The 279,321-nt window shown below is 35.3% G+C and overlaps 5 protein-coding genes and 1 long non-coding RNA gene across 6 annotated transcripts; 5 read left to right on the top strand and 1 right to left on the bottom strand.

The window, feature by feature from the left end:
* The first annotated feature begins 5,529 nt into the window (after positions 1–5,529).
* LOC102807904 (uncharacterized) lies at positions 5,530–68,809 on the top strand. The gene is made up of 4 exons (XM_085505364.1): positions 5,530–6,063; positions 65,534–65,710; positions 67,513–67,645; positions 68,442–68,809. Exons 1-4 carry the CDS (start codon positions 5,533–5,535, stop codon positions 68,738–68,740), a joined length of 1,140 nt encoding a protein of 379 aa, XP_085361490.1. The 5' UTR covers positions 5,530–5,532; the 3' UTR covers positions 68,741–68,809.
* A 32,204-nt stretch (positions 68,810–101,013) lies between these two features.
* On the top strand, positions 101,014–112,069 carry LOC102805921 (uncharacterized). The gene is made up of 4 exons (XM_085505363.1): positions 101,014–101,581; positions 107,996–108,172; positions 110,747–110,879; positions 111,702–112,069. The coding sequence occupies exons 1-4, from the start codon at positions 101,039–101,041 to the stop codon at positions 111,998–112,000; spliced, it is 1,152 nt and encodes a 383-aa protein (XP_085361489.1). The 5' UTR covers positions 101,014–101,038; the 3' UTR covers positions 112,001–112,069.
* A 48,817-nt stretch (positions 112,070–160,886) lies between these two features.
* On the top strand, positions 160,887–162,042 carry LOC100373191 (uncharacterized). Its single transcript, XM_006824640.3, has 2 exons — positions 160,887–161,222; positions 161,422–162,042. Exons 1-2 carry the CDS (start codon positions 160,887–160,889, stop codon positions 162,040–162,042), a joined length of 957 nt encoding a protein of 318 aa, XP_006824703.2.
* A 3,951-nt stretch (positions 162,043–165,993) lies between these two features.
* Positions 165,994–175,025, top strand: LOC144342473 (uncharacterized). Its single transcript, XM_078005580.1, has 2 exons — positions 165,994–166,260; positions 174,120–175,025. Exons 1-2 carry the CDS (start codon positions 165,994–165,996, stop codon positions 175,023–175,025), a joined length of 1,173 nt encoding a protein of 390 aa, XP_077861706.1.
* Positions 170,099–171,011, top strand: LOC146735853 (uncharacterized). The gene is made up of 2 exons (XR_014930882.1): positions 170,099–170,343; positions 170,829–171,011. It is a non-coding gene; the product is annotated as an uncharacterized LOC146735853 (long non-coding RNA).
* A 15,989-nt stretch (positions 175,026–191,014) lies between the features above and the next one.
* On the bottom strand, positions 191,015–273,733 carry LOC100373043 (uncharacterized). Its single transcript, XM_085505609.1, has 13 exons — positions 273,651–273,733; positions 231,158–231,367; positions 222,947–223,089; positions 222,073–222,610; positions 219,749–219,885; positions 218,872–218,955; positions 211,220–212,187; positions 210,821–211,001; positions 210,417–210,431; positions 208,901–209,005; positions 204,865–205,529; positions 202,674–202,879; positions 191,015–193,642 (listed from the first exon to the last, which is right to left on the bottom strand). The coding sequence occupies exons 1-13, from the start codon at positions 273,694–273,696 to the stop codon at positions 193,632–193,634; spliced, it is 3,309 nt and encodes a 1,102-aa protein (XP_085361735.1). The 5' UTR covers positions 273,697–273,733; the 3' UTR covers positions 191,015–193,631.
* Positions 273,734–279,321: the final 5,588 nt, after the last annotated feature.

Here is a 279,321-nt window from a genome sequence, read left to right as displayed (position 1 = left end):
TTACATATATAGGTACTACATATTGACCTCTCTCAGATTTGTTCATTTCGTGATGATACCTTTAATTCTCTAATTTTGATGAATATTGTTGTCATTTTTGGTTTAAAGTAATATTTTCGACTACTTCTTAAAAACGGCAAGCCCGATTGCTTTGATATTACATATATAGGTACTACATGTTGACCTCTCTCAGATTTGTTCATTTCGTGATGATATCTTTAATTCTCTAATTTTGATGAAACATTCTGATTGCTTTGGTACTATACATATTATACGAAACAAAGACAATTAACAGAAAAAATATTCATTGGAACAAAGAAATAAATTCAGATAACTCCAAAAATAACAAACCAGGAAAAAAATGAGGACATACAGAGAATTCAAGAACATGTTTGGAATGGAAAATTATTTAACAATACTAACAAGTATTGATCTACGAGAGTCAATTCAACCGAAATCACTCCTGTAGGCTGAAAGCAATGGAGGCATGAAGTACAAATAAGGAATACTGTATTTTCTAGTTTCATTAAAATTTGATTAGTGGGTGATACCTCAAGTTACATGTATCAGTGAAGCACCTATAAATTGATCAATTTATGCAAATTAACATCTATGTAATTTGTTTTAAAATCTGTTGAATGACACTTGAGAATCAAGTGAAAATTCTTGAAATTGGCTAATTATTATTATGCAAATTAGGTCAAAAATTTGCACTTATTTCAAATAAAAACTAATCAAGTCATTATCGAAGAGCATCTATATACCAAGTTCTATTGAAATTTGTTAAATAGTATAAGTTAAAAGGCTTAAACTTGTTTTATTAATATGCTAATTAGGTAATTACTATGCACAGAATTTCAAACCAAAACTAATATTAGGTCTGTGATTTATCCCAGAGCATCAATGTAGAAAGTTTCATTGAAATCAAGTTCAATGGTACATGAGAAAAAAGTAAAAAAATGTTTAAAATTGGATAATTAATATGCAAATTATGTAATTAATATGCACAGAATATCAACCAACAAATACTCAGGTCTGAGCACCAATTTTAATTGAAAATAAATAAACAAATTAATAATACAAAAAATGCATGAATAGCATATCCTGTTTAATTTTAACTATATATTTCGATTTTGAAAGAGTAATTTAATACATCTAATTTATTCACTCTAAATTACTAACTATCCTTTTGATCCACAACTTTATTTTTGGCATGAATAACATTTCCCCTAATTCAAACGGGCATGATGTCATTAACAATGACTTGTTAAATAGGCAGGCTTGTGGCTCCATGCTAGCACAGCCACCATACCAACAAAATGTTCCCCTAGCATGGGGAAAATTCTGCAATCATACTACACAGCCTACACTAAAAAGAAAGCCAAATATACTGTGAAGGGAAGGGTGAGTGGGGAAGAAAGGTCTGCCTTGTAGTTAAACATTGTAGTGGAAAAATAAAGGAGAACCATAGGTTGTACCTTTATAGTAGAAAGGTGCTAGCCACATCACTGCTAAATCAAATATTATTATTAACTAGTACTGGCGGCCTTAATTCCTCTTACACTGGATAATTATGGCTTAAAATAATTACATTTTAAAGATCACATTTGAATAATAGGGGTATTAAGGTAGTGGTACTATTATTTGCATGCTTGTTTTCATCTTCTAATTGTGACCAAATGACTACAAATAGACCCAGGAAAGTATATATTTTTAGAATCGCCAGACTTCAAGCTTTACAAAGGCATGTTTGCCATGTCCGTATCTGCATTCTACGCTGCGTTACTTAATCAAAAGTGAAAAATTACTTTTTTTTGTAAAAAAAATAATTACGCATTTATGCTGGTGATAAGAAGTTTTTTTTCACTTTTCCTAGTTGTTCAATAGTCTGGTAAATTGAATGTGTCTGGTCAGTTTTATTCAAGCAACGCGTTTTGAAAAGTAGTGTCCTGACTTTTAATTTCTGTTTTAGTCGCATTCCCCCAACTCAAACCACAACACATTGGTAAATAATCCATGAAATAGTTTGTCTGGACACATTCAAGTTCCTCTCATTGTAACCTTAGAGCTGTGAAAATTTTGTGTTAATCCGACATTCATATGCAAATGACTAATCTGTGAAATAAACAGGGGCGGAGACAAACCACTCAAATGTTTGGAAACACTCATTGTGTGTCAGATAGCTACTGATAACACATCCTAACATTGCTTTGTCTTGAGTTTATCTTTGAAACTTATAGGCACACAGATTAAACCTGTGTTGTTGATTTGGGAAAACACTACTGAAGCTGCCTTGCTTTCCTTCAGAAAATCTATATTTTAACCAACTTACATGACATTCTAGGTTACGTTGACTTTATCAGATGAAAGTTTATAGTGCATTTCATCAATTAATAAATAAATGTGAAAATCGTAATTTTCAACGCAAATAATAGTCTCGCTACCTTAACTAATGTAGTGTAAAAGCTACATTTGCATATTAATTATAATCTGCCAAACTACAAACAGTGGCTATTAGTATTGTAAACCATGCACTGCCTTACTCGACCTTCCTGCACATTGTAAACACATGTTGTATCACAATATTACACTACAATAAAACTGTGTGTTTTAAATCACCAGTACTCGTACGTACATATTTTTTTCCAAGTGGTGGACTGCTAGTCGCCAAAGAACTTTCTGTTCCAGTTACATGTTGTTTTTCTCCCAGATCTGGTGTATAGTACCGGCTGAAAACTTTCATTCCCACTGTCTTATGATTCATTATTAGAATAATCAGACAGTGGGTCCTCGTCACAGCTCTGAATATAAGTTAAGTTTTTAACATGTCATTCAATGTAAATACAACTGCTGAACGAGCGTTTGTTGAGGCAACACAGTCAATCAGACTGTGCATAAAATCTCGGCTAATTTTACTATGGTGTCATGAGGCTTAAATTGCACACACAAATTGTCACTAAATATTAAAACTATTCTACACGAAACATTGAACTGCTAATTACTGAAACAAAATTGTATATAATATATTGTTACAATGACGTCACATTGTCTTTGTTTACGTGATTCCAAAATCCTTCAACCCAATCCCCTTTCCCACTTTGTCAGTCAGTTTGTTTAGTGACAATCTGGCACCAATAATTCACAAACACATCAAAAGATAATTTTGAGCGATGCCAATACTAAATTGCGCGCTCGCGCACTGATAAATATATGAAAACGTGCGTTATTTTTACGTTGTCCTTTCAAAGCAGGTGGGTGTATGAGAAATAACGTTTCATAAAATGATATACATTAGTAATTCTTTGCATATACTGACTGTATAAGATGTTACGGCATAATCCCACACCCTCCTCGTGGCTTTCGTTACGTATGTAAGTTATTTTCACATGTAATGCGGTGTATCCTGCGGCCGTACTTTCACGAGCGAAGCGCATTTCGAGTGAAAATAACTTCCACACGCAACGAAAACCACGGGTAGGGTGTGGAGTTCTGTTATTATTACATATGTTCCATACTTGAATATTTCATATTAAAGAAATAACGTGCAACAAACCGGGTGGACATTAGGTCGGGGAGGCACATTGCCCATTAATATTATAGTATAGTGATTTTTGATTTACGGATAAATAAAACGAAATTACATTAACGAACGTGACTGATAACATTTACTATAAAAACCTTAGCATCCCGTTGGCAGGCCAGTCACACTGGTTCTCACTACAAGAGGTTACGACCCCCGCCTGCCAAATGTAAGGAAAACTGAAACGAATATATACATATTTACATATACCTATGCGGATCTGTTGGTGCAAGGTTTTTATGACCGTATGCCCTTACTGACGTCAACCAAACATTTTATGTGGGAAGTTGGCACCCAAGGCTGACAGGTACTACACCTTGCCCAAAAGTCACGTGACCTGGAGGTAGTTGTGGCAAATATATTTAGGTACATTATCTGTGGTCAAAAGTCATTAAATATAATAAAACACAAGTAAACACACACGAGACAAAAGAAAATACATAAATAACTAAAGTCTAAGTAAAAAAAATACTTATAGTGTGTTTTTAATACTTGCGATAGCCGGCTCTAATGTTACAGCGCCCTCAACGTTGAGAATCAATACATTAAGATTGTTGATCACATGGGCTGACCGCCATCTTTAAGTTTCTAGAGTTTTCAGTTGTTGTTCGCAAAAAACACACCCACCCTCCCATTGGAAATGTTACCTTTTCTCTTGTTAAAATACCTTAATATTTGTTAACAAAGGGCACCACAGACGTTGTACCTTCTTAAATTTTTGACATGTACTTCTTTAAGCCATAGGGCATTTTTTCTTATCAGCACATGTAATTTCATTAAAAGAGGGCTTGTGCTGCCCACTGTGTCCAACTATTGTCAATGTGTGTGTTTGTTTTTAGCTAAGCAGAACTGATAAAATAATATGCTGTCAATAAATTTGCTAGCACTATTGGTAATGAACCCATCTCCCGAATTTAAAATTTCTGTAAACATTTGTTGTTTTGATAGTTTAAAGATACTTTAATATGTTCCAAGATAGTGTTACGCCCTTGTTACACTTGTCAGCGTAGAACGCGTGTCACTGTCCGTGTGAAAATAAATTTATCAGACGTTTAATCTGATTAATTTATAGTTGGGGGCCACGGCAGAACCAGAACTTGGACTGGACGACCATGACACACAGTTTATGTTGAAGTTAAAAGTTCTACCACTGAATTGTGCATTGGCAAACATGCCGTGCCACTGCGGTACTGCACTGGCGGGGTGACTTTCGTCGACAGCGGTCGTCGCTGAGCTGCACGCTACAACTTCCTTTGTGACGTTGCTTGCTGATCGTGGATTGAATGAGCCTTGGTTACCGGTTAAAATGTTGCTCATTTGGCGTTGGTAATCTTTATTTGGAACTGAGTAACGCCACAACGCCGCCAGCTGACACCTCCTGGTATCTCGATGTTCATGGTTGCGGCTCCATAGTAATCGCTGATTTTACTGCGGGTGGACCTTCCGAGAGCCCTTCATAGTTTATAAAACTCAGTTTCCAGGTGGTCAACACACATTAAGTTCTCCCAATCGTAGTATTCCATGTGATACACCTAATATGCCAACAATGTTGCTGAACGATTTGAAGCGGATAAAAATAGCAGACAAAAATGTGTTTACAAAATAAAAATAGTTCGGTAGCCAATGGAAATACCATGTTCATTTGCATATCGACCGTGAAAATACCGAAAACATTATTGCGGGTGATATGCAAATTAGTTTTAGTAAAAATAAGTGACTAAAATTACCAATACTGTTGTTCAAATTTCATTTCCCTCGGCAAGTATATTCATGTACCACAAGGGAAAAATATCGTACCTATAAATATTGTTTATTTTTGCTATGTTTCTAAAAACGGTACTCCTAAAGGGACTATTTTGTTGGCTCCATTTGCATATGGAGTGTGGAAATACCGATTTTGATTTCAGGGACGAATCAAAATAAACTGCAGTACATGTGTAATAAATGTGAGAATGCTAGTATCGGTACGACGAAGCCAACAATTTGTTCTGGTTCGATGCTTGTCAAACTCGACAAGACGATTGCTACAAGAACCAGGATTCAAATACACAGAATGTCTACGTCGTGGTGACACCACACCGCCTCGCATAGCTGGCAGAAAATGGCTTGTAGGTTCAACATATGCTGGAAATAAGCTCCCGAAATATCTGGCTCCTCCACGGAAAAACAAACCAGCTGTTTTCGAAGCTGATGACAAGAATATTAAGGACATCAATGTGTGGGCTGAAAAGGCGCATTCTGTCATTGAAAAGAAACTTCATAATTTGGGAACAATTTTATTCAAAGGACTCCCACTTCACAATGTGAGGGATTTTTCTGCATTTGTGAAGGGCCTTGGTTACCAATTCGGCAGCTATACGGCGGGTGGTGGAGAGCGGCGCGAGATGGCCAAACACGTTCTAACTGCTACCGACTCTGACCCACCAGAATGCACCATAGAGCCACACAATGAAATGGCTTACACTAATCATTATCCATTGAAGGTAGGTATAAATAAAAACATGTGTTACTAGATCTATTTGAAAAAAATAAACCTGAGTAGAAGAATTGTTTTCAAATAATAAACATTCGGTTTTATCTATGCAGGAATTAAGTGAACTAAAAATAGAACAAAACAACAATTGGTAAATAGTTGTTATTAAAATGTCTATATATGTTATTAACATCATAATTTACAACTGATATGACTGACTACTTAATGCAATATATCACTGACAAGCCACACGGAAGTAATACATTTCCAGCAAAACAACATGTTGCAGACGTGTTCAAATTGCTCAGGTTAAGAAGAGGGCGTAACTGGACAGTGAGCTTTAAATGTACAGTCCATTCACCCAAACATTTGTTTATTTTATAAGCCAGATCGCGTGTCATATTTATATTCCATAATATACCATTAATCAACAAACATATCACAATTATCATTGTGTTTAATATCATCTTTACAGAACATTCCAGATAATCATTTTAGTTATGTCTATTATGTTATCAATAACCAACAGTATATTTTCGATACAACATAATAGCCGCCCACATGTTATTTAAATGAAAAATGCCATTCAAATATTATTTTAACTGCTAATCGTAATCGCAGATCAAATCGAAATTTGACATTCTCTATATTCTCTATATGTCTTAGAATTCAGTCACAAATTTCGAAATTAGCAGTGGTAAAGACCACCATTTTTAAAATATTTGTTGAACCACCACTCTAAAATGCACAAACAAATTCCCAAAATAGTTTGCAATCGCCCGCATCTATTACACAGCGCAGTTTTATGCGAGTATGCCACAACTAACATACCTGGTGAAGTAAGCGTTAAAGTGCTATGCCTGGTCAAGTGAGAAATCATAGCGCCACTCTCCGAGTATGCCACACTTTCCTTACCTCGTCGCTCCCTTCCCTGCAGGGACAAGGAGGAAAATTATTGCGAACTCCCCAATAAAGCAAGTGCAATATAAAGTGTGGTGCATGAGAACGCAATATTACACGTAAGTTATAACAAGTCATTGAAAATGACACAGTCCCCGTTCAATTTTGGAAAGTTCTCTTTGTGCTCGTCATATTAAAGCAGAGGGGTTGTCGCGAGCCTGTCCTTGAAACTTGAGTTCCAAGTGCCGTATACAACAGATTGTTTATTTACATCAAAACACGTGTTCCGTGTAGTAGTAATATGGCCAAAAATAAAAACAGCCGTTATTCGTCCATCTTTGATCTGATTATGAAACACACTGATATGTATGATGTATGTGCCAATACGAATGAAAATGGTACATAAATTGTGGAAATATAGTAGTAAGGCCAAAAAGTCAGATGGCTGTCAATCGGCCATCCTTGACCAGATTTTGAAACAAATTGTCATGGACATGCATCCTAACATGTATAAAGTACATGTATGTGCCAAATTTGAATGAAAACTGACAAAGCACGCATAAAGAGATACCGCATAAAAAAACAAAAAAACAAGATGCCTGCCAGTTGACCATCTTTGATCCAATTGCGAAATAAATCATCATGAACATGTATCCTAACATGTATAATCTATGTACCAAGTTTGAATGACAACTGACAAAGCATGTCCAAAATACAAGATGGCTGCTAATCGGCCATTTTGAATCAAATCGCTAAACCAGTGCATGTGCATATGTCCCACATAAGGTACTAGGCAGATGCAAATAATGAACGGAATCGGTCCACAGTATTCTGAAATATGACTCTGGACAGACTGTCGCACGGATGGACGGACGGACGGACAGACTCGGGAACTCACAGACGGCAGGGGACATGTATCCTGACATGTATGATCTATGTACTAAATTTGAATGAAAACTGACAAAGCATGTCCAAAATACACTATTTTCAAAAAACAAGATGGCTGCCAGTCGGCCATTTTGAATCGAATCGCTAAACCACTGCATGTGCATATGTCCCACATAAAGTACTAGGCACATGCAAAGAATGAACGGAATTGGTCCAAGGGATTCTGAGATATGACTCTGGACAGACGCATGGACGCACAGACGCACGGACGCACGGACGCACGGACGGAGACCGAATTATAAGTCCCCGTTTTCGGACTTCGTCCGAACGGGGACTAATAATGAAAAATCAAACAATTGTCGAAAGAAAAAAATACTTTGTATCTCTAAAGTCATTAGCAATTTGTGAACAGGATTTCATGTTGTTTTTCAGAAATGACAGGTAGTCAATGTTCACATTTTATTATCATCATTTCAAAAATCCTATGACTGCCACACAATGCTACATTTCGTGGTAGATAGAGATGAGCGAGACACCATGCAAATACACGCTAAATAATATTAGCAAGAACGCTTTTGGCTTGTTTGGCTTAAAAAACAGGCTACTCCTTAAGGCATTAACAACACTTAAGAATTGTCTAGCGTCTACACTTGCCAGCCTACAGTTCCTCTAGCTGTCGTCTCAAAAAACATCCGCTAAACTTCGGTTTTCACGTAGCACATTACTCACTCCGCCATCTCGGGCCAGGATCTGTGCACCTAATTTCTGCCACCGAGGGCGTACATCACAAAATCACATAATGAGTAGCAAGCAGTCTTGCACTTGAGAATGGTTGTCAGCCATGACTGCTTCAGCACAATGAATGTTGTGTAATGGAAAGGAATTTAAAGGAAAATGTATTGTGGTGTTACCTCTGTGTGATTTACAATATATCTACATTAACCTTCACTGTGAAGGATAATGTGGGAGTTGACTTAAATGACTGGTACAAGCAGCTGGGCAAATATTGCACAATAGTAGTTAATTAGAATTACCAGACACGCAATCGAGACATTGTGGGATATCGAAATATGAATGATAAACAGCAAGTGACATTTTCAGAGATGTAGTTGGAATTGAAGCAAAGGAGTGGCCTACTGTTTTATTATGAACAATACAAACTGAAACTAAGATTCCATTGAATATCTGAATAAATATGCATACAACCAACTGTATATATTTTGAGAATAAATCCCTCTTTCACATTGTGCAAATACAAACAAGACATTAAACCTTCCTGACAGTAACATGTAAGTCGGTAATGTGATCCACAAATTCCAGCAATATTGTTGAGCCACGACAAGTTTTTGGTATACAGCTGAACATAATATTGTAGCATGCAACAGGAAGTTTTAAAATACTGTATAAACAAGTGTTGTATAAACCCAAATGAAATGTCCGGAGTCACGGCGAATACTTCTCGCGAGGCACCCCTCTGAAAACGTCTTCAACTAGCCTAGGCAACTCTGGCCGATTGATATTGAACTTTCCAGCAGCGATTTTCCTCCCCGGCCATTCACGCAAACTTCCACCTATAGTTGTTGATGTATTGTGACGTATTTTGACCCCCGGATTCTGACCTTGCATTCTAGCTACAATTACTATCCTTTCATAGCAGTTCAATTTCCTTTTATTATTTCATTCAGATTTCATGACATTTAACACTTGAAACCAATCTTCATTTCACAGTCACTCTAGTTTTCACTTTTCTAAAATTATTTTACTGACCAAAAGACTTTTCATTATCATCATGCATTCCTTAATAGTACTTCCGTAGACACATCGGCGATCACCAACATAAATACAATGAAGACTCTATATCGGGGCTAAAGAATAAACAATACATGAATATAACAATATAATCCTGGAACAGACAAGCCATTCATTTATAGAAAAAAAAGGGGGAAAAAATAACACTAACAAACAAAACTATTAACATGGTGTGTAACGCTTGATTTGAACGAATAAGTCTTAATAAAATTGTCAAGTATGAATGAGAGAATACTGAAAACATCTAAGATTACGAGAATATATATGATAATTTTATGGTGAAATCTATTAGGTGATGAGACTCTACATGACAATTATAGGGTAGAACCTCTGAGATAACAAGACAGTACATGACAAAGTAATGATGGTATCTCTATGATGGCGAGACAGTACATGACAAAGTAATGATGGTATCTCTAAGATTACGAGACAGTACATGACAATGTTATGATGGTACCTCTAAGATAACAAGACAGTACATGACAATATTATGATGGTATCTCTATGATTACGAGACAGTACATGACAATGTTATGATGGTATCTCTAAGATTACGAGACAGTACATGACAATGTTATGAGGATATCTCTAAGATGACGAGACAGTACATGACAATGTTATGATGGTATCTCTAAGATTACGAGACAGTACATGACAATGTTATGAGGATATCTCTAAGATTACGAGACAGTACATGACAATGTTATGAGGATATCTCTAAGATAGCAAGACAGTACATGACAATGTTATGATGGTATCTCTAAGATTACGAGACAGTACATGACAATGTTATGAGGATCTCTCTAAGATGACGAGACAGTACATGACAATGTTATGATGGTATCTCTAAGATTACGAGACAGTACATGACAATGTTATGAGGATATTTCTAAGATGACGAGACAGTACATGACAATGTTATGATGGTATCTCTAAGATTACGAGACATTACGTGACAATGTTATGAGGATATCTCTAAGATGACGAGACAGTACATGACAATGTTATGAGGATATCTCTAAGATGACGAGACAGTACATGATAATGTTATGAGGATATTTCTAAGAAGACGAGACAGTACATGACAATGTTATGATGGTATCTCTATGATTACGAGACATTACATGACAATGTTATGAGGATATCTCTAAGATGACGAGACAGTACATGACAATGTTATGAGGATATCTCTAAGATGACGAGACAGTACATGATAATGTTATGATGGTATCTCTAAGATTACGAGACAGTACATGACAATGTTAGTAGGATATCTCTAAGATGACGAGACAGTACATGACAATGTTATGATGGTATCTCTAAGATTACGAGACAGTACATGACAATGTTATGAGGATATCTCTAAGATGACGAGACAGTACATGATAATGTTATGATGGTATTTCTAAGATTACGAGACAGTACATGACAATGTTAGTAGGATATCTCTAAGATGACGAGACAGTACATGACAATGTTATGATGGTATCTCTAAGATTACGAGACAGTACATGACAATGTTATGAGGATATCTCTAAGATGACGAGACAGTACATGACAATGTTATGATGGTATCTCTAAGATTACGAGACAGTACATGACAATGTTATGAGGATATCTCTAAGATGACGAGACAGTACATGACAATGTTATGATGGTATCTCTAAGATTACGAGACAGTACATGACAATGTTATGAGGATATCTCTAAGATGACGAGACAGTACATGACAATGTTATGATGGTGTCTCTAAGATTACGAGACAGTACATGACAATGTTATGAGGATATCTCTAAGATTACGAGACAGTACATGACAATGTTATGTGGATATCTCTAAGATAACAAGACAGTACATGACAATGTTATGATGGTATCTCTAAGATTACGAGACAGTACATGACAATGTTAGTAGGATATCTCTAAGATGACGAGACAGTACATGACAATGTTATGATGGTATCTCTAAGATTACGAGACAGTACATGACAATGTTATGAGGATATCTCTAAGATGACGAGACAGTACATGATAATGTTATGATGGTATTTCTAAGATTACGAGACAGTACATGACAATGTTAGTAGGATATCTCTAAGATGACGAGACAGTACATGACAATGTTATGATGGTATCTCTAAGATTACGAGACAGTACATGACAATGTTATGAGGATATCTCTAAGATGACGAGACAGTACATGACAATGTTATGATGGTATCTCTAAGATTACGAGACAGTACATGACAATGTTATGAGGATATCTCTAAGATGACGAGACAGTACATGACAATGTTATGATGGTATCTCTAAGATTACGAGACAGTACATGACAATGTTATGAGGATATCTCTAAGATGACGAGACAGTACATGACAATGTTATGATGGTGTCTCTAAGATTACGAGACAGTACATGACAATGTTATGAGGATATCTCTAAGATTACGAGACAGTACATGACAATGTTATGTGGATATCTCTAAGATAACAAGACAGTACATGACAATGTTATGATGGTATCTCTAAGATTACGAGACATTACATGACAATGTTATGAGGATATCTCTAAGATGACGAGACAGTACATGACAATGTTATGAGGATATCTCTAAGATGACGAGACAGTACATGACAATGTTATGAGGATATCTCTAAGATTACGAGACAGTACATGACAAAGTAATGATGGTATCTCTATGATGACAAGACAGTACATGACAATGTTACAAGGATATCTCTAAGGTGACGAGACAGTACATGACAATGTTATGAGGATATCTCTAAGATGACGAGACAGTACATGACAATGTTACGAGGATATCTCTAAGATAACAAGACAGTACATGACAATGTTATGAGGATATCTCTAAGATGACGAGACAGTACATGACAATGTTATGAGGATATCTCTAAGATAACGAGACAGGACATGACAATGTTATAATGGTATCTCTAAGATTACGAGACAGTACATGACAATGTTATGAGGATATCTCTAAGATAACAAGACAGTACTTGACAATGTTATGAGGATATCTCTAAGATAACAAGACAGTACATGACAATGTTATGATGGTATCTCTAAGATTACGAGACAGTACATGACAATGTTATGAGGATATCTCTAAGATAACAAGACAGTACATGACAATGTTATGATGGTATCTCTAAGATTACGAGACAGTACATGACAATGTTATGAGGATATCTCTAAGATAACAAGACAGTACATGACAATGTTATGAAGATATCTCTAAGATGACGAGACAGTACATGACAATGTTATGAGGATATCTCTAAGATAACGAGACAGGACATGACAATGTTATGATGGTATCTCTAAGATTACGAGACAGTACATGACAATGTTATGAGGATATCTCTAAGATAACAAGACAGTACATGACAATGTTATGATGGTATCTCTAAGATTACGAGACAGTACATGACAATGTTATGAGGATATCTCTAAGATAACAAGACAGTACATGACAATGTTATGATGGTATCTCTAAGATTACGAGACAGTACATGACAATGTTATGAGGATATCTCTAAGATGTCGAGACAGTACATGACAATGTTTTGAAGATTTCCTAAGATTACGAGACAGTACATGACAATGTTATGAGGATATCTCTAAGATGACGAGACAGTACATGACAATGTTATGAGGATATCTCTAAGATTACGAGACAGTACATGACAATGTTATGAGGATATCTCTAAGATGACGAGACAGTACATGACAATGTTTTGAGGATTTCCTAAGATTACGAGACAGTACATGACAATGTTATGAGGATATCTCTAAGATGACGAGACAGTACATGACAATGTTATGAGGATATCTCTAAGATAACAAGACAGTACATGACAATGTTATGATGGTATCTCTAAGATTACGAGACAGTACATGACAATGTTATGAGGATATCTCTAAGATGACGAGACAGTACATGACAATGTTATGAGGATATCTCTAAGATAACAAGACAGTACCTGACAATGTTATGATGGTATCTCTAAGATTAAGAGACAGTACATGACAATGTTATGAGGATATCTCTAAGATGACGAGACAGTACATGACAATGTTATGAGGATATCTCTAAGATGACGAGACAGTACATGACAATGTTATGAGGATATCTCTAAGATGACGAGACAGTACATGACAATGTTATGTGGATATCTCTAAGATAACAAGACAGTACATGACAATGTTATGATGGTATCTCTAAGATTACGAGACAGTACATGACAATGTTATGAGGATATCTCTAAGATGACGAGACAGTACATGACAATGTTATGATGGTGTCTCTAAGATTACGAGACAGTACATGACAATGTTATGAGGATATCTCTAAGATTACGAGACAGTACATGACAATGTTATGTGGATATCTCTAAGATAACAAGACAGTACATGACAATGTTATGATGGTATCTCTAAGATTACGAGACAGTACATGACAATGTTAGTAGGATATCTCTAAGATGACGAGACAGTACATGACAATGTTATGATGGTATCTCTAAGATTACGAGACAGTACATGACAATGTTATGAGGATATCTCTAAGATGACGAGACAGTACATGATAATGTTATGATGGTATTTCTAAGATTACGAGACAGTACATGACAATGTTAGTAGGATATCTCTAAGATGACGAGACAGTACATGACAATGTTATGATGGTATCTCTAAGATTACGAGACAGTACATGACAATGTTATGAGGATATCTCTAAGATGACGAGACAGTACATGACAATGTTATGATGGTATCTCTAAGATTACGAGACAGTACATGACAATGTTATGAGGATATCTCTAAGATGACGAGACAGTACATGACAATGTTATGATGGTATCTCTAAGATTACGAGACAGTACATGACAATGTTATGAGGATATCTCTAAGATGACGAGACAGTACATGACAATGTTATGATGGTGTCTCTAAGATTACGAGACAGTACATGACAATGTTATGAGGATATCTCTAAGATTACGAGACAGTACATGACAATGTTATGTGGATATCTCTAAGATAACAAGACAGTACATGACAATGTTATGATGGTATCTCTAAGATTACGAGACATTACATGACAATGTTATGAGGATATCTCTAAGATGACGAGACAGTACATGACAATGTTATGAGGATATCTCTAAGATGACGAGACAGTACATGACAATGTTATGAGGATATCTCTAAGATTACGAGACAGTACATGACAAAGTAATGATGGTATCTCTATGATGACAAGACAGTACATGACAATGTTACAAGGATATCTCTAAGGTGACGAGACAGTACATGACAATGTTATGAGGATATCTCTAAGATGACGAGACAGTACATGACAATGTTACGAGGATATCTCTAAGATAACAAGACAGTACATGACAATGTTATGAGGATATCTCTAAGATGACGAGACAGTACATGACAATGTTATGAGGATATCTCTAAGATAACGAGACAGGACATGACAATGTTATAATGGTATCTCTAAGATTACGAGACAGTACATGACAATGTTATGAGGATATCTCTAAGATAACAAGACAGTACTTGACAATGTTATGAGGATATCTCTAAGATAACAAGACAGTACATGACAATGTTATGATGGTATCTCTAAGATTACGAGACAGTACATGACAATGTTATGAGGATATCTCTAAGATAACAAGACAGTACATGACAATGTTATGATGGTATCTCTAAGATTACGAGACAGTACATGACAATGTTATGAGGATATCTCTAAGATAACAAGACAGTACATGACAATGTTATGAAGATATCTCTAAGATGACGAGACAGTACATGACAATGTTATGAGGATATCTCTAAGATAACGAGACAGGACATGACAATGTTATGATGGTATCTCTAAGATTACGAGACAGTACATGACAATGTTATGAGGATATCTCTAAGATAACAAGACAGTACATGACAATGTTATGATGGTATCTCTAAGATTACGAGACAGTACATGACAATGTTATGAGGATATCTCTAAGATAACAAGACAGTACATGACAATGTTATGATGGTATCTCTAAGATTACGAGACAGTACATGACAATGTTATGAGGATATCTCTAAGATGTCGAGACAGTACATGACAATGTTTTGAAGATTTCCTAAGATTACGAGACAGTACATGACAATGTTATGAGGATATCTCTAAGATGACGAGACAGTACATGACAATGTTATGATGATATCTCTAAGATTACGAGACAGTACATGACAATGTTATGAGGATATCTCTAAGATGACGAGACAGTACATGACAATGTTTTGAGGATTTCCTAAGATTACGAGACAGTACATGACAATGTTATGAGGATATCTCTAAGATGACGAGACAGTACATGACAATGTTATGAGGATATCTCTAAGATAACAAGACAGTACATGACAATGTTATGATGGTATCTCTAAGATTACGAGACAGTACATGACAATGTTATGAGGATATCTCTAAGATGACGAGACAGTACATGACAATGTTATGAGGATATCTCTAAGATAACAAGACAGTACCTGACAATGTTATGATGGTATCTCTAAGATTAAGAGACAGTACATGACAATGTTATGAGGATATCTCTAAGATGACGAGACAGTACATGACAATGTTATGAGGATATCTCTAAGATGACGAGACAGTACATGACAATGTTATGAGGATATCTCTAAGATGACGAGACAGTACATGACAATGTTATGATGGTATCTCTAAGATGGCGAGACAGTACATGACAATGTTCTGAGGATTTCTTAAGATTACTACACAGTACATGACAATGTTATGAGGATATCTCTAAGATGATGAGACAGTACATGACAATGTTATGAGGATATCTCTAAGATGACGAGACAGTACATGACAATGTTATGATGGTATCTCTAAGATGGCGAGACAGTACATGACAATTTTATGATGGTATCTCTAAGATAACAAGACAGTACATGACAATGTTATGAGGATATCTCTAAGATAACAAGACAGTACATGACAATGTTATGATGGTATCTCTAAGATTACGAGACAGTACATGACAATGTTATGAGGATATCTCTAAGATAACAAGACAGTACATGACAATGTTATAAGGATATCTCTAAGATGACGAGACAGTACATGACAATGTTTTGAGGATTTCCTAAGATTACGAGACAGTACATGACAATGTTATGAGGATATCTCTAAGATTACGAGACAGTACATGACAATGTTATGAGGATATCTCTAAAATGACGAGACAGTACATGACAATGTTTTGAGGATTTCCTAAGATTACGAGACAGTACATGACAATGTTATGAGGATATCTCTGAGATGACGAGACAGTACATGACAATGTTATGAGGATATCTCTAAGATAACAAGACAGTACATGACAATGTTATGATGGTATCTCTAAGATTACGAGACAGTACATGACAATGTTATGAGGATATCTCTAAGATGACGAGACAGTACATGACAATGTTATGAGGAAATCTCTAAGATAACAAGACAGTACCTGATAATGTTATGATGGTATCTCTAAGATTAAGAGACAGTACATGACAATGTTATGAGGATATCTCTGAGATGACGAGACAGTACATGACAAAGTTATGAGGATATCTCTAAGATGACGAGACAGTACATGACAATGTTATGAGTATGTCTCTAAGATGACGAGACAGTACATGACAATGTTATGATGGTATCTCTAAGATGGCGAGACAGTACATGACAATTTTATGATGGTATCTCTAAGATAACAAGACAGTACATGACAATGTTATGAGGATATCTCTAAGATGACGAGACAGTACATGACAATGTTATGATGGTATCTCTAAGATTACGAGACAGTACATGTCAATGTTATGAGGATATCTCTAAGATAACAAGACAGTACATGACAATGTTATGATGGTATCTCTATGATTACGAGACAGTACATGACAATGTTATGAGGATATCTCTAAGATGACGAGACAGTACATGACAATGTTTTGAGGATTTCTTAAGATTACTACACAGTACATGACAATGTTATGAGGATATCTCTAAGATGACGAGACAGTACATGACAATGTTATGAGGACATCTCTAAGATGAGACAGTACATGACAATGTTATGATGGTATCTCTAAGATGGCGAGACAGTACATGACAATTTTATGATGGTATCTCTAAGATAACAAGACAGTACATGACAATGTTATGAGGATATTTCTAAGATGACGAGACAGTACATGACAATGTTATGAGGATATCTCTAAGATGACGAGACAGTACATGACAATGTTATGAGGATATCTCTAAGATGACGAGACAGTACATGACAATGTTATGATGGTATCTCTAAGATGGCGAGACAGTACATGACAATGTTCTGAGGATTTCTTAAGATTACTACACAGTACATGACAATGTTATGAGGATATCTCTAAGATGACGAGACAGTACATGACAATGTTATGAGGATATCTCTAAGATGACGAGACAGTACATGACAATGTTATGATGGTATCTCTAAGATGGCGAGACAGTACATGACAATTTTATGATGGTATCTCTAAGATAACAAGACAGTACATGACAATGTTATGAGGATATCTCTAAGATAACAAGACAGTACATGACAATGTTATGATGGTATCTCTAAGATTACGAGACAGTACATGACAATGTTATAAGGATATCTCTAAGATGACGAGACGGTACATGACAATGTTTTGAGGATTTCCTAAGATTACGAGACAGTACATGACAATGTTATGAGGATATCTCTAAGATTACGAGACAGTACATGACAATGTTATGAGGATATCTCTAAAATGACGAGACAGTACATGACAATGTTTTGAGGATTTCCTAAGATTACGAGACAGTACATGACAATGTTATGAGGATATCTCTGAGATGACGAGACAGTACATGACAATGTTATGAGGATATCTCTAAGATAACAAGACAGTACATGACAATGTTATGAGGATATCTCTAAGATGACGAGACAGTACATGACAATGTTATGATGGTATCTCTAAGATGGCGAGACAGTACATGACAATGTTCTGAGGATATCTCTAAGATAACAAGACAGTACCTGACAATGTTATGATGGTATCTCTAAGATTAAGAGACAGTACATGACAATGTTATGAGGATATCTCTAAGATGACGAGACAGTACATGACAATGTTATGAGGATATCTCTAAGATGACGAGACAGTACATGACAATGTTATGAGGATATCTCTAAGATGACGAGACAGTACATGACAATGTTATGATGGTATCTCTAAGATGGCGAGACAGTACATGACAATGTTCTGAGGATTTCTTAAGATTACTACACAGTACATGACAATGTTATGAGGATATCTCTAAGATGATGAGACAGTACATGACAATGTTATGAGGATATCTCTAAGATGACGAGACAGTACATGACAATGTTATGATGGTATCTCTAAGATGGCGAGACAGTACATGACAATTTTATGATGGTATCTCTAAGATAACAAGACAGTACATGACAATGTTATGAGGATATCTCTAAGATAACAAGACAGTACATGACAATGTTATGATGGTATCTCTAAGATTACGAGACAGTACATGACAATGTTATGAGGATATCTCTAAGATAACAAGACAGTACATGACAATGTTATAAGGATATCTCTAAGATGACGAGACAGTACATGACAATGTTTTGAGGATTTCCTAAGATTACGAGACAGTACATGACAATGTTATGAGGATATCTCTAAGATTACGAGACAGTACATGACAATGTTATGAGGATATCTCTAAAATGACGAGACAGTACATGACAATGTTTTGAGGATTTCCTAAGATTACGAGACAGTACATGACAATGTTATGAGGATATCTCTGAGATGACGAGACAGTACATGACAATGTTATGAGGATATCTCTAAGATAACAAGACAGTACATGACAATGTTATGATGGTATCTCTAAGATTACGAGACAGTACATGACAATGTTATGAGGATATCTCTAAGATGACGAGACAGTACATGACAATGTTATGAGGAAATCTCTAAGATAACAAGACAGTACCTGATAATGTTATGATGGTATCTCTAAGATTAAGAGACAGTACATGACAATGTTATGAGGATATCTCTGAGATGACGAGACAGTACATGACAAAGTTATGAGGATATCTCTAAGATGACGAGACAGTACATGACAATGTTATGAGTATGTCTCTAAGATGACGAGACAGTACATGACAATGTTATGATGGTATCTCTAAGATGGCGAGACAGTACATGACAATTTTATGATGGTATCTCTAAGATAACAAGACAGTACATGACAATGTTATGAGGATATCTCTAAGATGACGAGACAGTACATGACAATGTTATGATGGTATCTCTAAGATTACGAGACAGTACATGTCAATGTTATGAGGATATCTCTAAGATAACAAGACAGTACATGACAATGTTATGATGGTATCTCTATGATTACGAGACAGTACATGACAATGTTATGAGGATATCTCTAAGATGACGAGACAGTACATGACAATGTTTTGAGGATTTCTTAAGATTACTACACAGTACATGACAATGTTATGAGGATATCTCTAAGATGACGAGACAGTACATGACAATGTTATGAGGACATCTCTAAGATGAGACAGTACATGACAATGTTATGATGGTATCTCTAAGATGGCGAGACAGTACATGACAATTTTATGATGGTATCTCTAAGATAACAAGACAGTACATGACAATGTTATGAGGATATTTCTAAGATGACGAGACAGTACATGACAATGTTATGAGGATATCTCTAAGATGACGAGACAGTACATGACAATGTTATGAGGATATCTCTAAGATGACGAGACAGTACATGACAATGTTATGATGGTATCTCTAAGATGGCGAGACAGTACATGACAATGTTCTGAGGATTTCTTAAGATTACTACACAGTACATGACAATGTTATGAGGATATCTCTAAGATGACGAGACAGTACATGACAATGTTATGAGGATATCTCTAAGATGACGAGACAGTACATGACAATGTTATGATGGTATCTCTAAGATGGCGAGACAGTACATGACAATTTTATGATGGTATCTCTAAGATAACAAGACAGTACATGACAATGTTATGAGGATATCTCTAAGATAACAAGACAGTACATGACAATGTTATGATGGTATCTCTAAGATTACGAGACAGTACATGACAATGTTATAAGGATATCTCTAAGATGACGAGACGGTACATGACAATGTTTTGAGGATTTCCTAAGATTACGAGACAGTACATGACAATGTTATGAGGATATCTCTAAGATTACGAGACAGTACATGACAATGTTATGAGGATATCTCTAAAATGACGAGACAGTACATGACAATGTTTTGAGGATTTCCTAAGATTACGAGACAGTACATGACAATGTTATGAGGATATCTCTGAGATGACGAGACAGTACATGACAATGTTATGAGGATATCTCTAAGATAACAAGACAGTACATGACAATGTTATGATGGTATCTCTAAGATTACGAGACAGTACATGACAATGTTATGAGGATATCTCTAAGATGATGAGACAGTACATGACAATGTTATGAGGAAATCTCTAAGATAACAAGACAGTACCTGACAATGTTATGATGGTATCTCTAAGATTAAGAGACAGTACATGACAATGTTATGAGGATATCTCTGAGATGACGAGACAGTACATGACAAAGTTATGAGGATATCTCTAAGATGACGAGACAGTACATGACAATGTTATGAGTATGTCTCTAAGATGACGAGACAGTACATGACAATGTTATGATGGTATCTCTAAGATGGCGAGACAGTACATGACAATTTTATGATGGTATCTCTAAGATAACAAGACAGTACATGACAATGTTATGAGGATATCTCTAAGATGACGAGACAGTACATGACAATGTTATGATGGTATCTCTAAGATTACGAGACAGTACATGTCAATGTTATGAGGATATCTCTAAGATAACAAGACAGTACATGACAATGTTATGATGGTATCTCTATGATTACGAGACAGTACATGACAATGTTATGAGGATATCTCTAAGATGACGAGACAGTACATGACAATGTTTTGAGGATTTCTTAAGATTACTACACAGTACATGACAATGTTATGAGGATATCTCTAAGATGACGAGACAGTACATGACAATGTTATGAGGATATCTCTAAGATGAGACAGTACATGACAATGTTATGATGGTATCTCTAAGATGGCGAGACAGTACATGACAATTTTATGATGGTATCTCTAAGATAACAAGACAGTACATGACAATGTTATGAGGATATTTCTAAGATGACGAGACAGTACATGACAATGTTATGAGGATATCTCTAAGATGACGAGACAGTACATGACAATGTTATGATGGTATCTCTAAGATGACGAGACAGTACATGACAATGTTATGAGGATATCTCTAAGATGACGAGACAGGACATGACAATGTTATGATGGTATCTCTAAGATTACGAGACAGTACATGACAATGTTATGAGGATATCTCTAAGATAACAAGACAGTACATGACAAAGTTATGATGGTATCTCTAAGATGACGAGTCAGTACATGACAATGTTATGAGGATATCTCTAAGATAACAAGACAGTACATGACAATGTTATGATGGTATCTCTAAGATTACGAGAAGTACATGACTATGTTATGAGGATATCTCTAAGATGACGAGACAGTACATGACAATGTTATGAGGATATCTCTAAGATAACAAGACAGTACATGACAATGTTATGATGGTAACTCTAAGATTACGAGACAGTACATGACAATGTTATGAGGATATCTTTAAGATGACGGGACAGTACATGACAATGTTATGAGGATATCTTTAAGATAACAAGACAGTAGTACATGACAATGTTATGATGGTATCTCTATGATGACGAGACAGTACATGACAATGTTATGATGATGTCTCTAAGATGACGAGACAGTACATGACAATGTTATGATGCTATCTCTAAGATTACGAGACAGTACATGACAATGTTATGAGGATATCTCTAAGATGACGAGACAGTACATGACAATGTTATGATGGTATCTCTAAGATTACGAGACAGTACATGACAATGTTATGAGGATATCTCTAAGATGACGAGACAGTACATGACAATGTTATGAGGATATCTCTAAGATTACGAGACAGTACATGACAAAGTAATGATGGTATCTCTATGATGACAAGACAGTACATGATAATGTTACGAGGATATCTCTAAAATGACGAGACAGTACATGACAATGTTACGAGGATATCTCTAAGATGACGAGACAGTACATGACAATGTTACGAGGATATCTCTAAGATAACAAGACAGTACATGACAATGTTATGAGGATATCTCTAAGATGACGAGACAGTACATGACAATGTTATGATGGTATCTCTAAGATGACGAGACAGTACATGACAATGTTATGAGGATATCTCTAAGATGACGAGATAGGACATGACAATGTTATGATGGTATCTCTAAGATTACGAGACAGTACATGACAATGTTATGAGGATATCTCTAAGATAACAAGACAGTACATGACAAAGTTATGATGGTATATCTAAGATTACGAGACAGTACATGACAATGTTATGAGGATATCTCTAAGATAACAAGACAGTACATGACAATGTTATGATGGTATCTCTAAGATTACGAGACAGTACATGACAATGTTATGAGGATATCTCTAAGATAACAAGACAGTACATGACAATGTTTTGAGGATTTCTTAAGATTACTACACAGTACATGACAATGTTATGAGGATATCTCTAAGATGACGAGACAGTACATGACAATGTTATGAGGATATCTCTAAGATAACAAGACAGTACATGACAATGTTATGATGGTATCTCTAAGATTACGAGAAGTACATGACAATGTTATGAGGATATCTCTAAGATGACGAGACAGTACATGACAATGTTATGAGGATATCTCTAAGATAACAAGACAGTACATGACAATGTTATGATGGTAACTCTAAGATTACGAGACAGTACATGACAATGTTATGAGGATATCTTTAAGATGACGAGACAGTACATGACAATGTTATGAGGATATCTTTAAGATAACAAGACAGTACATGACAATGTTATGATGGTATCTCTAAGATTACGAGACAGTACATGACAATGTTATGAGGATATCTCTAAGATGACAAGACAGTACATGACAATGTTATGAGGATATCTCTAAGATGACGAGACAGTACATGACAATGTTATGAGGATATCTCTAAGATTACGAGACAGTACATAACAATGTTATGAGGATATCTCTAAGATTACGAGACAGTACATGACAAGTAATGATGGTATCTCTATGATGACAAGACAGTACATGACAATGTTACGAGGATATCTCTAAGATGACGAGACAGTACATGACAATGTTATGATGGTATCTCTAAGATGGCGAGACAATACATGACAATGCTATGAGGATATCTCTAAGATGACGAGACAGTACATGACAATGTTATGATGGTATCTCTATGATGACGAGACAGTACATGACAATGTTATGATGCTATGTCTAAGATGACGAGACAGTACATGACAATGTTATGATGGTATCTCTAAGATGACGAGACAGTACATGACAATGTTATGATGATATCACTAAGATGACGAGACAGTACATGACAATGTTATGATGCTATGTCTAAGATGACGAGACAGTACATGACAATGTTATGATGGTATCTCTAAGATGACGAGACAGTACATGACAATGTTATGATGGTATCTCTAAGATGACGAGACAGTACATGACAATGTTATGATGGTATCTCTAAGATGACGAGACAGTACATGACAATATTATGATGGTATCTCTAAGATGACGAGACAGTACATGAAAATGTTATGAGGATATCTCTAAGATGACGAGACAGTAAATGACATTGTTTTGATGATATCTCTAAGATGACGAGACAATACATGACAATGTTATGAGAATATCACTATGATGACAATACAGTACATGACAATGTTATGAGGATATCTCTAAGATGACGAGACAGTACATGACAATGTTTTGAGGATATCTCTAAGATGACGAGACAGTACATGACAATGTTATGATGGTATCTATAAGATGACGAGACAGTACATGACAATGTTATGATGGTATCTTAGAGATGACGAGACAGTACATGACAATGTTTTGAGGATATCTCTAAGATGACGAGACAGTACATGGCAATGTTATGATGGTATCTCTAAGATGACGAGACAGTACATGACAATGTTATGAGGATATCTCTAAGATGACGAGACAGTACATGACAATGTTATGATGGTATCTCTAAGATGACGAGACAGTACATGACAATGTTTTGAGGATTTCCTAAAATGACGAGAGAGTACATGACAATGTTATGAGGATATCTTTAAGATTACGAGACAATACATGACAATGTTATGATGGTATCTCTAAGATGACGAGTCAGTACATGACAATGTTTTGAGGATTTCTTAAGATTACGACACAGTTCATGACAATGTTATGAGGATATCTCTAAGATGACGAGATAGTAAATGACAATGTTATGAGGATATCTCTAAGATGACGAGACAGGACATGACAATGTTATGATGGTATCTCTAAGATGACGAGACAGTACATGACAATGTTATGTGGATTTCTCTAAGATGACGAGACCATACATGACAATGTTATGATGGTATCTCTAAGATGACGAGACAGTACATGACAATGTTATGATGATATCTCTAAGATGACGAGACAGTACGAGACAATTTTATGATGCTATGTCTAAGATGACGAGATAGTACATGACAATGTTATGATGGTATCTCTAAGATGACGAGACAGTACATGACAATGTTATGATGGTATCTCTATGATGACGAGACAGTACATGACAATGTTATGGTGATATCTCTAAGATGACGAGACAGTACGAGACAATGTTATGATGCTATGTCTAAGATGACGAGACAGTACATGACAATGTTGTGATGGTATCTCTAAGATGACGAGACAGTACATGACAATGTTATGATGGTATCTCTAAGATGACGAGACAGTACATGACAATGTTATGATGCTATGTCTAAGATGACGAGACAGTACATGACAATGTTATGATGGTATCTCTAAGATGACGAGACAGTACATGACAATGTTATGATGGTATCTCTAAGATGACGAGACAGTACATGACAATGTTATGTGGATATCTCTAAGATAACAAGACAGTACACGACAATGTTATGATGGTATCTCTAAGATGACGAGACAGCACATGACAATGTTATGAGGATATCTCTAAGATGACGAGACAGTACATGACAATGTTATGATGGTATCTCTAAGATGACGAGACAGTAAATGACAATGTTATGATGGTATCTCTAAGATAGCGAGACAGTACATGACAATGTTATGAAGATTTCCTAAGATGACGAGACAGTACATGACAATGTTATAATGGCATCTCTAAAATGACGAGACAGTACATGACAATGTTACGAGGATATCTCTAAGATGACAAGACAATACATGACAATGTTATGAGAATATCTCTATGATGACAATACAGTACATGACAATGTTATGAGGATATCTCTAAGATGACGAGACAGTACATGACAATGTTATGAAGATATCTCTATGATGATGAGACAGTACATGATAATGTATTGAGGATTTCCTAAGATAACGAGACAGTACATGACAATGTTTTGAGGATTTCCTAAAATGACGAGAGAGTACATGACAATGTTATGAGGATATCTTTAAGATTACGAGACAATACATGACAATGTTATGATGGTATCTCTAAGATGACGAGTCAGTACATGACAATGTTTTGAGGATTTCTTAAGATTACGACACAGTACATGACAATGTTATGAGGATATCTCTAAGATGACGAGATAGTAAATGACAATGTTATGAGGATATCTCTAAGATGACGAGACAGGACATGACAATGTTATGATGGTATCTCTAAGATGACGAGACAGCACATGACAATGTCATGTGGATTTCTCTAAGATGACGAGACCATACATGACAATGTTATGATGGTATCTCTAAGATGACGAAACAGTACATGACAATGTTATGATGGTATCTCTATGATGACGAGACAGTACATGACAATGTTATGATGATATCTCTAAGATGACGAGACAGTACGAGACAATGTTATGATGCTATGTCTAAGATGACGAGACAGTACATGACAATGTTATGATGGTATCTCTAAGATGACGAGACAGTACATGACAATGTTATGATGGTATCTCTAAGATGACGAGACAGTACATGACAATGTTATGATGCTATGTCTAAGATGACGAGACAGTACATGACAATGTTTTGATGGTATCTCTAAGATGACGAGACAGTACATGACAATGTTATGATGGTATCTCTAAGATGACGAGACAGTACATGACAATGTTATGTGGATATCTCTAAGATAACAAGACAGTACACGACAATGTTATGATGGTATCTCTAAGATGACGAGACAGCACATGACAATGTAATGAGGATATCTCTAAGATGACGAGACAGTACATGACAATGTTATGATGGTATCTCTATGATGACGAGACAGTACATGACAATGTTATGAGGATATCTCTAACATGACGAGACAGTATATGACAATGTTATGATGGTATCTCTAAGATAGCGAGACAGTACATGACAATGTTATGAAGATTTCCTAAGATGACGAGACAGTACATGACAATGTTATAATGGCATCTCTAAAATGACGAGACAGTACATGACAATGTTACGAGGATATCTCTAAGATGACAAGACAATACATGACAATGTTATGAGAATATCTCTATGATGACAATACAGTACATGACAATGTTATGAGGATATCTCTAAGATGACGAGACAGTACATGACAATGTTATGAAGATATCTCTATGATGATGAGACAGTACATGATAATGTATTGAGGATTTCCTAAGATAACGAGACAGTACATGACAATGTTTTGAGGATTTCCTAAAATGACGAGAGAGTACATGACAATGTTATGAGGATATCTTTAAGATTACGAGACAATACATGACAATGTTATGATGGTATCTCTAAGATGACGAGTCAGTACATGACAATGTTTTGAGGATTTCTTAAGATTACGACACAGTACATGACAATGTTATGAGGATATCTCTAAGATGACGAGATAGTAAATGACAATGTTATGAGGATATCTCTAAGATGACGAGACAGGACATGACAATGTTATGATGGTATCTCTAAGATGACGAGACAGCACATGACAATGTCATGTGGATTTCTCTAAGATGACGAGACCATACATGACAATGTTATGATGGTATCTCTAAGATGACGAGACAGTACATGACAATGTTATGATGGTATCTCTATGATGACGAGACAGTACATGACAATGTTATGATGATATCTCTAAGATGACGAGACAGTACGAGACAATGTTATGATGCTATGTCTAAGATGACGAGACAGTACATGACAATGTTATGATGGTATCTCTAAGATGACGAGACAGTACATGACAATGTTATGATGGTATCTCTAAGATGACGAGACAGTACATGACAATGTTATGATGCTATGTCTAAGATGACGAGACAGTACATGACAATGTTATGATGGTATCTCTAAGATGACGAGACAGTACATGACAATGTTATGATGGTATCTCTAAGATGACGAGACAGTACATGACAATGTTATGTGGATATCTCTAAGATAACAAGACAGTACACGACAATGTTATGATGGTATCTCTAAGATGACGAGACAGCACATGACAATGTAATGAGGATATCTCTAAGATGACGAGACAGTACATGAGAATGTTATGATGGTATCTCTATGATGACGAGACAGTACATGACAATGTTATGATGGTATCTCTTAAATAGCGAGACTGTACATGACAATGTTATGAAGATTTCCTAAGATGACGAGACAGTACATGACAATGTTATAATGGCATCTCTAAGATGACGAGACAGTACATGACAATGTTACGAGGATATCTCTAAGATGACGAGACAGTACATGACAATATTATGATGGTATCTCTCAGATGACGAGACAGTACATGAGAATGTTATGTGGATATCTCTAAGATAACGAGACAGTACATGACAATGTTGTGAGGATATTTCTAAGATGACGAGACAGTACATGACAATGTTTTGAGGATATCTCTAAGATGACGAGAAAGTACATGACAATGTTATGAGGATATCTCTAACATGACGAGACAGTACATGACAATGTTATGTGGATGTCTCTAAGATGACGAGACAGTACATGACAATGTTATGAGGACATCTCTAAGATGCCGAGCAAGTCCATGACAATGTTATGATGGTATCTCTAAGAAGACGAGACAGTACATGACAATGTTATGATGGTATCTCTAAGATGACGAGACAGTACAAGACAATGTTATGTGGATATCTCTAAGATGACGAGACAGCACATGACAATGTTATGAGAATATCTCTAAGATGACGAGACAGTACATGACAATCTTATGAGGATATCTCTATGATGATGAGACAGTACATGATAATGTTTTTAGGATTGCCTAAGATAACGAGACAGTACATGACAATGTTTTGAGGATTTCCTAAGATGACGAGACAGTACATGACAATGTTATGATGGTATCTCTAAGATGACGAGACAGTACATGACAATGTTATGATGGTATCTCTATGATGACGAGACAGTACATGACAATGTTATGATGATATCTCTAAGATGACGAGACAGTACGAGACAATGTTATGATGCTATGTCTAAGATGACGAGACAGTACATGACAATGTTATGATGGTATCTCTAAGATGACGAGACAGTACATGACAATGTTATGATGGTATCTCTAAGATGACGAGACAGTACATGACAATGTTATGATGCTATGTCTAAGATGACGAGACAGTACATGACAATGTTATGATGGTATCTCTAAGATGACGAGACAGTACATGACAATGTTATGATGGTATCTCTAAGATGACGAGACAGTACATGACAATGTTATGTGGATATCTCTAAGATAACAAGACAGTACACGACAATGTTATGATGGTATCTCTAAGATGACGAGACAGCACATGACAATGTTATGAGGATATCTCTAAGATGACGAGACAGTACATGACAATGTTATGATGGTATCTCTAAGATGACGAGACAGTAAATGACAATGTTATGATGGTATCTCTAAGATAGCGAGACAGTACATGACAATGTTATGAAGATTTCCTAAGATGACGAAACAGTACATGACAATGTTATAATGGCATCTCTAAAATGACGAGACAGTACATGACAATGTTACGAGGATATCTCTAAGATGACAAGACAATACATGACAATGTTATGAGAATATCTCTATGATGACAATACAGTACATGACAATGTTATGAGGATATCTCTAAGATGACGAGACAGAACATGACAATGTTATGAAGATATCTCTATGATGATGAGACAGTACATGATAATGTATTGAGGATTTCCTAAGATAACGAGACAGTACATGACAATGTTTTGAGGATTTCCTAAAATGACGAGAGAGTACATGACAATGTTATGAGGATATCTTTAAGATTGCGAGACAATACATGACAATGTTATGATGGTATCTCTAAGATGACGAGTCAGTACATGACAATGTTTTGAGGATTTCTTAAGATTACGACACAGTACATGACAATGTTATGAGGATATCTCTAAGATGACGAGATAGTAAATGACAATGTTATGAGGATATCTCTAAGATGACGAGACAGGACATGACAATGTTATGATGGTATCTCTAAGATGACGAGACAGTACATGACAATGTTATGTGGATTTCTCTAAGATGACGAGACCATACATGACAATGTTATGATGGTATCTCTAAGATGACGAGACAGTACATGACAATGTTATGATGGTATCTCTGTGATGACGAGACAGTACATGACAATGTTATGATGATATCTCTAAGATGACGAGACAGTACGAGACAATGTTATGATGCTATGTCTAAGATGACGAGACAGTACATGACAATGTTATGATGCTATGTCTAAGATGACGAGACAGTACATGACAATGTTATGATGGTATCTCTAAGATGACGAGACAGTACATGACAATGTTATGATGGTATCTCTAAGATGACGAGACAGTACATGACAATGTTATGTGGATATCTCTAAGATAACAAGACAGTACACGACAATGTTATGATGGTATCTCTAAGATGACGAGAGAGCACATGACAATGTAATGAGGATATCTCTAAGATGACGAGACAGTACATGACAATGTTATGATGGTATCTCTAAGATGACGAGACAGTACATGACAATGTTATGATGGTATCTCTAAGATAGCGAGACAGTACATGACAATGTTATGAAGATTTCCTAAGATGACGAGACAGTACATGACAATGTTATAATGGCATCTCTAAGATGACGAGACAGTACATGACAATGTTACGAGGATATCTCTAAGATGACGAGACAGTACATGACAATATTATGATGGTATCTCTCAGATGACGAGACAGTACATGAGAATGTTATGTGGATATCTCTAAGATAACGAGACAGTACATGACAATGTTGTGAGGATATCTCTAAGATGACGAGACAGTACATGGCAATGTTTTAAGGATATCTCTAAGATGACGAGAAAGTACATGACAATGTTATGAGGATATCTCTAACATGACGAGACAGTACATGACAATGTTATGTGGATGTCTCTAAGATGACGAGACAGTACATGACAATGTTATGAGGACATCTCTAAGATGCCGAGCAAGTCCATGACAATGTTATGATGGTATCTCTAAGAAGACGAGACAGTACATGACAATGTTATGATGGTATCTCTAAGATGACGAGACAGTACAAGACAATGTTATGTGGATATCTCTAAGATGACGAGACAGCACATGACAATGTTATGAGAATATCTCTAAGATGACGAGACAGTACATGACAATGTTATGAGAATATCTCTATGATGATGAGACAGTACATGATAATGTTTTTAGGATTGCCTAAGATAACGAGACAGTACATGACAATGTTTTGAGGATTTCCTAAGATGACGAGACAATACATGACAATGTTATGATGGTATCTCTAAGATGACGAGACAATGCATGGCAATGATATGATGGTATCTCTAAGATGACGAGATAGTAAATGACAATGTTATTAGGATATCTCTAAGATGACGAGACAGTACATGACAATGTTATGATGGTATCTCTCAGATGACGAGACAGTACATGACAATGTTATGTGGATATCTCTAAGATAACGAGACAGTACATGACAATGTTGTGAGGATATCTCTAAGATGACGAGACAGTACACGACAATGTTTTGAGGATATCTCTAAGATGACGAGAAAGTACATTACAATTTTCTGATGATATCTCTAAGATTACTAGACAGTACATGACAATGTTATGAGGATATCTCTAAGATGACGAAACAGTACATGACAATGTTATGAGGATATCTCTAACATGACGAGACAGTACATGACAATGTTATGCGGATATCTCTAAGATGACGAGACAGTATATGACAATGTTATGAGGATATCTCTAACATGACGAGACAGTATATGACAATGTTATGTGGATATCTCTAAGATGACGAGACACTACATGACAATGTTATGAGGATATCTCTAAGATGCCGAGACAGTACAAGACAATGTTATGTGGATATCTTTAAGATGTCGAGACAGTACATTATTATGTTTTGAAGATTTCCTAAGATAACGAGACAGTACATGACAATGTTTTGAGGATTTCCTAAGATGACGAGACAGTACATGACAATGTTATGATGGTATCTCTAAGATGACGAGACAGTACATGACAATGTTTTGAGGATTTTCTAAGATGACGAGACAGTACATGATAATGTTATGACGGTATATTTAAGATGACGAGACAGTGCATGACAATGTTATGAGAATATCTCTAAGATGACGAGACGGTACATGACAATGTTATGAGGATATCTCTATCATGATGAGACAGTACGTGATAATGTTTTGAGGATTGCCTAAGATAACGAGACAGTACATGACAATGTTTTGAGGATTTCCTAAGATGACGAGACAGTACATGACAATGTTATGTGGATATCTCTAAGATGACGAGACAGTACATGACAATGTTATGAGGATATCTCTAAGATGCCGAGACAGTACAAGACAATGTTATGTGGATATCTCTAAGATGACGAGACAGTACATTATTATGTTTTGAAGATTTCCTAAGATAACGAGACAGTACATGACAATGTTTTGAGGATTTCCTAAGATAACGAGACAGTACATGACAATGTTATGATGGTATCTCTAAGATGACGAGACAATACATGGCAATGATATGATGGTATCTCTAAGATGACGAGATATTAAATGACAATGTTATTAGGATATCTCTAAGATGACGAGACAGTAGATGACAATGTTATGATGGTATCTCTCAGATGACGAGACAGTACATGAGAATGTTATGTGGATATCTCTAAGATAACGAGACAGTACATGACAATGTTGTGAGGATATCTCTAAGATGACGAGACAGTACATGACAATGTTTTGAGGATATCTCTAAGATGACGAGAAAGTACATTACAATTTTCTGATGATATCTCTAAGATTACTAGACATTACATGACAATGTTATGAGGATATCTTTACGATGACGAAACAGTACATGACAATGTTATGAGGATATCTCTAACATGACGAGACAGTACATGACAATGTTATGTGGATATCTCTAAGATGACGAGACAGTACATGACAATGTTATGAGGACATCTCTAAGATGGCGAGCAAGTCCATGACAATGTTAGGATGGTATCTCTAAGAAGACGAGACAGTACATGACAATGTTATGATGGTATCTCTAAGATGACGAGACAGTACAAGACAATGTTATGTGGATATCTCTAAGATGACGAGACAGCACATGACAATGTTATGAGAATATCTCTAAGATGATGAGACAGTACATGACAATGTTATGAGGATATCTCTATGATGATGAGACAGTACATGATAATGTTTTTAGGATTGCCTAAGATAACGAGACAGTACATGACAATGTTTTGAGGATTTCCTAAGATGACGAGACAGTACATGACAATGTTATGATGGTATCTCTAAGATGACGAGATTGTAAATGACAATGTTATTAGGATATCTCTAAGATGACGAGACAGTACATGACAATGTTATGATGGTATCTCTCAGATGACGAGACAGTACATGAGAATGTTATGTGGATATCTCTAAGATAACGAGACAGTAAATGACAATGTTGTGAGGATATCTCTAAGATGACGAGACAGTACATGACAATGTTTTGAGGATATCTCTAAGATGACGAGAAAGTACATTACAATTTTCTGATGATATCTCTAAGATTACTAGACAGTACATGACAATGTTATGAGGATATCTCTAAGATGACGAAACAGTACATGACAATGTTATGAGGATATCTCTAACATGACGAGACAGTACATGACAATGTTATGTGGATATCTCTATGATGATGAGACTGTACATGATAATGTTTTGAGGATTGCCTAAGATAACGAGACAGTACATGACAATGTTTTGAGGATTTCCTAAGATGACGAGACAGTACATGACAATGTTATGATGGTATCTCTAAGATGACGAGACAATACATGGCAATGATATGATGGTATCTCTAAGATGACGAGATAGTAAATGACAATGTTATTAGGATATCTCTAAGATGACGAGACAGTACATGACAATGTTATGATGGTATCTCTCAGATGACGAGACAGTACATGAGAATGTTATGTGGATATCTCTAAGATAACGAGACAGTACACGACAATGTTGTGAGGATATCTCTAAGATGACGAGACAGTACATGACAATGTTTTGAGGATATCTCTAAGATGACGAGAAAGTACATTACAATTTTCTGATGATATCTCTAAGATTACTAGACAGTACATGACAATGTTATGAGGATATCTCTAAGATGACGAAACAGTACATGACAATGTTCTGCGGATATCTCTAACATGACGAGACAGTACATGACAATGTTATGTGGATATCTCTAAGATGACGAGACAGTACATGACAATGTTATGAGGACATCTCTAAGATGCCGAGCAAGTCCTTGACAATGTTATGATGGTATCTCTAAGAAGACGAGACAGTACATGACAATGTTATGATGGTATCTCTAAGATGACGAGACAGTACAAGACAATGTTATGTGGATATCTCTAAGATGACGAGACAGTACATGAGAATGTTATGTGGATATCTCTAAGATAACGAGACAGTAAATGACAATGTTGTGATGATATCTCTAAGATGACGAGACAGTACATGACATTGTTTTGAGGATATCTATAAGATGACGAGACAGTACATGACAATGTTATTAGAATATCTCTAAGATGACGAGACAGTACATGACAATGTTATGAGAATATCTCTAAGATGACGAGACAGTACATGACAATGTTATGATGGTACCTCTGAGATGACGAGACAATACATGGCAATGTTATGATGGTATCTCTAAGATGACGAGATAGTAAATGACAATGTTATTAGGATATCTCTAAGATGACGAGACAGTACATGAGAATGTTGTGAGGATATCTCTAAGATGACGAGACAGTACATGACAATGTTTTGAGGATATCTCTAAGATGACGAAAAAGTACATTACAATTTTCTGATGATATCTCTAAGATTACTAGACAGAACATGACAATGTTGTGAGAATATCTCTAAGATGACGAAACAGTACATGGCAATGTTATGATGGTATCGCTAAGATGACGAGACAATACATGACAATGTTATAATGGTATCTCTAAGATGACGAGACAGTACATGACAATGTTATGAGGATATCTCTAAGATGACGAGACAGTACATGACAATGTTATGAAGATATCTCTAAGATGACGAGACAGTACATGACAATGTTATGATGGTATCTCTAAGATGACGAGACAATACATGGCAATGATATGATGGTATCTCTAAGATGACGAGATAGTAAATGACAATGTTATTAGGATATCTCTAAGATGACGAGACAGTACATGACAATGTTATGATGGTATCTCTCAGATGACGAGACAGTACATGAGAATGTTATGTGGATATCTCTAAGATAACGAGACAGTACACGACAATGTTGTGAGGATATCTCTAAGATGACGAGACAGTACATGACAATGTTTTGAGGATATCTCTAAGATGACGAGAAAGTACATTACAATTTTCTGATGATATCTCTAAGATTACTAGACAGTACATGACAATGTTATGAGGATATCTCTAAGATGACGAAACAGTACATGACAATGTTCTGCGGATATCTCTAACATGACGAGACAGTACATGACAATGTTATGTGGATATCTCTAAGATGACGAGACAGTACATGACAATGTTATGAGGACATCTCTAAGATGCCGAGCAAGTCCTTGACAATGTTATGATGGTATCTCTAAGAAGACGAGACAGTACATGACAATGTTATGATGGTATCTCTAAGATGACGAGACAGTACAAGACAATGTTATGTGGATATCTCTAAGATGACGAGACAGTACATGAGAATGTTATGTGGATATCTCTAAGATAACGAGACAGTAAATGACAATGTTGTGAGGATATCTCTAAGATGACGAGACAGTACATGACATTGTTTTGAGGATATCTATAAGATGACGAGACAGTACATGACAATGTTATTAGAATATCTCTAAGATGACGAGACAGTACATGACAATGTTATGAGAATATCTCTAAGATGACGAGACAGTACATGACAATGTTATGATGGTACCTCTGAGATGACGAGACAATACATGGCAATGTTATGATGGTATCTCTAAGATGACGAGATAGTAAATGACAATGTTATTAGGATATCTCTAAGATGACGAGACAGTACATGAGAATGTTGTGAGGATATCTCTAAGATGACGAGACAGTACATGACAATGTTTTGAGGATATCTCTAAGATGACGAAAAAGTACATTACAATTTTCTGATGATATCTCTAAGATTACTAGACAGAACATGACAATGTTGTGAGAATATCTCTAAGATGACGAAACAGTACATGGCAATGTTATGATGGTATCGCTAAGATGACGAGACAATACATGACAATGTTATGATGGTATCTCTAAGATGACGAGACAGTACAAGACAATGTTATGAGGATATCTCTAATATGACGAGACAGTACATGACAATGTTGTGAGAATATCTCTAAGATGACGAGACAGTACATGACATTGTTTTGAGGATATCTCTAAGATTACGAGACAGTACTTGACAATGTTATGATGGTATCTCTAAGATGACGAGACAGTACATGAGAATGTTATGTGGATATCTCTAAGATAACGAGACAGTACATGACAATATTGTGAGGATATCTCTAAGATGACGAGACAGTACATGACAATGTTTTGAGGATATCTCTAAGATGACGAGAAAGTACATTACAATTTTCTGATGATATCTCTAAGATTACTAGACAGTACATGACAATGTTATGAGGATATCTCTAAGATGACGAGACAGTACATGACAATGTTATGAGGATATCTCTAAGATGACGAGACAGTACATGACAATGTTGTGAGAATATCTCTAAGATGGCGAGACAATATATGTCAATGTTATGATGGTATCGCTAAGATGACGAGACAATACATGACAATGTTATGATGGTATCTCTAAGATGACGAGACAGTACATGACAATGTTATGAGAATATCTCTAAGATGACGAAACAGTACATGACAATGTTATGAGGATATCTCTAAGATGACGAGACAGTACATGACATTGTTTTGAGGATAACTCTAAGATTACGAGACAGTACATGACAATGTTATGATGGTATCTCTAAGATGACGAGACAGTACATGAGAATGTTATGTGGATATCTCTAAGATAACGAGACAGTACATGACAATGTTGTGAGGATATCTCTAAGATGACGAGACAGTACATGACAATGTCTTGAGGATATCTCTAAGATGACGAGAAAGTACATTACAATTTTCTGATGATATCTCCATGATTACTAGACAGTACATGACAATGTTATGAGGATATCTCTAAGATGACGAGACAGTACATGACAATGTTATGAGGATATTTCTAAGATGACGAGACAGTACATGACAATGTTATGAGAATATCTCTAAGATGACGAGACAGTACATGACAATGTTATGAAAATATCTCTAAGATGACGAGACAGTACATGACAATGTTATGAGGATATTTCTAAGATGACGAGACAGTACATGACAATGTTATGAGAATATCTCTAAGATGACGAGACAGTACATGACAATGTTATGAAAATATCTCTAATATGACGAGACAGTACATGACAATGTTATGAGGATATTTCTAAGATGACAATACAGTACATGACAATGTTATGATGGTATCTATAAGATGACGAGACAGTACATGACAATGTCATGAGAATATTTCTAAAATGACGAGACAGTACACGACAATGTTTTGAGGATATTTCTAAGATTACGAGACAGTACATGACAATGTTATGAGGATATCTCTAAGATGACGAAACAGTACATGACAATGTTATGAGGATATCTCTAAGATGACGAGACAGTACATGACATTGTTTTGAGAATATCTGTAAGATGACGAGACAGTACATGACAATGTTATGATGGTATCTCTAAGATGACGAGACAATACATGGCAATGTTATGATGGTATCTCTAAGATGACAAGATAGTAAATGACAATGTTATTAGGATATCTCTAAGATGACGAGACAGTACATGAAAATGTTATGATGGTATCTATAAAATGACTAGACAGTACATGACAATGTTATGAAGATATCTCTTAGATGACGAGACAGTACATGACAATGTTATGATGGTATCTCTAAGATGACGAGACAACACATGGCAATGTTATGATGGTATCTCTAAGATGACGAGATAGTAAATGACAATGTTATAAGGATATCTCTAAGATGACGAGACAGTACATGACAATGTTATGATGGTATCTCTAAGATGACGAGACAGTACATGACAATATTATGAGGATATCTCTTAGATGACGAGACAGTACATGAGAATGTTATGTGGATATCTCTAAGATAACGAGACAGTACATGACAATGTTGTGAGGATATCTCTGAGATGACGAAACAGTACATGACAATGTTTTGAGGATATCTCTAAGATGACGAGACAGTACATGACAATGTTTTGAGGATATCTCTAAGATGACGAGAAAGTACATGGCAATGTTTTGAGGATTTCCTAAGATGACGAGACAGTACATGACAATGTTTTGACGGTATCTCTAAGATGGCGAGACAGTACATGATAATGTTATGATAATATCTCTAAGATGACGAGACAGTACATGCCAATGTTATGAGGATATCTCTATGATGATGAGACAGTACATGATAGTGTTTTGAGGATTTCCTAAGATAACGAGACAGTACATGACAATGTTTTGAGGATTTCCTAAGATGACGAGACAGTACATGACAATGTTATGATGGTATCTCTAAATGACGAGACAATACATGACAATGTTATGATGGTATCTCTAAGATGACGAGACAGTACATGACAACGTTTTGAGGATATCTCTAAGATGACGAGACAGTACATGACAATGTTATGATGGTATCTCTAAGATGACGAGACAGTACATGACAATGTTATGAGGATATCTCTAAGATGACGAGACAGTACATGATAATGTTATGATGGTATCTCTAAGATGACGAGACAGTACATGACAATGTTTTGAGGATTTCCTCAAATGACGAGAGAGTACATGACAATGTTATGAGGATATCTTTAAGATTACGAGACAATACATGACAATGTTATAATGGTATCTCTAAGATGACGAGACAGTACATGACAATGTTATGAGGATATCTCTAAGATGACGAGACAGTACATGACAATGTTATGAAGATATCTCTAAGATGACGAGACAGTACATGACAATGTTATGATGGTATCTCTAAGATGACGAGACAACACATGGCAATGTTTTGACGGTATCTCTAAGATGACGAGATAGTAAATGACAATGTTATTAGGATATCTCTAAGATGACGAGACAGTACATGACAATGTTATGATGGTATCTCTAAGATGACGAGACAGTACATGACAATATTATGAGGATATCTCTAAGATGACGAGACAGTACATGAGAATGTTATGTGCATATCTCTAAGATAACGAGACAGTACATGACAATGTTGTGAGGATATCTCTAAGATGACGAGACAGTACATGACAATGTTATGAGGATATCTCTAAGATGACGAGAAAGTACATTACAATTTTCTGATGATATCTCTAAGATTACTAGACAGTACATGACAATGTTATGAGGATATCTCTAAGATGACGAGAAAGTACATTACAATGTTATGAGAATATCTCTGAGATGACGAGACAGTACATGACAATGTTATGAGAATATCTCTAAGATGACGAGACAGTACATGACAATGTTATGATAGTACCTCTAAGATGACGAGACAATACATGGCAATGTTATGATGGTATCTCTAAGATGACGAGATAGTAAATGACAATGTTATTAGGATATCTCTAAGATGACGAGACAGTACATGAGAATGTTGTGAGGATATCTCTAAGATGACGAGACAGTACATGACAATGTTATGAGGATATCTCTAAGATGACGAGAAAGTACATTACAATTTTCTGATGATATCTCTAAGATTACTAGACAGTACATGACAATGTTATGAGGATATCTCTAAGATGACGAGAAAGTACATTACAATTTTCTGATGATATCTCTAAAATAACGAGACAGTACATGACAATGTTATGAGAATATCTCTAAGATGACGAGATAATACATGGCAATGTTATGATGGTATCGCTAAGATGACGAGACAATACATGACAATGTTATGATGGTATCTCTAAGATGACGAGACCGTACATGACAATGTTATGAGGATATCTCTAAGATGACGAAACAGTACATGATAATGTTATGAGGATATCTCTAAGATGACGAGACAGTACATGACATTGTTTTGAGGATATCTCTAAAATTACGAGACAGTACTTGACAATGTTATGAGGATATCTCTAAGATGACGAGACAGTACATGAGAATGTTATGAGGATATCTCTAAGATGACGACACAGTACATGACAATGTTTTGAGGATATCTCTAAGATGACGAGAAAGTACATTACAATTTTCTGATGATGTCTCTAAAAAAACGAGACAGTACATGACAATGTTATGAGAATATCTCTAAGATGACGAGACTATACATGGCAATGTTATGATGGTATCGCTAAGATGACGAGACAATACATGACAATGTTATGATGGTATCTCTAAGATTACGAGACAATACATGACAATGTTATGAGGATATCTCTAAGATTACGAGACAGTAGATGAAAATGTTATGGGGATATCTCTAAGATGACGAGACAGTACATGACAATGTTATGAGGATATCTCTAAGATGACGAGACAGTACATGACAATGTTATGTGGATATCTCTAAGATGACGAGACAGTACATGACAATGTTATGATGGTATCTATAAAGATGACGAGACAGTACATGACAATGTTTTGAGGATTTGCTAAGATGACGAGACAGTACATGACAATGTTATGACGGTATCTCTAAGATGACGAGACAGTACATGACAATGTTATGAGAATATCTCTGAGATGACGAGACAGTACATGACAATGTTATGAGAATATCTCTAAGATGACGAGACAGTACATGACAATGTTATGATAGTACCTCTAAGATGACGAGACAATACATGGCAATGTTATGATGGTATCTCTAAGATGACGAGATAGTAAATGACAATGTTATTAGGATATCTCTAAGATGACGAGACAGTACATGAGAATGTTGTGAGGATATCTCTAAGATGACGAGATAGTACATGACAATGTTATGAGGATATCTCTAAGATGACGAGAAAGTACATTACAATTTTCTGATGATATCTCTAAAATAACGAGACAGTACATGACAATGTTATGAGAATATCCCTAAGATGACGAGACAATACATGGCAATGTTATGATGGTATCGCTAAGATGACGAGACAATACATGACAATGTTATGATGGTATCTCTAAGATTACGAGACAATACATGACAATGTTATGAGGATATCTCTAAGATTACGAGACAGTAGATGAAAATGTTATGAGGATATCTCTAAGATGACGAGAAAGTACATTACAATTTTCTGATGATATCTCTAAAATAACGAGACAGTACATGACAATGTTATGAGAATATCTCTAAGATGACGAGACAATACATGGCAATGTTATGATGGTATCGCTAAGATGACGAGACAATACATGACAATGTTATGATGGTATCTCTAAGATTACGAGACAATACATGACAATGTTATGAGGATATCTCTAAGATTACGAGACAGTAGATGAAAATGTTATGAGGATATCTCTAAGATGACGAGACAGTACATGACAATGTTATGAGGATATCTCTAAGATGACGAGACAGTACATGACAATGTTATGTGGATATCTCTAAGATGACGAGACAGTACATGACAATGTTATGATGGTATCTATAAAGATGACGAGACAGTACATGACAATGTTTTGAGGATTTGCTAAGATGACGAGACAGTACATGACAATGTTATGACGGTATCTCTAAGATGACGAGACAGTACATGACAATGTTATGAGAATATCTCTGAGATGACGAGACAGTACATGATAATGTTATGAGAATATCTCTAAGATGACGAGACAGTACATGACAATGTTATGATGGTATCTCTAAGATGACGAGACAACACATGGCAATGTTTTGATGGTATCTCTAAGATGACGAGATAGTAAATGACAATGTTATTAGGATATCTCTAAGATAACGAGACAGTACATGACAATGTTGTGAGGATATCACTAAGATGACGAGACAGTACATGACAATGTTATGAGGATATCTCTAAGATGACGAGAAAGTACATTACAATTTTCTGATGATATCTCTAAGATTACTAGACAGTACATGACAATGTTATGAGGATATCTCTAAGATGACGATAAAGTACATTACAATGTTATGAGAATATCTCTGAGATGACGAGACAGTACATGACAATGTTATGAGAATATCTCTAAGATGACGAGACAGTACATGACAATGTTATGATAGTACCTCTAAGATGACGAGACAATACATGGCAATGTTATGATGGTATCTCTAAGATGACGAGATAGTAAATGACAATGTTATTAGGATATCTCTAAGATGACGAGACAGTACATGACAATGTTATGAGGATATCTCTAAGATGACGAGAAAGTACATTACAATTTTCTGATGATATCTCTAAGATTACTAGACAGTACATGACAATGTTATGAGGATATCTCTAAGATGACGAGAAAGTACATTACTTTTTTCTGATGATATCTCTAAAATAACGAGACAGTACATGACAATGTTATGAGAATATCTCTAAGATGACGAGATAATATATGGCAATGTTATGATGGTATCGCTAAGATGACGAGACAATACATGACAATGTTATGGTGGTATCTCTAAGATGACGAGACCGTACATGACAATGTTATGAGGATATCTCTAAGATGACGAAACAGTACATGATAATGTTATGAGGATATCTCTAAGATGACGAGACAGTACATGACATTGTTTTGAGGATATCTCTAAAATTACGAGACAGTACTTGACAATGTTATGAGGATATCTCTAAGATGACGAGACAGTACATGAGAATGTTATGAGGATATCTCTAAGATGACGACACAGTACATGACAATGTTTTGAGGATATCTCTAAGATGACGAGAAAGTACATTACAATTTTCTGATGATATCTCTAAAATAACGAGACAGTACATGACAATGTTATGAGAATATCTCTAAGATGACGAGACAATACATGGCAATGTTATGATGGTATCGCTAAGATGACGAGACAATACATGACAATGTTATGATGGTATCTCTAAGATGACGAGACCGTACATGACAATGTTATGAGGATATCTCTAAGATGACGAAACAGTACATGACAATGTTATGTGGATATCTCTAAGATGACGAGACAGTACATGACAATGTTATGATGGTATCTATAAAGATGACGAGACAGTACATGACAATGTTTTGAGGATTTGCTAAGATGACGAGACAGTACATGACAATGTTATGACGGTATCTCTAAGATGACGAGACAGTACATGACAATGTTATGAGAATATCTCTGAGATGACGAGACAGTACATGACAATGTTATGAGAATATCTCTAAGATGACGAGACAGTACATGACAATGTTATGATAGTACCTCTAAGATGACGAGACAATACATGGCAATGTTATGATGGTATCTCTAAGATGTCGAGATAGTAAATGACAATGTTATTAGGATATCTCTAAGATGACGAGACAGTACATGAGAATGTTGTGAGGATATCTCTAAGATGACGAGACAGTACATGACAATGTTATGAGGATATCTCTAAGATGACGAGAAAGTACATTACAATTTTCTGATGATATCTCTAAAATAACGAGACAGTACATGACAATGTTATGAGAATATCTCTAAGATGACGAGACAATACATGGCAATGTTATGATGGTATCGCTAAGATGACGAGACAATACATGACAATGTTATGATGGTATCTCTAAGATTACGAGACAATACATGACAATGTTATGAGGATATCTCTAAGATTACGAGACAGTAGATGAAAATGTTATGAGGATATCTCTAAGATGACGAGACAGTACATGACAATGTTATGAGGATATCTCTAAGATGACGAGACAGTACATGACAATGTTATGTGGATATCTCTAAGATGACGAGACAGTACATGACAATGTTATGATGGTATCTATAAAGATGACGAGACAGTACATGACAATGTTTTGAGGATTTGCTAAGATGACGAGACAGTACATGACAATGTTATGACGGTATCTCTAAGATGACGAGACAGTACATGACAATGTTATGAGAATATCTCTGAGATGACGAGACAGTACATGATAATGTTATGAGAATATCTCTAAGATGACGAGACAGTACATGACAATGTTATGATGGTATCTCTAAGATGACGAGACAACACATGGCAATGTTTTGATGGTATCTCTAAGATGACGAGATAGTAAATGACAATGTTATTAGGATATCTCTAAGATAACGAGACAGTACATGACAATGTTGTGAGGATATCACTAAGATGACGAGACAGTACATGACAATGTTATGAGGATATCTCTAAGATGACGAGAAAGTACATTACAATTTTCTGATGATATCTCTAAGATTACTAGACAGTACATGACAATGTTATGAGGATATCTCTAAGATGACGATAAAGTACATTACAATGTTATGAGAATATCTCTGAGATGACGAGACAGTACATGACAATGTTATGAGAATATCTCTAAGATGACGAGACAGTACATGACAATGTTATGATAGTACCTCTAAGATGACGAGACAATACATGGCAATGTTATGATGGTATCTCTAAGATGACGAGATAGTAAATGACAATGTTATTAGGATATCTCTAAGATGACGAGACAGTACATGAGAATGTTGTGAGGATATCTCTAAGATGACGAGACAGTACATGACAATGTTATGAGGATATCTCTAAGATGACGAGAAAGTACATTACAATTTTCTGATGATATCTCTAAGATTACTAGACAGTACATGACAATGTTATGAGGATATCTCTAAGATGACGAGAAAGTACATTACTTTTTTCTGATGATATCTCTAAAATAACGAGACAGTACATGACAATGTTATGAGAATATCTCTAAGATGACGAGATAATATATGGCAATGTTATGATGGTATCGCTAAGATGACGAGACAATACATGACAATGTTATGGTGGTATCTCTAAGATGACGAGACCGTACATGACAATGTTATGAGGATATCTCTAAGATGACGAAACAGTACATGATAATGTTATGAGGATATCTCTAAGATGACGAAACAGTACATGACATTGTTTTGAGGATATCTCTAAAATTACGAGACAGTACTTGACAATGTTATGAGGATATCTCTAAGATGACGAGACAGTACATGAGAATGTTATGAGGATATCTCTTAGATGACGACACAGTACATGACAATGTTTTGAGTATATCTCTAAGATGACGAGAAAGTACATTACAATTTTCTGATGATATCTCTAAAATAACGAGACAGTACATGACAATGTTATGAGAATATCTCTAAGATGACGAGACAATACATGGCAATGTTATGATGGTATCGCTAAGATGACGAGACAATACATGACAATGTTATGATGGTATCTCTAAGATGACGAGACCGTACATGACAATGTTATGAGGATATCTCTAAGATGACGAAACAGTACATGACAATGTTATGAGGATATCTCTAAGATGACGAGACCGTACATGACATTGTTTTGAGGATATCTCTAAGATTACTAGACAGTACATGACAATGTTATGAGGATATTTCTAAGATTGCGAGACAATACATGATAATGTTATGAGGATATCTCTAAGATTACGAGACAGTAGATGAAAATGTTATGAGGATATCTCTAAGATGACGAGACAGTACATGACAATGTTATGAGGATATCTCTAAGATGACGAGACAGTACATGACAATGTTATGTGGATATCTCTAAGATGACGAGACAGTACATGACAATGTTATGATGGTATCTATAAAGATGACGAGACAGTACATGACAATGTTTTGAGGATTTGCTAAGATGACGAGACAGTACATGACAATGTTATGACGGTATCTCTAAGATGCCGAGACAGTACATGACAATGTTATGAGAATATCTCTGAGATGACGAGACAGTACATGACAATGTTATGAGAATATCTCTAAGATGACGAGACAGTACATGACAATGTTATGATAGTACCTCTAAGATGACGAGACAATACATGGCAATGTTATGATGGTATCTCTAAGATGACGAGATAGTAAATGACAATGTTATTAGGATATCTCTAAGATGACGAGACAGTACATGAGAATGTTGTGAGGATATCTCTAAGATGACGAGACAGTACATGACAATGTTATGAGGATATCTCTAAGATGACGAGAAAGTACATTACAATTTTCTGATGATATCTCTAAGATTACTAGAGAGTACATGACAATGTTATGAGGATATCTCTAAGAGGACGAGAAAGTACATTACAATTTTCTGATGATATCTCTAAAATAACGAGACAGTACATGACAATGTTATGAGAATATCTCTAAGATGACGAGATAATACATGGCAATGTTATGATGGTATCGCTAAGATGACGAGACAATACATGACAATGTTATGATGGTATCTCTAAGATGACGAGACGGTACATGACAATGTTATGAGGATATCTCTAAGATGACGAAACAGTACATGACAATGTTATGAGGATATCTCTAAGATGACGAGACAGTACATGACAATGTTATGTGGATATCTCTAAGATGACGAGACAGTACATGACAATGTTATGATGGTATCTATAAAGATGACGAGACAGTACATGACAATGTTTTGAGGATTTGCTAAGATGAAGAGACAGTACATGACAATGTTATGACGGTATCTCTAAGATGCCGAGACAGTACATGACAATGTTATGAGAATATCTCTGAGATGACGAGACAGTACATGACAATGTTATGAGAATATCTCTAAGATGACGAGACAGTACATGACAATGTTATGATAGTACCTCTAAGATGACGAGACAATACATGGCAATGTTATGATGGTATCTCTAAGATGACGAGATAGTAAATGACAATGTTATTAGGATATCTCTAAGATGACGAGACAGTACATGAGAATGTTGTGAGGATATCTCTAAGATGACGAGACAGTACATGACAATGTTATGAGGATATCTCTAAGATGACGAGAAAGTACATTACAATTTTCTGATGATATCTCTAAGATTACTAGACAGTACATGACAATGTTATGAGGATATCTCTAAGAGGACGAGAAAGTACATTACAATTTTCTGATGATATCTCTAAAATAACGAGACAGTACATGACAATGTTATGAGAATATCTCTAAGATGACGAGATAATACATGGCAATGTTATGATGGTATCGCTAAGATGACGAGACAATACATGACAATGTTATGATGGTATCTCTAAGATGACGAGACGGTACATGACAATGTTATGAGGATATCTCTAAGATGACGAAACAGTACATGACAATGTTATGAGGATATCTCTAAGATGACGAGACAGTACATGACATTGTTTTGAGGATATCTCTAAGATTACGAGACAGTACTTGACAATGTTATGAGGATATCTCTAAGATGACGAGACAGTACATGAGAATGTTATGAGGATATCTCTAAGATGACGAGACAGTACATGACAATGTTTTGAGGATATCTCTAAGATGACGAGAAAGTACATTACAATTTTCTGATTATATCTCTAAAATAACGAGACAGTACATGACAATGTTATGAGAATATCTCTAAGATGACGAGACAATACATGGCAATGTTATGATGGTATCGCTAAGATGACGAGACAATACATGACAATGTTATGATGGTATCTCTAAGATTACGAGACAATACATGACAATGTTATGAGGATATCTCTAAGATGACGAGACAGTACATGACAATGTTATGTGGATATCTCTAAGATGACGAGACAGTACATGACAATGTTATGATGGTATCTATAAAGATGACGAGACAGTACATGACAATGTTTTGAGGATTTGCTAAGATGACGAGACAGTACATGACAATGTTATGACGGTATCTCTAAGATGACGAGACAGTACATGACAATGTTATGAGAATATCTCTGAGATGACGAGACAGTACATGACAATGTTATGAGAATATCTCTAAGATGACGAGACAGTACATGACAATGTTATAATAGTACCTCTAAGATGACGAGACAATACATGGCAATGTTATGATGGTATCTCTAAGATGACGAGATAGTAAATGACAATGTTATTAGGATATCTCTAAGATGACGAGACAGTACAAGAGAATGTTGTGAGGATATCTCTAAGATGACGAGACAGTACATGACAATGTTATGTGGATATCTCTAAGATGACGAGACAGTACATGACAATGTTATGATGGTATCTATAAAGATGACGAGACAGTACATGACAATGTTTTGAGGATTTGCTAAGATGACGAGACAGTACATGACAATGTTATGACGGTATCTCTAAGATGACGAGACAGTACATGACAATGTTATGAGAATATCTCTGAGATGACGAGACAGTACATGACAATGTTATGAGAATATCTCTAAGATGACGAGACAGTACATGACAATGTTATAATAGTACCTCTAAGATGACGAGACAATACATGGCAATGTTATGATGGTATCTCTAAGATGACGAGACAATACATGGCAATGTTATGATGGTATCTATAAAGATGACGAGACAGTACATGACAATGTTTTGAGGATTTGCTAAGATGACGAGACAGTACATGACAATGTTATGACGGTATCTCTAAGATGACGAGACAGTACATGACAATGTTATTAGGATATCTCTAAGATGACGAGACAGTACAAGAGAATGTTGTGAGGATATCTCTAAGATGACGAGACAGTACATGACAATGTTATTAGGATATCTCTAAGATGACGAGACAGTACAAGAGAATGTTGTGAGGATATCTCTAAGATGACGAGACAATACATGGCAATGTTATGATGGTATCGCTAAGATGACGAGACAATACATGACAATGTTATGATGGTATCTCTAAGATTACGAGACAATACATGACAATGTTATGAGGATATCTCTAAGATTACGAAACAGTACATGACAATGTTATGAGGATATCTCTAAGATGACGAGACAGTACATGACATTGTTTTGAGGATATCTCTAAGATTACGAGACAGTACATGACAATGTTATGAGGATATCTCTAAGATTACGAAACAGTACATGACAATGTTATGAGGATATCTCTAAGATTACGAAACAGTACATGACAATGTTATGAGGATATCTCTAAGATGACGAGACAATACATGGCAATGTTATGATGGTATCGCTAAGATGACGAGACAATACATGACAATTTTATGATGGTATCTCTAAGATTACGAGACAATACATGACAATTTTATGTGGATATCTCTAAGATGACGAGACAGTACATGACAATGTTATGATGGTATCTCTATGATTACGAAACAGTACATGACAATGTTATGAGGATATCTCTAAGATGACGAGACAGTACATGACATTGTTTTGAGGATATCTCTAAGATTACGAGACAGTACATGACAATGTTATGAGGATATCTCTAAGATTACGAAACAGTACATGACAATGTTATGAGGATATCTCTAAGATTACGAAACAGTACATGACAATGTTATGAGGATATCTCTAAGATTACGAGACAATACATGACAATGTTATGAGGATATCTCTAACATGACGAGACAGTACATGACAATGTTATGAGGATATCTCTAAGATTACGAAACAGTACATGACAATGTTATGAGGATATCTCTAAGATTACGAAACAGTACATGACAATGTTATGAGGATATCTCTAAGATGACGAGACAATACATGGCAATGTTATGATGGTATCGCTAAGATGACGAGACAATACATGACAATTTTATGATGGTATCTCTAAGATTACGAGACAGTACATGACAATGTTATGATGGTATCGCTAAGATGACGAGACAATACATGACAATGTTATGATGGTATCTCTAAGATTACGAGACAATACATGACAATGTTATGAGGATATCTCTAAGATTACGAAACAGTACATGACAATGTTATGAGGATATCTCTAAGATGACGAGACAGTACATGACATTGTTTTGAGGATATCTCTAAGATTACGAGACAGTACATGACAATGTTATGAGGATATCTCTAAGATTACGAAACAGTACATGACAATGTTATGAGGATATCTCTAAGATTACGAAACAGTACATGACAATGTTATGAGGATATCTCTAAGATGACGAGACAATACATGGCAATGTTATGATGGTATCGCTAAGATGACGAGACAATACATGACAATTTTATGATGGTATCTCTAAGATTACGAGACAATACATGACAATTTTATGTGGATATCTCTAAGATGACGAGACAGTACATGACAATGTTATGATGGTATCTCTATGATTACGAAACAGTACATGACAATGTTATGAGGATATCTCTAAGATGACGAGACAGTACATGACATTGTTTTGAGGATATCTCTAAGATTACGAGACAGTACATGACAATGTTATGAGGATATCTCTAAGATTACGAAACAGTACATGACAATGTTATGAGGATATCTCTAAGATTACGAAACAGTACATGACAATGTTATGAGGATATCTCTAAGATTACGAGACAATACATGACAATGTTATGAGGATATCTCTAACATGACGAGACAGTACATGACAATGTTATGAGGATATCTCTAAGATTACGAAACAGTACATGACAATGTTATGAGGATATCTCTAAGATTACGAAACAGTACATGACAATGTTATGAGGATATCTCTAAGATGACGAGACAATACATGGCAATGTTATGATGGTATCGCTAAGATGACGAGACAATACATGACAATTTTATGATGGTATCTCTAAGATTACGAGACAGTACATGACAATGTTATGATGGTATCTCTATGATTACGAAACAGTACATGACAATGTTATGAGGATATCTCTAAGATGACGAGACAGTACATGACATTGTTTTGAGGATATCTCTAAGATTACGAGACAGTACATGACAATGTTATGAGGATATCTCTAAGATTACGAAACAGTACATGACAATGTTATGAGGATATCTCTAAGATTACGAAACAGTACATGGCAATGTTATGAGGATATCTCTAAGATGACGAGACAGTACATGACAATGTTATGAGGATATCTCTAACATGACGAGACAGTACATGACATTGTTTTGAGAATATCTGTAAGATGACGAGACAGTACATGACAATGTTATGATGGTATCTCTAAGATGACGAGACAATACATGGCAATGTTATGATGGTATCTCTAAGATGACGAGATAGTAAATGACAATGTTATTAGGATATCTCTAAGTTGACGAGACAGTACATGAAAATGTTATGATGGTATCTATAAAATGACGAGACAGTACATGACAATGTTATGGAGATATCTCTAAGATGACGAGACAATACATGACAATGTTATGATGGTATCTCTAAGATGACGAGACAATACATGGCAATGTTATGATAGTATCTCTAAGATGACGAGATAGTAAATGACAATGTTATTAGCATATCTCTAAGATGACGAGATAGTAAATTACAATGTTATGAGAATATCTGTAAGAGAACGCGATAGTACATGACAATGTTATGAGAATATTTCTAAAATGACGAGACAGTACACGACAATGTTTTGAGGATATTTCTAAGGTTACGAGACAATACATGACAATGTTATGGGGATATCTCTAAGATGACGAAACAGTACATGACAATGTTATGAGGATATCTCTAACATGACGAGACAGTACATGACATTGTTTTGAGAATATCTGTAAGATGACGAGACAGTACATGACAATGTTATGATGGTATCTCTAAGATGACGAGACAATACATGGCAATGTTATGATGGTATCTCTAAGATGACGAGATAGTAAATGACAATGTTATTAGGATATCTCTAAGATGACGAGACAGTACATGAAAATGTTATGATGGTATCTATAAAATGACGAGACAGTACATGACAATGTTATGAAGATATCTCTAAGATGACGAGACAATACATGACAATGTTATGATGGTATCTCTAAGATGACGAGACAATACATGACAATGTTATGATGGTATCTCTAAGATGACGAGACCGTACATGACAATGTTATGAGGATATCTCTAAGATGACGAAACAGTACATGACAATGTTATGAGGATATCTCTAAGATGACGAAACAGTACATGACAATGTTATGAGGATATCTCTAAGATGACGAGACAGTACATGACATTGTTTTGAGGATATCTCTAAGATTACGAGACAGTACTTGACAATGTTATGAGGATATCTCTAAGATGACGAGACAGTACATGAGAATGTTATGAGGATATCTCTAAGATGACGAGACAGTACATGACAATGTTTTGAGGATATCTCTAAGATGACGAGAAAGTACATTACAATTTTCTGATGATATCTCTAAAATAACGAGACAGTACATGACAATGTTATGAGAATATCTCTAAGATGACGAGACAATACATGGCAATGTTATGATGGTATCGCTAAGATGACGAGACAATACATGACAATGTTATGATGGTATCTCTAAGATTACAAGACAATACATGACAATGTTATGAGGATATCTCTAAGATTACTAAACAGTACATGACAATGTTATGAGGATATCTCTAAGATGACGAGACAGTACATGACATTGTTTTGAGGATATCTCTAAGATTACGAGACAGTACATGACAATGTTATGAGGATATCTCTAAGATTACGAAACAGTACATGACAATGTTATGAGGATATCTCTAAGATTACGAAACAGTACATGACAATGTTATGAGGATATTTCTAAGATTACGAGACAATACATGACAATGTTATGAGGATATCTCTAAGATTACGAAACAGTACATGACAATGTTATGAGGATATCTCTAAGATGACGAGACAGTACATGACAATGTTATGAGGATATCTCTAACATGACGAGACAGTACATGACATTGTTTTGAGAATATCTGTAAGATGACGAGACAGTACATGACAATGTTATGATGGTATCTCTAAGATGACGAGACAATACATGGCAATGTTATGATGGTATCTCTAAGATGACGAGATAGTAAATGACAATGTTATTAGGATATCTCTAAGATGACGAGACAGTACATGAAAATGTTATGATGGTATCTATAAAATGACGAGACAGTACATGACAATGTTATGAAGATATCTCTAAGATGACGAGACAATACATGACAATGTTATGATGGTATCTCTAAGATGACGAGACAATACATGGCAATGTTATGATAGTATCTCTAAGATGACGAGACAGTACATGACAATGTTATTAGGATATCTCTAAGATGACGAGATAGTAAATTACAATGTTATGAGAATATCTGTAAGAGAACGCGATAGTACATGACAATGTTATGAGAATATTTCTAAAATGACGAGACAGTACACGACAATGTTTTGAGGATATTTCTAAGATTACGAGACAATACATGACAATGTTATGGGGATATCTCTAAGATGACGAAACAGTACATGACAATGTTATGAGGATATCTCTAACATGACGAGACAGTACATGACATTGTTTTGAGAATATCTGTAAGATGACGAGACAGTACATGACAATGTTATGATGGTATCTCTAAGATGCCGAGACAATACATGGCAATGTTATGATGGTATCTCTAAGATGACGAGATAGTAAATGACAATGTTATTAGGATATCTCTAAGATGACGAGACAGTACATGAAAATGTTATGATGGTATCTATAAAATGACGAGACAGTACATGGCAATGTTATGAAGATATCTCTAAGATGACGAGACAATACATGACAATGTTATGATGGTATCTCTAAGATGACGAGACAATACATGGCAATGTTATGATAGTATCTCTAAGATGACGAGATAGTAAATGACAATGTTATTAGGATATCTCTAAGATGACGAGACAGTACATGACAATGTTATGATGGTATCTCTAAGATGACGAGACAGTACATGACAATGTTATGAGGATATCTCTAAGATGACGAGACAGTACATGAGAATGTTATGTGGATATCTCTAAGATAACGAGATAGTACATGACAATGTTGTGAGGATATCTCTAAGATGACGAAACAATACATGACAATGTTTTGAGGATATCTCTAAGATGACGAGACAGTACATGACAATGTTTTGAGGATATCTCTAAGATGACGAGAAAGTACATGACAATGTTGTGAGGATATCTCTAAGATGACGAGACAGTACATGCAAATGTTTTGAGGATATCTCTAAGATGACGAGACACTACATGACAATGTTTTGAGGATTTCTCTAAGATGACGAGACACTTCATGACAATGTTTTGAGGATATCTCTAAGATGACGAGACACTACATGACAATGTTTTGAGGATATCTCTAAGACGACGATACTGTGAATAACAATGTTATGAGAATATTAATGCGGAATATGAACAATCTAATCATTCATACTCGCCAATTAACCAGTATATATATTATGTCAGAAATTTATGCGACATACATAACATTATTACCATATATTTATGCTATAGCATATGACGTAGCACAATTGACGCTCTCTATACTCATTGTCCAAACGTTCCGCATGTGTTTTTTCGCTAAAAATGAATGTTTGTGAAGTAGAAATGCTAACTTACCTAAAATATATTCTTATCCATCATCATCATTTATGTAAAATCGTAACAGGGGAGAAATGAATGACTTGCCCATACGGTATTGAATACCAGCAATCCATAAAATACCATGCATAGATGAATTAATACATAAGCAATACGATATAATTGCTATGTTTTTATTTGCATCCAGATGATATTTTTTAGACTAATTATGAGTTTTTGAACTGTTTGTTGTTAGGTGGCTATGATAATTACATGACAAATAACCGGAAAACACTTCAATGGCAAGTGCAAACAAAAGTGCATTTTGCTTTGTCTGTCGCTCAAGTACACAGTGTCTGTTACTCTCATCATAACACTGAGAATGTGTGAAATGTTAAGAAACAAGTAGCGAAACCCCAAGAATTAGTGTCATCATTCTGGTTATTTAATTGGTGTTACCACTATACCACATATGCGGCCCAATTGCAACGTCATTTATGTGATTGACATCGCCTGTTTGCTTTGAATTCTTGAATCTGAGATTTTGCCTTAAATTGTCTAAACACCAATGCTTCTGTGCTTCTTTGCAAATTAAAACACCACTAGTCACCGTCCAACCTGACCCCTGGGAACTGAAGGCATTGACACGCATACTTGACATACTATATATAGGTAAACTTAAGCTCCATATCATACAAAGTTGTACGCTGCTCTCTTGTTCTCAGTCATGACTTCCATGAAACTGGTGATATACACTGATGAGAATCAAGGCCAATTTGTATCGTGACCTCAATATATTCAGACATAATTTTTGTGTTATTGAATTAATGAGCAATGTTTGACAATGTTTTGACTAAATATTTGAACAGTGTTTGACAATGTCTTGACTATATATTTGAGCAGTGTTTGACAATGTCTTGACTAAATATTTGAACAGTGTTTGACAATGTTTTGACTATATATTTGAGCAGTGTTTGACAATGTCTTGACTAAATATTTGAGCAGTGTTTGACAATGTCTTGACTAAATATTTGAACAGTATTTGACAATGTTTTGCCTAAATATTTGAACAATGTTTGACAATGTTTTGACTAAATATTTGAACAGTGTTTGACAATGTTTTGACTAAATATTTGAGCATAGTTTGACAATGATTTGACTAAATATTTGAACAGTGTTTGACAATGTTTTGACTAATTATTTGAGAAGTGTTTGACAATGTTTTGACTAAATATTTGAACAGTGTTTGACAATGTTTTGACTAAATATTTGAGAAGTGTTTGACAATGTTTTGACTAAATATTTGAGCATAGTTTGACAATGTTTTGACTAAATATTTGAGCATAGTTTGACAATGTTTTGACTAAATATTTGAGCAGTGTTTGACAATGTTTTGTCTAAATATTTGAACAGTGGCTGACAATGTTTTGACTAAATATTTGAACAGTGTTTGACAATGTTTTGACTAAATATTTGAACAGTGTTTGACAATGTTTTAACTATATATTTGAGCAGTGTTTGACAATGTTTTGACTAAATATTTGAGCTGTGTTTGACAATGTTTTGACTAAATATTTGAGCAGTGTTTGACAATGTTTTGACTAAATACTTGAGCAGTGTTTGACAATGTTTTGACTAACTATTTGAACAGTGTTTGACAATGTTTTGACTCAATATTTGAACAGTGTTTGACAATGTTTTGACTAAATATTTGAGAAGTGTTTGACAATGTTTTGACTAAATATTTGAGAATAGTTTGACAATGTTTTGACTAAATATTTGAGCAGTGTTTGACAATGTTTTGTCTAAATATTTGAACAGTGGCTGACAATGTTTTGACTAAATATTTGAACAGTGTTTGACAATGTTTGACTAAATATTTTAGCAGTGTTTGACAATGTTTTAACTATATATTTGAGCAGTGTTTGACAATGTTTTGACTAAATATTTGAGCTGTGTTTGACAATGTTTTGACTAAATATTTGAGCAGTGTTTGACAATGTTTTGACTAAATATTTGAGCAGTGTTTGACAATGTTTTGACTATATATTTGAACAGTGTTTGACAATGTTTTGACTAACTATTTGAACAGTGTTTGACAATGTTTTAACTATATATTTGAGCAGTGTTTGACAATGTTTTGACTAAATATTTGAGCAGTGTTTGACAATGTTTTGACTAAATATTTGAGCAGTGTTTGACAATGTTTTGACTAAATACTTGAGCAGTGTTTGACAATGTTTTAACTATATATTTGAGCAGTGTTTGACAATGTTTTGACTAAATATTTGAGCTGTGTTTGACAATGTTTTGACTAAATATTTGAGCAGTGTTTGACAATGTTTTGACTAAATATTTGAGCAGTGTTTGACAATGTTTTGACTATATATTTGAACAGTGTTTGACAATGTTTTGACTAACTATTTGAACAGTGTTTGACAATGTTTTGACTCAATATTTGAACAGTGTTTGACAATGTTTTGACTAAATATTTGAACAGTGTTTGACAATGTTTTGACTAAATATTTGAACAGTGTTTGACAATGTTTTGAATAAATACTTGAGCGGTGTTTGACAATGTTTTGACTATATATTTGAGCAGTGTTTGGCAATGTTCTGACTATATATTTGAACAGTGTTTGACAATATTTTGCCTAAATATTTGAACAGTGTTTGCCAATGTTTGACTAAATATTTTAGCAGTGTTCGACAATGTTTTGACTAAATACTTGAACAGTGTTTGACAATGTTTTGACTAAATATTTGAGCAGTGTTTGACAATGTTTTGACTAAATACTTGAGCAGTGTTTGACAATGTTTTGACTATATATTTGAACAGTGTTTGACAATGTTTTGACTAAATATTTGAACAGTGTTTGACAATGTTTTGACTAAATATTTGAACAGTGTTTGACAATGTTTTGAATAAATACTTGAGCGGTGTTTGACAATGTTTTGACTAAATATTTGAGCATAGTTTGACAATGTTTTGACTAAATATTTGAGCAGTGTTTGACAATGTTTTGTCTAAATATTTGAACAGTGGCTGACAAAGTTTTGACTAAATATTTGAACAGTGTTTGACAATGTTTTGACTAAATATTTGAACAGTGTTTGACAATGCTTTAACTATATATTTGAGCAGTGTTTGACAATGTTTTGACTAAATATTTGAGCTGTGTTTGACAATGTTTTGACTAAATATTTGAGCAGTGTTTGACAATGTTTTGACTAAATACTTGAGCAGTGTTTGACAATGTTTTGACTATATATTTGAACAGTGTTTGACAATGTTTTGACTAACTATTTGAACAGTGTTTGACAATGTTTTGACTCAATATTTGAACAGTGTTTGACAATGTTTTGACTAAATATTTGAGAAGTGTTTGACAATGTTTTGACTAAATATTTGAGAATAGTTTGACAATGTTTTGACTAAATATTTGAGCAGTGTTTGACAATGTTTTGTCTAAATATTTGTACAGTGGCTGACAATGTTTTGACTAAATATTTGAACAGTGTTTGACAATGTTTTGACTAAATATTTGAACAGTGTTTGACAATGTTTTAACTATATATTTGAGCAGTGTTTGGCAATGTTTTGACTAAATATTTGAGCAGTGTTTGACAATGTTTTGACTAAATATTTGAGCAGTGTTTGACAATGTTTTGACTAAATACTTGAGCAGTGTTTGACAATGTTTTGACTATATATTTGAACAGTGTTTGACAATGTTTTGACTAAATATTTGAACAGTGTTTGACAATGTTTTGACTAAATATTTGAACAGTGTTTGACAATGTTTTGAATAAATACTTGAGCGGTGTTTGACAATGTTTTGACTATATATTTGAGCAGTGTTTGGCAATGTTCTGACTATATATTTGAACAGTGTTTGACAATATTTTGCCTAAATATTTGAACAGTGTTTGACAATGTTTGACTAAATATTTTAGCAGTGTTTGACAATGTTTTAACTATATATTTGAGCAGTGTTTGACAATGTTTTGACTAAATATTTGAGCTGTGTTTGACAATGTTTTGACTAAATATTTGAGCAGTGTTTGACAATGTTTTGACTAAATATTTGAGCAGTGTTTGACAATGTTTTGACTATATATTTGAACAGTGTTTGACAATGTTTTGACTAACTATTTGAACAGTGTTTGACAATGTTTTGACTCAATATTTGAACAGTGTTTGACAATGTTTTGAATAAATACTTGAGCGGTGTTTGACAATGTTTTGACTATATATTTGAGCAGTGTTTGGCAATGTTCTGACTATATATTTGAACAGTGTTTGACAATGTTTTGACTAAATATTTGAACAGTGTTTGACAATGTTTTGAATAAATACTTGAGCGGTGTTTGACAATGTTTTGACTATATATTTGAGCAGTGTTTGGCAATGTTCTGACTATATATTTGAACAGTGTTTGACAATATTTTGCCTAAATATTTGAACAGTGTTTGACAATGTTTGACTAAATATTTTAGCAGTGTTTGACAATGTTTTGACTAAATACTTGAACAGTGTTTGACAATGTTTTGACTAAATATTTGAGCAGTGTTTGACAATGTTTTGACTAAATACTTGAGCAGTGTTTGACAATGTTTTGACTATATATTTGAACAGTGTTTGACAATGTTTTGACTAAATATTTGAACAGTGTTTGACAATGTTTTGACTAAATATTTGAACAGTGTTTGACAATGTTTTGAATAAATACTTGAGCGGTGTTTGACAATGTTTTGACTATATATTTGAGCAGTGTTTAGCAATGTTCTGACTATATATTTGAACAGTGTTTGACAATATTTTGCCTAAATATTTGAACAGTGTTTGACAATGTTTGACTAAATATTTTAGCAGTGTTTGACAATGTTTTGACTAAATACTTGAACAGTGTTTGACAATGTTTTGACTAAATATTTGAACAGTGTTTGACAATGTTTTAACTATATATTTGAGCAGTGTTTGACAATGTTTTGACTAAATATTTGAGCAGTGTTTGACAATGTTTTGACTAAATATTTGAGCAGTGTTTGACAATGTTTTGACTAAATATTTGAGCAGTGTTTGACAATGTTTTGACTATATATTTGAACAGTGTTTGACAATGTTTTGACTAAATATTTGAACAGTGTTTGACAATGTTTTGACTAAATATTTGAACAGTGTTTGACAATGATTTGAATAAATACTTGAGCGGTGTTTGACAATGTTTTGACTATATATTTGAGCAGTGTTTGACAATGTTTTGACTAAATATTTGAGCAGTGTTTGACAATGTTTTGACTAAATATTTGAGCAGTGTTTGACAATGTTTTGACTAAATACTTGAGCAGTGTTTGACAATGTTTTGACTATATATTTGAACAGTGTTTGACAATGTTTTGACTAAATATTTGAACAGTGTTTGACAATGTTTTGACTAAATAGTTGAACAGTGTTTGACAATGTTTTGAATAAATACTTGAGCGGTGTTTGACAATGTTTTGACTATATATTTGAGCAGTGTTTGGCAATGTTCTGACTATATATTTGAACAGTGTTTGACAATATTTTGCCTAAATATTTGAACAGTGTTTGACAATGTTTGACTAAATATTTTAGCAGTGTTTGACAATGTTTTGACTAAATACTTGAACAGTGTTTGACAATGTTTTGACTAAATATTTGAACAGTGTTTGACAATGTTTTGACTAAATATTTGAACAGTGTTTGACAATGTTTTGACTAAATATTTGAACAGTGTTTGACAATGTTTTGGCTAAATATTTGAACAGTGTTTGACAATGATTTGACTATATATTTGAGCAGTGTTTGACAATGTTTTGACTAAATATTTGAGCAGTGTTTGACAATGTTTTGACTAAATATTTGAGCAGTGTTTGACAATGTTTTGACTAAATATTTGAGCAGTGTTTGACAATGTTTTGACTATATATTTGAACAGTGTTTGACAATGTTTTGACTAAATATTTGAACAGTGTTTGACAATGTTTTGACTAAATATTTGAGCAGTGTTTGACAATGTTTTGACTAAATATTTGAGCAGTGTTTGACAATGTTTTGACTAAATATTTGAGCAGTGTTTGACAATGTTTTGACTATATATTTGAACAGTGTTTGACAATGTTTTGACTAAATATTTGAACAGTGTTTGACAATGTTTTGACTAAATATTTGAACAGTGTTTGACAATGATTTGAATAAATACTTGAGCGGTGTTTGACAATGTTTTGACTATATATTTGAGCAGTGTTTGACAATGTTTTGACTAAATATTTGAGCAGTGTTTGACAATGTTTTGACTAAATATTTGAGCAGTGTTTGACAATGTTTTGACTAAATACTTGAGCAGTGTTTGACAATGTTTTGACTATATATTTGAACAGTGTTTGACAATGTTTTGACTAAATATTTGAACAGTGTTTGACAATGTTTTGACTAAATATTTGAACAGTGTTTGACAATGTTTTGAATAAATACTTGAGCGGTGTTTGACAATGTTTTGACTATATATTTGAGCAGTGTTTGGCAATGTTCTGACTATATATTTGAACAGTGTTTGACAATATTTTGCCTAAATATTTGAACAGTGTTTGACAATGTTTGACTAAATATTTTAGCAGTGTTTGACAATGTTTTGACTAAATACTTGAACAGTGTTTGACAATGTTTTGACTAAATATTTGAACAGTGTTTGACAATGTTTTGACTAAATATTTGAACAGTGTTTGACAATGTTTTGACTAAATATTTGAACAGTGTTTGACAATGTTTTGGCTAAATATTTGAACAGTGTTTGACAATGATTTGACTATATATTTGAGCAGTGTTTGACAATGTTTTGCCTAAATATTTGAACAGTGTTTGACAATGTTTTGACTAAATATTTGAACAGTGTTTGACAATGTTTTGACTAAATATTTGAACAGTGTTTGACAATGTTTTGAATAAATACTTGAGCGGTGTTTGACAATGTTTTGACTATATATTTGAGCAGTGTTTGGCAATGTTCTGACTATATATTTGAACAGTGTTTGACAATATTTTGCCTAAATATTTGAACAGTGTTTGACAATGTTTGACTAAATATTTTAGCAGTGTTTGACAATGTTTTGACTAAATACTTGAACAGTGTTTGACAATGTTTTGACTAAATATTTGAACAGTGTTTGACAATGATTTGACTAAATATTTGAACAGTGTTTGACAATGTTTTGACTAAATATTTGAACAGTGTTTGACAATGTTTTGACTATATATTTGAGCAGTGTTTTACAACGTTTTGCCTAAATATTTGAACAGTGTTTGACAATATTTTGACTAAATATTTGAACAGTGTTTGACAATGTTTTAACTATATATTTGAGCAGTGTTTGACAATGTTTTGACTAAATATTTGAGCCGTGTTTGACAATGTTTTGACTAAATATTTGAGCAGTGTTTGACAATGTTTTGACTAAATACTTGAACAGTGTTTGACAATGTTTTGACTATATATTTGAACAGTGTTTGACAATGTCTTGACTAAATATTTGAGCAGTGTTTGACAATGTTTTGACTAAATACTTGAACAGTGTTTGACAATGTTTTGACTATATATTTGAACAGTGTTTGACAATGTCTTGACTAAATATTTGAGCAGTGTTTGACAATGTTTTGACTAAATATTTGAACAGTGTTTGACAATGATTTGACTATATATTTGAGCAGTGTTTGACAATGTTTTGACTAAATATTTGAGAAGTGTTTGACAATGTTTTGACTAAATATTTGAGCATAGTTTGAAAATGTTTTGACTAAATATTTGAGCAGTGTTTGACAATATTTTGTCTAAATATTTGAACAGTGGCTGACAATGTTTTGGCTAAATATTTGAACAGTGTTTGACAATGTTTTGAATTAATACTTGAGCAGTGTTTGACAATGTTTTGACTATATATTTGAGCAGTGTTTGGCAATGTTCTGACTATATATTTGAACTGTGTTTGACAATATTTTGTCTAAATATTTGAGCTGTGTTTGACAATGTTTTGACTAAATATTTGAACAGTGTTCGACAATGTTTTGACTAAATATTTGAGAAGTGTTTGACAATGTTTTGACTAAATATTTGAGCATAGTTTGAAAATGTTTTGACTAAATATTTGAGCAGTGTTTGACAATATTTTGTCTAAATATTTGAACAGTGGCTGACAATGTTTTGGCTAAATATTTGAACAGTGTTTGACAATGTTTTGAATTAATACTTGAGCAGTGTTTGACAATGTTCTGACTATATATTTGAACTGTGTTTGACAATATTTTGTCTAAATATTTGAACAGTGTCTGACAATGTTTTGACTAAATATTTGAACAGTGTTTGACAATGATTTGACTATATATTTGAGCAGTGTTTGACAATGTTTTGAATAAATACTTGAGCAGTGTTTGACAATGTTTTGACTATATATTTGAGCAGTGTTTGGCAATGTTCTGACTATATATTTGAACAGTGTTTGACAATATTTTGCCTAAATATTTGAACAGTGTTTGACAATGTTTTGACTATATATTTGAGCATTGTTTGACAATGTTTTGCCTATATATTTGAGCAGTGTTTGACAATGTTTTGACTAAATATTTGAACAGTGTTTGACAATGTTCTGACTAAATATTTGAACAGTGTTTGACAATGTTTTGACTAAATATTTGAGAAGTGTTTGACAATGTTTTGACTAAATATTTGAGCATAGTTTGACAATGTTTTGACTAAATATTTGAGAAGTGTTTGACAATGTTTTGTCTAAATATTTGAACAGTGGCTGACAATGTTTTGACTAAATATTTGAACAGTGTTTGACAATGATTTGACTATATATTTGAGCAGTGTTTGACAATGTTTTGAATAAATACTTGAGCGGTGTTTGACAATGTTTTGACTATATATTTGAGCAGTGTTTGGCAATGTTCTGACTATTTATTTGAACAGTGTTTGACAAAATTTTGCCTAAATATTTGAACAATGTTTGACAATGTTTGACTAAATATTTTAGCAGTGTTTGACAATGTTTTGACTAAATACTTGAACAGTGTTTGACAATGTTTTGACTAAATATTTGAACAGTGTTTGCCAATGTTTTGACTAAATATTTGAACAGTGTTTGACAATGTTTCGACTATATATTTGAGCAGTTTTTGACAACGTTTTGGCTAAATATTTTAACAGTGTTTGCCAATGTTTTGACTAAATATTTGAACAGTGTTTGACAATGTTTTGACTATATATTTGAGCAGTGTTTGAAAATGTTTTGACTAAATATTTGAGCAGTGTTTGACAATGTTTTGACTAAATACTTGAGCAGTGTTTGACAATGTTTTGACTATATATTTGAGCAGTGTTTGACAATGTTTTGACTATATATTTGAGCAGTGTTTGACAATGTTTTGACTAAATATTTGAACAGTGTTTGACAATGTTTTGACTAAATATTTGAACAGTGTTTGGCAATGTTGTGACTAAATATTTGAGCAGTGTTTGACAATGATTTGACTGTATATTGGAGCAGTGTTTGACAATGTTTTGACTATATATTTGAGCAGTGTTTGACAATGTTTTGACTAAATATTTGAGCAGTGTTTGACAATGTTTTGATTAAATATTTGAACAGTGATTGACAATGTTTTGGCTAAGACGTATCCCTAAAATGTGGGGTAATATTTCTGAGCGCCTATGTAAGTATTTTTGGAATTGGCGCAACCTACTAAACGGCAAAGATCTATTTTTGATAAATAAAATAGAGATGAAATGTTCTGTATTGCATTTATAAAATTATATTATTAGTACATACACAAACAACGTCAGTAGATATTGTGTAAAGAGAATTTGAATTGAATTAAATATGCATGACTTGAATTATCAAGGTATCTAATGTAATCACGAACTGTTTCTGTGTTAAGACTGGAGATAAATATATAAGTATTTCATTTGCAGATTATTTTCTTCTGTGATGTTCCACCTGAACAAGGAAATGGAGGAGAAAGTGTAATATGTGATGTGAGAGAAACGTTATCAAAGCTTGATCCGGAAATTGTAGACAAATTTGACAGACTTGGAATTCAATATCGACTTTATATCTCTAGCTCAGGAAAGTATAAAAGTATACAAAATGTAAGAAATATTACTCAGTTTATTAATAATACACATAAAATCCACAGGAAATCACACTCACACCGACAATGCGATTTAAGTTATGTTCATATGCAATCAGAACTTATTGATATTTAAATTTGCAAATATCATTTCAGATTTGTTCACAAAGTCAAAACTTAGAAATGTTTGTAGTTGCTAACACTGGATTTTATTTGTGAAAGAAATTGTTATGTTGTCTAAGAAATATAAAGTCATCTCAACAATTTTACATTTTACATGCACTGTTTTAATTGTTCAGTGATTCTACGGTAAACACTCAAGGTAGCGTAGGTAGCTCGTATTCCTACTAAACATGCACAGATGAGACGGTGAAACTGGTTGTACAGTATTCCTGTACAAACTCCACGACTTTTGCTTTTCGGTACTCAATGAGTCTAACAAATTTCAACAGTAAATCAAATATGGAGGCACACATATGGCGGGTGTGACGTCTCAAGTTATTGACACTTGCGAGAACATAAACAACTGTTGATGAAAACATGTCAACAATACTATATATATTTTTACAAAGTAGTTGACCTCACCAGAGGCTGCAACTTTTGGTTGGTCACTTGGATTTTGCACCATGAATAAAGCTAGTAATACATCTTTCTTTAGAAATAAAACCTTCTGATGACATCCAAAAGATAGTTGGTGAGGTACGCCAGGAGAATCCATCCATCTCCCACCAAATAATGTCTAAACCAGGCACAGATGATAGAGTGAACATATTTTTTGAAGTCTCACACGATCGCCACTGCGACCCCCCGGTACCAATATCTTAGGCCTGACCATCATTCAGACAAACTGGTCTACAAATGCCGTGACATATATTTCCTCTGACTCAAAAGTGGCTTTGACAATCGTTTACTTTCACCTGTGACATATCCTCTCCTTGTTTTGGACATTTGGATTTGTATGACTGAGATCAAGACATGACCAAGCACATAACTTAACAGAACTTCAATACATTAATGGGCGTCTCACAATGTACAATGGAGTGTTTCGAGAGTTTGTTACAGAGACCAGTTCATACACAGATGCATATGTAAAATCAATCAAACACTAACTATCAAAATAATACCTGCCATCTGAAAACGTAATGTAATAAAGATAGTATAATAAATATAAATAATTATAATAAATCCCAGCCCGAATTGGGAATATCCAGTGGTGTTCTTCTAGGTATTCTTCAGTACGCAGATACATGGTCAGTTCTCCAAGAACAGACACCTATCTTCCCCAGAAATGGCAAACGGAAAAGCACCCATGTGCAGCATCAGAAAAAGTTTATACACAGAGTTATTGTCTCAATCTACCATTCAGTGGCCTTTATATAGAGTTGGAGGTCACATGCTATATGCACTTACTCAGTATCAGCAGTGTCCGTTTATTTGAACGAAGAAAAAGTGTCTTCTCCAAAAACGACTCTTTTAATATGTATAATGAGGTGGTCATCCATATAGCTTTACATATACTTCCTATTATCACACTGTTCGGTTTATTCTACCATTAACTAAGTGCAATAGGTTAAACAAGGAATACGATATTTTTATATTGATATGGGAACACACAATTTCATGGTATAGTTTTGATTAATGCAATGATTTGCCATCCCAGAATATAGCGCCAAGATGTACATTTTGAAGTCTATGTCAGGTATACTAATACACGTTTTGACAATTGTTCTGAAAATTGATATTGCAATAACATTACTCATGGTATATGAAAAAAAATGATTTGTAATTGTCATGAATCAATTATTATTCATGCTTAATCAGGTGTTTGGTACAACTGACAAGGTTATAATACAGAAGTTCATGGAAGATCGTGGATATGGGCACACATGGGAGAATGATGGATCATTATATTATTGGTCAACACTGCCCGCTTTCAGAACACATCCCAAAACAAGTAAGATAAAAACACAACAATTTTAATGTAAACAGTGGTGGATAAATATAATTACCGTATCCCGACCCGGCGCCCAAGCTCGCCCCATTCCACTACTATTCACATGTGTGATACATGTATTTCCATTTTCGCGTTCACGTTCCGCCAAGCGCCCATCCCCTAAAAATTTTCCCAAATTTGATTGACTAGTCATAAAACCTAATTATTGTTTGAAATTTTCCGAATAACGGCAATTGAATTAATTAATAAAGTTTGGATATTGACAAAACATATTGTGAATTCGATAGACCACGGTAACCATTCCATATTCAGCTTACGTTTCAAAAATTGCCAATTACCCGTTTTTAAAAAAAAAAATGTGCCGTTTATTAGCCAAAATTTATTCCAACAGATCTTTCTTCGACATCGATAAATCATATTTTTATTATCTGCCTTCAACATCAAAACATTCATTATAAATGTGAATTATAGCACACATTGGCAATACTGTTCTTGTCATTTTACTGCTATTTTTAAGAAATAATTTTAATGGAATGTTAATGCATAGTGAGTTTCAAAAAAAGGTTTACATAAAAAACAGTCTGTGTTTGATACATCCGATTTCACAATGGTTTTTTTCTTACATGATAGCAGTCTTAGAACGCAATAATATAAATTATAGTGGTATTTAGAACGTGGTTTTATATTAATAAATCATTCTGTTACTGTCTAAACATACAGGCAGTTTATGTTTATATATGATTTAGTGATTATATTCAGAATTGCTTACTTCCTAACTTCAACATTCTCCCGACAGAAGAAAGGGTCTGGTTCAATTCAGCATCGTTAGGTCATGCATCCTTCTTCAGAGATCACCCATGCTATGCTGGCATGGATATTCCAGATGACAAACTTCCCTACACTTGTTACTATGGCGACGGTAGCGAAATTGAAACTGAGACTCTACGACATATCCGTGACGTCATGTGGCAATCGACAGTAGGTTTTCAAATGGAAAAAGGAGAGGTGTTAGTTTATGATAATATTTATTCTCAACATGGTAGAATAGGGTATACTGGTGAACGTAAAATGTATGTGACTCTTATCACAAATTAAACTAACTTACCTGAGACTTGTATATGTGGAAAGGATCAATAAAAAGTTACTCGAGTTGAGATAAAAATACATTTTATAGTGTCCTTGCACCATCACTATTTTTCATGTATGTGTGATTAACACCCACACCATAAGGTGTGAACATTTGGGCAAGAATAATAGTTCATCCTCAGGTATTAAATTGTTGGCCATGACTTTATTAGCGGGTGCCTTACCTATAATGATTTTCACCTACACGATCACCATAAAAATGAGAAAAATGCTGCATGACAAATTCATGTTTATTGTGAATCAACAAAATTATATTATTATTTAAAGAATGGGATATCAAATTAAACTAGAAAAAGTAAATAGATTAAACAATTTTTAACAATATGCAATTGTAGTATAACATTGGTCAAAAATGTTCAATTTACAAAGCTAAATAAAAATTTCTTTATATAACTGACAATACCTCCTCGACAGTCTTAAATTGAATATAGGATTGATTATCGTAAGAATAAAAAAAACTGTAAGCCTGTACCCTAAGGATGGGGGGGGGGGGTATTACAACGCGTTGTAAAATTGCGTTGTAACTTGTCATAAGGGTGATTTTTTCTACGGCTGTAAAATTTCGTTATTTGAAATTTGACGGTTGTTGTGGAACAGTTTATGGCAATTACAGTTAGTTTAATAATACAATTTTATTTGAGAAACCGATCTTCAAGTAAATAAAGACAGTAACGTCACAGTAACAGTCACAGTAACGACTGATTTATATGACGTGACGTGGAAATAATAACTAATCAATGTTAAATCGTCACCCTGGAAATTATTGCAACAAATTACTTATGCATACAAGCGTTGTTTTTTTGGTCATACTATCTGGACTCGCCATTTTATTGTCTGAATCACTGTGAATGACGTTGACATTATAGAAAAAATATGGAGTTGAACAATAGAGATGTTGGAGGGCATTTACTTACTGGATTTGTTGACGAAATCTATTCACAAGTTTTTAATGGAAAATCACCGATAAAATGATTAATACCGCGTGCATCGCGCTGGATTGTTAAACATCAAAACGCCCAAAGGGTGTAACGTGAAACGTTATGTTGATTATTTCTGCCTCATACCAAGTATTCCAACTGAATACGTTACACAACTATTTACCACATTATGCCTGCAGACTCCATAGTCATTTATTTATTAGTTGGCTTATGAGTTCACCTGGCGTCTGCTAAAAGACGAGAAGGAGAATATTTCAGATTTCAGGTAAAATATGTGTTACCCTCTCACCAAGTATAGGTAAATTCTATAAAATAATTAAATCTACCTAAAATAAAACTCGTTAGCTGCAGTAAAGATAAATATAATAAACACCTTCCAATTCAAAGAGGCATCAGAGAGGGTGATGGATTGAGTCCAGTGTTGTTCAGTATTCATGTTAATGACATAAAAAATCACATAAACAACCACAAACTTTTCTCAACATAAGTCTACCATGTCTGATGTTTGCAGATGATCTTCTGCTTCTCTCAGAGACAAAACCAGGCTTTAAAATACCATTCAGTCTATGGAGGTATACTGCCAAAAATGGAAATTAGACAATAATATCAATGAATTCAAAATTATGGTTTTCAAACCAATGCTGATGTACTGTAGTGAAATTTGGTCCAATTGCATTATTAACAAAGAAAGCTTCTTGACAAAACTCAAATCACCCATGGAAAAATTACATATTAAATTCAACATGTCCTTATTAAAAGTCAACAGCAAAGCAACAAACTTAGCATGCTTGCTTAAGCTTGGTAGGCTTCCACTTGCCATCTCAAGTATAAGGCAAATACTGAAATATTGGATTGAGATTAAACGACGTGGACCACAATACATTAGTCCATACAGCTAGATGATGCATGCGTACAAAATTGGGTAACAGGAATAAAAACCATTCTGAACTTTCTAGACCGTAGTGACTCATGGATAAAATGTAAATATAACAGCAATTACAGTCTACTTCATCCAATTTCGTTTTATAACAGTCACAGAAAACAACATGTATGACAATAAATCTAAAAATCATAAAAACAAACTTAGAACCTACATATTGCTAAAAAAGGATTACACCTATGAAAAATAATTAACAATAGTTACAAATCCCAACCTTAGGTCAGCCCTAACAAAACTACGTATGCCCATACCTTACAGATAGAAATGGGGTGGTCTTGGTGAAGTAGAAGACGAGAAACACTTTCTACTAAAATGCAAACTGCACCAGGAGTAGAGAATTCAACTGTTTACTGAACATCATGAAATCATGATAACAATTCTCACCTCAACCGACAACAAAGAAATCACTAATTATGCAAAATTAATTGTTAACTGCTTTAACTCCAGAGATATTACACTGAAAAAACCAGCTCCCAAAAATAATCACTCAATTTTACATTTCTTGTATTGTTTTATTGTTGTTCTGTTGTACTTATTGATTTAATTTACCAATTGTTTACTTTAGTTTGTTACTTTTTTAGCTAGCTGTTGTTTACTTAAACAACATACTTTATTGTATTATTTTCAAAATCCCAATAAGGATACGGAATCAATAAAGTTATTTACTTAATTTACTTACTTACAACGTGTAGAGCAGTTTCACTGCCACACGATAGTATCAACACCATCAATTCGGGTAATCCTGTATTTAACATAAACAACATTACTTGAGTGTGCGACTGACTGACGTGTGGCATGACAGGGAAACTCTTATCCTATGTACCCTGTACTCTGATCCTAAAATCTGAGGGGAGGCAAATGCCTTTTCTCAACAACAACAAAAATCTACGACGACGAGTCTCTACAGATCGGTTTTCTGTCCGGAACTTGCTGACTCATATTGTCGCAAAGCGCCGGCTTGTCATAAAACTCTTTTTGGACTACGGTATCTAAAAACGTGCCAATTTTGTCGTAAATGATCTTCTGCATATGCGTATTGCGTTGCCGGGAATACGTGAGCATAACAGTTCAGAGGAAAAACTGAGGGATTGTTGTAGACTGATACGCAATTGACGTCATCCAGGGAGATGTGAAGTTTACACAGCTATACAAGAGATTGGTTAAAGCTAACCCCTACTGTGTAGAGAGGAGCAAGCAAGGACATTTCTGTATCATTGCAATGTTTTGTTAGTTATTGTCATAAAGTAGTGATATGTACATTCCGCCTTGACTTGTACTGAAAATGATGTCCATGTTGTACCTTGCATGCAGTGTTTTTGACTGAAGGTACTTCATCATGACTACATGTACTAGAGCTTGTCTGAAATGGTTATACCTGTGACAGTAATACAGTACGAGATGTGTATATCAACATGTGCCTCGTACAAATAAAGACTTCTTGTTGTTTTTTGATACATTGTGTTCTGTGGTCCAATTCGTAATAGCAGCTCCGTAGTCCTGTGGTTTTAGCAGGATTTTTTTTTTTTTTGGCAGGATTTTTTTTTTCGCCCTCTCGCATTAGTTTTGGGGTCTCCAGAGGATGTCATCCATAAAATTAAATCAGTGCGGCCTTATTAATGTAAGGCACTTTAAATGTGTCTGTTGGTAACATATAGACGTAACTTTATCCGCATTGCATTCCACATACTGAACAGACACAATCAACGTCAATCAACATATGTGTCCAGTTATATAATACATTTGGGACAATGTGATACAGGAAAAGTTACACCATACATATACTTTGTGCCGCAGTAAAAATGATTTAATTATGTGGCCAGAAGCTCATTCACATAAAGTTTACAGGTTTTATCAGAATTAAACGGAATGACATAAAACATCTCTTATACGTTTTATGGAAGAATGGGCTATGTTAGCTGCGTTGACTCCCGTTTCGTAGAATAATAGCGTGACTGTAGTGACACGGAAGTGTTTTCTAAACATGAGAGTGTTTTTTTTATTTTAGTCGTTCATTTCAAAATCTTATTTTTAATAACCAAATGTCACTACATGTGGTAAAGCTTTGAAAATCACGGCTAAAGTGAAATCTAAATTGCTTGCCGTTAGTTAAAGTGTGAGTCAAGGCGTTACTTATTTGTGTTTTTTTACTTACTAATAAACATACTGATTTAAATTAAAAGTTTAAGATATGTTATCCTTATATAAGCTACTAAGACAGAGATATTATCAATAGGCATGAAAGAAATTATTTGAGTTGATAAACAACGCACACATTTAGGTAACATCCGGGTACTTTTTGTGACGTGTTATCGTCTGGTTATCTAAGGTTTGATTGAGAAGTGTTTTTATGTTTTTTTACAATTCATCCACAATTTGTTGAGTGTTTAAAACTGGGCATTTTCTTTCTGCTACGCTTATATTTGTATGCCTTCCAGTCTCAATCTTAAGAGTGTGTGCACTAGTTCTGAGTTTTGTCATGGCTGATCTGTGGTATGGATTTTTACAAGATATTTGCCAGATATTTTTCAAAGGAGGTGTCTTTTTGAGTTGCCTATATGTGCGGAGTTTATTTTGATGATAAATTCCTTTGTTATCATCATGCAATAAATCAAAACTACTTTGCTGAAATTTTTACTTGTACGATGGTCAGTAAGCTCGTTCACAGAGAAAAAGCTAGCAACACGTTGATTTCTATATTCAACCGAGCTCGTGCCACAATTTTACCAAGTAATATGTCATTTCTGGAAATTTCAATTTAATATTGACAAAATTAAAACAGTTATGTGGCTTGTGGTCTCTGAGGGGGTTATCAGTTATTGGCAAAATTCAGATTTAAAAAAATACTTTGTATCCCAAAATTTGTGTATGTTTCGACAATGATCTCAACCCCTTAAGCAATTATAAAAGCAATTAAACAAATTCATTTGGATTTATTTCCTGATTTGATCAAATATGGCTGCCTGGCGGCCATCTTGAATGTCAAATTTCAGTAAAATCCATTTTTTTGGTGTGTCCATCATCATTTCTCGGAGATGCCTAGACCGATTTTGCTGAGACTTGATTCAAAGACAGAGTGACCACTGGTACAGATGCCCATTGATTTATTTTTTAAAATAATGAGCTAATTTGCATATTTAATTATAAATTTGAATTCTTGTTAATATCTTGTGAACTAATAGTCCAAATCAGACAAAACTTGGTAGAGTCTTGATTTGTCAATAGCAGATATATGCTATGCAATATTGAGTTTCATTTTTATTAACGAGCTCATTTGTATATTTGATGAATTTTGAATTTTTTTTAATATATTGTGACCTAATAGTCCAAATGAGACCAAAGTTGGTATAGACTTACTTGATATGTCAACATAAGATATGTGCTATACAATATTGAGTTTAAACTTAATTAATGGGCTCATTTGTATATTAAATAATTTTTATTTTGTGTTAATATCTTGTAAATTATTAGCCCAAATAAGACCATACTTGGTCTGTGATTTATGCCACAGCATTTAAGTTTCATTGAAATGAAGTTCAATGGTACATGAGAAAAAGTAAAAAAAAATTGAATAATTAATATGCAAATAAAGTAATTAATTTGCACAGAATCTCAACAAAAAACTAATCAGCTCTGAGCATTATCGTAAAACATTTATGCACGAAGTTTATTTGAAAATAAATAGAAATACCGTATTTCTAAAGACGCAATAAATATTATAACCTTCCGAAATCAACAACACAAATGATCAAAATGTAAACCATACAAAAAAAAACATCGGAAAAAATCGTGACAAACAGTCGCAAGAACAATATAAGAGTATCTGACCAACTCCTAAATAGTTGTATATAACTACAAATAATTGGCACACATAGAGTGTAATTCTTTACAAAGGGGTGATAATGAAATGTTCTGGATGAGTGCCTCAACGCATACTTGGAATTAAGATGGCGTCTTCAAACAACACACAATCCTCAAGAAATTTAAATTCTATGATATTAAAATACTTATAATCGATTGAAGTATGGACAGAAACACAGTTAGATAGAAATACTAAGTCGTGATGCACTATTCCGATAGCTACAATCGATAACAAAACGATGTATTCATACCTGGACAAAACGTAGAGAATGGATGCCATTTTCAACAATGAAAATAGACTATTTTTGAAAACAGCCTTTTCAAAGCATGCACTCTAAACCTTCTCACCAATATCACTCTCCGATCGAAAAGTACTGATATGTTTCAATAGCGATGAACAAATCAAAAAAAACTATCTTCGACGGGCTGAAAAACGTTGACTTCTGAAACAGACAGGGGGGCATGGTGTGCAGCAAACAGAAAACAGGATACAGTGATCAGCTGAGCATGCGTGGCGGAAAGGCGTATCACGCACTGTTTCAGATTTGGTTCCATTCACACTTTTGAACAATAGCCGTTTTCAGACCGGTCTATAGAAGTACTGTGATCTAGAGAATCAAAAGTAATATTAAAAAAAAACTGTAAATTGCATTCTCTTACACTTGTGGAGCTTTTTCTTGAGGGGTCATTATGTTGTTTGGCTTGATGTTTCCTTTAACTAGTACTGGCGGTCTTAATTCCTCTTACACTGGATCATCATGGCTTGAAATAATTACATATTAAAGATCACATTTGAATAATCGGGTTATTAAGTAATGTAGTGTAAAAGTTACATTTGCATGTAACAAACAGTGGCTATTAGTATTGTGAACCATGCACTGCCTTACTCGACCTTCCTGCACATTGTAAACACATGTTGTATCACAATATTACACTACAATAAAACTGTGTGTTTTAAATCACCAGTACTCGTACGTACATATTTTTTTCCAAGTGGTGGACTGCTAGTCGCCAAAGAACTTTCTGTTCCAGTTACATGTTGTTTTTCTCCCAGATCTGGTGTATAGTACCGGCTGAAAACCTTCATTTCCACTGTCTTATGATTCATTATTAGAATAATCAGACAGTGGGTCCTCGTCACAGCTCTGAATATAAGTTAAGTTTTTAACATGTCATTCAATGTAAATACAACTGCTGAATGAGTAATAAGAATAGGTGTTTGTTGAGGCAACACAGTCAACCATACTGTGCATAAAATGAGGCTTACATTGCACACAGAAAATCGCGACCCTCCCCATATGCCTACACAGATTATGTAAACCTCCCCTCAACACTTGCACGAAAATCAGTCACTCTATATGCTGTTACTACCCCCATGTGCGTTCCAAATTTAGCGGGAAAGCGGGGTGTTTTTCACCTTCTAAAGCGGGCCCGCGCGGGAAGCAAATAGGCCCCCTTTAAAATGCTAATGTCTGCAATAGGCCCCCAGAAATAAACCCACAGGGCTGCTGTGCCCGCTGTAGGCCCCTCTTGCAACAACCACTCCCATACACCGCCCTAGGCCCCGAATTGGCGGACCCATAGCCCCGACCAGGCCGCAGACGTCCACCTGAGCTTTCCCACCGGGATGATTCCCGCCACTTCCAACATGAGCATACGGAGGCTTATTGTAATCAAAGAAACGAAACAAAACGGAACGAAACGAAACGGGATAACACGCATAATAAATTAAACTGTATTCAGTGAAAATGGGTTGTATACGCACAATATTTACAAAATGTTGCTGAAAATAATATTTAAGCAATAAACCACCGCCGCGGCAGGAGACGAAACTTGACCAGTATTTTTATTTATTTATTTGTAATTAGGAGCTACAATAGAATAATTGGAAAAAGCACATACTATATAAATGAAAAAAGAAACTTTTGAACTTAAAGTAAATACAGAAAATGAATCTAACCTACATAATCTCTTCTATAATCCATGACATCAATAAGAAATCTTTTCACAATTCCATCAATATATTTACCTTTCAGCCGTGTATTTAACACCCTAAAACATTTGCCGAAAACAACGGGATTTTAATTAGTAAACGGTCCGTTTCCCTAATTAAAGATAATTGGAAATCTGCAATCACGCGACGAGACAAGTCTCTTACAGGTACAATATTTACAACTATCGGACGAAACTTCAGCAGTATTTTTAACTTTCAGTCGTGTATAAAACTTCATAAAACAATTATTTATAATTAGCGAAACGAACCATTCACTAATTAAAATCCCGTTATTTACGACAAATGTTTCATGGTGTTAAATACACGACGGAAAGGTGAATATACTGGTCAAGTGTCGTATGACAGTTGTGAATACTGTACGTGTCAGACCCATGTTTCGCTGATTACAGATTTTCGATTATGTGTGTTATCCCGTTTCGTTTCGTCGATTACAATAAACCGCATACAGAAAGTCATCCCCCCGAGTCATCACCACTTCCGAAACTCTTTTCGCGCCTCGGCCTCATTCGCATTCAGCTCCTGCTTTTTTCTGGGTTTTCTGCCCTGTATTCATACCAAAGTCACTCGGAGCAGAACACAAAATTGCGTAATGGTATCTCATGTAATAAGAATCCTGGCAAAGTTGTGTACATTGTGTATTAAATAAATTATCATATTCACAATCATGTCAATAGTTCTCATCTTTCTTCATCAAATAACGAATGACACCAACAGGAGTTGCATACACAGTAACTTGTTTGAATTGATCACACTCTACTAGAGTGCAAAAAGAAGAATCTCCGCAATAGGGGTAGGATGTTCCCAATATATGTCTGAAATAGGGGGTGTTTTTTTCTTCAATATGTCTGCTTTAGGGGGAACTAAATTTACATTGCGTCTGCACTAGTGGGTATGGTTTGGCAATATGCTGCCAGCCCTAGGGGCCTATTGTTTTTTTAGCAAGAACGTACATGGTGTACGGTTTTAATATTGAGTGACCCCCGGGCTGTAGAGCTTCTAATGGTGAAGTGGGTGGTCTTATCTTACTTGTATTTATTGATTTACCTTCTACGTTGATTGGTGAGGTATGCTCCCGGGGGATGCTCATGTGAGAACGTAGAAATGCGACGATAGACGATTTCGAGTCCGAGTCGGCGCATGTGTGTGAACGGTCGGGACCGAATCGACACGCGCCGGAAAAAAAACTCGACACGTGCCGTAATTTTGCGGAATTTTTTCCTACCATATTAGGAAATGCGAATTCCAAATAAAGAATGATTACGCACATAAGCGTCCTCTAATAATAAAAACAAACATGGCTGCCACCAGGGTTTGACGGGACTCCACACAAATAGTTCGCTGATTCTGTTCTAAACATTTTGGATTTCGGCATTCCCATGATGTATCCTTGGAAGGCAAAAATGTATAATAACACTCAGCCAGTACACAGTTGCTGCGCTGCGCGTCGGTCGATACTACCGCTGTACTGTCTTCGTGCATACTTTGATGTATCCTCTTTATAACTATTAACTATTAAATATTATCATCATATGCGTACCGTTTTCTATGTTTCGGTCAAACAACAGATAGGAGTAAGAGGGCGTGATTTCGGCAAACACAAAGGATTAAGAATTTCGCCACGTGCCGAGATCCCATAACGTGAACGTAGCAGAAATAAGGTCGAAAATATATATAATTACACATACACAGTAAACATAAACAAGTAGTAATAAATTAAACAAAATATAATAATAACATAATATTTTTCAGATACACAATATTAGCCACACCCACAAAATCATACACCTAACTTGAGTTAACACAAAGTTAAAGGCCGTAGTCGCCGCGCCACGCATGCGCGAGATATGTGAGTCTCATATAAACAAAGATGGCGGCTTTGACTGTTGCACAGAACAACGAGTACAAAGTGGGACGTTACCAAATTTTAATTAGGCATTTTCAGGTGGTTAGAAGGTATCGAAGCAGGTCTCGCCCAGGTGAAACCTCATACTCAGAAGAGCGCACTACATTGAGAGAAAATCAATGTTTATCAACACAAATGTCGCACATGCGCAGCGCGACGACTACATACCGTCCTTTAAATAGGAGAAATCTTCGAAATTGTCGTGACGAAAAAACTACACACGTAGAATGGGTATAACAACATCACACCATAATAACAAAATATACTAATTTATCGAATGAATGAGTTCATACCGGTACAAACGGTGGTCGATTATTAGATTTATACCCCCCCCCCACCCCCCACCCCCCCCCCACCCCACGTAATCTTGTACAATCAAAACAATATTGTCATTGATGAGATGCACAGGTATAATGTTTGTTATTTGTTTGTTATTTGCCGCTAAGAAGCATTATATTAAAATATACTGGATATATATTTTAAGTAGATTGAAATAGTCTAGAAATATGCTATTATAACAAAATATACAAAATTCATCAGTAATATAATTATTTTGTAATTTCATATATTTTAACTACGCAGTCACTAAATATTAAAACTATGCAGTCTCTATATATTACAACTATGCAGTCTCTAGATATTAAAACTATACAGTCTCTAAATATTACAACTATGCAGTCTCTAAATATTAAAACTATGCAGTCTCTAAATATTAAAACTATACAGTCTCTAAATATTAAAACTATGCAGTCTCTAAATATTAAAACTATACAGTCACTAAATATTAAAACTATGCAGTCACTAAATATTAAAACTATGCAGTCACTAAATATTACAACTATGCAGTCTCTAAATATTAAAACTATACAGTCTCTAAATATTACAACTATGCAGTCTCTAAATATTACAACTATGCAGTCTCTAAATATTAAAACTATGCAGTCACTAAATATTAAAACTATACAGTCTCTAAATATTAAAACTATGCAGTCACTAAATATTAAAACTATACAGTCTCTAAATATTAAAACTATACAGTCTCTAAATATTAAAACTATACAGTCTCTAAATATTAAAACTATGCAGTCTCTAAATATTAAAACTATACAGTCTCTAAATATTAAAACTATGCAGTCTCTAAATATTAAAACTATACAGTCTCTAAATATTAAAACTATGCAGTCTCTAAATATTAAAACTATACAGTCACTAAATATTAAAACTATGCAGTCACTAAATATTAAAACTATGCAGTCACTAAATATTACAACTATGCAGTCTCTAAATATTAAAACTATGCAGTCTCTAAATATTAAAGCTATGCAGTCACTAAATATTAAAACTATGCAGTCTCTAAATATTAAAACTATGCAGTCTCTAAATATTAAACTATGCAGTCACTAAATATTAAAACTATGCAGTCTCTAAATATTAAAACTATGCAGTCTCTAAATATTAAAACTATGCAGTCTCTAAATATTAAAACTATGCAGTCACTAAATATTAAAACTATGCAGTCTCTAAATATTAAAACTATGCAGTCTCTAAATATTAAAACTATGCAGTCTCTAAATATTAAAACTATACAGTCTCTAAATATTAAAACTATGCAGTCACTAAATATTAAAACTATGCAGTCTCTAAATATTAAAACTATGCAGTCTCTAAATATTAAAACTATGCAGTCTCTAAATATTAAAACTATGCAGTCTCTAAATATTAAAACTATACAGTCTCTAAATATTAAAACTATACAGTCTCTAAATATTAAAACTATGCAGTCTCTAAATATTAAAACTATGCAGTCTCTAAATATTAAAACTATACAGTCTCTAAATATTAAAACTATACAGTCACTAAATATTAAAACTATGCAGTCTCTAAATATTAAAACTATACAGTCTCTAGATATTAAAACTATACAGTCACTAAATATTACAACAATGCAGTCACTAAATATTAAAACTATGCAGTCACTAAATATTACAACTATGCAGTCTCTAAATATTAAAACTATGCAGTCTCTAAATATTAAAACTATACAGTCTCTAAATATTAAAACTATGCAGTCACTAAATATTAAAACTATACAGTCTCTAAATATTAAAACTATGCAGTCACTAAATATTAAAACTATACAGTCTCTAAATATTAAAACTATGCAGTCACTAAATATTAAAACTATACAGTCTCTAAATATTAAAACTATACAGTCTCTAAATATTAAAACTATACAGTCTCTAAATATTAAAACTATACAGTCTCTAAATATTAAAACTATGCAGTCTCTAAATATTAAAACTATACAGTCTCTAAATATTAAAACTATGCAGTCTCTAAATATTAAAACTATACAGTCACTAAATATTAAAACTATGCAGTCACTAAATATTAAAACTATGCAGTCACTAAATATTACAACTATGCAGTCTCTAAATATTAAAACTATGCAGTCTCTAAATATTAAAACTATGCAGTCACTAAATATTAAAACTATGCAGTCTCTAAATATTAAAACTATGCAGTCTCTAAATATTAAAACTATGCAGTCACTAAATATTAAAACTATGCAGTCTCTAAATATTAAAACTATGCAGTCTCTAAATATTAAAACTATGCAGTCTCTAAATATTAAAACTATGCAGTCACTAAATATTAAAACTATGCAGTCTCTAAATATTAAAACTATGCAGTCTCTAAATATTACAACTATGCAGTCTCTAAATATTAAAACTATACAGTCTCTAAATATTAAAAATATGCAGTCACTAAATATTAAAACTATGCAGTCTCTAAATATTAAAACTATGCAGTCTCTAAATATTAAAACTATGCAGTCTCTAAATATTAAAACTATGCAGTCTCTAAATATTAAAACTATACAGTCTCTAAATATTAAAACTATACAGTCTCTAAATATTAAAACTATGCAGTCTCTAAATATTAAAACTATGCAGTCTCTAAATATTAAAACTATACAGTCTCTAAATATTAAAACTATACAGTCACTAAATATTAAAACTATGCAGTCTCTAAATATTAAAATTATGCAGTCACTAAATATTAAAACTATGCAGTCACTAAATATTACAACTATGCAGTCTCTAAATATTAAAACTATACAGTCTCTAAATATTAAAACTATACAGTCACTAAATATTAAAACTATGCAGTCTCTAAATATTAAAACTATGCAGTCACTAAATATTAAAACTATGCAGTCACTAAATATTACAACTATGCAGTCTCTAAATATTAAAACTATGCAGTCTCTAAATATTAAAACTATACAGTCTCTAGATATTAAAACTATACAGTCACTAAATATTACAACTATGCAGTCACTAAATATTAAAACTATGCAGTCACTAAATATTACAACTATGCAGTCTCTAAATATTAAAACTATGCAGTCTCTAAATATTAAAACTATACAGTCTCTAGATATTAAAACTATACAGTCACTAAATATTACAACTAGGCAGTCTCTAAATATTAAAACTATACAGTCTCTAAATATTAAAACTATACAGTCACTAAATATTAAAACTATGCAGTCTCTAAATATTAAAACTATGCAGTCACTAAATATTAAAACTATGCAGTCACTAAATATTACAACTATGCAGTCTCTAAATATTAAAACTATGTAGTCTCTAAATATTAAAACTATACAGTCTCTAGATATTAAAACTATACAGTCTCTAAATATTAAAACTATGCAGTCTCTAAATATTAAAACTATGCAGTCACTAAATATTAAAACTATGCAGTCTCTAAATATTAAAACTATGCAGTCACTAAATATTAAAACTATACAGTCTCTAAATATTACAACTATGCAGTCACTAAATATTAAAACTATGCAGTCACTAAATATTAAAACTATGCAGTCTCTAAATATTAAAACTATGCAGTCACTAAATATTAAAACTATACAGTCTCTAAATATTACAACTATGCAGTCACTAAATATTAAAACTATGCAGTCACTAAATATTAAAACTATGCAGTCACTAAATATTAAAACTATGCAGTCACTAAATATTACAACTATGCAGTCACTAAATATTAAAACTATGCAGTCACTAAATATTACAACTATGCAGTCTCTAAATATTAAAACTATGCAGTCTCTAAATATTAAAACTATACAGTCTCTAGATATTAAAACTATACAGTCACTAAATATTACAACTATGCAGTCTCTAAATATTAAAACTATACAGTCTCTAAATATTAAAACTATACAGTCACTAAATATTAAAACTATGCAGTCTCTAAATATTAAAACTATGCAGTCACTAAATATTAAAACTATGCAGTCACTAAATATTACAACTATGCAGTCTCTAAATATTAAAACTATGCAGTCTCTAAATATTAAAACTATACAGTCTCTAGATATTAAAACTATACAGTCTCTAAATATTAAAACTATGCAGTCTCTAAATATTAAAACTATGCAGTCACTAAATATTAAAACTATGCAGTCTCTAAATATTAAAACTATGCAGTCACTAAATATTAAAACTATACAGTCTCTAAATATTACAACTATGCAGTCACTAAATATTAAAACTATGCAGTCACTAAATATTAAAACTATGCAGTCTCTAAATATTAAAACTATGCAGTCACTAAATATTAAAACTATACAGTCTCTAAATATTACAACTATGCAGTCACTAAATATTAAAACTATGCAGTCACTAAATATTAAAACTATGCAGTCTCTAAATATTAAAACTATGCAGTCACTAAATATTAAAACTATACAGTCTCTAAATATTACAACTATGCAGTCACTAAATATTAAAACTATGCAGTCACTAAATATTAAAACTATGCAGTCACTAAATATTACAACTATGCAGTCTCTAAATATTAAAACTATGCAGTCACTAAATATTAAAACTATACAGTCTCTAAATATTACAACTATGCAGTCACTAAATATTAAAACTATGCAGTCACTAAATATTAAAACTATGCAGTCTCTAAATATTAAAACTATGCAGTCACTAAATATTAAAACTATACAGTCTCTAAATATTACAACTATGCAGTCACTAAATATTAAAACTATGCAGTCACTAAATATTAAAACTATGCAGTCACTAAATATTAAAACTATGCAGTCACTAAATATTACAACTATGCAGTCACTAAATATTAAAACTATGCAGTCACTAAATATTACAACTATGCAGTCTCTAAATATTAAAACTATGCAGTCTCTAAATATTAAAACTATACAGTCTCTAGATATTAAAACTATACAGTCACTAAATATTACAACTATGCAGTCTCTAAATATTAAAACTATACAGTCTCTAAATATTAAAACTATACAGTCACTAAATATTAAAACTATGCAGTCTCTAAATATTAAAACTATGCAGTCACTAAATATTAAAACTATGCAGTCACTAAATATTACAACTATGCAGTCTCTAAATATTAAAACTATGCAGTCTCTAAATATTAAAACTATACAGTCTCTAGATATTAAAACTATACAGTCTCTAAATATTAAAACTATGCAGTCTCTAAATATTAAAACTATGCAGTCACTAAATATTAAAACTATGCAGTCTCTAAATATTAAAACTATGCAGTCACTAAATATTAAAACTATACAGTCTCTAAATATTACAACTATGCAGTCACTAAATATTAAAACTATGCAGTCACTAAATATTAAAACTATGCAGTCTCTAAATATTAAAACTATGCAGTCACTAAATATTAAAACTATACAGTCTCTAAATATTACAACTATGCAGTCACTAAATATTAAAACTATGCAGTCACTAAATATTAAAACTATGCAGTCACTAAATATTACAACTATGCAGTCTCTAAATATTAAAACTATGCAGTCTCTAAATATTAAAACTATGCAGTCACTAAATATTAAAACTATGCAGTCTCTAAATATTAAAACTATGCAGTCTCTAAATATTAAAACTATGCAGTCTCTAAATATTAAAACTATGCAGTCACTAAATATTAAAACTATGCAGTCTCTAAATATTAAAACTATGCAGTCTCTAAATATTAAAACTATGCAGTCTCTAAATATTAAAACTATGCAGTCACTAAATATTAAAACTATACAGTCTCTAAATATTAAAACTATGCAGTCACTAAATATTAAAACTATGCAGTCTCTAAACATTAAAACTATGCAGTCTCTAAATATTAAAACTATGCAGTCACTAAATATTAAAACTATACAGTCTCTAAATATTAAAACTATGCAGTCTCTAAATATTAAAACTATGCAGTCACTAAATATTAAAACTATACAGTCTCTAAATATTAAAACTATGCAGTCTCTAAATATTAAAACTATGCAGTCTCTAAATATTAAAACTATGCAGTCTCTAAATATTAAAACTATGCAGTCACTAAATATTAAAACTATGCAGTCTCTAAATATTAAAACTATGCAGTCTCTAAATATTAAAACTATGCAGTCTCTAAATATTAAAACTATGCAGTCACTAAATATTAAAACTATACAGTCTCTAAATATTAAAACTATGCAGTCACTAAATATTAAAACTATACAGTCTCTAAATATTAAAACTATGCAGTCACTAAATATTAAAACTATACAGTCTCTAAATATTAAAACTATGCAGTCACTAAATATTAAAACTATACAGTCTCTAAATATTAAAACTATACAGTCTCTAAATATTAAAACTATACAGTCTCTAAATATTAAAACTATACAGTCTCTAAATATTACAACTATACAGTCACTAAATATTAAAACTATGCAGTCACTAAATATTAAAACTATGCAGTCTCTAAATATTACAACTATGCAGTCTCTAAATATTAAAACTATACAGTCTCTAAATATTAAAACTATGCAGTCACTAAATATTACAACTATGCAGTCTCTAAATATTAAAACTATGCAGTCTCTAAATATTAAAACTATGCAGTCACTAAATATTAAAACTATGCAGTCTCTAAATATTAAAACTATGTAGTCTCTAAATATTAAAACTATGCAGTCACTAAATATTAAAACTATGCAGTCTCTAAATATTAAAACTATGCAGTCTCTAAATATTAAAACTATGCAGTCTCTAAATATTAAAACTATGCAGTCACTAAATATTAAAACTATGCAGTCTCTAAATATTAAAACTATGCAGTCTCTAAATATTACAACTATGCAGTCTCTAAATATTAAAACTATACAGTCTCTAAATATTAAAAATATGCAGTCTCTAAATATTAAAACTATGCAGTCTCTAAATATTAAAACTATGCAGTCTCTAAATATTAAAACTATGCAGTCTCTAAATATTAAAACTATGCAGTCTCTAAATATTAAAACTATACAGTCTCTAAATATTAAAACTATACAGTCTCTAAATATTAAAACTATGCAGTCTCTAAATATTAAAACTATGCAGTCTCTAAATATTAAAACTATACAGTCTCTAAATATTAAAACTATACAGTCACTAAATATTAAAACTATGCAGTCTCTAAATATTAAAACTATGCAGTCACTAAATATTAAAACTATGCAGTCACTAAATATTACAACTATGCAGTCTCTAAATATTAAAACTATACAGTCTCTAAATATTAAAACTATACAGTCACTAAATATTAAAACTATGCAGTCTCTAAATATTAAAACTATGCAGTCACTAAATATTAAAACTATGCAGTCACTAAATATTACAACTATGCAGTCTCTAAATATTAAAACTATGCAGTCTCTAAATATTAAAACTATACAGTCTCTAGATATTAAAACTATACAGTCACTAAATATTACAACTATGCAGTCACTAAATATTAAAACTATGCAGTCACTAAATATTACAACTATGCAGTCTCTAAATATTAAAACTATGCAGTCTCTAAATATTAAAACTATACAGTCTCTAGATATTAAAACTATACAGTCACTAAATATTACAACTATGCAGTCTCTAAATATTAAAACTATACAGTCTCTAAATATTAAAACTATACAGTCACTAAATATTAAAACTATGCAGTCTCTAAATATTAAAACTATGCAGTCACTAAATATTAAAACTATGCAGTCACTAAATATTACAACTATGCAGTCTCTAAATATTAAAACTATGTAGTCTCTAAATATTAAAACTATACAGTCTCTAGATATTAAAACTATACAGTCTCTAAATATTAAAACTATGCAGTCTCTAAATATTAAAACTATGCAGTCACTAAATATTAAAACTATGCAGTCTCTAAATATTAAAACTATGCAGTCACTAAATATTAAAACTATACAGTCTCTAAATATTACAACTATGCAGTCACTAAATATTAAAACTATGCAGTCACTAAATATTAAAACTATGCAGTCTCTAAATATTAAAACTATGCAGTCACTAAATATTAAAACTATACAGTCTCTAAATATTACAACTATGCAGTCACTAAATATTAAAACTATGCAGTCACTAAATATTAAAACTATGCAGTCACTAAATATTAAAACTATGCAGTCACTAAATATTACAACTATGCAGTCACTAAATATTAAAACTATGCAGTCACTAAATATTACAACTATGCAGTCTCTAAATATTAAAACTATGCATTCTCTAAATATTAAAACTATACAGTCTCTAGATATTAAAACTATACAGTCACTAAATATTACAACTATGCAGTCTCTAAATATTAAAACTATACAGTCTCTAAATATTAAAACTATACAGTCACTAAATATTAAAACTATGCAGTCTCTAAATATTAAAACTATGCAGTCACTAAATATTAAAACTATGCAGTCACTAAATATTACAACTATGCAGTCTCTAAATATTAAAACTATGCAGTCTCTAAATATTAAAACTATACAGTCTCTAGATATTAAAACTATACAGTCTCTAAATATTAAAACTATGCAGTCTCTAAATATTAAAACTATGCAGTCACTAAATATTAAAACTATGCAGTCTCTAAATATTAAAACTATGCAGTCACTAAATATTAAAACTATACAGTCTCTAAATATTACAACTATGCAGTCACTAAATATTAAAACTATGCAGTCACTAAATATTAAAACTATGCAGTCTCTAAATATTAAAACTATGCAGTCACTAAATATTAAAACTATACAGTCTCTAAATATTACAACTATGCAGTCACTAAATATTAAAACTATGCAGTCACTAAATATTAAAACTATGCAGTCACTAAATATTACAACTATGCAGTCTCTAAATATTAAAACTATGCAGTCTCTAAATATTAAAACTATGCAGTCACTAAATATTAAAACTATGCAGTCTCTAAATATTAAAACTATGCAGTCTCTAAATATTAAAACTATGCAGTCTCTAAATATTAAAACTATGCAGTCACTAAATATTAAAACTATGCAGTCTCTAAATATTAAAACTATGCAGTCTCTAAATATTAAAACTATGCAGTCTCTAAATATTAAAACTATGCAGTCACTAAATATTAAAACTATACAGTCTCTAAATATTAAAACTATGCAGTCACTAAATATTAAAACTATGCAGTCTCTAAACATTAAAACTATGCAGTCTCTAAATATTAAAACTATGCAGTCACTAAATATTAAAACTATACAGTCTCTAAATATTAAAACTATGCAGTCTCTAAATATTAAAACTATGCAGTCACTTAATATTAAAACTATACAGTCTCTAAATATTAAAACTATGCAGTCTCTAAATATTAAAACTATGCAGTCTCTAAATATTAAAACTATGCAGTCTCTAAATATTAAAACTATGCAGTCACTAAATATTAAAACTATGCAGTCTCTAAATATTAAAACTATGCAGTCTCTAAATATTAAAACTATGCAGTCTCTAAATATTAAAACTATGCAGTCTCTAAATATTAAAACTATGCAGTCTCTAAATATTAAAACTATGCAGTCACTAAATATTAAAACTATGCAGTCTCTAAATATTAAAACTATGCAGTCTCTAAATATTAAAACTATGCAGTCACTAAATATTAAAACTATGCAGTCTCTAAATATTAAAACTATGCAGTCTCTAAATATTAAAACTATGCAGTCTCTAAATATTAAAACTATGCAGTCACTAAATATTAAAACTATGCAGTCTCTAAATATTAAAACTATGCAGTCTCTAAATATTAAAACTATGCAGTCTCTAAATATTAAAACTATACAGTCTCTAAATATTAAAACTATGCAGTCACTAAATATTAAAACTATGCAGTCTCTAAATATTAAAACTATGCAGTCTCTAAATATTAAAACTATGCAGTCTCTAAATATTAAAACTATGCAGTCTCTAAATATTAAAACTATACAGTCTCTAAATATTAAAACTATACAGTCTCTAAATATTAAAACTATGCAGTCTCTAAATATTAAAACTATGCAGTCTCTAAATATTAAAACTATACAGTCTCTAAATATTAAAACTATACAGTCACTAAATATTAAAACTATGCAGTCTCTAAATATTAAAACTATACAGTCTCTAGATATTAAAACTATACAGTCACTAAATATTACAACAATGCAGTCACTAAATATTAAAACTATGCAGTCACTAAATATTACAACTATGCAGTCTCTAAATATTAAAACTATGCAGTCTCTAAATATTAAAACTATACAGTCTCTAAATATTAAAACTATGCAGTCACTAAATATTAAAACTATACAGTCTCTAAATATTAAAACTATGCAGTCACTAAATATTAAAACTATACAGTCTCTAAATATTAAAACTATGCAGTCACTAAATATTAAAACTATACAGTCTCTAAATATTAAAACTATACAGTCTCTAAATATTAAAACTATACAGTCTCTAAATATTAAAACTATACAGTCTCTAAATATTAAAACTATGCAGTCTCTAAATATTAAAACTATACAGTCTCTAAATATTAAAACTATGCAGTCTCTAAATATTAAAACTATACAGTCACTAAATATTAAAACTATGCAGTCACTAAATATTAAAACTATGCAGTCACTAAATATTACAACTATGCAGTCTCTAAATATTAAAACTATGCAGTCTCTAAATATTAAAACTATGCAGTCACTAAATATTAAAACTATGCAGTCTCTAAATATTAAAACTATGCAGTCTCTAAATATTAAAACTATGCAGTCACTAAATATTAAAACTATGCAGTCTCTAAATATTAAAACTATGCAGTCTCTAAATATTAAAACTATGCAGTCTCTAAATATTAAAACTATGCAGTCACTAAATATTAAAACTATGCAGTCTCTAAATATTAAAACTATGCAGTCTCTAAATATTACAACTATGCAGTCTCTAAATATTAAAACTATACAGTCTCTAAATATTAAAAATATGCAGTCACTAAATATTAAAACTATGCAGTCTCTAAATATTAAAACTATGCAGTCTCTAAATATTAAAACTATGCAGTCTCTAAATATTAAAACTATGCAGTCTCTAAATATTAAAACTATACAGTCTCTAAATATTAAAACTATACAGTCTCTAAATATTAAAACTATGCAGTCTCTAAATATTAAAACTATGCAGTCTCTAAATATTAAAACTATACAGTCTCTAAATATTAAAACTATACAGTCACTAAATATTAAAACTATGCAGTCTCTAAATATTAAAACTATGCAGTCACTAAATATTAAAACTATGCAGTCACTAAATATTACAACTATGCAGTCTCTAAATATTAAAACTATACAGTCTCTAAATATTAAATCTATACAGTCACTAAATATTAAAACTATGCAGTCTCTAAATATTAAAACTATGCAGTCACTAAATATTAAAACTATGCAGTCACTAAATATTACAACTATGCAGTCTCTAAATATTAAAACTATGCAGTCTCTAAATATTAAAACTATACAGTCTCTAGATATTAAAACTATACAGTCACTAAATATTACAACTATGCAGTCACTAAATATTAAAACTATGCAGTCACTAAATATTACAACTATGCAGTCTCTAAATATTAAAACTATGCAGTCTCTAAATATTAAAACTATACAGTCTCTAGATATTAAAACTATACAGTCACTAAATATTACAACTATGCAGTCTCTAAATATTAAAACTATACAGTCTCTAAATATTAAAACTATACAGTCACTAAATATTAAAACTATGCAGTCTCTAAATATTAAAACTATGCAGTCACTAAATATTAAAACTATGCAGTCACTAAATATTACAACTATGCAGTCTCTAAATATTAAAACTATGTAGTCTCTAAATATTAAAACTATACAGTCTCTAGATATTAAAACTATACAGTCTCTAAATATTAAAACTATGCAGTCTCTAAATATTAAAACTATGCAGTCACTAAATATTAAAACTATGCAGTCTCTAAATATTAAAACTATGCAGTCACTAAATATTAAAACTATACAGTCTCTAAATATTACAACTATGCAGTCACTAAATATTAAAACTATGCAGTCACTAAATATTAAAACTATGCAGTCTCTAAATATTAAAACTATGCAGTCACTAAATATTAAAACTATACAGTCTCTAAATATTACAACTATGCAGTCACTAAATATTAAAACTATGCAGTCACTAAATATTAAAACTATGCAGTCACTAAATATTAAAACTATGCAGTCACTAAATATTACAACTATGCAGTCACTAAATATTAAAACTATGCAGTCACTAAATATTACAACTATGCAGTCTCTAAATATTAAAACTATGCAGTCTCTAAATATTAAAACTATACAGTCTCTAGATATTAAAACTATACAGTCACTAAATATTACAACTATGCAGTCTCTAAATATTAAAACTATACAGTCTCTAAATATTAAAACTATACAGTCACTAAATATTAAAACTATGCAGTCTCTAAATATTAAAACTATGCAGTCACTAAATATTAAAACTATGCAGTCACTAAATATTACAACTATGCAGTCTCTAAATATTAAAACTATGCAGTCTCTAAATATTAAAACTATACAGTCTCTAGATATTAAAACTATACAGTCTCTAAATATTAAAACTATGCAGTCTCTAAATATTAAAACTATGCAGTCACTAAATATTAAAACTATGCAGTCTCTAAATATTAAAACTATGCAGTCACTAAATATTAAAACTATACAGTCTCTAAATATTACAACTATGCAGTCACTAAATATTAAAACTATGCAGTCACTAAATATTAAAACTATGCAGTCTCTAAATATTAAAACTATGCAGTCACTAAATATTAAAACTATACAGTCTCTAAATATTACAACTATGCAGTCACTAAATATTAAAACTATGCAGTCACTAAATATTAAAACTATGCAGTCACTAAATATTACAACTATGCAGTCTCTAAATATTAAAACTATGCAGTCTCTAAATATTAAAACTATGCAGTCACTAAATATTAAAACTATGCAGTCTCTAAATATTAAAACTATGCAGTCTCTAAATATTAAAACTATGCAGTCTCTAAATATTAAAACTATGCAGTCACTAAATATTAAAACTATGCAGTCTCTAAATATTAAAACTATGCAGTCTCTAAATATTAAAACTATGCAGTCTCTAAATATTAAAACTATGCAGTCACTAAATATTAAAACTATACAGTCTCTAAATATTAAAACTATGCAGTCACTAAATATTAAAACTATGCAGTCTCTAAACATTAAAACTATGCAGTCTCTAAATATTAAAACTATGCAGTCACTAAATATTAAAACTATACAGTCTCTAAATATTAAAACTATGCAGTCTCTAAATATTAAAACTATGCAGTCACTAAATATTAAAACTATACAGTCTCTAAATATTAAAACTATGCAGTCTCTAAATATTAAAACTATGCAGTCTCTAAATATTAAAACTATGCAGTCTCTAAATATTAAAACTATGCAGTCACTAAATATTAAAACTATGCAGTCTCTAAATATTAAAACTATGCAGTCTCTAAATATTAAAACTATGCAGTCTCTAAATATTAAAACTATGCAGTCACTAAATATTAAAACTATACAGTCTCTAAATATTAAAACTATGCAGTCACTAAATATTAAAACTATACAGTCTCTAAATATTAAAACTATGCAGTCACTAAATATTAAAACTATACAGTCTCTAAATATTAAAACTATGCAGTCACTAAATATTAAAACTATACAGTCTCTAAATATTAAAACTATACAGTCTCTAAATATTAAAACTATACAGTCTCTAAATATTAAAACTATACAGTCTCTAAATATTACAACTATACAGTCACTAAATATTAAAACTATGCAGTCACTAAATATTAAAACTATGCAGTCTCTAAATATTACAACTATGCAGTCTCTAAATATTAAAACTATACAGTCTCTAAATATTAAAACTATGCAGTCACTAAATATTACAACTATGCAGTCTCTAAATATTAAAACTATGCAGTCTCTAAATATTAAAACTATGCAGTCACTAAATATTAAAACTATGCAGTCTCTAAATATTAAAACTATGCAGTCTCTAAATATTAAAACTATGCAGTCACTAAATATTAAAACTATGCAGTCTCTAAATATTAAAACTATGCAGTCTCTAAATATTAAAACTATGCAGTCTCTAAATATTAAAACTATGCAGTCACTAAATATTAAAACTATGCAGTCTCTAAATATTAAAACTATGCAGTCTCTAAATATTACAACTATGCAGTCTCTAAATATTAAAACTATACAGTCTCTAAATATTAAAAATATGCAGTCTCTAAATATTAAAACTATGCAGTCTCTAAATATTAAAACTATGCAGTCTCTAAATATTAAAACTATGCAGTCTCTAAATATTAAAACTATGCAGTCTCTAAATATTAAAACTATACAGTCTCTAAATATTAAAACTATACAGTCTCTAAATATTAAAACTATGCAGTCTCTAAATATTAAAACTATACAGTCTCTAGATATTAAAACTATACAGTCACTAAATATTACAACTATGCAGTCTCTAAATATTAAAACTATGCAGTCTCTAAATATTAAAACTATACAGTCACTAAATATTAAAACTATGCAGTCTCTAAATATTAAAACTATGCAGTCACTAAATATTAAAACTATGCAGTCACTAAATATTACAACTATGCAGTCTCTAAATATTAAAACTATGTAGTCTCTAAATATTAAAACTATACAGTCTCTAGATATTAAAACTATACAGTCTCTAAATATTAAAACTATGCAGTCTCTAAATATTAAAACTATGCAGTCACTAAATATTAAAACTATGCAGTCTCTAAATATTAAAACTATGCAGTCACTAAATATTAAAACTATACAGTCTCTAAATATTACAACTATGCAGTCACTAAATATTAAAACTATGCAGTCACTAAATATTAAAACTATGCAGTCTCTAAATATTAAAACTATGCAGTCACTAAATATTAAAACTATACAGTCTCTAAATATTACAACTATGCAGTCACTAAATATTAAAACTATGCAGTCACTAAATATTAAAACTATGCAGTCACTAAATATTAAAACTATGCAGTCACTAAATATTACAACTATGCAGTCACTAAATATTAAAACTATGCAGTCACTAAATATTACAACTATGCAGTCTCTAAATATTAAAACTATGCAGTCTCTAAATATTAAAACTATACAGTCTCTAGATATTAAAACTATACAGTCACTAAATATTACAACTATGCAGTCTCTAAATATTAAAACTATACAGTCTCTAAATATTAAAACTATACAGTCACTAAATATTAAAACTATGCAGTCTCTAAATATTAAAACTATGCAGTCACTAAATATTAAAACTATGCAGTCACTAAATATTACAACTATGCAGTCTCTAAATATTAAAACTATGCAGTCTCTAAATATTAAAACTATACAGTCTCTAGATATTAAAACTATACAGTCTCTAAATATTAAAACTATGCAGTCTCTAAATATTAAAACTATGCAGTCACTAAATATTAAAACTATGCAGTCTCTAAATATTAAAACTATGCAGTCACTAAATATTAAAACTATACAGTCTCTAAATATTACAACTATGCAGTCACTAAATATTAAAACTATGCAGTCACTAAATATTAAAACTATGCAGTCTCTAAATATTAAAACTATGCAGTCACTAAATATTAAAACTATACAGTCTCTAAATATTACAACTATGCAGTCACTAAATATTAAAACTATGCAGTCACTAAATATTAAAACTATGCAGTCACTAAATATTACAACTATGCAGTCTCTAAATATTAAAACTATGCAGTCTCTAAATATTAAAACTATGCAGTCACTAAATATTAAAACTATGCAGTCTCTAAATATTAAAACTATGCAGTCTCTAAATATTAAAACTATGCAGTCTCTAAATATTAAAACTATGCAGTCACTAAATATTAAAACTATGCAGTCTCTAAATATTAAAACTATGCAGTCTCTAAATATTAAAACTATGCAGTCACTAAATATTAAAACTATACAGTCTCTAAATATTAAAACTATGCAGTCACTAAATATTAAAACTATACAGTCTCTAAATATTAAAACTATGCAGTCACTAAATATTAAAACTATACAGTCTCTAAATATTAAAACTATGCAGTCACTAAATATTAAAACTATACAGTCTCTAAATATTAAAACTATACAGTCTCTAAATATTAAAACTATACAGTCTCTAAATATTAAAACTATACAGTCTCTAAATATTACAACTATACAGTCACTAAATATTAAAACTATGCAGTCACTAAATATTAAAACTATGCAGTCTCTAAATATTACAACTATGCAGTCTCTAAATATTAAAACTATACAGTCTCTAAATATTAAAACTATGCAGTCACTAAATATTACAACTATGCAGTCTCTAAATATTAAAACTATGCAGTCTCTAAATATTAAAACTATGCAGTCACTAAATATTAAAACTATGCAGTCTCTAAATATTAAAACTATGCAGTCTCTAAATATTAAAACTATGCAGTCACTAAATATTAAAACTATGCAGTCTCTAAATATTAAAACTATGCAGTCTCTAAATATTAAAACTATGCAGTCTCTAAATATTAAAACTATGCAGTCACTAAATATTAAAACTATGCAGTCTCTAAATATTAAAACTATGCAGTCTCTAAATATTACAACTATGCAGTCTCTAAATATTAAAACTATACAGTCTCTAAATATTAAAAATATGCAGTCTCTAAATATTAAAACTATGCAGTCTCTAAATATTAAAACTATGCAGTCTCTAAATATTAAAACTATGCAGTCTCTAAATATTAAAACTATGCAGTCTCTAAATATTAAAACTATACAGTCTCTAAATATTAAAACTATACAGTCTCTAAATATTAAAACTATGCAGTCTCTAAATATTAAAACTATACAGTCTCTAGATATTAAAACTATACAGTCACTAAATATTACAACTATGCAGTCTCTAAATATTAAAACTATGCAGTCTCTAAATATTAAAACTATACAGTCACTAAATATTAAAACTATGCAGTCTCTAAATATTAAAACTATGCAGTCACTAAATATTAAAACTATGCAGTCACTAAATATTACAACTATGCAGTCTCTAAATATTAAAACTATGTAGTCTCTAAATATTAAAACTATACAGTCTCTAGATATTAAAACTATACAGTCTCTAAATATTAAAACTATGCAGTCTCTAAATATTAAAACTATGCAGTCACTAAATATTAAAACTATGCAGTCTCTAAATATTAAAACTATGCAGTCACTAAATATTAAAACTATACAGTCTCTAAATATTACAACTATGCAGTCACTAAATATTAAAACTATGCAGTCACTAAATATTAAAACTATGCAGTCTCTAAATATTAAAACTATGCAGTCACTAAATATTAAAACTATACAGTCTCTAAATATTACAACTATGCAGTCACTAAATATTAAAACTATGCAGTCACTAAATATTAAAACTATGCAGTCTCTAAATATTAAAACTATGCAGTCACTAAATATTAAAACTATACAGTCTCTAAATATTACAACTATGCAGTCACTAAATATTAAAACTATGCAGTCACTAAATATTAAAACTATGCAGTCACTAAATATTACAACTATGCAGTCTCTAAATATTAAAACTATGCAGTCTCTAAATATTAAAACTATGCAGTCACTAAATATTAAAACTATGCAGTCTCTAAATATTAAAACTATGCAGTCTCTAAATATTAAAACTATGCAGTCTCTAAATATTAAAACTATGCAGTCACTAAATATTAAAACTATGCAGTCTCTAAATATTAAAACTATGCAGTCTCTAAATATTAAAACTATGCAGTCACTAAATATTAAAACTATACAGTCTCTAAATATTAAAACTATGCAGTCACTAAATATTAAAACTATACAGTCTCTAAATATTAAAACTATGCAGTCACTAAATATTAAAACTATACAGTCTCTAAATATTAAAACTATGCAGTCACTAAATATTAAAACTATACAGTCTCTAAATATTAAAACTATACAGTCTCTAAATATTAAAACTATACAGTCTCTAAATATTAAAACTATACAGTCTCTAAATATTACAACTATACAGTCACTAAATATTAAAACTATGCAGTCACTAAATATTAAAACTATGCAGTCTCTAAATATTACAACTATGCAGTCTCTAAATATTAAAACTATACAGTCTCTAAATATTAAAACTATGCAGTCACTAAATATTACAACTATGCAGTCTCTAAATATTAAAACTATGCAGTCTCTAAATATTAAAACTATGCAGTCACTAAATATTAAAACTATGCAGTCTCTAAATATTAAAACTATGCAGTCTCTAAATATTAAAACTATGCAGTCACTAAATATTAAAACTATGCAGTCTCTAAATATTAAAACTATGCAGTCTCTAAATATTAAAACTATGCAGTCTCTAAATATTAAAACTATGCAGTCACTAAATATTAAAACTATGCAGTCTCTAAATATTAAAACTATGCAGTCTCTAAATATTACAACTATGCAGTCTCTAAATATTAAAACTATACAGTCTCTAAATATTAAAAATATGCAGTCTCTAAATATTAAAACTATGCAGTCTCTAAATATTAAAACTATGCAGTCTCTAAATATTAAAACTATGCAGTCTCTAAATATTAAAACTATGCAGTCTCTAAATATTAAAACTATACAGTCTCTAAATATTAAAACTATACAGTCTCTAAATATTAAAACTATGCAGTCTCTAAATATTAAAACTATACAGTCTCTAGATATTAAAACTATACAGTCACTAAATATTACAACTATGCAGTCTCTAAATATTAAAACTATGCAGTCTCTAAATATTAAAACTATACAGTCACTAAATATTAAAACTATGCAGTCTCTAAATATTAAAACTATGCAGTCACTAAATATTAAAACTATGCAGTCACTAAATATTACAACTATGCAGTCTCTAAATATTAAAACTATGTAGTCTCTAAATATTAAAACTATACAGTCTCTAGATATTAAAACTATACAGTCTCTAAATATTAAAACTATGCAGTCTCTAAATATTAAAACTATGCAGTCACTAAATATTAAAACTATGCAGTCTCTAAATATTAAAACTATGCAGTCACTAAATATTAAAACTATACAGTCTCTAAATATTACAACTATGCAGTCACTAAATATTAAAACTATGCAGTCACTAAATATTAAAACTATGCAGTCTCTAAATATTAAAACTATGCAGTCACTAAATATTAAAACTATACAGTCTCTAAATATTACAACTATGCAGTCACTAAATATTAAAACTATGCAGTCACTAAATATTAAAACTATGCAGTCACTAAATATTAAAACTATGCAGTCACTAAATATTACAACTATGCAGTCACTAAATATTAAAACTATGCAGTCACTAAATATTACAACTATGCAGTCTCTAAATATTAAAACTATGCAGTCTCTAAATATTAAAACTATACAGTCTCTAGATATTAAAACTATACAGTCACTAAATATTACAACTATGCAGTCTCTAAATATTAAAACTATACAGTCTCTAAATATTAAAACTATACAGTCACTAAATATTAAAACTATGCAGTCTCTAAATATTAAAACTATGCAGTCACTAAATATTAAAACTATGCAGTCACTAAATATTACAACTATGCAGTCTCTAAATATTAAAACTATGCAGTCTCTAAATATTAAAACTATACAGTCTCTAGATATTAAAACTATACAGTCTCTAAATATTAAAACTATGCAGTCTCTAAATATTAAAACTATGCAGTCACTAAATATTAAAACTATGCAGTCTCTAAATATTAAAACTATGCAGTCACTAAATATTAAAACTATACAGTCTCTAAATATTACAACTATGCAGTCACTAAATATTAAAACTATGCAGTCACTAAATATTAAAACTATGCAGTCTCTAAATATTAAAACTATGCAGTCACTAAATATTAAAACTATACAGTCTCTAAATATTACAACTATGCAGTCACTAAATATTAAAACTATGCAGTCACTAAATATTAAAACTATGCAGTCACTAAATATTACAACTATGCAGTCTCTAAATATTAAAACTATGCAGTCTCTAAATATTAAAACTATGCAGTCACTAAATATTAAAACTATGCAGTCTCTAAATATTAAAACTATGCAGTCTCTAAATATTAAAACTATGCAGTCTCTAAATATTAAAACTATGCAGTCACTAAATATTAAAACTATGCAGTCTCTAAATATTAAAACTATGCAGTCTCTAAATATTAAAACTATGCAGTCTCTAAATATTAAAACTATGCAGTCACTAAATATTAAAACTATACAGTCTCTAAATATTAAAACTATGCAGTCACTAAATATTAAAACTATGCAGTCTCTAAACATTAAAACTATGCAGTCTCTAAATATTAAAACTATGCAGTCACTAAATATTAAAACTATACAGTCTCTAAATATTAAAACTATGCAGTCTCTAAATATTAAAACTATGCAGTCACTAAATATTAAAACTATACAGTCTCTAAATATTAAAACTATGCAGTCTCTAAATATTAAAACTATGCAGTCTCTAAATATTAAAACTATGCAGTCTCTAAATATTAAAACTATGCAGTCACTAAATATTAAAACTATGCAGTCTCTAAATATTAAAACTATGCAGTCTCTAAATATTAAAACTATGCAGTCTCTAAATATTAAAACTATGCAGTCACTAAATATTAAAACTATACAGTCTCTAAATATTAAAACTATGCAGTCACTAAATATTAAAACTATGCAGTCTCTAAATATTAAAACTATGCAGTCACTAAATATTAAAACTATGCAGTCTCTAAATATTAAAACTATGCAGTCACTAAATATTAAAACTATGCAGTCACTAAATATTAAAACTATGCAGTCTCTAAATATTAAAACTATACAGTCTCTAAATATTAAAACTATGCAGTCACTAAATATTACAACTATACAGTCACTAAATATTAAAACTATGCAGTCACTAAATATTAAAACTATGCAGTCTCTAAATATTACAACTATGCAGTCTCTAAATATTAAAACTATACAGTCTCTAAATATTAAAACTATGCAGTCTCTAAATATTAAAACTATGCAGTCTCTAAATATTACAACTATGCAGTCTCTAAATATTAAAACTATGCAGTCACTAAATATTAAAACTATGCAGTCTCTAAATATTAAAACTATGCAGTCTCTAAATATTAAAACTATGCAGTCACTAAATATTAAAACTATGCAGTCTCTAAATATTACAACTATGCAGTCACTAAATATTAAAACTATGCAGTCTCTAAATATTACAACTATACAGTCTCTAAATATTAAAACTATGCAGTCTCTAAATATTACAACTATGCAGTCACTAAATATTAAAACTATGCAGTCACTAAATATTAAAACTATGCAGTCTCTAAATATTAAAACTATGCAGTCTCTAAATATTAAAACTATGCAGTCACTAAATATTAAAACTATGCAGTCACTAAATATTAAAACTATGCAGTCTCTAAATATTAAAACTATGCAGTCTCTAAATATTAAAACTATGCAGTCTCTAAATATTAAAACTATGCAGTCACTAAATATTAAAACTACGCAGTCACTAAATATTAAAACTATGCAGTCTCTAAATATTAAAACTATGCAGTCTCTAAATATTAAAACTATTCCGTTCAAAACATTGAACTGATAATTACTGAAACAAAGTTGTATATAAGTTATTGTTACAATGACGTCACATTGTCTTTTTTTACGTGATTCCAATATCCTTCAACCCAATCTTCTTTCCCACTTTGTCAGTCAGTTTGTTTAGTGACAATCTGGCATCAATCACTCACAAACACCTAACTGTCAACAGGAGATAATTTTGAGCGATACCAATAATAATTTGCGCCCTCACGCACTGTTAAATATATGAAAACGTGCGTTATTTTTACGTTGTCTTTCAAAGCACGTGGGCGTATGAGTTATAACGTTGATAACGTAGATCTTTGCATACATTGATTGTCTGAGATGCATGTGAGTATGCTAGTATCGGTACGACGAAGCCAACAATTTGTTCTGGTTCGATGCTTGTCAAACTCGACAAGACGATTGCTACAAGAACCAGGATTCAAATACACAGATTGTCTACGTCGCGGTGACAGCACACCGCCTCGCATAGCTGGCAGAAAATGGCTTGTAGGTTCAACATATGCTGGAAATATGCTCCCGAAATATCTGGCTCCTCCACGGAAAAACAAACCAGCCGTTTTCGAAGCTGTTGACCAGAATATTAAGGACATCAATGTGTGGGCTGAAAAGGCGCATTCTGTCATTGAAAAGAAACTTCATAATTTGGGAACAATTTTATTCAAAGGACTCCCACTTCACAATGTGAGTGATTATTCTGTATTTGTGAAGGGCCTTGGTTACCAATTCGGCAGCTATACGGCGGGTGGTGGAGAGCGACGCGAGGTGGCCGAACACGTTCTAACTGCTACCGACTCTGACCCACCAGAATGCACCATAGAGCCACACAATGAAATGGCTTACACTAATCATTATCCATTGAAGGTAGGTATAAATAAAAACATGTGTTACTAGATCTATTTGAAAAAATAAACCTGAGTAGAAGAATTGTTATCAAATAATAAACCTGAGTAGAAGAATTGTTATCAAATAATAAACCTGAGTAGAAGAATTGTTATCAAATAATAAACCTGAGTAGAAGAATTGTTGCATTTGAACATGTTGCAGAGGTGTTCAAATTGCTCAGGTTAAGAAGAGGGCGTAACTGGACAGTGAGCTTTAAATGTACAGTCCATTCACCCAAACATTTGTTTATTTTATAAGCCAGATCACGTGTCATATTTATATTCCATAATAGACCATTAATCGACAAACATATCACAATTATCATTGTGTAAAATATCGTCTTTACAGAACATTCCAGATAATCATCTGAGTTATATATTATGTTATCAATAACCAACATGTACATTTTCGATACAAAATAATAGCCGCCCACACGTTATTCAAATGAAAAATGCCATTCAAATATTATTTTAACTCCGAATCGTAACCGCTGATCAAATCGAAATTTTACATTCTCTATATTGATGTCTTAGAATTCAGTTACAAATTCGAAATTAGCTGTGGTATTACGTCCAAAGACTATCCTATATATTCATTTTGAAAATATTTGTTGAATCACCACGCAGATAAATGCGCAGATAAATTCCCAAAATAGTTTGCAATCGCCCGCATCTATTACACAGGGCAGTTTTATGCGAGTATGCCACAACTAACATACCTGGTGAAGTAAGCGTTAAAGTAGGATACGCCTGCTATGCCTGGTCAAGTGAGAAAGCATAGCACCACTCTCCGAGCGTGCCACACTTTCTTTACCTCGTCGCTCCCTTCCCTGCAGGAACAAGAAGGAAAATTATTGTGAACTCCCCAATAAAGCAAGTGCAATATAAAGTGTGGTGTATGAGAACGCAGTATTACACGTATGTTATAATAATGAAAAATCAAATAATTGTCTAAAGAAAAAAATACTTTGTATCTCCAAAGTCATTAGCAATTTGTGAACAGGATTTTCGTTGTTAAGTTTTGTAAAGTAAATATGCTTGGATTTCGTGTTGTTTTTAAACAATGACAGGCAGTCAATGTTCACATTTTATTATCACCTTTTCGAAAATCTTATGACTGCCACACAATGCTATATTTCGTGGTAGCTAGAAATGAGTGGGACACCATGCAAATACACGCTAAATAATATTAGCAAGAACGCTTTTGGTTCGTTTGTCTTAATAAACAAGCTACTCCTTAAGGCATTAACAACACTCAAGAATTGGCTAGCGTCTACACTTGTCAACCTACATTTCCTCGAACTGTCGCCTAAAAACATCCGCTAAACTTCGGTCTTCACGTAGCCACACTTCAGTACAAGCCACTCCGCCTTATCGGGCCTGGACCTGTGTACCTAATTTCTGCCACCGACGGCACACGTCACAAAATCACACACTGTGCACATAAGCAGCAAGCAGTCCTGCAAATCAAAATGGTTGTGAACTATGGCTGCTTCAACACAAAGAATGTTGGGTAATGGAAGGGAATTTAAAGGGAAATGTATTGTGGTGTTACCTCTGTGTGATTTACAATATATCTGCATTAAACTTGACTGTGAAGGACAATGTGGGAGTTGACGTAAATGACTGGTAGAAGCAAGGCTGGGCAAATATTGCACAATAGTAGTTACTAGTAATTAGAATTACCAGTCACGCAATCGAGACATTGTGAGATATCGAAATATGAATGGCAAACAGCAAGTGGCATTTCGTGAGATATAGTTGCATTGAAGCAAAGAAGTGACTTATTAATCCATGAAACATACTCACACATATTCGTACATATCATCCGGCTCTATTGTATGTGCCCCCCCCCCATACACAATCATGCTAACTGTAAATGGTTTCAGAACGGAGACCTGTTTTATTACTGTAAAACATTATGGACAATAAAAACTGAAACTAAGATGCTATGAATAACAGAATAAACAATGAAAATCTGTGATTTGCTACTTCCGGAAAATTATTAACAGAACCATAACATTTATAAAAAGCACAGTGCTGAGATTCACTTCGAGTATATCTAAAATATAATCTTACAATCGCATACGAGTAGTCAAAACGTACAGTTTGGTGACAGTTAGGAGGGATATTCCGTGAGAACATCGCTGTCACACGCAACGTAATATTACCGTAATTGGTATAGTACAGGTGTGATGGTTCAAATACCAAAATGGCAACAGTAACATAAAGACTTCCCTGGCGGTGATGATAACATACGAACACGGAGCCAACAGATGAGGTTTCAACTGGTACTGGTATTATTATACTCTGCAAACATCATGTAAAATAACTCGGTAAAACTCCAAACCTCCAATAACTAGATACTTAAACTCCAACACAATTCAACGAGATCTTCGATCTGATCTCAGTTCTGAACAACTCCCCTATATATACCCACACTGTTTATAAATAGACCATTACATCAGCATACATAATGAGTCTGGAACTTACTGCCAATTTCTAGAATGTTCCATTACCTTCTATTGCCTCCTACAGTGTCCTATTTACCTATTCAACCAGTTTCTAAACAAAATCTAGAACATTCTCAGTCACACGGAAGTGGTAAACAAGTCGTATGCGACATGCCTCCCCTCTCAAGAATATTATAACATATAATATTACATGACTAGCAACGACGTCAATAATACGAATACGATAACAATTTCAAATAAGACAACAACACAATATATCGAATCGAACTGAGTACATAAATTCGAAAATCACATACAGTAGAATATAATAAAATATGAAATACAGTCATAAACGAATAACATTCTACTATACTGTTCAAAAGTTCCTCAGTCCAGGAATATCCTCAACACGATGATTATATCCTTGCAGAGTCATCGCCCATCTCATCACTCGGTCATTTGCAAACTTGGCTTTATCCAGGGTCGACATCAGTAACGCGGGATGGACATTGTGCTGCTCGATGACCAACACCCTGACATAGAAAACACCGGATACTACTGCCCTGTCCCACATCAGTATTACTAATGGCAGTCTCATTACCATTACGCCTCACCTGGTTCTTCGTGAATAACTGTCGATCATGGCCACTAGGTACTGCTTTGCTATTACTGCCAACTCATCTAAATCTTTGGGTGCTCTTTCTTTAAGATAAACTGCAAGATCTCTTGTACAGGCACCAATAAACTGCTTCTTCACCATCAAGTCGGTAACACCATCATATGTTGCTGCAGTGCCTGACAACTCAACCCATTTAGCAAAATAATTCTTAAGCCACACAATTAACTGGTCAGGACTCTCAGAACTTTCAGGTTTAATTTCACGGAAACGCTTCCTGTACCCATCCTCTGTGAAATCGTATCTTGTCAACATCGCCACCTTCACACGATCATAGTCAACTGCATCAGTGTCGGACATCCTGGAATATACTTTAAGTGCTCTACCAGTCATGAGCGCACTCAATTTTGTGGCCCATCCATCTCTATGCCAACTCGCATTCGTTGCAAACCTCTCAAACCGCAATAAATAACTATCAAGTTCGTCCTTACCATCAACAAATGCAGGCAACTTCGGTGACTGTGCATCACTGACCACATTTCGTTGACCGCCAAAATCAGCTAGTTGGGACCCCGGCATTGCTGCTTGCAGCTCTAATCTCCTCAACTCAAATTCTCTTTCCTTTTCTTCCGCTTCCAATCGTAACTTTTCCTTTCTTTCCTCAATCTCCATTTTCCTTACCTCTGCTTCCTTTTCCTTTTCTCGCTGTTCTGCTTCCATTCGCAATTTCTCTATTTCACCTGCTTCCGCTTCCAGCCGAAACTTTTCCTTTATCTCCATTTTCCTCACCTCTGCTTCTATTTCCATTTTTGCCATTCTCTCTTCCCTCGCCGCTTGTCTCTCAGCTGGCTGAGAACTCAGTTGCTCCAAAATAAATTTCCTTTTGTCTTCTCCAGTCATTCCCAGTTCATCCGCCCACTCCATCAACTCTTGTTTCGACATATCTTTTATCCCGCTGGCCATGTTGTCTTCTATGTCTTCACTGTTCCCGGACGAGCCCCCAGATGTCACACACAACGTAATATTACCGTAATTGGTATAGTATAGGTGTGATGGTTCAAATACCAAAATGGCAACAGTAACATAAAGACTTCCCTGGCGGCGATGATAACATACGAACACGGAGCCAACAGATGAGGTTTCAACTGGTACTGGTATTATTATACTCTGCAAACATCAAGTACAATAACTCGGTAAAACTCCAAACCTCCAATAACTAGATACTTAAACTCCAACACAATTCAACGAGATCTCCGATCTGATCTCAGTGCTGAACAACTCCCCTATATATACCCACACTGTTTATAAATAGACCATTACATCAGCATACATAATGAGTCTGGAACTTACTGCCAATTTCTAGAATGTCCCATTACCTTCTATTGCCTCCTACAGTGTCCTATTACCTATTCAACCAGTTTCTAAACAAAATCTAGAACATTCTCAGTCACACGGAAGTGGTAAACAAGTCGTATGCGACAATCGCGATGTTCTTTTAACACATGAAACGGATATGTATAATTCACATTTTGTATAGTTTCAATACGCATACAATCAACCGTATATATTTTGACAATAAATCCCTCTTTCACATTGTGCAAATACAAACAAGACATTAAACCTTGCTGACAGTAACATGTAAGTCCGTAATGTGATGGTAAAACTTCAGTCGGTCCACAAATTCCAACAATATTGTTGAGCCACGACAAGTTTTTGGTATACAGCTGAACATAATATTGTAACATAATATTGTATAGGAAGTTTTAAAACGCTGTCCATTCTACTCAATGCAATATCTTCACCGAGACTGTTGGACACTTTCAAAAACAATGTTTCGACAAGTGTTTTATAAATCCGAATGAAATGTCCGGAGTCACGGCGAATACTTCTCGCGAGGCACCCCTCTAAAAACGTCTTCAACTAGTCTCGGCAACTCTGGCCTATTGATATTGAACTTTGCAGCAGCGGTTTCCCTCTTCAAATTATCAAAAATACTCTTGATGCTTAGGAGAAGTATGTCCATTGTTTCACGGAAACGACTATCCAAAGGGATTTTAGTTTTCTCAATTTATCAAGATGAACGTCCCAAGGATGTTTTTTTACGAGAAGGAAATGTATTTTGGCAGTATTAATTTTCATTGCAACACAGACAGCAAATACTGTTACTGAAGCACACACTTGCATGCATTTCCTCTGATCCCCTGCATGCATTTCCTGCTTGATTAGAAAACATCTAAGATGACGAGACTATATGTGACAACTATATGGTGAAATGTATTAGATGGTGAGACACTGCATGACAATTACAATTGGAAATCTATACTCATTGTCCAAACGTTTGGACTAAGTTTTTGAGCAGTGTTTGACAATGTTTTGACTAACTTTTTGAGAAGTGTTTGACAATGTTTTGAACAAACATTTGAGCAGTGTTTAATAACGTTTTGACCAACTATTTGAGCAGTGTTTAACAATGATTTGACTAAATATGTGAACAGTGTTTGACAAAGTGTTGACTAAATATTTCAATAGTGTTTGACAATGTTTTGAATAAATATTTGAACAGGGTTTGACAATGTTTTGACCAAATATTTGAGCATTGTTTGACAATGTTTTGACTAAATATTTGAGCAGTGTTTGACAATGTATTGACTAAATATTTCAATAGTGTTTGACAATGTTTTGACTAACTTTTTGAGAAGTGTTTGACAATGTTTTGACTAACTTTTTGAGCAGTGTTTGATAATGTTTTGACTAAATATTTGAGAAGTGTTTGACAATGTTTTGACCAAATATTTGAGCATTGTTTGACAATGTTTTGACTAAATATTTGAGCAGTGTTTGACAATGTTTTGACCAAATATTTCAATAGTGTTTGACAATGTTTTGACTAACTTTTTGAGAAGTGTTTGACAATGTTTTGACTAAATATTTGAGCAGAGTTTGACAATATTTTGTATAAATATTTGAACAGTGTTTGACAATGTTTTTACTGACACAAGACGTATACCTGAAATGTAGGTTATATTTCTGAATGCCTGTATAACAGGTATTTTTGGAATTTGCGCAACCTACTAAACGATAAAGTTCTATTTTTGATAAATAAAATAGAGATGAAATAGTGTTTTAGAGATGAAATGTTCTGTATTGCATTTATAAAATTATATTATTAGTACATACACAAACAACGTTAGTAGATATCGTGCAAGGAGAATTCAAATTGAATTAAATATGCATGACTTGAATTATCAATGTATCTAATGTAATCACGAGTTTAACTGTTGCTGTGTTAAGACTGGAGATAAATAAATAAGTATTTCATTTGCAGATTATTTTCTTCTGTGATGTTCCACCTGAACAAGGAAATGGAGGAGAAAGTGTAATATGTGATGTGAGAGAAACGTTACCAAAGCTTGATCCGGAAATTGTAGACAAATTTGACAGACTTGGAATTCAGTATCGACTTTATATCTCTAGCTCAGGAAAGTATAAAAGTATACAAAATGTAAGAAATATTACTCAGTTTATTAGTAATACACATAAAATCCACAGGAAATCACACTCACACCGACAATGCGATGTAATTGATATGCAATCATAACTTATGGATATTAGCAAATGCTGGTTCCGAAACGTGTGTGTTTTAAATAAAAAACAATTTCATCCACTTTGTTCACAAAGTCAAAACTTATTATGTTGGCTAAGCAATATAATGTATAACAGTCTTACATCTAGCACTGTTCCAATTCTTCAGTGATTCTACGGTAAACACTCAAGGTAGCGTAGGTAGCTCGTATTCCTACTAAACATGCACAGATGAGACGGTGAAACTGGTTGTACGGTATTCCTGTACAAATTTCACGACTTCCGCCTTTCGGAACTCACTCAATAAGTCTAATAAATTTCAACAGCATATCAAATATGGCGGCATACATATGGCGGGTGTGACGTCTCAAGTTATTCAAGTCAAAAGTCGATAATGTTCGCATTGACACACCAAATAAATCCGAATAATTCCGACTATCCAATAGAAAGATTTCAGCCAATTCAGACCAAACTGCTTGCAGGCCACAAAATAGTCAAATACCGGTCGAATTCGAATTTGTAAAGTTCTATTTGACCGATACCAATCACAGGGGCAATTACCAACACGCACGACTAGATAGAATTCACTGAAGACTTCAATCGAAATAGAATTCACTGAAGACTTCAATCGAAATAGAATTCACTGAAGACTTCAATCGAAATAGAATTCACTGAAGACTTCAATCGAAATAGAATTCACTGAAGACTTCAATCGAAATAGAATTCACTGAAGACTTCAATCGAAATAGAATTCACTGAAGACTTCAATCGAAATAGAATTCACGAAGGTTGTGTCCAGCATTTACACATACAATTCCCGTCTCACCGTATAACATAATACAATAGTTAACAATTACAAATACTTTGACATAAATACAATAACTCATTTACTCATATTTATATATTACTTAAATAGATTTCGATGAAAATATGTATAATACATATATTTTTAAAAAGTGGGCAGGACATACACGATAGATTAAAAACAGCAGAATGTAAAATAAAAGAGACTAGTAGTGGGCAACACTACTAGTAAAATAAAACCAATATAACAAATAAAACTAGACTTAGCTTTTAAAAAAAGGTGAACACGACGTTTCGAATGGGCAAGCCAATTCTTCTTCAGGTGAATGATTAAAACCTGCCCACTTTTTAAATTTGTACTTTGAGCTTCAGGACATTGTATCCATAGTGGATCCATGGTGTGCTTTTTACTGGAGTGTTTAGAGCTTAGAGCTGCCTTCACTTTATTATACATATATTGTTATACTGTTACACTAACAAAGTATTTAACCCAACCAGAGGCTGTAACTTTCGGTTGGTCACTTGGATTTTGCACTCTGAATAAACCTAGTAATACATCTTTCTTCGGAAATAAAACCTTCTAATCAGCTCCAAAAGATAGTCTCTCTCACTAGGTAGACCTGAGTTGGTGAGGTACGCCAGGAGGATCCATCCATCTCCCACCAAATAATTTCTAAACCAGGCACAGATGATAAAGTGAACATATTTTTTTAAGTCTCGCACGATCGCCACTGTGAAGCCGGTACCAATATTTTAGGCCAGACCATCATTCAGACAAACTGGTCTTCAAATGCCCTGACTCAAAAATGGCTTTGACAATCGTTTCCTTTCATTTGTGACATACCCTCTCCTTGTTTCAGACATTTGGATTTGTATAACTGAGATCAAGACCAAGCAAACAAGAGAACTAGATATAGATTAATGGTCGAGTCACAGAGTCCAATTCATAAACAGATACAGATATGTGTGTGTGTGTGTGTGTGTGTGCGTGTGTGTGTGTGGGGGGGGGGGGGTGTCTACCTATCCAAGTGACGCCAAATCCATGGACGCACACTCACAAAGTGAGCCCATTGGTGAATAGTGAAACCCCTTCACTTTGTTTCATAATTTATATTAATATTTAATCGAATTTAAGTCAGGTTTTAATATTAATATTAATATAACGTGAACCATACCTTACCCCGATACTAAACCTAAGCTTCGCAAACATTTCTATGTTCAGTCACGGGATATTCAACTCTAGTTTAATTAAACTTAATTAAAGTGCAATTCTCCATTGTATTGCATTGTAATTGAGTTTAATTAAACTCCAATTAAAACGCAACCCTATATAGGAACGCGTTTTAATCGAGTTCATATCGCAACTATATTAAAAGTTAATTCAACTATATTAAAAGTTAATCCAATGTGTGGCGTCACAACGATAGTAAGACCTGTTAGGGTGTGTGTGTGTGCAATATAACGTTACTGGGTGTATTGTCTCTCTAATTTCACGCAGACATATGGTCAGTTCACCAAGAACAGAAACCCATCTTCCCCAGAAATGCTAAACGGAAAAGCATCCATGCGCAGCATCAGAAACAGTTTACACAGTCGCCAGCCCCTGTGCCATAATATGCACAGAGGTTATCGTCTCAGTCTACCATGATTTGTAATTGTCATGAATCAATTATTATTCATGCTTAATCAGGTGTTTGGTACAACTGACAAGGTTATAATACAGAAGTTCATGGAAGATCGTGGATATGGGCACACATGGGAGAATGATGGATCATTATATTATTGGTCAACACTGCCCGCTTTCAGAACACATCCGAAAACAAGTAAGATAAAAACACAACAATTTTAATGTAAACAGTGGTGGATAAATATAATTACCGTATCCCGACCCGGCGCCAAAACTCGTCCCATCATACTAAAATTCACATGGGATACATGTATTTCTATTTTCGGGTTCACGTTCCTCCAAGCGCCCATCCCCTAAAACATGTCCCAAATTTGATTGTCTAGTCATAAAACCTGGTCTTTGATTTTTGTTTGAATTTTCCGAATAACGGCAATTGAATTTATATAATACAGTTTGGATATTGACAAAACATGTTGTGAATGCGATAGACCACGGTAACCACGGTACACGTGACAAATGTAAAATGCGATAATACTTCATTCCATATTCAGCTTACGTTTCAAAAATTGTTAATTACCCTGTTTTTCAAATCGAGCCCTTTATCAATTCCGATCTTTCTTCGACATCGATAAATCACATTTTTACACATCTGCCTTCAACATCAAAACATACATTATAAATGTGAATTATAGTACATATTGGCAATACGGTTATTTTCATTCTACTACTATGTTTTAATACGTCATTTTAATGCAATGTTAATGCATGGTGAGTTTCAAAAAAGTTTACATAAAAACAGACTGTGTTTGATATATTTCGATTTCACAATGGGTTTTTTTTCTTACATGATAGCAGTCTTAGAACGCAATAATAGAAATTATAGTGGTATTTAGAACATGGTTTTATATTAATAAATCATTCTGTTACTGGCTAAACATACAGGCAGTTTATGTTTATATATGATTTAGTGATTATATTCAGAATTGCTTATTTCCTAACTCCAACATTCTCCCAACAGAAGAAAGGGTCTGGTTCAATTCAGCATCGGTAAGTCATGCATCCTTCTCCAGAGATCACCCATGCTATGCTGGCATGGATACTCCAGATGACAAACTCCCCTACACTTGTTACTATGGCGACGGTAGCGAAATTGAGCCTGAGACTCTACAACATATCCGTGACGTGCTGTGGCAATCGACAGTAGCTTTTCAAATGGAAAAAGGGGAGGTGTTAGTTTATGATAATATTTATTCTCAACATGGTAGAATAGGGTATACTGGTGAACGTAAAATGTATGTGACTCTTATCACAAATTAAACTAACTTGCCTGAGACTTGTATATGTGGAAAGGATCAATAAAAAGTTACTCGAGTTGAGATAAACATACATTTTATAGTGTCCTTGCACCATCACTGTTTTTCATCAATGTGTGACTGATACCCACACCTTATGGTGTGAACATTTGGGCAAGAATAATAGTTCATCCTCAGGTATTAAATTGTTGGCCATGACTTTATTAGCGGGTGCCTTACCTATAATGATTTTCACCTACACGATCACCATAAAAATGAGAAAAATGCTTTTTTCAGCATGATAAATTCATGTTTATTATGAATCAACAAAATTATATTCAATAAAAACAAACAGAATTATTATTTAAAGAATGTGATATCAAATTAAACCAGAAAAAGTAAATAGATTGAACAACTGTTAATAATATGCAATTGTAGTATAGCATTGGTCAGGCATTTTCAATTTAGAAAACTAAATAAAAATTACTTTATATAACTGACAATATCTCCTATAGCGTCAATAAAATGAACAGTCCTAAATTGAATATAGGATTGATTTTCATCGTTCATTTAAAAATCTTATTGTTGAAAATAATATTTTGTCATCACAGGAATAAGTTTGCGAATCACATTGTGATTACTTGTAACCAATTCATCAATTGAAAGCCGCAATAATTAAATAAATACGTAGATAAAGTCTGAACCTATTATTTCCAAGTTGTGTTGGAAATGGAAAAACAAACCAAAAGCATCAAAAAATCTGTCTGGTGAGATTAAAAAAACTGTAAGCCTGTACCTTAAAGATGGGGGGGGGGGTATTACAGCGCGTTTTCCACAAAGGACAGTATCACACGTTGTAAAATTGCGTTGTAACATAAGGGTTACAAGGGCGACCAGTAAATTTTGCTTGGGGTAAAATTTCGTTGCTTGAAATTTGAGGGAATTGCATTTAGATTGCAAAACGGTTGTTATGGAAAAGTTGGCTATTACAGTTAGTTTAATAATACAATTTTATTTGAGAAACCGATCTTTAAGTAAATAAAGATTGGTCACAGTAACTGGTTGATATGTTATGTAGTGCATTCATTGTGTTATGTAGTACATTCACCATGCTATATAGCACATTCACCATGTTTTGTAATCCATTCATAATCTTATTTAGTGCATTCATTATGTTATGTAGTGTATTCACAATCTTATGCAGTGCATTCATCATGTTATGCAGTGCATTCACAATCTTATGCATTGCATTGACCATATTATGTAGTGCATTGACCATATTATGTAGTTCATTGACCATATTATGTAATGCATTGGCCATATTATGTAGTTCATTGACCATATTATGTATTGCATTGGCCATATTATGTAGTTCATATACCATATTATGTAATGCATTCATAATCTTATTTAGTGCAGCTATCATGTTATGCAGTATATTCACCATGTTATGCAGTGCATTCACCATGTCATGTCATGTATAGACCATATTATGTAGTGCATTCACCATGTTATGTAGTGTATTCACAATCTTATGCAGTGCATTCATCATGTTATGCAGTGCATTCACAATCTTATGCATTGCATTGACCATATTATGTAGTGCATTGACCATATTATGTAGTTCATTGACCATATTATGTAATGCATTGGCCATATTATGTAGTTCATTGACCATATTATGTATTGCATTGGCCATATTATGTAGTTCATATACCATATTATGTAATGCATTCATAATCTTATTTAGTGCAGCTATCATGTTATGCAGTATATTCACCATGTTATGCAGTGCATTCACCATGTCATGTCATGTATAGACCATATTATGTAGTGCATTCACCATGTTATGTAGTGTATTCATCATGTTATGTAACACATTCATTATGTTATGTAGTGCATTCATCATGCTATAGCACATCCATCATATTATGTAGTGTATTCATCATATTATGTAGTGTATTCATCATATTATGTAGTGCATTCAGCATGTTATGTAGTGTATTCATCATGTTAGGTAGTGCATTCAGCATTGTATGTAGTGTATTCATCATGTTAGGTAGTGTATTCATCATATTATGTAGTGTATTCATTATGTTATGTAGTGTATTCACCATGTTATGTAGTGTATTCACCATGTTATGTAGTGTATTCATCATGTTATGTAGTGCATTCACCATATTATGTAGTGTATTCATCATATTATGTAGTGTATTCATCATATTATGTAGTGTATTCATCATGTTATATAGCACATTCACCATATTATGTAGTGCATTCACCATATTATGTAGTGCATTCACCATATTATGTAGTGCATTCAGCATATTATGTAGTGTATTCATCATGTTATGTGGCGCATTCATTATGTTATGTGGCGCATTCGTCATGTTATGTAGCGCATTCATCATGTTATGTAGCGCATTCATAATGTTATGTAGTGCATTCACCATGTCATGTAGTGCATTCACCATATTATGTAGCGCATTCATCATGTTATGTAGTGTATTCACCATATTATGTAGTGCATTCAGCATATTATGTAGTGCATTCACCATGTTGTGTAGTGTATTCATCATATTATGTAGCGCATTCACCATGTTATGTAGTGTATTCACCATGTTATGTAGTGCATTCACCATGTTGTGTAGTGTATTCATCATGTTATGTAGCGCATTCACCATGTTATGTAGTGTATTCATCATGTTATGTAGTGCATTCACCATGTTATGTAGTGCATTCAGCATGTTGTGTAGGGCATTCACCATGTTATGTAGCGCATTCACCATGTTATGTAGTGCATTCACCATGTTATGTAGTGCATTCACCATGTTATGTAGTGCATTCAGCATATTATGTAGTGCATTCACCATGTTGTGTAGTGTATTCATCATGTTATGTGGCGCATTCATTATGTTATGTGGCGCATTCATCATGTTATGTAGCACATTCACCATGTTATGTAGTGTATTCATCATGTTATGTAGCGCATTCACCATGTTATGCAGTGCATTCACCATGTCATGTCATGCATAGACCATATTATGTAGTGCATTCACCATGTTATGTAGTGTATTCATCATGTTATGTATCACATTCATTATGTTATGTAGTGCATTCATCATGCTATAGCACATCCATCATATTATGTAGTGTATTCATCATATTATGTAGTGTATTCATCATATTATGTAGTGCATTCAGCATGTTATGTAGTGTATTCATCATGTTAGGTAGTGCATTCAGCATGTTATGTAGTGTATTCATCATGTTAGGTAGTGTATTCATCATATTATGTAGTGTATTCATTATGTTATGTAGTGCATTCACCATGTTATGTAGTGTATTCATCATGTTATGTCGTGTATTCGTTATGTTATGTAGTGCATTCAGCATGTTATGTAGTGTATTCATCATGTTATGTAGTGTATTCATCATATTATGTAGTGTATTCATTATGTTATGTAGCGCATTCACCATGTTATGTAGTGTATTCATCATGTTATGTCGTGTATTCGTCATGTTATGTAGTGTATTCATCATGTTATGTAGTGTATTCTTCATGTTATGTAGTGCATTCACCATATTATGTAGTGTATTCATCATGTATGTAGCGCATTCATTATGTTATATAGCACATTCACCATGTTATGTAATACATTCACCATATTATGCAGTGTATTCATCATGTTATGTAGTGTATTCATCATGTTATGTAGTGCATTCACCATATTATGTAGTGTATTCATCATATTATGTAGTGTATTCATCATATTATGTAGTGTATTCATCATGTTACATAGCACATTCACCATATTATGTAGTGCATTCACCATATTATGTAGTGCATTCACCATATTATGTAGTGCATTCAGCATATTATGTAGTGTATTCATCATGTTATGTGGCGCATTCATTATGTTATGTGGCGCATTCGTGATGTTATGTAGCGCATTCATCATGTTATGTAGCGCATTCATCATGTTATGTAGTGCATTCACCATATTATGTAGCGCATTCATCATGTTATGTAGTGCATTCAGCATATTATGTAGTACATTCACCATGTTGTGTAGCGTATTCATCATGTTATGTAGCGCATTCACCATGTTATGTACTGTATTCACCATGTTATGTAGTGCATTCACCATGTTGTGTAGTGTATTCATCATGTTATGTAGCGCATTCACCATGTTATGTAGTGTATTCACCATGTTAAGTAGTGCATTCACCATGTTATGTAGTGCATTCAGCATGTTGTGTAGTGCATTCACCATGTTATGTAGCGCATTCACCATGTTATGTAGTACATTCACCATGTTATGTAGTGCATTCAGCATATTATGTAGTGTATTCGTCATGTTATGTAGTGTATTCATCATGTTATGTAGTGTATTCTTCATGTTATGTAGTGCATTCACCATATTATGTAGTGTATTCTTCATATTATGTAGAGTATTCATCATATTATGTAGTGTATTCACCATATTATGTAGTGCATTCAGCATATTATGTAGTGTATTCACCATATTATGTAGTGCATTCAGCATATTATGTAGTGTATTCATCATGTTATGTGGCGCATTCATTATGTTATATGGCGCATTCATCATGTTATGTAGTGTATTCACCATGTTATGTAGTGCATTCAGCATGTTGTGTAGTGTATTCATCATTTTATGTAGCGCACTCACCATGTTATGTAGTGCATTCACCATATTATGTAGTGTATTCACCATGTTATGTAGTGCATTCTCCATGTTATGTAGTGCATTCACCATGTTGTGTAGTGTATTCATCATGTTATGTAGCGCATTCACCATGTTATGTAGTGTATTCACCATATTATGTAGTGCATTTACCATGTTATGTAGTGCATTTACCATGTTATGTAGTGCATTTACCATGTTATGTAGCGCATTCACCATGTTATGTAGTGCATTTACCATGTTATGTAGTGCATTTACCATGTTATGTAGTGCATTTACCATGTTATGTAGTGCATTTACCATGTTATGTAGTGCATTTACCATGTTATGTAGTGCATTTACCATATTATGTAGTGCATTCACCATATTATGTAGTGCATTCACCATGTTATGTAGTGCATTTACCATGTCATGTAGCGCATTCATCATATTATGTAGTGAATTCACCATATTATGTAGTGCATTTTCCATGTTATGTAGTGCATTTACCATGTTATGTAGTGCATTCACCATGTTATGTAGTGCATTTACCATGTTATGTAGTGCATTTACCATGTTATGTAGTGTATTCACCATGTTATGTAGTGCATTCATCATGTTATGTAGTGCATTCATCATGTTATGTAGTGTATTCATTGCATTATGCATCGCATTCATCATGTTATGTAGCGCATTCATCGTGTTATGTAGTGTATTCATTGTATTATGTAGTGCATTCATTATGTCATGTAGTTCATTCACCATGTTGTGTAGTGTATTCATTATGTTATGTGGCGCATTCATCATGTTATGTAGCGCATTCATCACGTTATGTAGCGCATTCATCATGTTATGCAGTGCATTCACCATATGTAGTGCATTCATCATATTATGTAGTGTATCACTATATTATGTAGTGCATTCACCATGTTATGTAGTGCATTTACCATGTTATGTAGTGCATTCAGCATATTATGTAGTGTATTCAACATATTATGTAGTGCATTCAGCATATTATGTAGTGTATTCATCATGTTATGTAGTGTACTCATCATGTTAGGTAGTGTATTCATCATATTATATAGTGTATTCATCATATTATGTAGTGTATTCATCATATTATGTAGTGTATTCATCATGTTACATAGCACATTCACCATATTATGTAGTGCATTCACCATATTATGTAGTGCATTCAGCATATTATGTAGTGTATTCATCATGTTATGTGGCGCATTCATTATGTTATGTGGCGCATTCGTGATGTTATGTAGCGCATTCATCATGTTATGTAGCGCATTCATCATGTTATGTAGCGCATTCATCATGTTATGTAGTGCATTCACCATGTCATGTAGTGCATTCACCATATTATGTAGCGCATTCATCATGTTATGTAGTGTATTCACCATATTATATAGTGCATTCAGCATATTATGTAGTACATTCACCATGTTGTGTAGTGTATTCATCATGTTATGTAGCGCATTCACCATGTTATGTACTGTATTCACCATGTTATGTAGTGCATTCACCATGTTGTGTAGTGTATTCATCATGTTATGTAGCGCATTCACCATGTTATGTAGTGTATTCACCATGTTAAGTAGTGCATTCACCATGTTATGTAGTGCATTCAGCATGTTGTGTAGTGCATTCACCATGTTATGTAGCGCATTCACCATGTTATGTAGTGCATTCACCATGTTATGTAGTGCATTCAGCATATTATGTAGTGTATTCGTCATGTTATGTAGTGTATTCATCATGTTATGTAGTGTATTCTTCATGTTATGTAGTGCATTCACCATATTATGTAGTGTATTCTTCATATTATGTAGAGTATTCATCATATTATGTAGTGTATTCATCATGTTATATAGCGCATTCACCATGTTATGTAGTGTATTCATCATGTATTCAGCATATTATGTAGTGTATTCACCATATTATGTAGTGTATTCATCATGTATTCATCATATTATGTAGTGTATTCATCATGTTATATAGCACATTCACCATATTATGTAGTGCATTCACCATGTTATGTAGTACATTCACCATATTATGTAGTGCATTCAGCATATTATGTAGTGTATTCACCATATTATGTAGTGCATTCAGCATATTATGTAGTGTATTCATCATGTTATGTGGCGCATTCATTATGTTATATGGCGCATTCATCATGTTATGTAGTGTATTCACCATGTTATGTAGTGCATTCAGCATGTTGTGTAGTGTATTCATCATTTTATGTAGCGCATTCACCATGTTATGTAGTGCATTCACCATATTATGTAGTGTATTCACCATGTTATGTAGTGCATTCTCCATGTTATGTAGTGCATTCACCATGTTGTGTAGTGTATTCATCATGTTATGTAGCGCATTCACCATGTTATGTAGTGTATTCATCATGTTATGTAGCGGATTCACCATGTTATGTAGTGTATTCACGATGTTATGTAGTGCATTCACCATGTTGTGTAGTGTATTCATCATGTTATGTGGCGCATTCATTATGTTATGTGGCGCATTCATCATGTTATGTAGCGCATTCATCACGTTATGTAGCGCATTCATCATGTTATGTAGCGCATTCACCATATTATGTAGTGCATTTACCATGTTATGTAGTGCATTTACCATGTTATGTAGTGCATTTACCATGTTATGTAGCGCATTCACCATGTTATGTAGTGCATTTACCATGTTATGTAGTGCATTTACCATGTTATGTAGTGCATTTACCATGTTATGTAGTGCATTTACCATGTTATGTAGTGCATTTACCATGTTATGTAGTGCATTTACCATATTATGTAGTGCATTCACCATATTAGGTAGTGCATTCACCATGTTATGTAGTGCATTTACCATGTCATGTAGCGCATTCATCATATTATGTAGTGAATTCACCATATTATGTAGTGCATTTTCCATGTTATGTAGTGCATTTACCATGTTATGTAGTGCATTCACCATGTTATGTAGTGCATTTACCATGTTATGTAGTGCATTTACCATGTTATGTAGTGTATTCACCATGTTATGTAGTGCATTCATCATGTTATGTAGTGCATTCATCATGTTATGTAGTGTATTCATTGCATTATGCATCGCATTCATCATGTTATGTAGCGCATTCATCGTGTTAAGTAGTGTATTCATTGTATTATGTAGTGCATTCATTATGTCATGTAGTTCATTCACCATGTTGTGTAGTGTATTCATTATGTTATGTGGCGCATTCATCATGTTATGTAGCGCATTCATCACGTTATGTAGCGCATTCATCATGTTATGCAGTGCATTCACCATATGTAGTGCATTCATCATATTATGTAGTGTATCACTATATTATGTAGTGCATTCACCATGTTATGTAGTGCATTTACCATGTTATGTAGTGCATTCAGCATATTATGTAGTGTATTCAACATATTATGTATTGCATTCAGCATATTATGTAGTGTATTCATCATGTTATGTAGTGTACTCATCATGTTAGGTAGTGTATTCATCATATTATATAGTGTATTCATCATATTATGTAGTGTATTCATCATATTATGTAGTGTATTCATCATGTTACATAGCACATTCACCATATTATGTAGTGCATTCACCATATTATGTAGTGCATTCAGCATATTATGTAGTGTATTCATCATGTTATGTGGCGCATTCATTATGTTATGTGGCGCATTCGTGATGTTATGTAGCGCATTCATCATGTTATGTAGCGCATTCATCATGTTATGTAGCGCATTCATCATGTTATGTAGTGCATTCACCATGTCATGTAGTGCATTCACCATATTATGTAGCGCATTCATCATGTTATGTAGTGTATTCACCATATTATATAGTGCATTCAGCATATTATGTAGTACATTCACCATGTTGTGTAGTGTATTCATCATGTTATGTAGCGCATTCACCATGTTATGTACTGTATTCACCATGTTATGTAGTGCATTCACCATGTTGTGTAGTGTATTCATCATGTTATGTAGCGCATTCACCATGTTATGTAGTGTATTCACCATGTTAAGTAGTGCATTCACCATGTTATGTAGTGCATTCAGCATGTTGTGTAGTGCATTCACCATGTTATGTAGCGCATTCACCATGTTATGTAGTGCATTCACCATGTTATGTAGTGCATTCAGCATATTATGTAGTGCATTCACCATGTTGTGTAGTGTATTCATCATGTTATGTGGCGCATTCATGATGTTATGTGGCGCATTCATCATGTTATGTAGCACATTCACCATGTTATGTAGTGTATTCATCATGTTATGTAGCGCATTCACCATGTTATGTAGTGTATTCATCATGTTATGTCGTGTATTCTTCATGTTATGTAGTGCATTCACCATATTATGTAGTGTATTCATCATGTATGTAGCGCATTCATTATGTTATATAGCACATTCACCATGTTATGTAATACATTCACCATATTATGCAGTGTATTCATCATGTTATGTAGTGTACTCATCATGTTAGGTAATGTATTCATCATATTATGTAGTGTATTCATTATGTTATGTAGTGCATTCACCATGTTATGTAGTGTATTCATCATGTTATGTAGTGTATTCGTCATGTTATGTAGTGTATTCATCATGTTATGTAGTGTATTCTTCATGTTATGTAGTGCATTCACCATATTATGTAGTGTATTCATCATATTATGTAGTGTATTCATCATATTATGTAGTGTATTCATCATGTTATATAGCACATTCACCATATTATGTAGCGCATTCACCATGTTATGTAGTGTATTCATCATGTTATGTAGCGCATTCACCATGTTATGTAGTGTATTCCCGATGTTATGTAGTGCATTCACCATGTTGTGTAGTGTATTCATCATGTTATGTGGCGCATTCATTATGTTATGTGGCGCATTCATCATGTTATGTAGCGCATTCATCACGTTATGTAGCGCATTCATCATGTTATGTAGTGCATTCACCATATTATGTAGTGCATTTACCATGTTATGTAGTGCATTTACCATGTTATGTAGTGCATTTACCATGTTATGTAGTGCATTCACCATGTTATGTAGTGCATTTACCATGTTATGTAGTGCATTTACCATGTTATGTAGTGCATTTACCATGTTATGTAGTGCATTTACCATGTTATGTAGTGCATTTACCATATTATGTAGTGCATTCACCATATTATGTAGTGCATTCACCATGTTATGTAGTGCATTTACCATGTCATGTAGCGCATTCATCATATTATGTAGTGTATTCATTATGTTATGTAGTGCATTCACCATGTTATGTAGTGTATTCATCATGTTATGTAGTGTATTCGTCATGTTATGTAGTGTATTCATCATGTTATGTAGTGTATTCTTCATGTTATGTAGTGCATTCACCATATTATGTAGTGTATTCTTCATATTATGTAGTGTATTCATCATATTATGTAGTGTATTCATCATGTTATATAGCACATTCACCATATTATGTAGTGCATTCACCATGTTATGTAGTACATTCACCATATTATGTAGTGCATTCAGCACATTATGTAGTGTATTCACCATAATATGTAGTGCATTCAGCATATTATGTAGTGTATTCATCATGTTATGTGGCGCATTCATTATGTTATGTGGCGCATTCATCATGTTATGTAGTGTATTCACCATGTTATGTAGTGCATTCAGCATGTTGTGTAGTGTATTCATCATTTTATGTAGCGCATTCACCATGTTATGTAGTGCACTCACCATATTATGTAGTGTATTCACCATGTTATGTAGTGCATTCTCCATGTTATGTAGTGCATTCACCATGTTATGTAGCGCATTCACCATGTTATGTAGTGTATTCACCATGTTATGTAGTGCATTCACCATGTTATGTAGTGCATTCACCATATTATGTAGTGCATTCACCATGTTGTGTAGTTTATTCATCATGTTATGTAGCGCATTCACCATGTTATGTAGTGTATTCATCATGTTATGTAGCGCATTCACCATGTTATGTAGTGTATTCACGATGTTATGTAGTGCATTCACCATGTTGTGTAGTGTATTCATCATGTTATGTGGCGCATTCATTATGTTTTGTGGCGCATTCATCATGTTATGTAGCGCATTCATCACGTTATGTAGCACATTCATCATGTTATGTAGTGCATTCACCATATTATGTAGTGCATTTACCATGTTATGTAGTGCATTTACCATGTTATGTAGTGCATTTACCATGTTATGTAGTGCATTCACCATGTTATGTAGTGCATTTACCATGTTATGTAGTGCATTTACCATGTTATGTAGTGCATTTACCATGTTATGTAGTGCATTTACCATGTTATGTAGTGCATTCACCATATTATGTAGTGCATTCACCATGTTATGTAGTGCATTTACCATGTCATGTAGCGCATTCATCATATTATGTAGTGAATTCACCATATTATGTAGTGCATTTACCATGTATGTTGTGCATTTGCCATGTTATGTAGTGCATTTACCATGTTATGTAGTGCATTCACCATGTTATGTAGTGCATTTACCATGTTATGTAGTGCATTTACCATGTTATGTAGTGCATTCACCATGTTATGTAGTGCATTCATCATGTTATGTAGTGTATTCATTGCATTATGCATCGCATTCATCATGTTATGTAGCGCATTCATCGTGTTATGTAGTGTATTCATTGTATTATGTAGTGCATTCATTATGTCATGTAGTTCATTCACCATGTTGTGTAGTGTATTCATTATGTTATGTGGCGCATTCATCATGTTATGTAGCGCATTCATCACGTTATGTAGCGCATTCATCATGTTATGCAGTGCATTCACCATATGTAGTGCATTCATCATATTATGTAGTGTATCACTATATTATGTAGTGCATTCACCATGTTATGTAGTGCATTTACCATGTTATGTAGTGCATTCAGCATATTATGTAGTGTATTCACCATATCATGTAGTGCATTCAGCATATTATGTAGTGTATTCATCATGTTATGTGGCGCAGTCATTATGTTATGTGGCGCATTCATCATGTTATGTAGTGTATTCACCATGTTATGTAGTGCATTCAGCATGTTGTGTCGTGTATTCATCATTTTATGTAGCGCATTCACCATGTTATGTAGTGCATTCACCATATTATGTAGTGTATTCACCATGTTATGTAGTGCATTCACCATGTTATGTAGTGCATTCACCATGTTATGTAGCGCATTCACCATGTTATGTAGTGTATTCACCATGTTATGTAGTGCATTCACCATGTTATGTAGTGCATTCACCATATTATGTATTGCATTCACCATGTTGTGTAGTGTATTCATCATGTTATGTAGCGCATTCACCATGTTATGTAGTGTATTCATCATGTTATGTAGCGCATTCACCATGTTATGTAGTGTATTCACGCTGTTATGTAGTGCATTCACCATGTTGTGTAGTGTATTCATCACGTTATGTAGCGCATTCATCATGTTATGTAGTGCATTCACCATATTATGTAGTGCATTCACCATGTTATGTAGTGCATTCACCATATTATGTAGTGTATTCACCATGTTATGTAGTGCATTCACCATGTTATGTAGTGCATTCACCATGTTATGTAGCGCATTCACCATGTTATGTAGTGTATTCACCATGTTATGTAGTGCATTCACCATGTTATGTAGTGCATTCACCATATTATGTATTGCATTCACCATGTTGTGTAGTGTATTCATCATGTTATGTAGCGCATTCACCATGTTATGTAGTGTATTCATCATGTTATGTAGCGCATTCACCATGTTATGTAGTGTATTCACGCTGTTATGTAGTGCATTCACCATGTTGTGTAGTGTATTCATCATGTTATGTGGCGCATTCATTATGTTATGTGGCGCATTCATCATGTTATGTAGCGCATTCATCACGTTATGTAGCGCATTCATCATGTTATGTAGTGCATTCACCATATTATGTAGTGCATTTACCATGTTATGTAGTGCATTTACCATGTTATGTAGTGCATTCACCATGTTATGTAGTGCATTTACCATGTTATGTAGTGCATTTACCATGTTATGTAGTGCATTTACCATGTTATGTAGTGCATTTACCATGTTATGTAGTGCATTTACCATATTATGTAGTGCATTCACCATATTATGTAGTGCATTCACCATGTTATGTAGTGCATTTACCATGTCATGTAGCGCATTCATCATATTATGTAGTGAATTCACCATATTATGTAGTGCATTTACCATGTATGTAGTGCATTTGCCATGTTATGTAGTGCATTTTCCATGTTATGTAGTGCATTCACCATGTTATGTAGTGCATTTACCATGTTATGTAGTGCATTTACCATGTTATGTAGTGCATTCACCATGTTATGTAGTGCATTCATCATGTTATGTAGTGTATTCATTGCATTATGTATCGCATTCATCATGTTATGTAGTGTATTCACCATGTTATGTAGTGCATTCAGCATGTTGTGTCGTGTATTCATCATTTTATGTAGCGCATTCACCATGTTATGTAGTGCATTCACCATATTATGTAGTGTATTCACCATGTTATGTAGTGCATTTACCATGTTATGTAGTGCATTCACCATGTTATGTAGTGCATTTACCATGTTATGTAGTGCATTTACCATGTTATGTAGTGCATTCACCATGTTATGTAGTGCATTCATCATGTTATGTAGTGTATCCATTGCATTATGCATCGCATTCATCATGTTATGTAGCGCATTCATCGTGTTATGTAGTGTATTCATTGTATTATGTAGTGCATTCATTATGTCATGTAGTTCATTCACCATGTTGTGTAGTGTATTCATTATGTTATGTGGCGCATTCATCATGTTATGTTGCGCATTCATCACGTTATGTAGCGCATTCATCATGTTATGCAGTGCATTCACCATATGTAGTGCATTCATCATATTATGTAGTGTATCACTATATTATGTAGTGCATTCACCATGTTATGTAGTGCATTTACCATGTTATGTAGTGCATTCAGCATATTATGTAGTGTATTCACCATATCATGTAGTGCATTCAGCATATTATGTAGTGTATTCATCATGTTATGTGGCGCAGTCATTATGTTATGTGGCGCATTCATCATGTTATGTAGTGTATTCACCATGTTATGTAGTGCATTCAGCATGTTGTGTCGTGTATTCATCATTTTATGTAGCGCATTCACCATGTTATGTAGTGCATTCACCATATTATGTAGTGTATTCACCATGTTATGTAGTGCATTCACCATGTTATGTAGTGCATTCACCATGTTATGTAGCGCATTCACCATGTTATGTAGTGTATTCATCATGTTATGTAGCGCATTCACCATGTTATGTAGTGTATTCATCATGTTATGTAGCGCATTCACCATGTTATGTAGTGTATTCACGCTGTTATGTAGTGCATTCACCATGTTGTGTAGTGTATTCATCACGTTATGTAGCGCATTCATCATGTTATGTAGTGCATTCACCATATTATGTAGTGCATTCACCATGTTATGTAGTGCATTCACCATATTATGTAGTGTATTCACCATGTTATGTAGTGCATTCACCATGTTATGTAGTGCATTCACCATGTTATGTAGCGCATTCACCATGTTATGTAGTGTATTCACCATGTTATGTAGTGCATTCACCATGTTATGTAGTGCATTCACCATATTATGTATTGCATTCACCATGTTGTGTAGTGTATTCATCATGTTATGTAGCGCATTCACCATGTTATGTAGTGTATTCATCATGTTATGTAGCGCATTCACCATGTTATGTAGTGTATTCACGCTGTTATGTAGTGCATTCACCATGTTGTGTAGTGTATTCATCATGTTATGTGGCGCATTCATTATGTTATGTGGCGCATTCATCATGTTATGTAGCGCATTCATCACGTTATGTAGCGCATTCATCATGTTATGTAGTGCATTCACCATATTATGTAGTGCATTTACCATGTTATGTAGTGCATTTACCATGTTATGTAGTGCATTCACCATGTTATGTAGTGCATTTACCATGTTATGTAGTGCATTTACCATGTTATGTAGTGCATTTACCATGTTATGTAGTGCATTTACCATGTTATGTAGTGCATTTACCATATTATGTAGTGCATTCACCATGTTATGTAGTGCATTTACCATGTCATGTAGCGCATTCATCATATTATGTAGTGAATTCACCATATTATGTAGTGCATTTACCATGTATGTAGTGCATTTGCCATGTTATGTAGTGCATTTTCCATGTTATGTAGTGCATTCACCATGTTATGTAGTGCATTTACCATGTTATGTAGTGCATTTACCATGTTATGTAGTGCATTCACCATGTTATGTAGTGCATTCATCATGTTATGTAGTGTATTCATTGCATTATGTATCGCATTCATCATGTTATGTAGTGTATTCACCATGTTATGTAGTGCATTCAGCATGTTGTGTCGTGTATTCATCATTTTATGTAGCGCATTCACCATGTTATGTAGTGCATTCACCATATTATGTAGTGTATTCACCATGTTATGTAGTGCATTTACCATGTTATGTAGTGCATTCACCATGTTATGTAGTGCATTTACCATGTTATGTAGTGCATTTACCATGTTATGTAGTGCATTCACCATGTTATGTAGTGCATTCATCATGTTATGTAGTGTATTCATTGCATTATGCATCGCATTCATCATGTTATGTAGCGCATTCATCGTGTTATGTAGTGTATTCATTGTATTATGTAGTGCATTCATTATGTCATGTAGTTCATTCACCATGTTGTGTAGTGTATTCATTATGTTATGTGGCGCATTCATCATGTTATGTTGCGCATTCATCACGTTATGTAGCGCATTCATCATGTTATGCAGTGCATTCACCATATGTAGTGCATTCATCATATTATGTAGTGTATCACTATATTATGTAGTGCATTCACCATGTTATGTAGTGCATTTACCATGTTATGTAGTGCATTCAGCATATTATGTAGTGTATTCACCATATCATGTAGTGCATTCAGCATATTATGTAGTGTATTCATCATGTTATGTGGCGCAGTCATTATGTTATGTGGCGCATTCATCATGTTATGTAGTGTATTCACCATGTTATGTAGTGCATTCAGCATGTTGTGTCGTGTATTCATCATTTTATGTAGCGCATTCACCATGTTATGTAGTGCATTCACCATATTATGTAGTGTATTCACCATGTTATGTAGTGCATTCACCATGTTATGTAGTGCATTCACCATGTTATGTAGCGCATTCACCATGTTATGTAGTGTATTCACCATGTTATGTAGTGCATTCACCATGTTATGTAGTGCATTCACCATATTATGTATTGCATTCACCATGTTGTGTAGTGTATTCATCATGTTATGTAGCGCATTCACCATGTTATGTAGTGTATTCATCATGTTATGTAGCGCATTCACCATGTTATGTAGTGTATTCACGCTGTTATGTAGTGCATTCACCATGTTGTGTAGTGTATTCATCATGTTATGTGGCGCATTCATTATGTTATGTGGCGCATTCATCATGTTATGTAGCGCATTCATCACGTTATGTAGCGCATTCATCATGTTATGTAGTGCATTCACCATATTATGTAGTGCACTTACCATGTTATGTAGTGCATTTACCATGTTATGTAGTGCATTCACCATGTTATGTAGTGCATTTACCATGTTATGTAGTGCATTTACCATGTTATGTAGTGCATTTACCATGTTATGTAGTGCATTTACCATGTTATGTAGTGCATTTACCATATTATGTAGTGCATTCACCATATTATGTAGTGCATTCACCATGTTATGTAGTGCATTTACCTTGTCATGTAGCGCATTCATCATATTATGTAGTGAATTCACCATATTATGTAGTGCATTTACCATGTATGTAGTGCATTTGCCATGTTATGTAGTGCATTTTCCATGTTATGTAGTGCATTCACCATGTTATGTAGTGCATTTACCATGTTATGTAGTGCATTTACCATGTTATGTAGTGCATTCACCATGTTATGTAGTGCATTCATCATGTTATGTAGTGTATTCATTGCATTATGTATCGCATTCATCATGTTATGTAGTGTATTCACCATGTTATGTAGTGCATTCAGCATGTTGTGTCGTGTATTCATCATTTTATGTAGCGCATTCACCATGTTATGTAGTGCATTCACCATATTATGTAGTGTATTCACCATGTTATGTAGTGCATTTACCATGTTATGTAGTGCATTCACCATGTTATGTAGTGCATTTACCATGTTATGTAGTGCATTTACCATGTTATGTAGTGCATTCACCATGTTATGTAGTGCATTCATCATGTTATGTAGTGTATTCATTGCATTATGCATCGCATTCATCATGTTATGTAGCGCATTCATCGTGTTATGTAGTGTATTCATTGTATTATGTAGTGCATTCATTATGTCATGTAGTTCATTCACCATGTTGTGTAGTGTATTCATTATGTTATGTGGCGCATTCATCATGTTATGTAGCGCATTCATCACGTTATGTAGCGCATTCATCATGTTATGCAGTGCATTCACCATATGTAGTGCATTCATCATATTATGTAGTGTATCACTATATTATGTAGTGCATTGACCATGTTATGTAGTGCATTTACCATGTTATGTAGTGCATTCAGCATATTATGTAGTGTATTCACCATATCATGTAGTGCATTCAGCATATTATGTAGTGTATTCATCATGTTATGTGGCGCAGTCATTATGTTATGTGGCGCATTCATCATGTTATGTAGTGTATTCACCATGTTATGTAGTGCATTCAGCATGTTGTGTCGTGTATTCATCATTTTATGTAGCGCATTCACCATGTTATGTAGTGCATTCACCATATTATGTAGTGTATTCACCATGTTATGTAGTGCATTCACCATGTTATGTAGTGCATTCACCATGTTATGTAGCGCATTCACCATGTTATGTAGTGTATTCACCATGTTATGTAGTGCATTCACCATGTTATGTAGTGCATTCACCATATTATGTATTGCATTCACCATGTTGTGTAGTGTATTCATCATGTTATGTAGCGCATTCACCATGTTATGTAGTGTATTCATCATGTTATGTAGCGCATTCACCATGTTATGTAGTGTATTCACGCTGTTATGTAGTGCATTCACCATGTTGTGTAGTGTATTCATCATGTTATGTGGCGCATTCATTATGTTATGTGGCGCATTCATCATGTTATGTAGCGCATTCATCACGTTATGTAGCGCATTCATCATGTTATGTAGTGCATTCACCATATTATGTAGTGCATTTACCATGTTATGTAGTGCATTTACCATGTTATGTAGTGCATTCACCATGTTATGTAGTGCATTTACCATGTTATGTAGTGCATTTACCATGTTATGTAGTGCATTTACCATGTTATGTAGTGCATTTACCATGTTATGTAGTGCATTTACCATATTATGTAGTGCATTCACCATATTATGTAGTGCATTTACCATGTTATGTAGTGCATTTACCATGTCATGTAGCGCATTCATCATATTATGTAGTGAATTCACCATATTATGTAGTGCATTTACCATGTATGTAGTGCATTTGCCATGTTATGTAGTGCATTTTCCATGTTATGTAGTGCATTCACCATGTTATGTAGTGCATTTACCATGTTATGTAGTGCATTTACCATGTTATGTAGTGCATTCACCATGTTATGTAGTGCATTCATCATGTTATGTAGTGTATTCATTGCATTATGTATCGCATTCATCATGTTATGTAGTGTATTCACCATGTTATGTAGTGCATTCAGCATGTTGTGTCGTGTATTCATCATTTTATGTAGCGCATTCACCATGTTATGTAGTGCATTCACCATATTATGTAGTGTATTCACCATGTTATGTAGTGCATTCACCATGTTATGTAGTGCATTCACCATGTTATGTAGCGTATTCACCATGTTATGTAGTGTATTCACCATGTTATGTAGTGCATTCACCATGTTATGTAGTGCATTCACCATATTATGTATTGCATTCACCATGTTGTGTAGTGTATTCATCATGTTATGTAGCGCATTCACCATGTTATGTAGTGTATTCATCATGTTATGTAGCGCATTCACCATGTTATGTAGTGTATTCACGATGTTATGTAGTGCATTCACCATGTTGTGTAGTGTATTCATCATGTTATGTGGCGCATTCATTATGTTTTGTGGCGCATTCATCATGTTATGTAGCGCATTCATCACGTTATGTAGCACATTCATCATGTTATGTAGTGCATTCACCATATTATGTAGTGCATTTACCATGTTATGTAGTGCATTTACCATGTTATGTAGTGCATTTACCATGTTATGTAGTGCATTCACCATGTTATGTAGTGCATTTACCATGTTATGTAGTGCATTTACCATGTTATGTAGTGCATTTACCATGTTATGTAGTGCATTTACCATGTTATGTAGTGCATTCACCATATTATGTAGTGCATTCACCATGTTATGTAGTGCATTTACCATGTCATGTAGCGCATTCATCATATTATGTAGTGAATTCACCATATTATGTAGTGCATTTACCATGTATGTTGTGCATTTGCCATGTTATGTAGTGCATTTACCATGTTATGTAGTGCATTCACCATGTTATGTAGTGCATTTACCATGTTATGTAGTGCATTTACCATGTTATGTAGTGCATTCACCATGTTATGTAGTGCATTCATCATGTTATGTAGTGTATTCATTGCATTATGCATCGCATTCATCATGTTATGTAGCGCATTCATCGTGTTATGTAGTGTATTCATTGTATTATGTAGTGCATTCATTATGTCATGTAGTTCATTCACCATGTTGTGTAGTGTATTCATTATGTTATGTGGCGCATTCATCATGTTATGTAGCGCATTCATCACGTTATGTAGCGCATTCATCATGTTATGCAGTGCATTCACCATATGTAGTGCATTCATCATATTATGTAGTGTATCACTATATTATGTAGTGCATTCACCATGTTATGTAGTGCATTTACCATGTTATGTAGTGCATTCAGCATATTATGTAGTGTATTCACCATATCATGTAGTGCATTCAGCATATTATGTAGTGTATTCATCATGTTATGTGGCGCAGTCATTATGTTATGTGGCGCATTCATCATGTTATGTAGTGTATTCACCATGTTATGTAGTGCATTCAGCATGTTGTGTCGTGTATTCATCATTTTATGTAGCGCATTCACCATGTTATGTAGTGCATTCACCATATTATGTAGTGTATTCACCATGTTATGTAGTGCATTCACCATGTTATGTAGTGCATTCACCATGTTATGTAGCGCATTCACCATGTTATGTAGTGTATTCACCATGTTATGTAGTGCATTCACCATGTTATGTAGTGCATTCACCATATTATGTATTGCATTCACCATGTTGTGTAGTGTATTCATCATGTTATGTAGCGCATTCACCATGTTATGTAGTGTATTCATCATGTTATGTAGCGCATTCACCATGTTATGTAGTGTATTCACGCTGTTATGTAGTGCATTCACCATGTTGTGTAGTGTATTCATCATGTTATGTGGCGCATTCATTATGTTATGTGGCGCATTCATCATGTTATGTAGCGCATTCATCACGTTATGTAGCGCATTCATCATGTTATGTAGTGCATTCACCATATTATGTAGTGCATTTACCATGTTATGTAGTGCATTTACCATGTTATGTAGTGCATTCACCATGTTATGTAGTGCATTTACCATGTTATGTAGTGCATTTACCATGTTATGTAGTGCATTTACCATGTTATGTAGTGCATTTACCATGTTATGTAGTGCATTTACCATATTATGTAGTGCATTCACCATATTATGTAGTGCATTCACCATGTTATGTAGTGCATTTACCATGTCATGTAGCGCATTCATCATATTATGTAGTGAATTCACCATATTATGTAGTGCATTTACCATGTATGTAGTGCATTTGCCATGTTATGTAGTGCATTTTCCATGTTATGTAGTGCATTCACCATGTTATGTAGTGCATTTACCATGTTATGTAGTGCATTTACCATGTTATGTAGTGCATTCACCATGTTATGTAGTGCATTCATCATGTTATGTAGTGTATTCATTGCATTATGTATCGCATTCATCATGTTATGTAGTGTATTCACCATGTTATGTAGTGCATTCAGCATGTTGTGTCGTGTATTCATCATTTTATGTAGCGCATTCACCATGTTATGTAGTGCATTCACCATATTATGTAGTGTATTCACCATGTTATGTAGTGCATTTACCATGTTATGTAGTGCATTCACCATGTTATGTAGTGCATTTACCATGTTATGTAGTGCATTTACCATGTTATGTAGTGCATTCACCATGTTATGTAGTGCATTCATCATGTTATGTAGTGTATTCATTGCATTATGCATCGCATTCATCATGTTATGTAGCGCATTCATCGTGTTATGTAGTGTATTCATTGTATTATGTAGTGCATTCATTATGTCATGTAGTTCATTCACCATGTTGTGTAGTGTATTCATTATGTTATGTTTCGCATTCATCATGTTATGTAGCGCACTCATCACGTTATGTAGCGCATTCATCATGTTATGCAGTGCATTCACCATATGTAGTGCATTCATCATATTATGTAGTGTATCACTATATTATGTAGTGCATTCACCATGTTATGTAGTGCATTTACCATGTTATGTAGTGCATTCAGCATATTATGTAGTGTATTCACCATATCATGTAGTGCATTCAGCATATTATGTAGTGTATTCATCATGTTATGTAGTGCATTTACCATGTCATGTAGCGCATTCATCATATTATGTAGTGAATTCACCATATTATGTAGTGCATTTACCATGTATGTAGTGCATTTGCCATGTTATGTAGTGCATTTTCCATGTTATGTAGTGCATTCACCATGTTATGTAGTGCATTTACCATGTTATGTAGTGCATTTACCATATTATGTAGTGCATTCACCATATTATGTAGTGCATTCACCATGTTATGTAGTGCATTTACCATGTCATGTAGCGCATTCATCATATTATGTAGTGAATTCACCATATTATGTAGTGCATTTACCATGTATGTAGTGCATTTGCCATGTTATGTAGTGCATTTTCCATGTTATGTAGTGCATTCACCATGTTATGTAGTGCATTTACCATGTTATGTAGTGCATTTACCATGTTATGTAGTGCATTCACCATGTTATGTAGTGCATTCATCATGTTATGTAGTGTATTCATTGCATTATGTATCGCATTCATCATGTTATGTAGTGTATTCACCATGTTATGTAGTGCATTCAGCATGTTGTGTCGTGTATTCATCATTTTATGTAGCGCATTCACCATGTTATGTAGTGCATTCACCATATTATGTAGTGTATTCACCATGTTATGTAGTGCATTTACCATGTTATGTAGTGCATTCACCATGTTATGTAGTGCATTTACCATGTTATGTAGTGCATTTACCATGTTATGTAGTGCATTCACCATGTTATGTAGTGCATTCATCATGTTATGTAGTGTATTCATTGCATTATGCATCGCATTCATCATGTTATGTAGCGCATTCATCGTGTTATGTAGTGTATTCATTGTATTATGTAGTGCATTCATTATGTCATGTAGTTCATTCACCATGTTGTGTAGTGTATTCATTATGTTATGTGGCGCATTCATCATGTTATGTAGCGCATTCATCACGTTATGTAGCGCATTCATCATGTTATGCAGTGCATTCACCATATGTAGTGCATTCATCATATTATGTAGTGTATCACTATATTATGTAGTGCATTCACCATGTTATGTAGTGCATTTACCATGTTATGTAGTGCATTCAGCATATTATGTAGTGTATTCACCATATCATGTAGTGCATTCAGCATATTATGTAGTGTATTCATCATGTTATGTGGCGCAGTCATTATGTTATGTGGCGCATTCATCATGTTATGTAGTGTATTCACCATGTTATGTAGTGCATTCAGCATGTTGTGTCGTGTATTCATCATTTTATGTAGCGCATTCACCATGTTATGTAGTGCATTCACCATATTATGTAGTGTATTCACCATGTTATGTAGTGCATTCACCATGTTATGTAGTGCATTCACCATGTTATGTAGCGCATTCACCATGTTATGTAGTGTATTCACCATGTTATGTAGTGCATTCACCATGTTATGTAGTGCATTCACCATATTATGTATTGCATTCACCATGTTGTGTAGTGTATTCATCATGTTATGTAGCGCATTCACCATGTTATGTAGTGTATTCATCATGTTATGTAGCGCATTCACCATGTTATGTAGTGTATTCACGCTGTTATGTAGTGCATTCACCATGTTGTGTAGTGTATTCATCATGTTATGTGGCGCATTCATTATGTTATGTGGCGCATTCATCATGTTATGTAGCGCATTCATCACGTTATGTAGCGCATTCATCATGTTATGTAGTGCATTCACCATATTATGTAGTGCATTTACCATGTTATGTAGTGCATTTACCATGTTATGTAGTGCATTTACCATGTTATGTAGTGCATTTACCATGTTATGTAGTGCATTTACCATGTTATGTAGTGCATTTACCATATTATGTAGTGCATTCACCATATTATGTAGTGCATTCACCATGTTATGTAGTGCATTTACCATGTCATGTAGCGCATTCATCATATTATGTAGTGAATTCACCATATTATGTAGTGCATTTACCATGTATGTAGTGCATTTGCCATGTTATGTAGTGCATTTTCCATGTTATGTAGTGCATTCACCATGTTATGTAGTGCATTTACCATGTTATGTAGTGCATTTACCATGTTATGTAGTGCATTCACCATGTTATGTAGTGCATTCATCATGTTATGTAGTGTATTCATTGCATTATGTATCGCATTCATCATGTTATGTAGTGTATTCACCATGTTATGTAGTGCATTCAGCATGTTGTGTCGTGTATTCATCATTTTATGTAGCGCATTCACCATGTTATGTAGTGCATTCACCATATTATGTAGTGTATTCACCATGTTATGTAGTGCATTCACCATGTTATGTAGTGCATTCACCATGTTATGTAGCGCATTCACCATGTTATGTAGTGTATTCACCATGTTATGTAGTGCATTCACCATGTTATGTAGTGCATTCACCATATTATGTATTGCATTCACCATGTTGTGTAGTGTATTCATCATGTTATGTAGCGCATTCACCATGTTATGTAGTGTATTCATCATGTTATGTAGCGCATTCACCATGTTATGTAGTGTATTCACGCTGTTATGTAGTGCATTCACCATGTTGTGTAGTGTATTCATCATGTTATGTGGCGCATTCATTATGTTATGTGGCGCATTCATCATGTTATGTAGCGCATTCATCACGTTATGTAGCGCATTCATCATGTTATGTAGTGCATTCACCATATTATGTAGTGCATTTACCATGTTATGTAGTGCATTTACCATGTTATGTAGTGCATTCACCATGTTATGTAGTGCATTTACCATGTTATGTAGTGCATTTACCATGTTATGTAGTGCATTTACCATGTTATGTAGTGCATTTACCATGTTATGTAGTGCATTTACCATATTATGTAGTGCATTCACCATATTATGTAGTGCATTCACCATGTTATGTAGTGCATTTACCATGTCATGTAGCGCATTCATCATATTATGTAGTGAATTCACCATATTATGTAGTGCATTTACCATGTATGTAGTGCATTTGCCATGTTATGTAGTGCATTTTCCATGTTATGTAGTGCATTCACCATGTTATGTAGTGCATTTACCATGTTATGTAGTGCATTTACCATGTTATGTAGTGCATTCACCATGTTATGTAGTGCATTCATCATGTTATGTAGTGTATTCATTGCATTATGTATCGCATTCATCATGTTATGTAGCGCATTCATCGTGTTATGTAGTGTATTCATTGTATTATGTAGTGCATTTATTATGTCATGTAGTTCATTCACCATGTTGTGTAGTGTATTCATTATGTTATGTGGCGCATTCATCATGTTATGTAGCGCATTCATCACGTTATGTAGCGCATTCATCATGTTATGTAGTGCATTCACCATATGTAGTGCATTCATCATATTATGTAGTGTATCACTATATTATGTAGTGCATTCACCATGTTATGTAGTGCATTTACCATGTTATGTAGTGCATTCAACATGTTATGTAGTGCATTCATCATGTTATGTAGTGTATTCATTGTATTATGCAGCGCATTCATCATGTTATTTACCGCATTCATCATGTTATATAGTGCATTCATTGTATTATGTAGTGCATTCATTATGTCATGTAGTTCATTCACCAAGTCATGTGGTGCATTGACCATATTATGTAGTTCATTCACCATGTTATGCAGTGCATTTGAAACTCGGGTATGTCTCGCACCAAGTCCACCGCGAGATATTTCGTTTTACGCACATTGGAGGACGTGGATAACCGGATTTAGGCTCTGGTTCGAATCTGCCAATTTCATAAAAATAATCGTCTTCGATTCTTAGGCTAGCTAATTTGGCGTGGTAAGGAGCATACAGACATTTATACCGCCTGGAAGAACGAACAACTAACTTGTCAAATAAAAATAAATACGAATGTAAGTGTTAAACAAATAATTCATTCAATATAAGGATGCCATAACATCAACAGTTTTTGAACGTTACAAAATATGTGCCTCACAGAAAACATGCGGCAATGTCAATCCCACAAAAAGTCCAAGTTTAATCTTCGGCAATCGCCACACCAAACTGTCGAATGTCGTAAACATGTTCAGTACCTCGTCGGCTCTGCCTCGCAGGTTTGGATGCAATACGATCCGCAAAGCGTTCTTGGTGTCTTCTAGGTTGTTTTTCTGATCCGCAGGAAATCGAATGAGTGCCTCTAACGGGTGTGCTACTTGCATGTACGCCGACTTGATGCTCTCCGAAACACGTTCGTGTTCACGGTTTCAAAGCATTATTGCTTTCAACTCCTGCTATTTTGTCTGTCCTGCACCTTCTTCTCTTGCGCGCGGAGTGGCGTGACATCCCAGGACGCACCAATCACTGCAGCGCGTCTTAATGGGCGTTATTCATGAGGCCAAAACCTTTCCATGACGTCACAAATACAGATTACCATAATAAATAACGCACGGGCCGTAATAACAAGGAATATAAAGAAAACTACATAGATTTATAGAAACAGTAAAATTCACACTCCTCCGGTCTGTCCAAGGATGCCACAGTGCACAGAAGCACTGGGGCATACCCAGGCAGACCCAAACGAAGCAGGGTAATGCGGAAATAAGGTCAACAAACTCGAAAAGCACAGCATTAGCGAAAACGTGGGCGTCATTCGATCGTCAATAGAACCTTAACAAATAATGTCCTTGGAAATGTTTTCTTTAGAAATGTTTCAGAAGATAGAGACGTGAACACCCAATTGATCCACACTAGACAATTCGCACACTAATTCAAACTCCACACGAGTACCTGTTGGCCTTAGCCAGAACTAGAGGATATAGGGAATACAGTGCTGATGTCTCCCTAGGGCAGTGTCTGTTGCAATCGTGCGAGTCCCACACCTGATATGGGGTAAGGGTGTGTAGCCCACCTCTCATTAACCATACTCACTTCTAAACCATTTTTTCTATTTAATATATACCCACTTCTAAACACAAGTGTTTTCAGCAAAAAAACAACAACACCCAACTCACTGGGCGATGCATTATATTCAGCCTTTTCCGGTATTTGGCTTTGAATATAAGGACCTGTGAAAAAGTAGATAAATGCTACACACTTCTAAACCAAACCATTGATAAATGACCACCCAGGCGGGCGGCACATACCCGTATTGCACTTCTATGCAAGAAGCCCCCCTCCAGGCCACAGACAACCAACCTGTTGGTGGCTCTGCAAACAACATTGTGATGCACCACATAGTCTTCCAGATTGCTAAGAAAACCATGTCCGCGCAAGGTAATATTACCTATACGTAGGTTTCAGATTTGTCGCTACAAATCCTGCGAGTAAACCAAAAACGATGACACGAACCACTACTGACTAAGAACACATGCTTCGCCCATCTGTAGAATCCAAGTCTCAAAACACTATATACATATATACAAATAGCTCATCCACTGCTGCCCTGGAACGTAAGCCTACTATGTAATGTCCCATGGAGATCCCGCTGTGTCGGGTCATGCAATTCCATATCGCATCTGGCATTTGAATATATAGGCATGCCTCGCCACGGGCATCCAAGACCAACAGTGAACAGACAAGGTGAAAACTAATTCATGACAGTTCAGTAAAGCAGATCAACCATTCAATGTTGCAAGTATATGCTACCAAAGTGATGGTAATACTGCAAACCGCAGATGCTAACCATGACGACAATGCACACCACGCTGCAATCTCAAACAAGCCGACAGCTGATCAAACTGACCCTCTCTAACTGATACACTGATACACACTGGGTGACGGTATCTAAACGCGGAGAAAACGTCAACAAGACCGCACGACGTGGGCTATGGCAAGTCGACGCAGGTACCACAATGCAATGCCGCCTTAGTAAGCTTAAGTAAATGTGCTGCAATGCACACTCACTCACCGTACTGAACTCCCTTTGCTCCAGCTACCTTAACGCAGGAGGAAAATCCCCATCTATTCGGTGGATGTCGTACCTTCCTAGATCTATATATCGCGTCGACACCAGACAGTGCAACATCAATAGTCGTTGACGTACTCCTTCTACGTGCATCAGAGACGTTAGACGGCTCACATGGTCCTAGGTGCATGACGTATTTGCTTCGTTCACCGTGGCAACTGAACATCAGATGACGTGCAAGTCATCTCCGTCGGATCGTTATCCAACTGTTCCAGAGTACTAATAGCTGATTCATCTACATCAGATGCATCATACATGGCACTTTCATTTTCTATTTGCGCATTTACCTCGTGAACGGTATCAGACTAACGATCAGCATCATGAGGATGTCTATCGATATCTCCAGCACTGGCTGGTAAAGGTGTGTCTGAAATACCTTGTGAGAAAGTCTCACGACCAAATGGATCTGGGGCTTTAACGTACCTTACCCCCGCCTCAGTAGAGGACAGTGCAAGCTCATTGTCATAAGCACTTACTGCTGTGCTCCTATGCGATTCCTCGATGGCTTCGTTCATTGCCATCTGTGGGTTTACAGTCCTCAACCCGTCAGCCACATTCTTGCGTACGTAATAGTCAATATCGTCACTACTGGTGGACATATCTTCGCAGGACTTGAGCAAATTCTGATGAATGGTGCGAATCCTCCCACCCTTATCAGGTCTAATGACATAAACAGGGAGACCTTCAAGTTTGTTTACCATGTGATGGGGTGTATCTTCCCACTGGTCGGCAATCTTATTCTTGCCCCGTAGATTAACATTCTTTATCAACACTAGATCAACTGTGTGCAGGGTTTCATTTGGTATAATCTTAGCATGGTCATAACGACACTTATTACTGGCTTGTGACTTTCTATTAGCCAGAATAGCAATCTGCCTAGCCTTTTCTATTCGTTGTTCCAAATCATGTATGTATTTGGAGGTGGATACAATCGGTCTCTAATCATTGGGATAAACGTTTAGTCGCACATCCAATGCAGTACGAGCTTCCCTTCCAAACATAAGCCTGTATGGTAAAAAAACCTGTGGTATCGTGACGCGTGCAATTGTATGCATGGACCAATGCGGGAACATATGCTTTCCAATTGGCTTTCTTGTCATTTTCTAGCATACCCAACATGTTGAACAATGTACAATTCATCCTCTCGCACTGCCCATTCCCAATAGGATGGTAGGGCGTAGTATGGGACTTCTCGATGCCCAACAATTGGCAGAGTTTGCACACCACTTTACGACCCTGTTCTGAATGTAAGTGCTCAGGGACCCCATAGTGAACTATGAATCGCCATAGCAAATTTTGTGAAGTGATTGGTGAGCACTACTATGATAGCAATGCCCCCTTTCGACTCCTCCAATGACAAATAGTCAATAGCAACCAGTTCTAATGGTTGTGTGGTCGTAAGAGGTACCATATCAGCTCGGGTCTTAAAGCCTGCTCGGTCTTTTCTGTGAGTGCAACATTTACAAGTTCGAACATAATTCCACACATCGCTTTTCATATGCGACAAGTAGAACCGAGATCGCAACGTTTCAAGAGTACGATCACATCCAAAGTGTCCCATTTGATCATGCACTCCAGCCATAGCGATCCTATGATGACTGGAGGGAAATACCAACATATCTTATCCAAATTATCATATTTAGTTTGGTATAAAACGTTGTCCCTAAAACATAGTTTATCCATCTTGCGTAAAGCTGACAATACCAGCGGCATCTCTTTCCCCTTCTGGTGACGATCAGGACGTGTTCCGATTCATCTCCAATGGATTAGTCGTGATATAACAGGATCGTGTTTCTGCAATTCAGCCCAATCTCGAGGAGACACGGAGATGAGAGATGACACACCAAGGTACTCTGGCGGAGATAGGAACTCATTAGATATAGCTGTAGTCGTGTGTGCAATGGCCTCCACCCAAGGTGTCTCATCGGACATAAGATGACCCTGGCCAATCGCACGGATCTCATGAGAACTACGGTAGCGTCAAAGTGCGTTATTGTGTCCAGGGTGGTAACAAATTGACATGTTGTAGTTTGACAGTGCTGCCCACCGCCAGTGACCAGTAGCATCGAGTTTAGAGGCAATTGCTACATATGTCAATGGGTTGTTGTCTGTTAACACAACGGTCGTATTTCCATAACAGTAATCATGAAATTTCTCAGTCATCGCCCACTTAAGCGCCAAAAACTCCAGTTTATGGGCAGGGTAGTTGCGCTCACTGGGGGACAAACTGCGACTAGCATATGTGACAGGTCTAAGCCTACTACCCTCATCATCGTCTTGCAGTTGGTATAACACGGTGCCAAGGCCTTGAGTACTAGCGTCTGTATGCAATTCAAAGGGCTTTGAATAATCGGCATATGCCAACACTGGCGGGTTAAACAAGTGACGCATGAGTGTGTCGAAAGCTTCTTGAGTTTCGTCGGTCCAATGAAACTGCTTCTTTAATTTAGAATTTTTACAAGGTTGACCAACCGTTAGTTTGTACAAAGGCCGGACGATAGCCGAATAGTTTGGTACAAAACATCTATAGTAGCCCGCAAACCCCAAGAAGGTGTGGGCCTCATGGACATTAGTAGAAATAGGCCAATCACGCAATGCCTGGATCTTATGAGGATCCGTTTCTACCTTATGCTCTGACACCACCTGGCCAAGATACTTAACGCGATTTCGGAAGAACTTGCATTTTGAATGCTTTATCTTCAGGTCGTTCTCCCTCAATCGCTTCAAAACCTTGCTTGACATATGCGATTGTTATAATCACCCAGGGCTCTCTCTACTGCTCTTTGACAGGTCGCGCCCGCATTCATTAAGCCAAAGGGGGTGGATACAAATTCATAAAAACTAAACGGAGTGGCAAAAGCAGTTTTGGGGATGTCTTCTTCTGCCATGGCTAACTGCCAATAACCGGATTTCAAATCAATGGTAGAAAACCATTTAGAACCACGTAAGATGTCTAAGCCTTCCTCGATACGAGGATAAGCATAAGCATCTGGTATAGTTTGACTATTGAGTTTTCTATATATTTCTATACACAAATTCGGGTAGTCCCATATTTCTTTTTGACTAAGACTAATGGTGACGACCATGGGCTGCTAGACTCCCTGATGATGCCACTGTTCAACATATCACATAATTGTCGGCACACCTCGTCATACAATGCGGGAGGTATTCTCCATGCACGCTGTTTGACGGGTCGTTCGTCATGTACATTTATTTTATGTGCAACATTTGTGCATCGTCCCAAGTCGCTATCTGATTTTGAAAAGCTAACATGGTTATGTTGTGAAATCTCTTGCGCTATCTACATTTGTTCTTGCGACAACTGTGCGTCAGTCATATCAAAGTCCAGTCCACCTGCAGTCAAGACAGTCTTAACAGGAGTGTCTTCTGCCGCAATAGCCTCTTTCCAATACGGTTGCGTCTTGATGGACTGCGCTGCCCTGGCAACCCCTACAACCTCACCAGGTCTAACACGCACAGGCCCAGATTTAAGTGAAACAGGGATGAATGGAACAGTACCTGGCAGTATAGTTAAAGGCCTCGCAACATTGGCCCTGACGCTACCCAGATTACCCTGAACACCTACGAAAGCGTCAGGCCACAGGATGAATACGTTCTCCATTAGCACAACTACGACCAAGATACGGACGGTCACATAGTCCTAGCCAGTTAGTCCAGGCCGTGACAGGTAAGTCCGCATTAATATCCATGTTTTTTGCAACAACCAACAAGAGAGTTCTAGTCGACATGTCTCCAAACATTTTACGTTAAAATGATACATCTACCTCTATGATCACCTCGTATTGGAGATAATCATCGGTGACACCTAGTATATCAAGTGATTGGTCAAGAGATGAGTAAGGTACGTCAAAAAGGTGTTTGTGATAGAATGATGGTGCAATTATGGTAACTTGGGATCCGGAATCAATCATTGTATTGCAGCACACACCATTGATTGTGGCCGCAGCATGATATAGCTTCCCAGGGATTTGTTTGTTTATAGGATGTCCATTACGTCGGTCAATAAGTGCTTTGTTCACCTTTCCCTTCTCATTTTAATTCTTTGTTTTGGATCGGTTAGGGCACTTGTACGATGAATGTGCCTCGTCCATGCAATAGGAACATAGTGAACAACAGTCCTTAGACACCACGGCAATTACAGCACGTAGGTGGCGGTCTAGCGTCCTCAGACTTTGTATTCGCTATGGGTAGTGTATGCCCATTGTTGGCGCTAGCACTCCCCTGTTCTAGGTTTTTGGGCCGTATTTGGCTCCAGGTTATCCAGGCACCAAGTCATGTCGCTGTGGATCTGGGCCATCTGTTTCATCAGCGCAAGGAGCACGCCCTTCATAGTATCCATGAGCGTAGCTGAGTTTTCCTCTGTATCACCGAGCGTGTAGTCTGTGCACATGCTTTCTTAGTCACGCCATGCCAACTATCACGTTCCGCGACTTAGGCCCGATGACATACCTGGCTGATCTCGGTGAAAGTCGTGCAGTTTTTTAAGCTTGTGTTGCGCTCGGGTCTCTATGCGTTCATCTATGAGAGAACCCCAGAATACTGATCGAAGCCTCTTATCTACCAGGGAATCTTCGATGCCCCCCTGCTCGCGGATGCGACCCAAAGCTATCTCCAACCGAATCACGTACTGGGACACAGTCTTGTCTTCGTGCTGTGTACTCGCATAGAACGACTTCAGCAGAGCCGAGCCATTCTCAATCTCACCAAACGTCACCATGAACTTATCAATAAGCTCATCCAGCGTCACAGTATCACGCATCGTATTGATTAACTTATGCAGCGCATTCACAGTGTCAAGTAGTACAATCACCATGTTATGCAATGTATTCACCATGTTATATAGTGCATTCATTATGTTATGTAGTGCATTCACCATGTAATGCAGTACATTAACTGTTTCATGTAGTACATTCACCATGTTATGTAATGTATTCCAGTCCCCATGTTATGTTATGCCTTCACTATGTTATATAATGCATTCACTGTGTCAAGTAGTACATTCATCATGTTATGTAGTGCATTCACCATGTTATATTGTGCATTCACCATGTTATATAGTGCATTCACCATGTTATGTAGTGCATTCATCGTGTTATGTAGTACATTCACCATGTTATATAGTGCATTCACCATGTTATGTAGTGCATTCACCATGTTATGTAGTGCATTCACCATGTTATGTAATGCATTCATCATGTTATGTAGTGCAATCACCATGTTTTATAGTACATTCACCATATTATGTAGTGCATTCACCACGATATGTAGTGCATTTCACCATGTTATGTAATGCATTCACCATGTTATGTAATGCATGAATACACTACATAACATGGTTAATGCATTACATAACATGGAGAATGCACTACATAACATGGTGAATGCACTACATAACATGGTGAATGCATTACATAACATGGTGAATGCATTACATAACATGGTGAATGCATTACATAACATGGAGAATGCACTACATAACATGGTGAATGCACTACATAACATGGTGAATGCATTACATAACATGGTGAATGCATTACATAACATGGTGAATGCACTACATAACATGTTGAATACACTACATAACATAGTGAACGTACAACATGACACGGTGAATGCACTACATAATACAGTGAAGGCACTACATAACACGGGGACTGGAATACATTACATAACATGGTGAATGTACTACATTACATGGTGAATGCACTACATGACATGATGAATGCACTACTTAACACGGTGAATATACTACATGACACGGTGAATGTACTACATTTCATGGTGAATGCACTACATGGCACGGTGAATGCACTACATGACATGATGAATGCACTACATAACACGGTGAATATACTACATGAGACAGTGAATGCACTACATGACGTGGTGAATGTACTACATAACATGATGAATGTATTACATGTCACGGTGAATGCACTACATACATGTAACACGAGGACAGGAATACATTATGAATGCATTACATAACATGGTGAATGCGCTACATAACATGGTGAATGCACTACATAATATGGTTAATGCATTACATAACATGCTGAATGCACTACATAACATGGTGAATGCACTACATAACATGATGAATGTACTGCATAACATGGTGAATGTACTACATGACGTGGTGAATGTACTACATAACATGATGAATGTACTACATGGCACGGTGAATGCACTACATAACAGAGTGAAGACACGACATAACATGGGGACTGAAATACATTACGTAACATGGTGAATGTACTACATGACATGGTGAATGCACTACATGACATGGTGAATGTACTACTTAGCATGGTGAATGCTTTACATAACATGGTGCATGCGCTACTTAACATGATGAATGCGCTACATAACATGATGAATACACTACATACCATGGTGAATGCACTACATAACATGGTGAATGCATTGCATAACATGGTGAATGCATTGCATAACATGGTGAATACACTACATAACATAGTGAATACACTACTTAGCATGGTGAATGCTTTACATAACATGGTGCATGCGCTACTTAACATGATGAATGCGCTACATAACATGATGAATGCACTACATAACATGGTGAATGCACTACATAACATGGTGAATGCCTTACATAACATGGTGAATGCATTACATAACATGGTGAATGCATTACATAACATGGTGAATGCATTACATAACACGGTGAATACACTACATAACATGGTTAATGCATTACATAACATGGTGAATAGACTATATAACATAGTGAATGCGTTACATAACATGGTGAATGCATTACATAACATGGTGAATGCATTATATAACATGGTGAATGCACTATATATCATGGTGAATGTACTACGTAACACGATGAATGCACTACATAACGTGGTGAATGCACTATATAACATGGCGAATGCACTACATAACATGATGAATACACTACATAACATGGTGAATGCGTTACATAACATGGTGAATGCATTACATAACATGGTGAATGCACTATATAACATGGTGAATGCACTATATATCATGGTGAATGTACTACGTAACACGATGAATGCACTACATAACGTGGTGAATGCACTATATAACATGGCGAATGCACTACATAACATGATGAATACACTACATAACATGGTGAATGTACTATATAACATAGTAAATGAATTTATCGTTCAGTGTACACTTTAAGGGCAACACTACACAATTTGACGGCAAATCTTTAATTAGTTTTGGGAAAGCTCTGTTACTTCGCAACAAAACTATCACTTGTCGTGGCAAAACTCTCCGCGTCACGGCAAAACTCTCCGCGTCACGGCAAAACTCTCCAACTCTCACGGCGGAAGTTGTCATGCTATCTCATAATTCCTACTTCTTGAAGCCATTTTTCAATCGAATGCAAGACTCGTCAAAGTAAGCAAGACTGCTGAATGTCAACATGGTTTACTATGTTCACCACCGCTGTCTGCTGCAAATTCCTATACATAGCAAACTGAGAAAGATGGGAGCATTTTATAGAGTACAGTCAAGGGTTGGTTTGCGCAACAGAGTGGCGCAGCATTCTTCTCATGACAGAAAACCACAGGGATTCGGAACTTCATAATCAATGACTGTAAGCAGTCTATATGAGCAGGGGGTATCGGCTGGTATCTAGTGTAAGAAATAGACAAGGGGCCCATATTTATATCCAGCGAGCCCATATTTTTTAAACTCGAAAAAACAGATGAAAAAAGAATGAATCAGCAATGTGTATAACAATAGTGTGAGAGTGTACGTGTTTCGAAGGTGTGACATCAGTAAACAAAAGCTGGAAAATCATCGAGAACAAGTTGGGATGGACATTCTTCTTATACCGTCATATCGCAGATTCTTACGCCGAATATATATTTATAATTATAATAGACCAGCTTGGGTTTAAAAACATTAAACCGAGCACAGTACTAACACTTGTTAAAGAACTAGATTCCAGGCCAGTCCATGTTTACTGCGTCGACTTTCAAAGTGAGAGAAACGTCGAGTGACAGAGGGACTGTGGTCGAGTAAATGTTTCAAATGTTATGAGAATCTGAATAACGTTTTGTCGAGGCCATGTAGTTTATATTACGTCAGAGCATGTTTTACCCCCGTGGTCAGAGGTTGCAATAACGTGAAGCGAAAACCGATGCGTCGTCCAAAAGGGCAATTACGCAGCGAGTTGACAATTTTTTTAATTACGCTGTCTAAAAGTTTCTGAATTATTTGGCGATTGGTGTTAACTTCACACTTCTGTGAACTTATCTTGCAATTTCATTTGCGTAAGTAGGCTGTCAATATTTTGCGACCACGTTTTTCTTAATGTGATGTAAATATGACAATCACGATAACTGGAATCACACTGATTTTTTGCTGTGTTTCGCTCTCAATTATTTTTATTATCCAACTAGCAGCTTCGCAATGATTGGCTTTCGCGGTGAGTGCAGAAACTTGTCTTTTCATCGCAGTTGAGAATCTAATGTTGTATGTGCCATTAACAACCGATGTTAATCTGGGAATACCATGTATAATTAAAATGATACAAAGTATATGAGATATGTAATTATATACATAAATAATACACCTTAATGAGAATAAGTGTTATTTACGAAAATATTTGTTCACAATTTTATAAACTGGCATGGAAATTCCCACCTCCAATGCAAATTCACATAATTTTGTTTACTATGCATGTGTACTATAATTGCATATGTTAATACATACACACTTAAATATTTATCATATGATCTGGACAAAAGAAAGCATTATTTTTCCATGCCCTATCTGTGTAAGTTCATAATTTTATAATAGTAAAAATGCATATACGTTGACTGGGATGTATATATCCTAGCTAGTTTCTAGTGCAGCCTCTCATATTACTTGACAATATTCTACAAATATTGTGTAAGCTATAAAATTGGTATACGTTAACAGAAGTACTGTCCGTCAATTACTGAGATACAAAGGGTACGGTGGCAGCCGCCTGACTCCGAGTCGAGGTGTTGACGGTGTGTCATTATCATCTAAGTGTAAGGCCGTTGCTGATTGTCTGTTGAGCTGGAATGCCAATTTTTAGTTTCAAATACCCCTGCTTAGTGTTCTAAGGCATTTTCCGCACAAAAACGACGAATTCGACCGAATTTAGTTATCGGTTGGCTTAATATAACGGACCGTAATTTAGTTATCGGTTGGCTTAATATAACGGACCGTAATTTAGTTATCGGTTGGCTTAATATAACGGACCGTAATTTTGTTATCGGTTGGCTTAATATAACGGACCGTAATTTAGTTGTCGGTTGGCTTAATATAACGGACCGTAATTTAGTTATCGGTTGGCTTAATATAACGGACCGTAATTTTGTTATCGGTTGGCTTAATATAACGGACCGTAATTTTGTTATCGGTTGGCTTAATATAACGGACCGTAATTTTGTTATCGGTTGGCTTAATATAACGGACCGTAATTTTGTTATCGGTTGGCTTAATATAACGGACCGTAATTTTGTTATCGGTTGGCTTAATATAACGGACCGTAATTTTGTTATCGGTTGGCTTAATATAACGGACCGTAATTTAGTTGTCGGTTGGCTTAATATAACGGACCGTAATTTAGTTATCGGTTGGCTTAATATAACGGACCTTAATTTTGTTATCGGTTGGCTTATTATAACGGACCGTAATTTTGTTATCGGTTGGCTTAATATAACGGACCGTAATTTTGTTATCGGTTGGCTTAATATAACGGACCGTAATTTAGTTATCGGTTGGCTTAATATAACGGACCGTAATTTTGTTATCGGTTGGCTTAATATAACGGACCGTAATTTAGTTATCGGTTGGCTTAATATAACGGACCGTAATTTTGTTATCGGTTGGCTTAATATAACGGACCGTAATTTAGTTATCGGTTGGCTTAATATAACGGACCGTAATTTTGTTATCGGTTGGCTTAATATAACGGACCGTAATTTTGTTATCGGTTGGCTTAATATAACGGACCGTAATTTTGTTATCGGTTGGCTTAATATAACGGACCGTAATTTTGTTATCGGTTGGCTTAATATAACGGACCGTAATTTTGTTATCGGTTGGCTTAATATAACGGACCGTAATTTTGTTATCGGTTGGCTTAATATAACGGACCGTAATTTTGTTATCGGTTGGCTTAATATAACGGACCGTAATTTAGTTATCGGTTGGCTTAATATAACGGACCGTAATTTTGTTATCGGTTGGCTTAATATAACGGACCGTAATTTTGTTATCGGTTGGCTTAATATAACGGACCGTAATTTTGTTATCGGTTGGCTTAATATAACGGACCGTAATTTTGTTATCGGTTGGCTTAATATAACGGACCGTAATTTTGTTATCGGTTGGCTTAATATAACGGACCGTAATTTTGTTATCGGTTGGCTTAATATAACGGACCGTAATTTTGTTATCGGTTGGCTTAATATAACGGACCGTAATTTAGTTATCGGTTGGCTTAATATAACGGACCGTAATTTTGTTATCGGTTGGCTTAATATAACGGACCGTAATTTTGTTATCGGTTGGCTTAATATAACGGACCGTAATTTTGTTATCGGTTGGCTTAATATAACGGACCGTAATTTTGTTATCGGTTGGCTTAATATAACGGACCGTAATTTTGTTATCGGTTGGCTTAATATAACGGACCGTAATTTTGTTATCGGTTGGCTTAATATAACGGACCGTAATTTTGTTATCGGTTGGCTTAATATAACGGACCGTAATTTAGTTATCGGTTGGCTTAATATAACGGACCGTAATTTTGTGAAAGATTGGTATTTTTGTCCTGATTTGTAGGAATCTGAAAAACGCGTTTCACACCTTGTCTCATTTAGTTGTATGCGTCATTCAAGATGGCGGCCCCCATATAGTAAATATCGCATTTATTTGATTATATCAGGTGTGCGGCAGCTGACTGTGGGGTCATCGTATCACTAATGTGTTGCAATACAACAAACATAAAATTATGAAGTTTCAATATAAAATATCCCATCAATGACAATGATTGGTGTATTTTACGTTTAGTGTTTGTTACGAAAATATTTGTTCACTATTTTTTAAAATGGCTTGCTAATTCCCACCACCGATTATATATAATATCACATCATGTTGGCAAAATTTTAACTACCGGTAATCCAAAATCACTTTCGATAATTTCGTTTACTCTGTATGTGTACTATGGTTGCATTTGAAGTTTTTATCATTGTAATGGTGTGCATATTTTACCGGTAATACATAAAGGTACACTTATATTAATTATAGAATCCATTATACAACCTGGACAAAAGATATTCTTATTTTTTCTTGATATAATCATAACGTGTTATTTCATGCGGAAAACCTAGTAAATGAAATTTAAAAAAAAGGAATTGTCACTTGCCCATTAATGCTGTATGTTGGCGCTACTTTCAAATCCTACATGTTATCCTGAGTGTCATGTTGACTATGCGCCGGATCGTTTACTTACTTAATACTTCGACCGCGAAAAAGTCAGAATAGTTACAAAAAGATAAAAGTCAGTTGCCCGTGTCAAGAAAGCTGTCCATACCAGCGATATTTTACACATAGAAATTGAGAATCACAATTGTATAGAAATGAACAATACAACTATTCTGGCCACCAGGCCATCAATCGAATCATCAGTCTTCATGATTGATTTAACTGATATTTCCATTCATTTGGTTGGTTGTCTGAGACTGAATGTTGTCAAACTCGAGAGTGTGTTTTTGCGTACGGCGACGTCAACATTATCGATTACATTCCCTCAACACAGTGATTTTATTAAAGACGCGTTGAAAAGGAAATCCATTTTGGGCTAGTGCCATTGTCAAATTTCGGAGAGTAGAGGACTTTTTATACTGGAGACGTTCCAGTACTGAGTTGTTCGATTGGCATATCAAAACCCTTTATTTGAATAGGACATGTTCTATATATTCACTAAAATAACAACGTTGCATCCAAACGACCTGCACAAAGGTCAAAGCAAATTTGAGGGAATCCGAAAACGTAACTTACTGCACTTGAATTTCACCACGAAGTTTTCAACGTTCTGGTTATCTCTTTGTGACTGCAGTCTTTGAAACAAATTGAGGGCCCCAAAAACGCAATGTAATGCAAGTAATGCAATATCACGGCGAATGTTTTGAATGTTCGCCTATTCTATGTTTATTTGGCAATATGAATGATTCAGCCCAGCGCTTAGATAGGTTATTTATTAGAGGCGCCCGGGGAATCAAAATTTTGCGTGAATGGCTTTCCGAGCGAAAAATTATTTTCGCCCATCCTCCCATTTTTGGGGTGATATACCATTAATTCAGCCCAGCGTTAATATAGCTTATTTATTAGAGGCGTGAATTATTTGGATGACAATTATAACCAAGAGGTGAGAGACTACTTACCGCGGCGATAGATACGGTGACTGCGACCCCAATCATATTTTAATTATACTAGTATTATTTAATAATATTTTATTAGTAAGCGAGGGTAAAAGCGAGGGTAAAAAACGTGTTTATGCTATGAGAAAAACAGATCTTGAACGTACTTTAATGCAAATACACTTCTTGATTGCCTAACATGGCGAACGCAATTTAATGCTACTGAATTTCCCCTATTATGGTTTTAAAGCTGTCGGAAAAATTCAATATGGCGACACGACAACTTCCGGTATGTTAGTTGACAATTTGTTCGAATTTGAATCAAAATGTTATTGGTAAGATTCAAAATACGACACTGACAGCCACTGAAACGTTATTGAAAGCAAATGAACACGTCAAGCAAAAAAGAGTGTTTCGAGTCCTGGGTAAAATGGAGGAACATACCATTGTTGAATTGAGGGGAATGGAAATCAGTCGATTTGAGGGTGTCACAATAAGCGAGGGAGAAAATCGTTTTTATGCTACGAAAACGTAAAGACTTTGAACCTATTTTTTAGACTTTAGTACAACGTCATTTTTGTTTGATTACCTAACGTTTTTAGGTTCATAAGCTGCAAGTTACAGAGCACATACCTAAGCGGCTGTCCCTCAACAAATAATGAAGCCAAACGCAAACTGGGAAGTTTGAATTACTGGTAGTAAACTGAGAAAATATCCAAGAACCAACACATAACGAAAATTATATCTCAAAAGTTAATATTCGTGGTGTCTTTTAAGTCTAACCGGACCAGAAGAGGGAATTTGTTAGTACTCTAAAACATATTTTAGTATAAGGTAGTAGTAATCAAACCCCGCCATTCACACACGTTTCCTCGCCGTGACCCGACGCGTTTACCCACATTTCATCAGGATGTCAATCCACTTGCACACGGCTATCGTTTAGTAAACTGCGATTTACGAATTATCGACTCATTATACCATTTTTATTTATTTTTCTATTTCATTTGTGTTCTATGGCTGTTAGATGCGGAAAATCGAGTCCGTTCAGGCCAAAAAAAGTATTGAAATATTCACCAGACTACAAGATGAAATGTTAGGAAATCCCTTTCAGTGAAATTAGTGGTTGATGTTTTTTTCACAACTATATACGTTAACAGAACTTTTTTCTTCCCAGTTTTAGTATATCACGTGCGCCATTTCACTACAATAACATTACCTTGCAAAACATAGTCCACGACGGATAAAATGGTTCGTATTCACGTTTTTACTGAAGTCTGACATTAACAAATAGTTCGGTTGTCACATACGTTTTTTATCACTTTTTGTAATACGTTTTCAGATGTAAGACCTATGGGAATAAGACCTATGGGAAGGAGATTGAATGTTTTTGGTGAGCGTCTCTGAAAGTAGTAACACTGTAACGCATCGACCAATCAGCGACGAGCATAAGATCGCGTGGTGGCAAAGATATATTCGTAAAAAGAACTCTGCCTGAGAGATTGAGCTGATCCGTATTAGAGCAAGTGCTGATACGGTTCTTTACGGAACGCATTGTTTTCGCTGCTAGATGTATTTATTTCCATATGAAATTATGTTGTAAAATATACTAGTATTTTGAGAGGGCGCTACTTCGAGATAGCACACGTCATTACAATGTACAAGGTCTGAACAGATCAGATCTCTTAGTCCTAAACGTTTGCGCACTTCTTCTTAGTACGACACGGGTTCGAATCAATCAATTTATCAATGCTTAGTGGTCTTACTTCTCACTGCACTGCTCGGATAACTAGGAACTCATGTTATACTGACCGGCAATTTAAAAACACTTACAGCAAGTCAAGCACTGCTCATGTAACTAGGAACCCGGGCTAGGAACTCACGACGGTTATAAGAGATCTATCATGACATTTTCCCAAGTCACCTTGAAATACTTTTCGTTGGATGAACTTGTATATCAACTGCCGAAACTTAAATGGATGTTCTACTCCGTCGATCGCCGACAACCTTCAATAGACAAGCGACAATCACCACATCAATAAATCAATCAATAAATCAATCAATCAATCGCAGTTGTATTGTTGTTGGATTTTAATAGTGTTAGTGTTATGTAAGACAGACATAGCGATCACTATCAATGAAGCCGTACTTTAACATTTCCTTTGTTAAGCAGTTTCACTTACTTCGTAATTGCTTGGCCTTCCGTTTGTGTCATTGTGCACATCCAAAAACAGCCCAGCTTTTTAAAAGCATGCTACCTCCTAAAATGTAATAGTTCGACCATAAACTGGTATTTGTTGAAATGTTCTTCGGTATTTATTTCACGTTAATTTGGCAAAATAAAAAACAAAACCTTCGAGACACGGGAGTTGGCGTCAGAAGCATGACATGGCAATTTATTTATGTCATGTTCATATTTAATCACCTTCCTATAGTCTTTTGCGTATCGAACTGTTCAGAGTTCAGAGTTCAGAGTTCAGATCATATTCTGCACTAATCTCCTTCCCATGCAAACCTGCCACAGGCAGCCTTCATCTTTGTGGTCAATCACCCCACTATGCAAGGTCATTTTTTCGTAGTTGTTTCGCCTGAAAAGTCGAAAAAGTATATGTGACAAATTAATTTATTAATTTCTGACTGAAATTCGAACAATTGTATCGCGGACTACGTTCTACGTTGTTGTATAATATAATGCCTTGATAACTTTCCTAGCCTGAATCATGCATGTTTAACCGAATATTTCTTTCAGATTTATGTCGTAAAACGTTTGACTTAAGCATAACTGTGTTAATCGACAGGAACATATTCGAATATGTAAATGAGACTATGCAAAGTTGTTTTGTGCAGTGGTAACCCGTATCGAACTGCTCGAAGTTCGGTTCTGTAGAAACAAAAACACCCCGGAGTGAGTGAGGTACATGCAGATTAAACTATCACCATGCGACGAGAGTAGATGGGTGTCGACAATCCCAGGGGAAGGACCGAATAGAGACGTTAAAATAACGATTACATCCAGAACAATGGAAAATAGTGGAACCCATCAATACAATGAACGGGCCACTGTAAGATGACGTCAGATGAACAATAAAACGGCTGTCGAAGTTCCAATTCAAGGTTTATAAACATCTATAGTGTGTATATTGATGTAGTAATTCGTAATGTTGTCTCAAAAGTGAAACTGTGATGTGAACTGGAGGCGTTACAATTATCACAGACAAATACTCAAATAATAAGGTACGTTATATTCATCACGGTCTTCCCGTCTGGATTTCCACAAACCGACAAATATTGTTTAAAGAGTAAGTAAGACTCGTGTGACTTGCATGACGCGCAGAGTAAGCAGAATTTACTGATCAGTGAGCATGGTTTTCCGACATCTGTGTTCCATCTGCCGTTGATATGTAGTTCAAAGTTGGCCGTTTACTTGATTGTTTTGTGTAAAATATAAACATTTACGACCAGATTGTGCGATATCTGTAATGTAATTAAAAAAAAATATCATTTCTGCTTGAAAACATTTCAGGCATTTCAGTTTTTAAAAGGCATGGGCGATACAGTGCTAGTATGTCCGTGATCAGTCAGCTGGTCTGTCACCACGTTTGTTATCGGACAGCTCGCCTGGTGCTACGTCCGTGATCAGACAGCTGCTCTGTCACCATGTTTGTTATCGGACAGCTCGCCTGGTTCTACGTCCGTGATCGAACAGCTGGTCTGTCAGGCACCACGTTTGTTATCGGACAGCTCGCCTGGACAACTCGCCTGGTGCTACGTTCGTGAACGAACAGCTGGTCTGTCACCACGTTTGTTATCGGACAGCTCGCCTGGTGCTACGTTCGTGAACGAACAGCTGGTCTGTCACCACGTTTGTTATCGGACAGTCCGCCTGGTGCTACGTTCTTGATCGGACAGCTGGTCTGTCACCACGTTTGTTTTCGGACAGTCCGCCTGGTGCTACGTTCTTGGTCGCACAGCTGGTCTGTCACCACGTTTGATGTCGGACAGCTCGCCTGGTGCTACGTCCGTGATCGGACAGCTGGTCTGTCACCACGTTTGTTATCGGACAGCTCGCTTGGTGCTACGTCCGTGATCGGACAGCTTGTCTGTCACCACGTTTGTTGTCGGACAGCCCGCCTGGTGCTACGACCGTGATCGGACAGCTGCTCTGTCACCACGTTTGTTATCGGACAGCTCGCCTGGTGCTACGTCCGTGATCGGACAGCTTTTCTGTCACCACGTTTGTTATCGGACAGCTCGCTTGGTGCTACGTTCTTGATCGGAAAGCTGGTCTGTCACGACGTCCGATATCGGTGCTACGTTCTTGGTCGGACAGCTAGTCGACGTCTGGCATCAAAATAATAATAACTTTATTACACTACTATGCCATCAGAGGGCGCAGTATGGTAAATAAAATACAAATCATAAGAAAAAATACAGTAGCTAGACTATAAGATAAAATTAAAAATAAAAGATGTTAAAAGCTTAATAGGAAAAACAAATTAAGGATAGTTACAGGATTCTCCCAATGTAAAGGTGATAGCTATCATATACCTGATTTCTGTTTTGCCTTATTTAGAAACTTTGCCAGGGGTATGAAGCACGTCATTATTTTAATGAAATTATCTGTTTTATTTAGTTTATTTTTAATTCCTATTTCCTGAAACAGCTCCCCTCTTTCTTTATTGAGAAATTCACAATCTAGGATAAAATGTTGTTCGTCCTCAACTGAATTTGTATTACATTTTTTACAAAATCGCTCATCCGCAGGAATTTTTGGTCGTTGTTGTCTGCCTCTTTCAATTTCTAAATTATGATCACTAAGCCTAAATTTACTCACAATTCTCCGAAGGCTGAAGTTTGTTATTTCGGTCAGGTAAGTTTCTATTTTCAAAAACGATTTAAACAATTTATATGTTCTCATTTTATTGCCATGTTTACCATTTTTACTGTGAGGAGAATTTAAGCTTTCTTTCCATAATTTTTCATAATCTTTTGTGAGTTTTATTTTAACAACATTTGAGATTTGATCAATGTTATTTACTTTATGGTTTAATTTTATTGTTTCAAAGTCATTGTGGCCCATTATATTTTCAATATGTTTTATCCAACTAGAATTATTCTTAACTGCTTCATCGAGAGCACATTTAAGTATATGGTTATCAGGTAGGGTATTTAGCCTGAACCAATATTTAGTTGCCAATGTTGACGCCTTAATTCTTATTGGCGTTCTGCCAAGTTCTCCTTTAATACCGATTACTGATGTAGTTTTACTTACACCAAGTATGAAACGATAAAATTGATTACAGGTGTGTTCAAGATCATTGTCATCTTTTAATAAATCACATGCCCAGATTTCTGCCCCGTACATTAAAATTGGTGAGATTAGTTGGTCAAATAACTTTAAACACAGTGAAGGGGACACCATTTTGTGATTTAATATGGTTTGTCGTATAGAGAATAAAGCTTTCATTGCTTTGTTTTTTAACATTAATAAATTTGATTTAAATTTTCCATTTGGTGTGAATATAGTGCCTAAATAACAGAATTCACCCACTGCTGTAATATTTTGGTTATTAATTGAGAAATTTTGATTTTTAAGAATTCTGTTGCCAGTATTAAAAACCATCACTTTTGTTTTCTTTACGTTTACTACAAGGCTCCATTTTTCACAATAGTTGGCTAGTTTATTTAAACAAATTTGTAGACCTTCGGGAGTCTTAGACACCAATACTAAATCATCTGCATATTGGATACAATTTATATGTTTTTTACCAATCGAGACTGGGTCATCATCCTTTTTACCAAATAAATCGGGTAGGTCATTCAGAAATATATTAAATAGTGTTGGAGAAATATTGCATCCTTGCTTAACACCACAAGTAGACTTAAAATCATTTGATACACCATTAGGTAATTTTACTTTGTAGTTTAAACCTGTATACATTGACTTCACAATATTATAAAAATTTCCATTGACCCCTAAGTTTTGCAATTTAAGAAATAATGCATCTCTCCAAACATGATCGAATGCCTTTCTGAAAACTATAAAACAACTGTACAAACGTTTTTGTTTACTGACATTTTCTTTAGTGTATAATGTTTTATTTACTATTGTTTTTAGTAGAAAAATTGCGTCAGTTGTTCTTCTCTGTTTTCTAAATCCAAATTGTAGTTCATTTAATAATTTATTGCTTTCTAAATAGGATGTCAGTCTGTTATTCATAATACTAGTAAATAGTTTTGATAAGCAACTTGATAACGCAATCGCTCTATAATTATCTGGGTCGGATTTGTTGCCAGATTTATGCAAAGGGACCAGTATTGTTGATTTCCAGCTTTCTGGGAATTTACCTTGTGTTAAAATGGAATTAAATAACTTCAGTAAACATTGAACTAGCAGTTGATTGTTCACTTTAAGCATTTCATTCGCTATTCCGTCTTCAGCTGTTGATTTGTTATTTTTTTAGTTTTTTAATTGCCATTGTTATTTCACTAATTGTTATTTTTGAATTCAATGTAGAGTTATAATGTTTTTCCTTTTCTTTTTCCAGTAATGTTTCCTCAAGATTTATATTTTTGACATTTATGTTATTATAAAGTTTACTGAAGTGATCTGTCAAAACGCTACTTGTTAGAATAGGTTCTGTTGTGTTATTGTTTTGTGGACAACGTAACTTTTTAAGTACTGACCAATATTCATTCTGGTTTGTAACCTCGAGCTGTTCCAGATGATTGATCATGTTTTTTTTTAATTCTTTTTTCTTATCTCTAATTAATTTGATGTAGTGTTTTTTGGTTTTATGATAGTTCTGTCTAGCAAAATGAATGTTCAGAATGTGGCTTTTCATAATGCATAAACGATATTTGTTTCTAAATGTGAAATGACTAAACATTTCATGAAAATAAATGATGTAGAGAAAACCTAAAAACTAGATGAATTTATTTAACTAGGTAAAATGATTCGACTAGATGCGTTAAAGATACTTAATAGCTTCGCACATACTATATAGTTTATACAGTTTGTTTTATTTTTGCGTATTTTGCTGATTAACTAATTGTGGTAAAGTTAAAACCCAATGTATATTCAATATTTAACCATAGAATGAATGTATGATTATTAAATCATTAAATATATGTCCCGGCACTGTCCCTGTCGCCGCACATGTGCAACATTTATGTTCCCAGCGTCTGGATTTCTTCGGTCTAGACAGATCCCACAACGTTTGGATGTGTTCGTTCTAGACAGATCCCACAACGTTCGGGAGTGTTCGTTCTAGACATATCGGCCAGCGTCTGGATGTGTTCGGTCTAGACATATCTAACATCATCTGGATGTGTTCGGTCTAGACAGATCTCACAGCATCTGGATGTGTTCGGTCTAGACAGATCCCATAGCATCTGGGGTGTTCGGTTTAGACAGATCCAAAAAAGTATGGATGTGTTCGGTTTAGACAGATCCCATAGCGTTTGGCGTGTTCGGTTTAGACAGATCCCAAAACGTCTGGATGTGTTCGTTTTAGACAGATCCCATAGGATCTGGTGTGTTCGGTTTAGACAGATCCCATAGCGTCTGGAGTGTTCGGTTTAGACAGATCCCATAGCGTCTGGAGTGTTCGGTTTAGACATACCCCACGCGTATGGATGTGTTTGGTCTAGACAGATCGACCAGCGTCTGGATGTGTTCGGTCTAGACATATCTAACATCATCTGGATGTGTTCGGTCTAGACAGATCTCACAGCATCTGGATGTGTTCGGTCTAGACAGATCCCATAGCATCTGGGGTGTTCGGTTTAGACAGATCCAAAAAAGTATGGATGTGTTCGGTTTAGACAGATCCCATAGCGTTTGGCGTGTTCGGTTTAGACAGATCCCAAAACGTCTGGATGTGTTCGTTTTAGACAGATCCCATAGGATATGGTGTGTTCGGTTTAGACAGATCCCATAGCGTCTGGAGTGTTCGGTTTAGACAGATCCCATAGCGTCTGGAGTGTTCGGTTTAGACATACCCCACGCGTATGGATGTGTTTGGTCTAGACAGATCTCACAGCGTCTGGATGTGTTCGGTCTAGACATATCCAAAACGTCTGGGTGTGTTTGTTCTAGACAGATCGCACAACGTCTGGATGTGTTCGATCTAGACAGATCTCACAGCATCTGGATGTGTTCGGTCTAGACAGATCCCATAGCGTCTGGGGTGTTCGGTTTAGACAGATCCAAAAACGTCTGGATGTGTTCGGTTTAGACAGATCCCATAGCGTCTGGCGTGTTCGGTTTAGACAGATCCCAAAACGTCTGGATGTGTTCGTTTTAGACAGATCCCATAGGATCTGGTGTGTTTGGTTTAGACAGATCCCATAGCGTCTGGAGTGTCCGGTTTAGACAGATCCCATAGCGTCTGGAAAGTTCGGTTTAGACATACCCCACGCGTAAGGATGTGTTTGGTCTAGACAGATCTCACAGCGTCTGGATGTGTTCGGTCTAGACATATCCAAAACGTCTGGATGTGTTTGTTCTAGACAGATCGGTCAGCGTCTGGATGTGTTCGATTTAGGCAGATCCCACAGGGTCTGGAGTGTTCGGTTAAGACAGATAACATAGCGTCTGGAGTGTTCGGTTTAGACAGATCCCATAGCGTCTAGAGTGTTCGGTTTATAGAAATCCCATAGCGTCTGGAGTGTTCGGTTTAGACATATCCCACAGCGTCTGAATGTGTTCGGTTTAGACAAATCCCACAGCGTCATGGAATTTGTTCTCGTCCGCAAATGTAGCTGCATGCGAAATGTCATAGATAAGGTTGCAAGTCATTGACCAGAAACGTATTTGTTTATTCTGTAGTATTGGTATATTCAAGTTGTAGAAGAATAGTCACAAAAAAGTTGTGAATAAAAACGTTTAATTGACAGTAACATATGTGACGAGAGTCCGTGACGTCAGCACCATGCCACAAGTCAAGGGAAAAGTAGATTTTCTAACAAACAACCGTCTCCATGACGACCCTAAGCCTAAAATAACAATTCATTTTGATGCCAGCCATGCCAAATTGGAGAATAAGAAAGCCGACAACAATTTGCGGAAAGCAGTTCAAAATCTGCATATTAAAGAGTATAAAACGTTTTCGGACTTTAAAAGTGAGAAATGGAGCGTTCAGAAAAAGATGGAAGATTATCAGGTACAGAAAGAGATGGCAAAGATTGCGACAGCCGAGGCGGCAATCTCCACTCGAACAAAAACCACTGACACCCATCACCGTAGTCATATAAACTCTCCAGATATGGTGAGTACGACGTCGTAGTTTTTTTTTATGACACTTATGCTGGTTGTTAATCCGTGAATGTTTCCTTCATTACTCCGATGTTAATTATATTTCAAAATGGTCGAGTACCGCGTTGTGGATATGTGAAATATGTTCTCATAATGTTCCAAACCAATTCACGATATTTAAACAACTGATCATTCACTGGTTCTGATTACAGATGCGTTCACAGATTGGTTACCGTTTACTGTCAACGTCCTCGTTCAAGACCATGGTTTTGTCGGACAGTAGCGATGACGAGTCAAAGCTGGGATATCGCCACGTGAGACCAAAGACTCGAACATTTTCCAAAAAAAGCGAAGGAGCTCCGAAATCTCGACCCAAGTCGACGTCGGATGTAAAATACAAAGTACTCCCGACGCCCGAGGAACTTGAAGCCATCGTGAAAAGAAGGGCACGTAGCTGTCAGCATCGAAAAACCCCAAGATCCAGAAAAAGTTTGACACAAAATCGGGATTCAGAAGCAAGCGATGATGAATTTTCTCCGACTCTTGTGAGTCATAGGTCAATGTACCTAATGGGTCGATCTCGGCGACAGCTAAGAGCTCTCGCGCACATCGACGCCATTTCCGCCTTGGAGGTAGAAAATAAGCGCTACGCAATTTGGGCAAAAATTATGAAAGAAAAGTCTAAACACAGAGAAGCTGAGAACAAAAAGTTGCAAACGAAAGTCGATAATTTTGTGAAAGTCTTAAAAGACGACAAAGACCGCCAACAAAGGGTAGATGCAGAAAACGAAGGGCAGAGAATTCGGTCACTTTATCAGCCATACTCGTATTAAAATTGATACAATTTCATGCGCAAATCGTTTTGAATTTTTTCGAAATACGTCAATTCTCACAACATGCCGAAACTCGCCATCCAAATACAACAGGGCGCACGTGACGCGTCAACGATCGTTGATAAGATTATGTGGGTAGGACAGGTTTGTCTGTACGTATTTTTCGTCAACGATGAAAATGTTTTGCTTTGTATTTAGATGGTGCTGTTCATTATTGTTGCACCTGCTCACTAGGTGGGACAGGTTGACGCATATCGCAATTCTATTTTAAAATAACTTTGTCCAAGGGCGAACTTAATAATTTGAACCACACTAGTGCTCACATCAGATGGAATTAAAAATGTCCTATTTAGAACGAATAGGGTAGGTAACCAATTAATTCTCAGACCTTGTGTGAATTGTGATACATTTGGTTGGACCTTGGCTAACAATGAACAATTTGTTGAGGTTTTACGTTTGTTTCGGTAATCTACGTGTCAGTTAGTAGGCAGTGAAGTCATTGCCTGTCAGTAAACAACCTGTTGAATTAGACACTCAACTATCATGTACATGGTAGTGACGCCAATGTAGATTCAATGACAAGTTTGAGAAAGTGTAACAAAGATAGCCACTTGTCGTGCATATGTCATAGATATATGGATGTGGTGCAATTCGCCAGGATCCATAAAAGCATTACTCATTGAATATATGAGTGTCAAAAGTTTAGTTGTATTATAGAGGTTGCACTTGTTTGCATTTTGCGCGCATACGTAGTGACTATAGTTGGCAAGAACCGGTCGTTTGCTGCTGTTCATTATTACTAGTATTCAAAATGAATGTATGTGTCCCTGTTAATAAAAACACTTTTTGACAACATTAATTTGTGAATTTCGCTTATTTTCGAGTAAATTGACAGTAGGACAACACATTACTTAGTTGCTTGTCATTAGCTACTCTGGTCCATGGAAGAATTGAAAAAAAATTATTTTGCGCAGGTTATAAATCCTGAACAATATCAGAAAACAATGCTGCACGTCTATGGGTACCCATTTATAGTTGCTGAGGACATGCCTATTTTAAAGGGATGTGCCTTTCTCCCTGCAATTCGGAACGAATATGTGTAGCCCGAATTTCAAAAATACGCTCTCTCTAGTCTTGTTTTATTGATTGTTAAATTCGCCATCAGTTTGGTATCAACAAATATAAAACGTAAATTATTTTTAAAAAACATGGCAAACTTCGGTACATCAAATAGTTAAAACGCTTCTAATAAGCTGTATTTTGAGTTAATGTGCGACGCATGCGTATTATCGTTTTCATTAATTCCTCTTGCTATGTTGTCAAAACACTTATTTTACGATAAATATTTCGCAAGTGTTATTGTAATAAAATAAAAAAATGACTTGAAAATGGCAAATATACAAAAGGGAATGATCGTGAAAACGTTTTGAGTTCCTAGTGTGTATCTTCACTCAGCATCGTGACGTTACATTTAATGAAAGAAAAATATCGTATTATTATTTTCAGTTCACACTTTTAAGAGATTAGTCTGCGCAGAATGTCATGATTATCGGCGGAAGGGTCGTTGGGTAGGCACTAGGTGTGTTCGTGATGAACCCATTTTTAATCTCACGATCATTAATATGATCAGTCCGAGCTTCTCAAATTTGCGAACACTCACTATTTCGTGTTTAGCTGTTTTTCATCGTTTTTCCTATTTCTGAAAACAACTTGATACGACGTGTAAGCAAAATACCTTATATTACTTCCGTGACAATATGTTGATGTCAGCAGACACAAGTGATTATCCTTGCTTCTACTGCTCATCTAGAAAGCCAAATCGTTGGCTTGAATGCTAATTCCCTGCATAGGCACCCTTATTTCTACTCTCACCTGGAAGGTGAAGACATTTGCTTTAAATCGAATGTCATGTACATGTTCCCTTGAGTCTACTGCCCAGGAAAGAATTTTGTTTTATCGTGAGGACATGTATTTGCAGCCCTTGAGATGAGTTGAATGTCTGCTACTGCTCATCTGAATAAAGTCTGGAAACTGACAGGTTTGTTCTGTCTGTCCTCAGTCTGCATAGCGAAATATGATTTTACCCTTTTTCTGTGTATTTTGCGTTATCTCCAAATATAAGCTGCACTACTCATAAAGGGAAGTTTAGGCACTCAGAATGTTTACTAGACCTAACCCAAATCTTGTCACAGATCATACGGAGTTTATAGAAACGAGTCGCGTGCATGTGGGCGAACTGTGGGTGAACTGGGCCACACACACACACAAATCGACACTACCTGTATCTTTAAAAGACATGACACCATTCACGTTCATATTGTATGACCTATGAATTATTGGATTATACTACTGATATTCAAGTCCAAGGCTGGCCGCAAGATTATGATCGATTTATTACCACAGCAACTTGATAACTGTTCTCATTAATGTGATCAGGGTAAACACCTGTTGATTGTTACCATGGTTTCAGTATACCTGTAGCTTCAAGTGGTTGTTTTATATTCGTTACTAGTTTACTACTTCATTGCCGTGTTTTCTCTCTCTCTGTATTCTTCAAAACCCGAACACCAATTTTGTTTTAGTTATACTAGTATTCTTCTCGTAAAAGTATACAATTACAGTGATATACGTTTGTTGCTCCATGACTTTATTGTGAATCTTACAGCTTATCGGACAATCACAAAGCGCATGTCTATTAAACATATATTCAATGAACGAGTTTATTTGATAAGAACTCAGAAACTCAATAACAACCCGTCTCCAACAATTGGAATTCAATAGGGCAGAGTGGGTCATGTAATTAGCCAGTCGCCGCTGGTGGTATATAAAAACGCGTGGCCTAATTTGTTTTGGGTGCACACACTCTCTATCCCTTGAGAGTGGTATCGAGGTACTGAATAAAACATTATTTTTGACGTTTGCATAGCTGTGATCAAGCGCTACTATAAACCGAGCTAAGAAGACTATTTTTAAGTACGTATTTTGCATTATCTGAATGGTGGATGGTAAGATCACGTGGCGTTTTGTTGGATAGAGCGTTCCTAAATACATGACCTTTTAATCTGGAACAACGCGACAAAATCAGGTCTTGAATATGCCTCAAATATGACAAGGTTATATATCATCAACTTTATCACGGAGGGCAGCCTACTCGGGGTTTGTTACAGGTGTTCGCAACAGAAAGGTATGTTGTCGGATGTTAAGTTCCATGTGTATTTGATTCGTAATCTGATTTGATAACAAGGACATCGTCTTATTGTCTTAACAAGAGCTACAACTTCCTATTTTCCACAAGCTTACTACCCAATTCGTGCGTGTTTCGTCTTTGTTTATAACGGTCGAATCAATGTTCGCTATCTGGCATTGCATCTGAAGAAAACTTGTTTTTAGCAGTAAACTAACCAATCCCATAGATATATGATGATTCAACCGTTCTTCTCAGCTCGATAGCAGTTGTTGAGCTTGGAACAGATACAAAGAGAAATATACTACGCGAGTCTTTCTTGAATGTCCTGGTACGCATTGTTTGAATGACACTCTTTGTGATTGAACCAAAACGACGTTGATACTATTTTAATAAACGAGTCGTTTAGTCTTGTATGCTCCAGCGCTGTTTCCAAGGTATTAGTCTGATAAGTAAGTCAAGAAGTTTTCTTTCATCTCGATGTGTCTACATTTTCTCCAAATACGATATATACAACTGTTATCCACTGTGGCCTTCGGAGATTATGCATCTGGTTTCCAAATCCAAGGTTAGTTCCGATATATTGGCACGGGATTGGAGTAACCTACATGAACAAAGAGGATTTAGACGTACAATTTACATTGTGTTCCAATGAATGTGACTGAAACATGATGGTACTAGTGTAAGGTTAATTCTCTGCGAAGGAAAACAGTAACAGTCAGTCTTGGGATTTTTAACAAATGCGGTCAACATTGCGGGGGACTGCCATGTCGGGCGGGGAAAGGACGTTGAAAAGTGTGCGATTCGACGAAGCAGATATGCGACTGATAAATCAAAAGGAAGAGGATACTTTGGCAAGGAATTTAGGTAAAATAGCACTGTTGCAGCGGAAGGCGCTTGGTAGACACGAGAAGACGAAACAGACAACGTTTGCAGCTCTGAGTTATATAGAACATACACGAGAAATCGCCAAACGTGGATCGATGGTGGACTACGTACTGGATATGAGGAGAGGGACGCGGCAATATTCTCAGGTAAGAATTGAAAGATTACGCCATAATTCCTTTATATTTCAACTAAAAGGTGGATATGTTGCTTTTTCTCACATAATTCAATAATACTTTCCATATAAACCATGTGGTAACATTTTATTTGTTTTGGTCATACCTGTGTTATGATTTGGTAATTATCAGTGATTGCAATATCGGTATAGTGATAAAATTACTAGTAATTTTTAAACATCGCCGTAATGAAACAAACGTATAGTTATCCTAAATATAATGTATTTTATCAATTTATTGTAATTTTGACTAGCGTTGACGTAGTTTCATGAAAACTGCCCAAGACTTATTGTCACGAGTATTACTGCTCCTATTATCATGTCTTTCAATATAAACCGAGGCGTAATGAACGTGTTTAGCGTGGGGAAACCCCACACTACGTTCAGGAATGTTAATCACCATGGCTACGTTTTAGTTTAATCCATTGAAATAGTATCCTTGCGTTGACCAAGTCAGTTGTGTTATTGTGTGTTTTCATCCAGATACTTGGAAGCATTTGCCCGTAATGAACTCCAATCGATCGGTCAGTCTTGTTTACAACATTCGTTTCAATACTTCAGTGTTGTGTCCAGTAGCATATAATACAGGCAATCAATCAAATGAAAGATTTTGCGTGAAAGCGGACATCTTTTGCAGCTTGGTCATTATTTTTGCATACATTATTGCGTCACACATTCAGCTCAAATTAATGTTTTGTTAGGAGAGAAACGCTTTCAAGGCCAAGTGCTATTGAACAGCACAATATATGACCTCGGTTTAGGTTGCTAATCGGCACTGACAAACTTCGTATGTTTACCCAACCACCACCTAACACCACTTACAGAGGCGGCGACACGCAATCTTGCATGGATGGACGAGATCACGTGACCTTCCTATGGAGTCTTGGGCATGCTCCTCCTTAAACATTTTGAAATCTAGACCTCCTAAAACGCTATCTCCTGCAATCTGAGGGGAAAATGTTACTGACACAAAGAGCTTCAGCTTGATTTTAGAGGGCGATGCCCCCAACATTTCTTTCGGCCCTTCTACATCAACCCCCCCCCCGTGCCGCCGTCACTGATCTAGTCGCACTGTATACCGAATTACCGATATTCACGCACGGCTCCAGCTATACATACATCATTGATCATGGAATGTATTGTTGTTGGTGGCGGATTTTGTTAGTTCTAATTTCAGTGGATAATAAATGTTAGTGAGCAGGTGTTCATGTTCATGTCTGAACATGTCCACAGTCGTCGATATGCGTCGTGTTCGATAAGGGACCAAATCGACGGGTATACACGCATGTTAAATACAAATTCTGTATAGTGTCATGAACAACTAGTGCTATTCTGAGAATACCATCCTTAGAAGTTGTTAATTTTTCCTTATGATTTGTGCAGTTGCTCTGGCAGGAGTTTCAAAATAAGACCCATGCTCTGATAATTCCCCTAATGTCTAAGACCAATAAACATTTGACCATTGCATCATGTTTTTTATACTGCTCAGTGACATACTGTAATTAATTATCTAACGTAAACGAAATCGAAGAGCATATTACAAACGAAGAAATATTTTGCATATTATTATGCCAAATGATTGCTCAAAAACAAAAATTGCAGCGAATTTATTGTACATTGTGTATAAAGAAAATTGACACACTGCCATAGGAGGTAGGACATACGCGGGGTATAAACTGCAAAAAGTGTAATTTCGAACCTCAAAAATTCAGTCTCTGGTACAACGCGGTGCGGTCCATGTCATGCACCATTGCAAATAATTCACGTCTGCGATTGAACTATCAGGGGGTAAATTCTTCTCCTCTAGGGTTCTCCACTTGTGTCAGGGGGGGGAATAGCGTCTCGTCTCTCTATACCGCGTCCCCTTGAGGTACGGGATCGGGGAAGTCACTTAAATTTTACAGTCAAATAAGACACACACAACAAAATACGTTTCAACTCTCGTCTTAGTCGGACAGTCGAGCACTCTATAAGACACAGCGCCCTGGGGAAAAGTCCCCAAGACTATCGCAAGGCTGATCCAAGACTCTGCTAGACTGCGTCTCAAGACTCGTCTAGCCTCTCCAAGACTGTGTCTCTCGTGGTGTTCTCGCCAAGACCAACTAAAACAACTTTATTCATTTTCAAAACTCTAATCAATTACAAAGCAGAAAAAAGACTCTAGGGCGCAACCTTCAATCACACTAAGTACTGGGCACGTCATATTTTTTGATTGATCGTTCACTACATTAATAATTGTCAGAAATAGTAGTTCGGATATCGACGGTTATCTCGTAATTAGTTCCAAATCACTGAGCCAAGTTCCGTCCAGAACCTCGCCTAAACGATGACAGACATCATAACACAGCAATTCGCTAGTAATCAGCTAATTAACGATTAACAGATACGCAAAACAATTTCACCATAGAACAATCACTTGATACGTTGGTGACGTCCCAAGCCCAGTTGATACGTTGCATAGCTTTATTTTTCTATGGATTATTTTATGCATATGGCTTCGAAATCGGTCATTTTCGATGAGATAGTTGTTTGGTTTCCACTAACTACTGAGACGAGCCATTTGGGACTATGCGCTTATTGAGGCACCCCGTTAACGGCGAGTAAAATGGAAAGAGACATTTATAGCGACGAGGGTATGCGAACCTCAGTAAATATAAACGTAGCAGTAGTGTACAGTTGTTCATTACTACGATATACAAACACACGAGAATAAATCCCTCATATGATGGCAGCATTTTCCGTCGTCATTCCCACGTTTTACAAACTCACTCGTAGATGTGGGACGTGGTGTCGGGGTGTCGGAATTATTTGTTTCACTATAAATAAGCGAAATGTTTCTAAATTTGTGACATGATTGTGAAATGGTGCTGTTACTAATTTATGTGAAAAACTACTTCCAGACTGGGCCTCTAACATCACTTTGGAAATAACTGGAAGTGTATGTTAATTCCTCGCTAAACATGCAAGCTAGTCTTCCTTTACAATCATTGAAGTTATATAAATGTGTACAAGTGTGCGAGTTCAATACTAAACATTACGGCCACTTTTTGAACTTCGTGCACCCCTTCCACGGACATGTATTTGTATGTTACTATATATACTAGTAACTGTATTGCCCGCATTTCTCCGTAACACCAGACCGGAAATTGTACCAGATCACACCGTGACGTACAATTGGGGATGCGTGGATAAATTGTCACACCACAGATGCCTTTATGCGAACAATGCAAGGTGTGAATATTTCGGCGAGTGACATACTTTCATTTCGGTTCTTTACGTGTTTCAGTCAACTTGCATACAATAACCATTAGCGTGACCGAATGCACACAAAGTTGCCATCCGCGCCCTGTTTATCCACTCTGATTGGGAGTTGATTGTAGATGGGAATCAGTACGAATCACAACCTGACGAATTCAACACGAATGCGAGGTTAAATGACAGCGGATCTGTTCCCGCCTCTGGCCCTGACTTGGCAGGTTGATGATGACCGATGATGTTGTTGTCACTCTAGTCTGTGTTGTGCAACAAGTTTGTTCGATGTACCCTAATTTACCAGGCGTGTCATATCTGCAATTAAACTATTTCGTAGTTCTGTTATGTCTATTCTATTATACGGCTCGGTAGTTTGGGCAGTTTTCAATTTTAGGCCTAATATCACCCTTGAATTATTTATTCAGAAATTATTTAGTGATAGCTAAACATATGAATCCAATCTGATTAAAATCTGATGTAGTGTACGGGCTTTAGTTATTTTGGCTATAAACTTATTTTAATTTTATGTTTTATTACTTTTGTTATTAATGTCTTTTTATTTTATTATTTTACTTTGATTTTGATTTTGTGATTTTTTTAAAATTCCGCCCTACATACATCTGAGCCGATGCCTATGTAACGAGATTTCAAGGAGACCCACTGTCGACGATTTTAGTAAACGAATCACAGACCTTCTTCTATAGCGCACATGATGACGTCACCGGGCAGAGTCAGGTGGCAAACACACTCAAATAAAATGGCGGATTATACCGACGTTAGCGACCGAGAAGAACACGGCTTTTCGGTAAGTTTATCATTGTCAAATGCAACGAAAGTCATTTTTTTATGTTTATATTGTGGCTCGAATGGTTCGAGTTTAGATCGTTATTTTGCGTAGTTATTCTGGGAGTGAATTGTTTGTTTCCACCGGTTCGACCGAACACCGGTGTCTTTTTCCAGTCGCTTGCCCTGGAGACGGGTGATGTTTTGTTGACGATCGGTTCAAAACCGTCTACGGTATTGAAGCCGTAGCTGTAAATATTCATCAAAATGTATCAACATTTTGTACATTATACAATAACTCTTTATTAAAGTAATTGGGCTGATTTGGACTGGAATAAAATATTTTTTATTTGGAACACATCGCAATTGATCAGGAAATATGTTTTTGCTCCAATTTTCTGCGTCGATGCCGTGGGCCGGTGACCGTTATACAATTTAAAATTTGCATTGTTTACTATAGCTGTTTACAGTGTTCTAATCCTTACGATTTACTTGCTTCCGTTCTAGATAATTATGCTCATTGTTTGATGTAAAATTGAAGCGATGACTGAATAAACGAACCTTGGCTGGCGAAGATGTATCAGGAAGTGTACACAATTGTTGGAAGTGAACAAAATATTCAATGTAAAGACAAAAATTGTAAAATGCTGTGGAATTTCTTTTGTAAATAAAAATATACTAGCAATTTTCTATTAATGTTTTATTCAAGTGGGCAAAATATAATGTACAGAAAGATTGCCCGTAGAGTATCGCTACACTGAAAAGTAAGCAACCGACAGCCTGTATAAAAGGGGGCCTGTGATTGGCTGTTACTTACGCGAGATTTGAACGGGACTTACGTAGGCATCGGATCAGATGTATGTAGGGCGGAATTACAAAAAATCAAAATCAAAGTAAAATAATAAAATAAAAAGGAATTAATAACAAAAGTAATAAAAAATAAAATTAAAATAAATTTATAGCCAAAATAATTAAAGCCCGTACACTACATCAGATTTTAATCAGATTGATATGAATCAATCCACATCAAATTCTGCAAACAACTACTTGGTTTTCACAAAGGGGCAAGTAATATTGCTGTTAGAGCAGAGCCTGGTAGTTATCCCCAAATATACAAGTTTTGGTTGAGAGTAAAACATAAAAAATGCACAGTGCTGTGCTTAACAGTCAGAGTGTACACTCAATAGTGATTCATGGGCAAACTTTGTTAGCAAACTACTTGAAATAACTCGATTAAATGACACCGATCATAATGCTAACATTTTTAGAAACAATCTTAAAAGAATTTACTGTGAAAAAATGTGGTTACAAACTCTATCCAAAAGGAAAAATAATAAACTACGTATTTACAATAAATACAAATCAGATTATGAATTTGAAGCATATCTGAATAAAATTAATAATTTAAATCACAGAGTAAGTGTAACCAAATTTAGAATTTCAGCACATAAATTACCAATTGAAAAATTAAGATACCAAAAAATACCCTCAGAGCAAAGATTTTGCACACTGTGTTCTGATCAGTCTGTTGGTGATGAAATGCATGCTTTTTTGACTGCAAACTGGGTGAAATTGTAAAGGCACGTAGCTACTTTTGGAATACTCTATCGTTTTTGTAGTCACGTTGAAAAAAAATAATGATTTTAGAGAAAATAAAAATAATCACGTCATCGGCAACCCTAGAGATCACGTAATTTTGAGTCTCATTTACGATTCATTTACTGTCATAGGCTGCGTTATTTTCGAAACATGTTCTATCACCACGTAGACACCCTCGGACAATAACAGTGAACAAAACTAAATTTATTTCATTAAAACAACTAGGGGTATTTCTGGCTCGTACTCTCTGTGGCGACTTTTTAAATTTGGGCCCGGAACACGATTGTCATTGTCTTCGTTGAATCCGCTATGTGATAATGAGAAACGCATTAGGAACTGTGTAAATGTTTGTGCAGAATAGATGACGCATCTTGTGTCAGCGGTCCAGCATCACGTGACTTTGATTGACAGCAGTTAATTATTCCAGCTTAGTAGCGCGTTCCTTTCCCCGGTGTTTTTGATTTTTATCCGCCAAAATCTCAACTCGTACACTATTTATTGTCATAAATACTACGTCACATACACTCACTTTGGCACAACATAATCGACGTGTAAGTTCGAGAAAACGCGTTTTTACCGGAGCTTGGCTGGAGCTGTTTAATACAGCGCGACAAGCAAGGAAATGCTTGTTTAGAAGCGCATTTATAGTATACCTGGGCCTTCAAACGAGCTTTATTTTGGACTAAAAAACAGTGCTAGCAAGATTTCGAAACATTGCAATATTGCCGATTCAATACAACGAAAAATGCGCTAAAACAAGAAATTCTTCGATTTCCAACTTTCCCGTTGTCACAAACACGATTCCTGTAAGTATAAAAGATCTGTGCATGCTGTATGTCCTTTGGCTTTTACTGCGACACCGTAAAACAATACATTTGAGTGTGTACTGTACGCAACAACGCTTGTGAGTAAATGACGCGTCAGCGACGATCCTGGAGTGAAATGACGATAAGACAAAGGGAATTATGGGATTTGAGGTCAATTTTCTCTGTAATGCAAATAGACATAAGAAAAACAAACAGTATATGTGTGCCCATACCCAAGCTGGGTATAATGAGCTACGTCCGTGCTATATACTCGTAGAAATGTAGGATAAGATATATTTGACGCGAATGTATTAAACAAATCTGTTTTTGGCTGTTGCCATAGAAACGGTGGGCCAAAATTTGTTTTAAGATTTTGCAACCTAACTCGGCCAAGCCAAACAAATCACAGAAAAGTTAAAAAAAACACTCCTGGTGAACAGTTAATCCAACTTTGGGGTCAAATTTTTCGGTAATGAAAAAAAGATATCAAAAATTCAAATAGTAACTTTGTGCCCACACTCAAGCTGAGTAGAATGAGCTATGTTTGAGGTGTTTTATCCTAAATTTGTATTGTAGGAGGAGATACATTTGGCGCGAAGCTATCCAAAAAAACAAACAGTTTTTTTGCTGTTGCTATGGCAACGGTGGGCCAAATTGTATTTTTTTTTCAGATTTTTCCGAATAACTAGGGCGAAGGTGTGTCCTACCTGCCAAGTTTGAGCGAAATCGGCCAAGCCAAAAAAATCACAGACGAAATAATACGTGAAAACACTACAAATCTACACCTACAAAAGTGATTATAGAGGCAATCCTAGCAGAGCGGATCGGATATATACACGCTTTTGTATACGCCGCATAGAACCTGTTATGAAACTCGACGCGTCTTGATGACCGCCTTATTTTAATAATTTTATTAACTGTTCAATGACTCAATGAGTCATTATACAACAATATAATTAATGATACGAGCGTAGGGGCGTGTCGTTTCTCATACACATATATCCAAAAATGTGATGTAGCAATGACGTCGTGAATTTATTTATAACCGAAGACGTAATATTAACTTTATAACAAAAATAATTCGGCCGAAATCGGTTGGCTTAATGATACCCAAACGGATCATTTCGCCGTCAAAGTTTGTTATAAAAACCCGTCCCTCCACTTGTCCCTTCATTTAGTTCAAGTCATAATCAAGATAGCTGCCCATTATAATAAATATTGGAAAATTAATTTATTTTATTATCACTTGTACGCCAGTTTACTGTTTTTCTTCCGTTCTCATGCCTGGCGCTTGTTTATAAACTGTAACTTTCAGTCATTCAGAAACTGCCAAACATAATTTTTCATGTGAATATGTACACACTAATGTCGCCTTATTTATTTCAATTTACAGGATGACCGTAATACACCATCACCAATGTTTTTGTCATCAAGTATTACGCCTTCGCCGCTCAGCTGGGACAGGAGTAGGCCTGCGTCGTCATTGAGTCGTGTTTCCGGTACGTCCACGACGTCTCTCAGACATAGACCACACTCGGTAATGGCACCAACAGGTTTTGGCAGTCATGGTGTTAGCTTAGGACTCCCTGTGCATGCTCTTCCAATTGGTTTTGTTAACCGCCTTCGACGTGCTGCCAGTAAAAAAGGCTACGGCGGTGGGACAACGGCAAGCAGTGAAGCGAAAACAAACAGACGTCCAACTGTCATCACTGGTAATCCACGACTCCGTCAACTGAACTCAATGGTGGGCGGTTCTGAGACAAGCACAGCGCCCCCAGTTGACACGTCTACCCACCTCCCCTTCGCGTCAGTTCGACAACGAGAAGGTAATATTGTACAAGCAGAAACAGAGTCGGGGAGGTGTTCAGCATTAACCGATGACTCAAGAATGGACTGCACAACACCAATTTCAAATGAGTCTGGTTACAGCTCTGATAGTCATAAACCAAAGAATTTACGTCAATGGGCGAAAAACAGCACGCAGGCTACTCACATATCTCGAAGCAGACGAGAATTAAAATACCTAACTCACGTTGACGAGATCTGTGAGACGGAAATGGAAGATTCTGGCGGTGAGTTAAAACGACGAGAACAACGTATTTTTGAGGAGCAAAAACTTAAAGACAGAATTTTTATTTTTTTCAATAAACTAGATTTGAGTAAAGACGACGAAGAACAAAAACCAGCCTGGCAGCGAACAGTCAGGAGAGTGCGACGGCCATTTGTATTCTATTCATATCTAACGCCACCAGCGACAAAGGTAGCAAGTCGACCAATATCAACTGTGACGTCATATTGAATAAGCAGCTGACAAATAAAACAATTATTCTACTTTGAGCAGGACTGAAATTTAAAATCATCAAGATTTCGACTACCCCACAATGTGAGACAGTGCAAATAAACTGAATTTCATATTCTAAGTTAAAATTCATCTTTAAAATTGAAAATTTGGATAAGTTGAGCATTTACAGTGTTTTTGTTAGATGTTGATAAACTAGTACATTTAGTGTTCGAGTGAATCGGGCATTGGGGGTACCCACCATGTTAAGTATGTTGGATATTGTGAATCACCAGGAATTCCATCAAACCACCCCACCATTTTCCAAACACTAATGGTGATACTTTCATACTTTTTTGATACAATGTAATATAATTAGTACATCTCAGTGAAATGATACAATGTGATAAAGGTTGCATATCTCAGTGAAATGATACAATGTGATACAGGTTGCATATCTCAGCGAAATGATACAATGTGATACAGGTTGCATATCTCAGCGAAATGATACAATGTGATACAGGTTGCATATCTCAGTGAAATGTTACAATATGATACAGGTTGCATATCTCAGTGAAATGATACATTTTGATACAGATTGCATACCTCAGTGAAATGATACAATATGATAAAGGTTGCATATCTCAGTGAAATGATACAATGTGATACAGGTTGCATATCTCAGTGAAATGATACAATGTGATACAGGTTGCATATCTCAGTGAAATGATACAATGTGATACAGGTTGCATATCTCAGTGAAATGATACATTTTGATACAGATTGCATACCTCAGTGAAATGATACAATATGATAAAGGTTGCATATCTCAGTGAAATGATACAATGTGATACAGGTTGCATATCGCAGTAAAATGATACAATGTGATAAAGGTTGCATATCTCAGTGAAATGATACAATGTGATACAGGTTGCATATCTCAGTGAAATGATACAATGTGATACAGGTTGCATATCTCAGTGAAATGATACAATGTGATAAAGGTTGCATATCTCAGTGAAATGATACAATGTGATACAGGTTGCATATCACAGTGACATGATACAATGTGATACAGATTGCATATCTCAGTGAAATGATACAATGTGATACAGGTTGCATATCTCAGCGAAATGATACAATGTGATACAGGTTGCATATCTCAGTGTAATGATACAATGTGATACAGATCGCATATCTCAGTGAAATGATACAATGTGATACAGGTTGCATATCGCAGTAAAATGATACAATGTGATAAAGGTTGCATATCTCAGTGAAATGGTACAATATGATAACAGTTGCAAATCTCAGTGAAATGATACAATGTGATACAGGTTGCATATCTCAGCGAAATGATACAATGTGATACAGGTTGCATATCTCAGTGTAATGATACAATGTGATACAGATCGCATATCTCAGTGAAATGATACAATGTGATATAGATTGCATATCTCAGTGAAATGATACAATGTGATAAAGGTTGCATATCTCAGTGAAATGGTACAATATGATAACAGTTGCAAATCTCAGTGAAATGATACAATGTGATACAGGTTGCATATCTCAGCGAAATGATACAATGTGATACAGGTTGCATATCTCAGTGAAATGATGCAATGTGATACATGTTGAATATCTCAGCGAAATGATACAATGTGATACAGGTTGCATATCTCAGTGAAATGATACAATGTGATACAGGTTGCATATCTCAGCGAAATGATACAATGTGATACAGGTTGCATATCTCGGCGAAATGATACAATGTGATACAGGTTGCATATCTCAGTGAAATGATACAATGTGATACAGGTTGCATATCTCAGTGAAATGATGCAATGTGATACAGGTTGCATATCTCAGCGAAATGATACAATGTGATACAGGTTGCATATCTCAGTGAAATGATACAATGTGATACAGGTTGCATATCTCAGCGAAATGATACAATGTGATACAGATTGCATATCTCAGTGAAATGATACAATGTGATAAAGCTTGCATATCTTAATGAAATGATACAATGTGATAAAGGTTGCATATCTCAGTGAAATGATACAATGTGATACAGGTTGCATATCTCAGCGAAATGATACAATGTGATAAAGGTTGCATATCTCAGTGAAATGATACAATGTGATAAAGGTTGCATATCTCAGTGAAATGATACAATGTGATACAGGTTGCATATCTCAGTGAAATGATACAATGTGATACAGGTTGCATATCTCAGTGAAATGATACAATGTGATAAAGGTTGCATATCTCAGTGAAATGATACAATGTGATACAGGTTGCATATCACAGTGACATGATACAATGTGATACAGATTGCATATCTCAGTGAAATGATACAATGTGATAAAGGTTGTATATCTCAATGAAATGATACAATGTGACACAGGTTGCATATCTCAGTGAAAAGATACAATGTGATACAGACTGCATATCTCAGTGAAAAGATACAATGTGATACAGACTGCATATCTCAGTGAAATGATACAATGTGATACAGGTTGCATATCTCAGTGAAATGATACAATGTGATAAAGGTTGCATATCTCAATGAAATGATACAATGTGATAAAGGTTGCATATATCAGCGAAATGATGCAATGTGACACAGATTGCATATCTCAGTGAAATGATACAATGTGATACAGATTGCATATCTCAGTGAAATGATACAATGTGATAAAGGTTGCATATCTCAATGAAATGATACAATGTGATACAGGTTGCATATCTCAATGAAATGATACAATGTGATACAGGTTGCATATCTCAGTGAAATGATACAATGTGATATATGTTGCATATCTCAGCGAAATGATACAATGTGATACAGGTTGCATATCTCAGTGAAAAGATACAATGTGATACAGACTGCATATCTCAGTGAAATGATACAATGTGATACAGATTGCATATCTCAGTGAAATGATACAATGTGATAAAGCTTGCATATCTTAATGAAATGATACAATGTGATAAAGGTTGCATATCTCAGTGAAATGATACAATGTGATACAGGTTGCATATCTCAGCGAAATGATACAATGTGATAAAGGTTGCATATCTCAGTGAAATGATACAATGTGATAAAGGTTGCATATCTCAGTGAAATGATACAATGTGATACAGGTTGCATATCTCAGTGAAATGATACAATGTGATACAGGTTGCATATCTCAGTGAAATGATACAATGTGATAAAGGTTGCATATCTCAGTGAAATGATACAATGTGATACAGGTTGCATATCACAGTGACATGATACAATGTGATACAGATTGCATATCTCAGTGAAATGATACAATGTGATAAAGGTTGTATATCTCAATGAAATGATACAATGTGACACAGGTTGCATATCTCAGTGAAAAGATACAATGTGATACAGACTGCATATCTCAGTGAAAAGATACAATGTGATACAGACTGCATATCTCAGTGAAATGATACAATGTGATACAGGTTGCATATCTCAGTGAAATGATACAATGTGATAAAGGTTGCATATCTCAATGAAATGATACAATGTGATAAAGGTTGCATATATCAGCGAAATGATGCAATGTGACACAGATTGCATATCTCAGTGAAATGATACAATGTGATACAGATTGCATATCTCAGTGAAATGATACAATGTGATAAAGGTTGCATATCTCAATGAAATGATACAATGTGATACAGGTTGCATATCTCAATGAAATGATACAATGTGATACAGGTTGCATATCTCAGTGAAATGATACAATGTGATACATGTTGCATATCTCAGCGAAATGATACAATGTGATACAGGTTGCATATCTCAGTGAAAAGATACAATGTGATACAGACTGCATATCTCAGTGAAATGATACAATGTGATACAGGTTGCATATCTCATCGAAATATCGAAGTTACTCCTCGCGTAAAATTAATAATTCAAATTATAATATCGCACCCGAAATACAAATTGGCTATGATTACCATAAAGTTCAAATCTGTTGCCTCATTAAATAATTAAACAATGAATAAGTTTGTATTGGTTATTCTTAATATTGAGCTAAAAATCATTTTGTAGTGGAAATAAAAAAAACATGGGGTAATATGACAGGCCATATTGATAATAATAATCTAGACAGTTGTCTATGTACATAGAATGTACTTCCGAAATATTATACCTCATCGCGTTGCGTAAGAATAAGTTAATGAGTTTGTCCTTATTCGGAATCATATTTATATCGAAGTTGGAACATTTCTCCCTTTTTGTATTGGGAAAATGTAACAGAAATAAAAGGTCAAATTATAAAATAAAGAGAATTGAGAGTCATTCTCGATAAGGGTTTGTTCATATACTGTGCATCTTTATTCGAGTGTGAATCTGGTCTGGGATATTAAAACATTTCTAAACACAAAGCTAAGTTTTTACTTGAAGTATGTATCACATGATTCTAAATACCGCCTTTGGGCGAGATAAACATCACATTATGCATATTGCAGCAGCGTCATTTTAACACACACTGTGTGAAAACCAATGTATGCAAATGTTAAGCATAACGTACGTCGCCGTACCCATTGAAATATGAACAAGGTATACGCGTATTTATAAATAGTGATGAATCGACTTTACATTTGATGCCCATAGAAACGCCCCGTGAATAAATCAGTCCGAGGTTTTTTTGCTGCCATATTAGTTCGATTTCGACCAGAGTGTATTTTAAAATTGTCGTTTCTCCATAAACTGGTGCAGACACTCCGAGATAAGACGCAAGGGTCATATAGTTTGGGAGATTTTCCGGCTTCATACATTGCCAGTAAATTGAAACAACTTTTATCTTTCTGTTCCAGGTTTGTCAATGTTATGAAAGTTTTACATTGAGTCAGCTTTTTTGGAATAGCTTTGCTTTAACAGAGCGCTTGCTGTCTACCGTCGTGTTGGCGTCGTGTCTTATCTTGTTCCGTTTTATCGGGGAATTACTGTTTTATCCAGCTTTTCGTTGTTATTGTTATTGTTGTTGCTGTTGTTGTTATTATTATTATTATTGTTGTTATTGTTGTTGTCGTTGTTGTTGCTGTTTCGAGAAGACATTTCGTTATTAGATGGTAAGTTTGTAATTCTTATGTCCGGTAACATTGAATTATGTTTGGCTCCAGTTGTCGCCAGATTCAATTTATCTGCCCCAAGTGAGTTTCTGTGTTGCCTGGCTTTTGTTGACACGAATTTTACGACCATTGATGTTGCTCTGAATTGTTTCATTAGACTCACTCTTCGTGTCACCACATGTTGGTGTTTTACTTCATCTGGGCGCATTAGCTGTGGCCATAAACGAGACCAAGACTGTCTTCGTAAGATTTTCTTCTTTTCTGCCACACATTTTGGATTTCGCTGCGAAATAAGCGGAGCATTTTTGCCACCTTTTTCCAAATTCTTTTCCGTGAATATCTGCGTGGCCATCTCTTTTTCAATCTTCAATTTTGCAAGCTGTTTTTTCAGGCGCTTGATTTCTGAGTTATAACTCTGCGTGCGTGCGTGCGTGCGTGCGTGCCATTCTTTGTCAATGATTGTGAGGGTGCTATCCAAGTTTCGATCTTTGGCTTTATTCCTGTGAATGACGTAAGTGATACCAATAGAAATTCGACACAAATCCATCGAGTCCGTAACCTCCATTTCAGAAGTTTTAAACTTGACTACAAAATGTGTTAATTTAAATCAGAAATTCGAATACCACGGTCGAACAATGTTGGGTTTACCTTGCTGTTGTTGACCGCGGTGAAAAGTTCTCGACATTGGTCGTCTGAGACATGTATATGGTTTTCGGTCAGGATGGAGATACGGCAAAAGACAGGTCAAGCTCAACTGTCGTACACCAGACACGTACGTAAAACACGTACCTGAACTGACAGTCAATAAAAATTCATTTCGTAAGTGTTGTCAAAGCTGGGTGCAGAAATTTCTTTCCCGAGTGCCTTTGCTGCCATGTTGAAGATGACATCTATATGCCGCAATGCAAGGGTTCTCGCGTGAAACTGGTATAACAAAACCGTTTCAGCTTTTAATCGATTCTTCCAGTAACGGTGACGTATATCCAATGACTGCACTGTCATTCGTAGTTGCCATCGGAAAGAAGAGACTAACATAGCTAAACGTAACAATGTTACCAAGACTACGAACCACAGACTGACAATGCTATGGGTCGCATGATCAGCCCTGTGACAAAACAGAGATGAATGTCTAATTATCGATCTCTTCACGAACGTGTGAATTACATGCAACGTTATTTTAATTTGTCGCTGTGTTACCATGGTAATTTTAATAATTTCATGCAATTGGGTCCGATAACAAATATGATGACCTACTTACCTATGTCAGTATTACATGAATATCGATATATTTCTTTTTTCCTATAGCAGGGCTGGCATGGCAAAGAACCCGCCAATGTCTGACAACGAGCATATTATACCTCTAATGTCTGACAACGAGCATATTCATACCTATGTAACATCTATAAATATGCGTATACTCTGGGGTTAATGTTCAAATAATCACTTTATGTTTTAGATCGGTGCCTGTAACGGTTATAAACACGATGTGCCTGGGTAAAACATTTATATATTTCAAATGTGCAGTGATAGGTTTTTGTCCTTGGTAATATTTTCAATCTTATTTCATTGATTCTATTCCCGAAAATCTCATTAACCATTCCTCCGTTGCACAGGATAAAACCACAGTCACTTGTTACTCATAACAAGTCTTTTATTAACAATCGGAGGTCCGTAGCTCCTCCACTGCACATAAAAATAGACAAGTTAGGAAACAGAACTCCATATTTTCCAGCGGGTCACTTTTTTAACCTAAGCAAATAACACCGAATAAACGGCAAGGTAAAGACTATGTCTAATTATAGTAAATACGTACTGCGTGCGTGACTCGAACCGGCGCTCGCGTACGGCACCTAATCGCCTAGCTTCACGCCACTACACGTCTTCCCCTCGGCCACCGGGCATCCACTATGTCGACAGCAACTACCGGGCTATGTCGACAGCAACTATGAGTTTAAAAATTATTTCTCAGTACTTACTTTTTTAACCTGGCGTTTTTGACTCCAAAAATAAGCGAAAATGCGATCTCAACCTACAGATGCAACGGTGATATTCTTGAAATTCGAAAATATTTACTGAATTTCGATGAATTCATTCAAAAGTGTGAAAAAGTGTGAGCGAACAGGTGCGATATCTGCGATTGTCCAACTTTCTCCCTACCTCTGACGTCAAAATCTTCCGCTGCGAGATGCATGATTGGTCAGATGATGAGTTTGCGCACTGATCATTATAGGAGGGCAATGACCAGTAGAGCTTTAGCCAATCAGCGGAAGAGTTTAGCTGTTTTTTTTAGTTAGGGAAATGTACTAATTTAGTTTTAAACAAGATCATTGGACAGATAAGTGTATACTACCATGTACGTAACTAAAAGGTTCGATCGAGTTAAGGTAGTTGACCATTAAAACAAATTATCACATTTACGCTATGGTTACATTATACGCCTTGTTCACAAAACTAAGATAAAAAAATATGGTTACCAAACTACTTCTTACAAGAAACGCAGTTCAAACATCCATGGTGATTTTGTAATATTTATCTTTGGTAAAAGTTCACACCATATTTCAAAATTTCGTTTAGTTACATATGGTAATATATGTTATGGTGGTATTTCGTGTTGTATGAAATACCATCTTTCTGTGACAATGGCTAAACTTGTAGAGAATGGGTGAATTTCCCATCACCCTAGCCCTTCGTTGATAGTATAGAGAATGAATTTCTTGTCTGGGCATCTGATATCATAATTTCACACCACATCTCCCCCTCTGCTCATCGTTTACAGAATGGGTGTATTGTTTTGATTTAGGGTATCTGAGACATTATTAATAATAACTATAAATTGTGTACATTCTTAATTTAGGGAGATATAGTAATGCATTTTTTCATTCCAGAAGTTGAAATAATTTTGGATAAAATGTTTGCCTATTTGCTAAATTATACACTACACATTTAAAACGATAGAATTTACATCTCAATTGCCCTGGAGATAGTGTTTACCCACAATCTCAATATTCATGTTCAAATTAGGCATTTGATTTTGTTCAATATTTGCTTATTATGAGCATTTTGGCTCAATTACAAAGTATGGTAAACGAAACAGAAAATACTTGACGATGTAGTGAGCATAGGTGTATTCATATGTATGTACAATCCACCTAAATAGACGTGTTTACAAGCGTCAGGTGCTAAGCGACCCCACGCAGTAAATCACAACATTCTTTACATATTGCTCTGTTACAGTACCAGACTGAAGGGTAAACAACTCATAAATATAAGAATTAAATGTTGATTGATACCAACAGGCAGCTGATAATACAATAGTACAATTTAATGTAATTCTTTGCAAAAGACGCTTTAACAGCCAATGGTACATCATTCATACATCAGTCCCATTCCGGTATCACCATGGAAACAATCGACAGTCAGGAACTAAACGCTACATATAGATAGCCTTGTTTATTCTGTCTGTGTACAAATCATTCGAGGGTTTTTCACTGAGGTGAGAAATGCCAACCAAATATTTGTTTTCTGGAGAGAAAACGGCGAATTTAATGAATTCACAGATTTTCTTATTTTGTAAGTTAATGATTAGAAATTCGAATACCTCGGTCGAACAATGTTGGGTTTACCCTGCTGTTGTTGACCGCGGTGAAAAGATCTCGACATTGGTAGTCTGAGACAATACATGTATATGGTTTGACGGACTGGGACTACAGTCGCTAGGTCCAATAAGCGTGTGATGGCAATACGGTCATCAACAAGTAAAACACCTGGATTAGATGTAGTATTCACAGGACTCACCTGTACTAGGTGTAGTGTTTACAAATCACCTGAACTAAGTGTAGTGTTTACAAATCACCTGTACTGAGTTTAGTACTTAAAAATCACCTGTACTAAGTGTAGTGTTTACAAATCACCTGTACTGAGTTTAGTACTTACAAATCACCTGTACTAAGTGTAGTGTTTACAAATCACCTGTACTAAGTGTAGTACTTACAAATCACCTGTACTATATGTAGTGTTTACAAATCACCTGTACTAAGTGTAGTGTTTACAAATCACCTGTACTAAGTGTAGTGCTTACAAATCGCCTGTACTAAGTGTAGTGTTTACAAATCACCTGTACTGAGTTTAGTACTTACAAATCACCTGTATTATATGTAGTGTTTACAAATCACCTGTACTAAGTGTTGTGTTTACAAATCACCTGTACTAAGTGTAGTGCTTACAAATCACCTGTACTAAGTGTAGTGTTTACAAATCACCTGTACTAAGTGTAGTGTTTACAAATCACCTGTACTATATGTAGTGCTTACAAATCACCTGTATTAAGTGTAGTATTTACAAATCACCTGTACTAAGTGTAGTGTTTACAAATCACCTGTACTATATGTAGTGCTTACAAATCACCTGTACTAAGTGTAGTGTTTACAAATCACCTGTACTAAGTGTAGTGTTTACAAATCACCTGTACTAAGTGTAGTGTTTACAAATCACCTGTACTAAGTGTAGTGTTTACAAATCACCTGTACTGAGTTTAGTACTTACAAATCACTTGTACTGAGTTTAGTACTTACAAATCACCTGTACTATATGTAGTGTTTATAAATCACCTGTACTAAGTGTAGTGTTTACAAATCACCTGTACTAAGTGTAGTGTTTACAAAACACCTGTACTAAGTGTAGTGTTTACAAATCACCTGTACTAAGTGTAGTGTTTACAAATCACCTGTACTAAGTGTAGTGTTTACAAATCACCTGTTCTAAGTGTAGTGTTTACAAATCACCTGTACTAAGTGTAGTGTTTACAAATCACCTGCACTAAGTGTAGTGTTTACAAATCACCTGTACTAAGTGTAGTGTTTACAAATCGCCTGTACTAAGTGTAGTGTTTACAAATCACCTGTACTAAGTGTAGTGTTTACAAATCACCTGTACTAAGTGTAGTGTTTACAAATCACCTGTACTAAGTGTAGTGTTTACAAATCACCTGTACTAAGTGTAGTGTTTACAAATCATCTGTACTAAGTGTAGTGCTTACAAATCGCCTGTACTAAGTGTAGTGTTTACAAATAATATGTACTAAGTATAGTGTTTACATGTAATCTGTATTAAGTGTAGTGTTTACAAGTACCATGTACTAAGTATAGTGTTTACATGTAACCTGTATTAAGTGTAGTGTTTACAAGTCACCTGTACTAAGTGTAGTGTTTACAAGTCGCCTGTACTAAATGTAGTGTTTACAAGGTCCCCTTTGCACTAACTATGGCGGTTTGCTAATCTGCATCTGCGTGGAGACAAGTGTGGATTTGTTATGACGGCGTTACCGAAATACTGCCAAAGTTACTAGTAAACCGGACACTTTGTTAAGTGTTCGCATACTGCAACTGTTTTGTTACGGGAGAAAAGACCTGGTTAGAACAATAAAGACGAACAAAGAGATATACAATTTGTCACATGACTGACAAGAGTGGTATGAAACACATATTTAAATTTGCATAATAATCTTCGTATGGGCATACGTCGCATTACGTAATGTTTCCACGATCACCTTATCGTTTGTCATGATTACTGTGTAAACTATACCGTCTATATATAATACGACATTAAGCGGTATTAACATAAATTGTGTCAGAAATAGCTAATGTGACTACTATTAAAAGAAATATTGAAAACAAAAATTATCCTCAAAGGCCAATCTGGAATAAACAACGACAGAAATAAGACTACTATAAACAACGGGCAACTACAGTGACGTAACTACAGTGACGTAACTACAGTGACGCAACAACACAGTAAATAAACCATTTAGTCCAAAATATACATTTTTGTGATATTGACAGTGATATTAAATAACTAAAAATGCCTGTACAATGATAACGAGTTTATAGTTAATATGTTTAAACAATTTCAAGCAGACTTCCATATCATTCTTGTTTTGAATGTTGGTTATGCGTAGTTTTAGTTCATACGCGCATATAACATTCATCAAAGCTCAACCCTATCCACAAATGTCGTTCACGTGTTAAACTGGAAGATCTATTTTTTAGTAACAATTCACTTATTGTTCTTCATACTGCCTTCTTTTAACCCCAACCTGACCTGGCACAGACGAAATGTCCGAGATAAGCCGACTTTTTGAACTCTGGTTGCGAAACGTTCCGTTAATGAAGCCGCTTAGTCACTGGCGTGCCACTTTGAGACATTTCTTTCAGACTGTTTCTGATATGCCTTAACGACGACAACCAGCTCATAAATAATTATAGCCGACTGAACAGTAAGCGACCTCCTTCTGGGTATCTTGGATGCCTTAAGCTAAAAGAAAACACTCATTTCGAAAATACCATAAATTACCGTTTAATTTCGTCGACATTCACGAAACATTTTACATGTACTTCTTAAAGCTAAGAAAACTTTTAATCATGATTGTAGGATTGTCGTTAGACAATTTCCCCTGGAAGTGGTCTAGTTAAAAACTCCTGGACTCTATCGCAAACATTTTCGTTGCATGCTTGCTGAAATCTCCTTCTCAAATGTTCGGTTAGAACTACTGAAAGCGCGCGCCCATGTCCCGGTAAAGGTGACCCGATGGCTCTCGTCGGTCCTAGCACTGGACATTGCGAACTTACCGAGTGTGGCCGCGTCAACCTGTACTCGCCGAGCGCACTTTTACTGCGTCGAATAACTTCGGGGAATCTTAGGTTGTTTTCGTGAGATAACATTGATGACTGGCTCGACGGTCGCAAACTGATTCGTTCTCGTTTCTGTGATTTCAAGTTAAATTTCTCCGCTGACTCGGACGCACTACTGATGAGACGAGGCGACGATGGTTTACGTGGAGATGCCCAAACGTCGTGATTCTTTACCAAACACGTTCTGGATGGATTTGACATTGAATCTTGACTGATTTGCATGGGATCCAGGTCGTTCTGTTTATGCTCGTCGTGTGGTTGTATTTTGTCTGGAATCTGTAAATGTTTCACTTCTAAGATACCCTTCGAGTGTCTTTGGAGGAAAGTGTCTGAATTGTGCCTCATTGGCATTCCCCGTATCGTTGGTTGTGGCACGGTGCCGCCCTTGTTTGCTAAACCCTCTTCTTCGTCTGAGTCAGACAACACCGGTGTGTCTACAAACCTCTTCCACGACGCTGAATAGGTCCGTGGCTTATTTTTACGTAAAACTAACACCTCATGTTGGCTTGTATCGCTCTTTGGCGACTGAGAAACCTTCAGCGAGTACATAGGTTGGCTAACAGACAGCGATCCGCTAAACGTCGGTTTATAGAATTTCACATCTGACGAAACACTCGTACAATCAGATTCATTGCATGTACACTGTGTATTGAGACTCCACTGGTTAAAATTGGCCCGCATATCGCCATGTAGCTTTTCTAAAATACCCATCAGTTGGGACCGTTCTCTAAAATGCCTTACCATATTACGATGTTCTTTTTCTTCAATCGATTGTAGTTTTAACGAAAGAACTCTTTCTTCGACTCGATTGTTGCGATTGGCCGTCAGGAGGTTGGACCCCATGCGGGTATTTTTGCCATTCCCTCTCATAGCTCTTCCAAAGATAGAACGAGCGGCCTCTGAATCTAGTTTTTTTATAGTGTTGTTAGAGTGGTTGTTTATACAGCGAATCGACCGGATGAGCACAGCAAGGGTCACAAACTATAGGCCCCTTCCATGGTTACCAACATACCCACTTTTTACTGGAGATACAACGATGACGGGAACAAACAGTACATGTAGTAGATGTATTAGTAGAGCAGCACATACAAATTTGACTGTGAATAGTGTTTCAGTTTGGACCAAGAAGTGACAGGGCTCCTCAGCAAGTGTCAGTGGCTTTTTATTGAGTGACGTGCGATACATATATCTTGAACACTGACGACGGTTGTTATATTGATCGCATCATATGCTAATTTTGCTTCATGGAAATGATTCTTCTTTAGTCCAACAACCTTGAAGGAAGAGAAATCCAAGGTGTAGCTTGGGTTCTTCGTAGATTCAAGAAATCCAGGTTATAACAACACCAAAGTGAAGAAGAAATACACGGTGCAATATATAGGAACTTCGTATCAAGTCGGTGGACATTCCTTGTGTGATCAGTGACAACCAGGGATTGGTTTGGATATCCGGCCAACAGCATTACATCTGTTGTAATGTGACGTGCACCATTAGAAGGTAGACGCATTTTACCGTTGTGAGGCAACGCCGATGGCAAAAAGAAATGTCTTGGTCTATGCACAAGTGGATTTACATGTGTACTACAGCGCAAAGAAACGCAAAATATGATATTAAATAGATAGACAAGTGTTTGTAAATAAATGAATTATAACTGAACCGAAATAAGTCAGTTCTCTTTCCATTGTGCATCATATGACGTACTAGTATTCTGGAGGTTATTTTGCACGAAATATTGACTTGTAATTATCTGTTGGATAGGAGAGTTTACATACACTGAACGGATCCAGAGGGGCAGAATGTTCTCACTCATGTTATAAACATAACAAAAGTCAGTAAGTTTGGTTAAAGGAAAGAGCCAGGCTTATCAGTAACTGTGTAAATCATAATTATTTGGCAAATATTTTAATAAAAACGTGCTGTGATATAAATCTTCACCTGAATCGACAACACTAGCACCATTTGAAAATCATGCGCCATTCAGAGGCTGGGCCGATTTTATGACAAGCAAGGCTAATTGCTTTACGGCAGGTATCCTGGGGCTAAAGTTTACGGGGTATATATTTAACATATTGATTGTTCACTGGGCAGGCGGACAACGGATTACCAGTGATACGGTAGATCCACTCTGTATAAACACAAAAACACAATAATTATCGGAATCGTGACTAGTAAGATACTAGTAGTCGATTGGCATGACTGCCTGATAGTCTCAAATCAGCGGCCTCGATCATCACCCAAGATAGGCTCGTCGGACATTGAAGTTAATTTAATAAAAAATATTAACTGTCAGTGTTAGAACCTCTCCTACTAATTGCACGAGATGGAACGTGTGATTCGCAGTGCAGTTTGACATTGATTAGCACCCCCACATCTACCTTCAATCAGCAATCTCCGGGATATTGATATCTTTATTGCGACCAAAGTACTGGCAGTTTTCATCGACTACTAACCCACTTCTAACCATCACGTGACTGCGTCATGGACACTTCTATATTTCGCCAACGGCATTCTGACGAGACGCGACAACGTGATAAATAATAATCCGAGCTCGTTGTTTTACTTTTAAATTTGACAAATTCCATTTTCATTTACTATGACGAGTTCAAACAACCTACTCCAGACCTAATCGGAGCCATATTTGGTCGGTCATATGTCCTCACGGTCTGTCTGGATCGGTCGCTTTTGAGTGACACATTGTTTTACGCAATGAACAATACACGGAGTTCATTGATTACAATGCTGCAAGAATTACAGATACGACAGTCCTCAAATATATTAACGATCCCGATTACAGTTTGTATTTCCAAAAAAATAAGGCGAGGTAGGCAGAATGTATATTCAGCACCAAACCGAGTCACAACCGATTGCTGCTGTCCTTCCTAAGAATGGGCTTACGCTTGACAGTGTATTGAATTCTTGTCAAACCCCGATGTGTTTCAATTTTGCAGCCAAGCAACCAGTATGCAGAGAAGGCATACACGAGCCGTAATGTATTGTAACTGCAACTCGAGGACGTTATGTGGTAACTTGTATAACAGTTGTCATGATTACCACTTTGGAAAGCGGTCAATCTTAAACTATTGAGAAAATTTTTGAAACGGAGCGATTAGCCTATTTTGTAACATAAAAAAGTAAACATATTACGTTTTTGTGACAAAGTCATACATACGATCTCAGACTATTGGTCTAAGATACGATCAGACAGAAACACAAAATTAAGCCCCTAATTCGCAAAAGCGAATTTTAGTCTTACTAATTGACCACACTTAGCATCTTGTCTACCAACGTTACAATCCTAGTTGCAGATATACCAGTAGTTACGGTGGAATACACATTACACTGTAATAAATTGACATAATATAGCTTATGATGTATTATTATTGAAAGTATTACACGAGTCTTGTAAATGTTATATTTGGAATACACACGAATATTGTATGGTCACCTTACAGACCTATTACCACAGTTATTGCCTACTTCATACACCTTGTTTAATGTTTGAGGTGACGACTCTGATTATAACGTCAATGTGAGGCAATCATGTTACAAAATGATGCACTACTTGTTTAGATAGAGGATCGAGATGAGGAAGACAAACTACCCACCTACCCACCCCGCTGGTTGGAATATTTTCAAGTTATTAGAAAGCTATATATAAATATATATATATGCCGAGAATTGGGCCTTTGTTTCAACAAGTGGAAATAAGGTCTTTATTTTAAGCTAAATTGTCTGGATAGCATCTACAATTTCAACATTCATTGTAAAAAATTGCAGAAACAACCGTAAACATCTCAAAACGATAAAGTTACCTTGCTTACTGGTATATTGCAGTAGTCAAGGGCGCCCTCACACATGCTATTGTTCCAACAAACTCAGCAGGGGGCAAGCCATTCGTACCCGTTCATCCCCGTCACTACGAGGCAGTAAGCTTGCAGATTATACCATACAAATTCAAGATGGGGGGGGGGGGGCAATAATGAAATCTTGATACAATAACTGATACAAAGGGCATACTAGGCAGGAAATACCACAAGTACATGTCAACTTATCAGAAGAGTGGTCCATCCTAAACTACATATGGTTCCTGAAATATATCAGGAAAAATGATATAAATTTTGTATCAAATTGAAACTATGCAATTAGGACTACAGATTATCTCATTCATGTACTACATTACATTCAAATGGCTATCAGATGTGTGACAAATAAGAAAACTCATCACTTTGTTCCACCTTTATTTTACAAGCAATTTATTGCTGAAAACACAGCTACAATGTTCAAAAATCTCACAAGCAGAGATCCCATGTAACAGGAACATTTGTACCATGGCAACAGCTTTAACAAAGTATTGACAATTACAAAAAAAAAAATCTGGTGAAAGTGAATGTACCTATTTAACATCAATGAAACACTTTAATGAAATCTAGCATTTGTTGTTGGGCTGAAGTAAAAATAAGAGTTGGCAGCTGAAAAATTCAATTGCTGATCAATAGGACACAGTATGCCACCCAGCCTACTTGCCTTGACAAGCTCAACAATAGTTCTCTCAGACCATTATAAAATAAATGAATACAATACGTAATTAACAAGTTCTACTGTTATGTAAATTAGCAAAAACAGGGCGCCTGTCGCCCTCAATGAGTACATCAATTTCACATTCAGCCTACCCAGAAAAGCATATCAGCGTGGACTAGTCTATGGTAGTTGACAGATGCCACTTTAGTGGAATTAGCAATTATACTGCCTACGCATAATTTCAATAGTGTATTGTTTAAATATCTGTTCAGAACTCTCCATTTTGGCTGGACAATCATGAATTCTGATATAAGATCAAATAAGCTAAGACCCTTTATAAGCACCAACTGTAGCTTCCCCTATATGCGTGTGCGTGTGTGTATATATATATATATATATATATATATATATATATATATATATATATATATATATATATATATATATATTGTAGAATTCCAGTATTCTTGTAACAGACTTTATGCAAAAATGCTAATGCTTTGTGAGAGACTAGAAATCATGATTTGAATAGATTGTCTGGTGGCAAAATACACTATAGCATCAGTCTATTGTGTTAGTGAATGTATTCTTCAATATGATGCTTTGGTTGTTCTGCAACAGCAACAAATTTTAGCAGATTTGTATATAAAATATTGCACTGGGTACTAAAGTTCTTTCATAGTATAAACTTGTACAGCAAAACAGGAGATGACTTATCAAGTTGGAAGGGGAGGGGAAGTAACTGCAAACATTTTCAAAAGAAACTAAATTTTCTTTTAATTTAACCCCTTAATGTGTACTGTGATATCAGCAATCTTATTTTCATGAACTAGAAATGAATCTACTTTAAATCTAAATATAAATTTAAAAAAAAACATGGTTTAAATTTCAAATTCATTCATGCTGTCTGGAAGAGAAAGCTGAAATGTTTCTTCATTTTCAAGTACCTAGTAAAAAAAATCAGATCAAACAGGCTATTAATATTTACAGAAATAATATTTCTGTTTCACAAAAAAAAATGCAAAAAAAAATGGTGTCACATGGTTGATGCCTTACAACGATTCCAACGATACAACTACTTTGCAGTTAATCAAGGTAGTTATGCATGTGTGTGGGGGGGGGGGTGGTGGTGGGGGGGGGGTGTGAACGAGGAATGAGTGACTGTTTAGTCAGTTTTATGCATTGGAAAACAACTGCATAGTGGCAGCTAGTACGGTATGGCAAGATTTCCTGATTGTAGCTTGACCAAATAGGACCTCCCTTCTATCACCTGGATGCAATATTCATACAAATAATATGTAAAATAAAACTAACATAGATGGCGCCATCACTCGATAATTAAGCTATGTACAAATAAGCAATGATGTCATTCTATCAACACGCAGTAAGCAAGCATCACATACAACAAGAAGTGTAAAATTACAGATTTTTGGAATATCAGACATTTTTTGAATCTTTAAACTAGTCTCCCCAAAATTCGTTACTCGTTCCCATCAATAAATTCAAGAAAAAACAAAATGTTGCAAATTTCAACAAATGAAACAGCAAATTTAGTAAAATAGACTGTCAGTGAAAATTTTTAAGAATACTCTTATTCAATTTATGGCCATGCACATTTTCTCAGTTCATTTCAGGTGAAAAAAAAAATCATTATCAATTTTAGCACAAGTTGTAATTCCCACTATCAGTTGATTCAACCGAATTTTAAAAACTAAATCTTACTTATAAATACCTAATATCTTGAGTTGCCTTAAAAAGTCACTTTTTTTCAATATTTTAGCTGCAGGCAGCTCACACACTTTATGCTTTTCAAGGAAATTTACTTAATTATACAGTCTACCTATGATGTATTTATTTGAAAACTACAGCAACACCAAGAAATCCCTTGTTTTAAGGAGAATTCATTCTGTAAGAGGGGTGGCTGGATAAACATGTGCAAGGTACTATAATGGACATCAAACACATAAAGCTGTGATACTTTTTTTACACTAAATCTGCATCATCAGACACTGACTCATTCTGAATAAATCTCCACAACTGTCCTTCATCTCCATCGGAATCATCATCTTCTTCTGCAATTCCAAGATTACTTTCAATATCATATTTTCTCTCTCTCATAACTATTTCGACGTCCCTCCACATTGACTCTTCTTCATCCAATGGCAAAGTAAGAGTTCTTATGAAAACAGAATCAGATTTATGACACATATCTTTGAAATTTTTGGTAGAATGTTTTACGACACACTGACTAAGATCTGGTAATTTACGATGAGATTGTTGACTACTTCTTCGGCAATCTAAGTAGTGATGATGAAGTGGTTTAGAACGTTTCTGTGAACAAAGAAAATAATTACGAGAGTTATTGTAAAAGTACACAGTTTAGACATCACCAACTCAATACACAACATTATGATGTTGATTTCTAGACTGTAAAAAGTGACTTCAAGTATTAAATGTCCAATTGGATCAACACCTTGGCTAGTGGCATAAACATGAAAAAAACATAAATTTGCTTTGATGATATTTTAAATAGACCAAATTGCGAGGTTGTACTCAGAAAATCTTTATTAACATTTTTTTTGTATTTCTAAACACCACTGGACATAGATGTGATTCTGGACATGTCACTGCGGTTATTTTGACACGTTTTATATGTATTAGAAAGGGTTGTGTAGCTATCTTCCTGTCATAATGGCTAATTAATGCCAACCAAGTCGCACATAAGTACTTGCTTAACTAGCTTAACCAAGGATTCCCTGAGGTTGCAATCATGAATAGATGATGTCATTGTCTAAACCATACCATTAAAACTTTAAAATAACAAGTCATTGTCAATGACACGTGCCCGTTCCGTTCATATTTGAGTGACATATACATTCAAAGCAGATCATGACCGAAATGCACCTGCATATGTACAACACATTGTACTAAATCTGAACAAAATCCACCCATGCATGACTGAGATCTGGTTCCGGAATTGTGAAAATACGTGATTTCAATGCATTTTCGGTCTTAAAGCGGCCGCCATTTGGCTATCGTTAATGGGATCATGAAACAAATGCACATACATATTTGTGACATGATGTACCTTGTGTGTGTGTGAAGTGTGAACTTGATCAATCCAGACATGTCTCGGATACGGATCCAGAACTGAATTCTTTAAAACAAAATGGCCACCAGTCGGCCATTTCGAACTTGATCCGAAAAACAAAATGACGTGCATCAAGGTTCTATTATGTTTAATGTATGTACCAAATTTGAATGAAATCCGTCCATGCATAACTGAGATCTGGGTCCGGAATGGTGAAAATGTGCGATTTCAATGCATTTTCGGCCTTAAAATGGCCGCTATCGTTAATCGGATCATGAAAAAAATGCATGTGCATATGTCCCATATAATGTGTGATGTATGAGTGAAGTTTGAACTTAATCGCCCATGCATGTTCAAGATACATGTGATCACGGACGCACGCACGCACACAGGGCAAAACATAAGTCCCCGTTTTCGGACTACGTCCGAACGAGGACTAATTAGTTTTGAAAAAAAAAAAACAGTTGAGTTTTTATAATTACTACTATAATTACAACCTCTCGATAATTGTTCAAAAACATTCTTTCATGTAAAACAAACTTGAATTAATTTCATAGCACACAAAATAAATAAAAAAAATTATATCAAACAAGAGTTGAATAATAAATGTGTCGTTAGAACCTCAGAAAAGTTAGGTTTGTGTGTAGATGCAAGATGTTTTGATTTTCAAAGTGTCCCTATTTTGCCCACCTCAGATTTTTCATTCTGGATAATTGGTTTAATTTGTCTAATGTGTTACAACAGCACATACAGTGAAGTCAGTTTAACAAGTTTTTGTTCGCATTCATTGAAAAAAAAAAAAATTCTACAATCGTCAAAAATATCAGATAAGTAACAAGTCATTGAAAATGACACAGTCCCCGTTCAACTTTTGGAAGTTCTCTTTGTGCTCGTCATATTAAAGAGGAGGGGTTGTCACGAGCGTGTCCTTGAAACCTGAGTTCCAAGTGGCGTATACAACAGATTGTTTATTTACATCAAAACATGTGTTCCGTGGGCAAAAATAAAAACAGCCGTTATTCGGCCATCTTTGATCTGATTATGAAACACACTGATATGTATGATGTATGTGCCAAATACGAATAAAAATGGTACATAAATTGTGGAAATATAGTAGTAAGGCCAAAAAGTCAGATGGCTGTCAATCAGCCATCCTTGACCAGATTTTGAAACAAATTGTCATGGACATGCATCCTAACATGTATAAAGTACATGTATGTGCCAAATTTGAATAAAAACTGACAAGATACCGCATAACAAAAAAAACAAGATGCCTGCCAGTCGACCATCTTTGATCCAATTGCAAAAATAAATCGTCATGGACATGTATCCTAACATGTATAATCTATGTACCAAGTTTGAACGACAACTGACAAAGCGTGTCCAAAATACAACATTTTCAAAAAACAAGATGGCTGCCAGTCGGCCATTTTGTATTGAATCGCTAAACCACTGCATGTACATATGTCCCACATAAGATACTAGGCACATGCACAGAATGAACGGAATCGGTCCACAGGATTCTGAAATATGACTCTGGACAGACTGACGCACGGACGGTCGGACGCACGGACAGACGAACAGACTCAGGAACTCACAGATGGTCGGAACATGTATCCTAACATGTATGATCTATGTACTAAATTTGAATGCAAACTGAAAAAGCATGTCCAAAATACGACATTTTCAAAAAACCAGATGGCTGCCAGTCGGCCATTCTGAATTGAATCGCTAAACCACTGCATGTGTATATGTCCCACATAAAGTACTAGACACATGCAAAGAATGAACGGAATCGGTCCAAGGGATTCTGAGATACGACTCCGGACGGATGCATAGACGCACGGAGACCGAATTATAAGTACCTGTTTTCGGACTTCGTCCGAACAGGGACTAATTAGGTGGTTGAAATGAGTAATTAGTCCCCCCCCCCCCCCCCCCATCTAGTTTTTACTCAGTGACTGTGTAAATAAAAAAATTCATTATGTTACAAGTCGTTGTCAATGACACGTCCCCGTTCCGTTCATATTTGAGTGACATATACATTCAAAGCAGATCATGACCGAAATGCACCTGCATATGTACAACACATTGTGCTAAATCTGAACAAAATCCATCCATGCATGACTGAGATCCGGTTCTGGAATTGTGAAAATACGTGATTTTGATGCATTTTCGGCCTAAAAATGGCCATCATTCCGCTATTGTTAAGCAGATCATGAAACAAATGCACATATCTATTTGTGACATGATGTACCATGTGTGTGTGAAGTTTGAACTTGATCAATCCAGACATGTCTTGGATACGGATCCAGAACTGAATTCTTTAACAAAATGGCCGCCAGTCGGCCATTTCGAACTTGATCCGGAAAAAAAAATGACGTGCATCAAGGTCCTATTATGTTTAATGTATGTACCAAATTTGAACAAAATCCATCCATGCATAACTGAGATACGGGTCCGGAATGGTGAAAATGTGCGATTTCAATGCATTTTTGGCCTTAAAGCGGCCCCCCATTTGGCTATCGTTAATGAGATCATGAAACAAATGCATACATATTTGTGACATGATGTACCTTGTGTGTGTGAAGTTTGAACTTGATCAATCCAGACATGTCTCGGATACGGATCCAGAACTGAATTCTTTAAAACAAAATGGCCGCCAGTCGGCCATTTCGAACTTGATCCGAAAAAAAAAATGACGTACATGAAGGTCCTATTATGTTTAATGTATGTACCAAATTTGAATGAAATCCGTCCATGCATAACTGAGATCCGGGTCCGGAATGGTGAAAATGTGCGATTTCAATGCATTTTTGTCCTTAAAGCGGCCGCCATTTGGCTATCGTTAATGAGATCATGAAACAAATGCACATACATATTTGTGACATGATGTACCTTGTGCGTGTGAAGTTTGAACTCGAGCAATCCAAGCATGTCTCAGATACGGATCCAGAACTGAATTCTTTAAAACAAAATGGCCGCCAGTCGGCCATTTCAAACCCGATCCAAAAAAAAAAAATGACGTGCATCAAGGTCCTATTATGTTTAATGTATGTACCAAATTTGAACAAAATCCGTCCATGGATAACTGAGATCCGGGTCCGGAATGGTGAAAATGTGCGATTTTGATGCATTTTCGGCCTTAAAATGGCCGCTATTCGGCTATCGTTAATCGGATCATAAAAAAAATGCATGTGCATATGTCCCATATAATGTGTGATGTATGAGTGAAGTTTGAACTTAATCGGTCCATGCATGTTCGAGATACAGGTGATCACGGACGGACGGCCGGACGGACGGACGGCAAAACATAAGTCCCCGTTTTCGGACTGTGTCCGAACGGGGACTGAAAATATGGTGTCACTTCGAATGGCACTTCATCAAAGTGATACCTCTGTAGAATAAGATCATTCTTATATCATACAAAATTGTATAATCCGCACATAAACCAGTTCGAATAAAATAACAAAAATATGCATTTTGTTCATACCGAGTTTAAAAGAAATCAAACAAGGCAGGAAGGCAGGCAGGCAGGCAGGCAGGCAGGCAGGCATGCCTGATATGAAGACAGTCAGTTGAAAATCATCAAAATGGAAAACAAATGACATGCCTACATGGTACATGTATACCATTCATATCAGCTATCTGTGCTTTCAGCAGGTGAAAATAAAACAAACATGACCACTAGTTGAACAGTTTGAATCAAATCATAAAACATAGTTATGTGCATCAGTAACACATCATACTAAATGTGAATGAAATTGGCCAAGGCATGGCTGAGAAACAGTTTATGACATAATCAAATTTTGTCAGCATGTTTTTGGAGGAAAAATCTCCACGAGTTGATCAAAAAGTCATCAAAACAAAAAACAAGCTAATATTGACAATGCACCACAGTGTTCAGTACATGTCCATGTACATGTTCACCTGTGGGCGCCAGGCATCATCTGTATGTCATTATCAATGCAATATAGTGCATAGACTGACAATAATGTGGTATTACCAATGCGTACGAGGACTAACATGCAGCCTGTTCAACTGATATAGCTGTGCTGTTTGAGATCCATTTTAGAGAGACATTCTGACCTATAATTTTGAAGACAAGTCATGACATGATAGAGTCGTCAATGGTTCAATAACAAACAAAACTGAAATGAATCAAACATGAAACAGATAACATGATGTATAATGTAGTTGTAAAGTATGATCTGATTAAGTCGTGGTTCTAGGATTTTTAATTGACAATTTGGAATCTGATCTTGTCCTACATGATATATATGCTCAATGCATGTAACAAGATGGACAATAGATGTATAACCAAGAAATTTATATTAATGAATTTTAAACATTAAAATGACTACCAGATGGTCTTTTTAAATCCAATCTGAAAAACAAGATTAAAGATTTCCAGTGTATGTACCAAGTTTGCATGAAATTTATCCATACTTGGTTCTGGAATTGAAGAAATGCTTGTTGAATCAGATCATATGTATTCCAAGATACACAGTACATGTGTGTGAAGTTATTCAAGGTATTCTCAAGACACTGGTCTAAACATTAATTCTATTCAGTTTGAATGTGATCAGCCAAGGTATTCTCAAGACACTGGTCTAAACATTAATTCTATTCAGTTTGAATGTGATCAGCCAAGGTATTCTCAAGACACTGGTCTAAACATTAAGTCTATCCAGTTTGAATGTGATCAGCCAAGGTATTCTCAAGACACTGCTCTAAACATTAAGTCTATCCAGTTTGAATGTGATCAGCCAAGGTATTCTCAAGACACTGGTCTTTACATTAAGTCTATCCATAAGTTACCACTTTCAAACTAACAGGAAATTACAACTCCAGATGTGTTTATTTGCATTCCACCCAAGCAGAATGTATCAAGTAAGCAACTTAGCAGTTTTGTTTAATTGTCAAGTGCAAACCAATTTAATCATAAGGTAGTACAAGCAAAAGAAAAGTCTGTGGTTGCAGCAAAACAAGACAAAGTATGGACTGTTAACGAGTCAGAAAAACAGATCTAAAAAAAGAACCATCATTTTCATGACAGACTACTGATTATTCTAAAAAAAAAAAAAAAGAGGACAAAGTTTGTTCTGTTGGTACAAATGTAAATAGCTGAATGCATTAAAATACACTAAATTTAGACTAGATCAGTATATTTCATTACGTTTAACTAGATATAAATGTGTGACTATAAACAGTGAACTGAATAAGAAAACATCTGGCTCCAATGCCGTGTATCACTTGGTTCAGTTAGCACTAGTCACCGGTCATATTCAGTTGGCACTAGTCACCAGTCATATTCAGTTAGCACTAGTCACATTCAGTCATGCTAGTAAACTACAAGCAACAAAGAATAAACCATGCAAACATGCATCCCACATTACAGCCAGGTATTGTCATTTACGGGTTAAAGGGATTAAAACAAATGATGGTGATGGGATTGTTGTATTACCTCTCGTAGTTCACTAGTTTTAGATGTTCTTGTCATACCGTGGTGATCCTGTTGGTCTGCAGTGAAGGGGTCCAAGATATAATGTGTTATTTACTATAGAAATCAATGGACAACATAGAGCCCTTCGTAAACAGTAAGTATTTTTGCAGCTGTATTTCAGATTTAAAGTATCAAGTTGTACGTATGATTTGTACAAATTTTTTTTAAATGGGCTCTATGTAAGTGCAAAAAATATGCATGCAATGTTTTATTTTTTGTCTATTTTACTCTTTGTCAAAGTTTTGAAAAAAAAAAATCCCATCACCATCATAACCCTTTACCTGTTATATAGAGCTGAAAAAAAAGACGTGCAATACAATAACCTGTTTATTAAAAGAATTGCAGATGTTATACACTTGTACATACTTACAATGATACATCCACAGACATTGCTAGAATGTGTGTGCTTGCATCAAAACACAGTACACAGCTACAAATACACATTTATCCCTCCCCGTATACCCATAGTTTATATGTAAATGGAGTAAGGGTACGTTTTAGCCATAAAAGTACATGACAGAATATTAGCATAAACACATCACCGTCTGAAACCATTGTATACATACAAGTGAAAAAATGCCACCTTGCAATATACCTCATGATCTAGAGCACAATCACACTCAATGGCCAAGTAACCCTCAAATACAGAATATAATATTTTGCAAATTACTGCATGGAGAGATACACTAGGCAATGACTTACTACAAGTCAGAATACAAATGACTGGTAACTGGATACTATCAGATGTCTGCATGGAGAGATACACTAGGCAATGACTTACTACAAGTCAGAATACAAATGACTGGTAACTGGATACTATCAGATGTCTGCATGGAGAGATACACTAGGCAAGGACTTACTACAAGTCAGAGTACAAATGACTGGTAACTGGATACTATCAGATGTCTGCATGGAGAGATACACTAGGCAAGGACTTACTACGAGTCAGAGTACAAATGACTGGTAACTGGATACTATCAGATGTCTGCATGGAGAGATACACTAGGCAAGGACTTACTACGAGTCAGAGTACAAATGACTGGTAACTGGATACTATCAGATGTCTGCATGAAGAGATACACTAGGCAATGACTTACTACAAGTCAGAGTACAAATGATTGGTAACTGGATACTATCAGATGTCTGCATGAAGAGATACACTAGGCAATGACTTACTACAAGTCAGAGTACAAATGACTGGTAACTGGATACTATCAGATGTCTGCATGGAGAGATACACTAGGCAAGGACTTACTACAAGTCAGAGTACAAATGACTGGTAACTGGATACTATCAGATGTCTGCATGAAGAGATACACTAGGCAATGACTTACTACAAGTCAGAGTACAAATGACTGGTAACTGGATACTATCAGATGTCTGCATGGAGAGATACACTCGGTAAGGACTTACTACAAGTCAGAATACAAATGACTGGTAACTGGATACTATCAGATGTCTGCATGGAGAGATACACTAGGCAAGGACTTACTACAAGTCAGAGTACAAATGACTGGTAACTGGATACTATCAGATGTCTGCATAGAGAGATACACTAGGCAAGGACTTACTACAAGTCAGAATACAAATGACTGGTAACTGGATACTATCAGATGTCTGCATGGAGAGATACACTAGGCAAGGACTTACTACAATCAGAATACAAATGACTAGTAACTGGATACTATCAGATGTCTGCATGGAGAGATACACTAGGCAAGGACTTACTACGAGTCAGAGTACAAATGACTGGTAACTGGATACTATCAGATGTCTGCATGAAGAGATACACTAGGCAATGACTTACTACAAGTCAGAATACAAATGACTGGTAACTGGATACTATCAGATGTCTGCATGGAGAGATACACTAGGCAAGGACTTACTACAAGTCAGAGTACAAATGACTGGTAACTGGATACTATCAGATGTCTGCATGGAGAGATACACTAGGCAAGGACTTACTACAAGTCAGAATACAAATGACTGGTAACTGGATACTATCAGATGTCTGCAAGTGCTATCAACAATGAATAAAGCTGTATTTTACTACCAGCAACAAAGTCGTGTTGAACACATTTCTGAAATGGGCAATATACTTAGCAAATAAAGATTCCTGAGCAATGGAAATTACCGTACAACAGACGAAAACAAATGTTTAGTTTATGTAGAGTAGAATGTGTAATCTCATTAATAGGGCTGTTAGGAACAACAGAACAACATGAACAGAATTTATTTTTAATTTTGTGCAATTGTATATCAATCGTTCTTAGAGTAATGATGCAATATCAGCTTCTTGCTTCAATGTAGCAGTGTTGTCTATTTACCATTTATACATCGCTAAGCTTAGCTCATGTAGCAAGAGACCTCAGTGAGATCCTGTATACTCACAAGAAAATATATACGATGAAGTGACTATATTGTATACTATTCTTAATTTGTATTCAGGACATTCAGCACAGTGTTGGCGTTGGAGGTCACCTAAAAAAAGGGGTGATGATCTGGAGAGGCTTTCTGACGGTGATGTGTTAAATGACAATGTTAACACATTGACAGTATATGTGACACTAACATAAAGAAAACATACATGGTTTATAGAGAAAATAATGAGTCAACGAAGAGGAGAGCAAAAATATGTGGGCAACAGTCAAATGTAAGAGATGTGAAGAACAAAGGATATAGTCAGCAAAACGGTTCTACATTTATGTGGTACATGATGCCCAACCCTATTAGCGTCCCCCCTTCCAAATAAACTTAAATCTCACCTGTACTATCCTCTCTAGTAACTGTAGTAGTAGTAGTAGTAATAGTATTTTCTATTAGCTGCTCACTATTTTTATCTACATAATTTGAATTAAATGAATCAGATGAAGTAAATGGCTGCTGTAATTTTTCTGTAGTTGTAATAGTAGTAGTAGTAGTAGTCATGGAACCATCAAGCTCGACCCTCTCTGAAGAGACATCTTGAAGACTGAAAAAGAATTACAAATAATCAATCACATCAAACTGTCAAACCTGATGATTTCATGTGGTTGTCATGTACCTAAAACACAAGGTTGATGAAAAAATTATGAGCAAACCACAAACTTTTATGTCACTAAAATATGCTAATGACTCGATATGACCTGTTCTCTCAACCAATCAAATACTATAACATGCATCTTTGAATATTATATTGTAGCATTGATGTTGAACTCCTTATTAAAGTATGTATCGGCACCGAAGACAACCTGGTATCCAGTGGATATTTATATTTGTTTTAGAATACAACACCATCAGAGTATACAAAATTTGATAGCTATATGGTCATATTACAATTGAATAGTGAAATGGGATAAAATTAGTTTAGTTTACTTCCAATAGAACAATTCATTTTCAATGTCCTTGTTTGCATTATAGACAAGATTTTGGAATATGTAAGTGACAAAAATATGCTGTCTGATGTATGTGTGAAGTTCTGGCATGTTGAATATATGGACCAGAAACAGCATTCTTAAAAATAAAATGGCTATTTTGAACACAATTTAAAAATAATCAAAGAAAGCTTAGAAAGAACTCTCGTGTGCTAAGAGTAATAGAGACACAGTCAAAATTAATTCAAAATTGCTTGAACTTGAGATAATGATGGAAAAGCTGAAAACTAATTATGCAAATCAGAAAATTAAAATGAACAGATTTGAGTGTAAAACTAATAAGGTCTGCGCAATGTAACATACCATCTATGTACCTAATCATTGAAATGTGATCAGAACTAAAAAATTATGAATTATTACGCTAATTAGGGAATTAATATGAACAGATTTTAACCCAAAACTGATCATATTTGTACATTGTCCTAGAGCATCTATGTACAAAGTTTCATTGAACTGTGATGATTAGTACTTGAGATATCAGTGTGAAAAATTAAAATTGATTAATTATGCAAATTAGGAGATTAATAAGCATAAATATATACCAACTACTAATTGGCTTTCTGCATAGTTTTAGATTCATTCAAAGGTCATGATTAGTACTCGAGATATTAGTGAAAAGCTGAAAATTAAATAATTATGCAAATTAGGTAATTAATACGTACTGATATTAATCTAAAAACTACCAGCTCTGTGCAGTGTCCTATGACATCTAGGTACCAAGTTTCATTGAAAAGTGACGATTAGTAGTTAAGATATCAGTGGAAAAGCCGAAAATTTACTAATCATTATGCAAATTAGGTAATTAATATGCATAGATTTCCCCCAAAAACTAATCAAAAACTGGCATTAGTTCAGAGCATTTTTGAACCAAGTTTCATCAAAATCCAATCAGTGGTTCTTTAGATATCAGTGGAACAGTCATGGAACAGCTAAAAATTAGCTAATTAATATGCACAGATTTCTACTAAAACTTGATCAAATCTGTGCATTGGCCCAGAGCATCCATGCACCAAGTTTCATCAAAAACTGATGTATGGTTCTTGAGATATCAGTGGAACAGACAGACACCCCCCCCCCCCACACACACACACACAAACACAGACAGGCAAACTAACTGCAAAGACTCCCATTGTGTGCTTTGCACACGGGAGTCAAAAAGTGTATTAAAGTTATTATTATGGTCAATGTATGTTGATTCTGTACATGCACGACCAAAATCAGATGAAAATGTGTAAACTGAGACATTTTTGGCCTTAAAATGACTGCCAATCAGCCATCTTGAATCAGATCATAAAACAAATGCACATGTCCAATGTATTGTCTCATATATGTGTGAAGTTCAAACTAGTGTCCAAAAAGGGACACGTACATACAGTACTAATAGCACTTCTGATGGCATAAATACAGAACTAACTAAATATTCCCTAGAAAAATATATTTTTTTTAAACATCAGTATTAAGGTCATTTATATGTCAATGAATACATTAGACAAACATTGAGATGCAGAGTGCTTTAGCGCAAATGGTGATAAAAGTATCTTACCTAGTATCTATAGTAACGGCACCTGCATCACCATTTGTGGTCATCTTAATATCTGCCTGCCAATCACCATGACCATCATTAGTAGCATAATCCTGTGATCCAGCATCACCTAAAAGAGGTTCATCGCCCAGCAATGACACATCTCCACCAGCATTGGACTGAGTATAATTCTCAACTGTGTTAATCACTTCTTCAGCCACAGTTTCATTTATAACAGGCACTGTTTTTACACTGTCATCTCCAGACTCAACTATTGCACTAGAAACATGTCCACCATTCTCTGTGGTATCTATGTCTTTTTCATCTTCTTCATCTTCTGTCTTTTCCTTCTTAGTGAAATCAATTAGCACTTGGTCATCTGGCGTCGTCAAAGTTTTTGAAGTTTCTAAATCTGACGAGGGTTGCTCATTTTCACCATTCTCTACTGTTGTAGTTTTCTCATTTTCTTCTTGTTTGCTTTCCTCCTCTTTCTGTTCAGAGACATTATTTTTAGTGTTTGGTGGCTGTTCTGATGTTTTATCAGATTCCTCTGAGGTTTGCTCAGAATCAACTTTCTTGCTGATTTCGTGTTTCTTTTCAGTATTTTTAGTCTCACTGTCTTTCTTTTCATCTTCTTCTGTCTTGGCCCCACCTCGTCGTGTTCTTTTCATGATTTGTTCAATACGCTGGAAAATACATTTAAGATATCAAATATTACAGACTCTCCAGAAATAATTAAAACATCTATTTCTGTAGAAGTCACAGCAACAACAGTTGTAGCAGTGAACATTGGTCACTTTAAGAAAGTGAGTCACAGTGACTGTTGTAGCAGTGAACATTGGTCCCTTTATGAAAGTGAGTCACAGTGACTTTTGTGGCAGTGAACATTGGTCCCTTTAAGAAAGTTAGTCACAGTGACTTTTGTGGCAGTGAACATTGGTCCCTTTAAGAAAGTGAGTCACAGTGACTATTGTGGCAGTGAACATTGGTTCCTTTATGAAAGTGAGTCACAGTGACTATTGTGGCAGTGAACATTGGTCCCTTTATGAAAGTGAGTCACAGTGACTTTTGTAGCAGTGAACATTGATCCCTTTAAGAAAGTGAGTCACAGTGACTATTGTGGCAGTGAACATTGGTCCCTTTAAGAAAGTGAGTCACAGTGACTTTTGTAGCAGTGAACATTGGTCCCTTTAAGAAAGTGAGTCACAGTGACTATTGTAGCAGTGAACATTGGTCCCTTTATGAAAGTGAGTCACAGTGACTTTTGTAGCAGTGAACATTGGTCCCTTTATGAAAGTTAGTCACAGTGACTATTGTGGCAGTGAACATTGGTCCCTTTACGAAAGTGAGTCACAGTGACTTTTGTAGCAGTGAACATTGGTCCCTTTATGAAAGTTAGTCACAGTGACTATTGTGGCAGTGAACATTGGTCCCTTTATGAAAGTGAGTCACAGTGACTTTTGTAGCAGTGAACATTGGTCCCTTTAAGAAAGTTAGTCACAGTGACTATTGTAGCAGTGAACATTGGTCCCTTTATGAAAGTGAGTCACAGTGACTATTGTGGCAGTGAACATTGGTCCGTTTATGAAAGTGAGTCACAGTGACTATTGTAGCAGTGAACATTGGTCCCTTTATGAAAGTGAGTCACAGTGACTATTGTGGCAGTGAACATTGGTCCCTTTATGAAAGTGAGTCACAGTGACTTTTGTAGCAGTGAACATTGGTCCCTTTATGAAAGTGAGTCACAGTGACTTTTGTAGCAGTGAACATTGGTCCCTTTCAGAAAGTGAGTCACAGTGACTTTTGTAGCAGTGAACATTGGTCCCTTTATGAAAGTGAGTCACAGTGACTTTTGTGGCAGTGAACATTGGTCCCTTTAAGAAAGTGAGTCACAGTGACTTTTGTAGCAGTGAACATTGGTCCCTTTATGAAAGTGAGTCACAGTGACTTTTGTAGCAGTGAACATTGGTCCCTTTATGAAAGTGAGTCACAGTGACTTTTGTAGCAGTGAACATTGGTCCCTTTCAGAAAGTTAGTCACAGTGACTATTGTAGCAGTGAACATTGGTCCCTTTCAGAAAGTTAGTCACAGTGACTTTTGTAGCAGTGAACATTGGTCCCTTCAAGAAAGTGAGTCACAGTGACTTTTGTAGCAGTGAACATTGGTCCCTTTAAGAAAGTGAGTCACAGTGACTTTTGTGGCAGTGAACATTGGTCCCTTTAAAAAAGTGAGTCACAGTGACTATTGTGGCAGTGAACATTGGTCCCTTTATGAAAGTGAGTCACAGTGACTTTTGTAGCAGTGAACATTGGTCCCTTTCAGAAAGATAGTCAGTGACTTTTGTGGCAGTGAACATTGGTCCCTTTAAAAAAGTGAGTCACAGTGACTATTGTGGCAGTGAACATTGGTCCCTTTATGAAAGTGAGTCACAGTGACTTTTGTGGCAGTGAACATTGGTCCCTTTATGAAAGTGAGTCACAGTGACTTTTGTAGCAGTGAACATTGGTCCTTTTATGAAAGTGAGTCACAGTGACTTTTGTAGCAGTGAACATTGGTCCCTTTAAGAAAGTTAGTCACAGTGACTTTTGTAGTAGTGAACATTGGTCCCTTTAAGAAAGTGAGTCACAGTGACTTTTGTAGCAGTGAATATTGGTCCCTTTAAGAAAGTGAGTCACAGTGACTATTGTAGCAGTGAACATTGGTCCCTTTAAGAAAGTGAGTCACAGTGACTTTTGTAGCAGTGAACATTGGTCCCTTTATGAAAGTTAGTCACAGTGACTTTTGTGGCAGTGAACATTGGTCCCTTTATGAAAGTGAGTCACAGTGACTTTTGTAGCAGTGAACATTGGTCCCTTTAAGAAAGTTAGTCACAGTGACTTTTGTAGCAGTGAACATTGGTCCCTTTAAGAAAGTGAGTCACAGTGACTTTTGTAGCAGTGAACATTGGTCCCTTTAAGAAAGTGAGTCACAGTGACTTTTGTAGCAGTGAACATTGGTCCCTTTAAGAAAGTGAGTCACAGTGACTGTTGTAGCAGTGAACATTGGTCCCTTTAAAAAAGTGAGTCACAGTGACTTTTGTGGCAGTGAACATTGGTCCCTTTAAGAAAGCGAGTCACAGTGACTTTTGTAGCAGTGAACATTGGTCCCTTTAAAAAAGTGAGTCACAGTGACTGTTGTAGCAGTGAACATTGGTCCCTTTAAGAAAGTGAGTCACAGTAACTTTTGTAGCAGTGAACATTGAGACCTTTAAAAAAGTGAGTCACAGTGACTTTTGTGGCAGTGAACATTGGGTCCATTAAGAAAGTGAGTCACAGTGATTTTTGTGGCAGTGAACATTGGGACCTTTAAGGTAGCGAGTCACCATGACTTTTGTAGCAGTGAACATTTCATTGGGACCTTTAAGGTAGCAAGTCACCGTGACTTTTGTGGCAGTGAACATTTCATTGGGACCTTTAAGAAAGCAAGTCACCATGACTTTTGTGGCAGTGAACATTTCATTGGGACCTTTAAGGTAGCAAGAGGTTAAAACATGCGAAAATGCTAAAAATCTTATTGTTCGTCCAAAAGGATACCTGACAGGTAATTTCGCTATTCTGTTTTTTTTTACTATTCTGACTATTGAGTCACACAAATGACCTGTGAAATGCACAGTACGTTTATAGTGTTGTAGGGTAGAAATGTGCTCCCTCTTTAGGGTAGAAATGTGCTCCCTCTTTGGCATGAATGAACCTCCAATAAAATGTCAAACCAGCAGTAATCATAACATAACCACCTTGGCAGAGAGTTTGTCTTGTGAATGGTGAAAAAAGTTGACTTTGGCATTCGAAAGTTCAAATGATAAATGAATGCACAAGAGTAATAAATTATTGAATAGTCAACATTAATGGTAAGAAAAAGAAAATTTTTAAATGAACACTGATCATGAACATCACATTACATTACTGTTGTAAAAGCAACATAAAGAGCGCCCTCAAACACCAACAAATAAAATACAATTGTATAGTATTAAAAGCGCCTACACTATTTGTTTTGTTTGAAAGGGAAAAATTCGTCTCACCTTTCTTCTGGCTTCTCTTTCTTCTTCCTCACGTTTTAATTTTTCTTCCATTTCCTTCTGACGTTTCTCTGCTTCCTCTTTGGCTTTCCTCTCAGCTTCCTCTTTCTGAAATATAAACAATTTAAATCAAGATCAATAAAATTATCAGCACCAACTTAATTTCAATTATATTCAAATTGGTGGCAATTATTTGACTTTTCCAACACAACATAACTTGCATTCAGCAATATGAAATGCACTTTGTTGCAGAGAACAATACTAAATAGAACTGTTTTTATTAGATGTGATGCAATGCATGTCACTTTAAATGTGATGCAATGCATGTCATTTTACATGTGATGCAATAAATGTCACTTTAAATGTGATGCAATGCATGTCACTTTACATGTGATGCAATGCATGTCACTTTACAAGTGATGCAATGCATGTCACTTTACATGTGATGCAATGCATGTCACTTTACATGTGATGCAATGCATGTCACTTTACATGTGATGCAATGCATGTCACTTTACATGTGATGCAATGCATGTCACTTTACATGTGATGCAATGCATGTCACTTTACATGTGATGCAATGCATGTCACTTTACATGTGATGCAATGCATGTCACTTTACATGTGATGCAATGCATGTCACTTTACATGTGATGCAATGTGATAGCAGTGACTTCAATGTCCAAAAATGTATCCTAGCACAAAAATGTATTTACCCCCCCCCCCCAAAAAACAAGAAAATCAGTACTAAAATTTGTTCATGTTCTGTGTGATTGCTGACAATTGCTGACAATCACTTTACATGTGATGCAATGCATGTCACTTTACATGTGATGCAATGTGTGTTACTTTACATGTGATGCAATGTGATAGCAGTGACTTCAATGTCCAAAAATGTATCCTAGCACAAAAATGTAATTACCCCCCCCCCCCCACAAAAAACAAACAAACAAGAAAATCAGTACTAAACATTTTTCATGTTCTGTATGATTGCTGACAATACTGATGCAGCATGCAGTAATGATCTAAATTTTGATGAATCATATAATGACAAGCTGGCTTCTATATTTTACTCTACAGTATACAGTCATCATTTAGTTGACACATTCTCAATTAACTACTACATGTATGTATTAACTGTACAGTATACAGTCATCATTTAGTTGACACATTCTCAATTAACTACTATGTATTAACTGTACAGTATACAGTCATCATTTAGTTGACACATTCTCAATTAACTACTATGTATTAACTGTACAGTATACAGTCATCATTTAGTTGACACATTCTCAATTAACTACTATGTATTAACTGTACAGTATACAGTCATCATTTAGTTGACACATTCTCAATTAACTACTATGTATTAACTGTACAGTATACAGTCATCATTTAGTTGACACATTCTCAATTAACTACTATGTATTAACTGTACAGTGCACTGTAGAGCTAGGTTAATAACTTGTAGCTATGAATGGTCATGCACATTCCCTGTATTTGGCAGATGGACACGTACCTTATGCTCTCTGATCTGCAGTATATTCCAGTATTATACAGTACAAGTAAAGGGGAAGGATGATGAAGGTGAGTAAATGTAAGGGTAGGGGTGGGGGTGGGGGTGGGGTAGGCGTAGGGTAGTGTAGGGTAGGGTGTGATATCTCAATCTTGTCATAGTAAGTAAATATGATCTGTTACAAGAGTAACTAATTAGATGGCCATGAGCTGTATTTATGCTAATCTTATACTGAAACAAACTGACTTTTTTGAAATGAACAGCACCTGCACAATAAAGAATTGTTTGAACAAAAAATTAAAATTTTCACTCAGTAAACACACATTAAAAATATACTGGCAAAACCCTACTCCGCACAATGAATTCTATTTTACTGGAGTGGCTCTACTGATAGACAGTAAACACACCTGTCTTGCTTCTTCTTCAGCTCTTTCCTTTTCTTCTCTATCGCGTCTCTCCTTTTCTTCTATAGCCTTTTGTAGCCTTTCTTCTTCTGCCTTTCTATGTTCCTCTGCTAATCTTATAGCTTCCTCCTCCAATCTTCTCTGCTCTTCCTCTTCTTGTCGTATTCTTTCTTCTTCTTGACGCCTGACACAGAGGAAATTATGAATGTATATTAAATATTTGACTTTAAAGTTAGATCTGATAAGACTCGAATGTGCAATGCTTGATATAGATCTATGTGAAGTACATCTTCAGTAAATAAACTGAAACATTTACACTTTAAAATTATACCAGCTGTTTTATACTTAAATGAATTAAATTTTACAAATAAATGTGTAGTGCCTTTCATTTTTGGACCATACCTTAATTCTTCTTGTCTCAGTCTTTCTGCTTCAGCTTCTCTCTCTGCTTGTTCTTTCACTAGTCTACGTCTCTCTGCAAGTGCAGCTTTAGCCGCTTCTTCATCTTTATAAATAGTTTTGCCTGGCGTCTTGGGTTTATCTTGTACTTTTTCTTGAGCTGGTTTGCTTGCCACCTTTTCTGGAGGTGGCTTGGTTTCAACCTTCTCTGGTGCTGACTTGGTTTCAACCTTCTCTGGTGCTGGCTTGATTTCAACCTTCTCTGGTGCTGGCTTGATTTCAACCTTCTCTGGTGCTGGCTTGATTTCAACCTTCTCTGGTGCTGGCTTCTCTTGTTCAGGCTCCTTCTCTGGTTCAGGCTCCTTCTCTGGTTTGCTTGTATCCTCTGGTGCAGGTGTTTCGGGTATTTTCTCAGTAGCTGGTACATCAGATACCTTCTCTTTAGTTATCTCAGGTTTCCTTGTTACTTTTTCTTCCTTTGCTACTTCTTTCTCTTCCTTAACGGGTTTGGTAGCTTTTGGAGCAGGTCTTGTTCTTGTTGCACTTGGAGAGGCTTTCATTTTGACTTCAGTTGTTTTACTTACTGAGGGTTTAGCAGAGGCAGTTCTTGATGCTGTGGTTCTTGGTGTTGTCGACATACTTCTTGGTGTAGTTGGTTTTGTAGCAAGAGAAGTTTTCAGGCTTGCTGATGTTTTGCTGGGTGATGGAGTGCTGGGTTTCCGCTCAGTTGCTGCAGGGACGATAGATTTCTTAATAGGAGGTGCAGTGGTTTTGTTGACTGCTAACTGTGTTGGTCTAGTAGTAGTAGTTCTTCTGGTTTCTGGAGCAGATTTATGCATTACTCTATCAGCGGAATGTGCTCTGGGTCTGCTAGGTCTTGCTGTTTGCCCAGGAGATGCAGTATGTGGTGTTCCTGGTTTGTTAGTTCTTGGTGTGCTGGTTTTTGGTGTTGTACCAGGAGAAGGAGGTCTCTATGGAATCAGAAAATATTATTTAAATATAATTAGTTCTGTAAAACATTAAATGATTTGTAGGTTTTAAGATACAGTGAAAAGATTTGAGGGTGTTATTGACTGATAATTTTTTTCTTATAAGATTACAAACTAGATAGCTATTTCATTGCACATATCAGCATGTTAGATTTTAGCAAGATTTGTTTGGTATCTCAAAGACTGACAAACTTATGAATAATACTTCCAAAACCTACGTCTGCCTCATGATTTTTTGTATTCAGTACCCTTTTCTATTATCTGAAATTGATTTTATTCAAGTTAACCTAGGATCCAGTGGATTAAATGAACAATGTGAATGATAGACAAGCTGCTGATTTCACTGTTAGTCCCAAAACTGCATTAACAAGCCATACATGGCACAGTCCCCGTTTTGTTTATTGTAATATAGCTGGAATAAAACCATGCCAGGAATATGATTATGATGATTGTTCAACATTAAAATGATTTGTATCTGATCGTCAAACAAGTACTTGTCCATATTGAAAGATATTGCTCTGGAACAGCATTAATTAAAACAAAATCAGCCATTCTGAATACATTAATATATCTATAACATGATATATAATGAATATAAAAAATTTGAACATAATCAGTCCATGGAGGTAATACCTCCATGATCAGTCTAAGCATGTCAGAGATATGGCTCTAGAAACCCATTCATTAAAACAAAATAGCTGCCAGTCAGCCATTTTTAATCTCATCTGAACAAAATGATTTGCATCAAGGTCCTATAATGTCTAATGTATATACCACGTTTGAACAAAATCCATCTGTAAACAGCCGAGAAATCCTTGATTTTGATGATTTTTCAGTACAAAAATGGCTGCCATTCGGCAATCTTGAATCAGATCGTGAAACAAATTGGTGTGCATGTGTATAATATTATGTATGATGTATGTGAGAAGTTTGATTGTCATTGGTCCAGGCATGTCTAAGATACAGGTCGCACACACACACACACGCACGCACGCACACACGCACGAATAGAGGTCAATCCATAAGTCTCTGTTTTCGGACTGCATCCTGTGACTTTTATGATGTGAAAGTGGCAGTATCAATTTGGGTGCAGACAAACCTCTGTCTACAGAATCCTAGTGATTTGGGTGCAGACAAACCTCTGTCTACAGAATCCTAGTGATTTGGGTGCAGACAAACCTCTGTCTACAGAATCCTAGTGATTTGGGTGCAGACAAACCTCTGTCTACAGAATCCTAGTGATTTGGGTGCAGACAAACCTCTGTCTACAGAATCTTAGTGATTTGGGTGCAGACAAACCTCTGTCAACAGAATCCTGGTGATTTGGGTGCAGACAAACCTCTGTCCACAGAATCCTAATGATTTGGGTGCAGACAAACCTCTGTCCACAGAATCCTAGTGATTTGGGTGCAGACAAACCTCTGTCTACAGAATCCTAGTGATTTGGGTGCAGACAAACCTCTGTCTACAGAATCCTAGTGATTTGGGTGCAGACAAACCTCTGTCTACAAAATCTTAGTGATTTGGGTGCAGACAAACTTGTCTACAGAATCCTAGTGATTTGGGTGCAGACAAACCTGTCTACAGAATCCTAGTGAATTGGGTGCAGACAAACCTCTGTCCACAGAATCCTAGTGATTTGGGTGCAGACAAACCTCTGTCCACAGAATCCTAGTGATTTGGGTGCAGACAAACCTCTGTCCACAGAATCCTAGTGATTTGGGTGCAGACAAACCTCTGTCTACAAAATCTTAGTGATTTGGGTGCAGACAAACTTGTCTACAGAATCCTAGTGATTTGGGTGCAGACAAACCTGTCTACAGAATCCTAGTGAATTGGGTGCAGACAAACCTCTGTCCACAGAATCCTAGTGATTTGGGTGCAGACAAACCTCTGTCCACAGAATCCTAGTGATTTGGGTGCAGACAAACCTCTGTCCACAGAATCCTGGTGATTTGGGTGCAGACAAACCTCTGTCTACAGAATCCTGGTGATTTGGGTGCAGACAAACCTCTGTCCACAGAATCCTAGTGATTTGGGTGCAGACAAACCTCTGTCTACAGAATCCTAGTGATTTGGGTGCAGACAATTAACCTCTGTCCACAGAATCCTAGTGATTTGGGTGCAGACAAACCTCTGTCTACAGAATCCTGGTGATTTAGGTGCAGACAAACCTCTGTCCACAGAATCCTAGTGATTTGGGTGCAGACAAACCTGTCTACAGAATCCTAGTGATTTGGGTGCAGACAAACCTCTGTCCACAGAATCCTAGTGATTTGGGTGCAGACAAACCTCTGTCCACAGAATCCTAGTGATTTGGGTGCAGACAAACCTCTGTCCACAGAATCCTAGTGATTTGGGTGCAGACAAACCTCTGTCCACAGAATCCTAGTGATTTGGGTGCAGACAAACCTCTGTCTACAGAATCTTAGTGATTTGGGTGCAGACAAACTTGTCTACAGAATCCTAGTGATTTGGGTGCAGACAAACCTGTCTACAGAATCCTAGTGAATTGGGTGCAGACAAACCTCTGTCCACAGAATCCTAGTGATTTGGGTGCAGACAAACCTCTGTCCACAGAATCCTAGTGATTTGGGTGCAGACAAACCTCTGTCTACAAAATCTTAGTGATTTGGGTGCAGACAAACCTCTGTCTACAAAATCTTAGTGATTTGGGTGCAGACAAACTTGTCTACAGAATCCTAGTGATTTGGGTGCAGACAAACCTGTCTACAGAATCCTAGTGAATTGGGTGCAGACAAACCTCTGTCCACAGAATCCTAGTGATTTGGGTGCAGACAAACCTCTGTCCACAGAATCCTAGTGATTTGGGTGCAGACAAACCTCTGTCCACAGAATCCTGGTGATTTGGGTGCAGACAAACCTCTGTCTACAGAATCCTGGTGATTTGGGTGCAGACAAACCTCTGTCCACAGAATCCTAGTGATTTGGGTGCAGACAAACCTCTGTCTACAGAATCCTAGTGATTTGGGTGCAGACAATTAACCTCTGTCCACAGAATCCTAGTGATTTGGGTGCAGACAAACCTCTGTCTACAGAATCCTGGTGATTTAGGTGCAGACAAACTTCTGTCCACAGAATCCTAGTGATTTGGGTGCAGACAAACCTCTGTCTACAGAATCCTAGTGATTTGGGTGCAGACAAACCTCTGTCCACAGAATCCTAGTGATTTGGGTGCAGACAAACCTCTGTCCACAGAATCCTAGTGATTTGGGTGCAGACAAACCTCTGTCCACAGAATCCTGGTGATTTGGGTGCAGACAAACCTCTGTCCACAGAATCCTAGTGATTTGGGTGCAGACAAACCTCTGTCCACAGAATCCAAGTGATTTGGGTGCGGACAAACCTCTGTCCACAGAATCCTAGTGATTTGGGTGCAGACAAACCTCTGTCTACAGAATCCTAATGATTTGGGTGCAGACAAACCTCTGTCTACAGAATCCTAGTGATTTGGGTGCAGACAAACCTCTGTCTACAGAATCCTAATGATTTGGGTGCAGACAATTAACCTCTGTCCACAGAATCCTAGTGATTTGGGTGCAGACAAACCTCTGTCCACAGAATCCTAGTGATTTGGGTGCAGACAAACCTCTGTCCACAGAATCCTAGTGATTTGGGTGCAGACAAACCTCTGTCTACAGAATCCTAGTGATTTGGGTGCAGACAAACCTCTGTCCACAGAATCCTAGTGATTTGGGTGCAGACAAACCTCTGTCTACAGAATCCTAGTGATTTGGGTGCAGACAAACCTCTGTCCACAGAATCCTAGTGATTTGGGTGCAGACAAACCTCTGTCCACAGAATCTTAGTGATTTGGGTGCAGACAAACCTCTGTCCACAGAATCCTAGTGATTTGGGTGCAGACAAACCTCTATCTACAGAATCCTAGTGATTTGGGTGCAGACAAACCTCTGTCCACAGAATCCTAATGATTTGGGTGCAGACAAACCTCTATCCACAGAATCCTAGTGATTTGGGTGCAGACAAACCTCTGTCCACAGAATCCTAATGATTTGGGTGCAGACAGACCTCTGTCCACAGAATCCTAATGATTTGGGTGCAGACAAACCTCTGTCCACAGAATCCTAATGATTTGGGTGCAGACAAACCTCTGTCCACAGAATCCTAGTGATTTGGGTGCAGACAAACCTCTGTCCACAGAATCCTAGTGATATGGGTGCAGACAAACCTCTGTCCACAGAATCCTAGTGATTTGGGTGCAGACAAACCTCTGTCCACAGAATCCTAGTGATTTGGGTGCAGACAAACCTCTATCTACAGAATCCTAGTGATTTGGGTGCAGACAAACCTCTGTCCACAGAATCCTAATGATTTGGGTGCAGACAAACCTCTATCCACAGAATCCTAGTGATTTGGGTGCAGACAAACCTCTGTCCACAGAATCCTAGTGATTTGGGTGCAGACAAACCTCTGTCTACAGAATCCTAGTGATATGGGTGCAGACAAACCTCTGTCCACAGAATCTTAGTGATTTGGGTGCAGACAAACCTCTGTCTACAGAATCTTAGTGATTTGGGTGCAGACAAATCTCTGTCTACAGAATCTTAGTGATTTGGGTGCAGACAAACCTCTGTCTACAGAATCTTAGTGATTTGGGTGCAGATAAACCTCTGTCTACAGAATCCTAGTGAAATTTAATTATTTTTACTGAAAATTTGAATCTTGTAAAATTGAAGCCATAAACAGTATGTGGATCTTAACAACTATCAGTGTAAAAATTATAGCTATTTTGAATTGCTTCTAAATAGAAATTGTAAAATACGATTTTTTTTTTGTATTATATTTGCTAGAAGTGTCTGCAATTACGTAAATGCTAAATTCAAACCAAAATCGGATGTGTTTGGGGTAGTTAAAATACCACAGAAACTATTAGAGATGCCAGTGTACCGGTACTCCCCTAAAAAAGTTCAAGTGACTAATTTGCATATGAAATAGGTTCCAATTGTTCATTCATTTATGCAAGCATAGTGACCACAATGTTTAAAATGCCCTGGGAAAATCCACTGTTTAAAATGCCTTGGGAAAATCCACTGTTTAAAATGCCCTGGGAAAATCCACTGTTTAAAATGCCCTGGGAAAATCCACTGTTTAAAATGCCCTGGGAAAATCGACTGTTTAAAATGCCCTGGGAAAATCCACTGTTTAAAATGCCCTGGGAAAATCCACTGTTTAAAATGCCCTGGGAAAATCCACTGTTTAAAATGCCCTGGGAAAATCCACTGTTTAAAATGCCCTGGGAAAATCCACTGTTTAAAATGCCCTTGGAAAATCCACTGTTTAAAATGCCCTGGGAAAATCCACTGTTTAAAATGCCCTGGGAAAATCACTGTATCGCAACTAGTCTAATTTACAGCCAATTCAGGAAATATCTATTCTACAGTAGCTTTTAATAATCTATTCTGCAGGCATGCAAGTAAATTTGTCAAATACTATATAGTTTATTAGTGTTGCCTTGTGAGAAGAGTGTTTACATGTATTGCCATCAAAATTCATTTAGTGATTTGTACAGAATGTGAATTGCAGCAGCAGTTATAATAAACATGAATAGGCATGAATAAAAATATGTATAGGGCCATGGATAAACAAAACATGTACACGGCAAATTTAATCTTTTCATTCAACATTCAAACCCTTAAAAAGTTTGCAATATCTGAAATCAATATTTACTTAACATTAACACATCGCTATCTGGCATCACTTTATACAAGTCACAAATTAGATGAAATACTGTATAAAGCGAAGACAGTCAAAGAACATCACTTGATATGAGTTTGTTCATTTGAGAAATACATTTATTCATGGGAGAACCGTAATTGCACTCAAAAGATTTAGGATACAGACAAAAATTTGAATTTCAAAAAATCAATTCAGTGAAACATGGAAGATGTTTAGCCAGCAAATATAGGAAAATGACGTAACAACGGAGTTCACCAGCACTATGAGGGAATATAATTATTGGATTTTTTGACAATGAAAATCAACTCAGCATTTGAAATTGACCAATTACTTCAATAGATATTTACAAAAATTTATATTTTGAGTTTTTGGTACAATTTGGTGTTAGTTGCTTGCCTGTATGTCCATTTGTTACATTGGAGTGTTTGTAAATCAGCCGCAATTGTATAAACAGAGTCTAGAGCGATAATGGGAGGGCATTAAGAGTCTCATTTGAGACCATTAATGTAAAATTGCATCAGGGTGTTCAATATATGTACCAAGTTTGAATAAAATCCATCCATGCACTATTGAGATCCGGTTCTGGAATGGTGAATTTGTGTGATTTTGATACATTTTTGCCCTTTTTATATTTTCGGACACGCTTAACCATGAAAAATGAGCAAATCTGATAACTGAAATTGTGGTCAGAGAGCCGAATGAACCAACTGATTGAGATAATGGGTTTGTGCATGCCTCTGTTTCCGGATTTCATCTGAACAGAGACTCAACTATGGTTCGTACATGAAATGAAAACAGTAATTGAAATCACAAAAATAAAGATCGCATTTGCCATGCAAATATTTTAATTATATATCCAGTGCCCCTAAAGTAACTAGAGAAAACATAGAGCCAGCAATGAAACATTGCATTTTTGGCATGAAATAATACCACCACAAAGTTACTCACCAGTCCTGTGGTTTCATAGACTTTGGTTAGTAATTGACAGGACAAGGAGGAGGATGGAGAAGACTGGGTGATTGGAGACACATTCTATTTATCATGCAATCATTGAAAGAAATATAACAGTTAGGGTTGCAATACATGCAAGGTAGAGTGAACTATACATGGAGAGATGGGAGTTTCTGGTGTACTTAGGTGTTACATGCAACATAAGTAATGTATCAATTGACAGTTTAGTATGAAGATTAGGAATGGAAGGATATATGCTGCTCTTATTCAAACCAATGAATTTTTATGCAAATTAAATAAATGGATAAATGGACCAGTTGGAAAATGGAATTATTGACATGCTACAGCTAAAAGTAAAAAAGATCCAGATTTTTGAATAATCTGTTTTTGTAAAGTGTATTATATAATGCATGTAGCATTTGAACATCAATGCAGCTTCATTTATGAGCAAATTTGCAGACAAAGGTCCATCACCTGCTGGAAGCTCATTACTCATCATTTTGAGGTGTACACCAGCTACAGCCTTGGGAAAACAATTTCATAGTTTTTTGCCTACCCCATAAGCTGGCTGTGAAAAATAACACATATACTAGTAGCTCATATTGCTAAGTACACTATCTGATATATAATTACATATGTGATATTGACGCACTGGTTTATCGGTTTGCACACAACCTCATCGGTGCCACAGTCAAAGTACTGGACACAGAAAAAAACACTGCTTACTAAATTACTTGCTAATGTGCTGCATTGGTCTTCAAATGAGTCATACAACAGTAGCAACACACAAAATATCATATAGACAGTATCATCTGATGGAAGAGTAATGAAACTACAGAAGATGAGAAATTAAAATAATTCAATCAGCACTTACCCTGGAAATACTTTCATGGTTTTGACTGGTAGGCATTCTCCTGTCCAGACTACGACTACGCAGCTGAACATTTTTTGACCCATACGATGACCTTGGTGTACCTAAGTCAGAGTAACTGGAGTGGGGGCGAAGTGAATCTGTAGTAACATGATATACAAAGATTAAATAGACAAGTTAATATCATAGGAACAAACAAAACCTGGATTTCCAGGGAGAAGAGCAGCTTTGTCGACTTTGACAAATGCTCACACATCAACTACGGACAGAGACAAGACAATTCAAGACATCATGTGTTTACAGTTTTCTTGCAGAGCTGGAGCAGATTTAATATAAAAACATAGAAAAAATGTTGAGTAAATCAGAAAGACTAATGTTGTTAAATTTAGTGATTTACGGATATTTCTTTTGATTTGAATTATTGAAAGTTCAGCAAGAAAACTGAAGCTCTTATTCATACACTCTTCCACTCTTCCAGATTTGGCTACTGAATCATACCAAATCCGACCAAAACCAACAGTAAACAGTTGAGCATGTTTCTAGAGGTACAAACATTGGCAGTGAAAACAAAAAATTAAAATAAATTAAAATATGTTTCACACCAAGTGTCCAGATTTGAAATAATCTGGTAGCACTAAATTGAAGTTGTATTACTCAGTAGCACAATCCCTATATTCAATTCCTGTAAATTTTTATCGCACTACAACAAAACAAGGGTGTGGCATTTTTAAACTTGCACAAACAAATCAAACTCACACAATATGGCAGACCATATGTATGTAGATGTCAAAGTAACAAAACTGTGCACAGATGTAAACAAAACGATCACAAAACAAAACATAAAAAAATACATACATATGACCCCTCTTACCACTGCAGTGCTACAATAAATGGGGACAATATGCATCTAATATGTCAAATAATATTGATACATTGTAGCTAATAATTGCCGATCATTTTTCTATCAAAATTGGTCAGTATTAAAATTCAACATTCAGTTTTTAGCATGAGAGCAGCCGGTAATGCCGAAATAAATTAAAAATCACCAAAATATGCTTTGAACACTAACATAAGAAGGTAATTTAAGGTATTTAAAATATGTATAGCAACAAATTAATTAACAAATCATAAGCAATATTTTTAACATTTGCAATACGAGTTTGCAACTGTGTACAAGTATGAGAGCACTGCAATGACCAATCGATACGAACAAGAGACCTTCTGTATTAAGACTGTTGGTGTGAGCGTTCCAATATTGTAGTTTATAGAAACCAGGCAAGCAGTAGACCAAAATAAAAAGCAGAATGTAAAACCGAGAGCTCCAAAAAGAAAGAAAACTAATCTACTTGTACATTAAAGCGTCAGTCACAAAATTTAAGAACTTTTTTAACTCAAATATGTTACACTGAAAGCAAAATTGTTTTGAGATGAAGCAAACCCAGTTTGGGTTGTCAAGATTGTCAAAAAGAAAGTCTGTCCTTTAAATATATAACGAAAGAAATTGACAAATAAGAATTAGATTCTCCCCAATGAAGAGCGGCTCCTTGGGTTAGTAAGATAATTTTCTTTATATTACCAAACATTGTCTGTGCTAAAAGGAAAAACCTCAACTCTTTCACCATGACAAATTTCTGCAAATAATTTTAGCCAATTTCAGTTTAATGTTTTGAATTTTATTTTCCAAAGTTTCACTGAAATTGAAAATTGGGTTTTGATAAAAACTGATAAAAATCCAAGCCAAATTTCAGAAATGAAATGTCAAATACTGTCAAGAAATCGATAATATTGGTGAAAGCATTCAAGATTATTTTAGTAGTGGGTGCAATTTTTTATGTAAATTTAACAAGAATTTACCAAGAATTTAAATAATGATATCATAATGGTAATAATTTAGGTTTGTGGTTTCTATGGAGACAAGAAATCACACACCAACTGAAGAAACACAGAAACGTGACGGCAATGGTTAAATAGCTCTGGTGCATGCACAAAACCAGCAGCCAAGGAGAGTGCAGATAGATTTAGAATAGAAGTCAGGTAAGTCAAAGGGTAATAGAGAGCTTAGAATGTGTGTGAACATGCATCAAAGAAGCTACACGAGTCCAGTACTACTTGATGAGAAAGACTGTTAATGAACAAAGATCTGTGTCTCATGCAGTATTAAATGTGAATGAGAATGACATGCAGCTGAAGTAACACAATATTGTGTGTTACTTGCTACTACTAAAGAGAAAATACATTTATAGTAAAGTCTGATCTACACAGTTAAATGTAGGATTTTAAAATGAAATGCATGCGAGGACACAGTGGTGATGTTATTCATTAAGAACCTGTCTGCGTAGTGGACTTAGCATGTTTGAAAGGTGATGAAGCACGCCATCGTTTGGGTCGAGGGGTAATAAGTCTTGAAGGATGAGAAGTAGAAGCAAAGCCTTTAGGCTTGTGTACACCACCAGTGCTAGTAGTAGAAGCAGACAAGAAGCGTGCTTCTCTCTTATAATCCGATGCCGAGGATGTATCATAGACAGCATAGAGCTCATCAGGATCGGCTCCACGTAGTCGTATCAGGTGTATAGGGCTTGGAGTACGTGCTCTGTTCAGAGCAGTGGAGGACATAGACAGACGCTTACTCATACTGGATCCAGAAGATGCCACATTGCAAACTGATGATGAGAGACGCTTTGTAGGAGACGATATTGTTGGTACACCATGTGATTTGTCAGGTGACAACTGTTCAGAACTGTGTCTTCTGTCGTTTGGGTCAGTTGGCAGGTGACCCATGCTTATCCCAGGTGTCCATGATCGTCTCTTTTCACGAGCACTTTCTGAACGCTGTCTTGTACGCCTTAGAATAGCTTCTTTGCGTTCCTAGAAAGATAAAGCATTTGAATAAAATCATATAAATGGACTATTTGTGCATTCCTGTGTCATACGTATTTCTGTTCTATCCGCCATTTTGATATTAAAAATAAAACCAAGAGATCAGTGGTTGACTGTACTGTGAATTCCTGGCTGTTCGCTTTGCACCAATTTGGTTAAACACGAGCTATGTCATTTATGATCATCAAACAAGCCTATAAAGATATTGACAAACCTGTAAATTATGGCAGCCACATCAATTTATGTAACAAAACTACAAACACCCTTTAAAAAGTTAAAACTATGTGTTTTATTATCCTTAAGTTTTGACAGCAATTGTTTTACCTGGTCTTGCTGCTCCAGTCTTTTTCTTCTCTCTTCAACAGCAGCTCTGTGGCTCAGATCTCTGTCTCTGCTTTCTTCTAGCTTTTTATTTCGAATTTTTAGCTGACTGTCTCTATATGATTGGTAATCCTTTTCTTTTATGCCTAGAATTTAATAAAATAATGTATATTCATTTCAACATGGGACCTTTGTATGCAACATCTTAATGCAAATATCACTAGCTGATATGGCATTACAAATGTCAAGATATTCACATTCACATTATCATTTTATGCAACAAGTCACTGTAAATGACATAGTCCTTTTATGTATTACCCGGTATGACATGTATAAACTGATGTGTGATTCCTGTGTGAAGTTTGTACGAGAAATTGCTCTGTAGAACTGCATGCATTCTATGAAGATGACTGTTGGTCAACAGATATAATCAAAGAAAGCTTAGAAAGAGTATTGAGTATTGAAGACACATTAAAAATTAATTCAAAATTACTTGTACCCGAGATATTGATGGAAAAACTGAAAACTAATTATGTAAATCAGGTAACTAATAAGAACAGAACAACAAAATTATGAATTGTTATACACAAATTTCAACCCAAAATTAATCAGGCCTGTCTATTGTCCTAGTGCATTTATGTACCACATTTTATTCAAATGGGATGATCAGTAATTGAGATATCAGTGTTAATTAATTATGTTAATTAGGTGATTAATAAGCATAAACATTTACCAAAAAATAATTTGGTCTCTGTATAGTGTTATATTCATTGAAATGTGATGAGTATTCTTTAAAAGTTTCATTAAAAATCCCATTAGTGGTTCTTTATACCGTATTACCCCGGGCACGCGCCCAGGGGCCTGAACATACAAAATCGGGGAAAATTGGGGGTGGGCGCTTACCCGAGGACCACCCCAAAAAAGATTTAAAAAAGTTGTTTTTGTGATCGTATGATAAGGTCAAATAAAGGAATGCTTTCGTACACTTTGTATACGTACTTATTTCTTGATTTATGCGAGGTTTCAATAAACGTGAGCACTCTGTCAAGAACTGTGGGAACACTAAGACACATGGTCGAATTTCAAGAATAAAACTTGTTTTATGTCAGCGAATGAAGTTGTATTACTCACTGAAATTGGCTACAAAGTATGGTAAGTATTGTAATCAATGCACGGTTACTTTTTTAGTAACCGTGATCAGTGCAAGTCGACCGGGAAAAACTATCGCTTGTAATCCAAGATGGCGATGACCTCATTAGCATAATTTTGTTCACACACACCGATACATCGCATCGTAATTACTGAAGAATAGCAGACAGGGTTATGAAACAAATAAACCTTTTATTACTGATGTGAAATGTTTACAAACTATTGTGAAGACATAAACATATCCAAATGGCGATACATAAAAAACAGACTGAAAATAAACTCTGGTCGACCTCATTAACATGATTTATTCACGAACCCACACACTTGACAAAATTATGATGCAACAAGTTCCCATCGTCGGCATGCCTCATTATGGTTATCGTAATGAACTTGAGGTCGGCAAAATGTTTGTCTTCAACAACAGAAAAATAATCCACATGACCGTAATGCCATAGCTGTGATGAAGGATGGAAAGAAAGTAGCAAGTTTACGACGTGATGTCTCAAAAGTGCTAGCTCCCGTTCACAGTCAGCTGGCACCGGTGTCGCTGGGTATATATGGTAAAGGGAAGTTGTGCAATCAAATTTGCCGAGTTCGCAGTTTTTCGCCAATAAAAAAATAACTAAGGCAAAAACTCGCGGTTTTTCAGCATTTTTGTAATAAAGACATTATTCTTTATGAATAATCCGCCCCAAACAGGAACGTTTCTACTAATTCTTGTGTTTTTTCTATGTTTTTTGAAAAACCTGCGATTAGGCTGCGAAAGTAGAACATTCCGGAAACGAAAGAGCCAAACTTAACGCGTAAAAATAGAACGCGTATTTTGACCTCTACGTGGCCAACCAATGGCTGGACATGGATACGTTTGCGGTCGTTGCCAAAAAGCCCCGCATCCATCGCCTGGCGATGCTCTTTCGTTTCACCCCCTCCGGAATGTTATTGTTTTATCGGCGAAAAACTGCAAACTCTGCAAATTTGGTTGCACAACTTCCCTTTATTCCCTTCTAAAATTAATCAGGTCTCTGCATCGTCCAAGAAGATCTATGTAGCAAGTCTCATTGAAATATGATGATTAGTACTTGAGATATCAGACAAAAAGCTGAAAATTAACTAATTATGCTAATTACCGGGTAATATGCACAAATATTTACCCCAAAACTAATCAGGGGTCTGCACAGTCCTTTAGTAATTATGTACCAAGTTTCATTGAAATGTGATGATTACTACTTGAAATATCAAAAGCTGAAAATTAATAAATTATGCAAATTAGGTAATTAATATGTACTGATATTACCCTAAAAACTATCAGGTTTGTGCAGATTCCCATGACATCTATGTACCAAGTTTTATTGAAATGTGATGATTAGTACGTGGAAAAGCCCAAAATTGATTAATCATTATGCAAATTAGGTAATTAATATTGCAGATTTTTACCCAAAACTAATCAAATCTGTGCATTAGTTTGAAGCATATATGTGCCAAGTTTCATCAACATCCAATGAGTGGTTCTTGAGATATCAGTGGAACAGTCATGGAACAGCTAAAAATCAGCTAATTAATATGCATGGATTTTTACCAAAACCTAATCAAATCTAAGCATTGACCCAGAGCATCTATGCACCAAGTTTCATCAAAAATCAATGTATGGTTCTTGAGATATCAGTGGAACAGACACACATACACACACACACATACACATACACATATAGACACACTAACTGCAAAGACTCCCATTTGGCCATTCCAGTTTATATCTGCATCCCCCCCCCCCCCCTGTTGATGAGGTCGGATTTCCAGCACTGTATGATACACATACACATACACATATAGACACACTAACTGCAAAGACTCCCATTTGGCCATTCCAGTTTATATCTGCATATTTATATAAAACAAGACATGAAATGTCACAGTCCCCGTTATTTGATTATAAAGTTGTACAAGGAACATCTGCAAACAGGTGAATAAATATGTACTCTTTGTGGTTACAAATCATCATAAAGTGATTTCCGATGATCTAGTTTTATACTGACAACTAAAAACTTCTACTGACCCATGTTCAGAATCTCAGAGTACACAAGTGCAACAAAACTATTTGTCATACATGTATACTTGCTCAAGAAACTGCATTCATAAATCTGAGTGAAGCTTGATGTACTGGTACATGACTTCTTTGTTAATCAGGTCTTAGTATATTACCAAGACCTAGTTTGTTTCAACATCACCACTGGGCATCAGAATCATTCTCATGTTGTCAAATACAATTTGTTATTAACACAGTAAGGTTTATTATTTAAAATGTATTCATTGTACATAGAACAACATCTGTTAATTTAAACAATTGTAAAAGCTATGTTTTCAGAGCAAGTACATGTAATAATTAAGAAAGCCAGTTGCGATAAAGGTTGGTCTGCTCATTCCCTTCAATGGAGAAGAAACAAATAATTGTTTGAAGTCTTTTTAGTGCAGTGATATTATTGCATTTCAATCATTATTAATGGGTATAAAATACTGTAAATCATTTAATTTTCACTTCTAGATATATTCCGGATTTTGTGAAATTTGTGTACAACATTTCAATAAAGTCCCTGACACTCCATGTTGTAGGAACCCAGAAAAAATTGCCTTGCAAAATTGAAGCAGTTCACAGCACCACTGTAAAAAAAAAAAGGTTAAAATGAGTATAGTCAAAGACATACACATGTGGGTTCATAAGACATATGTCCCAATCTAAGTGGTTCTAGGGATTAGTATCACCAGATTTTACTCTCCGTGATTCAATATCAGTCCTATGTATAACGGTGTGTTGATCAGGCGAACTAATTGACAGTGGCCCTACAGGTATCGCTATGAAATCACAGTAGTTTTGTATTCTTCTAGCATTTCGACTATGGAAAAATACTTGTTTTTGAAAGTGGACGAATTATTAGAAGAAAAACGGAAACTATTTTTTTAGTATGAATTCTAGTAACTGAAATGCAGGATTGAAAAAGAACAAGACAATACGCAGGATTGATAAACCTTCAGCGAGCACTCCTGAAATTTCAAATCATTGGTACCATGTTTTTGGATACATTCAATGACCTAATACATAAAATCACATTTGTTATTGCTCAATCACTTGACCCTGTATGGCACAAGATTGCAAGCTTCTATCATAAAATTGGGTTATTTATTTGATGCAACGAAACGTGCATTCACAGCAGATGGAAATTCGTTTGAGATATTACTGGATTTTTGTATTCAGTTTTCCATTTCAACCACAATCATCACTTAGTAAGCTGTGATCGCGCATTGGGATACTGACTGTGCATAAATGCGCAGTGTAGTGTCATCAGAAGACTGATTGTTTGAGAATATTTTGCACCATTACGCCATTTCAAATATTATATTAATTCACAGACAACAAAATAAAGATTTTCAATAAGTTTTCCCACAGTTGATTGTATGGCAATTACAAGGCTTCGCCAGTTTTACTTTGGAAGAAGTTGAAAACAGGTAACAGAAAGGGGCTACATGACTACATCTTTTTTTTTTTGAAGTTTAATCAAGCATGATTTTTTGAATTTTTTTTTTTTTACAAATGTCTATTTCAGGGCAACAGAAACAAAAACAATAAATGTGTAGGTAGGCATTTTAACAATTGCACAATTAATATTGGATGAAAACGTCATTACCGATATAAATCATAATCATAATTAAAAATAAGATCACATTTAATTTAGTCAGTTTTCATAATGAAATGCATAATAACATGTACTTATAAATTTGAATAAGGTTCAACAACCTTTTCATTTAGTGCCAGTTTATACACCATAAAATCTCTGGTTTAGGTGTAACACTCAGAGAAGAGTGAAAGGTCTTTGGTTCATAGGCATTGCAAAATGTTGGAATTGAATCCCCCCAAAAAATTCACATACTGTAACATCCATTATTTTTTTTATAATCTTGTTGATAACGAAAAGTAAAGTATGTTCTAAAAGAAGTTTTGAATAAATACAAACACGAATACATTGCTTAGTGGTTTGTACCGGTAGCGAATGATCACGGTAGCACAATCTGGTCATTCTGTGTTTCGCAAGTGAATAACTTACTTGTTTTCGAAGTATTGCAATTGTTGATTATTATTCAGTAATGATTATAATAACCCACAAAAATTTAATTCGTTGAATTTTTATAAATTGGAAGTAATATTCAACTTAGTTTCATCGTAAACGAATGATTTCGGTCGAATGTAAATGCGCGAAGCGATACGACATCCGGCATGTTACACGTGGCTCATTTAAATATGTTAATGACGGTTCAGTGACCTCGTGGTGAACGCAACGCGGTAGTAGATTTACCGATGTTCTGGCAAGATTTTCATGCTTTGATTTTGACAGGGAAAACGGCATGATTTTTTTTTTAATCGAAAAATTAGTTGTTTTCAAAATATAAACTGAGCATTCAAAGAATAATTTAACATTGTTCGCAGAAATAACAGCTCATTGTCGAAACGAAGCTTACCCATTCAGGCTATTCACAATAGGTGTCAATGACTACGGTAAAATATAAAGTAGATCTCTTTTAGGCGCCAGGAGTGAATGAAATATTTAAAATATTTTTAAAAAAACTAAAAAAAAATGCCAAAAAAACGCCGGGCGATTTCATGGTCCGTTGCAGACTACTCGACCGAACGTCACTGCACATCGGCCATGTTGAATCGTACGAGATCGGCAAAATCTTCATTACAACTAACAGTTTAATGCTCACAACATAAAAATACGAATATAATCATATGCAACCTACTATTATATAATGAATAAGTTGATCGACACAGGGACCCCCCCCCCCCAGTTGTGGATATTTCGGAAATCGCCACACAAGCAAAAGACCGGATAACGATTTACTAACTTGAAACTATGTCCCCATGAATTAATCGTCCGTGTACAATAATTTGACAGGGTATACAATTTACAAACTAGTTTCGTAGATTGGAGGCAATTGTTTGCTTTTTTGGCTTTTCACAAGAATATAAAGCTGGCAATCATCATAATATTCACGTCCGTACGTACGTCACGGAATGTACACCAATCGTACCCCAAAATACATTCAATTTTGTAGAAACTGGAGAACTTACCTTTGCAAACACGTCTCTTATGCCGCCTTCTTGAAGTTCTTGAAATCAAATAAGGTTGCTAGTTCTTCTAGTAACTAGCGAATGAGACCACTGAGCCGAACAGAATACATGTATAAACAGTACTATAATAAATTGCACGCAATGGAGAAATCACGTGCTGTAGCGTTACTCACAGATCTAATCTACTGTAAAATATTTTATTTCAGCTGGAATTATCATTCGCTGAAAAGACTTTTTCTGGCTGTTTTTGTATTGAATTTATTTTCATTGATTTTTGACAAGTTTGACTGTAAAATATAGGAAAAAGGGAATATTCGCTGGATTTTATTTTAACTGAAACATTCCTTCAGCGAAAATAGCAAAAAAATGTTGCAAGCAAAAATAAAGTATTTTACACTAATTAATTTATTCTGAGCATGCGCAGACGTTCTGTCAATGTTGCCGGGAGAGGTAATTTTTGATAAAAATCGTGAAAAAGACCCACTTGGGATTTTCAGATCTGGAAAAAAAATTACGTGCATACTCGGAAGACACTTGTTCATCAACCTGCCAAGTTTCACTGATACCTGCTATAGAATTTCTGAGAAAATGTTGGAGACGGAAAAAAGACAAAACCTGAATTATAAGTCCCCTTTTCAGGCTGCGCCTGAATGGGGACTAATAATGTATAGGACTATGAGTCCCATATCGAACAGGACGCGGCACGACGACTGTCGCCCTTTAAAATCGATACCAGGAGGGGGGGGGGTAAGAAAAGTTATATAACATTTTATTATTTGATAATTTATTAAAATACATAAGTCTGTCCAACTCCCTGTGATTTGATGATATCTTCAATTCTCTAATTTTAATGATTATTTTTGTCATTTTTGGTAAAAAGTGACTTGTCAAAATCCGCAAGTCAGATTGCTTTGATACTATACATATTGTTCATTCTCTAATGATATCTTCAGTTCTTTAATTGAAATGTGTATTGCTAACAGCAGAGCTATCTCAGCCGACAAGCTGCTTGTTTTAAAATGCTAATTCTGTGACTAATATGATGTCCCACCCCTTTACCGCAGCTGGAGTTTGAACTTGGAAAATTGACATCATATGACGAGAGTTATATTTGGAAATCCTACTCTGTATGATGGCACGAATGAGCTCATCAACACCGTGAATCAGGACTAGTTTTGATTTCCACTATCAAATATAAAATTTCGAACTTGGTAAATTAGCATATGATGAGTTATGTTTGGAAGTCCTGCTCTGTATGGTGGCACAAAAACTATAGTTTTGGATTTCCATTACTGTATGGTGAAAGGTGATTTGGAAATAAAACTTTGTATGACTTATACACCCATGGAAATTATACTCTGTATGAAGTAAACACACAAACTTATCAACAAGGGGGGCGGTGCAGATATAAACTGGAGTGGCCCATTGTGTGCTTCGCACAGTGGAGTAAAAAATGTTCATCAAGGTCACACTATGTTCAACATTTCTACCAAGTTTGAACAGAATCTGTTCTTGCATGACAGTGATCTGGTTTCAAAATGGTAAAAACATTCGACCTTAAAATGGCTGCCATTCAGTCATCTTGAATCATGAAACAAATGATTTGTAACCATAGATCTATAAAATTATAATTTCTGTTTTTTTTCTGGCACTATGAGAGGAGCATGTCTTATCTCTTAGTTGTAGAGCTGGCTGATACTCATGACACCATGGGCTGCACCATCTAATAGCCTCTGATTTTTTGGGATAATACAAGCTCACTTACATCAATCATCTTTACGAACAAGTGATATTATGTGATAACCACATACATGCACTGCCATGTACAGTATAACATATACAAATATTTCCATGTTTGGTCTCAAAAAATGCAAACATGTACTGTATACATTAGTCTGTGATTCTAATGTTAAATGAGAGTTGTGAACCAAGGTTTTACACCTTACCTTCTTTAGGTCTATGTTTCGGACTTCCATCAGTTGTACTAGATTTTGAAGGACTACTCGTGGCTTTACTGCTAGACGAATCATCATCAGGTGTTGATGAACTTATACTCTCTTCTTGAATTGTAATAGAATCATGTAACGCTGCAGTGGCTGCCTCTATATGACAACTGTCTGGTGAGATGTCATCAGGACTAGCTTCCTGTGAACCATCTATTGAGGAATGATAAAAAAAAAATGTTGATAATAGACAACATACATGTAAACAGTGACAATTATCTCCAGTAACTTTTTCTTTCATTCAAATTATGGGCAGCCTTGTGCAACAAATTACATACATGCACTAATAATACACTTATAAATTTCAATTTCAACATTATTAGTCCATGGGAATGAAAAAACTGTTCAAAAACTGGCATCAGAATACAAAATCTGGATAGCTCATAGGTAATCAATATATGCCACACAACTCAACTAGGATGTCAAAGTCAACACTAAACTTAAATTGTATCATATATGTACATCTAGAATGACAGATACATTCACAATAAAAAAACACAGCATTGCTAGTTGGTAGTTCTCCACACACATGGTAACAACTACAATAACTTACTGTGATATTCAATACAGGGGGTCAAAGATTACCTAGGATATTCAACACTAGACATAACATTGAAGACAATGGCCAGCAATAATAGAATTCTAAACAACTGTTGCCAAGTACACCATCAGTGATTTTCAAGTTGGCTCTAGTGGTTGAGGTGGTTTTTAGTTCCATGTGTATGCACAGTTACAACATATGGTTTATTACATTATGCAAGAATGTGAAGGAAATAAGCAGGTATCAAAAAACTAGGGCAGCATGCCCGCTGAGTTGTTGACAACATAACAATGTGAAATCTTGTTACTGTACAGTAGACAATTTTACTGGGGTGGTAATGCGTATTGCGGCAATTAGTGTAGTATAGACATGCAACCAGCAGAATTATTCTATAGTTTATTTTTGCTGAAACAGTAAATTTGGTGAGAATAATTATGTAATTTATCTCAATCGATATGTCACATGTTAACCAACGAAAGAAAGAAAGAAAACACTTTTACTGGATTTGATTTTCACTGATTTACCCATCGTCTTCACTGAAAATAGCAACAATAAATTACATTCAGTTTTTAGCATGAGAGCAGCTGGTAAAATAAAATATAATATATTTATACCAATGTCATCGATCAACACAACGACTGAAGAAAGCCTCCTTCTATAGCAGAAATGAATGGAAACAAGTCATTGTCAATGACACGTCCCCGTTCCGTTCATATTTGAGTGACATATACATTCAAAGCAGATCATGACCGAAATGCACCTGCATATGTACAACACATTGTGCTAAATCTGAACAAAATCCATCCATGCATGACCGAGATCCGGTTCTGGAATTGTGAAAATACGTGATTTTGATGCATTTTCGGCCTTAAAATGGCCATCATTTCGCTATTGTTAAGCAGATCATGAAACAAATGCACATCTCTATTTGTGACATGATGTACCATGTGTGTGTGAAGTTTGAACTTGATCAATCCAGACATGTCTTGGATACGGATCCAGAACTGAATTCTTTAACAAAATGGCCGCCAGTCGGCCATTTCGAACTTGATCCGGAAAAAAAAATGACGTGCATCAAGGTCCTATTATGTTTAATGTAGGTACCAAATTTGAATGAAATCCGTCCATGCATAACTGAGATCCGGGTCCGGAATTGTGAAAATGTGCGATTTCAATGCATTTTCGGCCTTAAAGCGGCCCCCATTTGGCTATCGTTAATGAGATCATGAAACAAATACACATACATATTTGTGACATGATGTACCTTGTGTGTGTGAAGTTTGAACTTGATCAATCCAGACATGTCTCGGATACGGATCCAGAACTGAATTCTTTAAAACAAAATGGCCGCCAGTCGGCTATTTCGAACTTGATCCGAAAAAAAAAATGACGTGCATCAAGGTCCTATTATGTTTAATGTATGTACCAAATTTGAATGAAATCCGTCCATGCATAACTGAGATCCGGGTCCGGAATGGTGAAAATGTGCGATTTTGATGCATTTTCGGCCTTAAAATGGCCGCTATTCGGCTATCGTTAATGAGATCATGAAACAAATGCACATACATATTTGTGACATGATGTACCTTGTGCGTGTGAAGTTTGAACTTGATCAATCCAGACATGTCTCAGATACGGATCCAGAACTGAATTCTTTAAAACAAAATGGCCGCCAGTCGGCCATTTCAAACTTGATCCGAAAAAAAAAATGACGTGCATCAAGGTCCTATTATGTTTAATGTATGTACCAAATTTGAATGAAATCCGTCCATGCATAACTGAGATCCGGGTCCGGAATGGTGAAAATGTGCGATTTCAATGCATTTTCGGCCTTAAAGCGGCCGCCATTTGGCTATCGTTAATGAGATCATGAAACAAATGCACATACATATTTGCGACATGATGTACCTTGTGTGTGTGAAGTTTGAACTCGATCAATCCAAGCATGTCTCAGATACGGATCCAGAACTGAATTCTTTAAAACAAAATGGCCGCCAGTCGGCCATTTCGAACCCGATCCAAAAAAAAAAATGACGTGCATCAAGGTCCTATTATGTTTAATGTATGTACCAAATTTGAACAAAATCCGTCCATGCATAACTGAGATCCGGGTCCGGAATGGTGAAAATGTGCGATTTTGATGCATTTTCGGCCTTAAAATGGCCGCTATTCGGCTATCATTAATCGGATCATGAAAAAAATGCATGTGCATATGTCCCATATAAGGTGTGATGTATGAGTGAAGTTTGAACTTAATCGGTCCATGCATGTTCGAGATACAGGTGATCACGGACGCACAGACGCACGGACGCACACGCAAAAAATGGCGTCAACATTGATGTGTTAACGCAAAATATACCAATGTAATCAGATGTCCTAAATGGGTTATTACAAAAAACATACATCTAGGACGGAATATGTACCTGACATAATTTCTGACTTGTATTCAGTTGCAAATTAATTACCAAACAACAACAACAGCTAATAAATTTCTAGTTGTAGGACCAAGCAGTAACTAAAGCATGTGGGATACAGTAGCTAAAAATAGCACAAACATTACTCAACACAGCTACAGTACTTAAGCTTATTCAATGAATAGCTAATGCAACGGAGGCAATTATATTTGCAATTGTATTAGTTGTAACCAGGTTTTATATTGATTTGTTTAGTTGCCATGTTATTGACAATTTGATGTAATGTGGTATCCATAAAACAACCATGACATGGTATTAAACATATACATGTATGTATATGTATAACACTATATTTAAGGCAAACCTGAAAAGAAATCTGCCATTAGATCTTGGATGCCTCTTGTAATTAGCAGGTTTTGGTAGCTATGGCAATGGAATTTTAAAAACCACAGGTCAATAAACTTGAGCTTCTTTTTGATAGACGACTAACTATACGGTAAAAACAAGAAATATGCGTACTTGGTGCTAACAACAACTTTTCTAAAATCACATTCACTATAATCATTCTTATTGGGCATAATTTTGATCACAATTATTAACTCATAAACCAAACAAGTGCATTTATTGTATGCTGAATCATTAAAACACAATTCATATTTCCAGTTACCTGTCATTTATGAAAGCATGTACACTACTTATAGAGCAAATACAGTAGCTCATCAGCAGCCCTAGAAACAACATACAGAACTACTGAGCCCTGGAAAAGACTGCTACATGTATGTCTGGGTCTAGCAGAATTATATTCATGCATTGCAAAATAATACATGACATGAGACAGGAAATTACATTTTGTTGGTACATGTACAATAGCATCCCACGCGACAAATATAAAGTACGTCAAATACAGTTTTGTTTACACAAGATCCAAATGACTGTTGCACAGGACAAACATTTGGGTGCAACAAAATATTGTTTATATGCATGAAATTTAGAAATGAACATGATTTTAGAATTAAATATTATTTATTAGCAAGTGCCTACATGGGATATCCCATGTAATAAGTAGCTGGTGGTATCTATATCATGTCAGAAATAGCACATCATGCACAACTAATATGCCAAATAGATATCTTAATTTCTCAAGATCTACCACTTATCATATTAACCCAAAGACAAATGTTACTAATTTATAACATTTCCTTGAGGAATAATAGATTTTTTTTGAATGACATACTGTTTTTATAGATCATTTCACAATGGATGCAGCAAGGTCATAAGTTATGACATGATATCAATTGTGTGCATGTATATATAATTATTTGATTTCCAAACTAATATTCACTGATATCATGTCAATGCTAATACCAATGACAGTAGTTCCGGTATCACTTAATTTCTGTGACCACCTGTTCCAGGAACTCTTTCTACCCAGGGCAAATTGAAAAACTTTATTTTGTGATAGTAATAATGAGTATTTGGACAGCAAGATATAGTTTTTGTTTATTATGTGAATTGAAAGGTGACTTGAATTTGGTATTCAAAATTGAGTGAGTATAAAGTATACACATAATAGACTACAGCTCTATATTAGTATATTTTTTTTTTTATTATCATATTACAGATATCTGAGATTCTTCAACCACAAATAAATTAATCAAGAGGTCACACAGAAACACATTCCTGAAAAAAAATGCACTGAAGTTGTCATGGTTACCATACAATACTTCCAGGGATCTTGGAAGTTTGCCAATATTATATTTAAGTTCCCTATAGCATTGTCCATTCCATTATTTCGACCAATTAATTCATTTTTTGTTTGTTTTTAAATAACAAGTTTTGAATGTTTGGTGTTGTAATTGGTTTCATATAGTATTATATAAAGTGACATAAAATATATGTATGAAGCATTAAGACAGCTGGATCCATATCAAATCAGTTCATAATCTTCACATACAGATAATAATAAAGAACTTAGAAGCAAAACATATTTCCTCCTTTCAATCTCCTATATTGGTAATTCTAAAATTTGATGACAGTGACTGTCTAGACATGTATTCCAATTACAGTCACTATTTACAGTATGTGTAAGTATCTGCTTTATCTATGTACATTACATTATCTCCCTTTCACACACAGATACTGATTCTGTTTAATCAAACCTAGTACGATTGAGCTACCCACAAGGTATTAGTTAGAAAGTCTTTTGAGGAAGGCACAAAAAATGACAAGTCATTGAGTTATTATGTTGTCAACCAATATGAACATCTAAATATTATATAATGCCATCATTTTAAAACGAAAATTTGCATTATTGTATTTGCTCTATTAGAAGCAAACATAAACAGAAAATAGCATCCATGTGTACTTGAACATAGACACAGCTTATTATGCAAATATGTTCCTATGTAAAACACTGATGTGCACATGTTGGTATGTTCCTATGTAAAACACTGATGTGTACATGTTGGTAAGTTCCTATGTAAAACAATGATGTGTACATGTTGGTATGTTCCTATGTAAAACACTGATGTGTACATGTTGGCATGTTCCTATGTAAAACACTGATGTGTACATGTTGGTATGTTCCTATGTAAAACACTGATGTGTACATGTTGGTAAGTTCCTATGTAAAACACTGATGTGTACATGTTGGTAAGTTCCTATGTACATGTTCGTATGTTCCTATGTACATATTGGTATGTTCCTATGTAAAACACTGATGTGTACATGTTGGCATGTTCCTATGTAAAACACTGATGTGTACATGTTGGTAAGTTCCTATGTAAAACACTGATGTGTACATGTTGGCATGTTCCTATGTAAAACACTGATGTGTACATGTTGGTATGTTCCTATGTAAAACACTGATGTGTACATGTTGGCATGTTCCTATGTAAAACACTGATGTGTACATGTTGGTAAGTTCCTATGTAAAACACTGATGTGTACATGTTTGTAAGTTCCTATGTAAAACACTGATGTGTACATGTTGGTAAGTTCCTATGTACATGTTCGTATGTTCCTATGTACATATTGGTATGTTCCTATGTAAAACACTGATGTGTACATGTTGGTAAGTTCCTATGTAAAACACTGATGTGTACATGTTGGTAAGTTCCTATGTACATGTTTGTATGTTCCTATGTACATATTGGTATGTTCCTATGTAAAACACTGATGTGTACATGTTGGTAAGTTCCTATGTAAAACACTGATGAGTACATGTTGGTAAGTTCCTATGTAAAACACTGATGTGTACATGTTGGCATGTTCCTATGTAAAACACTGATGTGTACATGTTGGTATGTTCCTATGTAAAACACTGATGTGTACATGTTGGCATGTTCCTATGTAAAACACTGATGTGTACATGTTGGTATGTTCCTATGTAAAACACTGATGTGTACATGTTGGCATGTTCCTATGTAAAACACTGATGTGTACATGTTGGTAAGTTCCTATGTAAAACACTGATGTGTACATGTTTGTAAGTTCCTATGTAAAACACTGATGTGTACATGTTGGTAAGTTCCTATGTACATGTTCGTATGTTCCTATGTACATATTGGTATGTTCCTATGTAAAACACTGATGTGTACATGTTGGTAAGTTCCTATGTAAAACACTGATGTGTACATGTTGGTAAGTTCCTATGTAAAACACTGATGTGTACATGTTGGTAAGTTCCTATGTACATGTTTGTATGTTCCTATGTACATATTGGTATGTTCCTATGTAAAACACTGATGTGTACATGTTGGTAAGTTCCTATGTAAAACACTGATGAGTACATGTTGGTAAGTTCCTATGTAAAACACTGATGTGTACATGTTGGTAAGTTGTTATGTAAAACACTGATGTGTACATATTGGTATGTTCCTATGTAAAACACTGATGAGTACATGTTGGTAAGTTCCTATGTAAAACACTGATGTGTACATGTTGGTAAGTTCCTATGTAAAACACTGATGTGTACATGTTGGTATGTTCCTATGTAAAACACTGATGTGTACATGTTGGCATGTTCCTATGTAAAACACTGATGTGTACATGTTGGTATGTTCCTATGTAAAACACTGATGTGTACATGTTGGTATGTTCCTATGTAAAACACTGATGTGTACATGTTGGTAAGTTCCTATGTAAAACACTGATGTGTACATGTTGGTATGTTCCTATGTAAAACACTGATGTGTACATATTGGTAAGTTCCTATGTAAAACACTGATGTGTACATGTTGGTAAGTTCCTATGTACATGTTCGTATGTTCCTATGTACATATTGGTATGTTCCTATGTAAAACACTGATGTGTACATGTTGGTAAGTTCCTATGTAAAACACTGATGTGTACATGTTGGTAAGTTCCTATGTAAAACACTGATGTGTACATGTTGGTAAGTTCCTATGTACATGTTTGTATGTTCCTATGTACATATTGGTATGTTCCTATGTAAAACACTGATGTGTACATGTTGGTAAGTTCCTATGTAAAACACTGATGAGTACATGTTGGTAAGTTCCTATGTAAAACACTGATGTGTACATGTTGGTAAGTTGTTATGTAAAACACTGATGTGTACATATTGGTATGTTCCTATGTAAAACACTGATGTGTACATGTTGGTAAGTTCCTATGTAAAACACTGATGTGTACATGTTGGCATGTTCCTATGTAAAACACTGATGTGTACATGTTGGTATGTTCCTATGTAAAACACTGATGTGTACATGTTGGTATGTTCCTATGTAAAACACTGATGTGTACATGTTGGTAAGTTCCTATGTAAAAACACTGATGTGTACATGTTGGTATGTTCCTATGTAAAACACTGATGTGTACATATTGGTATGTTCCTATGTACATGTTGGTATGTTCCTATGTAAAACACTGATGTGTACATATTGGTATGTTCCTGTGTACATATTGGTATGTTCCTATGTACATGTTGGCAAGTTCCTATGTACATATTGGTATGTTCCTATGTACATGTTGGTATGTTCCTATGTACATGTTGGTATGTTCCTAAGTAAAACACTAATGCGTACATATTGGTATGTTCCTATGTACATATTGGTATGTTCCTATGTACATGTTGGTAAGTTCCTATGTACATATTGGTATGTTCCTATGTACATGTTGGTAAGTTCCTATGTACATGTTGGTAAGTTCCTATGTACATATTGGTATGTTCCTATGTACATGTTGCTATGTTCCTATGTACATGTTGGTATGTTCCTATGTACATATTGGTATGTTCCTATGTACATGTTGGTAAGTTCCTATGTACATATTAGTAAGTTCCTATGTACATGTTGGTAAGTTCCTATGTACATGTTGGTAAGTTCCTATGTACATATTGGTAAGTTCCTATGTACATATTGGTAAGTTCCTATGTACATGTTGGTATGTTCCTATGTACATGTTGGTAAGTTCCTATGTACATGTTGGTAAGTTCCTATGTACATGTTGGTATGTTCCTATGTAAAACACTGATGTGTACATGTTGGTAAGTTCCTATGTAAAACACTGATGTGTACATGTTGGTAAGTTCCTATGTAAAACACTGATGTGTACATGTTGGTATGTTCCTATGTAAAACACTAATGCGTACATATTGGTATGTCCCTATGTACATATTGGTATGCTTCTATGTACATGTTGGTATGTTCCTAAGTAAAACACTGATGTGTACATGAAAATATGTCCTGTTAATGTTAACAATTCATCTCATACATGTACATGTGTACATTTAGAGATTTATGCAAGTAGAATATCACTCATAATGAAGTGAAACATGAAACTCATCAATATCCAGTATAACTGGTCTAATATCAATGAACATATTGAATATAAATTAATGTAGGTCACACGAGATTAATCAAGCCTAAATAATTCTGAACTGAAATTGTTTTACTATTTCAGCTTACACCTTACAAAACTGAGAGTATATCATTACTGAAAAATGTGCAGCAAGTGGACAATCAACCAACCAATATGGCTATCTCAAATGTGAACTAAATTAGAAAGAGTATTCAAACCGAATTATCATGATTACATGTAGTATCAAGCCCAGCTGCTCAAATGACAGTTCTTTATAGAATCAAAGTTCAGAAATTCTATATGCTTTTAACATGACATAATATCAGTGCGAAAAGATGTAAACATTGTCCAGAGTATATTTCTTGTTATTTCAAATTTTTAAAATGTCCTAAATAATATTTAAAGCTATATGCCACTGCATGTATCCTTTAGTACCTCCACATTGAGCCACTAGTAGCCACACCAATATAACTTCAAAACATCATTGGTAGCATACAGCTCTATAGTACCTCCACATTGAGCCACTAGTAGCCACACCAATATAACTTCAAAACATCATTGGTAGCATACAGCTCTTAGTACCTCCACATTGAGCCACTAGTGGCCACACCAATATCACTTCAAAACATCATTGGTAGCATACAGCTCTATAGTACCTTCACATTGAGCCACTAGTAGCCACACCAATATCACTTCAAAACATCATTGGTAGCATACAGCTCTTAGTACCTTCACATTGAGCCACTGGTGGCCACACCAATATCACTTCAAAACAGCATTGGTAGCATACAGCTCTATAGTACCTTCACATTGAGCCACTAGTAGCCACACCAATATCACTTCAAAACATCATTGGTAGCATACAGCTCTTAGTACCTCCACATTGAGCCACTAGTGGCCACACCAATATCACTTCAAAACATCATTGGTAGCATACAGCTCTATAGTACCTCCACATTGAGCCACTAGTAGCCACACCAATATCACTTCAAAACATCATTGGTAGCATACAGCTCTATAGTTCCTTCACATTGACCCACTAGTGGCCACACCAATATCACTTCAAAACAGCATTGGTAGCATACAGCTCTATAGTACCTTCACATTGAGCCACTAGTAGCCACACCAATATCACTTCAAAACATCATTGGTAGCATACAGCTCTATAGTACCTCCACATTGAGCCACTAGTAGCCACACCAATATCACTTCAAAACATCATTGGCAGCATAGAGCTCTATAGTACCTCCACATTGAGCCACTGGTGGCCACACCAATATCACTTCAAAACATCATTGGTAGCATACAGCTCTATAGTACCTTCACATTGAGCCACTAGTAGCCACACCAATATCACTTCAAAACATCATTGGTAGCATACAGCTCTTAGTACCTCCACATTGAGCCACTAGTGGCCACACCAATATCACTTCAAAACATCATTGGTAGCATACAGCTCTATAGTACCTCCACATTGAGCCACTAGTAGCCACACCAATATCACTTCAAAACATCATTGGTAGCATACAGCTCTATAGTTCCTTCACATTGACCCACTAGTGGCCACACCAATATCACTTCAAAACAGCATTGGTAGCATACAGCTCTATAGTACCTTCACATTGAGCCACTAGTAGCCACACCAATATCACTTCAAAACATCATTGGTAGCATACAGCTCTTAGTACCTCCACATTGAGCCACTAGTGGCCACACCAATATCACTTCAAAACATCATTGGTAGCATACAGCTCTATAGTACCTCCACATTGAGCCACTAGTAGCCACACCAATATCACTTCAAAACATCATTGGTAGCATACAGCTCTATAGTTCCTTCACATTGAGCCACTGGTGGCCACACCAATATCACTTCAAAACATCATTGGTAGCATACAGCTCTATAGTTCCTTCACATTGACCCACTAGTGGCCACACCAATATCACTTCAAAACAGCATTGGTAGCATACAGCTCTATAGTACCTCCACATTGAGCCACTAGTGGCCACACCAATATCACTTCAAAACAGCATTGGAAGCATACAGTTCTATAGTACCTCCACATTGAGCCACTGGTGGCCACACCAATATCACTTCAAAACATCATTGGTAGCATACAGCTCTATAGTTCCTTCACATTGACCCACTAGTGGCCAAACCAATATCACTTCAAAACATCATTGGTAGCATACAGCTCTATAGTTCCTTCACATTGACCCACTAGTGGCCACACCAATATCACTTCAAAACAGCATTGGTAGCATACAGTTCTATAGTACCTCCACATTGAGCCACTAGTGGCCACACCAATATCACTTCAAAACAGCATTGGTAGCATACAGCTCTATAGTACCTCCACATTGAGCCACTAGTAGCCACACCAATATCACTTCAAAACATCATTGGTAGCATACAGTTCTATAGTACCTCCACATTGAGCCACTGGTGGCCACACCAATATCACTTCAAAACATCATTGGTAGCATACAGCTCTATAGTTCCTTCACATTGAGCCACTGGTGGCCACACCAATATCACTTCAAAACATCATTGGTAGCATACAGCTCTATAGTTCCTTCACATTGACCCACTAGTGGCCACACCAATATCACTTCAAAACATCATTGGTAGCATACAGTTCTATAGTACCTCCACATTGAGCCACTGGTGGCCACACCAATATCACTTCAAAACATCATTGGTAGCATACAGCTCTATAGTACCTCCACATTGAGCCACTAGTGGCCACACCAATATCACTTCAAAACATCATTGGTAGCATACAGCTCTATAGTACCTCCACATTGAGCCACTAGTGGCCACACCAATATCACTTCAAAACATCATTGGTAGCATACAGTTCTATAGTACCTCCACATTAAGCCACTAGTGGCCACACCAATATCACTTCAAAACATCATTGGTAGCATACAGCTCTATAGTACCTCCACATTGAGCCACTAGTGGCCACACCAATATCACTTCAAAACATCATTGGTAGCATACAGCTCTATAGTACCTCCACATTGAGCCACTAGTGGCCACACCAATATCACTTCAAAACATCATTGGTAGCATACAGCTCTATAGTTCCTTCACATTGAGCCACTAGTGGCCACACCAATATCACTTCAAAACATCATTGGTAGCATACAGCTCTATAGTTCCTTCACATTGACCCACTAGTGGCCACACCAATATCACTTCAAAACATCATTGGTAGCATACAGCTCTATAGTACCTCCACATTAAGCCACTAGTGGCCACACCAATATCACTTCAAAACATCATTGGTAGCATACAGTTCTATAGTACCTCCACATTGAGCCACTGGTGGCCACACCAATATCACTTCAAAACATCATTGGTAGCATACAGCTCTATAGTTCCTTCACATTGAGCCACTGGTGGCCACACCAATATCACTTCAAAACATCATTGGTAGCATACAGCTCTATAGTACCTTCACATTGAGCCACTGGTGGCCACACCAATATCACTTCAAAACATCATTGGTAGCATACAGCTCTTAGTACCTCCACATTGAGCCACTAGTGGCCACACCAATATCACTTCAAAACATCATTGGTAGCATACAGCTCTATAGTACCTCCACATTGAGCCACTAGTGGCCACACCAATATCACTTCAAAACATCATTGGTAGCATACAGCTCTATAGTATCTTCACATTGAGCCACTGGTAGCCACACCAATATCACTTCAAAACATCATTGGTAGCATACAGCTCTATAGTACCTCCACATTGAGCCACTAGTGGCCACACCAATATCACTTCAAAACATCATTGGTAGCATACAGCTCTATAGTACCTCCACATTAAGCCACTAGTGGCCACACCAATATCACTTCAAAACATCATTGGTAGCATACAGCTCTATAGTACCTCCACATTGAGCCACTGGTAGCCACACCAATATAACTTCAAAACATCATTGGTAGCATACAGCTCTATAGTACCTCCACATTGAGCCACTAGTAGCCACACCAATATAACTTCAAAACATCATTGGTAGCATACAGCTCTTAGTACCTCCACATTGAGCCACTAGTGGCCACACCAATATCACTTCAAAACATCATTGGTAGCATACAGCTCTATAGTACCTTCACATTGAGCCACTAGTAGCCACACCAATATCACTTCAAAACATCATTGGTAGCATACAGCTCTTAGTACCTTCACATTGAGCCACTGGTGGCCACACCAATATCACTTCAAAACAGCATTGGTAGCATACAGCTCTATAGTACCTTCACATTGAGCCACTAGTAGCCACACCAATATCACTTCAAAACATCATTGGTAGCATACAGCTCTTAGTACCTCCACATTGAGCCACTAGTGGCCACACCAATATCACTTCAAAACATCATTGGTAGCATACAGCTCTATAGTACCTCCACATTGAGCCACTAGTAGCCACACCAATATCACTTCAAAACATCATTGGTAGCATACAGCTCTATAGTTCCTTCACATTGACCCACTAGTGGCCACACCAATATCACTTCAAAACAGCATTGGTAGCATACAGCTCTATAGTACCTTCACATTGAGCCACTAGTAGCCACACCAATATCACTTCAAAACATCATTGGTAGCATACAGCTCTATAGTACCTCCACATTGAGCCACTAGTAGCCACACCAATATCACTTCAAAACATCATTGGCAGCATAGAGCTCTATAGTACCTCCACATTGAGCCACTGGTGGCCACACCAATATCACTTCAAAACATCATTGGTAGCATACAGCTCTATAGTACCTTCACATTGAGCCACTAGTAGCCACACCAATATCACTTCAAAACATCATTGGTAGCATACAGCTCTTAGTACCTCCACATTGAGCCACTAGTGGCCACACCAATATCACTTCAAAACATCATTGGTAGCATACAGCTCTATAGTACCTCCACATTGAGCCACTAGTAGCCACACCAATATCACTTCAAAACATCATTGGTAGCATACAGCTCTATAGTTCCTTCACATTGACCCACTAGTGGCCACACCAATATCACTTCAAAACAGCATTGGTAGCATACAGCTCTATAGTACCTTCACATTGAGCCACTAGTAGCCACACCAATATCACTTCAAAACATCATTGGTAGCATACAGCTCTTAGTACCTCCACATTGAGCCACTAGTGGCCACACCAATATCACTTCAAAACATCATTGGTAGCATACAGCTCTATAGTACCTCCACATTGAGCCACTAGTAGCCACACCAATATCACTTCAAAACATCATTGGTAGCATACAGCTCTATAGTTCCTTCACATTGAGCCACTGGTGGCCACACCAATATCACTTCAAAACATCATTGGTAGCATACAGCTCTATAGTTCCTTCACATTGACCCACTAGTGGCCACACCAATATCACTTCAAAACAGCATTGGTAGCATACAGCTCTATAGTACCTCCACATTGAGCCACTAGTGGCCACACCAATATCACTTCAAAACAGCATTGGAAGCATACAGTTCTATAGTACCTCCACATTGAGCCACTGGTGGCCACACCAATATCACTTCAAAACATCATTGGTAGCATACAGCTCTATAGTTCCTTCACATTGACCCACTAGTGGCCAAACCAATATCACTTCAAAACATCATTGGTAGCATACAGCTCTATAGTTCCTTCACATTGACCCACTAGTGGCCACACCAATATCACTTCAAAACAGCATTGGTAGCATACAGTTCTATAGTACCTCCACATTGAGCCACTAGTGGCCACACCAATATCACTTCAAAACAGCATTGGTAGCATACAGCTCTATAGTACCTCCACATTGAGCCACTAGTAGCCACACCAATATCACTTCAAAACATCATTGGTAGCATACAGTTCTATAGTACCTCCACATTGAGCCACTGGTGGCCACACCAATATCACTTCAAAACATCATTGGTAGCATACAGCTCTATAGTTCCTTCACATTGAGCCACTGGTGGCCACACCAATATCACTTCAAAACATCATTGGTAGCATACAGCTCTATAGTTCCTTCACATTGACCCACTAGTGGCCACACCAATATCACTTCAAAACATCATTGGTAGCATACAGTTCTATAGTACCTCCACATTGAGCCACTGGTGGCCACACCAATATCACTTCAAAACATCATTGGTAGCATACAGCTCTATAGTACCTCCACATTGAGCCACTAGTGGCCACACCAATATCACTTCAAAACATCATTGGTAGCATACAGCTCTATAGTACCTCCACATTGAGCCACTAGTGGCCACACCAATATCACTTCAAAACATCATTGGTAGCATACAGTTCTATAGTACCTCCACATTAAGCCACTAGTGGCCACACCAATATCACTTCAAAACATCATTGGTAGCATACAGCTCTATAGTACCTCCACATTGAGCCACTAGTGGCCACACCAATATCACTTCAAAACATCATTGGTAGCATACAGCTCTATAGTACCTCCACATTGAGCCACTAGTGGCCACACCAATATCACTTCAAAACATCATTGGTAGCATACAGCTCTATAGTTCCTTCACATTGAGCCACTAGTGGCCACACCAATATCACTTCAAAACATCATTGGTAGCATACAGCTCTATAGTTCCTTCACATTGACCCACTAGTGGCCACACCAATATCACTTCAAAACATCATTGGTAGCATACAGCTCTATAGTACCTCCACATTAAGCCACTAGTGGCCACACCAATATCACTTCAAAACATCATTGGTAGCATACAGTTCTATAGTACCTCCACATTGAGCCACTGGTGGCCACACCAATATCACTTCAAAACATCATTGGTAGCATACAGCTCTATAGTTCCTTCACATTGAGCCACTGGTGGCCACACCAATATCACTTCAAAACATCATTGGTAGCATACAGCTCTATAGTACCTTCACATTGAGCCACTGGTGGCCACACCAATATCACTTCAAAACATCATTGGTAGCATACAGCTCTTAGTACCTCCACATTGAGCCACTAGTGGCCACACCAATATCACTTCAAAACATCATTGGTAGCATACAGCTCTATAGTACCTCCACATTGAGCCACTAGTGGCCACACCAATATCACTTCAAAACATCATTGGTAGCATACAGCTCTATAGTATCTTCACATTGAGCCACTAGTGGCCACACCAATATCACTTCAAAACATCATTGGCAGCATACAGCTCTATAGTACCTCCACATTGAGCCACTAGTAGCCACACCAATATCACTTCAAAACATCATTGGTAGCATACAGTTCTATAGTACCTCCACATTGACCCACTAGTAGCCACACCAATATCACTTCAAAACATCATTGGTAGCATACAGCTCTATAGTACCTTCACATTGACCCACTAGTAGCCACACCAATATCACTTCAAAACATCATTGGTAGCATACAGTTCTATAGTACCTCCACATTGAGCCACTAGTGGCCACACCAATATCACTTCAAAACATCATTGGCAGCATACAGCTCTATAGTATCTTCACATTGAGCCACTGGTAGCCACACCAATATCACTTCAAAACATCATTGGTAGCATACAGCTCTATAGTACCTTCACATTGAGCCACTGGTGGCCACACCAATATCACTTCAAAACATCATTGGTAGCATACAGCTCTATAGTACCTCCACATTGAGCCACTAGTGGCCACACCAATATCACTTCAAAACATCATTGGTAGCATACAGTTCTATAGTACCTCCACATTAAGCCACTAGTGGCCACACCAATATCACTTCAAAACATCATTGGTAGCATACAGCTCTATAGTACCTCCACATTGAGCCACTAGTGGCCACACCAATATCACTTCAAAACATCATTGGCAGCATACAGCTCTATAGTATCTTCACATTGAGCCACTGGTAGCCACACCAATATCACTTCAAAACATCATTGGTAGCATACAGCTCTATAGTACCTCCACATTAAGCCACTAGTGGCCACACCAATATCACTTCAAAACATCATTGGTAGCATACAGCTCTATAGTACCTCCACATTGAGCCACTGGTAGCCACACCAATATCACTTCAAAACATCATTGGCAGCATACAGCTCTATAGTACCTCCACATTGAGCCACTAGTGGCCACACCAATATCACTTCAAAACATCATTGGTAGCATACAGCTCTATAGTACCTCCACATTAAGCCACTAGTGGCCACACCAATATCACTTCAAAACATCATTGGTAGCATACAGCTCTATAGTACCTCCACATTGAGCCACTGGTAGCCACACCAATATCACTTCAAAACATCATTGGTAGCATACAGCTCTATAGTACCTCCACATTGAGCCACTAGTGGCCACACCAATATCACTTCAAAACATCATTGGCAGCATACAGTTCTATAGTTCCTTCACATTGAGCCACTGGTGGCCACACCAATATCACTTCAAAACATCATTGGCAGCATACAGCTCTATAGTACCTCCACATTGAGCCACTAGTGGCCACACCAATATCACTTCAAAACATCATTGGCAGCATACAGCTCTATAGTATCTTCACATTGAGCCACTGGTAGCCACACCAATATCACTTCAAAACATCATTGGCAGCATACAGCTCTATAGTATCTTCACATTGAGCCACTGGTAGCCACACCAATATCACTTCAAAACATCATTGGCAGCATACAGCTCTATAGTATCTTCACATTGAGCCACTGGTAGCCACACCAATATCACTTCAAAACATCATTGGCAGCATACAGCTCTATAGTTCCTTCACATTGACCCACTAGTGGCCACACCAATATCACTTCAAAACATCATTGGTAGCATACAGCTCTATAGTATCTTCACATTGAGCCACTGGTAGCCACACCAATATCACTTCAAAACATCATTGGTAGCATACAGCTCTATAGTACCTCCACATTGAGCCACTAGTGGCCACACCAATATCACTTCAAAACATCATTGGTAGCATACAGCTCTATAGTACCTCCACATTAAGCCACTAGTGGCCACACCAATATCACTTCAAAACATCATTGGTAGCATACAGCTCTATAGTACCTCCACATTGAGCCACTGGTAGCCACACCAATATCACTTCAAAACATCATTGGCAGCATACAGCTCTATAGTATCTTCACATTGAGCCACTGGTAGCCACACCAATATCACTTCAAAACATCATTGGTAGCATACAGCTCTATAGTACCTCCACATTAAGCCACTAGTGGCCACACCAATATCACTTCAAAACATCATTGGTAGCATACAGTTCTATAGTTTCTAGAAGCCAATAAATTACTGCTAACCTGCTAAGTAATTAGGTGGTTGAATTTTTAGAGTAGACAAAATTTGACAGTTTTTACAGATGTAATTTGTAAAGGTTACAGTATCCAGAAATTGGCATTCTTGGTGTTTGTATTTTGTTATTTCAACTGTTACAGTTATACACATGACATAAAGGGCTATTGACAACTAGAGCCAAAAAAGCATTGCTTTTTGTTATAAATTGTGTGGAAGCACACAAATATGCACTGCATATGAAGTGTCATCCTGGGCCAATAAGCTCCATACTCCACAGGTTTAAACTACGATAATAATAAATAATGAAATGTTCTTAGCATTTTTGTTTTGTTTTTAAATAGGACAGGTGGCATTTCACAAATCAACAAAAAGTCTTTCACAAAGTATTGATCGCAAGTTCATTGTGTTATTGTATTCACTCAATGGCTATAAAGAGCAACGTTTGAACCCATTGTGCAAACTGAGTGTAACCATAATCGGTGGTTGCAAGGATTGAGGCGTAATCAAAACAGTTCAATGTTAACTTTAGGAGGAACAGTCAATGTGTAGAAAGTCTCAATACATTGTAGTGTACAATGTAAACAGAAAATGTTAATTACAATAAAATGTTATCAAAAATAGAGAAATCATCTGCCTCAAAATAATGTCACCATTTACTGTACATTATTTGATTGGACTACTTTGTAAACAGAAATATTATAAGAAATTTTTCTATTACATGTATATTTCATTAATTTCATTTCTTGCATGTATATTCATATTTATTTATTCTAAACTGCATTGAATTTTAATCCCAATCCAAAAACAGAATAAAAACACAATTATTATGTTATAATGTATCAAACAAATCAAACATTTCTAATAATTCTATTGCAATCGCTGTCCCTAAAATAGTATATTTGAATTGAAGACAACATCAAATCTCTCTAATTGTAGTAGATTTTTGGTTACTTATTTTCTTTCATTTCCATGGCAGTGCAAACCTGAAGCAGTAGGATAAAATACACTGGTAGTATAGAATGTGATGTTCTAGCTAAATATAGCCACAGTATATTTTTATACACCTGGAGGCCTGGACAACCACTGCACACATAAGAAAATATCCATGAATATGGGGCATACAGTAAAAGCTATATAAAACATTTAGCAAGGTCTTTGCTGTCTTAAAACTAGCTTAGCCTGCTTTTAAAATCATCATAAATCTAAATTTTAGCACTGTAATCTACCTAGTCAAGTTGTAATTACTGATAAAAATGACTTTAAAATTACAAGTTTTTATAGCAAAGCCAGCTAATAACTAACATGGAAGCTCCATGCAAGTTACACTCAAACTATAATGGTATCATTCAGTTGCGACATTTTGTGTGAAACACCGCCAGCATTAAACATTGCAATACTCCCATAAACATCGCCAGCATTAAACATTGCAATACTCCCATGTACACTGCCAGCATTAAACATTGCAATACTCCCATGTACACTGCCAGCATTAAACATTGCAATACTCCCATGTACACTGCCAGCATTAAACATTGCAATACTCCCATGTACACCGCCAGCATTAAACATTGCTATACTCCCATGAACACCACCAGCATTAAACATTGCAATACTCCCATGTACACTGCCAGCATTAAACATTGCAATACTCCCATGTACACCGCCAGCATTAAACATTGCAATACTCCCATAAACACCGCCAGCATTAAACATTGCAATACTCCCATGAACACCGCCAGCATTAAACATTGCAATACTCCCATGTACACTGCCAGCATTAAACATTGCTATACTCCCATGAACACCGCCATCATTAAACATTGAAATACTCCCATGAACACCGCCATCATTAAACATTGAAATACTCCCATAAACACCGCCAGCATTAATCATTGAAATACTCCCATGAACACCACCAGCATTAAACATTGCAATACTCCCATGTACACTGCCAGCATTAAACATTGCAATACTCCCATGAACACCGCCAGCATTAAACATTGAAATACTCCCATGTACACTGCCAGCATTAAACATTGCAATACTCCCATGTACACTGCCAGCATTAAACATTGCAATACTCCCATAAACATCGCCAGCATTAAACATTGCAATACTCCCATAAACATCGCCAGCATTAAACATTGAAATACTCCCATAAACATCGCCAGCATTAAACATTGCAATACTCCCATGTACACTGCCAGCATTAAACATTGCAATACTCCCATGTACACTGCCAGCATTAAACATTGCAATACTCCCATGTACACTGCCAGCATTAAACATTGCAATACTCCCATGTACAGCGCCAGCATTAAACATTGCAATACTCCCATAAACATTGCCAGCATTAAACATTGAAATACTCCCATAAACATCGCCAGCATTAAACATTGCAATACTCCCATGTACACCGCCAGCATTAATCATTGAAATACTCCCATGTACACCGCCAGCATTAATCATTGAAATACTCCCATGAACACCGCCAGCATTAAACATTGCAATACTCCCATGTACACTGCCAGCATTAAACATTGCAATACTCCCATGTACACCGCCAGCATTAAACATTGCTATACTCCCATGAACACCACCAGCATTAAACATTGCAATACTCCCATGTACACTGCCAGCATTAAACATTGCAATACTCCCATGTACACCGCCAGCATTAAACATTGCAATACTCCCATAAACACCGCCAGCATTAAACATTGCAATACTCCCATGAACACCACCAGCATTAAACATTGCAATACTCCCATGAACACCGCCATCATTAAACATTGAAATACTCCCATAAACACCGCCAGCATTAATCATTGAAATACTCCCATGAACACCACCAGCATTAAACATTGCAATACTCCCATGTACACTGCCAGCATTAAACATTGCAATACTCCCATGAACACCGCCAGCATTAAACATTGAAATACTCCCATGTACACTGCCAGCATTAAACATTGCAATACTCCCATGTACACTGCCAGCATTAAACATTGCAATACTCCCATAAACATCGCCAGCATTAAACATTGCAATACTCCCATAAACATCGCCAGCATTAAACATTGTAATACTCCCATGTACACTGCCAGCATTAAACATTGAAATACTCCCATGTACACTGCCAGCATTAAACATTGCAATACTCCCATGTACACTGCCAGCATTAAACATTGCAATACTCCCATGTACACCGCCAGCATTAAACATTGCAATACTCCCATAAACACTACCAGCACTAAACATTGCAATACTCATACCAATGACATCTGTCATTTTGACAGGTACATGTATTTTTGCAGGTGTATGCAATTCTAATATAGTAAATAAAAATCACCATGAAAAAGTTGATTCATATCCTGTGGCAACACCATTGCACAGAAGATGAGTATTTTACCCTGTCTATCAATTTACACAATCACAGATAACTGGTTAATGACTGTAGACTAATTCTAAGCATACCTAGGGTTGAACACCAGAAATAGATCACAACATGGACAGTGTGCCACAAACTAAGCCATTATGATAGGAATACAATCTTTCACATGCACTCAAAAAGACACAACATGGTAAAATGAAGGTACACAATTGTCATATTAGCAATCGCCACTCTAAAATGTTCAGAAAGACAAAGGCATTCAAACATGTCCAGCCAAGGAATGTTAATACTGCTCTGGTTTATGACACTATAGTATCATTTGTGATAAGTGGGTAAAAATATTCAAATAGCATGTGGTTTGGTTGCAACCAGCTGTACTTGTTGATGTCCTGCTGTACTGGTTGCATAATTAATTATGCAAACTGACATGTGGTGAGTAAATCTATCAGTCTAGGTGTTGAATTATAAAATAGAAGAAACCATAACGACATACCTCATGCATGAGTTCCATTAATTTTAGCAGCAGCAAATAAATTTGGCATTACTATGTGAAGATAAATTATGTATATTGACATCGAATTGATGCCATTTTTTAAGGTTAGGGAAAAAATACAAAATATAACAAAAAAATGAACTGACATACAACAAAAACCTTGCACACCCATCAAGCTAAGAAATCAGGACAACCATTATCCAAATACTAGAAATCAATCCTCTAAGGCTATTATTGTACTGAATGCAAAAGCTAGTGTTTTCATGAACATACAATATAGCACTGAAACCAAAATGAGTTCTTACATTGCAGTGGACATAAATCAGAATGTAGCAATTTCTTGCCAGCAACTAATTTGACGAGGTTAAAATTTTAGTATTCATACCTGGCAAACAGCCTCTTCATGGCATTGGGGTCTTTTTATATTTCTGTTCAATTTTAAAAACATCATCCATAAAAGTTTATTATATTCAGCACAGGTTTTTGTACTATGGACTTAGAAGTGCTATTTTATATTGTTTAAACAAAGATTGGGCATGTACATTTGAACAAAATGCATTTGTACTTGTACTCGCTCACAACTGCTACGTTTAGTCACCGTCCCTCAACACATGAGGGACGGTGGTTTAGTGTACGTACCACACATAGTTCCGATTGATCTAGCGACCAGACTCGCTCGCACTGGCTTAGTGTAGTCTCGTAGACATTCAACATTTCGCTACATTTCAACACATGTAACTTGAAAACAAGTGGGTAGGACATCGGACTTAATTTTATTTCACACAATGCCGATGTAGCTAGCACTCGCAAGTACATACAAATCGCTACTAGCAACTCCTATTTTTAGCGCTAGCAACTGCCATTTTCGAGCGCTCGCAACTGCCACTTTCGAGCGCTTGCAACTGACACATTTTGCTACTTGCTACTCGCAACTCACCACTCGCAACTGGCGTATTTATGCAACCTTACATACCTCTAATACATGCAGCAGGTTGTTCAGTACACCCTGGGCTTGAGTGATTGTTACTAATACATGCAGCAGGTTGTTCAGTACACCCTGGGCTTGAGTGATTGTTACTAATACATGCAGCAGGTTGTTCAGTGCACCCTGGGCTTGAGTGATTGTTACTAATACATGCAGCAGGTTGTTCAGTACACCCTGGGCTTGAGTGATTGTTACTAATACATGCAGCAGGTTGTTCAGTACACCCTGGGCTTGCTTGAGTGATTGTTACTAATACATGCAGCAGGTTGTTCAGTACACCCTGGGCTTGAGTGATTGTTACTAATACATGCAGCAGGTTGTTCAGTACACCCTGGGCTTGAGTAATTGTTACTAATACATGCAGCAGGTTGTTCAGTACACCCTGGGCTTGAGTAATTGTTACTAATACATGCAGCAGGTTGTTCAGTACACCCTGGGCTTGAGTGATTGTTACTAATACATGCAGCAGGTTGTTCAGTACACCCTGGGCTTGAGTGATTGTTACTAATACATGCAGCAGGTTGTTCAGTACACCCTGGGCTTGAGTGATTGTTACTAATACATGCAGCAGGTTGTTCAGTACACCCTGGGCTTGAGTAATTGTTACTAATACATGCAGCAGGTTGTTCAGTACACCCTGGGCTTGAGTGATTGTTACTAATACATGCAGCAGGTTGTTCAGTACACCCTGGGCTTGAGTGATTGTTACTAATACATGCAGCAAGTTGTTCAGTACACCCTGGGCTTGAGTGATTGTTACTAATACATGCAGCAGGTTGTTCAGTACACCCTGGGCTTGAGTGATTGTTACATGTACTAATACATGCAGCAGGTTGTTCAGTACACCCTGGGCAAAATCATGTGAACCGAATTTATTATTTGTAAATTGACTAGAATAAACACACATAATATTCCACGAACCAAATTTTATTGGAATTCATCTATATCCAATTGATCATGGTAGGAGTATTCAAATTTCAAAGTAATTTGATATTGGTGACTTGCAAGGAGTGGATGGAAGCCCAGGTACCAGTAGAACAGCTGAACTCAATTTGTACAAATGGTCTATAACATAGATTTTAAACTGTAACGGTATCTTCATGCAGATGTAAACACAGAATTAGTGATTCAGATGCTCACTTTTTTGGCATCAGCAATTTGCTTATATTTTTTAAATAATGTTCTAATTTTATTCAATAATTTTAGACAAAGGGCCTAAGCGTTCTGCATGTAGTTCTGTTCAATTTACACTGTAACACCCCCAAAAAAATTGAAATGTCCCATGATGTTAGGTGTTATTTTGGACAAAAGCTAATTTTGAGACAACTGAACCCCTGCATAAAGAATATATTTAAAGTTCCTTGTTATTCACAAGTGTGTTCAATAGACAAGGTGTTCGTATTGAGATTCCAGCCTTGATAGCCTTACGGCAACTCTGATTTCAGACAACTGAATCTCATTTATATTAAAATTATAATGCAATGAGTTAACTGAACATTTATAGCAGAAACATTACATGTATATAATCATGATGTAATGCTGTACATCCTTGTGGAATGGGTCTGCATATCCTTGAGCAATCATGACAATTTATTGCGATTAAAATGACAAGTAGTTTGTGGTAATATTCAAGCTTGACACATGGTGTCGGAAACAGCCACTGGTGGCATCGTATACACTCAAAACCTGTTTAGGTTTGCCAGTACACACGCTGGCACCACTTTTTAACATTCAATAAATTTGGTGACCAGTTTAGTACATGTATGATAGAAAGTGTGTACAGTCTTCAAATAACCACAATAGACAGAGTGGAGGGTCAAGACCGAATATATGTGATTCTGTTGCTTCATAATAATTGCTGTCTATTAATAATTGCACTTTTAAATAATTTTCATGAGATATGTCTACGTCATAATCTCGTTAAAACTAATTAGCATATTTTGCATGTAGTGTGCATGCTTCGGGCCCTGCGTCATCACAGTGAGGTCATTTCATGTATCATGCCAGTTAACGTTCAGCACTATCAATGAGGTTTGTAAATCAAATCTCATTGATGGTTCTGAACATTGTGTTTGTATTCGAAACCCACACATAAGCGTGCTACCAGATATATACACAAGCTAACAATTTACATCAGCGACTGCTCAGATGGCAAAGGTTTTGCTGTGTAATTTGGCCAAAGCTAGTTTTGTTCGAAATGAGACCATTTTATGATTGTACAGAGCGCCTGCAATGAGTCCATTCAACAGTGTGTAATTCAATACATATGAATCATCTTAGACATGTCACAGGACTTGGTACAACATACCCTGTGACAACTGAGTGAGTTTGACACCCCCCACCCCAAGTCACACGCTGAACTGGCGCATTCCCATAGCAACCTTTTTCTTTCGTGCTCTGCACGTTGATCTAGTAAAATTCTTATATCCAACAGTACTGTAATTACGCAAGTTATATGCAACTCTGTACTGGCTTTGAATACTTATTTCAATATATTACAAAATCAATGTGAAGCATTTTTCACTAAGATTATCCTGGTATGCAAACCACACTCTTGAGTTATTTCTGAGTAGCCATTAAGGCCTCCTATTTGAATATAAGACAAATATTGCCATGTTTAGCAAGCTCCAAAAGCAGAATTCATTAATGCAGGACAGGATTTATTGTTGAAGATTACAAATAGTTGATAAACAGTGCAATGCATCAGGTTTAAATCAGTAAAACTCGTGAGCACCATAACTTTCAGATTTGATTTTTGACCAAGTTACTCAAAATAAAAAGGAATTGCAACTAAGTTTTGGTGACAACTTTAAATCTCATCTCTATATCCTATCTATTTTATTAAATAACACAAGTTATTGCAATAAATGTTAGTTACAGGCAAATTTCTTCCAGTGTCACAGAAGACAAAATACTAATAATAAGAAGATATGTTTGGATTTAATGCATGATACATTGTACAAGACAGTAGAATATACAACTCAGTTGCAACAAAATTTTTATTTCACACTCAAAAAGTTCATTATAATGAAGATGTGTCACTGATCATCTGGAAAAACAATGTAGTATTGATTCAAAAATTTTTTAAAGTTCATGTTATATCATTATTTAAATGTCAAAATAATTTATTTTCTGTGTTTTTTGCTTCTCTTCCCTTATTTTCTATGGTGTTGTACATTTAACATTAAATCTCCTATGCCCCCCCCCCCTTTTTTGATGTCTCCCTATACTAGTAAGCAGTTTGAGGAACTCAATTTCAAAAGCAAAATGTCAGAAAGAAATTTTGAAGGAAATTTCCAAGTATTTTTCAGGCATACAATGTTTTGAAGGTGCCTTAAATATAATTTACCCTGTCTGAGTTTATGTACCTTCAACATACATTTGTACATGCACATGTAGTATTTTTATTTTAACTACATTGTATTTATTTTTACATTTAATTAATAACTATCAATATCTAGTTGACAGCTGCATCAAGCTATCTAAACGACATCAGTATTTAATATTGCCCACAGCTGCTGTAGAAACATTGGCCCAGAACACCATCAATTATTAATAGAACTTTCATCATTGGAAAATTATGTTAACCTTTGACCTTGCAATTCGTGTTGAAGGGAATACCATGAATATTCATTTTTATGTATGTAAAACTGCTAGAAGGATATACTCTGTTGTTTAGATGACTGGAATTTTGAAGACTTTTTTTTTATCCTGTTTGCTTCAATCACCACTTGTGACAGTGTGTGTTATGATTTGTACATCAGAGAATAGCCTACCACCTGCAGTAACCTAATTAAGTACAAGTATTATTCATTATTTATATATATATATTTTTTATATTTTTTATTTGCTCTTATAGGCCACTGGCCCTTTTGCTTATTACAATACTGATGCAACAAATCTTTGGTCAAAGGTCAAGTACATCTTGTCTCAACTTAAATGCATTTTGTATAAAAACAGCTAAGTTACTAATAATTTCAAATGAATTACATGACATTAAAGAATAAAACTTATTTACAGATGGATTTGTATAAGCCCAAATGGGAATGAGCCGCTTTCTAAGCATCTCATTATTTATATCAACATATACAACAATTAAAACATCACATGGTGAGCTATAAACAATTTTACAATGGATTTAAATGACTTAATATTCTTGTTATTCTAATGAGAACCAGTAATGAATTGAGTGGTTTTCAAAAGTATCAGTTTATTGATATCACAACTGGAGATTAATACTTTGTAGCAGCTTTCTCCCCATATCAGAAATGTTTTTAGGTCTAGACATAAAACAAGTCAAATATACTCAGCAGAAAGTTTCAGAACTGAAGTACAAAAAACATTCAAACTTCAGGGTTCAGTGCAAGTATATGATTTTTTGGGCTCATACTCGTACATATATGAAGAATTTTGCAATATTACCCGATCAAGAGAGACGTAGAGATCAACATAGTATTAAACTATGATCGCATAATTTGTGAATATACATCATGCATGGTCTCAGAAAATGTTTAGAAAGATTAATGTTTTGCGTAGACAAAATATAATCAATATAATCAAGTGTTTTAATACATTGCTGAGAGGTCATGCACTAAGAAGGAAAAGCAAGCCAAAGTCAAAACAGGGTGCATCATGGACTTGGTACACTGTGACAACTGAGTTATCAACAACATCATTTTGGGATGCAGTAATTCTTTGTGAAACTTGCTGTGCAGTGATGCTGACATGAAGTATGTGTTGAACAAGTTTGACCCCCCCCCCCAAGCCACACGCTGAACTTGCACATTACCTTAAGCAAACTTTTTCTTTCATGCTCCGCACGTTGATCTAGTAAAATTGTTATATCCGACACTACTGTAATTACGCAAGTTGTATGCAACTCTGTACTGGCTTTGAATACTCATTTCAATGTTGTTTACTTAGTGTACCGGTACTGCTTTTCAAATTACGCAAATTTGTTTACAATATTGTACCGGCTCTGAATATTTCAACATTGTAATGTATTGCTTTCATAATAAATAAGCAATCTCAAGTTATTTTTACTGTTGTTAGGGCACTGACGAGAGGTACTGGGTTTGTGAATATTTCAATATTACCGACTTGATAATGCATTGCATTCGTAATAATTATGCAAACATAAAAATGGGCGCATTTAAATCATTGAGAAAGATAGTAGTCAGATGTTCAAATGGTGAATTATTTTATTCAAAATGAAGTGAATATGTAATATAAACTATACAATATCATACCATAACATGCGTAATGTTGAATTTGACTATAATATAATAAACTCTGGACAGCACACTTCGATCGCATTATTCATGTACAATTCGACTGAAGTCTATTTGTAGTCCAATATACATGTATGTACTAAGTTTGATCAAAGTTTGATGTATGTATGAAATTTTATTACAATCAGTTCCAAGACTTCAAGAGGTTTAAATTGTTACTACCACTCGGAGTACATGTATAAAAATGGAGGTAATACTGGTTCGAGGACCCATTTTCATATGTATCTAAATGGGGTAAATACTGGATCGAGGACCCATTTTCATATGTACATAGTATCTAAATGGGGTAATACTGGTTCAAGGACCCATTTTCATATGTATCTAAATGGGGTAATACTGGTTCAAGGACCCATTTTCATATGTATCTAAATGGGGTAATACTGGTTCGAGGACCCATTTTCATATGTATCTAAATGGGGTAATACTGGTTCGAGGACCCATTTTCATATGTATCTAAATGGGGTAATACTGGTTCGAGGACCCATTTTCATATGTATCTAAAAAGGGGTAATACTGGTTCCAGGGTTCATTTTCATCTTAGTTATGAACACATCCATAGTTTGATTTTGTTTCTCTGACTTTGTATTACTTTGATCCCTAAATTATACAATAACATTATAATGATACAATACAATAAATCATCACTCGGCCAGGTACATGTACATAAATATTACATGATTTGCACAAAAACACTACATACATTTGCATGTAAATATTTACCAAGTCTTGCTTGTACATATGTCATGCTTGTGTGCTGATGATATACATCTACCTGGCCAGGCAATAGTTTTAGTGATTAAATAACCAATTATTACTATGTAGAGTCACTTCTGTAATTTTAATGAGGGGCAGGGTAAAGATGACTAAGTGCAATCCCGTTCAAAGTCTTCTTATTTTATTGGCTGCTGCTTCTATCTAATTTCGAAACATACACTAAAAGTTCATTGATATTCTAACTGAAACAAGACAATTTACTGTAGTCTGTAAGTCATCTCCTACAGACATCGCAATAAAAAGTCAGTTATGCTGGAATTTTGCACATACAGTGAATTTCATGAAGGCATGAATGTGTTTTATGTCAAAGGTATATATAAATGCTTTATAAATTTCTAATGAAGGCTAAAAACAATTTGACAAATCACAACACATTTACCACATAAAACACAAATAATGGGCAATACCAAAAGCAAAGAACATTTTTGGAGCACAGGAGTTTCCTTGAGTAAATGTTTCATTATTATTATATAAATATATATATATTCTTCATGTAATACATTTGGGTTTGTCAAAGACTCTCACATTTCCAATAATTACATGTTGGTACAAGACTGAAAAGTAAAATCAGTGCTAGAAAAACAGGATCACTATACATACTGTGAAAATACTGAGTACATTAATTCAAGTTGAGAAGCCTGGCAGCTAAGACCATAAAGGTCACATTTATACAAAACAATTCATTAAAAGTAATAAAAACAGGACAGTTATTTCAGGAAAGAACATTATTTTGTATGAAAAAGCAGCTCATCTTTCTTTTTGTGCTTTGTCATTTACAGCCAAGCTCTTAAAACTACCTATATACCTTAATGTTGATCTCTTAACTTACCTGTGAATATGAATTTAGGTCAATTCATTAGTAGCTGGGTTTAATTTGGCTCAAAGCAGACAGTAATCAAAGAAAGCTTAGAAAAGAACTCCTGTGTGCTGAGAGTATTAGAGACAAATTCATAATTACTTATACTTGAGGTTTTGATGGAAAAGCTGGAAACTAATAATGCAAATCGGGTAATTAATATGAACAGATTTTAGTGTGAACCAAATAAGGTCTGCGCAATGTAACAATTGCTGTTTATTATTCCTACCATCAGCTTCGACAATGTTTACATTTACAGTAATGAACGAACAAATAAAACTTCCAAACAATCATCAAAGTTACAACGTGACCTAACTGACTTCGCGATGTTATACATGTACATTGGTTATAATACTAATTCCACTTCCTTAGTCAGGATGCCATGCAAAAAATGTTACTTCTTTTATTTTTATAAGAAATAAGCGTAAAATTTGACTTAGTTTAATCGTGAGCAATTAATTTTGATCATTCGATTGCTTCGGTGAAAAACATGATGTTTGTTAAATTAAAAATTACATTGCGAAAGTAAAGTGATGTCGTAGCCTGAGGTGTTGTCATGGATTTCGGATAAAAACTGCATGATGGTTTTCGAAAGAGGTGATTAGCAATTTTTAAAAGGTAGAAGTCTTGAAAGAAAAGTTTTACATGATTCTCAATGATAACAGTTCAAATGTATTTTACCCAATCACGCAATAAACACACGTTTTTTCTTGAGTAGTGTAAACTGATCATGAACTCCACTTTGCCCATGTTATATTGGGGTGGAAATGATTTTGAAAGAATTTTAGCTTTCAATCTAAAGACTGCGTCTATCGTCAGAAAGTATTTATTTACAAAATTCATTTTTATTGTTTATAAGCCACTGCAACATCGTGCGACTATGTCTATTGTTTACAAATTATAATCCATGACTGGCAGGATGCGTGTCGGTCGGTAAGTAATTATAATAACAATCGGACAGTAGTCGAGTAGGTGAGTGATGGTCGGGCCGACCAGTGTAGCGAGATCCCTGATAGCCAAGTATTTCGTACTTTTTTCGTAATACAGTGCACTAGATGAACAATGAAAAAAGCACTGTGGTGGTCTTGCTAATCACCGTGGCGGTGTCAGACCAGTGTGGTTGCAAATCAATGCACTATGGCGTGACCACCACGCTGTTTACATCCTGGGGAGAACACTGATTATTGCGTCAAGTGATTATCATACATGTATGATATGATCAATTGAAGAATGGAATGAAATGTTCAATAAAAGTATTAAAGAATTCCAATTCATAGAGCATTAAATTGTTGTTGATCATTTCTATTTTTCATTGTTTGTATTTCATTTATTAATTTGAATATTATATTTACATTATTGATTACATAAAAGTGCCAATGGTAAAAATAGTTGTATTTTAGTAATCCAACATACAATGAATGCAATTTTTACCTTATGTGCACGTTTATTAGAAATGGGCTTCTAAAAGAGCAAATACAATAGCACATGTATTTACAAATTCATATTTATTCTGTTATACATGCAAACCAGGGATGAATGCGGTAAAGCCTCAAATATCTCAGCAACTGGAGCATACATGTATTAATACCATCACATATGTCTCATAATAAACCTGATACCAAATAAAACCTGTAGGAATGAACTACAGTGTAATATCGAGACTGCGTGATAGCGTCATAATGGAATTATATTGTAAAGAACAAGCAGAGAAATTCTATGAGAGAACTGACAGCCACCATTTTGTCAATATGATCAACTCTTTTCTATTTTATTTTTCAATGCATTTAACATCACTGACCTGCGATCTGATTCTAACTCCAGGCACAGTTTTTAAGGTCAGCACAATAACATTATAAATGAGCTATCCTATAAAAACTTCAATGCCTTTCAACCACAAAATGACATAATATAAACCAATCCCGAACTTTAATACGTTATATGTGGATCAGAGGTTAAATTTACTTGTCCAGCATCTCAACAAATTATAATAGTTTTTAACTGTTGAAGTATAGAATTACTCAAGTTTCTATGCCATGACAGCAGCTGATCTAGATTGCATGTAGTTACAGAAATATTACATGTAGCCCGGGTAATTTGACTAATCAACGAGATGGACTAGACTCCAATGACTTGAAAAAAAATGGATTTCCTTGCAATTGTTGTGAAATACTGTACTGGCTATACAAATAGGGTGGTGGCTGTTATGAACATGTGTATTTGATATGGGTTCCATTCTATGCATAGCAACATACATGTATACATGTGTGTCAAAAATGTTCTATATAAATTTACAAAAAAAATTACCAGACATGAAGCAGCTACTACTTATTAAAAATGAACTAATTATGAAATATCAGATACATGTACGCATAATACTGTAAAATACTGGGATTAATTTTCATTGGAAAGGCTTTTTGGGTGTTTTGTATAGAATTTATTTTCACTGATTTTTGATGAGTTGAATGTGAAATATAGGAAAAAAGGTATATTAACTGGATTTTATATTCACTGAAACAGCCCTTCAGCAAAAATAGCGAAAATTAGTTCCAAGTGGAAATAAAGTATTTTACAGTAGTTTAATAAATTTAACATATAAAATTAACATATACTATAGAGAGGGACAAAAATACAAATATACATTCTCAGGCAGTATGGGATGGTATCAACCTTCGATACACGTCTGTCGATATGATTACTGCACTGCCTTTGTGCAGACTGTGGTATTCTTGTAATAATTTCATAGTATTTCCCTATGCATTGACAATAGGAAAAAAAAGTTTTACTATTTCTAACAATTCCATAGACTACAATAATATACTAGTTTTACTAATAATACTGAACTAGTGATTAAAATATTAATAAAAATAACAATCCTGCTATGTAGCAAGGACAAATCAATTAAGAATACCTACACAAAAACATTCAATGCATCTACCAAGCAGATGACCTCATGACTTATCTATGACCTTAAACTCTGTTCACTGGCAACACATGGACATAGGCATCTAAGATGCATAATTAATGCATGTTGTTTGGTTCTATAGTATTAGAGTGCCATCCTGTTAATTATTTAGGATTTTGTAATAGGCCAGGTTGTTTGGGCATTTGTTCATATTTTGGGATCCATATACTGGTCTATAATTTGTGTTAAAATATGAGATAATATGAAATAACTACCCTAATGTACTTTTACACTGACTTTCAAGACCATTTAAGGGTTAAAAAATAAACAACTGTATATCCTAAAATTTGACTTCATACATATTCATTTGATATTACAAAGACCAATGACAAACAAATACAGCTCACATAACTTTAATATCTACACATGTACATGTAGTATGAAACAAGCAGCCTCTCGGCTGAGATAGCTCCGCTGTTAGCAATGCACATTTCAATTAAAGAACACAAGATATCATTAGAAAATGAACAATATGTATAGTATCAAAGCAATGGGACTAGCTGTTTTCAACAAGAATTCAAAAATATCATTTTTCACCAAAAATGATTGTGGTTTTTAACAAGAAGTCGAAAATATCACTTTTTACCAAAAATGACAAAAATATTCACCAAAATTAGAGAATTGAAGATATCATTACAAAATGAACAAATCTGGGAGAGGTCTATCCAAGGTACATATACACCAAGTATCATAAAAATTCAGGCTTGTAGTTTTCAAGAAGTCGAAAAAGTAAAACATTGACATGGACGACAGACAACGGACAATCACTTATGTGATAAGCTCCGCTCGACAAAGTCAACAGCGGAGCTAAAAAGAGAATATATTGACCTACAAATTTATTTACATTTTTTGAATTATTCTTAGTATTGGATAATTATTACTCTGAGTAGATTTACATGGAGAACATTACTAGTGGAGTAAGAACAAAGTTATAAATTAAATACACATCATCTTCCCTAAAACCAGGGACTTTGCATTATTAAACAGAACAGACTGATACAAGGGGGTTTTGGTTTTTATGATGTCTTAGCTTTACATTGTAGTGTGAACCTCTATTTGCAATTGAATTTAATTCACTAAATTTGTTTAAATCTGAAAAAATGAATACCTCACAGCATCATATCATATTGGAGATGAAGAACCTTCTCCTCATCCAATATGGTGCTGCTAGCATTCATTATTGTTCAAATACTTTGCTCAAAGAAAATCGATATATAAAAAATGTGAAAACAGCATGTTTTGTTTGTTTCAGGGTAAGAATACTGGTCATTGGGTGAAACATTATATATACATGTACATGTAGTGGCTTATGATGTACTTGTATATGTTTAGAGGTATTGTAAAATAGACATTTTTAGTGGGGTTTTAATGATGAAATGAGGTTTCATTATCAAAAACAGATTGACGGTATATTAAAAAGGTTGACACATTTTTTACTAATACTAATTCTAAACGATAAATTATAGACAGATTTCGATATGAAATATTATTGCTGGTATTTAAACAGTGTTGTACACTGGTGTGATACAAATAAGTTGATCATCAATATTTCAAAAACAAATTATATGATCATCAGTGGTAGAAGTATGTGTGTGACAGTAAGAGGTGCCCTGTCCATAAAAAACGTAGTATACGAGACTGAAATTGGTAAATATCTGGGATAACCACATTTCAAAAATCAATAAATTGTTAGGAAAAAGATGGGTATCCTGTTAAAATTAAGACATTACCGTATTACCCCGGGCACGCGCCCAGGGGCCTGAACATACAAAATCGGGAAAAATTGGGGGTGGGCGCTTACCCGAGGACCACCCCAAAAAAGATTTTAAAAAGTTGTTTTTGTGATCGTATGATAAGGTCAAATAAAAGAATGCTTTTGTACACTTTGTACACATACTTATTTCTTGATTTATGCAAGGTTTCAATAAACGTGAGCACGTATTACTCACTGAAATTGGCTACAAAGTATGGTAAGTATTGTAATCAATGTACGGTTACTTTTTTAGTAACCGTGATCAGTGCAAGTCGAAACAGCCGGGAAAAACTAATGCTTGTAATCCAAGATGGCGATGACCTCATTAGCATAATTGTGTTCACGCACGTATTGATACATTACATCGTAATTACTGAAGAATAGCAGACAGGGTTATGAAACAAATAAACCTTTTATTACTGATGTGAAATGTTTACAAACTATTGTGAATACATAAACATACCCAAATGGCAATACATAAAAAACAGACTGAAAATAAACTCTGGTCTACCTCATTAACATGATTTATTCACGCACCCACAATGATGCAACAAGTTCCCATCGTCGGCATGCCTCATTATGGTCATCACAATGGACTTGAGGTCGGCAAAATGTTTTTTCTTCAACGACAGAAAATTAATCCACATGACCGTAATGCCATAGCTGTGTTGAAGGATGGAAAGAAAGTAGCAAGTTTACGACGTGACGTCTCAAAAGTGCTAGCTCCCGTTATGGATTCACAGTCAGCGAAGTGCTATGTTTTGAAACCAAAGCTAAGTGCTTCAAACCACTCACCAAGGTATGGATTATTGCAATATTGGATTCATCGTGAATGAAGAGAAAGCAGAACGTGTGCGCCACATGATGCGTGGTTCATCTTACGTCGTTAAGTTCCGATGAGTTTTTACGTAAAAACACAAACAGAAAGGCCCTTTTTAGGGCCACCACACACTCCAATCAAAGAAAGCTTAGAAAGAACTCCCATGTGCTGAGAGTATTGGAGACACATTCAAAATTAATTCAAAATTACTTGAACTTGAGATGTTGATGGAAACGCAGAAAACTAATTATGCAAATTAGGTAACTAATATGAACAGATTTAAGTGTAAAACTAATAAGGTATGCACAATGTAACAAGTTTCATTGAAATGTGATTAGAACCAAAATAATATTAATTATTATGCTAATTAGAGAATTAATATGAACAGATTTTAACCCCAAATTAATCAGGCTGTCTATTGTCCTAGAGCACTTATGTACCAAGTTTTATTCAAATGTGATGATCAATACTTGAGATATCAGTATTAATTAATTATATTAATTAGGTGATTAAGAAGCACAAATATTTACCAAAAACTTATATGGTGTATAGTCCTAGGTTCATTGAAATGTGATGGGTACTCTTGAAAAGTTTCATTGAAATCCAATGAGTGGCTTTTAGACATCAGTGCAACAGCCATAGAACAGCAAAAAATTAATTAATTGTGCAAATTAGGTAATTAATAGGCACAATTATTTATCCCCAAATTAATCAGGTCTCTGCAGTCATAGAATATCTATGTAACAAGTCTCAATGAAATGTGATGATTAGTACTTGAGATATCAGGTGAAAAGCTGAAAATTAACTAATTATGCTAATAAGGTGATTAAGGTGATTAATATGCACAAATATTTACCCAAAAACTAATTAGGTCTCTGCACAGTCCTCAAGTAACTATGTTCCAAGTTTCATTGAAACATGATCATTACTACTTGAAATATCAAAAGCTGAAAATTAATTAATTATGCAAATTAGGTAATTAATATGTACTGATATTACCCTAAAAACTATCAGGTCTGTGCAGTGTCATATGACATCTATGTCCCAAGTTTTATTGACATTTTATGCTTAGTACTTGAGATATCAGTGGAAAAGCCGAAAATTGATTAATCATTATGTAAATTAGATAATTAATAATATTAACAGATTTTTACCCAAAAATAATCAAATCTGCGCATTAGTTCAGAGCATCCATGTGCCAAGTTTCATTGAAATCCAATGAGTGGTTCTTCAAAAATCAGTGAAACAGTCATAGAACAGCTTAAAATCAGTTAATTATCATGCACATTAGGTAATTAATATTAATAGATTTTTACCCAAAACTAATCAAATCTGCGTAGTGGTTCAGAGCATCCATGTGCCAAGTTTCATCAAAATCCAATGAGTGGTTCTTCAAATATCAGTGGAACAGTCATGGAACAGCTTGAAATCAGTTAATTATCATTCAAATTAGGTAATTAATATTCATAGATTTTTACCAAAACCTAATCAACTCTGCGCATCATCCCAGAGCATCTATGTACCAAGTTTCACGAAAATTTGATTAGTGGTTCTTGAGATAACGGTGGAACAAAAAAAGTGACATACATACATACATACATACATACATACATACAGACATACAGACATATAGACAGGGTAACTGCAAAGACTCCCTTTTGTGCTTCGCACACGGGAGTCAAAAAGAGAACTACTATAACAAACACACTATTTGAATAAATCAAACGCGTTCTTTTTTGACAAATTAAACTTTATTGTTGACCCCGTTCTTGGCTAAAAATCACCCTGGGCGTTTAACAGGGGGGGACAGGGGGGGTGCTCAGGGAGGGGCGTGTGCCGGGGTAATACGGTATGTCCTCTTTTTGTTATACAAAACATTGATTCAGCCTCATATCACCTATGGATTAGAAGTTTGGGGCAGTATATACCCGTCACATCTTAAAGTTATACATACCACACAAAAAATAATAGCCAGAATTATAACAGTTTTCAACTTTACTGCGCATGCTACACCAATTTTTAATAATCACCAAATTCTTGATATTTTTAAACTTCATAAGTCATTACTTTTAAGTTTTATGTATGATATAATTCATGAAAACCTCTCAATCAATGTCAACATACAATTTGCAGTATTTACATCATAAATATAGAACACTACAAAGATGTCAAGATGATTTACTTGTACCTAGTACCACAGTAGCGTGGACATTTGCAAAATCTTATTCAGGGGCCAAACTTTGGGACAGCATATCAATTTCTTTAAGGTCTAAACAAAAACTCAAAAATACTATACAAGAAAATTTAATTTCAGAGTATTTAGAACATAATTAATGTTTATTATAAATGTATGTATATATAAATAAATTATTTTATCATCATATTTGTGTATTTGAAATCAGTCTTAAAATTAACTTAAGTCATTAAATTCATGTCATGTCAGGGATCTGACTCGACTAGCTGTTAAAGCTATTTTAGATTCCATTTTACCTAGACTGTATGTACAATTTTGTAAATTGTATGAAATATTTTCTAGGTAAATAAATTATTATTATTATTATTATTATATATGTGCACATGTCAAAAGTGTTCTGTAGCAAGTACATACTTATGTAAATGACAGGTGTGTCTATGGTCAAATTAAGTGCAACTTTTTGTTTATGTGCATTTTAACATGTATTGGAATGTCGTTATTAGAGAAAATGTAGTACAGGTAATATTCTTGTAGTTTTCTCACAAGGTCATTGTCATACTTGATGTTCTAGTTATTTTGACCCTGGAGAGCATCAATCAATTATAAGGGATTATCTGACAAGTGTGTGCACCATCCCCCTAAAATACTGAGAAGTGAATAACTATGCAATGATGATGTGGAGGTATCAATGTCTAAATAGACTGGTTGTTGTGACAATATCTGACATACTCTATCATCACATTAAAACATTTCTCTGCTGGTTAAGTATGTGTCACTCTATACACATGTAGCAGTATTTGCATCTTAGGAGCTGGTCAGGTTACAAAGCATTAATATTGGATACTGCTTCTGACAGAGAAGAGATATAACAAAATGGAGAAATCTACATGAAATCAGAGTCACAATAATTTAGTCTAGATGTTAGTTATAAACAATTTCAATTCTTTTATTTCTGTTGACTATTTCAAAATAACTATACAGTACATACTGACAGCCAAAATAATAGATTTTGACTTCCTATAAACAGTTGTAAAATAAATTGAATGTCATATTAGCTATTTTAAGCTGTCAGGAAAATTAGCCAGTGCCAAAATATTGACTAGACAAGTTGGAAATTTAAAGTTGATAAAATGACAAACAAACACCATAGGCTGAGAGTATAGATAAATAAGGAATGGAATCAAGATACTTGAGAGGAAAGCAATCTCCTTAAGGTAACAGTCACCATCACATAGTTCAAACGAGACTGCAAAATAACCAGAGTAAGAGCCACTTTTTTAGCATATTTTTGGTAATTTATTCAAATAAGAACAATGATGCATCGAATGAATAAACACAGACAACTATTTCAGGTCACTTTTTTAAACACTGTATGATGATATCATACATAACACGCATAGGGTGTGTATGTTAACTACTGTCCAATAACACTTTCACTTAGTACGCCACGGCTAAAAATTTAATTATACTGAATATTTTCATTGCAGCTTAATAAAAAAATACTGTATCATTATTATACAGTTTTTTTCCAGTGGGTATGTTTACATCTTACCTGTGTAATACCCAGTCATTTGGTGGCACCAAGGTAACTTAGATGCAGTATTACACGTACATAGATTGAAAAAAAACAGAATTCTATTTTTAAGTCCAGAAATGATAGGGGACTAAAGTAAGCCGAACATTTACAATCTTGAACAATAAAAAAAATCTATAGATCCAAGTTCCAGGATTCAATGATTTACTGACTGTCAACAACTGATGGAATATAGTAATTGTTGACTCCCTACCTCGAGTCCACATCCGTTGTCGGAAGATGTCAACAAAACAAAGAGCGTTTCCTGTTTTCATAAACTCAAATGCCCTTTTCTCAGTTTAAATGAATGGACTTTAAAATTTGAATGACAACAGCTGATTATGAAGTAAAATGGTAGATCAGAATTAATTCATTTCAAAGCTCAAATGAATTGGATGTTAGTAACAATAAAATACAGATATAAAATACAAGTTATAGACATGTACAAACTCAAGATGCATATCAAAGCTTGATACAGGACTCGGCAGCCAGACATGTATTGTACATACATGTATTACTTATTCTATGTGCAACACAAATGTTTTCTGACAATATAGCAGTGTTCTGATCATAATTAGCTAAACTGGGAACAAGAATGCAATGATGGTGGTACAAAGAATGCTCAATATAGGGAAGAATACTAATTTTCATTCTTTTCTCTATTTTAGTATCATTTCTATAAATGGTATCAACTATCAAATGGTTCTTCTGACACCAATTATAGTTAGAGAAGTTTTCAATGTAGGCACCTTTAATAATATGTGTAAACTGTCTTTAGCCTTAATTTACAATTGTCTAGGGGTCACAAAGATATGAAGTTTAGACATTTTTTATTGTTCCATTAAAAATAAATCTCTTTGGTGATTCGAGTTCTTCCTGATACTGTATTTTTGTAATGAATATAATAATTAAATAGTACTTAATTAACACTCTTACAAGGGAAACAACAAAAATCACAGTGGATTGCACCATAAACAACAACAATGTAATGAAAGTGAAAGACACCAATGGTTTTTCTCATAAATTTAACATGATCTTCAGAACAGATTATTTAATTGTAAATCATAATTGGAACAAACAGCATTATTTTATTCAGCAGAATTTATAAATATTAAGTGTTGTCAATGAAGTGTATTATTTTTTTTCGGGTTTTTTGAGACTACAACTTGACAAAAATTGAGGCTCCCTCATGATTATGAGTTTATTTTAGAAGTAAATGATCCTTGCAGAAGTGTACAACGAAAATTAAAATGCATCTGTGCATCAACACTGAAGTCAAGTAAGGAGTGTACATTATAAACTATTATTATAAACATAAATATTAAAAATTTAAATGGCAGTTAGACATTGTATGGGCGCATACGGTGACTAAGGCTGTTCTAACACATTTTTTATACATGAGGACTTCACGGAATAGAGAAAGGCAATTACCAAGCCAATCAGTTTGATTTTAAATTTGAATAATACTTTATAGGTTTATAAATAAGAAGGAATGTCAATAATTTTATTTTATATTGCATTTTATTAGAGAAACATCAGAGTGTGATTTATTGAAAAATAAAAATAATACTTGGGCTGCAAACATAACAATACTCATTTTTTGAAATTCAAAAAAAAAAGGGAAAACAAATTTGTAATTACGTGTACATACTGTATTTGCTTTATTGCAAGTAAATCTCCAATAGACATGCATACTAACCAAAAAATAGTTGTTTATATAATGTGCTTCAAATACAGTAAATACAGTTAATCTACTGTAAAAATAGATTTGCTGCCAAAACATTTTCATTTTATAAATCATACATTGTTGCTCTCAAAATAAATATAAAATACATGTAAGAACATTGACTTGTTACATAATTCTAGCAAGCCATTTAACTGTGTAAATTAGTATGCAAATAATCTGGGTAAGTATCTGACATAATTACAACAAGTTCTTTTGTTAAATATTAAATTCATATTAATTAACAAGCACATGTGTGAATGAGTTTGGTGCCAATACATTTACATGTAGCTTGAAACAACAACCTTAATTAGATATGGTCAATGTTATTTCTAAAGATATCAAGCTAAAATTTTCTTAGAGGAAAAAATAAAATTTAATTCAGATGATAAACCTGACGAAAATTACAGCCACATACCCAGCCTCCAATAGGAATAAATAAATGTAAACAGACCCACTGAAAGATGTGCTACATGCACAATTGCATGTCTGTATCATGTGCAAATCATGTAATAGATGATATATAAACACCCTAAAGAAGGCCTCGGACAGAGTTCAACAGAGTTCTATCAGTCAGTGTGTCACATCACCTGTAAGAATGGACTGCTAGCACAGATTCATATTCACATCAGGGCTAATCGAAAGCATCACAAAACTTTTAACGACAGCTGTGAAGACAGCAACTGTCAATTGACCCAAAATAGCAGACAAATGAATTGTGCAAGGGTATTACTATGCATTATGAGTGTCTGGGCACAATGACATAACCAGCACAGCTACAACAACAACTTCATACAAATTGAGTTATTTACATATTATGTTATTCATACTATTGGTATAAGTTTAGTAATTTTACTACAATGAACTGTAGACTACTTCTACTTAAAACAGACAACACACACACACGTACGTACAACGCCTAAGATTAGACGTGCCCAGAATTCAGAAGGCAACTTGGATACTGCCTAGACTACAATTTGTTGACGTGACTGTCAAATTGAAATCGGTATCTTCTAATCATCGAGACGCACCCATGAAACAGCACTGATCGTTTTGACACGTGTGGTTTTTTGTTGGTGTATGCGATATCTATTTTGTACTGTACTCGATGGGGTCGAAATGTCATTGTCCTCACTCTGTCTGTAAATGCGGGCTTCCCTTGAAATGATACAACGCCCACAGTTTTCCTAATCGAAATATTTGTGACCCCGTTTCGAGTGTCAAATGCCACTGTTATCGCAGTACCAATTATACATTAATCTGACAAATGTTACACGACGTACGTATAAATATATCTATATATCCGCATAAAAAATACTCTGGAAACCAAGACAGACATCATCACGTTAGCCACCATTGTCGGCCATTGATGAACAAGTCTGTAACCGGTTCCGTATGTTATACGCGAAATACGATATATAAGGCAACGACATTTCAGAGAGAGCCAGATATTATGTTTTACGTTTGAAATTGTCAATAATGATGGTGTATTTCAAAAAAAAATATGTTATTTTACCTGTCTGTTGGCGGAGCTCCTCGGTCGACATAACGCCATCCGCCATATTGATGACGTCATGACATGCGCAGATTCCACGCCCAATTAGCAAAGTGGTTAGCTTACATGCTTGTACATTTTAATGTACTTTTTGCTCAATATTCTATCGAGCATTGACACTGGACACTTTTGTTTATCACATGACAGAGATTGGGAGACCATGCTCAACAGGGACAATAGAAAGCGGTTTTTTTTTAGATTATTTACGAAATTTAGAGAGCACAGATTTCTTGAAACTGACGTTGAGGGGGGAAAACCAAGTTGAAGGTCAGCTGCTTCCCCTCGGCGTTCGTGTACGTTGTAGTTGTAAAATGCAGTGAACATTCTCTCTACGCGACAACCGCATTTAATATTAAGCTTAATTTATTGAATTCAATATTTCGACTGCCTCTCGAGAGCTTAATTGTTACGTTTTTAAAATTTTATTTTATGTGTCATTTTGTATTGTTGCCCTTGTTTTTTTATGTAATTTCAGTTACCTTACTGCTGATCTCCCAGGAAACATTGTTGTGTCTAACAAATAATCATAATATATTCGAGAGCTATAATAATTAAATTAATCAATCAAGACGGGAAGTCCTGAACATCCACAGCGAGCCACATTCTCCCGGTCCTCGCGCATTTCCTGGTCTCGTGAGCATTTTCAATGTCGTGTCTTGATAATTTTACCCTGTTTCTCGACCTTGTCAATCCGCAAAAAAAACATGGTCATATAGCAATAACACTGTCAGTAAGTGTAACTTAATTCTTTCAAACACAAACACACTGCCTTCAGTAGAGAAAACTAATTGCATAATAATAATAGACTTAATCTGTTTTATCACTCTGTTTCCTGGACTTTCAAAATGAATGTAATAAAGGTAAAGAGATAACAGTTGTTTACACATGCTGTCCTCAGCTTCAGTAGATATATATGAGTTAACAAGTCAACAATGGAGGAACCACAATAAAACTGATGACTGGTTTGTTCTGGGTATTAACTTCTTTTTTCTACAATGTCCCTTTTATTTTCAATAGTTAGCGTACGTTACCCAGACTGTCTCAGTCTGTCTTGTCATATATTGTATCGTCTTCTTTCAATATTGATTGAAATTTTAATATCACTGCACTAAAGAAGATTTCAAGCAATTGTACCTATTACTCCATTCAGTGGCGGATCCAGCAAAATGTATTGGAGGGGCAAGCTTCGCTTAAAATTACGGAGCGCAGTGGCGGATTTAGAGGGGGGCCTAGGGGGCCGCCGCCCCCAATTTTTAACAAGCAAAAAAAAAAATCATCAATTTTCAATTTAGTGAAACGCCATAATTAAAGCGCGGTGGTCGTCGCGCAGCGCGTGTTAGAATTTCATGTAAATAAACAATGTATTTTACACGCGTTGTATACGTCGCTACGAGTCTCATATCGAACAGAACGCGGCACGACGACTGCTGTCATTTAACTCCAAGGCGGTACTGTTACAATTACACAACAATGTCTAGCGTTTTGTATGCGAAAGTGCTCGTGACTAACTTGCTTGGGAGAAAAAAGTCCAGAAATTCGCAGCGTCGCAATCCGATCATCACGCCCGACCGTGCGTGGCTGCCATGCCAACCTAACACGTGACTCACCAACAAGACGGGTACAGCCATGGCAGATAAACGCAAACCACAGCAGCTCACGCTCTTCAATATTTTTCCACGAAAGAACGGTTTGTTTCTATTTTTCATGTTCGAATTTATAATTTTGAGTTAGAGTAAAAAGAGGCTTGTTCTCCTTGTAGGTCCAGAAACGTTAAGCATACCGTAACGATAGCTTTAATTTTGATCCTGTTTGATATATGCCCGCCTGCTCTCCATGCCTTTCTGACAAGATATATTCTTGGTAACCGTCTTCAGGTTTTTTGAAAACGTACGGCTACTTTCGTATTTCTTCTGCAAGTGCCTTGTCCTCTGAAATATGTCTTGATGTTTTCATGATGAGTACACAATATTTCAAGACTATTCAAATATCAAAACAAGATTTTGAAATAAGATGAAAATGCTGCTAGGAAGCTAAACCAAAAGAAACCAATGGAACTTCATTTAAATTTTAAAATGACAGCGGCATGCCTTTCACTTTGCGATTATTCCAATCGATTTATAAAGTTTTGATGTATTCGTAATTTCCCCTGTCATGTCTCAAGCGATTATATTATGTGGAAAAAGTTTACCAAACGATCCGAATAAAAGGTGTGATTTCACAGGCCCGCTATTTTCAAACAATATTCTTTTCACTTCAGCCAAAGTCAACCCCCTTAATGAAGATAACGAAGTCAACCCCCCTGATGAAGATAACGACCAACCCTCTTCGTCAGACCTTTCTGACGGAGAATCAGAATTTGACCAAAATAAAGATGCTGTTCCTTCCTCATCGAGTACTGCTGCAACCAGTGCCACTGTTGAGCGAACCAATTCAGCGCTGAGATTCGTGAAGAATGCCTATAGGTCAACCATGGGTAAAGACAGGTTCAATGCTCTGGTTCTTCTCTTTGTGCATAAGGACACTCCACTTGACTACGGAAAAGTCATTGATATGTATGCTCGGAAACATTCAAGACGGATGCTCTTTGCTAATCCATTATCAAATTGACAGATAAATTATCTTATTGAAATATCATGTCAATACTAATAATGAGAGAAAACATTTAACTAAGTAGCCCTTGTCGTCCACCAATTGTCAGGCACTTTATTATAGACAACTTTTGGGAGAAAAGCTCTGCATTTGCCGTCTTTATGCAATAGCAAAAGTTGTTTACCTTCGGGATGATAATTTAACTACACTGACCTGACAGCATTTTATTAGGTTGAGGTGTTCTTATAATAAATGTAGGTTCCATTTCAGTACTTTTCAGATGTAGACATTGTTACCCTGAAAAAATGAGTGATTATATTAGGAAATTATGCCCCAAAGTGCTTGGAAATCGCATCTAGAATTTTTAGAATTTTCTGGGATAGTACCCCCAGACCCCTCAAAAGGGACGCTCACGAACTTGGCCTTCGGCCAACTTATCGCCCCTCCTATTCCAGAATCCTAGATCCGCCCCTGGAGCGTAAATCGCAGAGAAGCTATGCGTAATCCAGATGATATGAATCGTCATGCCCGCCTCTGGATCCGCCACTGACTCCATTGAACGTTATGAGATGACCAAACCGAATTAACAAAGAAGCCAAAGAAGTTAATAGAGGCACATCAAGTTATGACAAATAGTTTTGTTGAAATTGCATACTCTGAGATGGAAGTCTAGATTACTACACTATGGGAAATTACTTCTTGTGAGTTGTAACCCCATAGAGTGAATATTCATTCCCGTTTGCAGATGTTCCATCTACTACCTTAATATTATGAGTATCTGCAAATCAAATGACGCGGACTATGACGTTCAGATTTTGTTTGAGGTAGCGAGAGGGGTAATATAGTAATAGTTTCATTGTGATTATGACTTTTCCCTACCCATTATTATGCATGTAGTTATGGAAATGTATATGTTTTCAAAACGCTGAAATATGGGGGAATTCATTTTCTCAGCAGATTAGTTACGGACATTCACATGGACACTTTTTAAGCGGGATTGGTCGTTTCTCGCTGTTTGTTTTTCTATGAGGGACACCTTTGTGCAAAATTTAAAGGATGTACAAATGTACATAAAATCCGAGAAACATTTTTAACTAAATTTCTACTCTTCAATGCTAATACCCTGACTTTGTAATATTTTCCAGTAAGATGCATCGCTTAATGAACAAGCCATGCATGGCACAGTCCCCGTTAGTTATCAAATTTAAAATATATAGTTTTGTTTATAGTAATATAGCTGGAATATAACCATGTCAGAAATATGATTTTTTAATATTAAAATGATTGACATTTGTATCTGATTGTCAAACAAGTACTTGTCCATATTGATAGACATTGCTCTGGAACAGCATTCAAAATCAGCCATTTTGAGTACATGTATATATATAACATGATGTATAACAAATATATAAAATTTGAATTTAATCAGTCAAAGCATTTAAGAGATATGGCTCTAGAAGCCCAATCATTAAAACAAAATAGCCGCCAGTCAGCCATTCTGAATCCAATCTGAAAAATAAAATGACGTGCATCAGAAACCTGTATTGTCTAATGTATGTTATAAGTTTGAACAAAATCCATCCATAAATGCAAGAAATGCTTGATATTTGAGGTTTTTTTTAGTACAAAAATAGCCACCATTTGGCCACTTTGAAAAGGATCGTCAAACCAATATATCCGTATGTCTATGACATGATGTATAATGAATATTAAAAATTTGAACATAATCAGTCAAAACAAGTCAGATATATGGATCTGGAAACCCATTCATTAAAACATAATGGCCGCCAGACAGCCATTTTGAATCTGATCTGCAAAATAAAATGACGTGCATCAGAAACCCGTAATGTCTAATGTATGTACCAAGTTTGAACAAAATCCATCCATAAATGCAAGAAATGCTTGATATTTGAGAAATTTTTAAGTGCAAAAATAGCCACCATTTGGCCACTTTGAAAAGGATCATCAAACCAATATATCTGTCTATCTAGGACATGATGTATAATAAATATTTGAAAGTTGAACATAATCAGTCAAAACAAGTCGGAGATATGGGTCTAGAAGCCCATTCATTAAAACAAAATGGCCGCCAGTCTGCCATTTTGAATGTTATCTGAAAAACAAAATTATTTGCATCAAGGTCCTACAATGTCCAACGTATATACAAGGTTTGAACAAAATCCATCTGTAAAAAGCCGAAAAATGCTTGATTTTGATGATTTTTAGCATTGGCCGCCATTCGGCCATCTTGAATCAGATTGTGAAACAAATTGACGTGCATATGTATAATATCATGTATGATGTATGTTTGAAGTTTTATTGTGATTGGTCCAGGCATTTCTGAGATACAGGTCCGGACGCACGCACGCACGCACGACGCACGGATGCACGGACTCACGCACGGAGGTCAAAACATAAGTATGACATTATATTCCCTTATTTTGTTTTGTTTTTCGATTTCAATAATTCTAAACAACATACGGAGTATACGAGTGTATACTCCGGAATTTGGTCATATGCAAAGTTTGGTGTTCTATGTATATAAACAAATTAATAGTTGGTGACTTGATTACGAAGCGCAACGGAACAACGCATGTTTCCTCGTACTGCCACCGATCATCTAAGAATTGCAACACTGATGCGGACTGCTTCGCTCTGTCAGGAATACGCTCCAACACAATCAAAACAAAGATGCCCATCGCGCAAATAGTCTTCTCAGAAGTATTGCATCATCAAGATAACAGTTCACTGAATGAAACTTATTGGGGAAAAATACGTGAAACAGTCAGTCAACACGACAGAGAGCGCCCTCGTGCGACAGGCCAACAATGAGTAACACATTACAGCAATAAACAAAGAGGGGAGGCAAGGGGGTAGCTGGTACGGTTTTACGGGAAATAAAAAGGGCTTTTTACAATTTACAAGGAAAAAAAGACGTTTTTACAGTTTACAATGTTAAAAAATGGAACATTGAATGCTCCAAAGAGCTCTCCAACTCAATGCTCCACCATTACTCTGATTACTGCGCCGTGTGTAGAGACGC

The sequence above is a fragment of the Saccoglossus kowalevskii genome, chromosome 11, assembly GCF_978046115.1.
Source record: "Saccoglossus kowalevskii chromosome 11, keSacKowa6.1, whole genome shotgun sequence".
NCBI lineage: Eukaryota > Metazoa > Hemichordata > Enteropneusta > Harrimaniidae > Saccoglossus > Saccoglossus kowalevskii.
This window is presented reverse-complemented; position numbering and strand designations above follow the sequence as displayed.

What these genes read in the sequence shown, in the direction of transcription:
- LOC100373043 (XM_085505609.1), bottom strand. Translation starts at nt 273,696, where the DNA reads ATGGCGGATGGCGTTATGTCGACCGAGGAGCTCCGCCAACAGACAG. An exon ending in GACTGGAGCAGCAAGACCAG is followed by an intron (nt 222,611 to 222,946) that starts GTAAAACAATTG and finishes TTATCTTTCTAG; the next exon opens with GAACGCAAAGAAGCTATTCT. An exon ending in TCTATGAAACCACAGGACTG is followed by an intron (nt 212,188 to 218,871) that starts GTGAGTAACTTT and finishes CTGATTCCATAG; the next exon opens with AGACCTCCTTCTCCTGGTAC.
- LOC102805921 (XM_085505363.1), top strand. Translation starts at nt 101,039, where the DNA reads ATGCATGTGAGTATGCTAGTATCGGTACGACGAAGCCAACAATTTGTT. An exon ending in CTAATCATTATCCATTGAAG is followed by an intron (nt 101,582 to 107,995) that starts GTAGGTATAAAT and finishes TTTCATTTGCAG; the next exon opens with ATTATTTTCTTCTGTGATGT. An exon ending in AGTATAAAAGTATACAAAAT is followed by an intron (nt 108,173 to 110,746) that starts GTAAGAAATATT and finishes ATGCTTAATCAG; the next exon opens with GTGTTTGGTACAACTGACAA.
- LOC144342473 (XM_078005580.1), top strand. Translation starts at nt 165,994, where the DNA reads ATGTCGGGCGGGGAAAGGACGTTGAAAAGTGTGCGATTCGACGAAGCA. An exon ending in GGACGCGGCAATATTCTCAG is followed by an intron (nt 166,261 to 174,119) that starts GTAAGAATTGAA and finishes TTCAATTTACAG; the next exon opens with GATGACCGTAATACACCATC.
- LOC100373191 (XM_006824640.3), top strand. Translation starts at nt 160,887, where the DNA reads ATGCCACAAGTCAAGGGAAAAGTAGATTTTCTAACAAACAACCGTCTC. An exon ending in ATATAAACTCTCCAGATATG is followed by an intron (nt 161,223 to 161,421) that starts GTGAGTACGACG and finishes TTCTGATTACAG; the next exon opens with ATGCGTTCACAGATTGGTTA.
- LOC102807904 (XM_085505364.1), top strand. Translation starts at nt 5,533, where the DNA reads ATGCTAGTATCGGTACGACGAAGCCAACAATTTGTTCTGGTTCGATGC. An exon ending in AGTATAAAAGTATACAAAAT is followed by an intron (nt 65,711 to 67,512) that starts GTAAGAAATATT and finishes ATGCTTAATCAG; the next exon opens with GTGTTTGGTACAACTGACAA. An exon ending in CAGAACACATCCCAAAACAA is followed by an intron (nt 67,646 to 68,441) that starts GTAAGATAAAAA and finishes TTCTCCCGACAG; the next exon opens with AAGAAAGGGTCTGGTTCAAT.